Source organism: Megalobrama amblycephala, linkage group LG2 (genome assembly GCF_018812025.1).
Source record: "Megalobrama amblycephala isolate DHTTF-2021 linkage group LG2, ASM1881202v1, whole genome shotgun sequence".
Taxonomy (NCBI): Eukaryota; Metazoa; Chordata; class Actinopteri; order Cypriniformes; family Xenocyprididae; genus Megalobrama; species Megalobrama amblycephala.
The window spans coordinates 59720339-59935338 of NC_063045.1; the positions used below are offsets into that span (position 1 = coordinate 59720339).

General features: G+C 36.7%; 11 protein-coding genes, 1 long non-coding RNA gene and 1 pseudogene across 16 annotated transcripts; 6 read left to right on the top strand and 7 right to left on the bottom strand.

Annotated features, from left to right (window-relative positions):
- Nucleotides 1-5874: 5874 nt before the first annotated feature.
- LOC125262496 (cytochrome P450 2K1-like) lies at nucleotides 5875-9996 on the bottom strand. The gene is made up of 9 exons (XM_048181288.1): nucleotides 9770-9996; nucleotides 9535-9697; nucleotides 8898-9047; nucleotides 8490-8650; nucleotides 8081-8260; nucleotides 7711-7852; nucleotides 7448-7632; nucleotides 7221-7362; nucleotides 5875-7145 (listed from the first exon to the last, which is right to left on the bottom strand). The coding sequence occupies exons 1-9, from the start codon at nucleotides 9971-9973 to the stop codon at nucleotides 6958-6960; spliced, it is 1515 nt and encodes a 504-aa protein (XP_048037245.1). The 5' UTR covers nucleotides 9974-9996; the 3' UTR covers nucleotides 5875-6957.
- Nucleotides 9997-17152: 7156 nt separating this feature from the next.
- LOC125262499 (erythroblast NAD(P)(+)--arginine ADP-ribosyltransferase-like) lies at nucleotides 17153-19896 on the top strand. Of its 2 annotated transcripts, XM_048181293.1 has the most exons (3): nucleotides 17153-18546; nucleotides 18722-18809; nucleotides 18889-19896. In XM_048181293.1, exons 2-3 carry the CDS (start codon nucleotides 18759-18761, stop codon nucleotides 19684-19686), a joined length of 849 nt encoding a protein of 282 aa, XP_048037250.1. In that variant the 5' UTR covers nucleotides 17153-18546; nucleotides 18722-18758; the 3' UTR covers nucleotides 19687-19896. The 2 variants fall into 2 exon arrangements, with proteins under 2 accessions (XP_048037250.1, XP_048037251.1); XM_048181294.1 differs by lacking the exon at nucleotides 17153-18546 and having other exon boundaries at nucleotides 18553-18809.
- A 6181-nt stretch (nucleotides 19897-26077) lies between these two features.
- On the top strand, nucleotides 26078-26965 carry LOC125262506. The gene is made up of 4 exons (XR_007183583.1): nucleotides 26078-26169; nucleotides 26414-26432; nucleotides 26513-26558; nucleotides 26659-26965. It is a non-coding gene; the product is annotated as an uncharacterized LOC125262506 (long non-coding RNA).
- Nucleotides 26966-65111: 38146 nt separating this feature from the next.
- LOC125262503 lies at nucleotides 65112-91434 on the top strand. Of its 2 annotated transcripts, none has more exons than XM_048181298.1 (3): nucleotides 65112-65485; nucleotides 66928-67284; nucleotides 91279-91434. In XM_048181298.1, exons 1-3 carry the CDS (start codon nucleotides 65169-65171, stop codon nucleotides 91280-91282), a joined length of 678 nt encoding a protein of 225 aa, XP_048037255.1. In that variant the 5' UTR covers nucleotides 65112-65168; the 3' UTR covers nucleotides 91283-91434. The 2 variants fall into 2 exon arrangements, with proteins under 2 accessions (XP_048037255.1, XP_048037254.1); XM_048181297.1 differs by lacking the exon at nucleotides 91279-91434 and adding an exon at nucleotides 67509-68946 and having other exon boundaries at nucleotides 65115-65485.
- Nucleotides 91435-96024: 4590 nt separating this feature from the next.
- slc25a1b (slc25a1 solute carrier family 25 member 1b) lies at nucleotides 96025-109749 on the bottom strand. Its single transcript, XM_048181299.1, is given in 10 exon segments — nucleotides 96025-96543; nucleotides 96734-96807; nucleotides 97896-98011; nucleotides 98107-98211; nucleotides 100520-100604; nucleotides 100971-101109; nucleotides 102351-102447; nucleotides 102995-103102; nucleotides 109538-109618; nucleotides 109621-109749. Coding segments are annotated over 10 exon segments (948 nt in total). The 5' UTR covers nucleotides 109649-109749; the 3' UTR covers nucleotides 96025-96428.
- Nucleotides 109750-111228: 1479 nt separating this feature from the next.
- Nucleotides 111229-119266, top strand: zgc:56235 (Voltage-dependent anion-selective channel protein 2-like). The gene is made up of 9 exons (XM_048181300.1): nucleotides 111229-111380; nucleotides 112927-112998; nucleotides 113091-113140; nucleotides 114723-114875; nucleotides 115258-115310; nucleotides 115385-115606; nucleotides 116479-116629; nucleotides 116899-116956; nucleotides 117891-119266. The coding sequence occupies exons 2-9, from the start codon at nucleotides 112932-112934 to the stop codon at nucleotides 117980-117982; spliced, it is 846 nt and encodes a 281-aa protein (XP_048037257.1). The 5' UTR covers nucleotides 111229-111380; nucleotides 112927-112931; the 3' UTR covers nucleotides 117983-119266.
- A 2963-nt stretch (nucleotides 119267-122229) lies between these two features.
- tor4aa (torsin family 4, member Aa) lies at nucleotides 122230-128503 on the bottom strand. Its single transcript, XM_048181303.1, has 2 exons — nucleotides 128322-128503; nucleotides 122230-124242 (listed from the first exon to the last, which is right to left on the bottom strand). The coding sequence occupies exon 2, from the start codon at nucleotides 124240-124242 to the stop codon at nucleotides 123022-123024; it is 1221 nt and encodes a 406-aa protein (XP_048037260.1). The 5' UTR covers nucleotides 128322-128503; the 3' UTR covers nucleotides 122230-123021.
- Nucleotides 128504-129622: 1119 nt separating this feature from the next.
- On the top strand, nucleotides 129623-143525 carry LOC125262511 (BRCA1 associated protein). Its single transcript, XM_048181301.1, is given in 13 exon segments — nucleotides 129623-129931; nucleotides 131316-131477; nucleotides 131560-131740; nucleotides 133143-133332; nucleotides 136192-136305; nucleotides 136619-136767; nucleotides 138913-138988; nucleotides 139263-139401; nucleotides 140580-140689; nucleotides 140793-140837; nucleotides 140839-140883; nucleotides 141025-141128; nucleotides 142694-143525. Coding segments are annotated over 13 exon segments (1764 nt in total). The 5' UTR covers nucleotides 129623-129852; the 3' UTR covers nucleotides 143064-143525.
- A 3448-nt stretch (nucleotides 143526-146973) lies between these two features.
- Nucleotides 146974-170019, bottom strand: naa25 (N-alpha-acetyltransferase 25, NatB auxiliary subunit). The gene is made up of 24 exons (XM_048181304.1): nucleotides 169863-170019; nucleotides 166955-167040; nucleotides 166234-166372; nucleotides 166019-166137; nucleotides 163404-163478; nucleotides 163168-163275; nucleotides 163008-163086; nucleotides 161032-161143; nucleotides 160804-160893; nucleotides 160433-160605; nucleotides 160234-160346; nucleotides 158722-158929; nucleotides 158437-158526; nucleotides 158171-158351; nucleotides 155830-155929; nucleotides 155583-155734; nucleotides 155359-155484; nucleotides 154529-154772; nucleotides 153673-153802; nucleotides 151623-151688; nucleotides 151088-151185; nucleotides 150891-151001; nucleotides 150628-150774; nucleotides 146974-148561 (listed from the first exon to the last, which is right to left on the bottom strand). The coding sequence occupies exons 1-24, from the start codon at nucleotides 169999-170001 to the stop codon at nucleotides 148439-148441; spliced, it is 3009 nt and encodes a 1002-aa protein (XP_048037261.1). The 5' UTR covers nucleotides 170002-170019; the 3' UTR covers nucleotides 146974-148438.
- Nucleotides 170020-171897: 1878 nt separating this feature from the next.
- ddx55 (DEAD (Asp-Glu-Ala-Asp) box polypeptide 55) lies at nucleotides 171898-179705 on the bottom strand. The gene is made up of 14 exons (XM_048181305.1): nucleotides 179513-179705; nucleotides 179377-179427; nucleotides 179208-179294; nucleotides 177168-177259; nucleotides 177029-177091; nucleotides 176802-176951; nucleotides 176514-176703; nucleotides 176188-176270; nucleotides 175179-175310; nucleotides 174993-175085; nucleotides 173256-173370; nucleotides 172716-172884; nucleotides 172338-172630; nucleotides 171898-172256 (listed from the first exon to the last, which is right to left on the bottom strand). The coding sequence occupies exons 1-14, from the start codon at nucleotides 179618-179620 to the stop codon at nucleotides 172089-172091; spliced, it is 1794 nt and encodes a 597-aa protein (XP_048037262.1). The 5' UTR covers nucleotides 179621-179705; the 3' UTR covers nucleotides 171898-172088.
- Nucleotides 179706-181773: 2068 nt separating this feature from the next.
- On the bottom strand, nucleotides 181774-186562 carry tmed2 (transmembrane p24 trafficking protein 2). Of its 2 annotated transcripts, XM_048181306.1 has the most exons (5): nucleotides 186238-186562; nucleotides 185547-185739; nucleotides 184646-184666; nucleotides 184085-184192; nucleotides 181774-182755 (listed from the first exon to the last, which is right to left on the bottom strand). In XM_048181306.1, the coding sequence occupies exons 1-5, from the start codon at nucleotides 186415-186417 to the stop codon at nucleotides 182631-182633; spliced, it is 627 nt and encodes a 208-aa protein (XP_048037263.1). In that variant the 5' UTR covers nucleotides 186418-186562; the 3' UTR covers nucleotides 181774-182630. The 2 variants fall into 2 exon arrangements, with proteins under 2 accessions (XP_048037263.1, XP_048037264.1); XM_048181307.1 differs by lacking the exon at nucleotides 184646-184666 and having other exon boundaries at nucleotides 186238-186555.
- A 7090-nt stretch (nucleotides 186563-193652) lies between these two features.
- On the bottom strand, nucleotides 193653-196453 carry LOC125262516 (annotated as a pseudogene).
- Nucleotides 196454-198520: 2067 nt separating this feature from the next.
- ptpn11a (protein tyrosine phosphatase non-receptor type 11a) lies at nucleotides 198521-209757 on the top strand. Of its 2 annotated transcripts, none has more exons than XM_048181308.1 (16): nucleotides 198521-198766; nucleotides 199653-199775; nucleotides 201219-201413; nucleotides 201552-201744; nucleotides 203158-203277; nucleotides 203863-203976; nucleotides 204089-204185; nucleotides 204287-204366; nucleotides 204446-204604; nucleotides 206902-207033; nucleotides 207115-207269; nucleotides 207415-207482; nucleotides 208302-208453; nucleotides 208527-208639; nucleotides 208786-208886; nucleotides 209668-209757. In XM_048181308.1, the coding sequence occupies exons 1-15, from the start codon at nucleotides 198753-198755 to the stop codon at nucleotides 208853-208855; spliced, it is 1785 nt and encodes a 594-aa protein (XP_048037265.1). In that variant the 5' UTR covers nucleotides 198521-198752; the 3' UTR covers nucleotides 208856-208886; nucleotides 209668-209757. The 2 variants fall into 2 exon arrangements, with proteins under 2 accessions (XP_048037265.1, XP_048037267.1); XM_048181310.1 differs by having other exon boundaries at nucleotides 209690-209757.
- Nucleotides 209758-215000: the final 5243 nt, after the last annotated feature.

The window sequence follows — 215000 nt, forward strand, 5'->3', positions numbered from 1 at the left end:
ACACATTGCTTGCATGTTAATGGAATAAAAGCCCTTGTAGTTCAAATAGTCAATTTGGTGCCGCTTCGGGGGTTTGATCCTTATGTGGGTGCCATCAGGCATGGGTTCTTGACAGTTGGGCGAATCCTTGCCCCACTGCCTGTAGTTCCTCTGCTTGTGGGAGGGAGATGGCTTTCTTCAGGTTTACCCATATATTCTGTGCCACTCTGTGGATAACGCGGTGGACTGTAGCTTTTGGCACATTAAAAACACTGGAGACTACCCGATACGACACCATGTGCAAGCCAGTAAACGTAGATAAGAGTTTCCAACTGATGACCCCAGCCATGGTCCCTTTCTCTTTGTAAGAGCCTTTGCAAAGCATTCATTGCTGTTCTGCTCAGGCGGAAATCCTGCTTCAGCTCTAACTCCTCATCAAGCCACAACTGCAAGATGGGCACGTTATGATTTACCATGCAGTATGTTACTGGACTGCCAGCCTAGGGAAAAAAAAGTTCACATCATTATTGTGAATAGTAAAAACTTTTACTACTTCTGGTGACATGTCCTCTCCCCCAAAACAAAGCTCACAGCCCTTAAGAAATCTCACCACAGTTTTATTATAGCCTATTTAAAACATTTCTTTTTGTTTTACGTGTTGATTAACATTACCACACAAATACCATAGTTTAACTATAGTTTAGTAGGAAAAAAACATTTGTTTTAATGTTTAACATGGCATAACTACACTAACCTTGTTGTTTTTTTTTATTAATTTATTTTGCATTCGTTGTAAAAGCATGGAAAATATTTGAATGAGGGAAGCTATGGTGCAAACAACAGACATCCATGTATGATCACGTCACACCAAAGGGTCATTCAGTCGGATAAATTTGACACTGTAAACGCATATATGAATACAAACATAGGTCGGTAACTCCAACGGGTTCATACAACACCACAGATTGCAAGACCACAAGTTTTATATATTCCAGCTTTTACTGTTACCGAGTTGTGCAGTTAGCTAACGTTGTGTTAAATAAAGCAAAACGTTTGTGCAGCCATTGTACATACCATAAACTGATCCTCCAGCAAACACAGGCGTCGAACACATCGTCGTCTCCTTTGTCTTATGCGAAGAACTGAAGACAAATGCAAAAAAATAGCTGTCGCCCAAGCAACAGAGATCACTATAGCTATCGATGGCATCTTAGAAGTGTGTGATAAACATTGGCGCATCTATGACGTAGGAGCTAGCGACGACTTATGATGACGTGTAAAGGTCTAGTAATGGTGTCCCATTTCTTAGGGGAATATTTTCAGCCCTACCCCTTGACACTCTGTTTCAAGGGGCAAGGGGTAGGCGTAGGGGTAAGGGGAAGGGGTATAAAATAGAATTGGGATTGGGCCTTAGTCTTCTAAGCATTTCAAAAAGTTCATTGAAATCCCTTTTAAGGAGTTCTGACTGCTCTTTCCGAATATCATTCTTCCCCACATGGATGATTAGTCGATTTGCAGTCTTATATTTCATCAGAATGCTCTTAAGTTCCCTGTTTACATCAGAAACTGTTGCTTGTGGAAGGCAGCATGTAGTTGTATCCCTGCTGCTAATGTTTCTGATAATAGTCACCCACTATCAGAGTCCTGGGCTCGGCTGCTCTAAGAGCTGAGTGCTGCTGTCTGCTTGACCTTGAGCGGCAGTTAGCATCGGTGTTAGCTGCTGGCTGATTTGATCTGTGTCCGATCATATTTGGAGATTCCTCACCCACATTCATTAACACTTCAAATCTGTTCTCCAGATTTGCGATTTCTGTTCTCCAGTATTTGCGGTGGTAGGGAGCTAGTGTTTGGGGTAGAGGATGCTACTGCATTAATATGCGATACTCGTGACAATCTGATGTCTCGAGTGCCTTTGGGTCTCGCTCCCTGTTTGTGCCATCGATTAGTATGTTGATCAATTTCGGCACTCAGTATGGTCTGTTTAGGGGCATTAGATTCATGGGACTCACCGACTGTGTGCTGAGGATGTCCATGACGAAGCTCTGTTGTGTGTTCCGTCTGGTTTGGTAGTCCCGCAAGTAACTTTGTTTCAAGAACTGCAATCCTTTGTAGAAGTCTGTGGTGGTTTGTGCAGCAGGTAGATTCTTCAACCAGAGGAGGCATATTATTTCTAATCCTTTTGGATGTAGGCAGCTGTGTTTTCCCTTCTCCGGAATGTAAGCTGATGGCTGCCGTCAGTGGGAGGCTGGTTGGATAAAAATTCCCCTTTTTGTAGCAATTCTTCCAGTTAAAAAGATTGTTGGTGCCAAGATTTGTCGTTTGAGCACTGTGCTGATTTGCTGTAGTTAAAATTAGGAGATAAAATATAAAAGCAATAGAGCAAAGCACGGAGCTGTAAGCAAGAGCGTCCGAACAGTAGCGAAGCAGTTAGCAGGGCATAACATTATCTAAACACTTAACATAAGACTAAATACTTAACTACTCTAACATTCACACACATACATGCATACAGTTTACCAAAAGAGAGAAAGCTAAATCAGAGTACAGGAAAGCAAGAAGTTACAGCATTGTTTGACATTCAGCAGATCAACAGCCTTGAGCAAACCATCAGTTTAGTTTTAACAGGCCCTTCTTTAAAAGGGGTAAGGATACTTAATGTATCAAATAATGAGACTAAGTTTGATACTTGCATGTCTCTCCAAGTTGAATTAAAACTGTCCTGATGCAATTTGTGGAGGCTCCCATTGAATCTTTGCTGATATTATCTTGATGAAAGAGAACCAGTTGGATTCAGAGGATCTTTGGTGAATGGAAGGTCTAGGCCGAAGCCTGGCACAAGCTTTGGGTTCCTTAGAAGCTTCTAGCTTCTTACAGCATCATCTTAGCATCAGCATTTGTCAGTGAAAGATAAGAGAAATGTTTGATCTTGTGATCAGTGATTTTAAGGGGTGAAGATGTCTGAGCCAATAAGGAGTTGTGTCAAGGAGTCTTTGTGCCATTGGCAGGATATTAGCATAAGACACTGGATTGCGTGAATTAGAGAAGAACCATCTAGATTATTATAATACTAATATGTCACAGAGTTAGTAACATGTAACATAAATGACCAAATAGGAAACGAAAGTTGGAGTCCGTAGATACCAAACATGCTACCCATGTGATTTCAGTTAACTATAAATTTGCAACTGTGGAACATTAATACCAAAATAGTTCAGAAGAGAGAGAGACATAGAATAAAGCCTAAAAAAGGAAAGTCATGAGATTGGATACATGTTTATACATTTCCCAAGTGGTTATATAGAGAATACAGGTGCTGGTCATTTAATTAGAATATCATCAAAAAGTTGATTTATTTCACTAATTCCATTCAAAAAGTGAAACTTGTATATTATATTCATTCATTACACACAGACTGATATATTTCAAATGTTTATTTCTTTTAATTTTTATGATTATAACTGACAACTAAGGAAAATCCCAAATTCAGTATCTCAGAAAATTAGAATATTGTGAAAAGGTTCAATATTGAAGACACCTGGTGCCACACTCTAATCAGCTAATTAACTCAAAACACCTGCAAAGGCCTTTAAATGGTCTCTCAGTCTAGTTCTGTAGGCTACACATCATGGGGAATCACTGCTGACTTGACAGTTGTCCAAAAGACGACCATTGACACCTTGCACAAGGAGGGCAAGACACAAAAGGTCATTGCAAAAGAGACTGGCTGTTCACAGAGCTCTGTGTCCAAGCACATTAATAGAGAGGTGAAGGGAAGGAAAAGATGTGGTGTACAAGCAATAGGGATAACTGCACCCTGGAGAGGATTGTGAAACAAAACCCATTCAAAAATGTGGGGGAGATTCACAAAGAGTGGACTGCAGCTGGAGTCAGTGCTTCAAGAACCACTACGCACAGACGTATGCAAGACATGGGTTTCAGCTGTCGCATTCCTTGTGTCAAGCCACTCTTGAACAACAGACAGCATCAGAAGCGTCTCGCCTGGGCTAAAGACAAAAAGGACTGGACTGCTGCTGAGTGGTCCAAAGTTATGTTCTCTGATGAAAGTAAATTTTGCATTTCCTTTGGAAATCAGGGTCCCAGAGTCTGGAGGAAGAGAGGAGAGGCACACAATCCATGTTGCTTGAGGTCCAGTGTAAAATTTCCACAGTCAGTGATGGTTTGGGGTGCCATGTCATCTGCTGGTGTTGGTCCACTGTGTTTTCTGAGGTCCAAGGTCAACTCAGCCATATACCAGGAAGTTTTAGAGCACTTCATGCTTCCTGCTGCTGACCAACTTTATGGAGATGCAGATTTCATTTTCCAACAGGACTTGGCACCTGCACACAGTGCCAAAGCTACCAGTACCTGGTTTAAGAACCATGGTATCCGTGTTCTTAATTGGCCAGCAAACTCGCCTGACCTTAACCCCATAGAAAATCTATGGGGTATTGTGAAGAGGAAGATGTGATATGCCAGACCCAACAATGCAGAAGAGCTGAAGGCCACTATCAGAGCAACCTGGGCTCTCATAACACCTGAGCAGTGCCACAGACTGATCGACTCCATGCCACACCGCATTGCTGCAGTAATTCAGGCAAAAGGAGCCCCAACTAAGTATTGAGTGCTGTACATGCTCATACTTTTCATGTTCATACTTTTCAGTTGGCCAATATTTCTAAAAATCCTTTCTTTGTATTGGTCTTAAGTAATATTCCAATTTTCTGAGATACTGAATTTGGGATTTTCCTTAGTTTTCAGTTATAATCATCAAAATTAAAAGAAATAAACATTTAAAATATATCAGTCTTTGTGTAATGAATGAATGTAATATACAAGTTTCACTTTTTGAATGGAATTGGTGAAATAAATCAACTTTTTGATGATATTCTAATTATATGACCAGCACCTGTACATAGGATTAAGAGGGTTTATTTGTCCTTCTCAGAAAGAATGAAGTCAGAGTCACTATAGTCTCTGCAAAATTCTTTCTGATCGTAAAAGTTCTTATCAGTTTTCCTGTGTCCTGTGACAGGACACCTAGTTCTGCCTGTGTGTTAGCTAGGTTTGGGATGCTAGTTGCAGTTTTAGGGGGATGGGTTCACAGAACTTTGATAGAGTGAGTTTTATGGGTAATTCATTAAATATAATGAATAATTGTGTGTCTAATTGGTCCAGATGGTACATCACCATTGGCAGTGTGATTTATTGTAATGCTTTTTTTTCTCAGTTGGTCAGAACAAAAGTGGCAGACATGTTATGTACTTGTTCAGATTACTTTTTTTCCAGTAAAAAATCTTATTTTTGTCATAATTCTAAGACTACAATCTGTGCTTCCGAAGTACAGTATCCACACCGGTGAATGACAGCAAACATTAGATTTGTAGATAGCTGAGGGGTCTTGCCAATGCACAACCCACATAAAGATAATTATTCCACAAATAACTGCAATTGCAGAGATGGCGACAAAGAGGCAAAACTTACGGGCTGCAATTTTAAGACGCCCACACAAACAGCATACAGACTCAATAGCTGTTTCCATCCACCTATTTTTATGTGCATTTTGCATAAAAAACACTGGATATTGCATAAAAAAAATGTGCGTAAACTTTTGTGATCAAATGAGTAGGACAAAAAATTTCATGCGGCACGTAAAAAATACGATGGAAACACTTTTGCCAAATAAATTCCTTAATGCGCATAAAAAAGATGTGACTTTGCATTGCAACAGCATAACTGGACCAACCAGTGGACCGATCTTGTTGCACAGCATCTGAAATGCTTGTTTTTGGTCATTTTGTAATGCCTGAGCAAAGTGTTGTTAAAGTGGTTTGGTTTAATTCCCTCCCAGAAGCGCCTAACATGATTGCGTTAACAAATAATAACAATAATAACAAATGCATTTAAATGCAAGATAACATGACAGCGTTTATTGTGTTTCATCTGCACTCTCTGAGGCGCAAATAATTTATTATATATGAAAATGATTAGATACAGTGGCTTCTACTGCAGAAACTTTCTTTTTTCTTAGTGATATTTAGAGTTAAATTGGGATATTTAAGATTTTATAAATGTGTCTTAGAAAAAACATTACTTGTGTGAATATTGAGACAAAGGAATAGCACTGACAAGATATGTCAAGTTGCTTTTAGTTTAAACAGTGCAAACATGCATTTATTCTGGGACTAGCTTAAGCCTTGTCTGTGAAACAACTGGTGGCTAAATTTTATAATTTTTTTTTTTGAAAAATGTTATTCATAATTTCATGTTAGATAAAAAAAAATCACTATGAAAATAAGTGTATATCAAAGAAGATAAATCTCATGCTATTCATAAATTAAGTTTCTTATTGTATGTCAAACCTTAGGAGACACTTACAGTACAGTTCAGTAAAAATGTAAAAAATAAAAAAAAACAGTGAAAGAATTGACAGTTGGTGTAAAGTTGGTGACCCTTTATATTTTCTCAAACATCATTCACACTACATTAATGTGTTTTTTTTTCTTCAAAAAATGGTTTTACTACATTTTGTCAACCACCCACAAAGTAGCTTCACAGTGAAAAACAGGAACATTGATGCAAACAGAATTCAATTCAAGTGTAAAGCAGCTAGACAATAGTGTCATTATTCAGTACAGTTTCTGAATTTTTCGTTTTCGAGTTTTTATTCCCTGAGCCATTTTTATTCCCATTTAAACAAAGTTGTCCTACTTCTTTAAATGCATGCAGCTCTTGCGTGATTACAATTTTGTCAGAAAAGAGTTCATTCTTATAGTCTGACAGCGTAGCACTTAGTTAAACAGAGCAGCAATTGCCATGGTATTGACAGAAAAAAAGACGTCATCACACATTCAATAGTAATCAATCAATCTTATCTTACATAATTTAATGATCTTTTTACCATAAAATTTCATGATTCAGAGCAAATAAGCACCTTCTGTTCAAGAGGTAAAATGTTGTTTCAGTTTTGATTGTCCAGTTTCAGGAGCGTCTGATGGCACACAGCTTGTGTGGGGATGGATTCAACGTGATTCCAACTACTCCTTTGAGATCCAGATCATCTCCAGACACTCCAGGTGGAGTTGTGAAGCGGTAGCTCTGCAGGAGGGAAGTGAAAAACAGGAAGAGCTCCATCCTTGCCAAACTCTCCCCAAGACAAACCCTGCGGCCTGAGAAAGAGACGATTTCAATTTAGACGTTTATTTTTTATGTCTATTTCACTGGGTGTTTTGATTTGACCTTACCTGCAGAAAAGGCCATGAAAGCATCTCTTTTGACAAACTGGCCCTTTTCATCAAGGAAGTGTTCTGGGTAAAAGCTGTTCGGTTTTTCCCATTCGCTTGGATCCTTCAAAACAGACGTCAGCAGAGGAATGACAGTGGTACCCTAGAGAGAATGGAGAAGAGGATGAAATTAACAATACATTTCATATATTTATTTGGTCATTTAAATACGTATTCTTCTAACTGACCTTCTTGATAAAGTATCCATTGAAGTGAACATCACAGCTGGTCTTATGGGGGAGATTCATGGGTACAATGTTAGCCAGTCTTTGAGTTTCATGAATTACAGCATCTGTATATGGTAAATTCTTTCTATCTTCCACCACTGGCTGACGTCCACCGATCACTCGGACAGTCTCCTCATAAACACGATCTGCACACAAATGCAATGTGTTTGCACACCAATGAATTCAGCATTGAGGAGAAACTCTTGGCGTTACTGTGTTTTTACCCTGTATATGAGGGTATTTGGCCATGAGCATCAAACCCCAGCGCAGAGTCGTTCCTGTCGTGTCAGTACCAGCGACAAACAGATTTCCCACCGTCATGAGAAGATTCTCCTGGTGAAAGTAAGAATCCTTCTTGCCGGATTGCTGACAAATGACAAATTCATCCTTTTTAGTAATATGAGGCAAATAAAATGTTAATTGATGATAATAATACATTCAAAATGCTCAACAAAACAAAACAAATTTCAGGTAGTTGTTGTTTAAAATCCAAAATAATACTTTTTTGAGTACTTTTTCCCTATTTTTGAACTGTCACCACAACTGGTATAATACTTCCGCCTGTATTTTGATGCAACAAGGAGATTTCCGTACCTCGTCACTCTGTTTGCGGATGAGAAAAGAGTCAACAAACCCTCTGCGGTCCTGTGGATTCAGAGTCTCCAGAAGCCCATTGATCAACTTCATAAATTCTGCTTTATTTTTGAATATATTTCTTACAAGAATCCTTCTGCTGTTGAGGAACGGGCCCACCCATGGAAATATATTGTAAAGCTGTATATTGGAAAAGAGGATTTCTGATCAACACAGAATCACTCAGCAAAAATAGCAGATGATGGTTAGACATGCATTAAGCTTAGACCTCTGTCACTAGGCATTATACGTCAGGTTAATAAGCGACTAGTGATTTCAAGACTAGTCGTGAATTTATGTTAAGCAAATGTTATTGATTAAAAAGCACTGAAGTCACCCAGAATTTCTGTTTATCATCATACTTCCATACCATCATAGAAGGCGATCCGCTAACCCGAACATTTTCGTTTGCCCTGTCGACCGTTTCTGTGAAACGAGAGTCTGTGTATTCAAATCTGCTGCCGTACACAATAGACGAGATGATGTTTGACACAGCGTAGTTCACAGGCTGTGTTGTGTCGAAGGGTTTCCCTGTGAAGAGCAAACAAATGTCTTTCAATGGATCCTTTTAAACTAGTGCTGCCTTGAGATCTACCTGCCAGCAGAGTACAGATCAAACACACCTGCCTGTAATTATCAAGTGCTCCTGAAGATCTTATGTAGGTGGTTCATTGGTATTTGATCAAGGTTGGATCTGAACTTTGCTGGAAGTTAGGTCTCCGGGAATAGGATTGGGCTTTAAACTAAGAGGATTGCATATATGTGTTTCAACTTGTACCTTCAAACTTATCAAACTCTCCTTTCAGATACTGAATTTCCTCTATGATTTTCTCTTCACTTCCTCTCTTGCCCATCCCAAAGTCCCGCAGATTGCTGAGAGCAAAGCGTCGCATCTCTCTCCAGTTCTCTCCATTGGAAAAGAGGATTCCTGATCAGCACAGAATCATCTGACCGTGAGTCTCCGCAACAACAGCAGAAAATTCTTATGCAATGAGTTGGGCATACATTAACCTTTGATCTTTGGGACATATAGTGTGAGTTACTTATAAGCATTGTGCATCAGGTTAATAAGCAACATTTCACAAATGACTAGTTATGAATTTATGTTAGTTTAAAAATGCAACATAAAAATAAAAAAAACACTAAATATTGCTAGGAACCCACATTTATTCCTTTATTTAAAGCACAAACAACAGTTTTTAGGTTTTTCATGGTTAAAGTGGCCTGTCACCACCAAATATTTTCATACAGTCAAATTTTTCCCAAAATGAATGAAATTTTTTCCCCTTCAGTAGTTATACACATTTGAGTGCATTTCTTCTGCCTAGAGAGGCCATTAAGAGTTTGTTTTGCAAAATGTCTAGAATTTATGTTTTGTACATTAATTTGAGGTCGAAAGAAAAGCAGAATCCTACCATATTCTTTGTTGATCATCCTGAAGCCAGGTCTAATATCTCTGTCTCCAAACTCTTCTGCATGGTTCACGAGAGCTTCTTTGACAGTTTTGTATCCAACTAAGACCACAGTTTTTCTGGGACCCAAAAACACTTGGAAAATGTTTCCGTAGGTCTTAGACAACTGGAGGACACAGAGAAAGATGAATCTTAACATGTTCGGCTATAATTCATTTCAAATGTAGCAAATTCTCACCTCAACAAAGGTGTCAAATGGTCTCTTGAGGTCAAGGGTCAGCAGGTTCCCCAGCAGCAGCAGAGGTTTGGGTCCCGGTGGCTCTTTCCTCTCTTTCTGAGATCTGGATCCAGAGGAAAGCAAATACAAAACCAGAAGCAGCAGCAAAGCACTCAGTGATGTAACTGTGCTGGGAAACTGCTGAAGTGACTCGATTACGGCCATTTTCTCTTCAAACTTCTGAAGCGATGCTCTCACACATTTATAGCCGCTATGTGAGGGAGGGACTGCATCTGATCCTAAACAAAGTGAAAAAATCAATGTGTATAGATGGTTGGTATAGTTACATCAACGTATGTGATGACCTTTGGGGAATCAATAACCTTCTTCAGCCTGTTAAAACAAGGAACATTATTCAAGCAAAAAGCTATAGAAGCAAAAGCTCATATATTAGTTAGTTTATCATCCGCAGATCATTAAGAACCCTTGCAAGTTTACCATCTCCCTATAGGAGAAATTTGTCTTGGGCAGTTCAGTAAATAAATGTATTACATGATTGAAACATGCTTTTTGGTTTATAAATGCACTAAGTATTGTGACATTGTCTACTTTCCACAGCAATAACAGGCAGGCCTGAACTGTGACACACACAGAGATAGTGCAACATTTATCAAAATTCACATGATAAAAAAAAGAGAAATCATACATTATTAGAATCTAATTTAGATTTCCCCTGTTTATCAGAAACTTGGCTTCATGGCAATTCTCCATCAGTTATAAATCTGGATTGCGATATTAACGGAAGGGATCAAATTGAAATGAAAGTGGAGGAGTTATTATTTATGTAAGAGATACTATCCATTGTAACTTTTAAAAATATGATTTTGTCCTTTACGCTTTTAGTTTTCCATCATGCACCTTTGTCAAATAATATTTTTAAGTTTAAGAAGGTATTATGTCAATAGACCAGAAAGAATTAAAAATAAATGTAATAATTGGGCTTTCAGGCCATAATTTTATTATTTAATTTTTTATATCAAGAAGCGATTTACGAAATGTGCAGCTGTGATATTCAAGCTGTTTGAATACAGATTTGTGTTCCTGCATATGGGCTCTGGGGGGAATAAAACAATGAACGCATGTGCTAATATAAGACTCAAATCGACTTTTTTTCCAAATAATACATAGTGTCAGAGTGAATCGCCATGAGCGCCTGAACCACAAATGGATTGGGAATTTTCCTGACGCATGGAGAAATTTTAAGCAGCATGTTGCACTGATGTTCTCGTGACCGTTTTTGCTGCAAAGAGGAGGCCGAAAAATGCGACTACTTGCTTTTTTGGGTCAGAGAGGAAGAACGGGACATTTACAACACATGGACTCTCACAGCATAGAAGCTGACCTGTGCTGAGCATCTTGCCTTGGCACAGGTCAGCTTCTACGTCATGCATCAAAGGGTAGTGATCACCGACTAGTTGATGATGAATTGCTTTGGAGAACATCCTTCCTCAAAATGCCACAGAGAAGTTTATATGCCAGTGGTTACTGCATTTCCCACTGATAGGCCAGCGGTGGATCTGTATCCTCACGCAGCGGAAAGCTGACTCTCCTCATGCAGCAGACAGAAAATTAAGTTGACAAGTCAAGCAACTTTTAAATGATAGAATTACCTTTTATTTGTAAAATAAAAAATATTTTCAACAAATATTATTCCCCTTCACCCCCATAAATTCACTGCACTAATCTTGACAAAGCTATGGAGCACATTACCAAGAGATTGGAGCTTGCTAAATATTTTTTTAAAGAAAACTAATATATATATATATAATATTAGGAACCTTAAAAGAGGCAAAATAGGGGCACTTTAATATAAGTGACTTACATTTTTGATGCAATATGTTTTTGGGCAACGAAAATAGTTCCAAACAAAGATCATTCCAGAACCTTTCCACGTCAACATGAGCAACACACAGCTTTGTTTTCGACTAATTCAATGATTCAATTACCCATTTAAGACATTAGGCTTGTTCGAGATGCATCAGCACTGCACAGACTGATCGCGTATGAGATCAAAGTACCGCAAGAGCGATTCAAAAGCATAAGTATGCTCTCCAATCGCTCTCGCTGTGCCGATCGGTCTGCGCAGCGCTGATGCATCTCGAACAAGCCTATTCACTTGTTTTTTTTCTTGAGTGAATCAGCTGTTTGAATTATTCAGTTGAATGAATGATTCAATGACTTGCTCATAACAGCTGTCACTTTAAGTATATCTTTAAGTATGCCATCAGGAGAGAATTTATGGGTTGAAGTGAAGTGACGCAACTGACGCTAGTAGGTCACATCAGAAAAACAACAAGGCTGATGTAGTGTGGTCAAATATTTTATCGTTATTGATCCTCTTAGGTCACGTCTTTGAAAATGCACACTGCGTGATTGTTCAGGTCTGTTCCTGAAGGCCCACTCTCCTGCACCTGAACTTAAACAATCATGCCAGAGTTTTCAGCTGTCATACCAGTACCTACGAAGGCCATCTTGAGGTGTTTGGGTCTGACATCCAAGGCCATTGAAACCAGGTCAGTTTGGGGTTAAAGTACAAGGTTCATTGTGCAAATCTTTGCACATATTCTATAATATGATATAAATGTAGTATTTGTGAGCTGCTGTTGTGTTTCTTGTCTTTCAGCATCTGTTCTTCATCTGAGGGATTTGACTGAATCAAGATGCTGCTGATCATTGAAGCTCTTCTTCTCATTTCATCTGCTCTAGGACAGGTAAGCTTGTGTTCTAGTATGAATATTACAGACATGAACACTGATGATGATGTGATCATTATGATTCCTGTCGCTGCAGGATCACAGAGTTGCTGTTGAAGGACAGATATTTTCTTTGCATATGGCACCGAATTCTGTCGATGATCAATATGACGGCTGTAAAAAGGAAATGGCAAGTCTGGTGAAAACCGCATTATCTAGAGAAGGAACTCATTTAATTAATCAGAATTTGAAAAAACTTGGAAACTGTGTAAAAAAGAATGCCTTGGACCCAGGAGATAAGTTAACAAAAATCATTTAAATAATTATTTCAATAACACTGTATGAAATGGACACAAATGCTACATTTGAAGAGGATGTTCTGAACAAAGAGGTTTGTTTTGGTTCATTTGCATCTTCCTTTCTTGATCATGAAGTAGCAGAATTTTTGGGAAATGTTTCTTGTTTTGAAGTCTACACTTATGAAGGTGCTAATCTTACACAATACTCTCAGTACGCTATTGAGGAAGAGATGCTGATTCATCCATATGAGATTCATCCATACATCGCTGCTGCCAGGAAAAGGCAAGATCAGAAAGATCTCCGGTGTGAGACTGTATTCGTGTTGAATAGCACTGGGAAAAGAAGTGACCTGGGCCCTCATTTATAAAACTTTGCGTAGATTTCATCCTAAAAGTGTACGTACGCGCAAAAGCTAAATTCTGAGTACGCACAAAAAAAATCAGACTTATAAAACCATGCGTATGCCAGAAACTGAGCACAAATCCTTTTATAAATCCCAGTCAGTGGAAGATTGCGCGTACATGCATCTCCACCCTGTCTCCTCCCCGAAATCACCATATATGGAGCTTATGACGCCTAGTTTTACTATGCATAACCTCATCTGCATATCATTTCCATGCATGTTCCCATCCACGTGACACCACGGTTAACACCATCAACGGTACAAGACATTGGAAAATATTAGATATGGACTATAAATGTCATTTGTGCAATACACTACACTGATAAAAATCATCCTCTTTATGTTTTAGAATAAATATCAAAATATCCATAAAAGCAAAATTGTATAAAATCAGATGTTTTAGAATAGAGTTGATTCATTCATTTCCACTGACCAAATAGTATTTTAATATTTTTAAACAATTCGAATCAAATTCATGCAATTTTAACTTCTCCGTAATGACTGCGTAATGTAATTTCAGTCCTTATCGCCAATAGTGAAAGTGTAATATTAATGTGAATGTGTATCAAATGAAAACGTGGAAAACTGAGGAAAATGAGAATTAGTCCTCTAATGCCATGTCTGTAATGTATAGCAAAAAATCTAGCATTAATTCGATCTCCAACAGATTAATTTAAAGAAGTTATTACTCCACCACCTGCGTGACATCATTCACCAACGTGGTTGAACGACAGGTTTGCGACAATACGGTTTCGGGAAACAGTCATGACTAGCTAGTTGATTTGTTCAACGATGCATCGTACTATGGTAGTTCAGCAACGAGTTACATCGTTGTTCGGGAAACTCACCCCAGGTTCATTAATAAAACATCAACATTTAATACTTGTGCAGTTTGCAGATGCTTTCTTTGAAAGCTATGTGTAAGAAATAGAATCTAGCGGTCAGTGTAATTTTTAAGGCAAATTAGTCAGTTGCATAGGCCATCATCAGGAACGCAGACTTCGCCATTCATGGAGTAAATCACCTAAAGCATAAAACTGGTCTGAAACGGCTCTGCTATCGGTTCATCTTGCATTCCCTAACCCTGAAAATCAACACCAAGCCTCTGGGTGTACTAAAGCCTTGCTGAAGAGTTTGAGCTAAAGTAATAATTCTAAAAATGTGCGTTGAGTGCATTGAATTTACATTATTGTATGATTTACATCACTTCCACATGATCAATCAATCAGTTACTTTTCTATCTTTTGTATTTATAATCATACTTATTGTTTTTTATTATACTGTTTGTATTGTCTTCAAAAATAAGTTAGAGATCAGGGAATGTCTCCATCTGTCCATGTCTATTGTCTTTTGCTAATAAAACTTGTTGAATTTATGCTGGTCAGATATACAGAGAACTAAAATATTCAATAAAATATTTTTTTAACCATCACTTCATCTTCTTCTTTGCTTTTTATGGTGAAAAAAAGAGTTCGCTAGTTTGTGTTAAATTGCTGCGGGTATCAGAATTTGAACTAGTTCTGGACATTAGGGATAATGTACATCCAGTTGGTGGTTGCAAAATAAACCCCTTGAGAGCAGTCTTGTATCACCCTGAAGGGGTTTATTTTGCAATAACTTATTACACAGCTACTCACAAATAATTGGACACAAAATTGAGCCAAGATGAAAGTTACTGACCACCACTGACCTTGGTAAAGGGGTCTACAGCCTCTGTTTAGTTAGGTAGATCTACAGTATACTTGAAATGCCTTAGCCATTGAAAGAGCACCGCATGCAGTCTTGGATCAAAAGTCTTGATGGTTTAATAGTTCGATGTTGAAGATGTTATCAGTTTCTTCTGGGTTGAGTGAAGAATGACAATAGTCCAAGTCATTTTTATGGGCCTTATGTGTATGTTTCATTGGGAATGCAGATGAGAGTGAACTCTCCCTAAATTTCTTTTGGTCGGAAAATTGTCTTATCTTGCTGTGTTGGTAACCAATTTCGAGGTGGTAGTTCCACAGAACTCCACCTTGTGGTTTCCTTCTTGGTTGAGGGGTACTGTGGATTATTTGGGATGCTTGTGGATTATTTGATTATTTGGGATGATGCTTGGGAAATGATTGATACTCCAGGAGTGCTATCTGACCTCAGGCTGTGTTTTGGGCTGGGGCTGAGCAGGTGCTGGTGTCAGCTTGGTGTGCTGCTCGGTCACCCCAGGTCTTCCTCAAACCAGATGGAAGAACCAAGGCTACCGTGCTGCTAGAATGCATGTAGCGACGTCACCACTTGGGATCAATCACTTGTCTGTTGCCTGGCTGCCAGTTTCTCTGTAGCTTGCTTAATGTGCTATTTGAGTGATGTGAATATGAACAAACATACAATGCATTCTATGAGATGGTGATGTCCACCAATGTGTTAGTCTTTAAACAAGGAGTAGTTTGATATGAAACACCACCTAGATGGGCTACATTATCTAGAAGTTCCATCTTCAGGCATGCATAACACTATACAATATACAAAAGAACAATATACAAACAGTAATAATACACAAAATGTACTGTGAAAATGCATGTTCATTCATTTAAGCAAATTTGTCAATGAATTAGTGGAAAAGATGCCATTTCTATGGGCCGAATGTATGATTCTTGTGTTGAGAACAATCAATGTATCAAGTATCTTTGAAGTCTATGTGGGGAGCAAATGATGCTAAAACATGCTAGGCAGCTTATAAAACTTTCAAACTTTTAGACAAAGCTTTGTTGAGCCAATGAACCTTACTTTCTAGTTCTAAAATTTGCTCTTCTGCAGTTCGAATACAGCGTCATTTACTGGTCAAAATGTGTAAATCATTTACTTAAGTTTTGCTGTAGTTTAAAGTCATTATTCACCTCTCACAGAAAACTCATTAAGGTCATACACCTTTCTGCATCTTCAAACTTGTTCACACATCCTTTTCAGTTTTACTCTGACAAAGCTTCAACCCTGTTCTCATAAACACCCCGTTGTAAGTGTCATTGCCACCATGCACAGAGAAAACCACAGGTGGTCGATCCTTCTCCTATTTAGCACCTAAGCAATGGAACGACCTTCTTGCATTGTTCAGGAAGCAGACACACTCTGTCAGTTTAAATCTAGACTTAAAACACATCTCTTTAACCTGGCATACACATAACACATTATCAACTTTTTAAATTCATATCAGTTAAATGATTGTTAGGCTGCATATTATAAGCTAGGTCAGCCGGAACCAGAAACACTTCCTATAACACCAGATGTACTTGTTACAAGAACAGCATCTGCACTAATATTAGTCTCTCTGGTTATCCCGAGTTTAAATTAGTCAGCTGGATATGGGCCAAATCCAGATCAGATGTAGACCTGCGTCCAGACGTGACCACAACATATCTCTGTAATGTCAGCAGAGATCGTGTCAACTAGGCAGCAGTGTTGGGAAGGTTACTTTGGAACTGATGCATAAATTATTATTTAGTGTCGCCCGAAATAAGATTAAACTGACTGATGAGTTTGTGTCTCCTGCAGGAATCTGGAATCTGGATGAACATTTCCATGATCAGAATCTGCTCATCATGGTGTCGCACCTGTTTTCTGCTGGCACTAACATGACAGGTTTGTTCTTTTGTCAAATCACACATTAACCAGTGTTGCATTAGCTGAACAATTCAGAGGAGCTGATGCACCGTGACCACACTTCAGCTATCTCAACACACAAGCAAAGTGATTTTCAGTGATATAAAAACCCACCTTCCTCATTTTGTTAGTTTGAAGAGTTGCTGTAGTCTGTCTGAGAGAATGATTTTTCTGATCTTCTCCTCTCACCACTGAGCTCCTAAAAAAAAGATAAATAGACAACAATATTCTCAGGAAATTTTGGGGATTTGACCGGACCAAGATGCTGCTGATCATTGAAGCTCTTCTTCTCATTTTATCTGCTCTAGGAAAACTGCAGCTCTTGTGGGGTGTTCCCGGTCTGCAGTGGTCATTATCTATCAAAAGTGCTCCAAGGAAGGAACAGTGGTGAACCAGTGACAGGGTCATGGACGGCCGAGGCTCAATGATGGCTGGCCCGTGTGGTCCGATCCAACAGACGAGCTCCTGTAGCTCAAACTGCTCCAGAAGTTAATGCTGGTTCTGATAGAAAGGTGTCAGAATACACACAGTTTGTTGCGTATGGAGCTGCATAGCTGCAGACCAGTCAGGGTGCCCATGCTGACCCCTGTCCACCGCCCAAAGAGCCAACAGTGGACACGAGAGCATCAGAACTGGACCACGAGCAATGGATGAAGGTGGCCTTGTCTGATGAAGAGCCCATGCGACAAGTCAGGGCTGTTTTGGCAGCAAAAGGGGACCAACACAATACAATACACAAAAAACATTTTTTACTCATTTATTATTATGTTTACATATTATTAGGTGACCATTACTAATTACTGGTGCTTGTGTTTTGGTTTGGATGGCCTCTTTTACAGATATTATGTATTTATCAAGCATACAGTGCATTTAGAATGGTATTTTCTTGATTCGCTAAAATGAACATCTTTGAGGGGAAAAGGGGGGGCTCATATGGGGCTTGCTATGCCACTGCACCATGACATGTGTGTTGTGTTGAGTCTGGAGCAGAAGTTTTTCAGTGAATGTGCTTTGGATAATATTTTAAAAATATAGTGGTGAATTAATATTGCTTCATAAAACTGAGGTTAAACCATTGGAGTCACATGGAGTACTTTAATGATGTCTTTCCTGGGTCTTGAATGTGTTAGTTGCATTGCCCCCAATGGAGGAACAGAAAGCTTTAACTCTTTCATGTTATCTGATTGAGTTCATGAGGAAATTGAAGGGTTACAGATGACAGGAAGCAAGTAGAGAGGGGGTTGAGTGACTAATAATCAAACTTTAACCTGATAAAATCTATTTATTTAATGTTATCTGTGTTATATTTCATCTGCAATAACAATGTGAACTTTTAACATGTGAACTGTCTTCTGCAGGAATCTAGAGAAATTAATGCACATTTCCATGATCAGTATCTGCTCATCATGGTGTCGCACCTGTTTTCTGCTGGCACTGACATGACAGGAAAGTAGAGTTTGTCCTTTGTGAAACCACACATTAACCAGTGTTGCATTAGCTGAACAATTGAGATGAGCTGATGCACCGTGACCACACTTCAACACAAGCAAAGACATTTTCAGCGATATAAAAACCCACCGTTGTCGTCTGGTCTAGCTCATCTCTTGGTGTGAAGGGTTTTTGTCGTCTGGTTGTGAGTGAATGACTTTTCTGATCTTCTCATCTTTGAGCACCTGAAACAAAATATATACAGACAACAATATTCTCAGGTAATTTTGTCAGTGAAGTAAAAGGTCAATATAAATCGTGGTTTAGCTGAATATTGACTTTTTTGAAGATGGCAAAAATACCACATTTTGAACTGTATTATGCATGAAGTCAGTGAACACATATTTTGTCTAGATGTAGTATTTGTGAGCTGCTGTTGTGTTTCTGGTCTTTCAGCATCTGTTCTTCATCTGAGGGGTTTGACTGAATCAAGATGCTGCTGATCATTGAAGCTCTTCTTCTCATTTCATCTGCTCTAGGACGGGTAAGCTTGTGTTCTAGTATGAATATTACAGACATGAACACTGATGATGATGTGATCATTATGATTCCTGTCGCTGCAGGATCACAGAGATGCTGTTGAAGAACACAAATTGGATATGGCACTGAATTCTGTTGATGACTATTATTACGGCTGTAGACAGAACATGGCTAAAAAGGTGAAGGAAAAATATCTAAATGAGAAATGCGATAACTCTGAATTTGAAAGAAATGGATTTAAAAATGCTTGGCAAAAAGGTGAAAGTTATGTATCGAACCAGAAAAAAATGAAACATGATACCTTGAAATGTAACTTCATTGCCATTTATGTGTACACTGACATAGATTTTAAAATATATCAAATATTCAATAATGACGCTCGTAATGGAAAACAAAACTACAAAGACGGGACATACAAATGGTATTCACTTCAATTTCTGTTAACAGAAGCGATAGAGATTCTGAGGAAAAAACAAAATAGATGCTTTAAAACCTTTCGTGGTACAAATCTTACATTTAATGAGATTACTTTTCCAGAAATTCGTTTCGGCTCGTTTACATCCTCCTCTCTTGATCGTTACATAGCAAAACGTTTTGGAAATAAATCCTGTTTTGAAATCTACACTTGTTTAGGTGCTGATGTGTCAGAATATTCTAGGCTTCCTTATGAGAAAGAGGTGCTGATTCCTCCATATGAGAAGTTTAAAGTCACTGCTGTCAGGACAAAAAAATATCAGAAAGATCTCTGGTGTGAGACTGTGTACACTTTGAAAAACTCTGGAACAAGAAGTGAACTGAACTGTGCTCTATTCAAACCACCCAAAAACATAACAAAGCACTATGGTGTGTTTAATTTCTGGTGTGACACTGTATTACTGTGAAAAACTCTGTGCACCATGGTATCCAACAGTGCAAAACAAGTTACTTTCTTGAACTCTGTACTAATTTTAACATTATTTTGTGTTAACCTGTTGATACTGCATGTTTCTTGTTGCTATTGAACACTGAGGTAAACATCAGAAAATCAAAAAGTGCTTAAGCTTTTTTATTACTATTTTTCAGATTCAACTTCTGTCAACCAAATAAATCTCTCAAAGCATATTCTCTTCTCTCATAATTGTCTTTGATAAAATGTTTTGTGTTTGCATGTTATGGTGGGAACATAAATCAGTGATCAAATGGGAGCTTTTCCAACTGGAAAAATTACAACATTATCATGTAATGTTGAAAATCTTGGGATGGAGGATTTTACTTATCCCTACAAGATGCCTTTAAAAAATATATTATTTATATATATTTATTTTTTTGGTCAGCAGGGGCGGCGCTAGGGGTGGGCTAAGGGGGATGGAGCCCCGAATGTTTTTCCAAAAGCCCAGAATCTTTCAGGTTTGAGACTCCTTAACAGTGCTGTCAAAATTAAATTTTTCTAAACATATCTCTCTATTAAAATATGATAAACAGTTCAATACCGCTTTTCTACAGTATATCCGACCATACACCTGCAGCCAGGGGCGGAATGGAACAAAAATTCAGCCCTGGCACTGTAGCCACACCGGCCCACATGACCACACCCACGGACACGCACATTCCCAGGTGAAAAATGTACACTTCCATAATGTACTTAAAGTGCTATTTTCACACACTAGTTTTGTACTTTAAATTCTTCTTTAGTACTTCTTAAGATCATCTTAAGAACATCTTAGTGTAGGCTTCTCAACTGTGCTATTATGAGAAACCATTTAGTTACCACTTGAACCCATAACACTACAAATACAGAGATAGTAGGTTAAAAGCACATTTTAGTTCATATTTCGTCTCAAAAGATTAACTTAATTAGTATTAAAGAAGAATTTTATTTAAAAATACTATGGAAGTACAAAATTAAGAACAATCTATTAAGTACAAAATTAGTGCGTGAAAATAGAGCACTTTAAATACATGATGGAACAGTTGCTATACGTTTTTGACGTGTTTTTACTATGTTGCAAGTAGCCTACAGCAGTCTGTTTACCCTAAATCCCACCTTATCTGCTGATAATTTCAGTCATGTAATTCAGTAACAGGCTTGCAGCATTTTTTCTCTCTTCTCTCCGACAGCGCGTTCACGCACACCGCAGTTGTACAGAGCCACGCCTCCTGTCACTCACTCAGTACAGAGCCACGCCTCCTGTCACTCACTCAGAGCAGAGCCACGCCTCCTGTCATTCACTCAGTACAGAGCCACGCCTCCTGTCACTCACTCAGAGCAGAGCCACGCCTCCTGTCATTCACTCAGTACAGAGCCACGCCTCCTGTCACTCGCTCAGAGCAGAGCCACGCCTCCTGTCATTCACTCAGTACAGAGCCACGCCTCCTGTCACTCACTCAGTACAGAGCCACGCCTCCTGTCACTCACTCAGAGCAGAGCCACGCCTCCTGTCATTCACTCAGTACAGAGCCACGCCTCCTGTCACTCGCTCAGAGCAGAGCCACGCCTCCTGTCATTCACTCAGTACAGAGCCACGCCTCCTGTCACTCACTCAGTACAGAGCCACGCCTCCTGTCACTCGCTCAGAGCAGAGCCACGCCTCCTGTCATTCACTCAGTACAGAGCCACGCCTCCTGTCATTCACTCAGTACAGAGCCACGCCTCCTGTCACTCGCTCAGTAGCAGAGCCACGCCTCCTGTCATTCACTCAGTACAGAGCCACGCCTCCTGTCACTCACTCAGTACAGAGCCACGCCTCCTGTCACTCACTCAGAGCAGAGCCACGCCTCCTGTCATTCACTCAGTACAGAGCCACGCCTCCTGTCACTCGCTCAGAGCAGAGCCACGCCTCCTGTCATTCACTCAGTACAGAGCCACGCCTCCTGTCACTCACTCAGTACAGAGCCACGCCTCCTGTCACTCGCTCAGAGCAGAGCCACGCCTCCTGTCATTCACTCAGTACAGAGCCACGCCTCCTGTCACTCACTCAGTACAGAGCCACGCCTCCTGTCACTCGCTCAGAGCAGAGCCACACATCAGTGGCAGGCCTCTAGACGCTCTTTCGGTCCGGTTGAAGAGTTTTTGTTATGATATGACAACTAATATGACAACTTTGGCACATTTGTCAGCAAAACATTCATTCAGTGTTTCCCATTAATTACCCTATGCCGCCATTAGTAATGAACCGAAAATTTTAAACATACATAGCCTAAATGGTCTCTAACGTTGTATTTTGCCAATTAACTAAAATCGAAATTGATATGGCTTTGTGCCTTTATAAAACAGCAAAATACAGTGATTACGTAAATATACAGTCTGTCTGTGCTGCGTGTTTTAAAGAGAAGTGTGCACATTTGGTCATGAGATCAGCTGGTTGCTCAACATATGTTTGTAATGTTGTCTGTTCATGCCTTGTCTGCCTTGGAGTTAATGTTATTGCCTTGTCTGGATTTATGGTTTGTCTGCTTAGAGTATTCACTGCCTTTCCTGGATTCATGTCTAGCCTGTTTGTGGATTATTGTGAATGAACACATATGGAATAAACTGTTTGCATTTAGATCCTTATCTCTCTTTATTCGAGACATCACTGCAGACGTGACAATAATGCAATGAGGTCTGCAAAAAAAAAAAGCTTATTTTTCAAGTTTGATTGACCACAACAAAGACAACCATAGATACATATTCCCCGCTATCGATAGGCTGCAGGCTATAAGAAAAAACTATTTACAATACACAAAAAAGAAACAAACTCCAAACCACCCAGTTTACCCAGACATTAGAAAAACAAGCAAAAGACAAGAAAATTATAATATGAAAAGAAAAAAAAGATCATTATAAATAATAATAATAAATTATATATATAATAACGAATAAAATAAATGACAAAGAATGTCTGGTAAACAATAAATCAGCCTCATGACATTTAATAATTAACCATCACTAATGAAAAAACATACACTCTAAAACATGCTGGGTTAAATATGGACAAACCCAGGGATTGGGTTGTTTTCACCCAGCCATTTTTTTCAACCAATTTTGGATTTATATTTTTAGCCAGAAATATAGTAATATAGTAAAAGGCATGTTTTTGCTCACCCCTTAATAGGGGCAAATTTGTGGGGTATTTTAAGCTGAAACTTGACCAGACCAGAGACTTATATTACATCTTGTGAAAGAGGGCATAATAGGTGCCCTTTAACCCAACCTGCTGGGTTTGTCCATAATTAATCCAACTTGGGTTGTTTTTAACCCAGCATTTTTTAGAGTGTATGTAAATAAATAAACGTACAGGAAATATCTAAAAGAAAAACATAAAATAAGAATATAACTAGTATATGTAGGCTACAATACGTACTGAAGCAAGTCTGTAAACCACAAAGCCAACAGGCTTGCCTAACTATTTCAAGAGTCCGATCCTTCAACCCGCGAAAGCAGGGACTTGACATATGCTTCTGCTTCATCTGGACGAATGAACTGCATCTCCAAGCCATTGTATGTGATGCGCAGACAGGCTGGATGCAGAAATCCAAACAAATGGATGCTCGAGCGCGTGTTTAAAACTATCTTCTTACCTTAGCTCAATTCACAACGGTAAACTTGTAATAATGTTTTATAATGAAATCAGTACTGGTGCGTTTCCGCTGGAAATTCGAGCATGTCGCAAGAACAGAAATTGAAATCTACAAGTAATGCTAAACACACACTAAATACACAGTCACGCGTTGCTGATGTTGTTAACGTTAACAATTTGAGATCAAAGTATAACAATAATAATAATTTGCACAATTTGACATGATCCGAGCTAAGCGATCGTTAGATTTAATCACCATTGGCAGTGTGATTTATTGTAATGCTTTTTTCCTCAGTTGGTCAGAACAAAAGTGGCAGACATGTTATGTACTTGTTCAGATGATATTTTCCAGTGACCATTCTAATTTTGTTTGTACTTCCAAGACGTAGAATCTGTGATTCAGAAGTACAGTATCCACACCGGTGAGTGACAGCAAACATTAGATTCGTAGATAGCTGAGGAGCCGCGCTGACGCACAACCCACGTAAAGATGATTATTCCACAAATAACTGCAATTGCAGGTTTCAAACAGAGATGGCGACAAAGAGGCAAAACTCATGGACTGCAGCTTTAAATAAAAAACCCTTTATGTGTACCGTCAGATGATAACCTGCATGCACCCATGCAATAAATGCACATGATTGAATGAGCATGCATTTCTAGTGTATTTACATGAACTTCTCAGGTAATGTCTATGGTTTGACCCATTTCAGAGGCACTCATGCACAGGCTCATGCACTCCAGAAGAATGACAAATGAGCCACCCTTCATTTATAGATAAATTATCCTGTAACGTAATTAAAAATACATGGTTTTCTAACACATTATCAAAAAAAAAAAAAGAACATACATAAAAACACAAAACGTGAGAAAAATGGATCAGTTAATTTCAATTCATGTATAAAATATACAATTATTGATAGAGCATGCTGTGTTGTCATTAAATATATATAAATTGCAGTATTGCATAAAAAATATGTTTGATGTTTGTTTGTATGTCTGTTCCAGTGCATCTCTGTAATGAAATTATGTACATGTTTGGAGTAGTTGGTCTTGTTTTGTTGAGCTCTGTTACACTGACTGCAGAACTGATCCTGAAAGCACGTGAGTAAATATTTATCTGTAAAGTGTGTGTGTAACAGACGTAGGCTAGTAAGAGCTGTGTGTGTGTAAATCTCACTCCCCTGATCACAAGAGGCGCTCTAGTGACTGACACTAGAGACTGTGGTCTTTAGCCTCCTTGTTAGAGGGCCTGCTTCCCATACCAGAGACCCGGGTTTGAGTCCCGCTTAAGGGGAGACACTACAGGCAAAAACACTGTTTTTTCAGGCACCTGTCAATTTTGAGATTTTGCACTTTTTGTGCAAAGTGTTTTTTCAGACTGGTGAAAAGAAAACATCCAAAATACACTTTTGAGTGTATATTTTGTAGCACTTTATCTATTTGCGTCTATAGATTTCAATTCCAGTAAATATCTTTAAAGGCCGTTTTCTCTAAATGAGTTTTTTCTCCTGCTCTGAGTCAGAAATCTCCACTTCAGCTGAACTTACACACCAAACTTTACAGTTTTATTCCTATCTATATTCTGAAGGTTTTTACAGAGGGATTTGTTGATATATAATTTGCCTGATTTTATACAACATTTTATTCCTAAAAAAATGGTGAAAATATTTTTTTTTCTGGCTGTTGATAGTATTTTCTGATTTATGGAGTGATAAAAAGAGATATCCAAAATTCCCTCTGTAAAAACCTTTGAATTTAATTTGTCCAAAAAATTAAATGAGAACTTTGAACCTGACATCATCCAATATTCAGATTTTTGTTCTAGAAATGTATGCAAATTAGCGCATATTTAATTGAACGTAATTTAACTGTGTTGTTTCTACTAAAATTGAGTATTGTCAGCTTTACTTAGTAAGTGTTTGTTCAGTCAACTTAACATTGCTGTGTGAAACGCACACATTGTTGTTGACATAACTAACTGTGCAGTGGATCTGTAGTTCCCAGCATGCTTTGCAAAGGACTGCATTAGGAGAGTAAATTTAGGGATTAAAGTGTTATTTTATGTGTTTTTCAGTAAAGGGAAAGATGTTGTTAGTTTATGTTAGTGTTTAATGTTCAGTTATGTTGAACATTTAGAGTAGTTTCTGTAATGTTTTTGAATTTTGTGGTTACCATCATGCAGAAGAGTGTCGCCTGTGTTTAGGCTGTGCGCACTCGTAAACGCATGTTTATAGGATGAAATTCTTGCTCTCAATTCAATTGAGTTTGTTCAATTAGTTATTTATTGAGTGCATTTTGGGGTGAGGGGCTGCATTCTGATATGTTGTATCCTTTTTATTTAAATGATTATTCAAAAAAAAAAAAAAAAATGTGTTCACCTTACGTAATCAATATAACATTATTAAGTAACAGTGACATTCAAATGATTTGTATTTACTCAAAGAAATTTTGTCAGCATTACTTGAATTTCTTTTGTTTATTCAACTAAATAGTTTTTTGTACAAATTACTCAATATTGTTGTGTGGAACCACTTGACACTTATTTTTTAAGTAAATCCAACAATTCATTTTTTTGAGTGTCTCGCCTTAAAGCGGCTGGTTCAAACAGCAGGGTTTACATATGTATAAATGTGTATGTTATAGATATTGTAGAGATTTTTTTAATCTCTATCAAATGTCCCATTCATCTTTCTTTCTCTGTTTTTCTTTCACTTGAATTTTTAGGAATCGGTGAGTGAGTTTTGAAGGATCTTAGATTCATTGTCTTCCCTTCCGAAGGTGTTTTTGCCTTGTATTGGCTCGTGTTACAAATGAATGCTTACTGTAAGTATCGTTTAAAATTCTTTTTGTTTGTATTTTTTCTATCATAGAACAGTATTGACTGCTGGACTAATGATTTATTTCCTAATATATATTATAATGCTGATAAAATGGATGCAAACAGTTATTGAAATGAAGATCCAGTTCTAGTAAAATGAGACAAACATTTACAGAATCTGATTTACTTGCTGTGATTCTGCTTTTGCTCAGTTATTAACACATTTCTCTAATGTTTTCTGTCTCACAGGGAAGATTGTTACAACTGAGTAAGTTCAGATTTTCATAAATACAGTACATTCAACTGTGTAGATCAACGTTAAATCTGTAATTCTGTTCTCAAATACAGAAACCTCGACGCACAAAGGTGCTCGCATCAAAAAGATCAACTCATGGTAATGTAATAATTATGTACGCTGCATCAGCTGATCTGCAGTATAAGCGTACAGCAATTGTACTTTAATGCCATATAACAATGTCTTGTTTTGAACACAGAACTCACCAGAGACTGAGATGGAGAATCTGTCCGCACAGTAAAACACAAAACAAAATAAGACTGAAAACTAATTTGTGCAGCAGGAGGTTTGGTGACATTCTGTTACAAATAACTTGCTTTTTTGTGGCTGTATTTAAGTTTTGTATAATCAAACATTCAGATTGATGTACAGCTCATGTAAATGTGGCATATTTGAATATTTAATAGTTATATATAAGGGAGCTGAACACGTGTTTCGTAAATGTTTATATGACTTTTACATCAGTAGCAGTAGAACAATATTCTCTTAGTACAATATTAGTGCAATATTTTACAAATTCACTCCTATTTATTAATATTATCCACAAAACTGTAAATATGTTAATAATCTATAAATATGTCTATTCTATCTGTACTTCTCTATTTCTCTTGTATTTTTATGTGCACTGGAAACTTACATATGTGTGTGTGTGTGTGTGTGTGTGTGTGTGTGTGTGTGATTTGTTTTGATAATTAATTTTCTGCTCTGTTAGTTGTTCCTGTTCCTCATCAGTATGTCCTGCTGTGCTCTGTTCAGGTCTACAGTTTTAAAGTCTTCTTCATGCTGCTGTTTTGAGGAAAAACAGTTTGGAATTAAAGGAATATGAAAAATGAAAATTATCTCCAGCAACATTACACGCTAACTAAAGTAAAAAAAAAAGAGTCAAATCATAATCAATCAATCAATCAAGCATGGTTACAGGTCCCACCAGAGACAGTAATATATATTGGATCACTGCCACACCACAGTAAAGGACACATATTACTCTGTCCCACGGGCAGCTTTGGGTCTTTCTGTTCACTGTCTCGTTCATCTTATACTGACCTACAGACAGAAACTGAAATCAGCTAATCCTGTAATAAGGGCTGTTAAAAGATGGATTAATGAAGTAGAGCGGGATTTACAAGCCTGCTTCGATTGCACTGACTGGACTTTTGAAGCTGCTGCCACAGATCTGGATGATCTCACAGAGACTATAACTTCATACATCAGTTTCTGTTAGGATACGTGCATTCCTACCAGGACATTCTTATCATTCAATAATACAAAACCATGGTTTCCTGGGAAACTCAAACAGCTTTGTCACGCCAAAGAGGATTCTAAACAGAAGTGGTGATAAAATCTTGTACAACCAGAAGCAGACAGAGAAAACAGAGATCAGAGTGGATAAAAGCAGCTACTCTGATAAGAGGAAAAACCAGTTTTCAAACAACGATCCAATGTCAGCTGAGAGGATTATTATTGGTTCCCCCCTGCCTAACCTACACAATCTTTACACCTCCAGAGTGATAAAAAGGCCTGAAACATCACTTTGGACCCCTCACACCCTGCCCATCTTCTCTTTGAACTGTTGCCAGGCACAAGAACAGTTTGTTTTCCTGCAGACTAAATTCAGCCTGAACAATTAAATCATTCATAACTTCTATATATATTTCTACTTCTGTATTCTTATATAATTGTTAAATTTCATCTCTACTCAAGTCAAGTCAAGTCAAGTCACTTTTATTTATATAGTGCTTTTTACAATGCAGATTGTGTCAAAGCAGCTTTACATTGATAACTGGTACATTATTTTGGCTGCACAGCAGCTCTTCAAGAATAGTGTCAATGCAGGCAGATCAAAGCACTGTTGAATAAATGTTAAGAATACTGTTGAATATCAAATGTCAAGTGTCCCCAACTAAGCAAGCCAAAGGCGACAGCGGCAAAGAACCCAAACTCCAACAGGTGACATCAGGTGGCAAATAGGTGTTAAAATAGAGAAAAAAAAAAACCTTGGGCGAAACCAGGCTTAGTCGTGGGGCCAGTTCTCCTCTGGCGAACAGTGCTTTGTTACGACTCAGGTTGCTATCATAAGTCTGATAGGATCGCAACAATCAAAGTATTTATTTTAGTTCCATCCAGTTGAGGATCGTATTCATCACGCCGGTATGGACGGTCTGTTGAGGAACTGTGGCACTGGCTGTCGTGTTGATGATGTCTTCACAATGGATGATCTAGTTCGATCTCTGCTGATACTTCAGGGCTGCGTTGTGGTCGTGTCAAGGCGCAGGTCCTTGGTCTCACCTGGATACGGCCTGGATACGGTTGACTACGGTCACTGGTGTCAAAAGTATTCACATTCATTACTCAAGTAGAAGTATAGATACTAAGGTTTAAAAATACTTCTGTAGAAGTTGAAGTATCAACTCAAGCTTTTTACTCAAGTAAAAGTGTAAAAGTACTGGTTTCAAAACTACTTAAAGTATAAAAGTAAAAGTAATGTAGGGGGAAAAATGCCATTAAGGACAAAAGCTTAAGCCACGTCACAGGAGCCTATTGTGTACTCCACCTCCTCAAAAAAACATTTTTCTAAAGGCCAATGACTATAATGTTATATTAAAATGTTAATGTTGAAAAATTTTGGATGCACTAGGCTACCTGTTTCAGCCGCATATATGCCCATTGAAAATGAATGCATTTTAGTACAATGCAAATACAGTGAAGAACCATATGTGTACTACTGAGCATTAACATGTGATATGATGGAAGATATGATGACTAGTTGCCTATAAGTATTGTAATGGTGCAACAAGTCATACTTCAGTTCAGAGGCATGTCACCAATAACCTTTATTGGAATCTAAATGTACCTCCAAGCTTAACTACAGGAATCTGTGAGGGCAAAGAAAAATGCGGGTAGTTTTGGTGTACCCAGGGCAGGCTTAGTAACAATCAGGGCTTGGCATTAACACCCGCCAACCCGCCAGATGCGGGTAGATTTCAGCTGTTTCAGTTCACTGACAAACACCAACAAACTCGTCTGTTTGTTGGATAGGTGTTGGCATTGTTCGGAGTCTGTTTTTACCAGACTGAACATGTTTATTCGCCGTTTGTTTGGTCGTCTGAGCATCCAACAAAAGGCAACAAACTCTGACGTAATCTGACCTGTTCACGAACCGTTGCCATGATGATGAGGCAAGTCCCCTGCAAAGACAGCTGTTTGATCGCGCCTCACGCACACACAACAAAGCACTGGAAACGTGACATCGCAGCTTGTTTGTTATAAAAAAATAAAATACAGTTAAAATAAAAAACATATAAAAGGTACAATAGTCCGTAGTGCAATCCGTGCCATTCAGCAAGAGCACTGCTCCACTTCACCAAAAGAGAGAGGTATAACACCATGAGAGCAACGCAGGTTTACCTTCAGTTTCGTTTTAAATTAATTCGTTTTGGCTTGTTTAGCTACATGGTTGTATAGGCCTATGGGTCACATAAATAAACAGGGTCGCGCTAAAAAAAAAAGTTTAAAAACCGGTGTATACGGTTAAAAACCGGTGTAATTTATTCAAACGTCTCTACCGAACTACCTACTGTAGCTTAATTTGCGGAGGACGAAGAGAAAGCACCCGTTTGATAAATGAGCCAGTAGTGGAGAAATAATAACTATTAAGAAATAATCTTTTTTGAGTAACGACCCCCAACACTGTCCACCTTCCTGGAGTGTGACGTGATTTGTGTCATGTGCAGGTGCGATGGATCGCGTACAAACCAATAGGGTGTCGGAATGGTATATGTTTATACTTCTCATCCAACCACAATCAAATTCACTCTAACTTATCCGGATGGCACGATTTATCTGGATAGTTTTGTTTTTTTTTAAGCCGGAATGAAAACAAGCCAAAATGAAATAGGATTAACGAGGCTATTTTTAAAATGTAAGGAGTAGAAAGTACAGATAATTGCGTGAAAATGTAAGGAGTAGAAGTAAAAAGTCGGCTGAAAAATAATTACTCCAGTAAAGTATAGATACCCGAAATTTCTTCTCAAGTAAGGTAACGAAGTATTTGTACTTCGTTACTTGACACCTCTGACTACGGTAAACCTCGGGATAAACAGAAAGACTAATATTAGCGTAGATGCCATTCTTCTTCTGATGTAACGAGTACATCTGGTGTTATAGGAAGTGTTCCCGGTTCCGGCTGAACTAATTTATGCAGCCTAATAATCCTTTAACGGATTTGAAAATATAAATTGATAATGTGTTATGTGTATGCCAGGTTAAAGAGATGTGTTTTTAGTCTAGATTTAAACTGACAGAGTGTGTCTGCATCCCGAACAATGCTAGGAAGATTTTTCCAGAGTTTAGGTGCCAAATAGGAGAAGGATCTACTGTCTGCGGTTGATTTTGATATTCTAGGTATTATCAGCTGGCCTGAATTCTGAGATCGCAATAAACGTGAAGGACTATAATGCTTTAAGAGCTCGCTTAGGTACTGGGGGGCTAAACCATTTAGAGCTTTGTAAGTAATTAACAAGATTTTAAAATCTATACGATGAACGCATGAACTAACTGTTCTGCATTTGTCATTGAGAGCATATGTCGTAGTTTAGATATATTTTTAAGATGGAAGAATGCAGTTTTACAGATGCTAGTAACATGGCCTTCAAATGAAAGATTGGTATCAAAGAGCACACCCAGGTTCCTAGCTGACGATGAAGACTTAACAGAGCAGCATTCAAGTGTTAGACAGTATTCTAGGTTACTGCATGAAGAAGTTTTTGGTCCAAAAATTAGAATCTCAGTTTTTTCTGAATTTAGTAGTAGGAAATTACTGGTCATCCAATTTTTTATATCAGCTATACATTCTGTTAATTTAGCGAATTGGTAAGTTTAGTCAGGGCGTGAAGAAATATAGAGCTGAGTATCATCAGCGTAACAATGAAAACTAACGCCATGCTTCCTAATGACATCTCCAAAGGGTAGCATGTACAGAGTGAAAAGCAACGGTCCTAGTACTGAGCCTTGCGGTACTCCATATTGAACTTGTGATTGATATGACATCTCATCGTTTACTACTACAAACTGATAACGGTCAGATAAGTATGATTTGAACCATGACAGTGCAATTCCACTAATGCCAACATAGTTTTCGAGTCTGTTTAGAAGAATATTGTGATCAATAGTGTCAAATGCAGCACTAAGATCCAGTAACACTAATAGAGAGATACAACCACGATCTGATGATAAGAGCAAATCATTAGTAACTCTAATGAGAGCAGTCTCAGTACTATGGTACGGTCTAAATCCTGACTGGAAATCCTCACAGATACTATTTCTTTCTAAAAAGGAACATAGTTGTGATGAAACTGCCTTTTCTAGTATTTTTGACAGAAAAGTGAGATTTGAGATCGGCCTGTAATTGACTAATTCTCTAGGATCAAGTTGTGGTTTTTTAATAAGAGGTCTAATCATAGCCATCTTAAAAGTTTTTGGTACGTATCCTAGTGATAAAGATGAATTAACAATATTAAGAAGAGGATCTATGACCTCTAGAAGCATCTCTTTCAATAGCTTAGTCGTTATAGGGTCTAACATACATGTGGATGATTTTGATGATTTAACAAGTTTAGACAATCCTTCCTCTCGTAAAGCAGTAAATGAATTGAATTTTTCCTCAGGGACACTACAATGCTGTAGTAGACGGTTGCATGGTTATAATTTTTTCTCTAATATTATCAATCTTGCAAGTAAAGAAGTTCATAAAGTCATTACTGCTGTGCTCTTTGGAAACATCAGAAGTTGAAGCTTTATTTCTTGTTAATTTAGCCACTGTATCAAATAAATACCTAGGGTTGTGTTTATTTTCTTCTAAAAGTTTTGAAAAATAGGCAGATCTAGCAGTTTTTAAGGCCTTTCTGTACTCAATCATTCTCTCTCTCCACGAAATGCGAAATACTTCTAATTTTGTTTTCTTCCAGCTGCGCTCCATTTTTCTAGCTGCTGTTTTTAGGGCCCGAGTGTGCTCATTGTACCATGGCATTGGATTAATTTCCTTAATCTTTTTTAAATGCAAAGGAGCAACTGAGTCTAATGTGCTGGAAAAGACAGAGGCAATAGTTTCTGTTGCAATATCAAGGTCTTCTAAGCTGTCTGGTATGCTAAGGCAATGAAACTGATCAGGAAGATTATTTATAAAGCAATCTTTAGTGGTAGAAGTGATGGTTCTACCATATTTATGGCAGGGAGGCAGTTTAGCCTCTTTGACTAAATGTAGTATACACGAGACTAGATAATGATCTGAGATGTCGTCACTCTGCTGCAGAATTTCAACGGCATCAATATCAATTCCATGTGACAATATTAGATCTAGAGTATGATTACGACAATGAGTGGGTCCCGACACGTGTTGTCTAACACCAATAGAGTTTAGAATGTCTGTAAATGCCAATCCTAATGAGTCTTTTTTATTATCTACATGGATATTAAAATCACCAACAACAAGGACTTTATCTGTTTATCATTATTATCTCTATTTTTTATTTGTTGAACATCAATTAAATTTTTACCATTAAATGGGTTTGGAAGTTTTTTGTTTTTACTAATTCGGGGTACAGACACAGTCTCTATGTGATAATATCTAGGTGTAAGAGTTTCAATGTGTTGGGATTTATCTGACTTCTGTAACGTGAGGCAGCTAGCAGACGGTCGGTTTAGCCAGTCTGTCTGCTTCCTGTCCTAGGCCCCAGTTTGTCATGTTTCAGTTCCAAGACTATGTGCCATATTACTAGAGAGAAGAGCAGCACCATCCCGGGACGGATGAATACCATCTCTTTTCAACAGGTCAGGTCTGCCCCAAAAACTTTTCCAATTGTCTATGAAACCTATATTATTTTGCGGACACCACTTAGATAGCCAGCCATTGAGTGATGATAATGTGCTAACTATCTCATCACTCTACTGTGTAATTCCTATGTATGTCTGCACTCTTCTGCACTGGAAGCTTCTTCTGTCACCAAGACCAATTCCTTGTGTGTATAAACATACTAAGCAATAAAATTCTTTGATTCTGATTCTACTTAATATTACACACTTAATCATATTTGAAATACTGACAGAGAAGTCTAAGTGTATTTGGCGTATACTTGTACTCAATCTTTTGATAGAGATATATTCAAAAGTATAATATTCAACATATACTTGGCTCGTAGTAGTGTTTACTCTTTTGATTGAGTAGCCTATTAAATACTTTTTCACACTTTTTTATGAACTTACATTGTTTGAAAATATTGATTGTAATATGTTCCAAATTCTTCTGAGTATATGTGACTTTTTGTGTGTTCCACTGGAAGTGTATATTGGGATTTACTTCAAATCGACTTAAAGTACAGTTAAAGGTATTTTGAGTATTACAATTAATACCTAAACATGAACATAGTAGTATACTAAAGTGTAAAAAATAATATATAGAGTGTAAAATATTAAAGTGTAAAAAATAATATATAGAGTAAACTATGAGTATGATCTTAAGTCATTTAAAGAAAACTTACAAGTTTACTTGCAGTTTAAAACTACTAAACTAGTAGTTTAAGAGTTCATGTCATAGTGTACTTTCATAAACTAATAAATGTGCTACAAATATTTAACTAACTCAGTTTGCCTGTAAGTTCACTTGTAGTATAGTTGCAGTACCAACGAAAAACTAGTTGTGTACTCAAAGTTTACTACTGTTACAATCAAAGTATAGTTGAAAGTATACTTTTATGCACTAAAAAGTGGGCCTATTTAGTCCCAAGTAGTATTTGAATAGTACACTTACACTTATATTACAAGTACATTGATGTTATTATACTTACAGGTGCATCTCAGTAAATTAGAATATCATGAAAAAGTTTTTTTTTTTCTGTAATTTAAAGGTGCTAAAGAGGATGTTTTGTTTTATACATTTTTGCAATATTACTTGAAACTGTCTTTACTAACTGATAAAAAGACTATTTATTAGGTGCACTGAAAGTAATAATATTAATATACATCATCTGTGCACGAGGTAGGGCCTTAAAAACATCAGCCAATCGTTTACGCGATCATCGCGTAAACGATTGGCCCTCTGGCTTGTCAATCACTGCCGTGACGTTCCTTGTGAGAGACGAGCGTGGCTGCGCGCTCCAGTAACTTTCCACACTCCACAGGCGCCGCATGCAATGTTTTTGTCAGGAGACAGGAGTAACAACTGCAGATTATGAGTTACCTGCGGTGAGTCCGACATAATGAATCCACTAACACGTCACGGCGAATGCCGGTGGTAAACACTCGTGTTCCGTTACTCGTGCACGAGTTTTGGGAGGCGTTCCCTCGAAAGGAGGGGGGTTGTTCTTACGCATGCGCTCATTTCAAAAACTCAGTAACAGTCTTTGGATTCTCAGTCGACGAAAAAATCCTCTCTATCACCTTTAATTCAAAAAGTAAAACTAAAATATATTCTAGATTTATTAGACAAAGTAAAATATTTCCAGACTTTTTTGTTTTCATTTTGATGATTACAGTGTGCTGCTCATCAAAATCAAAAAATCAGTATCTCAAATTATTAGAATATTTAATTTCAAGTTCTATTAAATGATCATTCTCAGTGTATAAATACTGGGTTTAGGTCAGTAATCCAAACAGCAGTCATGGGGAAGTCTGCTAACTTGACAGTTGTCCAGAAGATGATCATCAAGACCCTCTCCAATGAGGGTAAGCCACAGAGGGTCACTGCTGAAAGAGCTGTTCGCAGAGAGTGCTGTGCCAAAGCATATTCATGGAAAGTTGACTGGAAGGAAAAAGTGTGGTAGGAAAGAGTGTACAAGTGAAAGGAATGAGCGCAGGCTTGAGAAGATTGTCAGGTGAAGCTGATTTAAGAACTTAGGAGAGCTTCAAAAGGAGTGGACTGAAGCTGGAGTCAGTGCATCAAGAGCCACCACACACAGACGTCTTCAGGAAATGGGCTTCAACCGTCACATTCACGTACCAAGCCACTTCTGAACCAAAGACAACGTCAGAAGCGTCTTACCTGGGCTAAGGAGAAGAAGAACTGGACTGTTGCTCAGTGGCCAAAGTCCTCTCTTCAGATGAAAGTAAATTTAGCATTTCATTTGGAAAACAAGGTCCCAGAGTCTGGAGGAAGAGTGGAGAGGCACAGAAACCATGTTGCTTGAAGTCCAGTGTAAAGTTTCCACAGTCAGTGATGATTTGGGCTGCCATGTCATCTGCTGGTGTTGGTTCACTGTGTTTTCTGAAGTCCACAGTCAACGCAGCCATCTACCAGGACATTTTAGAGCACTTAATGCTTCCTTCTGCTGACAAGCTTTATGGAGATGCTGATTTGCAGGATTTGCCACACTGCCAAAGGTACCAAAAGCTGGTTCAATGACCATGGTGTTACTGTGCTTGATTGAGCAGCAAACTCGCCTGACCTGAACCCCATAGAGAATCTATGAGAGGAAGATGAGAGACACCAGACCCAACAGTGCAGATGACCTGAAGGCCGCTATCAAAGCAACCTGGGCTTTCGTTACACCTGAGGCCTAACCAAGTATTGAGTGCATAGAAATGAACATACTTTTCAGAAGCCTGACATTTCTGTTTAAAATATCCCTTTTTTATTGACCTTATGAACTATTCTAATTTATTGAGATTATTAGTGGGTTTTTGTTAAATGTGAACCAAAATCATCACAATTAAAAGAACCAAAGACTTAAAGTACTTCAGTCTGTGTGCACTGAATTTATTTAATACACGAGTTCAGCAATTTGAGATGAATTACTGAAATAAATGAACTTTTCCACGACATTCTAATTTATTGAGATGCACCTGTATAACGTAAAATATGCTTAAAAATACTTGAACTTTATTTAAGTAATAAAATGAACTTGAAGTATACTTATTTTTTGTAAGGGTATGCTAGGAATGTGTTATCCATGTAAAATAATAGAGTTTTTCTTGTACAGTATGTCTACGTGAAAAGTTAAAAGGCAATTTTTACATTAGAAATTACTTATAGGAGAAAATGAATTCCAGACTGCATATGAGTCTGTGAAGGAATATCCCTTCATCAACCAACTACTGCTGAGGTGTGAATCATTTATATAGTATTTTATGTATTATCAGTAAATCAGTCCTACACAAAAGAATGATTCATCAGCATATTTTAACATTAAGTCTAGAATTTACTGGTGTTGCAACTTATTGTTGGACACAAAAATCCATAGAGTATTTTAAATGTCTTATAGAGTAACTTAAAGATATAGGTCCTTGATTATGATTTGACTTGTTTAACTTTAGTTAGTGTGTAATGTTGAGCATAAAAAAAATCTGCAAAGTTCAACGCTCAACGTTCAATGCAAAGGGAGATATTTTCTTTTACAGAGTTCGCTGTTTAAGGACAACAAATGGGTGGTAGGGACTACAGCGAGCTTCTGGGTTAGTTACATCACTAACCCTAAAATTTACATAAACCCAGTTCACAAAACAAGAAGTTAATGACTAAATTAAAATTAAGATTTGAAAAGATTATATTTATAACAGATAACTGTACCTGTAATAATATAAATAATGGCCTACACTAGAGAAGGTTCTATATTATTCCAGCCATGTTATTTATTTACATTTCTTTATTTTACTATAAACTTCTAATCTGTCTATACTGCTGTTCTGTAAAATGTGCAGTATGTCCAATGTGCAATATCATCACTTGAACACTCTTCTAAGACTTGCACGTAATGCACTAAGGGGTGTAATGTGTTAATTGCTGTTGTTATATGTTCGTATATTTGTTTGTCAAACACCAGTCAGGAGTAGTGCTCCTAAGTTCGTTGTATGCAAATGCAATGACAATAAATGCTTTCAATTCAAATTCAATTTCAATATAGAACATTAATGGGTTTGTCAGGCGCTTCAAATATAAAAGCTTTTAGGGGTTCCCATCATGGGATCATTTTATGGAATTATTTTAATTTTTTTATTTTATGAATTAAACAGCTCATAAACATCCTTTATCACTAGAAAACTTGAAATAACCTGCTAAACATGAAAGTGTTATAAAATCATTGAGACATTCCTCTTTATATAGAATCTTTTTTGCACAAAGCGTTCTTTAAATTTGAGTCAAGAACGTTCTGTATACCCTGTTTAAATTTTTTTTCTAAGAGTGTACTTTTTTTCTGTTTTCAGCACATTAATTCATTATTGTGTGTGTGCGTAGCATCTGTGTGTGAAAGAGGAAAAGTTAGTGAGTGTGTGTGTGTGTGTGTGTGTGTGTGTGTGTGTGTGTGTGTGTGTGTGTGTGTGTGATGAGCTGAAAATATATATAACGGGGAAATGGGAGTACAACTTCAGTTGCCAGAGGTCCCGGCTGGTGTAAAGGTGTGGAGGTGTCAACATTGTCCATCCCTTCATTATACGGACACATCTCCTGTGTGTGTTCATAAAGTTCAACAGGACAGGTAAAGCAGAGGGAAGAGGGTAAGACACTTGCTTTCTCTCTGATCTGTTACTGTTGTTTGTCTCTACCTGACAATCAGCTTTAATAACAAAGATCAATGGTTAATCATTCACTTTCTTGAACTTGTGTGCTACAGAGTTATAATAATCTATTGTATCTTAACCAGGATTTGACTATTTTGCTTTTGCATGTCATGAAAACAACTTTCTATATTTTAAGGGGAACTTGTTGTACCTGTAGTGCTCATTTGTTTTGTTTCCGGACAGATGGCAGATATGGGAATTAAGATGAAATATGGTGCTGCAGTGGTGACCATAGCTTTAATTACTCTCATCGCTTTGATTCTCTCTCTTGCTAATCATCAGACTTTGAATCTGCCATACTCAAAACAGGTACAAACTATAGTATGATGAGGTTTTGTATAGATTTGTATTAATTTATGCCATTCTGAGGGGAATAAGTCAATACTATTTCATACTGAATTCTTCATGTCTGCTGGCACTGCCTATGGTTTATTAACTGATGCACTGCAGAAAATGCTTTTCTTACTTAGATTTCTTGTCTTGTTCCCAGTCCAAATATCTACAAATTCTGTATATAGGCCAATGAGTCGCATCAATTTTTAAAAAAATGTAGCACAAAAAAAATGTGAAAACCACTCCTCTAATATCTGAAACTTTGTATTATGAGCACTTCTTGTGTTTATTTGCTGTATTCACTTTCTGTATTCCTCATTTGTAAGTCACTTTGAATAAAAGCGTCTGCAAAATGAAGAAATGTAATAAATGTAACTGTGGTTATAATTATTCATGATTCGATACAAAGCATTATAAGGTGCATCACCAAATCAAGTGTTGTCTGAATTTCTGGAACTACTTCCTCAGTATGGGATCGTGCTCGATGCCAGCTCCAGTCACACGGTGCTCTTCCTGTACCAAGGGCTGGGGTTCAAAGAGAACGACACTGGGATAATCACGCAGAAACTGAGCTGTGATGTGGACGGTGAGTTTTACCAGCTGTTCTGACAGGCTACAAGTAAAATATCAATATCAGGTCCATATTTATTCCATTATTTTTAATAGGTGGTGGCATTTCGAGCTATCAACAGAACCCCCCGGCAGCTGGAGAGAGTCTTAAGAAATGCTTGGATGTTGCCAAGGCAGCGATCCCAGAAGGCCAGTGGAAGGCTACACCTGCTTACCTTGGTGCTACTGCTGGCATGAGGCTTCTGAGGTGAATGTACTTAAAGGGAGAGTTCACCAAAAATGAAAATTCGCTCATCATTAACTCATCCTCCAGTTATTCCAAACTGTATGTATTTCAGAACTGCCGAACTCAAAGACATTTGGAAGAATGTTTGTAACCAAGCAGATCTGGGGTCTCATTGACTTCTAAAGTAGGAAAAAATAAAACTACAGAAGTGAATGGAAATTTTCAATTTTATGTGAACTATCCCTTTATAAGGCTGATTTATTATAAAAATGAAAAAATATTTTTCTATATTTTGATAAATTATCGGTGGTATTGTTTTCACAGATTACAGAATCAAAGTCTATCAGAGATAATCCTGGAAGAAGTCGGCAAAACAATCCAAAGTTATCCCTTTGATTTCCGAGGGGCCAAAATAATCTCTGGGACAGAAGAGGGAGCTTTTGGCTGGATCACCATCAACTACCTCTTGGAGAGCTTTGTCAAGGTAGGTGACTTTCCAGTGCGGATGAAAATACTACTATTAATAGTAGTCGTTTGTTTCCAAATTTAGCTTATTTTTTTAAGATGTTTGATTTATTCAAAAAACATGAAATCCATTCAGACATTGACACCTATTGCATAATGAAGATTATAATTTATGGTTTCAATTTCAGAATAAAGATCACATAATACGTAGCTTTCAAAGACACTAAACGTACATGTTTGGATAGGAAACAGTATTTACATATTGGCAGCATTTAAACATAAAGATATCTGTATAATTTCCCTTTTACCATTTTATAGATAAATGTAAGATCCCTAAAGCTTAACATACCCGTTTTATACAGATTATTAAAGAATAAATCATAATGGACAGAAATGTGTAGGAAAAGGACAATTTTAGTCAAGTCAAGTCAAGTCACCTTTATTTATATAGCGCTTTTTACAATGCAGATTGTGTCAAAGCAGCTTTACATTGATAACTGGTACATAATTTTGCTGCACAGCAGCTCTTAAAGAATAGTGTCAATGCAGGCAGATCAAAGCACTGTTGAATAAATGTCAAGAATACTGTTGAATACCAAATGTCAAGTCAAATGTCAAGTGTCCCCAACTAAGCAAGCCAAAGGCGACAGCGGCAAGGAACCCAAACTCCATCAGGTGACATCAGGTGGCAAACAAGTGGCAAATAGGTGTTAAAATGAAGAAAAAAACCTTGGGAGAAACCAGGCTTAGCAACAAAAATATAGTATTAAAATGATATTTTGACTGGCTAATCCTAAACCTACCCATAATTATTTCTTTAAACTACGTATAGTAATCATAACAGACAGAGAAGTGCAATCACAATCATTTATTTATTGCCAAAATGTCAAAAGTGTTGCAGAAGGTAGTCTCTAATAACTAAAATTCTGCAACGCGGGTTCAAATCCACCTTTTGCTGAGCTTGCATTTACTTTGAATAAAAATGGAAATGTTTAGTAGAAATAAACTGTGAACGAGTGTTTACTAATATTAAAAGTGTTTATTGGATTGGGTTAGGGAAGGTGTAGGGAAGGTTTTTATTCTCCCAATAAGGCAGCATCCATTTAATAATTTTAATAAATATAATAATTTACACTCTATGATATTGCATCATGTTAATGTACAAAAATATCGAGGTGCAAATAGTATGTGCCGATATAAAGTATAGATAGCATCTAATTGCAAAGAACTGATACTTTTATATGGTGTAAATAGAATCTATAGCTATTTTCACCTAGTGTAAACAGCATATCGCTAAAAAAAATGCTGCTATTGTCACTCAGTCACTGCCTTATTATTGTCCCTGGTTCACATTTGTAAGAAAGTAGCAGTGGCTTGGGACAGCTTTAAAAGATGCAATCTAATCCTGTTTACATGAAATAAGCCTGCTCCAGAGCAGGTTTGAACTTATGGACCTGTTGCTTTGACAGAAAGTCCAGGATGAGTGTCGAAGAACCAAACAATCCAAGATCATGCCAAATCGTCATCAATCAAATCCAGCTGAGTTAGCAACATACAAAGTTCTTGGTACGTTGCTAACTCAGCTGGATTTGATAAAGTGATATTTGCCAAATTACTTGTCTGGTCCGCATAATACAGAAAAATTTGTTGTGTCCGCGTTTCTATGCGAACTGGAATAATTTTGATAACGTTTTATCTACACATAGGGAAAGGAAAGGGAACTGGGCCTTTGCAGGGGATAGTTTAGATGAAATGTCATGTCTAGATGCAGGTCCTTCATTTCTTCTGGATACGGCCTGGATCTGGCAGGCTACGGCAAACCTCGGGATAAACAGAGAGAGACTAATATTAGCGTAGACGCCATTCTTCTTATGATATTTCGTGTACATCAGGTGTTATGGGAAGTGTTACTGGTTCTGGCTGGCCTAATCTATACAGCCTCACAATTTACATGATTTAAATTATAGAAGTAGATAATGGTTTATGTGTATGCAAGTTTAAACAGATGTGGTTTTAGGCTTCAACTGACAGAGTGTGTCTGCTTCCCGAACAGTGATAGGAAGACCAAGCTTCTGCACACATACACACTCAAACCTATAGACTAAACATGTAAATGAACGGCAAGAACGCATTAAAGGTATTCAGTTTTCAGTCGGAAAGGTGTCATTTAAGCAGCCACTAAAGTAATTAACTTTAGCTCAATAAGAATTTGAAGCTGCTTTGAAACAATATGTATTGTGAAAAGCGCTATATAAATGAAGATGACTTGACTTGACATTCTCATTCATGTGTATGTGACTTTCAGCACATCGCATGTTGAACTTACTAGAGTCAAAGGGCAACATCCTGTTATTGTCTGTCTGTATTAAACTGAGCATCAACTGAACAGCAATCTGGGGTCTGTTCTTCTAGGATACACGAGGATACGTACCGAAAATGTTTAAGCTGGCTGTTATTAAACCTCTTATTAAAAAAACACAACTTGATCCTAGAGAATTAGTCAATTACAGGCCGATCTCAAATCTCACTTTTCTGTCAAAAATACTAGAAAAGGCAGTTTCATCACAACTATGTTCCTTTTTAGAAAGAAATAGTATCTTGAGATAGATTACTGTAATAGTTCTGGCTGACCTAATCTATACAGCCTAACAATTTACATGATTTAAATTATAGAAGTAGATAATGGTTTATGTGTATGCAAGTTTAAACAGATGTGGTTTTAGGCTTCAACTGACAGAGTGTGTCTGCTTCCAGAACAGTGATAGGAAGATTGTTCCAGAGTTTAAGTGCTAACAGAAAAAAGGAACATAATTTTCGAGTCTATTCAGAAGAATATTGTGATCAATAGTGTCAAATGCAGCACTGAGATCCAGTAACACTAATAGAGAGATACAACCACAATCTGATGATAAGAGCAAATCATTAGTAACTCTAATGAGAGCAGTCTCAGTACTATGGTACGGTCTAAATCCTGACTGGAAATCCTCACAGATACTTTTTCTTTCTAAAAAGGAACATAGTTGTGATGAAACTGCCTTTTCTAGTATTTTTGACAGAGATTTGAGATTGGCCTGTAATTGACTAATTCTCTAGGATCAAGTTGTGTTTTTTTAATAAGAGGTTTAATAATAGCCAAATGTTTTTGGTACGTATCCTAGTGATAAAGATGAATTAACAATATTAAGAAGAGGATCTATGACCTCTGGAAGCATCTCTTTCAATAGCTTAGTCGGTATAGGGTCTAACATACATGTTGTTGATTTTGATGATTTAACAAGACAATTCTTCCTCTCCTATAGCAATGAATAATTTTAATTTTTCCTCAGGGACACTACAATGCACTGTCTGATGCACTGTCTGACATGATACTAGACTGTTGCATGGTTATAATTTTCTCCTTAATATTGTCAAGATTGCAAGTAAAGAAGTTTTCTCTATTTCTCTTAAATTTAGCCACTGTAAATACCTAAAAATGCGAAAAACTGATGTAGGTGAGTAGCCTGTATCAGGTGTTATGGGAAGTGTTCCCGGCTCCGGCTGACCTAATCTATACAGCCTAACAATTTACACGATTTGAATTATAGAAGTAGATAATGGTTTATGTGTATGCAAATTTAAACAGATGTGGTTTTAGTCAAGACTTAAACTGCCAGAGCGTGTCTGCTCCCCGAACAGTGATAGGAAGATTGTTCCAGAGTTTAGGTGCCAAATAGGAGAAGGATCTACCGCCTGCGGTTGATTTTGATATTCTAGGTATTATCAGCTGGCCTGAATTCTGAGATTGTAATAGACGTGAAGGACTCTGCATTAAGAGCACGCTCAGGTACTGGGGAGCTAAACCATTTAGTGCTTTATAGGTAAGTAGCAAGATTTTAAAATCAATACAGTGTTTAATAGGGAGCCAATGCAGTGTTGACAGAACCGGGCTAATATGGACATTCTTCCTAGTTCTAGTAAGAACTCTAGCTGCTGTATTTTGGACGAGCTGTAGTTTATTTATCAGGCGAGCAGAACAACCACCCAGTAGAGCATTACAGTAATCTAGCCTTGATTTCTAGTTTTTGAATGTAACTGTGATCAGCTAACTCTTTTGTATTATGACAATAAAATCTTCTTTAAGTTCTACTGGACCTGCACCAGGAGCATAAGAAAATTGATCTTTTGTGCCATGCAATTGTGATATATAATATAATACAGTTGCAAAAAAAACGTATGAACCACTTGCAGAATCTGTGGAAATGTGAATAATTTTAATAAAATAAGAGAGATCATACAAAATGCATGTTATTTTTTATTTAGTACTGTCCTGAGTAAGATATTTTACATAAAAGATGTTTGCATTTAGTTCACAAGACAAAACAATAGCTGAATTTATTAAAATAACCCCATTCATAAGTATGTGAAGCATTGATTCTCAATACTGTGTGTGGTTACCTGATGATCCACGACTGTTTTTGTGTTTTGTGATGGTTGTTCATGAGTCTCTTGTTTGTCCTGAGCAGTTAAACTGAGCTCTGTTCTTCAGAAAAATCCTCCAGCTCCTGCAGATTCATCAGTTTTCAAACATTTTTGCATATTTGAACCCTTTCCAGCAGTGACTGTAGGATTTTGAGATTCATCTTTTCACACTGAGGACAACTGAGGACTCAAACACAACTATTACAAAAGGTTCAAACATTCACTGATGCTCCAGAAGGAAACACGATGCATTAAGAGTCGGGGGGTTAAAACTTTTGAACAGGATGAAGATGTCACAATTTTTCTTATTTAGTTTAAATATCATTGTTTTTCATTCAGTACTGCCCTTTGGAAGCAACAGAAGATACTTGTTTCCCGGAAAAAAAATTAAAATTTATCTTGATCTTCAAATTCAAAAAGTTTACATCCCGACTCTTAATGCGTCGTGTTTCCTTCTGGAGCATCAGTGAATGTGTGAACCTTTTTTAATAGTTGAGTTTGAGTCCCTCAGTTTGAAAAGACGGATCTCAAAATCATTCAGTCACTGCTGGAAAGGGTTCAAATATGCAAAAAATGCTTGAAAACTGATGAATCTGCAGGAGCTGGAGGATTTTTCTGAAGAACAGAGCTCAGTTTAACTGCTCAGGACAAACAAGAGACTCATGAACAACCATCACAAAACACAAAAACAGTCGTGGATCATCAGGTAACCACACACAGTATTGAGAATCAATGCTTCACATACTTATGAATGGGGTTATTTTAATAAATTCAGCTATTGTTTTGTCTTGTGAACTAAATGCAAACATCTTTTATGTAAAATATCTTACTCAGGACAGTACTAAATAAAAAATAACATGCATTTTGTATGATCTCTCTTATTTCATTAAAATTATTCACATTTTCACAGATTCTGCAAGGGGTTCACTTACTTTTTCTTGCAACTGTATATAATATGCCGAGGGTTATAGAGAGGGGTTCAGTTAGTTTTACATTCTGTATTTGCTGATATTATTATTATTATTATTATTATCCTCCCAAGTGAGTCGCATTTGAGGGCCTGAATCTGCTTGAAAACTCATGAAACTTTGCACACGCATCAGAAGTGGTGAAAATGAGTTTCAGAATTGAGTGTGGCAAAATAGCTTGATAATGCCACCTATACATTTTCAATGAAGTGCTCCTCGCAGTGTGTTTCACGTACAAGTATGAAATTCAGTACACACATGTAACAGCCAAATACCTACAAAAAAGTCTCTTGGAGCAAAATCTGAAACTGAACAGGAAGTGAGATATTTTCAATTAACTTTACAAAATTTGTGCAGTTTTTGCCATTTCCAGACGTTGTACTTTAACCAACTCCTCCCAGAGCTTTAATCAGATCAACGTCATATTTGGTCAGTCTAATCTAAAGGCCTTTGCGACGTTACATTGCGAAGATCTTGACTCTTCACTGAAGTGTGTCCGTGGCGGCCTGACAAAGTCTGATGTTTCGCCATAAAACAGGAAGTTGTTGTAACTCGGGTATACAATGTCTGCCCCAAACTTCACATGTTTTATTAGAGTCCTGACCAGAAGGCATCTACATGCCAATATTTAGTTACAGTCAAAGCACCACCTGCTGGCAGCAGGAAGTGTGGTGCATCAAAATGACTTTGCCATATTTCTCCTCTATTTATCCGCTTAAATGAATATCGCCCACTTTTCACAGTTTTCCTAAGGCCACTGGTGTGGTGAGCCCAGGTGCGAGGGCCCTTTCATCGCTGCTTGCAGCTTTAATGTTTGTTTTGTATTGTATTGTAGTATCAGATTTTTGTTGTATTGTACAGCACTTTGAGTCAACCATGAGTTGTGTTGAAAGTGCTTTACAATTAAAGAAAAAAAGACAATCATCTTACACTGGTTTTACACATCTTTATCTGATGGCGTTGGACAGTTTGTTTGTGTTAGGCCACCAAGATCCAATCAAAATGTAGCAAACCTTTGTCCACTGTTACGACAGAGAGAGGCCCGGCCATAAACTGGGTCCTAGAATGTGCTGTTCACTACACCGTTGAACCCCAGTGAAAAATCCTGGAATGAAAAATCCTGGAATGTTTTCTTCAAAAACCTTAATTTCTTTTTGACTGAAGAAAGTAAGACAAACATATTGGATGACATGGGGGTGAATAAATTGTAGAATAAACCAGCTCAAACCAGCTCATGACCAGCTAAGGACCAGCATAAACCAGCTCAAACCAGCTTCCATGCTTCAAAACATCCTATCCAGCATATGCTGTTTTTTTCAACAGGGTGGATATATGCTTAAATCCACAGTAAGGATGCGTTCCTGTCACATATCACACGTGTGCACTTCAATAAACTGACAGAACGCAGGTTAATGTGTTTACATGCTGGACGATATCGGTGTAAGGGGGAAAAATCTAGCTGTGACGATTGGTTTATGCTTAAGCCTTTGACCTGGTCCTTACTCCGATAAAGGAAAACAAGTTAACGTGTTTACATGAGCATGACCCACCCCCTCCCCGGACCCCCTGCAAATTTATACATACTTTTGTCAGTCAAACACTTTAATACACATTTCTGGGTCCATTTGGTGAAATATTATGGGGTTTTTTTTGTTTTTTTACATATACAGATAAACTTGCTGACCAGTAAAGGACCCGATTGAGACCATAATGACTCCTATTTTGAAGCTCATGCTGGCTTTGGCCACAGTTTTGGGGGTTGTAGTAACCAGCGTGAACTCCATGCCCCCTAAGAGTGAGATACACCAATACACAAACCTCACACACACACACCAAGAGTGAGGAACACTAATATAATGACTGTGTGTGTGTGTGTGTGTGTGTGTGTGTGTGTGTGTGTGTGTGTGTGTGCTCTAAACTAAAGACATTACCTACCTATTATCCTAAATCACAATCTACAAAGTATGTTTATCCATCCATGAAATAGGATATATAGTTGTTCTATGCACACATGAACTAAAGAATCAGTACCTAATAAATTAATGTGTGAATGTTTGCATGTCACCACTGTGTTTCCTGACAGGTCAGAATCTGATATGTGATGGCAATTTTGAGAAGGATCAGCTTCAAACTGCCGCCCAGAAAGCACTACAAGCCATTGATTCTACTCGCGTGCCGACTACTTCTAATAATCAAGGGAAAAGGGGCCAGCATGTCTTCAACAACAACCTCCTTAGGTTCCACCGCAATGTTCTGGAGGACCTGCTGAAAGATGTGGGGGGCTACGAGCAGCTGAATAACCTGATGGAGGACCTGAAGCCCCTCAGCCAAACTCAACGAGACGCAATTGGAACTGAAATGGTGGTCGACTTCAGGTCAGTGTGTGTGTGCTCAGGTGAGATGAGAGCTATAGTGTGTAGAAACTTTAGTGTGTAAGTGTATTAGGTCTGGACGATAAAGCGATATAAATAATTAAGAATTAATGTCACAGCTCTTACACTCATGCAGACCACGTCTAGTACATTGCGCTGTCACAATCCATATTGTGAACACACTGTTATGTGTGCGGTGTAGTACAATTCAAATATCATGCAAGACCATATCTTGTGCTGTTCTGTATCATATACGGTCTGGAGTAAGCATGTTTCAGTTTTTATGGACATATTGCAAATACCATTGACTGCATCTATTTTTCTGGATTGTAACCCCACTTTAGAAAGTTTAGCCATAGCCCTGTGTGATGTGTCTGAAGGTGCAGGGTTGTTAGAAATGTCTTCCTTGGTGTTTTACTTTCCACAGCAAAATTAGGATTTATAGTGAAACCAGGCCTGATCCAAAATGGATCCTTGGAAGGGTCAAGCCGTGACTGATTGGCTCGTTCTGTCATGTGTCAGGGACATCAGTGGTTTCTCAGTTCAGTTTGCTCATTTCCATAGAAACTTTAGTTCTGTGGACGCTCTGCTTTCTGCACTCACCAAGGGAGGAAGAGTAAAGTTCTTCTGGACCCATGAAGCTGAAGCTGCCTTTTCTGAGCTCAAGTGATGATTCATATCTGTCCCTATCCTAACTTTCCCAGAACCTGACAAACCATTGTTGGTTAAGTTTCATAAGAATCTGGAATACATCCAACAGACCAAATGTTTTTAAAGTCCACCGCATCTGCGCTGAATCTCGCCGCATGATGCAATGCTACAAATCTTAGACTCGTGATTAGAATCTAAAACAGCTGTCTTCATAATGCTCTATGTACACCAGGGATGGGCAACTTCGATAGTGACGAGGGCCAACATTTTTTCTCCTTGATACCAGGGGGCCAGATTACTAATCCACACTCACACCTTTTACACCGTCCTACTCAATTAACTTTTTACTAAAGGAAATTAATGTATAATTAATGTCATTTGTTTTTAAAGATTTTATGAACTGTAATACAAATGGTGAAACTTAATTTTCAGTTGACAAGCAATATTAAAGGGATAGTTCATCCAAAAATGAAAATTCTGTCATCATTTACTCACCCTCAAGTTGTTCCAAATCTGTACACATTTCTTTGTTCTGTTGAACAAAGAAGATATTTTGAAGAATGTTTGTAACCAGGTTGCTTTGAGACTAATACTATGGAAGTCAATGGTGCCCCAGAACTGTTCAGTTTCCCACATTCTTCAGAATATCTTCTTTTGTGTTGAACAGAACAAATAAATGTATACAGGTATGGATCAACCTGAGGGGTGAGTAAATAATGACAGAATTTTTTATTTTTTGGGTGAACTATCCCTTTAACTTCTTTATTAACAATATTAACATCTCAATGGCATTTTCTGTAAATTTGCAACAAACAAATGTACAGTCTATTTTTGATAACAATCCAAAAGAACATTTTCAACTCAGCACCGTTAAAAAGTGTTTGGATTATTTTTAACCGCAGTAAAGATAGTTTGCGGTTTGATATTCAGATTTCTTTTGCTTATAAATACGCAGTGCGCTGTCATATACATGCAAATAATACCGAATATCGTTCTCCGTGATTTGTGAATTAAGGTGACGCTGTCCTTTGGGCCGAAATCAGGGGTTTTTTTTCGTAGCGACTCTTAATTTTATAATGGCTATAGCTCCAAATATTGGACATTTAGAGGAATGAAAGCGCTGTCATCTTCACCAGCTTGATCTGTGAATTTTTTCACAGCAAAGCTCTTGTCCGTAAACCCCTTGGTAAGTCCGCCGGTAAGGAATGTGAAAGAAAGGCGTTCTTCATGTTTAACGTCTATTACCAATGAACACGCAGACTGCTGGAATAAAATAACATTGTTCTAGGTCGAGCTCGATTTGTGAAAACTTTCACAATAGCATTTTAATTCGTGGCCGTGTTTCTCTTTGCTCTGCCCCCCGTTTTTTGTGTAATATGTAAAAAAAAAAAAAAAAAAAAAAAAAAAAAAAATATATATATATATATATATATATATATATATGGTCACAAATATCACTATTTTGATCTGTGAAAACTTTCACAGTTGAGTATTGGTCAGCTGACCCATCCCAGGGTCACTAACATCACTATTCTGATCTGTGAAAACTTTCACAGTTGTGTTTTGGTCAGCTGACCCTTTCCTTGGTCACGTACATCACTTTTCTGATCTGTGAAAACTTTCACAGTTCAGTACGGGTCAGCTGACCCTTCCCTGGGTCATGTACATCACTTTTCTGATCTGTGAAAACTTACAGATCAGAATAGTGATGTACATGACCCAGGGAAGGGTCAGCTGATGCATACTGAACTGTGAAATTTTTCACAGATCAAAATAACGATATTATTGACCCTGGATGGGTCAGCTGACCCATACTAAACTGTGAAAGTTTTCACAGATCAAAATAGTGATATTAGTGACCCTGGGATGGGTCAGCTGACCCGTACTAAAATGTAAATGTTTTCACAGATCAAAATGGTGATATTAGTGACCCTGGATGGGGATATATATATATATGTGTGTGTGTGTGTGTGTATATATATAAAAGGTCATTATATATATATATATATATATATATATATATATATATATATATATACCATATTACACAAAAAACGGGGGGCAGAGCAAAGAGAAACACGGCCACGAAATAAAATGCTATTGTGAAAGTTTTCACAAATCGAGCTCGACCTAGAACAATGTTATTTTATTCCAGCAGTCTGCGTGTTTATTGGTAGGCTAATAGACGTTAAACATGAAGAACGCCTTTCTTTCACATTCCTTACCGGCGGACTTACCAAGGGGTTTACGGACAAGAGCTTTGCTGTGAAAAAATTCACAGATCAAGCTGGTGAAGATGACAGCGCTTTCATTCCTCTAAATGTCCAACATTTGGAGCTATAGCCATTATAAAATTAAGAGTCGCTACGAAAAAAAAAACCTGATTTCGGCCCAAAGGACAGCGTCACCTTAATTCACAAATCACGGAGAACGATATTCGGTATTATTTGCATGTATATGACAGCGCACTGCGTATTTATAGCCAAAAGAAATCTGAAACCGCAAACTATCTTTATGGCATTACCATAATCCACATCCACATATTAGCCTACCATGAAAATACTGTTTTAAAAAATATAAGAACATAATTAAGTGCACACATTCCTGCCATTCATTTGCAAAAATGTTTTGCTGACTGTGCATTTTACCTTTGAAATCTAAGACAAGTGCAACTCTGATGTCACATCCATGTGTAGGCTATGTGTATCTTTCACACTTCTCGTTAGCCGCTTTTCCGCCGTGTGGTCAAACCGTTCTCTTTGCTTTACCGTTCCGAGCCGGCTCCACTGAGGGCTGCTAACGGAGCTCTTCAGTTGTTGCCTTAGTAACGCAATAGTTTACACACGAAATGCGCCGTAAATAGTGACCGCGTTATATGGAGGATTATCAGTTTCTTTTAATTATTAAATTGTGCTTTATAAATAAATCGAGACTTGAGACTTTTAATTGTATGATTAATTTGTGTTCACGTTGCTCAAATATCATGTTTAGCAAGCTACGGAGAAAACTCTCAGCCAGGCAACAGACAAGTGACCGATCCTGAGTGGCGACGTCACTCGCATTCTAGCAGTACTGTGGTATTGTTCGGCACGGTTGGTAAATTTTGGGTAATTTTAGTAAACTAACATTAGTACCTATTCACATTCTACACTGTAATTAATATGAGGATCGCCTAGAAATAGCGACCTCTCTTGGTTTGATTTAGTAGTAACATCATAAGCTGAACGCAATCTTTCCATTACTTACTTTTTAAATGTTTTAAAATTGATCAACCGAGTGGTTCAGCGGGCCGCATTTAAAGACATGGGGGCCGCCAGTTGCCCATCCCTGTAATAAATCGAGTTTAACAAGACAGACAGCAGCAGTATACAACATCTAATGCTATGAGAGGGCGAGGAAGGATAGTTAAAACAGCCTGTATCATTTATCACCTACATTACCATTACGCAGCCGTGTTACTTCACTGCCACAGCAGAAATATCTGAACCCAGCTCTTTGGATTCTCGTTTAGCACTTACCCGTGAAGTATTAATCAAATGCTTATTCCTCCTTTGTTCAGGAAATCACTCAGAAAACACCAACAGATCACTCGACACTCTATTCATCCTCACTTTCTTCAGATTTCTCAGATGCTCCAAATCTACTTGCAATTCTAAATTTGATCCATTTGTCTTTCTCCAATACAGTAGGCTACTATACTGTACTGTATATATTATAAACAGATCTGTTAATAAGCAGCCATTCAATATTCATTGCTAATTTACCCACACCCCTCCAGCCTAATCAGTCAGTTTTTCTTATTTTTAGCCCACAGAAGTTCCCAAATTTAATCTCCTGCCGATCCCCTTATCAACAATAATAATTCAATAATACAATAAAACATTGCTTTCCAAACAACCTATCTCACACAGACTTATCAATTACATTCAACCATCTAGCCACAGCAGTGATTTCTTTATTTATATTTAAATATTTATCACTTTCACTTGCTGCAGTGATTGCAGTGCTTTCTCCCCTTGTCAAAAATAATCTTTAGGTGTGTTTTTTTTTTTTTTTTTTGGTGTGTTTGTCTCTGTAGTCCAGAGGACAATTATGAGGATTATAATGCAGTTGTGTACGGAGAGTACGTGAGGGAAGCTCCGAGAGGCACTTGTGGCATACCTCAAGGGTTGTACATCTAACAACCAAGGTGACAAATACGAACTCCAGGTAAAGCGTTCACGGGTGCAGAGCATAGCCGATAAGATGGTGAACCATAATGTGTTTGTGGACCCAATGGCCTGTGATCGCTGGCTGAAAAAGGACCAAAACAAACATGTGAAACAGTTCAATGAGATCAGAGCTGCATTGAAGAAAATGATCCAGAACATCCTGAAGGACTTCAAAGAAGTGTCTAAAAAGATCAAAGGCTTTCGTGAGGGAAACAACTGTAACAGGTTAGACAGCTGACTCCTGGATTACATTCATGTACAAACAATACATATAACTGTTAAAGCACAAAAATCAATCAATAAATAAGCCATAAAAAGTGAATCATTGACAGACCCAAAAGACCTTCTGAGGAGTTCAGTAGAGCTCCTCTTAGTCCATTAAATCATGTAGTGGATGACCTTCAAAATGAAGCACATTTTCTCATGTAACTCTTGTTCTCTTTTCAACAGCTAGAGACATCAAGAGATCTGTCTTCTGACCCGGAGTAATCACTGGGAGGAGCTCTTCTTTCTGAAATCAATAAGCAATGCTTTGGTTTTACCCACATTCAGTTTTAAATCACATGAGCTAATAATAATAATTTAAACTCTCTTTGTAGGCCAGATCATTGCCTTGTTTAATTAAACCCAACAGGGCTCTATCATCTAAAAACTCAAGTATTTGACAAGAGACCGTACGAAGCCATGGGACTCTTTTTATAGTTAAATAAGAATAGTTGACCCAAAAATGAGAATCTGTTGATACTTTACTCACTCTCAGACCATTCAAGATTTACAAACCTCATTTCCACAGAAGAGGGACATTAGAGGAAATTACAATACACAAAAGAAAAGATTGTATGTTTGTAATGTATGATGTGTTTTATTTGTGTGTGTTGTGTGTTGAAGCCAAAGACAAATTTAAACTCACAGAACTGAGCCTTCAATTACAATATCCCAAATATCCCAACTTTTCTGGAAATGGGGTTTGCAGAATAAGTTTTGTTTGATGTATTGAAGCATTTCTTGTGATCTAAGGATTCTCAATAGCCTACTTAATTTATACCATTTATCATTTAATCATTTCATTGTTATTAATTTATGTAATTTTATGTTTTTATATCTTTATCATACTAATTTCCTTTCTATTGTTGTTTAATCTTATGATTGTGTGGTTTGAAGGGATGTTTGTCTTCATGAGAAAGAGAAAAGAGAATGTCTCCATTTCAGGGTTTTTAACATCACTGGACGATGATGTGAAGAAGTCATTTTTCATTGTTTTTCCCTTAATATAATAACACTTGTTGGATTTGTGATGGTCAGATGAAGTCTGAGCATTAAAACATACGCAACTAAGATTATTCAATAAAGTCTGCTCATTTATTCTCATCACTTTGTCTCCTGCTTCTATTCTTCTCTGGATTTCTCAGTCAAACTCTCAGGCTGATAGAAGACTTCAGCGTTCAGGGTCACATCCAATATATTTGATATATCTTACGTGAAGAACCATATGATTTAACATTTTGGCATGATCTAATAGGGGTAAATTGAGCCTAGGGAGAGGATAAGTTGAGCCACATGGGGGTAAATTGTGCAATTCATTATGCTGAAGTAAAATTGAACATTTTACTTGGCCATCTATATATATAATATATATATACATATACATACACACACACACTCACACACACCATGGCACCATAGTGGCATCATCATTTATGTAAGTGCATTGTATAAAAAAATAAACATTAATTTCTGAATAATATATTTACAAAGAGAAATAGACTCATTTGTCCAGTCAGCATTATTTATTCTGGATCAGAACATGAGCTGAAGGCACAATGTATTTTTCGTTAGCATGACAATTAATGCATATTTAAGGTCACACATTTGGAATGCATTCTGATCACTGATACAGAAACACAAAATAAAATCCTTTCCTGGCAGAACATGGGTCAGCTATGAAAACTGTTTAAAAAAAATCAAATAAACACTATATCAAGATTTGGCTGCAACGTGGTATCAGATATAATGCATTACAGTATATCTAAAACATGTCTTTCAACTTAATCAAGAACCACAGGCACAAATGATAGTTTTGACAGTCAGACCTGTCTGTAAATTCAAGACAGTTACTCTCCCATAATCACACATGATGTGCGGTGAAGGCGAAATACACATTATTTACTATGACTGAGGTACTTCTAACTTCTAAAAGTGTTGCATACTACAAGTTAAGACACTCTAGTTCTTCTGGTCTGGTGTGAAATACAAGCCACCAGAGTATTAAAATACATTTGAAAAATTAACATTCAGTTTTTACAATGTCTGTTACATGTCAGTCTGCAGTAAAGGCCCGTTCACACCAAGAATAATATATATCATATGATATATGAACTATAAAGATAATAAAGATATACTTTTAAAAATCGTTATAAATATAAAATAATAGCATAGAGTCCACAATAACGATAATGACTAGCAAACAGTGTAACATAAAATGACCTCAGGTATCAGCGCTAGTTTTGACAACACTGTCTTGCTTCCTTTGAAGTTGAAGTGAAAAAGGTGTTGTTTTATTCCACTATATTGACTTTGTCAGCTAAATTCACTGGTAGATTAGATTGATTACACAAGCTATTCACTCAAACATAGCATGATGAGGACATCTGCTGGTTAAAGTCGTGTAAATGCAACAAGAACAGCAAAAACATGTTGGACACACTTTGAAACCGCAGAGCAAGTGTTTAGAATAAACAGACCGTTATCGCTTGCTGGTGTGGACGCAAATATAGTTATCATTCTTGGTGTGAACGGGCCTTTTAACTCTAGAAATTGTGTCACCTTGATCTCAAAGATATTAAATATGCTGAATATTTCACCTCTGTTGTCAGTCTTTACAGATTTGTTTGTCTTGAGGTAGGAGAGCAAAGAAAATGTAAGCACACAGAATGTTATTTAAGGCATGTACTGATCTGTGATCAGTAGTTAAGAGGCTCTGGCCAGATCTGTTGACCTTTTTAATATCATTTACAACATTCAGCTAATGTTAAATAAGTAAACATTGTATTTGTATAAGAGTAACCTGGCTCTTTGGTGACGCTCGCTTGGGTGAAACAACACCGTTCAGTTTTTTAAATCATTTGTGTTTATGCAAAGCCTGTCGTGTGGTGTGGATTTCAGAGATTGTGGCGTACAGTTATAATAACAGGTCTGACATGATTATATGTCACTGTTAGTAAGGTATACTGTTACAGCAGGGTGTAATTATACACAAATTATGGAAATGACTTAATGTAAACAAGTAGAATTACAAAAACAAAAATAGATATACACAAGATGTATATTAATATAGGCACTTAAAATAATCACTTAACCTGGATCACTACCAAATATGAAAGTGCATGTTTCATAAGTACCACTGTAGGGTATAAAACACATTTGTATGTTATTATTTAAAGCTTTGGTTAATTTATGCATCTTAGAAAGTGACAACACTGCAAAAAATTATTTTCTTACTCAGTGCTTTTGTCTTGTTTTCCAGTACAAATATCTAAATATTCTTAAATTAAGATACTTTTACTTGAGAAGCAATGAAAAATGTATCACAATTAAGAGTTTTTGCTGAAAATGAGAAAAAATACCTGCCAATATGGTCAGAAAAATACACTAGTTTCCCACTTGAAATTAAGTTTATTGTTATGACCCCATTGGCAGATATTTTTTCTTGTTTTAAACATAAACCCACTTTATTTAGGATTTTGCTTCTCAAGTAAATGTATATTTAAGAATGTTTAAGTATTTTAGATATTTGTACTGGAAAACAAGACCAAAATATATATATATATATATATATATATATATATATATATATATATATATATATATTGTGACGGGGTGAAGTAGGACACGAGTCGAGGATGGAGGATAAGTTCCCCGAAGGGTGGTTTTTATTCAGGTAAAGGGTGGTTTGGTGCTCGGTGCTCAGCTTCCTTGTTTTGGGTGCGCTGGTGCAGTGTGGGTCCGTGCTCTCCTGTGGGCGTTGGGGCTGGCGGTCACACGCTGCTCTCTGTAGGCACAATGAAACAAAGGGTTAGCCGAGTCTTGCGGAGACATCTCTCAGGTAATACCTGAGCTCCAGGACTGCCCACTTGACGGCCAACGCTTCCCTTTCTACCGTGGCGTATCGTTGTTCCGCAGGGGTCAGCTTTCGGCTTATGAACATCACCGGGTGTTCCTCACCGTCATGGCCCTGCGATAGGACGGCCCCCAACCCGGTGTCTGAGGCGTCCGTCTGCAGCAGGAAGGGGCAGTTGAAGTCGGGGGCTCGGAGGACTGGTTCCGTCGTGAGGGCTGCCTTTATCCGGTGGAATGCCGTTTCCGTCTCGGGGGTCCACGGGACCTTCTCCGGCTGCCCCTTCCTGGTCAGGTCTGTCAGGGGAGAAGCTAAGGAGGAGAAGTTAGGGATAAAGCAGCGGTAATACCCCGCCAACCCCAAAAAGGCCCGTACCTGTGTCTTGGAGGTGGGCCGCGCCGCGGAGAGGATAGCTGCCACCTTCTTCTCTTGAGGTTTAATGAGGCCGCGACCCACCTGATACCCCAAGTACTTCGCCTCGGCGAGGGCCAGATGACACTTCCGGGGGTTGGCGGTCAGGTCAGCCCCGCGTAGTTCCGTTAGCACCCTCCGCAGCCGCTCCAGATGGTCCTCCCAGGTCTCCGAATGAATGATGACGTCGTCGAGATAGGCCGCCGCATATGCTTGATGCGGCCGGAGGAGGATGTCCATTAACCGTTGGAAGGTGGCCGGGGCCCCGTGTAGGCCGAAGGGAAGGACCCGGTACTGCCAGTGGCCACTTGGGGTAGAGAAGGCCGTCTTTGGTTTGGCCTGTTCCGTCAAGGGGACCTGCCAGTAGCCCTTGGTAAGGTCGAGAGTGGAGATGAACCGGGCCCTTCCCAAACGGTCCAACAACTCGTCCACGCGGGGCATTGGGTAACAGTCAAATTCTGAGACTTCGTTTAGGCGACGGAAGTCGTTACAGAAGCGGAGGGTGCCGTCGGGCTTTGGAACCATGACGATGGGGCTGGACCAGGGACTGCGCGATGGTTCAATTACCCCTAACCTCAGCATCTCCTGTACCTCATCCTCGATGGCGTGTCGCCGAGCCTCCGGGACACGGTAGGGCCGCTGCCGGACGATGGTCCCCGGTGGTGTGCGGACGTCATGCTCCAAGACGTGGGTCCGCCCAGGCTGGGGGGAGAACACATCCGAAAACTGACTGACCAGGTGTTGCAGCTCCGATTTCTGGGTGGCGGAGAGTTGGGGATCCATATCAACAACCACGGGAGTCGAGCTGGTGTAGGCCGAGAGCTGGGGCCCGGTCCCGAACCCAGCGCTTCATAAGGTTGACGTGGTAGAGCTGATCCTCCTTCCTTTTACCTGGTTGCCGCACACGGTACGTGACGGGACCGACCTTTTCTGTGACGGTGTAGGGACCTTGCCAGGTGGCCAAGAACTTGCAGGCGGCCGTGGGAACCAGCACCAGGACATGGTCTCCTCGCTGGAACTCCCGTGGTTGGGCCGCCCGGTTGTAATATCGTTGCTGCGCCTGTTGCGCCTTGACGAGGTGTTCCCGGACAATGGGCATAACTCGGTCGATTCGCTCCCTCATCTCGCGCACATGTTCGATGGTGGTCCGGTGTACCGCCGGTTGTTGTTCCCAGGCCTCTCGGGCAACGTCCAGCAGACCGCGGGGTTGTCGGCCGAAGAACAGCTCGAACGGAGTAAAGCCGGTGGAGGCCTGAGGGATCTCTCGAACCCCGAAGAGTACGTAGGGGAGCATTTGGTCCCAGTCCCGCTTATCTTCGGCTATCAACATCTGTTTGAGGGTCTGGTTAAAGCGTTCGACGAGCCCGTCGGTCTGGGGGTGGTGCACCGTGGTGCGGAGCTGTTGGACTTTCAGGAGTTTACAGACATCCGCCATCATCCGGGACATGAACGGGGTGCCCTGGTCAGTCAGGATCTGGGAGGGGATGCCAACCCGGCTGAAGAGGAGGAACAGCTCCTGGGATATCGCCTTCGTGGTGGCTTTACGGAGGGGAACGGCCTCAGGGTAACGGGTGGCATAATCCACGATGACGAGGATGTGTTCATGCCCCCGGGCAGACTTCGGCAGCGGCCCCCCCAAATCCATCCCAATCCGTTCGAAGGGCACCTCTATGATGGGCAGCGGTATCAGCGGGCTGGGGGGAGGCGTCCGAGGTGACGTCCGTTGGCACGTTGGGCAGGCCTGGCAGAATCGTCGAACTTCGGCCTCTAGGCCCGGCCAGTGGAACCGGTCGCGGAGACGCTGGATCGTGTTTTGGGCCCCCAGGTGGCCTGCCATCGGATGGGCATGGGCAATCTCGATCACTGCCTCCGTTTTGCTGCGCGGGACCACCAGCAGGGTTTTCTCCTCCCCCCTCCGCTGGGCGACACAGTAAAGCAGGCCATTGTCCACGATAAAATGTGGCGTTGGGTGGGGTGCTGGCTGAAGCTCCTTTCCTTCCGCAACCCTCACCTGCCCCCAACAGTGCTTAAGGCGATCGTCCTCGTGCTGCTCCTTGGAGAAACCCCCGGCTCCAGTCACCTGCTGGAACAAATCAAAATAGAGGTTATGAGGGGGACGGGGTGACTCACCGCCTCTGGGGCTGTCGAAGGCCAGCAGCACGGGACGTCGTCGGGCTTTCCTGCCGGGCTTCCGGGTTGGGCGGTTCCCGGCAAGGCTGGCAGGCTGAGTGACGGCGGCGAGTAGGCGGTCGAACCCTGGCCAGTCTCTTCCGAGAAGGACCGGCACTGGTAGATCCCTGACGAGCCCGACGTCTACTGGCCAGGCACCGATTGACGCAGCAATGGTAACCCACCGCGCCGGCACTTCCCTGGTGTCGCCGTGCACACAGGTAATGGGGAGCTTAGTCTTGGCTTCGGCCCGGGGGGGTAGGATCGATGTTTTGACCAGGCTGACCGCGCTGCCAGAGTCCAGAAGGGCGCTGTGTGCCCTCCGGCGCGCGCCGCTCCTGGACCACCCTTCGGGGAAATGGCGGCGCTCTCTCCCCTACATCCCGGTGTTGGGTGGCCTCCGCCAGCTCTATGGCCTCGACCAGTTCATCCACGTTGGCTGGGTTCCGCATACCGGCTGCCTGCCGTAGCGGACGGGGAAGGGCACGCAGGAGGCGGTCGACCACAACGCGCTCCGCTACCTGGTGTACGGTGGGACCCCCGGCCAGCAACCAGTGTTGGGCCAGTCGGGAGAGGCTAGCGGCTTGAACCCGGGCCGGCTGCCGCGGGTCAAAGGTCCACTCGTTGAATAGCTGGGCAGCGCTGATCGGAGACAGCCCCATTCGGCCCAGGATCTCCTTCCGTAAGACCTCATAGGAGGTACTTTGTTCCGGGGGAAGCGCGAAGTACGCACGCTGAGCCTCTCCCGTGAGCAGTGGGGCCACGATTCGTGCCCATTCCTCCTCGGGCCACGCCTCCCGCATGGCAACGGTCTCGAACATCTGGAGATACATCGTTACGTCATCATGTGCCGTCATCCTGGGTAATAGCTGTGTTGCCTGGACACGGGGGTCAGGTGGCGGAGTTCGCGGGGCTGTGGCGAGACGGAGCGCGGCCAGCTCACGGTCGGTTTCCCCCTGTCGGGAGGCCATGTGTTCCATAATTTGCTGCTGGCGGATGCTCACCTCGGTGAGGTGCTTCAACAGCTCTTCCATCGTTGGAGGAGGAGCGCCACCTGAGGAACCAGAGAAAATACGTGAGGCAAAGAGAGTGGAAAAAACAAAAAAAAAACAAAGCAAACGAGTTCAATAATAGAACGCCGTGTGAGGTGGGGTCGTCTATGTCCTCTTCACTGTAATGCCCGCATTCTCCACCAGTGTGACGGGGTGAAGTAGGACACGAGTCGAGGATGGAGGATAAGTTCCCCGAAGGGTGGTTTTTATTCAGGTAAAGGGTGGTTTGGTGCTCGGTGCTCAGCTTCCTTGTTTTGGGTGCGCTGGTGCAGTGTGGGTCCGTGCTCTCCTGTGGGCGTTGGGGCTGGCGGTCACACGCTGCTCTCTGTAGGCACAATGAAACAAAGGGTTAGCCGAGTCTTGCGGAGACATCTCTCACCTCTGTGTTTGCTTGCAGGGTTTAAATGAGCAGTGCTTGATGGGACGCAGGTGTGGCCACTCAGCCCGTGATGAGCAGGTGCAGGTGTGCCTGCTCAGTTTCCAGGGCGACGCTGATGAGAGCTCGGGACACGCGTCACAATATATATATATATATATATATATATATATATATATATATATATATTTTAATTTTCTAAGATGCATATTCTGTTTCTTAAGTTTTAGGGTGTTCAGATAAGGCCCTCAGCACTCATGAGTAAGAAAAAATAAAATGAGAAAGTAATAGTATACAATGTAATTATAAGTAATTAATAAGTATAATTTACAGCTCAGACTCCACCAGGAAGATACCGAGGGCGATCACAGCATCTCTCCTCCGCTCATCCAGCTGGAAAACACCACGGATGTCTACGGGACACATGCATTGTAGCTTCTGGACCTATAATATGAAAATATGCAAATGTACTTAAAAACCAATTGCAATTTTCATCATGCAGAAGCAGCGAGACTCAGTGAGCTATTTGTCTTTAATTTGTAGAAATATTTAATCACATCTTTCATGTCAAACTACAGAGTAAAATGTGACCAACAGAGAATACCCTATTTGAAGGGTAAGAACATTTAAATTACATTTTCTACAGTGTGATTAGATTACTGTATTAATTACTCTCTCTAAAAGGTATTACTTATTACTAATTACTTTCTAGATCCCATATCAACCTTGGCCTGTTGAGCAACCCTTATGAAAACTAAACATTTTACTGCAAAAACAAACAAAAACAAAAAGAAACATGGTTAATATAGTTAACCCATGGTAACCACAAATTAACCATGGTTTTGCCACATTATTCATACTTTAACCATGGTGGTTGTACAAATGGTAATCAATTTGACAAAATAAAAAAACATGACTACTACACTTTTACTATAATAAAACCATGGTTCATTTTCATAATACAAGGATAGACATGATACTCCCTCTTTATAATAATTCACAAAACAACTAATAATGTTATAAATCAGTCTATTTAGAAATGTGTAAAATGTTATAAAGCCTATTTAAAAATATGTATTAATTTAAATGAATTCATTACAATATCGTTTGAAATTAATGAAGATATGATTCGTCCAGTGTTTTTAAATGAATTTCTTGAATGAATGATTCTGATCATCAAATACATTTTAACAGTCACTGGTCACCGCCTACTGGCAGAACAGTGTAATAACATTAGTTTCAAAAGTCATTTATTGCTAAAATCAGTGTATATTCGGACTATAAATTGTTATTGCAATACTTGCATTATTATTTAATGTTTGCAACACAGAAGTAGCAATAGTGTGTTGTTGAAAACGCTTTGTGAAGCTGTTTAAAAGATATAGTTTATGACCACTGCTTTCAGCGGCAATGCAAAACCAGGTTTAAATATTCCAGTATGTTCGTAATTTCAAAGGTTTAATAGACATAACCGAATCGTTGTCATTTAGGAATAAGATCGTGTTATTTTGATTAATCATGCATACATAAGAGCTTAAGTATTTTTGTATGTCATGTTTTATACCCGACCTCAAAAGAAATTGACTATGGTGGTATATGTGATCTCCACATTTTAAGTATTAAGGGAATGATGATCTGACCTGATCTTGTTCGGTCTTAAATCAGAAGATATTTGTTGGTAATACTTTACAATAAGGTTTCATTAACATTATTTAACTGCATTAGTTAACATTAACTAATAATGAACTGCACTTCTACAGCATTTATTAATATTTGTTAATGTTAATTTCAGCATTTACTAATACATTATTAAAATCAAAAGTTGTATTTGTTAACATTAGTAAATGCACTGTGAAGTAAACAACCAGCTGTATTTTTAACCTTAACAAAGATTAATAATTACAGTAATGTATTGCACATTGTTAGTTTATGTTAGATAATACATTTAACTAATGTTAACAAATAAAAACCTTATTGTAAAATTTTACCTATTTTTTATATAAATTTCAACACAAAACGTATGACCACACCACAATAACTTTAAGAAACATTTTTTGTTTGTTTGTTTAGATAAATTGGGGTTTGACCTGTAATGTGATGCAGTTAGACTAGGTTACATTTGATAAATATTATGAAATATCCATTTTTGTAGAAAGAATTCCAGGCGCAGTTCACTCTCAGCCAATAAGATTCCACGTATCATTTACATGGATCAGTCGTCTCTTCTGATTGGTTGATAACTTTTGACAGCGTTTAATCCAAAAGCAAATTAATTTCTGCAAGAGCACGGAGAGATTTGTGAGCGCACATGTGCAGTTTCAGCGCGCAGGACACGTTTGAGCACGCAGGAAACAGTTTGAGCGTGCACACGCAATATCTGAGCTAGAGGAGAGGCAGTTCATGAGAGAGCCCTGTATATTTGAGAGCGCGTGTCCAGTTTTGCGCGAGAGCATAGGAAATCCGCGCGCGAGCGGACAGATTTGCGCGAGAGCAAAGGAAATCCGCGCGCGAGCGGACAGATTTGCGCTCGCGCATTACACTGATATGCTCTCGCGTCACAATAATGTGCTTTCGACATTTGACAGTAAAATAATGCCATAAACATGCTCCAGCCAATAACCGACAAGCAGCGTCAATACGCAAGCTACTTACATTTTAAATGCGTGTTCATGACTGTTTCAGGAAGCACGGAGGGGAGGGGGAGGAGGAGGAGGAGGAGGGAGGGTCTAGCTAGCCTCTGTTTTGTTTGACAACACTTCGAACGTCAACAGGAAGTTACTCCGCTTTTTGTATAAAGAATTCCAGGCGCAGTTCACTCTCAGCCAATAAGATTCCACGTAGCATTTTTATGGATCAGTCGTCTCTTCTGATTGGTTGATAACTTTTGACAATGATTAATCCAGAAGCAAATTAATTTCTGCAAGGACACAGTTTGAGCGCACGCGCAATATCTGAGCGAGAGGAGAGGCAGTTCATAAGAGAGCACTGTATATTTAAGAGCGCGCGTCCAGTTTTGCCCAAGAGCAAATGAAATCCGCGCGCGAACAGACAGATTTGCGCTCGCGCATTGATGTGCTCTCAGGTCAGAATAATGTGCTCTCGACATTAGACAGTAAAATAACGCCATACATCCCCCATTTATGCCTTTTTATGATGTACAAGGAAGAAAAAAAAGGACTTTTCTCTCCTTTTTTCAATATTAATTTACGTTAAATTACCTCTAGCTCATAGTTTTTTTTCTTTTTTCTTTACTGTTTTTGTGTTTGTTTATAATTCTGTTATTGTTGTTAATTTTTGAATTGTAACTTTTGCCTTTGTCAATAAAAAAAGTTCGATTTTACCTATAAATGTTTATATATAGTATTTTTCTATACTACTGTAATATTTATACGAGTTAGATTTGGCACATTATTATGGTCAAAACGACATTGTACTTCAACAAAAATACTTTACAGCTCCCTTTATCTGTCCATTCAAATGTTTCAAATTCAAAGACACAATAAACAATATGGTGCGATAAACCTAAATAAACTAACGTTAAACAAAGGCCGCAGCTTGCACAATCTTCTCCTCCTTGATTGTCATGTAAGATGACGCCGAAGTGCGTTCCAAAAAAATAATTTTTTTGACCCCTACACCCTTCATCCCTTCGAAGCTCTCACTCCGGAGGGTAAACCCTTTGAAGAGATTAGTGCATGAGCCCTTCCGAATGGAACGCAGGGTAAATTGGTTCGCGAATCAGTTTGAAGTGGCAGTGGATCTCCAGTCAATTAAAAGCAAACCTGTAAGTGCATCCTATTGCTTGCCAGCGATGAAGATCTTTATTAGTTGAACTGCGTATGCTGTCTGTGAACAATTCCACAGGTATCGATTTCATTTGATTTCAATTCATACAGACAATAGCATTTACCAAACAGATTATTACGACACGATAACAAAGTATGTAGCTTTTCTGTATCGTTTTTAAGGACATGTATCTTAATTTATACATTAAATAAGCTCTTATTGTTCAGAGATTATGAAATGAACACCCGTGGTTGCGCAGTGGCGGCGCCGGCGACCTGTTCGTCTTGAAAAGGAACGCCTTTGCGTTGACGCGTTTAACCAGTTTACACGCGCCTGCAGAAATATGCATTTGATTACATTTTGGAGAACAGACGGAAGAAGATCCGTCAATGTGCATTTGATCATTGTTTGTGTTCAGATGTTCAGCGGTTATGAGCGTGAGCACATGTAAAGAGTTTTCTCTTTCTTCTTTCAAATGTAGCTAAGTTGTTTTTATACAAAGTAAAGGACGTGTAGTGATATGCGGGTTACAGATGCCAGAAATTATGCTCGTCTCTGCTGTGTTTGTAGCAAAGATATCTAATTATGATAATAATTTAAATATCTATCTAAATAATAACGGTGCATCTAAACATGCTATTGTATTGTTTATATATATATATATATATATATATATATATATATATATATATATATATATATGTGTGTGTGTGTGTGTGTGTATGTATATATATTATTACATTCACTTTTACTTTGAGTAAATATTTCTATAAGTACATGTACTTTTACTTGAGTACAGTTTTTGGATACTCTACCCACCTCTCTGTGCGTGTGTGTGTGTGTGTGTGTGTGTGCTCTAAACTAAAGGCATTACCTACCTATTCTCCTAAATCACAATCTACAATGTCTGTTTTATCCATCCATGAAATAGTTATACAGTTTTGTTCTATGCACACATGAACTAAAGGATCAGTACCTGATAAATTACTGTGTGAATGTTTGCATGTCACCACTGTGTTTCCTGACAGGTCAGAATCTGATATGTGATGGCAATTTTGAGAGGAATCAGCTTCAAAACGCCGCCCAGAACGCACTAAACACTATTGGTTCTACTCGCACGCTGACTGCTTCTAATAAGCTAGCAGACCGGGGCCAGCATGTCTTCAACAACAACCTCCTTAAGTTCCACCGCAGTGTTTTGGAGGGCCTGCTGAATGAAGTGGGGGGCTCTGAGCAGCTGAATAACCTGATGGAGGACCTGAAGCCCCTCAGTGAAGATCAACAAAAAGCAATTAGCACAACAATGGTGGCCCACTTCAGGTCAGTGTGTGTGTGCTCAGGTGAGATGAGTGCTATAGTGTGTAGAAACTGTAAGTGTAGTAGGTCTGGACGATAAAGCGATAAAAATAATTATCATGATAAAAAATTAAGGTTTAATGTCACAGCTCTCACAGACCATATTTAGTACATTGCGCTGTCACAATCCATAGTGTGAACACTGTTATGTGTGCGGTGTAGTACAATTCAAATGTCATGAAAGACCATTTCTTGCACTGTTCTGTATCATATACGGTCTGGAGTAAGCATGTTTCAGTTTTTATGGACATAGCATTGACTGCATCTAATTTTCTGAATCGTAACCCCACTTCAGAACTTTAGCCATTGCCCTGTGTGTTGTGTCTGAAGGTACAGGGTTGTTAGAAATGTCTTTCTTGGTGTTATACTTTCTACAGAAAAATTAGGATTTATAGTGAAACCAGGCCTGATCCAAATGGATCCTTGGAAGGGTCAAGCCGTGACTGATTGGCTCGTTCTGTCATGTGTCAGGGACATCAGTGGTTTCTCAGTTTTGCTCATTTCCATAGGAACTTTAGTTCTGTGGACGCTCTGCTTTCTGCACTCACCAAGGGAGGAAGAGTAAAGTTCTTCTGGACCCATGAAGCTGAAGCTGCCTTTTCTGAGCTCAAGTGCCGATTCATATCTGTCCCTATCCTAACTTTCCCAGAACCTGACAAACCATTGTTGGTTAAGTTTCATAAGAATCTGGAATACATCCAACAGGCCAAATGATTTTAAAGTCCACCGCATCTGCGCTGAATCTCGCCGCATGATGCAATGCTACAAATCTTAGACTCGTGATTAGAATCTAAAACAGCTGTCTTCATAATGCTCTATGTACACCAGGGATGGGCAACTTCGATAGTGACGAGGGCCAACATTTTTTCTCCTTGATACCAGGGGGCCAGATTACTAATCCACACTCACACCTTTTACACCGTCCTACTCAATTTACTTTTTACTAAGGGAAATGCAAATGATTTGATCCATTTGTCTTTTTCCAATCTCCAAGTACTTTACAGTAGGCTACTATACTGTACTGTATATATTATAAACAGATCCGTTAATGAGCAGCCATTCAATATTCATTGCTAGTTTACACACACCCCTCCAGCCTAATCAGTCAGTTTTTCTTATTTTTAGTCCACAGAAGTTCGTAAATTTAATCTCCAGCCAATCCCCTCTTCATCAACAATAATAATAATTCAATAATACAATAAAACATTGCTTTCCAAACAACCTGTCTCACACAGACTTATCAATTACCCATTCAACCATCTAGCCACAGCAGTGATTTCTTTATTTATTTTTATTTAAATATATATCACTTCACTGCTGCAGTGATTGCAGTGCTTTCTCCCCTCGTCAAAAATAATCTTTAGATGTGTTTTTTTTTGTTTTTTTTGGTGTGTTTGTCTCTGTAGTCCGAAGGACGGTTATGTGGATTATAATGCAGCTGTGTATGGAGCGTATGTGGAGGAGCTCCGAAAGGCACTTGTGGCATACCTCAAGGGTTGTACATCTAACAACCAAGGTGACAAATACAAACTCCATGAAAAGCGTTCGCGGGTGCAGTTCATCGCCGATGAGATGGTGAACCGTAATGTGTTTGTGGACCCAATGGCCTGCGATCACTGGCTGAAGAAGGACCAAAACAAACATGTGAAACAGTTCAATGAGATCAGAGCTGCATTGAAGAAAATGATCCAGAACATCCTGAAGGACTTCAAAGAAGTGTCTAAAAAGATCAAAGGCTTTCGTGAGAGAAACAGCTGTAGCAGGTTAGACAGCTGACTCCTGGATTACATTCATGAACAAACAATAAATATAACTGTTAATGCACAAAAATCAATCAATAAATAAGCCATAAAAGTGAATCATTGACAGACCCAAAAGACCTTCTGATGAGTTCAGTAGAGCTCCTCTTAGTCCATAAAATCATGTAGTGGATGACCTTCAAAGTGAAACACATTTTCTCATGTAACTCTTGTTCTCTTTTCAACAGCTAGAGACATCAAGAGATCTGTCTTCTGACCCGAAATGATCACTGGGAGGAGCTCTTCTTTCTGAAATCAATAAGCAATGCTTTGGTTTTACCCACATTCACTTTTAAATCACATGAGCTAATAATAATAATAATAATAATAATAATTTAAACTCTCTTTAGGCCAGATCATTGCCTTGTTTAATTAAACTCAACAGGGCTCTATCATCTCAAAACTCAAGTATTTGACTAGAGACCGTACGATGCCATGGGACTCTTTTTATAGTTAAATAAGAATAGTTGACCCAAAAATGAGAATCTGTTAATACTTTACTCACTCGCAGACCATTCAAGATTTACAAACCCCATTTCCACAGAAGAGGGACATTAGGGAAATTACAGTACACAGAAGAAAAGATTGTTGATGTATGTTTGTAATGTATGATGTGTTTTCTTTGTGCGTTTTGTGTGCTGAAGCCAAAGACAAATTTAAACTCACAGAACTAAACTGTGATTTCTTAATTCTGCCACATCTTTATTTATAACTTTTTTCAAATTTAAAATGTGCTTATATTAACTAAATACCATTAAATTGTTCAATGGAAATGGGTTTTTTGTACTTTTGTCAGTTAAATAAAGGTTCAAAATGAACAAATCACAGATTCTTGTTTAAAGGCAAAAATATAAAGTAAAAATATAAATAAAGTTTTTGCCACTAGAGGTCGCATTTTCAAATCAATAACAAAGCTGAAGCTTGATGACACTATGAAGGAGAGTGGAATGACGGGAGAATGGGAGATGTCGTTTTCACCACAAAGAGAAGCAGAAACTGAGGATAGTTCAGATTTTACATCATTGATAGGTGACAATGACAAGGGATGAGCCATTATTTAAAATTGGAATTTCTCTGGATTTACAAATTGGGAACTTTCGGGATAAGTACACAACTGCATGAAATATATCACACTTTTTGGAGGTTTTTGGAGGTTTTATTACAAAATCTTACATATTGTGCCTTTATTTACAATGTCCCAAATATCCCAACTTTTCTGGAAATGGGGTTTGCAGAATAAGTTTTGTTTGAAGCATTGAAGCATTTCTTGTGAAGGATCTAAGGATTCTCAATAGCCTACTTGATTTATATCATTTAATCATTTCATGATTATTAATTTATGTAATGTTATGTTTTATATTTTACCATACTTATTTCCTTTCTATTGTTGTTTAATCTTATGATTGTGTGGTTTGAAGGGATGTTTGTCTTCATGAGAAAGAGAAAAGAGAATGTCTCCATTTCAAGGTTTTTAACATCACTGGACAATAATGTGAAGAAGTCATTTTTCATTGTTTTTCCCTTGGTATAATAACACTTGGATTTGTGCTGGTCAGATGAAGTCTGAGCATTAAAACATACACAACTAAGATTATTCAATAAAGTCTGCTCTTTTTATTATCATCACTTCGTCTCCTTCTGTTCTTCCCTGGATTTCTCAGTCAAACTCTCAGGCTGATAGAAGACTTCAGCGTTCAGGGTCACATCTAATATATTTGATATTTCTGACATGGAGATCCATCCGATTTAACATTTTGGCATGATCTAATAGGGGTAAATTGAGCCTAGGGAGAGGATAAGTTGAGTCACATGGGGGTAAATTGTGCAATTAATTATGCTGAAATAAAATTGAACATTTTACCTGGCCATCTATATATATAATATATATATACATATACATATACATACACACACACACACACACACACACACACACACACCATGGCACCATAGTGGCATCGTCATTTATGTAAGTGCATTATATAAAAAATAAACAATTTCTGCCTAATATATTTACAAAGAGAAATAGACTCATTTGTCCAGTCAGCATTATTTATTCTGGATCAGAACATGAGCTGAAGGCACAATGTATTTTTTGTTAGCATGACAATTAATGCATATTTAAGGTCACACATTTGGAATGCATTCTGATCACTGATACAGAAACACAAAATAAAATCCTTTCCTGGCAGAACATGGGTCAGCTATGAAAACTGTTTATAAAGTCAAATAAACACTATATCAAGATTTGGCTGCAACATATCTTAGATATATGAATTACAGTATATCTAAAACATGTCTTTCAACTTAATCAAGAACCACAGGCACAAATGATAGTTTTGACAGTCAGACCGATCTGTAAATTCAAGACAGTTACTCTCCCATAATCACACATGATGTGCGGTGAAGGCAAAATACACATTATTTACTATGACTGAGGTACTTCTAACCTCTAAAAGTGTTGCAAACTACAAGTTAAGACACTCTAGTTCTCTGGTCTGGTGTGAAATACAAGCCGCCAGAGTATTAAAATACATTTGAAAAATTAACATTCAGTTTTTACAATGTCTGTTACATGTCAGTCTGCAGTAAAGGCCCGTTCACACCAAGAATGATATATGATATATGAACTATAAAGATAATAAAGATATAGTTTTAAAAATTGTTCTGAATATAAAATAATAGCATAGAGTCCACAATAACGATAATGACTAGCAAACAGTGTAACATAAAATGACCTCAGGTATCAGCGCTAGTTTTGACAACACTGTCTTGCTTTCTTTGAAGTTGAAGTGAAAAAGGTGTTGTCTTTATTCCACTATATTGACTTTGTCAGCTAATTCACTGTTAGATTAGATTGATTACACTAGCTATTCACTCAAACATAGCATACTGAGGACATCTGCTGGTTAAAGTCGTGTAAATGCAACAAGAACAGCAAAAACATGTTGTACACGCTTTGAAACCGCAGCGCTTGAGTTTAGAATAAACAGACCGTTATCGTTCGTTGCTGTGGACGCAAATATAGTTATCGTTCTTGGAGCGAACGGGCCTTTTAACTCTAGAAATTGTGTCACCTTGATCTCAAAGATATTAAATATGCTGAATATTTCACCTCTGTTGTCAGTCTTTACAGATTTGTTTGTCTTGAGGTAGGAGAGCAAAGAAAATGTAAGCACACAGAATGTTATTTAAGGCATGTACTGATCTGTGATCAGTAGTTAAGAGGCTCTGGCCAGATCTGTTGACCTTTTTAATATCATTTACAACATTCAGCTAATGTTAAATAAGTAAACATTGTATTTGTACAAGAGTAACCTGGCTCTTTGGTGACGCTTGCTTGGGTGAAACAACACCGTTCAGTTTTTTAAATCATTTGTGTTTATGCAAAGCCTGTCGTGTGGTGTGGATTTCAGAGATTGAGGCGTACAGTTATAATAACAGGTCTGACATGATTATATGTCACTGTTAGTAAGGTATGCTGTTACAGCAGGGTGTAATTATATGCAAATTATGGAAATGACTTAATGTAAACAAGTAGAATTAAAAAAACAAAAATAGCTCATAAGATGTATATTAATATAGGCACTTAAAATAATCACTAAACCTGGATTACTACCAAATATGAAAGTGCATGTTTCATATGTACCACTGTATAAAACACATTTGTATGTTATTATTTAAAGCTTTGGTTAATTTATGCATCTTAGAAAGTGACAACACTGCAAAAAAATGATTTTCTTACTTAGTGCTTTTGTCTTGTTTTCCAGTACAAATATCTTAACGTTCTTAAATTAAGATACTTTTACATGAGAAGCAAAATGACTTAAGATATTGTCTTGTCTTGTTTAATGAAAAATGTATCACAATTAAGAGTTTTTGCTGAAAACAAGAACAAATACCTGCCAATATGGTCAGAAAAATAAACTAGTTTCCCACTTGAATTAAATTTATTTTTCGGACCCAGTTGGCAGATATGTTTTCTTGTTTTAAACATAAACCCACTTTATTTTTCTCATGAAACAAGACTTAATATCTTAGAGGATTTGGCTTCTCAAGTAAATGTTTTTTTTAAGAATGTTTACATATTTTAAATATTCAAAAAAAAAAAAACTAAGTAAGATTTATATATATATATATATATATATATATATATATATATATATATACATATATATATACACATATATATTTACATTTTCTAAGATGCATATTCTGTTTCTTAAGTTTTAGGGTGTTCAGATAAGGCCCTCAGCATTTAGTATGTGATTATGTGTAAGGAAAAATTAAATGAGAAAATATACAATGTAATTATAAGTAATTAATAAGTATAATTTACAGCTCAGACTCCACCAGGAAGATACCGAGGGCGATCACAGCATCTCTCCTCCGCTCATCCAGCTGGAAAACACCACGGATGTCCACGGGACACATGCATTATAGCTTCTGGACCTATAATATGCAAATATGCAAATGTACTTAAAAAATTGCAACCTTCATCATGCAGAAGCAGCGAGACTCAGTGAGCCATTTGTCTTTAATTTGTAGAAATATTTAATCACATCTTTCATTTGTCAAACTACAGAGTAAAATGTGTCTCCACCAGGGTTATGTCACATGTGCACTCTGTTTTGGACTTGGTTTGGACTTGTTGTTGTTCTATTTCCCGCCACCAGTTTGTCACCATAGCAACTGATCACATAATCATCACACCCAGCTGTTCCTTATCACCCTGCTTGTTATCCCTTGTATATAAGCCCTGTGTTTCCAGTCCTGTGTTGTCCGGTATTGGTCATGTATTGTTTGGTGTATGTTCCTGTATTCTCCTGTGGATATTCTAGTAAAAGACTTGTTTAGATATATTTCTCCTCGTCGTGTGCTTTATACACCAGCATCCGTAACAGAATACCGGACCAAAACAGTCAAACAGATTGCGGCGTGTTAAGTGTTTGTTGTTTTCCGTCTTAGTGTTTTTTCGTGTTTCTCTTTACATCCCCGTCACTATGTACACACCTGCATTTCTGTTAATCTGCCTTGAGCAGAAGGACCGCTCCCTCGAGGAACATCTGAATGACTTTCTGTTCCTAGCACCATCGACAATTCCTGGACAGCAGCCTTTGCAACTTTCTGTTTGCCGGCCTGAACACCACCACCAAAGCGCTGCTGTCTGGGGAAGGACCTCGAGGGAGCTTCCCTGAATACGTGGAGTGGGTACTGGCGTCCTGTGGATCGTCAATGACCGTGGGTTTCTACGACAACGACGCCAGTCCCACTCCCACTCCAGCGCCCAGCCAGGAACCATCAGACGGCATGGAAGGACAGCACAACTCCACCGAAGACAGAGAGCCCACCTCCACCGCGATGCAGGAGCCAGCGACCAGCGGAACGACTGAGCATAACATCGCCACGGAGACGGAGCCCAGCGTGTCTGACCAGGTGTGTGAGTCTGCTGTTACCATCGCCGAGGGAGACAGTGTGGATGACGAGGGGTTGGATGGGAGCCCCGCCCACACTCCCGCCACTGAGAGTGAGTTCCAGGCAAGCGCTATAGAGTATGACTTTGGAGAAGATTCCTTATCTGAGTTAGTACCTCCTGAAACTGTCATTTTCATTTTGGATGAAATGGTCCCACCCAGCCTCCCTCTCCCACCTCCTCTCCAAAACCCCGTTAATGACTTTGTTTGTCCTAGTCCCTCTGCTTTTCTGCCTGTTCTCCAGCCCACAACCTTGCCTGCTACCCAGCCTTCACTGTCTCACATCATGCCCTCAGCTCTACTCCAGCCTCCTCTCAGTGGCGTGGCTACACCTGGGGCCTGCTGTGAGCCAGCCTCAGGCGATGAGGATCCTGTGGCTCCGCCTCCAGCCTCAGATCACGTCGTTCCACCTCGACTCATCGTCCTGACTCCTCCGCCTCTGCTCCTGCCACCCTCGTCTACAGCAGTGACCATCGAGCGTTCGGCTCCACTGGACTCCCTCGGTCCTGCGACTCCGCCTGGGTCAGTCATCGCCTTCACTTCGCCACGGACTTACGGGTCATTCGAGTTTCTCCGACCCTCCACCCCTACGGCTCCGTTGGGCTCCGCCTTCCCTCAGACTCCGCCTCGGCCCTCAGTAGTTCCAGCTCCACCTCAGCCCTCCGGTACACTGCTGCTGCCTCGTCGCGGACTCCGAGGTCATCGGCATCACTCCGCTCCTTCGGCTCTCTGTCTTCGCCTAAAGGTCCCTCTTCATCGGCGGCGCTGCTTCCACGTCTCCCCAAGGTGGTTTGGAACGCCTCACCACCTCGGCTCCTCCCTCCAGCAACGCCGCCTTGGGTCGCCGTCCTGGCTGTGGCCTGGAGCATCTTCCAGACTCCTCTGCTCAAGGCCAGTCACTGGATTTCACCACCATCTGCACCTCCCTGGATTGTTGCACCACCCTGGACTCCTGCTCTTCACCTCCTCCCGGATAGCCGTCCGCCTCCCGAACCGCCTCCTACATTATCTGCTCCATCTCTTCTTCTTCCTCTCTCCACGGCGCGAGGACGCGCCTTTCCGGGAGGGGGCGATATGTCACATGTGCACTCTGTTTTGGACTTGGTTTGGACTTGTTGTTGTTCTATTTCCCGCCACCAGTTTGTCACCATAGCAACTGATCACATAATCATCACACCCAGCTGTTCCTTATCACCCTGCTTGTTATCCCTTGTATATAAGCCCTGTGTTTCCAGTCCTGTGTTGTCCGGTATTGTTTGGTGTATGTTCCTGTATTCTCCTGTGGATATTCTAGTAAAAGACTTGTTTAGATATATTTCTCCTCGTCATGTGCTTTATACACCAGCATCCGTAACAGGTTATTATAGTTAACTAAAACTAAACTTTTGTGTTAATTTAAATAACGCTAAAATGAAACAATATATGAGATGAAAAACTTCAACTAAATGAAAACTAACTGAAATAAGTTGAAGTACTGAAATTAACTGGAAATAAAAAATATTTAACATTTTAAAAAAAAAAAAAAAATTTAAAATAACATTATAAAATAAAGGCTTTTTAATAAACTATAAATAATACTGAAATTTTGACTGCGCAGTAATTCAATAGGTGCACACACATCACGAAAACTTAATGATGCAGTATATTATCACAGAAGTTCACCAAAATGTAAGGAAGTTTATATTTCCCTGTAAAACAGACTATTAAGTCACGCGTCGGAGCGGGTCGATGAGCAGCCAGAGAGCGGGCGAGAGACAGCACAGTATTGAAGTAAAAACCTCGCAACGTTCCTTTCGACGACATTATTCATTTAATATTAAAACAACAAATATGTACATCTTAAAATGAAATGCTCGTCTGGTGACAGCTGATGAGAGCTGCGGCTACGGAAAGCCCGAGCGCACATTTGGCAAGGTCATTATTATCATCTCCACGTAAACATCAAAAATATGAATCTGTGAAAATGGCGATGTTATTCACATGTGTATTATGTGTTCAGTCTTTAGGCGCGTAGTGTTTCTTTACAAAGTGACATCGCCAACTACTGGCCTGGCAGCAGAATACAGCAATGTTAGTCATTTTTGTGGATCATTTTGACAAAGTTGTCATTTGTATGTGAAAAGTACAAAGGAAAAATGTTTCTGTTTTTAGAACATTGTTGTCATGTAAACTTACCATCAGTGTCGAACAAAGTTAAGCTTTTAAAAAGAAAAAAACTTAATATGTATATGCTCAGTAGTTTGTGTCATGAGATATGATTACAGCCATTTATTTGCCAGAGGCCTATCGTTAGGATATGTTCTGAGTAAATGAGCCAACAGCAATTATGTTTGTTTGGTTATAATTGTATAGGCTACTTTTAAAATAGTGTCACTTTGATAACTTGTATAAATCTATCTGTGGTGGCACAAGTTTTTCGTTGTTTAAGTTTCATGCTGTCATTTCCTTTAAACAGCCATGTGGTTAAGCATCTATAACAAGAGCACAGGCGTGTGCTGTACAGAAGTTGGTTTTATGGTCAAATTAGACAGTAAAATAACCTCATATCCTGAACGCCTATGGGCTGTCATGTGTTCCATGTTTAAATTGTGTAGAATTGCATTGTAAAGGGGCTTCTGGAGGTAAATTACAGAAATGTTTATTCAACTATCTACAGTCTTCTGTAATTCACCTCCAGATCTTGTGAAGCCCTTTTACAATTCGTTGGGAGAAACAAATAAGAGACACAGAGACAAGGGGAAAGTTTTGCTGCTTTAGGAAAGGAAGAATTGTCTAAACTTGTTAAATCATCAAAATCAACAACATGTATGTTAGACCGACTAAGCTATTAAGAGAGATGCTTCCAGAGGTCATAGATCCTCTTCTTAATATTGTCAATTCATCTTTGTCACTAGGATACATACCAAAAACTTTTAAGCTGCCTATTACTAAACCTCTTATTAAAAAAACACAACTTGATCCTAGAGAATTAGTCACTTACAGGATGATCTCCAATCTCACTTTTCTGTCAAAAATACTAGAAAAGGCAGTTTCATCACAACTATGTTCCTTTTTAGAAAGAAATGGTACTGTTGCTTTTCACTCTGTTCATGCTACCCTTGGGAAATATCATTAGGAAGCATTGCGTTAGTTTTCACTGTTACGCTGATGATACTCAGCTCTATATTTCTTCATGCCCTGATGAAACTTACCAATTCACGAAATAAACTACAGCTCGTACAAAATGCAGCTAGAGTTCTTACTAGAACTAGGAAGTATGACCATATTAGCCCAGTTCTGTCAACACTGCATTGGCTTCCTGTTAAACATCATTTAGATTTTAAAATCTTGCTAATTACTTACAAAGCACTCAATGGTTTAGCATCTTTTTAACCTGGCATACACATAACACATTATAAATTTATAAATTGCATAAATTAGGTCAGATCAATAAGTATGAGCTGAAGAAAGTGCCTCCATCCATCATAAACACACTCCACACGGCTCCAGGATGGTTGATAAAGGCCTTCTGAAATGAAGCGATGCAAAATATATCCATATTTAACAAGTTATGAAGTAAAATATATAGCTTCCGCCAGACCGCCTTCTATATTCAAGATCCGAAGAAAGTGTAAACTGGCGTCACGTCAGTTACACTTTTTCCGTAAAATGAATAGGGAAGGTGTAGGACGTAGTGTAAGCTTTGTGAACTGCAAGAGTTTTACACTTTCTTTCTTTGCTTTCTTTCGCAGCAGGCTGAAGACTCAGCGCAGATAAAGATGGCTTTGGTCAACGTGAGGTCTGTGGTAAATAAGACTTTTATTCTCAGAGACTTCTTTACTTCTCGAACTTTGGACTTTCTACAGTATATATCACTGAAACGTGGCTTTCGAATGGAGATTTAACTCCTTTTTCGGAGTTGTTACCACCCAGTTGTAAATATTTTAATTCCCCCCGTTCTGTGAAGAGGGGTGGTGGTTTGGTTACAATTTTTAAGGACTGCTTTCAATGTTGGACTATACAAAGAACCACATAAAACAGCTTTGAACTGTAATTGCTTGTGCTGGACTCTGACACTCCGCTAGCTGTTGCTGTGGTCTATAGGCCTCCAAAGCCACAAAAAGATTTTCTTACGGATTTTCCATATTTTTGGGGGGGCATTATCCCGAATTTTGAAAGATTTTTAATTGTTGGGGATTTTAATATCCACATATGCTGCCCCCAAAATTCACTTGCTAAAGACTTCACCAACCTAGCAGAAGCTTTTGACTTGGTGCAGCTGGTTACAGGACCTACACAGGGACACACCCTCGATCTTGTATTGTCCTATGGAATCTCGTTGGGTGACAATGAGATATGTGATCATAGGTTTTCCGACCATAATCCTATTATCTTTAATATGCCACTTGCATTGAATACTATGAAACCCCATACAATGGCCCACATGGTGAGGAGGATCACAGCTGCTACCTCTGCTACTTTTTCTTCAGTGTTTGAGGAGCTTTCCCAATCTCCTGATCTTTCTTCACCAGAACTCAGCCCGGACGAACTGCTCTACAATTTTAATTCTGTTTGCAGTAAAATTTTAGATGATGTCGCTCCACTGAGGACAAAACACCAAAAGTCACTCCCTGAGCCATGGATGAACAACACCACTTGGACACTGAGACAGGCCTGTAGGAGGGCTGAGAGGAAATGGAAAAAGAACAAATGTCAGATCTCTTATCAGATGTTTAAGGACTCTCTTTTTAAGTATCAGAATGCGATGAGAGTGGCAAAATCAGACTATTTTTCTACTCTTACAAGAATCATAATAATCCAAGAATACTTTTTAATATTATTAATGCTGCACTAAACCCTGTTGTATGTACCTACCCGACAGAGTCAGTGGCTATGTGTGAGTGGTTCTGCCAGTTTTTTTATAGATAACATTTCTGGAATTAGACATAACATCAAACCGGCTGTTGGTGATCCTGCAGGTCAGTTAAAATATATAGGTGTGCTAGGTGTATAGGGGTCTGACAATCTTAAATTTTATAAACAAATGTCTTGAGTTAGGAGTCATTCCTGAGTATCTGAAACATGCCTCGGTTTAACCCAGATTTAAGAGGCCTAATTTAGATTCCTCTGATTTATCAAATTTCAGACCTATTTCTAATCTTCCATTTTTAACAAAAATTTTAGATAAAGTAGTTTTGTGTCAGCTCCAAAGTTTCCTGGCAGAGTGCAATATTTTTGATATATTTCAATCAGGTGCTCAATGCTCAATGACATCTTTCTAGCCACTGACTCTGGAGATTCGGAAGCATTGGTACTCTTAGACTTAAGTGCTGGTTTTGACACAATAGACCATAATGTTCTGCTGTCCCATTTAGAACAGATAGTGGGCATCATAGGTTCAGTCTTACATTGGCTTCAGTCTTACCTGACAAACAGGAGTTTTTCTCTCAATATTGGTAAATTTCGATCATCTTCTGTACCATTGACCTTTGGGATTTCTCAGGGCTCCACATTAGCACAAATAGCTATGTTATTTTCTCTATACATGCACCCTCTTGGTACTATCTTTGAAAAGTATGGCCTAAATTATCATTGTTATGCAGAAGACACACAAATATATTTGCCTTTTAAACATAAGAATGGTGTAGAACATGTGACCACTTTTGGATGTCAAAGCATGGATGTCTCTGAATTTTTTAAGTTTGAATCAGAGTAAAACTGAGGTTATAGTGTTTACCCCCTCTGATCTACATGGTACAGGAGATGTAAATCTTGGTGTTCTGGAACCTTTTGTTAAGCCATGTGTGAAAAACCTGGGCGTGGTGTTGGATAGTGCCCTAAAGCTTGATAGACAGGTCAACCAAGTTGTGAAGTCCAGCTTTTATCAGCTGCGAACTCTAGTAAAGATGAAGTCCTTTCTTTCATTTACAAATTTTGAAAGAGTAATACATGGTTTGATCACCACAAGGCTTGATTATTGCAATTCTCTTTATTTGGGGATTAATCAGTCTTCCATAAATCGCCTTCAGATGGTTCAGAATGCTGCTGCCAGAGCCCTGACAGGAGTTAGCAAACGGGAGCATATATCTACTGTCCTCCAGTCACTCCATTGGCTAGCTGTGCACTATAGGATACATTTTAAAGTACTGTTATTAGTTTTTAAGTCGTTAAATGGGTTAGCACCATCTTACCTTTCTGATCTGTTGACAATCCATCAACCTACAAGAGCTCTTAGGTCTGCCAACTTGAGGCTCTTAGTGGCTCCTAGATCTAGGCTCAAGACTAGGGGAGATCGAGTCTTTTCCATTGCGGCACCAAGACTCTGGAACAGTTTGTCCACTGATAATAGAACTGCCCCTACTCTGTCCATTTTTAAATCTAAGTTAAAAAAAAATTTAATCGATCTATCTTATACTATATGACGGGTGATGATGTTGTCCTGGTTTGATGTTGTGTTGTTATTTATCTGTGATTTTGTTGTTTTTACTTTGTACAGCACATTGGTCAACGGTAGTTGTGCTTAATTGTGCTTTATTCACATAAAACATTCAATTTATAAATAAATTGAATGTTTTATAAACTGAATTGAATTGAATTGAATGATGGATGGATATGGATAGAGACACTTTCTTCATCTCACTCACTGATCCCATTCACTGCCATTATAAAGCTTGGATGCGTCAGGATATTTATTAATATTTCCCAGATTATATTCATCAGAAAGAAGAAAGTCATATACACCTAGGACGGTTTGAGGGTGAGTAAAGCTTGGTCTAATTTAATTTCAAAGTGAACTAATCTTTTAAGTGTCTTGCTCAGTGCCAAAATAGTGGCAATTCCTGTCAAACTCACAGCTTTCTGGTTCCATTTGGAAGTCCAGATCCCCAAACATGTTGCTATTGATTTGTCTAACTTGATCTGTAGTCATGGACTGTGGGCCACTTTGCTTCCTAACAACAGCAATGCTTTGCCTTTTATTTGTTTGTCTCACAGGAGCAACCTTGCAGAAATTGTCCTCAAGTGCATGGTGCCCGCCAGCAATGCCAAACTTACTTAAATTAGGGGGAAGAAAACACAAAAACATCCAAAACCTTAATGCTCTTTGATGATTGACAGCCGTGACCCGTGTGTTCGAGGTATTTTGTTGTTGTTGTTGTTTTTGTGTGTGTGTGTGTGTGTGTGTGTGTGTGTGTGTGTGTGTGTGTGTGTGTGTGTGTGTGTGGAAACATAAAGCTTGAAGAACGAGCACACAATTTCCCTATTAAAAACATATAAAATCTGTAAGCTATAAAATTCATATGAACAAATGATTGAAAAAAATATAAATAAATCCTTTATGGCTCGCATATGATTCAATCAAGAATTTTAAATGATTTGTATAAGAAATAATATATTGTATAAGAATGATATTCATACACATTTTCTACTAAAACCACACACCATTGCATACTGTTGTCATGTAAAACTCATATAAGACTTTTACAGTATTCATATATGAGCTAAAAATCCCATATAAGTTGTATTTTTTTTTTTTTAGTATGAAAGTGGCCATAATGGGTCTGATTTTGTATATGACATGTATTGGACTTATATGAAACACATAAGATAATTCTGGCTGATTTGAGTAAGGAAGATATATGGTTGCTGTATATGAAACATACAGGTTTTTTTCATATGGAAACTCAGAGAATCTTTTGGTGGTACAAACTACAAATCAACAACTATGCAGAAAAAAATAGTGCACAGCAATGAAGGAGTCTCTAAAATATCTAAAATAGACACATCCACTCCCATCTGCACACTAGTGTGATTATAACACAGCAAGTTTTTTTGCAAATATGTGAAATAGACAAGAATTCAGCCACAACGCATAAACAGGAAGTAAGAGGCTCACGCATGCACGCACACACACACACACACACACACACACACAAATGAACAGGGGCCCGTTTCAGAAAGGAGGTTAAGTGAGAACTCTGAGTATGCTTTCCTGAAATGAGGGTGACTTCGGGTTTTCCGGTGTTACAAAATATTATTATTAATTATTTTCTGCGTTTATACATTTTTGCATTTTTAAACTTTTTTTATTTTTGTATTTATATATATTAATTTTACATTTATTTTTAGATTTATTTATGTATGTATGCATTCATTTATTTTTAGATTCATTTATTTCGACATGTATTTATTTTTAGATTTATTTATTTATTGATTAATTTATTTTTACTTTTCCGTGTGTAACATGGAAATGAGGAAGATGGTCCTTCTGTAGCTTCAGTGTATCATTGGTTAAGAGCTCACGCATAGAACTGTTAGGCCAGCTAACCGATAGAGATCAGGGGCCGGATTCACGAAATGTTCTTGAGAATAAAATTCTTCTTAACTGCCAATTTCTTCTTATTTTCTAACTTAAGAAAAAAGATAAGAATATTTTGTATATTTTGTAAACATTTTTTTAAAATGTTATCTTTTTTTCTTAAGATTGTTCTTAAGACAAAACTTAAGGAAATTTCAAATTCTTGAAAAGAATGTTTATAAAAATCATCTTAAATAACTTCTTAAAGTTAAGATAACTGAATACTATTCGTAAATCCCCAAAAGGTAAGATTTTTAATGAAATGTATGCTTTTTTTCAAATATTAAACCTTGCAAAATTATAAAACTTATATTTACGGAAGAGGATTAAGGCCAAGCAATAATAAAAAAATAAAACCATCTCGAGATTAAAACTACTTAAAAATTTTACTTAGCCTATATAAACTACATACTATATAAACTAGCATACTTGGCTAATTAGATGTCTGTGATCCCGACGGAAGTGTTGTGGGTTGTCAAAGGCCTCTTAGAGATCGAGCAGATCTCCTCACCCTTCCTGATCATGCTCTGCTTAGACTTTATAGGCTACCAAACTCAGTAATGTATCTGGCACATATTCTGTGACTGTGAGATTAGACTGGGTAAACCAAGCCTGATCTGCCAGCGATTTGATTTCGCCCGGCAACTCAGTCTGGAAACCCGTACATTCATTTCTACTGCTTCTGTTACACTTTTGCGGGAACCAATCACAGACTGGCTTATCCACCTTGCTCGCTATTGGCGGGTATAACACGATGACGAAGCGACGGCAAGCAGTTTTTTGTTTACATTGAACATGGCGGCCACCGAAGCGCAGCAACCAGTTGATGCCGCTGTCGATGCTGTTTTAAAAGATTTCAAAGGCAAGTTTTCTTTGAAAACGGAACAGAGACTTGCCCTGGAACAATTCATAAAAAAGAAGGATGTGTCTGCCTTACTACCGACCGGCTTTGGTAAAAGCCTAATTTACCAGCTAGCCCGCTGCAAAGTACGTCACCCGGATCGTTGATCTGATTGGTTGAAGGACTATCCAATTGCGTGAATAATGCTCGTTGATCACGCCTCTTGTGCAGTAGAAAATACATAGCAGACTTCCCAGACCAATGTTCAATTTTAAATTGGGCTTGGTCTGGTGATAGCCAAACAAACTAGTTCATTTATAGCATCAAATAAACATGAATGAGCATGAGAAGGAATGTTGTTTCAAACGCGTCATAAATATATTTATTGAAAGATACTGTCATACATATTTCTTGAATTACTACAGTTTACATTTCTTTTCTAGTGTTTCTCTCTTTATGGTCAGCCTCTCTCTCTCTCCACCTGAAGCAACTCCTCCTGAACTTTTCAGAGTGCAGCAACTTCTTTCAACAGCTGGGTCTGGATGTCAATCATCTCCTCTGTGCGGAACCTCTTTGGTTTGGGAGTTTGGCACAGGGGAGGGTTGCCGTCTAACAGGATCTGTGATAAATTCATCTCAAGCTCCAGGAGAGCCTTAAACAAAATAAATGCAACTTTCATGACACATGTGTACAAGGATACATAATAATTATAAAATTCATAAGAGATTTATTTATTACTTTCTCCAACTTATCTCTCCTCAGCAAGGTCCAATGTGGAAGGTGAAACAACCGGCAAAAGCTCCAAAGTCACGTTCACTGCACAGTAAATCAAACAGTAACGTTAGCGCTTGCTGACTTGATAGCCTATTTAAACAATGTTAAAGTTTTTTTCTTCTGTCGCCGATTATAATAGTAAATAAAGAGGCCTCTTGATGTTTTAACAGACATTTAAATGAGCATATGTAACTAGCAATGTAATATTGACTGAATTCATATAAGATATATGTTATATGTAGAGATATAATAACATTATTGTTGTAATATGAGGAATTAAGTGGAAACATAAAGCTTGAAGCTTGAAGAACAAGCGCACAATTTCCCTATTAAAAACATATAAAATGCGTATAAAATTCATATGAACAAATGATTCAAAATTTAAATAAATCCTATCTGACTCGCATATGATTCAATCAAGAATTTTAAATGATTTATATAGGAAATAACTGATATTCATACACATTTTCTACTAAAACCACACACCATTGCATACTGTTGTCATATAAAACTCATACAAGACTTTTACAGTATTCATATATGGCCTAAAAATCCCATATAAGTTGTATGTGTGATTTTTTTTAGTATGAAAGTGGCCATAATCGGTCTGATTTTGTATATGACATGTATTGGACTTATATGAAACACATAAGATAATTCTGGCTGATTTGAGTAAGGAAGATATATGGTTGCTGTATATGAAACATACAGGTTTTTTTCATATATGACCCGTTTCCTGTTCTTCGCCTCTGAGAGCAAAACAGGAAACAGATCTCGCAAATTACAACCTAACATTCACATACTATATAAAGATTGAGAGTTTGAGAGTGCCAAAACAAAGGAAAACAGAGGTATAACAGGGCAAAAAGGGCGTGGAGTTGATTTGGAGGCCTCAGACCAGTGACGTTGATTGTTTTCAGCCCAAGCACACAAGACAAGAACCTTCAGAGCAGAGGTCAAGACAGGAAAATTCTAGAGCTACCAAAGTGAGTGAGTACCTGTCAACTGATGTTAATGCTATTTCTACCATAAAGACTCAGAGGGCAGGTAAACATTTACATGTTATTTAATCCGTAAAGTATAAACTGGTGATAGTGACAGACGGTACAGCTAAACATGGTACAACGTTTCATGCTTAGTTATACTGAAATTCTTTGGCGTAGACCCCACCCTTCATCCGAACCCTGGGGATGCAGATTTGGCTGCCCAGTTGACAAAAAAGTACACTTCTACAATGCACTAATTTTGTACTTAATATACAAAAAAAATTTCTTTAGTACTTCTTAAGATAATCTTAAGAACATCTAAGTGTACTCAACTGTGCTATTTTGAGACACCATGAAATATGAACTAAAATGTGCTTTTAATATACTATCTCTGTCTTTAGAAAATATATTTGGATACTACTTATAGTACATTTGAACACATAGTGTACTACAAGTGGTAACTAAAAGTATTTTTAATACTAATAATACTATGGAAGTCAACTGTTACATTCTTCAAAATCTTCCGTTGTGTTCAACAGAACAAAGAAATTTATACAGGTTTGGAACAACTTGAGGGTGAGTAAACGATGACAGAATTTTCATATTTGGGTGAACTATCCTTTTAACCTGTTAATCCCCTCAAGCCAGCGGTCGCGCCCAGTAGCCCCTCGCTGCAGAACATTCGAGATCCAGGGGGTGGAGTCGGATAGGTTAAGGAATATGTAAAGTGGGAGGAGTTGGATTTAGATCCAGGGGGGCGGAGATGGGTACGTTTAGAGATATATGGAAAATTGGGAGGAGTTTTGATCTAGATCCAACTCCACCCCTTAGATCTTGTGTTCCTGCAATGAGGACCATCTTGAACGAAGTCCAATCTGATAGTTTGGACAGATTGGACTTCGTAACTTAGTAACTTAGTGAATACTAATCGCACAAAATGAGACTTATGTCTAAAGAAATGTTAAAATGTCAGGTTCGAAAACAAATTGAAACAAATCGGAAACAAATAGTCTATTCTGTTTATGTAATCTGAATTAAAAGAGATGTCCGTGAGTCAGCTCATTAAAATGATTATGTTACTTATTTAAAATTATTATTGCAGAAAGAAACAAGTACAATAAGGCAATACAGAATCTTAAGAAAATCCAATAGAGCAGAGCTGATATATTTACTGATATAAAAGTAAAACGAGAAAGAAATAAGTCAGGGTCTTCTAGTTTAAATTTCCTCAATAAGATAGTCTTCTTCCTGTTATGCATTTTGACATCCTTAAAAATTTACAGTACAACCAAAATTCTTTTTGAAAGACAGAAAATAATGGTTTTGTCTTAAAGCGTTAGTTCACCCAAAAATGAAAATTCTGTCATTAATTACTCACCCTAATGCCGTTCCACACCCGTAAGACCTTCGTTCATCTTCAGAACACAAATTAAGATATTTTAGTTGAAATCCGATGGCTCAGTGAGGCCTGCATAGCCAGCAATGACATTTCCTCTCTCAAGATCCATTAATGTACTAAAAACATATTTAAATCAGTTCATGTGAGTACAGTGGTTCAATATTAATATTATAAAGCCACGAGAATATTTTTGGAGTGCCAAAAAAAAAACTAAGTAACGACTTATTTAGTGATGGCCAGCAGATTCGACACAAAAGATTCATAATGCTCCGAAGCTTCCTGAAGCAGTGTTTTGAAATCGGCCATCACTATATAAGTCATTATTTAGTTTTTTTTGGCACTCCAAAAATATTCTCATGGCTTTATAATATTAATATTGAACCACTGTACTCACATGAACTGATTTAAATATGTTTTTAGTGCATTAATGGATCTTAAGAGAGGAAATGTCCATTGCTCCCTATGGAGGCCTCACGGAGCCATCGGATTTAAACTAAAATATCTTAATTTGTGTTCTGAAGATGAACGAAGGTCTTACGGGTGTGGAACGGCATGAGGGTGAGTAATAAATGACAGAATTTTCATTTTTGGGTGAACTAACCCTTTAAGGCAATTACATTTGTGAATGAAACATTTTCCCAAAATAAGAAAATTATTCAGCAAAAATTGAATATGTATATCTTCCATAATAATAACAAAAATTATATCATTTTTAGAAAATTGAGAATTAACCTTAATAGGAACTTTAAGCCACTCATACAAATCAGACCAAAAAGCTCTTCTAAATATACAGTCAACGAAAAAATGTACAGTCGTTTCAATGTCAGAATCACAGAAAGTAAAATTATTGTGGTCAATATCTAAGAAATTCTGATGACGGATAGATGTCATTAAAAATTTTGTGTACTTACTTGGCTTTGGGAGGGAAAAGAAAGATACTGGGCCCTATTTTAACGATCTGAAACGCAAGTGTCAAAGCGCGAAGCGCAAGTAACTTTGTGGGCGGGTCTCGGCGCTGTTGCTATTTTCCTGGCGGGATAAATGGCTCTTGCGCCCGGCGCAAATCTAAAATGGGTTGGTCTGAAGTAGCTTCATTATTCATAGGTGTGGTTTGGGCGTAACGTGAAATAAACCAATCAGAGTGTCATCTCCCATTCCCTTTAAGAGCGAGATGCGCTCGCGCCATGGCGGATTGCTATTTACATGGCGTACACGCGATGAGTCAGTTAATATATATGTGTGTATATTGGCACGATTGTTCAATTAATTAGCCAATTTCGTTCATCATTATAAGTAGTAATAGGCTGAATTGAAAATAGGTAGCCTAATTCTAATACCAGCAATGACTATTCATCATTACATTTTTATATTTATGTAGCCTACACAATAATATTCTTTTACACTGTAATCCTTTTGTTTTTAATATTTGGCATGTTTGTGTGATGCGCATCCCTGTGTGTAATAAGCAAAGTCAACGCGCACTGTGGACGCGCCCAGAGGCGCAGTTTCTACCAACGCGCTCTAACAAAAAAATATTGCGCCATTGACTTTAGACCAGGTTTGAGTTGGTCTATGGCGCAGTCTATTTTCAGCTCCTTAAAATAGCAATGCGCGGGCAATGCGCCTGAACACACCTCCTTTTTTGCGCTGAACCGCCCAGGAGCGCAAGTTCATTCACTAGTTTAGCGACGTGCTTCTGTGGAGGGAAAAGCGCGCTTTGCGCGGGTGCAAAATAGGAATGACACATGCGTCGGTGTACAAAGTCAATTGCGCTGGGTGCAAGATAGGGCCCATAAAGTTCTTAATTTATGAATGGAGCTCTTGGTCACATTATTTCGACTGGCTTGATTTGGAAATGTATCTTGGGTTAATAAAGTTCTGATTAATTAATTTTTTTTATTTTATTTGGTAAGCTACTTGTAAAAAAAAATCTTGCCCATTTATGTGTAAATGCAGAGCTTGAGTTAGATTGGGCACTGTATGACTAACCATCTGTACAAAGGCCTTTGGAATGCAGTTCAACACCATATTCAATTGTTTGTAATCACAATAAAAGTTATATTTTTTTACAAAAAGTTTTTTGATTCATCATCAAAAAACTTATCTAACAGGTGAACAGCAGACCAGATACCTCTCTCCCACCATTCTTTGAAAAAGATTGACTTTGCGGTGAATTGTGGGGGGAAAGTTATGTTTATAAATCAACTACCAGTATAAAAGAAACTGCTTATGAAATTCTGACAGTTTAAGAGGGAGTTTTTGTGTTGAAAAATCACAACATAAAAAAATTCTATACCAACACTTGTAATGATATTAGGAGTGCAGAACCAGAAATTTATTACAACGTTTTTAAGCAAATTAACCTTGAAAGTACCATTCATGCAATCAAAATATATGGCCTGTAAACCCCCTTCTTTATAATCTTTCACACTTGTCACTTTTTTAATATAATGAGCTTTTCTATTCCAAATATAGTTGAAGTTCATCTGATTAATTAACTTAATTTTCTTATCTGAAATGGGAAGGGATCCTGCAGCATAAATGCATCTACACAGACTTAACTTTGGTCAATAGAATTTGACCAAATATAGAAATGTCTTTCTGCATCCATCTATCCAATCTGGTCTTACATTCAGCTATTCTAATAGATATGTGTAATGCTTCACATTCCACTATATCTTTGGTAATTACAATCCCAAGGTACATTTTAAATTTGTGTAAGATGAGATTCTTTCAATGTCATTATTTCATATACTTAAATTAAGACATAGACTATAAGGCATTAGAAAAATTGTTAATACTTTGGTGAGTTTTTGGAAACTGATCAGCATTCTTTAAAAATAAGGCTGTCATCAGCCAATTGACTGATCACTATAGAATCACCAAAAAACTTGAAATGCTCGATATCTGAATTTTTAATTGTTTAATTGTTTAGTTACAGTCTGCCAAGCTGACTCGTAACTCGCGAGTACCAGTGTGACGGGACGGGACACGGGGTGTCATATATTTTTTTACATTTTTGAGAATACAATACACAAAGCACACACACACCCATCTTCGTTAATATAATTTTGACTGTTAAAAGTTTTTTTAATTTGACACAATTAAAAATTTCACTACACCTGCTCAAAAGCATTTTTTTAATTCCTGATTAATATTGCATTGCATAATGTGTGCTTATACAACCACAAGTGAATCGCATTCATATATTTAATATGCTCCTAAATGTTCCTTGGTCTCATTTGAGGCGTTGTGGAGGCGTTGGTCCTTTCTAATGGTTTTGGAAGTGCTTTATAAATAAAGGGTGAGTTGAGATGAGCTTGGCCCAGCACTTCCAGCTTTGATGGTGGCAAATCCAGTGCTCTCAGCATTGGTATGCGTATAAATTTATAAATTTATATGCACTTTTGGAACATTCCAAAGCATTGGGGGGTCTTTGCGCCAGTAGTGATCAAACTTTAGAAACACCCCTGCTGTCAACATCATGATTAATCACTGAATTCTTCAGACATTAATACACATTTCTGCATCCATTTGGTGAAATATTATGTTTTTTTGATACAGATAAACTTGCTGACCAAAAAAGGACCTGATTGAGACCATAGTTTTCACTGCAAAAAAATGCTGTTCTTACTTATAATTTTTTGTCTTGTTTCCAGTCCAAATATCTAAAAATTCTATGATCTTCTGCCAGTGGGGTAAGCAAAATAATCTTAATCCAAAATGCAAACAAGATCTTATTTTTGGTTTGATATAAGATTATTTTGCTTACCCCACTGGCAGATTATTTTGCTTGTTTTAAGGGAAAACTCGTTTAATTTTGACTTATTTTTTCTGGGAACAAGAAAATAATTTTTATTTGTCAAGAAAATGTTTCTTGATCTAAGAATTTTTAGATATTTGGACTGGAAACAAGACAAAAATTATAAGTAAGAACAGCATTTTTGCAGTGTTGGGAGTTTTTGTAATCTTAATAATGTACATGATTGGTAAGAGCGAGATACACCAGTACACAAATCTCACACACATATACCAAGAGTCAGGAACACTAATATGATGATTGTGTCTGTGTGGGTCCTGGTATGTTATGGGAGCAAAATGTCCCCACAAGGATGACAAAATCCATAATTTCTTTTTTTTTTTTTTAAAGAAAATTTCCTGACAGAAGAGAACAGGATGAATCTGGACCAAAAGCTCAGAATCGCTGCCCAGAGAGCACTAGACGACATTGGTTCTACTCGCACGCTGACTCCTCTTCCTAGGGGAAATGACCACAGCCAGCATGTCTTCAATAACGGAGTCCTTAAGTTCCACATCATAGTTCTGGAGGACCTGCTGAAAGATTTGAGGCACTACCATGAGGAGATGAATAACCTGAAGAAATACCTCTATATCCCCCTCAGCGAACCTCAACAAGATGCCATTAAAAAAATGGTGACCTCCTTCAGGTAAGAGTGTGTGTGTGTGTGTGTGTGTGTGTGTGTGTGTGTGTGTTGTGTGTGTGTGTGTGTGTGTGTGTGTTAAAGCTGCATGATTCTGGTTAAATTAACAGTCATGATTTTTTTGTTTTTAACAGAGACCACAATTCTTCCATGATTCTGAACAGACAACTAAACAAATTAACATGTAATTACACATGTAATTAGTCTATTTAAAACATTTAATTAATCTGATTAATGAACGGTTTTAGTGAATGATTTAATGACGCGCCCATAAATACATAACTTGTTTCATTACTGGATAAATCAGTGTTTTTGAACTAATTTCCTGAATGAATGAATCTTTGACTAATACATTTTTAAACAGTCACTTGTCGCCACCTACTGTTGTAACGATGTAATCGCACCACCCACTGCACCCTCCGTGAAATGTCTTCCCTGCGTTGTACTTTCCACAGCAAAATTAAGATTATAGTGGAAACAGGCCTGATCCAAATGGATCCTTGGAAGTGTAAAGCTGTGACTGATTGTCCTATTCTGTCATGTGTCAGGTCAAGGTTCAGTGAAATCCTTGAAGGCGGCCTTAGTGAGGTTCATGTCTGAGAGCCAGTCCTGTATGAAGTGGAAACCAGAGGGCATTGGGGTTATCCTTAGGCCCATTCTGGCTTTCCTAAGGTCCTGCACCAGTTTATTAATCAGTCTTTTGAACCAACAGTTATTGAGCCATGTTTTCTGCTCCTGTTCCCTGTGTGACTTTGTTGGATTAATATAGTATCACCATCTCTGGCGGTCAGGAGGAATAAAACAGAATGCTGGTTATGTATGTAACTATGGTTCCGTGAATTCCGAATGATTGCCAGAGTCCCCTGTCACTCAGAATGTGAGATGCACTTTGAGGTGCAGTGGCTTACATTCCCTCAGCTCACATTCGTATATGTTTTTCAAGTTATAAAAAGGTCTGACCTAAATGTTATATTTTTAACTCATGGTATTAGTACATTTACGGTCAGTTCTGAACCAGTGCATAAATAGCTTCAGTTTCATTTAGTTTTCATTCGACATAATTAGATATTTTCACTTTTAGTTTGAGTTAATTGTTATCTTTTTTTTTTTTGGTGTGTTTGTCTCTGTAGTCCGGAGGAGGGTTATGTGGATTATAATGCAATTGTGTACGGAGAGTACATGAGGCAGCTCCGACAGGCACTTGTGGCATACCTCAAGGCTCATACATCTGACAACGAAGCTGATAGAAGTGGAATCCATGAGATTCATCAGCAGGTGATAAACCTCTCCAGTAAGATGGCGAAACATGATGTGTATGTGGACGGGAAGGCCCACTATCACTGGCTGCAGGACAGCCGAAACCAAGTCCCAGTGTACAATGATGTCAGAGATGCATTGAGGAATATGTTCCAGAACATCCTGAATAACTTCGAAAGTGTGTCCGACAAGATCAGAGGCTTACGCGTGACAAACTGGAACAGGTTAGACAGCTTTCTCCTGGATTACATTCATGTACAAACAATACATATAACTGTTAATGCACAAAAATCAATCAATAAATAAGCCATAAAAAAGTGAATCATTGACAGACCCAAAAGACCTTCTGATGAGTTCAGTAGAGCTCCTCTTAGTCCATTAAATCATGTAGTGGATGACCTTCAAAATGAAGCACCTTTTCTCATGTAACTCTTGTTCTCTTTTCAACAGATAGACACACATTAAGAGATCTGTCTTCTGACCCGAAATGATCACTGGGAGGAGCTCTTCTTTCTGAAATCAATAAGCAATGCTTTGGTTTTACCCACATTCACTTTTAAATCACATGAGCTAATAATAATAATAATAATAATAATAATTTAAACTCTCTTTGTAGGCCAGATCATTGCCTTGTTTAATTAATCCAGACAGGGCTCTATCATCTAAAAACTCAAGTATTTGACAAGAGACCGGACAATGCCGTGGGACTCTTTTTATAGTTAAATAAGAAGAGTTTACCCAAAAATGAGAATCTGTTGATACTTTACTCACTCTCAGACCATTCAAGATTTACAAACCTCATTTCCACAGAAGAGGGACATTAGGGAAATTACAATACACAAAAGAAAAGATTGTTCTGTCGTGCTTTGTGCGTTTTGTGTGCTGAAGCCAAAGACAAATTTAAACTCACAGAACTAAACTGTGATTTCTTAATTCTGCCACATCTGTGCTTATATTAACTAAATACCATTAAATTGTTCAATGGAAATGGGTTTTTTGTACTTTTGTCAGTTAAATAAAGGTTCAAAATGAACAAATCACAGATTCTTGTTTAAAGGCAAAAATATAAAGTAAAAATATAAATAAAGTTTTTGCCACTAGAGGTCGCATTTTCAAATCAATAACAAAGCTGAAGCTTGATGACACTATGAAGGAGAGTGGAATGACGGGAGAATGGGAGATGTCGTTTTCACCACAAAGAGAAGCAGAAACTGAGGATAGTTCAGATTTTACATCATTGATAGGTGACAATGACAAGGGATGAGCCATTATTTAAAATTGGAATTTCTCTGGATTTACAAATTGGGAACTTTCGGGATAAGTACACAACTGCATGAAATATATCACACTTTTTGGAGGTTTTTGGATGTTTTATTACAAAATCTTACATATTGTGCCTTTATTTACAATGTCCCAAATATCCCAACTTTTCTGGAAATGGGGTTTGCAGAATAAGTTTTGTTTGAAGCATTGAAGCATTTCTTGTGAAGGATCTAAGGATTCTCAATAGCCTACTTGATTTATATCATTTAATCATTTCATGATTATTAATTTATGTAATGTTATGTTTTATATTTTACCATACTTATTTCCTTTCTATTGTTGTTTAATCTTATGATTGTGTGGTTTGAAGGGATGTTTGTCTTCATGAGAAAGAAAAAAGAGAATGTCTCCATTTCAAGGTTTTTAACATCACTGGACAATAATGTGAAGAAGTCATTTTTCATTGTTTTTCCCTTGGTATAATAACACTTGGATTTGTGCTGGTCAGATGAAGTCTGAGCATTAAAACATACACAACTAAGATTATTCAATAAAGTCTGCTCTTTTTATTATCATCACTTCGTCTCCTTCTGTTCTTCCCTGGATTTCTCAGTCAAACTCTCAGGCTGATAGAAGACTTCAGCGTTCAGGGTCACATCCAATATATTTGATATATCTTACGTGGAGATCCATCCGATCTAACATTTTGGCATGATCTAATAGGGGTAAATTGAGCCTAGGGAGAAGATAAGTTGAGCCACATGGGGGTAAATTGTGCAATTCATTATGCTGAAGTAAAATTGAACATTTTACCTGGCCATCTATATATATAATATATATATACATATACATACACACACACACACACCATGGCACCATAGTGGCATCGTCATTTATGTAAGTGCATTATATAAAAAATAAACAATTTCTGCCTAATATATTTACAAAGAGAAATAGACTCATTTGTCCAGTCAGCATTATTTATTCTGGATCAGAACATGAGCTGAAGGCACAATGTATTTTTCGTTAGCATGACAATTAATGCATATTTAAGGTCACACATTTGGAATGCATTCTGATCACTGATACAGAAACACAAAATAATATCCTTTCCTGGCAGAACATGGGTCAGCTATGAAAACTGTTTACAAAGTCAAATAAACACTATATCAAGATTTGGCTGCAACATATCTTAGATATATGGCATTACAGTATATCTAAAACATGTCTTTCAACTTAATCAAGAACCACAGGCACAAATGATAGTTTTGACAGTCAGACCTGTCTGTAAATTCAAGACAGTTACTCTCCCATAATCACACATGATGTGCGGTGAAGGCAAAATACACATTATTTACTATGACTGAGGTACTTCTAACCTCTAAAAGTGTTGCATACTACAAGTTAAGACACTCTCGTTTTCTGGTCTGGTGTGAAATACAAGCCGCCAGAGTATTAAAATACATTTGAAAAAATTAACATTCAGTTTTTACAATGTCTGTTACATGTCAGTCTGCAGTAAAGGCCCGTTCACACCAAGAATGATAACTATAAAGACAATAAAGATATAGGTTCCACACAACAGCTATAACGATAATGATATAGAGAAACGATATCGCTGGGATAAAACACTGACAGCCAATCAGAATCCACTCGCGCATTTAAAATGGCGGAGAAGTTAATCACTGAGATCCAGAAAAATCCACCCGTTTGACAAGTCAAATCCCCTTTTCAATACAATAAAAAAATAATATATATGGAAAACAATTGGCCATACCCTCGGAATAAATTGTGAGAAGTATAATTAACGGAGATGAGATCGTCATGCCAAACTAGCAAACAGTGTAACATAAAATGGTATCAGCGCTAGTTGTGCTTCATTTGTAGTTGAAGTGAAAAAGACTAGGTGTTGTTTTTATTCCACCATATTGACTTCGTCAGCCGAATTCACTGTTAGATTAGATCGAGTACACAAGCTATTCACTCAAACATAGCATGATGAGGACATCTGCTGGTTAAAGTCGTGTAAATGCAACAAGAACAGCAAAAACATGTTGGACACACTTTGAAACTGCAGAGCAAGTGTTTAGAATAAACAGACCATTATCGTTCTTGGTGTGAATGGGCCTTTTAACTCTAGAAATTGTGTCACCTTGATCTCCAAGATATTAAATATGCTGAATATTTCACCTCTGTTGTCAGTCTTTACAGATTTGTTAGAATGTCTTGAGGTAGGAGAGCAAAGAAAATGTAAGCACACAGAATGTTATTTAAGGCATGTACTGATCTGTGATCAGTAGTTAAGAGGCTCTGGCCAGATCTGTTGACCTTTTTAATATCATTTACAACATTCAGCTAATGTTAAATAAGTAAACATTGTATTTGTATAAGAGTAACCTGGCTCTTTGGTGACGCTCGCTTGGGTGAAACAACACCGTTCAGTTTTTTAAATCATTTGTGTTTATGCAAAGCCTGTCGTGTGGTGTGGATTTCAGAGATTGTGGCGTACAGTTATAATAACAGGTCTGACATGATTATATGTCACTGTTAGTAAGGTATACTGTTACAGCAGGGTGTAATTATACACAAATTATGGAAATGACTTAATGTAAACAAGTAGAATTACAAAAACAAAAATAGATATACACAAGATGTATATTAATATAGGCACTTAAAATAATCACTTAACCTGGATCACTACCAAATATGAAAGTGCATGTTTCATAAGTACCACTGTAGGGTATAAAACACATTTGTATGTTATTATTTAAAGCTTTGGTTAATTTATGCATCTTAGAAAGTGACAACACTGCAAAAAATTATTTTCTTACTCAGTGCTTTTGTCTTGTTTTCCAGTACAAATGTCTAAATATTCTTAAATTAAGATACTTTTACATGAGAAGCAAAATGACTTAAGATTTTAAGTCTCGTTTAATGAAAAATGCATCACATTTAAGAGTTTTTGCTGAAAACAAGAAAAAATGTTGTCAGAACAATACACTAGTTTCCCACTTGAATTGTTTATTTTTCTGACCCCATTGGCAGATATTTTTTCTTGTTTTAAACATAAACCCACTTTATTTATTCATGAAACAAGACTTAATATCTTAGAGGATTTTGCTTCTCAAGTAAATGTGTATTTAAGAATGTTTAAGGATTTTAGATTTTTGTACTTGAAAACAAGACAAAAAAATAAACTAAGTTAGCTTTATATATATATATATATATATATATATATATATATATATATATATATATATATATATATATATATATATATTGATTTTTTTTTATTATTTTTTTTATTTTCTAAGATGCATATTCTGTTTCTTAAGTTTTAGGGTGTTAGATAAGGCCCTCAGCACTTAGTATGTGATCATGTATAAGGAAAACTAAAATTAGAAAATATACAATGGAAAACAAGTAATATTTGCTGGTAAATTGCACTTAATATATATTTACACTGCCCTCCAAAAGTTTGGAAATGCACTAGAAAAGTGGGGTTTTGGACAATATTGGCATGCATCCTTTTTAATTTGTGATAATTTTGCACTGATAAGGGACAACACAAACTACAAAAACATATTTTATTACATAAACAGTTTATACATAGAAAAAACTTAAATTTTCAATTCATCAAAATATCCACCATTAGCAGCTATCTGACCTAAACTGGGTTCTGATTGGTTTATTGTATTCTAAACTTAATTGGCAATCAATTGTTGAAGCTATTAAGGTGTGCTGACCCAAAAATCTTTTACAAACCTGGGCCAAGTTTAAACCAGTAACCAGCATCACAGCTGGCAAAGGGGCATGTCTGACTTTGACATGTATATATTGCCATTATTATGTAATCAAAATGAAAATTATTATTGCTGGTCTTCAATGATAATGTCAAGTTACTGTAATGTATTTGCACCAAAAAATGATAAGGATTTATGCTGATATCGTCCAAAACCACACTTTGCCAGGGATGTTTCCAAACTTTTGGAGGGCAGTGTGTGTATATATATATATATGTATGTATAATATTTAAAAACATAAAATAAAATTTTAGTGAATCCTGTCTCCCTAAAGATGTCGTTTTCCATAAAAAACATTTTTAAAAATTGTTCTTAAAGGTAAATACTATATATTTTTAGTCTAATTTTCAAGTATTTGATTTCTTTCTCACATTCGTTGGCGAAATCTATCTCTGTGTTGATTAAATTACGGTAATTAAGTACATTCCAGTGACTTTCTTTGTCATCTGCAGTTGGCAGATATTTTGGCCCCTGTGTAAACGTCCCCCGCTGTCGCACCGCTATGATGTCATGAAGGCCAGCGTCAGCTCTCCATTAATCTGTCTTCCACACCTTATTGAGAACTTTAACCACTTCCTCGTAGATTATGAACACTATAGCCACGTCCAAACACACACGACCTAATCTGGGGATGGTGCCTTTGTAAAATCTAGAGAATGGACAGAAATTAAGAGTGAATCACACAAAACCTTTCTTGTCATTCTGCAATACAGTCATTAGAATTTGGTAGGAATATGTGCATGGAAAATATAATTTAATGCATAATTTCAGATGTTTTAATGAGATTCATCCACAAATACCTCTATAAGGCACTTTGATTTAGTATCAAGTTTACTTACGCAGCTGGTCCTTCGTGTTTCATGATTTTGATGGCGCAGTCAACTGTGCTCTTGTATTTATGAGCTTCTAATCCCTGTAAACATCATTGAAACAATATTGAAATATCCTATTCATGTTTTTTTTTTTGTGGTTGATATTAGGGGTGTAACGATATTCAAACCGAAACGAAAAACTGCGAAACTGCCCAGTCCTGGCCCATTGGATCTACACAACGAATATAGCAGCCTAACCACCAATAATCGCAATAATCGTTACTTTCGATAAGAGACGACGTGTCATTTTTCAAATTCTGTCAATTTTATCATAAAATTCAAACAAAAAATGCCGTTTTGATGCTTTTTGATGTGGCGTGACAGATCACTGTACAGGCACCTCATTCCAAGCGGAAGCAGAATAAACATGAATGAACATCTGAAGGTACGTAGAAAGATACAGTACAACTTAAACATATAATATCTCGTGTAATTGCTCAATCAGTGTTTCAACGGTGGAAAGACATCAATAAAACAGCTGGTAAACACTGTGTCATGTAGCGTTTACCTCAGGCGAGTCCACAGCTTGTTAGTTCGCCAGAGAAATTAACTCTTTCGCTAAATATATGCATTATATTAGCCTATATATTCATTATATTTTACTCAACTTGTTAGTGATGTCTTGATTATTTAATGTGTTTCAATAAATCTGTCATGAAAATGACAGCCACTGTGTAAATGATTATATTTCAACAACGAATTGCAGTAAAAACATACTTTTATAATTAGATTTAGAAGTTAATGCAAAAACTGCCTTATGTGCAGTTTACAGGTTTGCATAAAATGTGTTATTTGATTATTGATTATTATACTGTATCTAAAAATAAAGCAACTGAATTTAGGCTAATAGACTGGGCTCTGAACCTTTAATATTATAGTAATGTGCAAGTAAGTGCTTCCTATTTCGTTTACAGCATTAGCAGAGGACATTTTTATATCCAAACTTTTAATTATAGTTGAATTTTAAGACAGAGACACAATTTGTTCAATAAACAACTCTTTAATGTTTTTAAAAAAGCAATTTTTTTCACTTGCTGTACCGAACTGAACCATGGTACATACCGAACTGTCAGTTTTGTGTACCGTTACACCCCTACTTGACAAATATATATATTTTTTTTTTACACACCTGCATTCTAGTTTTGATCACATCCAATGGTGTATTTCCAAACACGCTTGCGGCTCCAGCAATGGCTCCAAACATTCCGGTTATGAAGGGGTTAATAGTCTTATTGGGGTTATCGCCTAGTTTTAGAGAGAACACAGTTTCATTTCAGCCATGTTGTTTGATTAGCACACACAGTGATATATACATATATATATAATATCGTGGTTCATACCTTTGTACCAGTTTCTCAGGGCGGTCATTACGTAGAATCGGATGGCCTGGTTTGAGCCCTGCTTCAGTACTGTTGCGGTCAATCCCTGATATGTTCCTTTGAGTCCTGTTACATTAGAAAAGAGGTTCACAGATAAGCTCAATTTAAAACATTTACAAAGCAGAATTATTAAAAGAGTCCTAACAAATAAAAGAGGGTCATTTCAACTACAATGACTGGTTTGTATTGAAATTAGCTTCCTTGTGGTTCAAATAATCGATTGGATCAGAGGCTGATTAGAGTGTGACGGTCACATGGATTGTTGTGTCACATGATGTTCGTGCGAGGTCATATGAGACTGAATTTATTATATGCAAATCTGATTTTATATGTAAATCTAAAAACAACCTTTGAACAAACCAGGTTTGTTTCATACAAGGATTTGAGACATCAAAAATTTTGTGCCAGTGTTGCTATCATTAACTAAAACTATAATTAATCATTATAGTAGAAATAAACTAAAATATAATACTAGATGAAAAACTAATTTACTAAACACTAATTACTAAAAAAAATTTATTAAATTAAAAAGGAAACAGAAAATATAAAAATAAATGCTCATCCAAAATATTAAAGGCAGGGTAGGTAAGAAATTTTGTTCCAAATTTGTTTAAACTTTCTATATATATACATGCATAATTAAAATGTAAGAACTCTGATAAAAAGAGTATAAAAATCGAGTGACTCTAGACCGTTTAATCTGTATTAAACAGCTCATTATTTCCATCCGGGACGAAACATAGGATTGGCTTAGGCGGCTGTCACTCTCTCGCAACCATGGCAACCACCCTTTTGCCACACATGACCTGCCCACTTGCGCGCGCACGTTTGATTTGGGGAATTCAAGAGGCACGGATCCTAGGAATACCAAAACAATGGCAGAGAAACAGCAAGCAAAATTCACAGTACCGGCCTATGCAGTTAGTGAAGGCAAACCAGGCAAAAAAAGGAAGACAGTAACAGTACAAGAAAAGGCAATGAACAAAAGTCTTTGGATAAACAAAGAAATAAAACGCGAGTTAATATCGGCGTGGCTCTCCAGCGATGGCGAGAACTGAGGGAACTCAAGGGGCTGAAAAGTGACTCCTTGATGGCTTTATTTCTGCTGGACAGGTAAATCTTTCTTTTTGTATTTTGATCATACATATTTTTTGTTTATTTGTTCATGAAGCATGTGTCATTAGCACACGTAGCTGCGTAATATAGCTAACATAACATTACTTAGCGAGCCGTAGTAGAGACGATAAATAATCTATAGGCCTAGCTCAAGATGATAGCTATAGTGTTGAATTGTGCATAATTTTGCTTTAGATAACTAAATACATGTTTAACAGATAGTAGGCCTAACGTTACTCCGCATCTAGGAACTTTTCTTAGAACTATATTTACCCTCTGTCTAACTCTTTTACCATGTTCACCTGTAAGTTTACCTGCACGTTTTTTTTCGCCTTTGTTTTGTTTTTATATTCTCTACCTATGTTTACTGATGTCTTTATCTTGTATCTGTGTGTGTCGTACACACTTTGTTGTATGTGTGTGTTATTATTTTGTGTCTGCAATGCAGTTGTGAGTTGATATTTGAGTGTATGTTACTCTGTTGATCTGTAGAACAACGTATATGTTATGAATCTTACACGAAATTCATCTTCATCACAGTGTAAATGATGGTAATGGAAAAACGTGTATCATGCAACCTGTTTTTAGCTTTGCCTTATAGATAACTAACTCGTTAGCGAATTAAATTATGTTTATCTCATAATTATAAAGTTATTTTTTATTACATGTGATTCTGACATGATGTCACTACATGCATTGTGCTCCTTCCTCTCCGCTCGTCTCAGGTAAATAATGCGTCTTCCAGCTCAGTGGTCGGAGTCGCACGTTCATGAGTTTTGGGGGCGTGGCTTTGGAAGGAGCCCAGCTGTCTTTAAAACAGTCGTGAGAGGTCTACAGACACTCGATTTTTATACTTTCTTTTTCAGAGTACTTACATTTTAAATATGTATTGATATATAAATAATGTTTAAACAAATTTTGAAAAAAAAGTTTTTTATACATTTTTTACCTACCCTGCCTTTAATAAACACTATAAAAGTGTATAAATAATACTAAAATAAAAAACTGTGTGCTTTAGAAAATATTTTTGTAAAACCTTTCTGGGGTGGTTTTAAATAAACACGACTGTAATAAAATATATACACTATAACAACAAGAATAAAATTAGAAAGCAGCCAAAAAAGGTGTGCATATAAAGTAAATGTATGAAAATGTTTCTCTAGAAAAGCAGTTTCTGCTATATAACACTTTTCAGATGTATTTGTTGTAAGTGTGTTTGGTCTCCAGGAGGTGGCGCTGCAGGCTAAACCACATGTACCTTGTGTTCTGATTATTTCTCTCACACCGTGGAAAAAACCTCTGTACTTTGGGTTCGCTGAGGACTGATCATGGATGAATTTGACCTGAAATTGAAAAAAATATATATATTTTTTTTTAATAAAACTGAATGAGTGTTGATTCTAGAAATCACTTCACACTGGTTATATTTACGCATTTGAGATATGAATGCATTAAAAGCTGCAATAAAAGCCTGTATGCCTCCTTAATGTATATTCTTGTCAGACAGTCTGCTTACATAACAGGTAATGCATGAGTAAACTGTGATCCTTCACATTTGTATAAGTGTGGAATATCTTATACTGCGTCTAGACTGCGAGTGAGCAATGCAATGTGACTAGAATTAAATGTCACATGGCTCACTCTCTGTGTAATAACTAGGCCCCTAACTATGCATGCTAAAAAGCATCAGCATATATCATCTCACACACCTTCACAGTCTCCATCGGACACACCACGACTACAGCCTCCGCGACTCCTGCGCCCAGACCGCAGAGTAACCCCCGCGTGCTGTCCAACTTCCCAGATTCATCCCTCATCTTATTACTGAGGAATTCAAACATCCCAAACCTGCAGAGAAACAGACACATGACAGCATGAACACAAGCACACTTTCTGTTTAAAATGAAAAGAAAAAAGCATCCTTCTCATTTACTTTGCAGAATTTTGCTTTATGGGCACAATAAGGGAAATAAATAAATAAATATTACACAAATATACATATAAATTCATACATGTACATCTATATATACATGTGAGTATATATTTATTAATATTTATAGTTATGTATGCACTCAGTGTGTATATATATATATATATATATATATACACACACACAAACACACACATAGTCTTATTTAAGTATATACAGTATACACATAACTATAAATATTAATAAATATAAAAAACTATATATATATATATATATATATATATATATATATATGCATGTATGTATGTATGTATGTATGTATGTATACATACACACACACACACAGTGTTATTTTAGTAACATTGAGATACAGGTTTTATTCATATTTGTAGTCAGATTTTTATAGTTTCTGTATTCATCTTAATTTTAAAGTTTTATTTTATATATTTTATAAAGGTTTATTTATTGTATTTTTGTGTTTTTATCATTTTCACTAGTTTGTATTATATATATATATATATATATATATATATATATATATATATATATATATATATGTTTATTTTGAGATTTTCTTTTTCAGTTTAACGTGTTAAAAATATTTACCGTAATTTTTATTAATGAATAAATGCAACAACTGTGATAATAAATACTATAAAAGTGTATAAATAATACTCAAATAGTACTGTTTCATGCTAGCATAATTTTTAAAATAATTAATTAAACTGTGTGCTTTACAAAATCATTTTGTAAAACTTTTCTAGGGTATTTTCATAATAAAAATTGTCAACATAAAATGTAGAAAGCAGCCAAACAGGCGTCCATATAAAGTAAATTTATCAAATATTACACACACACACATATATACTAATATATATATATAATGTTTTTTTCCGTCATCCTTTGGTTAGCGTTACATTATATGATCACGCTCTTATTCATGCAAATGCTTTTAAACCATTCAAGCCTGACAAGACATGATGTGTCATGATGGCTGGTTATATTTAGCCGATGAAATAGAGCAGAGCAAAACTGGAAATTGTTTAAATGGTCAGCTCTTGGCCAGAATAAGCTGCAATGAGCGTCAGACTTCACACTGAGAGCCAAAGGTCCGGCTGTGCAAGGCTTATCCCAGCGGGGCAGGAAGCGCTTACCTCACTGCGCAGCTTTGGGAATGGAGCCATAGAGCAGAGAGCTCAGACCCCTGTACAGCCCCTTCACCCCATGACCACGCACCGTCTGCTGCACACAGTCAACTGAGCAACACAAACACAGAGAACTACATCAATTAAATGTTATTAAGAGCATTTTTGCATTAGAATCGGAGCCCGGGACATTTAAAATGCTAATGTTTTGGAGACGTGGGTGGGTATGAATTATTAAAACATTCATTTCCTTTTCAGATTGTTCTAGCGCTGGTCCCCTGCAGCTGAGTAAATCATTCATCGGTTCAAAGGAGAACATGACCAGACTGTGAAAACGTGACCCTGCCGGCTGCAAGCGTGTTATTGGCTAACAAATGAACCCGGTTGAACAATCAGTGCTGATAAACTTGTTGTGAAAAGGGGCCACAAAGTCCAGAGGCTGATAAACCCAAACCCACATCAGTGACTGTACTCTGACCCTTCAAACCTGAGTGGACTCTGTCTCTGCTGATGCATCATGTGTTTTTATGCACAATGGTTAAATGAAAGTGTTTGAAAAGCTCTCAGGGCAAAGCAGATGCAATTATCATGGAAACAATTGTTGAGTGTTTACTTCACATGAAGCAATTAGAAGTGGAAAGTGTGAGTAAATACACACCGATGCCTTTGTACCGAGGCGGGTTCGCCTTCTCATCTAACTGGAGTTGAGTTTTCACATACTCTGTAGGAAACGTGATGCAGATTTCAATTCCTCCGGCAATCCCTCCTGCAAAACACAGACAATTTATTCGTATTGATATTAATAATATAAGCCACAAATATAACAGAAGGAAAATATTGCCATGTTTAAAGGCTATTGTGGTTAAAAAAGAGAAAGAAAAAAAGTACTATGCAAAGAACAAACAAGTTTACATGTATATTTATGGTCTCTACATGTGACTACTACATTTAAATTGCTAACTTAATAGTAATAGTGACTAATAACTGCAATTTTATTTTTTATTCAAATAATTATATGCATACTACTTTTCAAAAATTTGCCATTGGTAAGATTTTTAAATGTATGCTCACCAAGACTGCATCTAATTGATAAAAAAAAAATTATTGTTTTCTATTTTTAAATGTTCAAATGTAATTTATTCCTGTGATCAAAGCTGAATTTTCAGCATCATTACTCCAGTCTTCAGTGTCACATGATCCTTCAGAAATCATTCTAATGTGCTGATTTGCTGCTCAAGAAACATTTATGATTATTATCAATGTTGAAAACAGTTTGTATTTTTATGGAAACCGTGATACATATTAATTTTCATGATTCTTTGATGAACCGAAAGTTCTAAAGAACAGCATTTATTTAAAAAAAGAATCTTTTGTAACATTATAAATGTCTCTTGATAAATTTAATGTGTCCTTGAACGGTATTACAGAGTTTTTACAGCAATGATCACCTCTATGAATAATGAATGCCTTGAAAATCACAACGATCTGTCGCCACCTTAACTGTGTGTGTGGAGCACATCTGTAGCTCAGCAGGCGGCAGTAAAGGGGGTGTGTCTGTTTGTGATTGGCTCAGTGGATCCGCCCCCTATAGATGGGTGTGACTGTGAAACAAACGTCCTGCTCTATAATCAGATCTCAACTTTGTTGACACATTTATGCTTTTTTTACTGCGCCATGTGTGCAGAAAAGCTTCAGGTGATCATTCAAATGGGTTTGATTCACCAAGCAGACGTTATTATACACTGTATACATTCCAGAATAAAAAGGTATTGCACTTTCATAGCTCAGGAGAGTTATTTTTCATTTAAGTATTAACTTTATCTGAGGTGTTTCTACTAAAAATAAACATCAATGAGTCAATAGTTGTCATACGGTTAGAGTAGAGAGTTGTGAAATGATCATGGATAGAAGTTCACAACATCTGATGAGAAACATGTCATATTGATATCTCTTAAAGGGGTCCTTGATTATGATTTCACTTTTTTAACTTTAGTTAGTGGGTAATGTTGCTGTTTGAGCATAAACAACATCTGCAAAGTTACAACACTCAAAGGGATATTTTCTTTTACAGAATTCTCTGTTTAAGGACTACAACAAACGGCTGGTAGGGACTACAACGAGTTTCTTCCCGGGTTGGTGACATCAGAACCCCAAAATTTACATAAACCCGCCCCCAACAACACGCAACAAAAGGGGGTGTGGCTATGTTGGGCTGCTTTAGAGAAGAGGAAGAGTTGTTGTAGTAGAGTGTTGTTGACATGCCTCACAAACGAGGGTCAAGATTAACATGACGGCACATGAATCAACTCCACAGCAACTACATAAATTTATCCACTAACCATTCAGAAATGTCTAAAAGTTGTATCAGTGTATCTCCATCAGTGTCGACTCCGGTTTGAACAATGTAAGGCTGAACACTGTTACTAACAATCCTCATTTTGGCTGTGTGAGATTCTCCAGCTTTGTTGTTGTTGAGCTGTTAAAGCCCCGCCCTCTTCTAGAAAGGGGCGGGAGCAGCAGCTCATTTGCATTTAAAGGGACACACACAAAAAGAGCGTGTTTTTGCTCACACCCAAACAGAGGCAAATTTGACAAGCTATAATAAATGATCCGTTTAGCACAACTGGAGACACTTCCTAGATTTCTTTGGAAACTCAAACTCAGAAATTGCTAGTAAATTTCACAAATAATTATAAAGAAACAGCAATAACAGACTGAATTAAGTGTGAAATTTTGAAGTAGAAAGACTGAAATAGTCTCCATTTTATCTCACAGCTGTCTAGAAGAAAGAAAATAGGTTTTAAAGATATTTCTTTTGATTTGTCTTTCCCCTGGGATGTACTGAAACGCATACTGTATCATCTAAATCGGCACTGAACTAAACTGATCTGTACGGAAGAGGATTAGGGCCAAGCAATAATAAAAAAATAAAACCATCTCGAGATTAAAGTTGTTAAATTTCGAAAAAAAAACTTGTTAAATTTCAAGAAAAAAGTCAAGATAAAATGTTGAGAATAAACTCATTAAATTGCGAGAAAAAACTCATTAAATTTCGAGAAAAAAGTCGTTAAATTATGAGAACAAATTCGTAATTTAACGAATTTGTTCTTGTAATTTAACAACTTTTTTCTCATAATTTAATGACTTTATTCTCAACATTTTATCTCGACTTTTTTCTCAAAATTTAACGACATTTTTCTCATAATTTAACGAATTTGTTCTCGTAATTTAACGACTTTTTTCTCATAATTTAATGACTTTATTCTCAACATTTTATCTCGACTTTTTTCTTGAAATTTAACAAGTTCTTTCTCGAAATTTAACAACTTTAATCTCAAGATGGTTTTATTTTTTTATTGTTGCTTGGCCCTAATCCTCTTCCGTAGATCTGAATAATGACACTATTGTATTTTATAGAGCTGGTGTACAGCAGAATTTGTCTTGTATTTGATTAAATTTGCATAATTCATCATTATTTTCCTATATAAAGTGCTATAAATAAAGGTGACTTGGCTTGACGAAATACATTATATATCCTGTAAAATGCAATGAATGATAATGTTAAAATAGTCAGCTAATTAAAATGCTATCCTCCTTTTAAAGACACTTCATAAAAATAAAATTATGTTCTCTCATTAACCAGCCACACAAACATGATCACATACCACTGTAATGAGTGCTAGAGTTTCATGTTTGAAATTCATCTAAATGATTTCTGATGTTTCCCCAGTGCTGCATAAACTACAGTTTCTCTGAATTGTTTCTGTAAATTGTCTCCTTTCATTTTGCTCTGTCTTCACTGATAATTCCTGGAACAAGTGTGTGTGCGCTCTGGAAAGTTGAGAATTTGTTTTAATATATACAAACACATTTTCTTTAAAAACCATATACCTGTTTAACAGGTTTTAACATAACTGACAAGCATTTATCTGTCTTATAGCAGGTGAAACAGCAGGTTATACTGTAGGAGGGTCACATATCTATCCCGTCTGACCTGCTGCTCTCCTCGAACCACAGAAACTGCCCTGAGGGAGAGTAGAGGGGCACTTAAACCACCCCAAATGAAAATCACCAAAACCTGCAAAACAGGTCCATGGAAGAATTCATGTGCACATCAATCACTTCAAATATTAAATAATATGTAATATTCTATTATAAAACAAATATAAAATTATACACTAAGATTAAAAAAAGTATCTTCTGCTCACCCAGGCTTCATTTATTTGATCAAAAATACGGTAAATATTATATTTCTGTGATCAAAGCTGAATTTTCAGCATCATTACTACTTATAACTACTTACTTTCGTACTTATAAAGCACATATTAATGCCTTATTCTACATCCCATAATCCTATCCAACTTAACAACTGCCTCACTAACTATTAATAAGCAGTAATGTTTTTTAAGGCAAAAGCCATACTTAATAGTTAGTTAACAGTGAGAATTGGACCCTAAACTAAAGTGTAACCAGAATCTTTTGTAACATTATAACTGTCTCACTGTCACTTTTAAGCATTTTAATGCATCCTTGCTGAATAAAAGTATTAAATTCTAGAATGTTAGAACTGACTTGCTACAACAATAGTAAAAAGGAAGTTTAGACCACTAATACCACTAGTTCTCCTCTGTAGAATGAGATGACACTACCTGATGCAACAGTAGGGCAAATGTCATGGGCACATCCAGATTACTCCATTTACAGCTAGCAAATAAAAGCAAATAGCACTTTATACGCTCCACTATCAGATTCTTCAAGGAAGCAAGGGATGTTTGGCCTTAAAATATGTCAGTGCCATTGTTTTGTCTCAAGAAGAAGCACACAAGTAATGTTTCTTTTTTTCACATTTAAAAAAGCTACTTAAATGTCTTAATTTCATAAGGCCTACTCCTGGCTTAATCTGAGCCCTGTCTGTGAAAACCAGGCCTTTATGTGTTAATGACACACCTAATCCGGCTTTAAAGTCAAACAAAGTGAGTCAATATGATGCAATCTCGTGTGTGAGTGTTTGCATGAACACTGAGAGGTGTGATGTTTGGTGTTTTTCTGCTGAGCCATCCATTCATAGTGGAGTACAAGATGTCAGCCGAAAGGAATGTTGTTTCAGAGGTCGAGACAGTCATTATGTTGCACCAATCACTTTGAACATAAATAGGGTCAATTGAATAAATGTGATGAATGCATCAATCGTAAACTATTGTGCACTTGTAGTTGCATGTTCTAGTCGTTAACCACATATTTGGCAATAACGAAACTCACAATCCGACTGCATTCCACGTTACTGTGTTAATGTGTCCATGCTCTGACATCATGTCATCATGCATCAGCACATTAATCACTCCACTGAGCCATTACAAAGACCTGAACGAGCTTCATGCAGCACATAATTAGATGTGAATGGAACTGTTATGAGTTTCTCATTAACCGTCGCTGCTGTGAATCTCAGACACGTGCCCTGGCAAGACATTAACCACACTAACTAGGGGCACTTCAGGGAAGGGTGGACGAAGAGAAGCTACAGCAACACTGTTTAAGTCAAAATAAAATAAAATAAACATTCAATATCTTGAGGCAAAAAAATGAGTGTTAATGGATTGCAAATGGAATGTATATCATAATTTAGAATCAAGGATCAAATAAAAATGTTTTATGAATTAAAGATGCTATAAGGATAAAATGAAAATAAATAAATATATTAATCATATTTTATTATTAGAGGATTCTTATTTGATCAATTTTAGATTAGATACAATCTATTTTATTTTTATTAATATTTTGAATTAGCATTTATTTTTAGTTTTCATGATAATTTTAGTTTATATTTTAGTCATTTCATTATGTGCTTTTGTCATTTTTTTTTTTAATATTGCAATTTAGGTTTCATTTATTTTTATTTTTATTTCAGTTTTAGTTTTTATTTATTTCCAGTTAATAATTTTAGTGCTTCAACTTAAACTTATTTCAGTTTATGTCCAAGGCAATATTTCTTTAATTTATTTTAGCTTTATTTCAACTAACAGAAATGTTTTTAATAATTAATGTTAATAACCCTGATTGTTACTTATTATTAATCCAATAATAATGATGAAATTTCATTAGCATTCCTTTAGGATTTTTTCAAAGGCTTGTTAAATAAATATCAAAGGCCCTCACAAGAGCGATAAAGAAATTCTTTATCAACAAAGGAAAGTGAAAACATGACTGGGTCATATTTCACCCCAAAAATCAAAAGAAACAAAGAAATTATATTTTGCATGCAAAATCAAGCCCTTTTTGCATTATTTTCATGACTATGAAACACATTTGTCCCCCTCATTACCACAAATTTGATTTAAATGTAAGTATTTATACATCATTATTTGTAATGCCTTTAATCTAAAATTAAATAATATCGTTACAGCAATTTTACATTTAATAAAAATCACCTCTGAGAATAATGAGAAGTAAATCAGAAGTAAAATGTTCCGACACATTACAGTAATAAAAAATGTGAGGGAAAATGTGCATGAAAATAATGTTACAATACAAAAGTCATTTGAAACAAATGTCATTTAATAATTAATTAAACGACAGAAAGAAAGAAATTTGCTTAATTATCATTAAACTATTCCACAATGCAAAAAATACAATAATCTCATTTGTTTTGTTTTGATTTTGGGGTGGAATAATGTGACATGTTTTCCTGACACTTTTAACTGACACATTCCATCTTTGTTACAGTCAGGTTGTGAATTCAAAACTGTTACATTATGACACAGACGTTCTAAAGTGTATCAAAGCTCTTTTGTTACTTTGTGTCAAAGTTCTATTGTTACTTTGCATCAGTTCCTGACACTTTTTACTGACACATTCCATTTTTGTTACAGTCAGGTTGTGAATTCAAAACTGTTACATTATGACACAAACGTTCTAAAGTGTATCAAAGCTCTTTTGTTACTTTGTTTCAACGTTCTGTTGTTACTTTGCATCAGTTCGAGTGAAACAGTCACACTGACACACACATGACAGTCCAGCACACACTGAATACTCGCCTGTGCAGTGATGATGACTACAGCCCTGTAGGGATCAATCGAGGACTGTAAACAGTGTGGATGACAGTGCAAAAACTGTGTGGCACAGCTGATCTGGAGTCAGTCACAGCATTAACAGAAATGACTTTCACTGTTTCTTACATGATTCATAAGCACAGAAAGACACTTACCAGCTAAAATTGCCTTTCCAGGGTGTGTGAGTTTGGCTTGTCCGGCGGGCGCAGCGGCTGATAAACAGTGCGGTCTGTGAAAGGACTCACAAATTTCGGGTTCACTGACATTTTTCTTGTTTTAAAACGGGCTGAGTAGAAAAACGCGCCTCCTCCACAGCAGAAACTGTATTTGTAGTGCAGACGCCGCTCATAAGTGAAGTGACGGGCTCTTTGAAATCTTTTGACAGCCCGAAGTTTCCTGCTCACTCAGTAGGGCGCACAGAGTGTGAGTGTGTTTTTAAGGGAGGGAGAGGCTTCGTCTAGCGCCATATTTCTGACAAACACAACAGTCCTGTTAAGGTGGAACGGGCAGTTTTGTTCGGTTCATTCATTGGCGCGCGCGTTACAACATCATATCAGGAAAAATGAGCCTCATAAACTTTACAGATGTTGTTTTTGCAGACCTTGTAAACTTAACTTATATCTATTTTATTAGGAGAAGATACATATTTTGTTTTAATCTTAAATTTCGCGCGCAATTAAGTCGCAGCGATTTTTTTTTTTCCAAAAAAGCAAAAGAAACTTCGACTTTTTGTTATATGAATATTTTTATATTATGTCTTCTGTTATATTCAGTTTGTTATAGGCTATGAATGTCTTTTTGTCACATTAAACCTTTACCGTGACTTGACTTTTATTATACAAATATCAAATATTACATTTGTAATAGGCTACTTTGATGATCTTAAGTAAATTAATGACCGTTTTAATATTTGTTGTACAAACATTATGTATAATATAACAATATAATTATTTAAACTATATATATGACGAAAATTATTTATAATATAAAAATATAATTATTTATACTATATATATATATGTATACGTGTGTGTGTGTATATATATGTATAGATAGATAGATATACATATTATGTAATATGTATATATATATATATATATATATATATATATATATATGCATTGTAATTATATATTATGTGCGTGTGTGTATATATATATATGTATAGATAGATAGATAGATAGAATTATTATTATTATTATTATTATTATTATTTTAAGTTGCATTGTAAGATGCAAATGGGGCAAAACACGTGGAAAATATAATTTTTTATTCATATTTTAAAAAATGTATCTAATCGTGGAAAAAGCTTAGGAATTTCCAAGTAATTCAGAATGATGGTGATGACATCTGCTGGTGAGTAAGTGTGTGTGTGTGTGTGTGTGTGCGTGCGTGTGTGTGTGTGCGTGTGCGGTGCGTGTGTGTGTGTGTGTGTGTGTGTGTGTGTGTGTGTGTGTGTGTGTGTGTGTGTGTGTGTGTGTGTGTGTGTGTGTGTGTGTGTGTGTGCGCGCGCGTGCGTGTGATGATAGAGAGGTGTTGTCTGTGGCCATTCATTTGAACTGTAATCTTCAACTTCTGCTTTCTCTAATTTCCCTGCATTTTGAGCTTTAATGCGTGAGTACACGAGAATAACAATAAACATGGCAAATTACAGCATGCAAAAACTTCAAACCCCTTCAAAACTTTATCATGGTGACCAAAGCTTCTATCAAAATATGTACTATATGCTAGAATTTATTGTAGTTTGGTGGAGATTAAAGCTACAATAAACTGTTCATTTTATTTTTTGGTAAAAATATATAACTTTTTATGTTTCACTGGGGACTTTTATTTGGAAATCTTTTTTGTGACGCCAGTGCGCATGCGCAGTTTGTCTCCTTCACTTTGTCCTGTAGCTGTTAGTGTCAAATCTGAAACACAGGACACTCAAAAGATTCTGCTTTCATTTAGCATCATCATTCCATTTCTTTCTTAACAGAAACAACAACAACATCCACGGTATGAATTAATTTATCAACTTTAAACCATGCAGATTTTAATATTATTGACCCAGTTAGTTGTGTGTAGTGTTGTTATAGCAGCATGTGTTAGTTAATGAGAAACAGACAGCAGCTCCTTTACACGATCTCACCCTAAAACACTTTTTCCTAGTCAGCTTTGTAGTTTTGTTCTGTTAAATATGTTAAAAAATATATATCTTTATAATTATTAAATGTGACGTGTGTGCCCTCTCTGTGCAAGGCTTTCTGCATATGATTAAGTCTTAAATGCTTGATTAGATTATCAAGCTCGAGACCACGCCCCTCATTGCATAAACATGCTGAGCGGTTTTCTTTGCCTCATGTTTCAGTAATGCACATGTTACTTTACTAATAGAGGAAGGTGTTTCAGTTTGATTACAGCATGTCTGTCCTGTGCAGTCAGCTTTGCTCTTCCTCATTTCAATGTCATATGCTTACCTTACATAGACAGCATGTTTAATGCCCTAAAATGCTCCTTACAGGCAATGTTTGTTTCTACTGCAATTAAAAAACCACATGATACACACTGCTAATCAAGTAAATAAAGAAGATAGATGCACAGTATGAAGGAGTATTTTGCATGTAATCAAGGTATAATTTTATAGGTTGCCTTGCTAATTACAGTACTGGCATCTATTTATAATTCAGACTGAGATGTACAAAACTGCCATTGTTCAGAATTCAAAATTATGTTTTTAATATGTTTATAGAGTAAAGGGGACCTATAATGCCCATTTTCACAAGATATAGTTTCAGCTCAAAATCCCCCACAGATCATTTATTATAGCTTGTCAAATTTGCCTCTATTTGGGTGTGAGCAAAAACACGCCATTTTTGTGTGTGTCCCTTTAAATGCAAATGAGCTGCTGCTCCCCGCCCCCTTTCCAGAAGAGGGTGGAGCTTTAACAGCTCAACAACAACAAAGCTGGAGAATCTCACGCAGCCAAAATGAGGATTGTCAGTAACGGTGTTCAGCCTTACATTGTTCAAACCGGGAATCGACACTGATGGAGAGAAGTTACAACTTTTAGAATGAAACTGAACGTTTCTGAATGGTTAGTGGATAGATTTATGTACGGCATGACAACAACACTCTACTATAACAACTCTTCCTCTTCTCTAAAGCAGCCCAACATGGCCTTTGTTGCGTGTTCTCGGGGGCAGGGTTTGCATTGAATTTTGAGCGTCGTAACTTTGCAGATGTTGTTTATGCTCAAACAGCAACATTACACACTAACTAAAGTTAAAAAAGTCAAATCATAATCAAGGACCCTTTAAATGGGTTGCAAGTCAGAATGCAATCATGCACAGGTTGTTTTTACAAGGTTAGAAAATGAACAACTACTTCTATCTACATTCACACCATGGGTTTGGTTACCGATTATGCAGTTTTGTGGGTTTGCTCTATCTGCCGTTTGATCTCTGTTTTTTATATTTGTGCAGTTTACAGATGACATGATGATACCATGACATTTCAACATTGTATTTTGTTCAGATCCACTGATATTTTCCCTCTGGTTTAGATATAATGGCTGTTCCTCCTGCATACTCAGACCTGGGAAAAGCAGCCAAGGACATCTTCAGCAAGGGTTACGGTAAGAAAACTCACTCCGTCCCACAAAAGATGCTTTTGCTTTACAAGATGAATTGCATTCTACAGTAATTCATGTGTTTGTTTTGTTTGCAGGTTTTGGGATTGTTAAATTGGACCTCAAGACTAAATCTCAAAATGGAGTGGTGAGTTAATTTGTAGCACTAATCAATTTTTTAGTCTATTTTTAAGATGTTTAAGTTTTTATAATGTGACATTATTCACATGACAGTGAAGCAGATGTCATTACCGTAATGCTTAATAGTCATGTGTAAACGTTAACACAATTTTTGTGTCTTTGATGCACCATTTTGGGAAATGCATGTAGATGGTAAGATTATTGTAGGAGTGTTTGGGTGATGTGGCAAGTTTGCCTAATGTGGTCATCATCATGACACATCATTTACCATACAGACGGAACTGTTGAATGTTTATCTTGATGTCAGTTATCTGTGGGTAACTATTTTCAGATCACATGTGAGTTCGTTTTTTGAATCATTTCTTTCTGATTACTCAGCCTACATCACTCTAGCTGAACTGAGTCACATCCCATCAGCCCTGTGTTTCTGGGTCACATTTGAAACAAACCTAATTCTGCCACATCACCCGCCATCTGCCATCCAGCAAAGTCATGAACCACCTGCTCACATGTTTCAGTGTAAAAGTCTACTGCTTTTTAATATTTCACCAATATAGACTTTCTGACCGATTCTTTTAGCTGATAATTACAGGGTTGTTGGTTATTGATAACTGATTAAAAATCACTTTCGATAATTGATATAAGGTTAAATAAAATAAAATATAAATATTAGATAAACTTGAACTTAAAAAACTTATATTAGAAATACGTTTGAGTTGAACTACTAAGATTGCTAAAACTGAAATAAAAATGTAAAAATAATTAAAGCTAAACTGAAATGAAAAATTAACTAAACAAAATTAGTAAAACTTCAACTAAATTTAAAATGAAAATGGAAAAAAATAAAATATGTTAATTCAAACAATGAATTGCCCTTGCATATATATATATATATATATATATATATATATATATATATATAGGGCTGTCAAACGATTAATCGTGATTAATCGCACACAAAATAAGTTTGTTTACATAATAAGTGTGTATACTGTGTATATTTATGTATATAGAAATACACACATGCATGCATATATTTAAGAAATATTATATATGTATATATATATATATATATATATATATATATATATATATATATATTATATATATAATATAAACATTTTATATATAAATATAATATACTTTTGTTAAATATATACATGCATGTGTGTATTTCTATATACATAATAAATAAACACAGTACACACTTTTATTATGTAAACAAACTTATTTTGGATGAATTGTTTGACAGCACTAATATATATATATCACTACAGAATAATGATAATTATATATTAATTATATCAGAAATAAAAATTATAATTTTGCTAAATGAATAATGTCCAATGTTATCCATCTATACTATTTTGTCTGTTTTCAGCAAAAATACACTCACGTTACGTGAAATTACAAACTTTGGAAACTTCTGCGTCGGGCATCAGAACAATATATAATGCTCGGCACATAAATAGGCAACCGTCTAGAACTTTTGTAACCTTTACCAATAAAAAAACAAATTATAGTTAATACTCATATGGTCACAGATGCATGCCTAAATGTTTTTTCCTAATAATAAAATTCAACTGCAGGAGTTCAACACATCTGGATCCACTAACACAGACACGGGAAAAGCTGGCGGGAGTTTGGAGACCAAGTATAAAATGAGTGATCTGGGATTGAGTTTCAACCAGAAGTGGAACACAGACAACATGCTCAGTACAGAAGTCTCTGTGGAAGACCAGGTCAGTAGAGCAAACTCACATCATGACCTTTCACCTCTTGGAGTTGCATAGGATATGATCAAAATGGTTAATTTGCAGGGTGTGAATTTTGCCAAGTTAAGACATGTTCCTGAATCGACATAATGTTGATCCTGGAACAACATTCCTATCTGAAAATGTAATCCTACCCCTAAACCTAACCCTTCCCATAACTGATCCCTAAAATCACAGGGAAATAATAGGTGAATAACACTGATGTAGATGCATTTCACCCTGATTGTGAGCCTAAACTTGACATAAACTCAAATCTGATTAGTTGATTGCAATGTTGTACTTGGTGAGATCAGGTTCACTGCATTGAGTACCCGTCTTATGAATCTTGTATCTTTTGTTGTCTCCTCAGCTTGCGCAGGGGTTGAAAGTGGCCCTGGATACGTCTTTTGTCCCAAACACAGGGTGAGTTGTCAGCGTCTGACGCATCGAGGCCGGTTTGATGATTTTGTTCTTTGACAGTGTTGTTTTCTCTTTAGTAAGAGGAGCGGTAAACTGAAGACCGGCTACAAGCGTGACTTTGTCAACATGAGCTGCGACATTGATTTTGAGGGTCCGGTCGTGCACTCGTCAGCGGTTCTGGGATACGAAGGATGGCTCGCGGGCTACCAGATGGCGTTTGACACGGCCAAGTCCAAACTGGTGCAAAATCACTTCGCTCTGGGATACAAGACCGAAGACTTCCAGCTTCACACCAACGTGTAAGAATCAGGGAAAACTACACAGAAACAGCTGATTAGGGGTTCGAAAATTGATGTTTCTGACATGTGTGCATATACTGATCACTACAGCAGATTTGTACTTGTGTGTGTGTGTGTGTATATATATATATATATATATATATTTATACACACATATATAGTGAAATATTACAATTTAAAACAACATCCTGTGATCAAAGCTGAATTTTCAGCATTATTACTCCAGTCTTCAGTCTCACTGTTTATTAATTATTAATGTTTTTCATGATTATCAATGTTGAAAACCATTTTTGCTGCTCAATATTTTTGTGAAAACCATGCCACATTTTTTTCAGGATTCTTTGATGAATATAAAGTTTAAAAAAAACAGCATTTATTTGAAATAGAAATATTTTGTAACAATAGAAATGTCTTTATGGTAACTTTTGATCAATTTAATGCAGCATTGCTGAATAATTTTTTTTTAATGGAAGTGCATCAGTTTTTCATAAAAAATATGAAGCAGCACAACTGTTTTCAACATTGATAATAATAATAAAAGTTTCTTGAGCAGCAAATCAGCATATTAGAATGATTTCTGAAGGATCATGTGACACTGAAGACTGGAGTAATGATGCTGAAAATTCAGCTTTGATCACAGAAATAAATTACACTTTAACATGTATTTACATAAAAAACGGTTATTTTAAATTGTAATAATATTTCATAATATTACCGTTTTTACTGTATTTTTCATCAAATAATTGCAAGCTTCATGAGCAGAAGAGACTTCAAAAACTTATTCCAAACTTTTGAACTAGTGTGTGTGGATAGATAGATAGTATATAAGGATGTTATAGATATGTTGCATGAACTGTGTCATGTGTCAGCAGTAATGACGGAGCTGAGTTCGGAGGATCGGTCTATCAGAAGGTGACTGATCAGCTGGAGACGGCCGTCACTTTGTCCTGGACCACCGGCAGCAACAACACGCGCTTCGGAGTTGCTGCAAAGTACCAGCTAGATAAAGACGCCTCGTTGTCTGTGAGTTAACAATCTTTACGCATGAACGCTTGGCCAGAGCATTGCAAACATGTGGTTCCGTTACATATAACAGTGGAGAAAGCAAATGCACATGTTGCATTATGAATTGCGTTCTGACACATTTTGCAACAACACGTGAATCTAGAAGCATCTGCATTCATGTACTTTAGGCCTAAATCTGCCTTTAAATAAAACATAGAAGCTATATTACATTTTCAAAGCTTGGAATGACTAACCTGACCATGATTATTCATTATTTTCTTTAACAGGCCAAAGTGAACAATTCCAGCCTGATTGGAGTTGGTTACACTCAGAGCCTTCGACCTGGTAATCATGTTATAATTATTGTTTATGATCTCTTCTACATTTCTACAGTATGCAGTATGTAAACTGGGCACAGTATGTCAATTTTCTGTATGCACCAAATACCCAGATGACATTTGGCAAAATGTTCAATATACAGCCAGGGTCTGCTTTATCCCACAATGCAATGCAGTGTGAAGAATGAGCCGTGTTTGTGAAGTTTCAGCTCAAAATCCCCCACAGATCATTGATTATAGCTTGTCAAATTTGCCCCTATTTGTGTGTGAGCAAAAACACACCGTTTTTGTGTGTGTCCCTTTAAATGCAAATGAGCTGCTGCTCCCCGCCCCCTTTCTAGAAGAGGGCGGAGCTTTAACAGCTCAACAACAACAAAGCTGGAGAATCTCCCTATGTTGCATGTTCTTGGGGGCGGGGTTTATGTAAATTTTAGGGTTTGTGATGTCACTAACCCGTGAAGAAGCTCGTTGTAGTCCCTACCAGCCGTTTGTTGTAGTCCTTAAAAAGCGATTTCTGTAAAAGAAAATATCTCCCTTTGCATTGAACTTTGAGCGTCGTAACTTTGCAGATGTTGTTTATGCTCAAACAGCAACATTACACACTAACTAAAGTTAAAAAAGTGAAATCATAATCAAGGACCCCTTTAATCAGTTGATCATACTGCTTGAGACATTATTACATGAAATTAAAATTGATTATGTTTCATTGAATTGTGAGATCATGTGAAAAAAAAGGTCACATACTACTGTTTAAAACATTTATTTTTGCATACTGCATACATTTTCACTAAAAAATAGTAAAAAAAACACTTAAAAATAGCAATTTTTCATAAATAGTATGCAAATACAGCACACTAGTTTTTCATTCCAAACATGTTTTCACTAGCGTTTAAGTTGTTATTATCCCTTTAATGTCTCATATTCTCTTTCTCATCGTCAAGGGGTGAAACTCACTCTCTCGGCTCTCATCGATGGAAAAAACTTCAACACCGGCGGACACAAGGTCGGACTGGGTTTTGAGCTGGAAGCGTAGCTGCCATAGTGCAAAAGACACTGAAGACGAGAGACCCGGTCCTCACAACCCTCCTAGCACCCGATGACTAACAACACTTAGCGGCATGTTGATGGTTTTTGCAAGTCTGTGGGAGTCGAGTGATTCTGATCTGATCTGATCTGGCCTTCTAAGGGAAATATTTGCCGGTCAGCTAATTTATTTAATGAATGTCGTATATTTACCGTAGACCACCTGCAGCAAACCAAAATACACAAGTAGTGGTAGATTTGCAAGCACAGTAGAAACATTTGGAGTGTTTCTCTGGTGATGTCAGTGCATGCTAAGCACTTCAATTTGTTTTATTGCGTTGATGAGTGAAGGTCAGAAAATGCATGATGGTAGTTGAGATTATTTCTCGGGTTGCAGCTTTAGAGTGACGCCGCACTTATAGAGCTTTAGGCATAGACAGCTCACAGGAAACTGACAAGACAGCATGTGTATTTTTAGAGCTTGCAATACTTTCTTATCTTACACACTCATTGATGGGTAGAAAGCAACTCTTTACTGTGGGAAAAATCATGCTAGTTAGCAACCCACTTCAAATGTGTTCTGGTGTACAAAACAGCAATTTGATCATCAAACACTTTATGAGCACAGGTTTCAATGCGTTGTACATACCAACTGCTTTTTCCATATATATATTGCCCAAAAGTTTGGACACATTGCTATATTTTTGAAAGAATGCCTGAATTTTGATCAAAAATCTATAATAATAATGATTTCTGAAGGCTGGAGTAATGGCTGATGAAAATTCAGCTTTGCATCACAGAAATAAATTATATTTTAAAGTATATTGAAATAGAAAACCCTAAAGCCCAAAGTATAGTTAATTTTTTGCGCGTACGCGAGGGTCGGCGTACAGTGTGCATGGCACAAATCAAGTCCCCCCAGGAATCGGGTCTCCTTTAGGACCCCAAGTGATCCCATTGGTTCAATGAACTTTTAATGGGTAATATTTTTTGCACCTGATTATAATTCCTGCAAAAGTCACGTTATGATTTATATCATTTAAAATGTGTTATAATGACCATTAATGTTTTATAAATTACATGATTCATATATACTAGTATATAACTGAAGCTATAGGTTTTAAAATCAAGCATTTCTCGTTCTGTTTTTTTTTTTTTTTTTTAGTTGGCTTTTGTACTAGCATGGCATACGTCTACCCGATTAACCTGCTAGATTAGTTTATATTATATGTTTTTTGTTTCCAATATCATGCAATGCATAGGCATTCATTTTAGATTTGTGCACTTAATGTAATAAACATCATACAATAGTGAAATATGTTATAATTAGTCAAGACATCGTGATAACAACATCAGGCATTACCGCCTGGATCCTAAAGGGGACCCGATTCCTGGGGGGGGACTCAATTTCTCATGATACCGGATTATTGTAACCGCGACCTGTGAAGTATACTTTCGACTGTTTGCGTACAATAACATACGTGTAAAAAAACAAAGTATACCCAGGGCTTTATTTTAAATTGTAAAAATATTTCACAATATTGCTGTTTTTCTGTATTTTTGATAAAAAAAATAGTAATGTGTCCACTTTTGATGTGATGGGTACTATATATTACAGAAGAGGATTAAGGCCAAGCAATAATAAAAAAAAAATAAAACCATCTCAAGATTAAAGTAGTTAAATTTCAAGAAAAACCTCATTAAATTTTAAGAAAAAAGTCGAAATAAAATGTTGAGAATAAACTCGTTAAATTACGAGAAAAATGTCGAGATAAAATGTTGAGAATAAAGTCATTAAATTATGAGAAAAAGTCGTTAAATTACGAGAACAAATTCGTTAAATTATGAGAAAAATGTCGTTAAATTTCGAGAAAAAAGTCAAGATAAAATGTTGAGAATAAACTTGTTAGATTACGAGAAAAAGGTCGAGATAAAATGTTGAGAATAAAGTCATTAAATTATGAGAAATAGTCATTAAATTACGAGAACAAATTCATTAAATTACGAGAAAAAACTCGTTAAATTTCGAGAAAAAAGTCAAGATAAAATGTTGAGAATAAAGTCATTAAATTATGAGAAAAAGTCGTTAAATTACGAGAACAAATTCGTTAAATTATGAGAAAAATGTCTTTAATTTCGAGAAAAAAGTCGAGATAATGTTGAGAATAAAGTCATTAAATTACGAGAAAAAAGTCGTTAAATTACGAGAACAAACTCGTTAAATTTAGAGAAAAATGTCGAGATAAAATGTTGAGAATAAAGTCATTAAATTACGAGAAAAAAGTCGTTAAATTACGAGAACAAACTCGTTAAATTATGAGAAAAATGTCGTTAAATTTCGAGAAAAAAGTCAAGATAAAATGTTGAGAATAAACTTGTTAAATTACGAGAAAAAACTTGCTAAATTTCAAGAAAAAGGTCGAGATAAAATGTTGAGAATAAAGTCATTAAATTATGAGAAAAAGTCGTTAAATTATGAGAACAAATTCGTTAAATTATGAGAAAAATGTCTTTAATTTCGAGAAAAAAGTCGAGATAATGTTGAGAATAAAGTCATTAAATTACGAGAAAAAAGTCGTTAAATTACGAGAACAAACTCGTTAAATTTAGAGAAAAATGTCGAGATAAAATGTTGAGAATAAAGTCATTAAATTACGAGAAAAAAGTCGTTAAATTACGAGAACAAACTCGTTAAATTATGAGAAAAATGTTGTTAAATTTCGAGAACAAATTCGTTAAATTATGAGAAAAATGTCGTTAAATTTCGAGAAAAAAGTCAAGATAAAATGTTGAGAATAAACTTGTTAAATTACGAGAAAAAGGTAGAGATAAAATGTTGAGAATAAAGTCATTAAATTATGAGAAAAAGTCATTAAATTACGAGAACAAATTCATTAAATTACGAGAAAAACTCGTTAAATTTCGAGAAAAAGGTCGAGATAAAATGTTGAGAATAAAGTCATTAAATTATGAGAAAAAGTCGTTAAATTACGAGAACAAATTCGTTAAATTATGAGAAAAATGTCTTTAATTTCGAGAAAAAAGTCGAGATAATGTTGAGAATAAAGTCATTAAATTACGAGAAAAAAGTCGTTAAATTACGAGAACAAACTCGTTAAATTTAGAGAAAAATGTCGAGATAAAATGTTGAGAATAAAGTCATTAAATTACGAGAAAAAAGTCGTTAAATTACGAGAACAAACTCGTTAAATTATGAGAAAAATGTTGTTAAATTTCGAGAACAAATTCGTTAAATTATGAGAAAAATGTCGTTAAATTTCGAGAAAAAAGTCAAGATAAAATGTTGAGAATAAACTTGTTAAATTACGAGAAAAAGGTAGAGATAAAATGTTGAGAATAAAGTCATTAAATTATGAGAAAAAGTCGTTAAATTACGAGAACAAATTCGTTAAATTATGAGAAAAATGTCTTTAATTTCGAGAAAAAAGTCGAGATAATGTTGAGAATAAAGTCATTAAATTACGAGAAAAAAGTCGTTAAATTACGAGAACAAACTCGTTAAATTTAGAGAAAAATGTCGAGATAAAATGTTGAGAATAAAGTCATTAAATTACGAGAAAAAAGTCGTTAAATTACGAGAACAAACTCGTTAAATTATGAGAAAAATGTTGTTAAATTTCGAGAACAAATTCGTTAAATTATGAGAAAAATGTCGTTAAATTTCGAGAAAAAAGTCAAGATAAAATGTTGAGAATAAACTTGTTAAATTACGAGAAAAAGGTAGAGATAAAATGTTGAGAATAAAGTCATTAAATTATGAGAAAAAGTCGTTAAATTACGAGAACAAATTCGTTAAATTATGAGAAAAATGTCTTTAATTTCGAGAAAAAAGTCGAGATAATGTTGAGAATAAAGTCATTAAATTACGAGAAAAAAGTCGTTAAATTACGAGAACAAACTCGTTAAATTTCGAGAAAAATGTCGAGATAAAATGTTGAGAATAAACTCATTAAATTACGAGAAAAAAGTCATTAAAATTACAAGAACAAATTCGTAATTTAATGAGTTTATTCTCAACATTTTATCTTGACTTTTTTCTCAAAATTTAACGACATTTTTCTCATAATTTAACTAATTTGTTCTCGTAATTTAATGACTTTTTTCTCGTAATTTAATTACTTTATTCTCAACATTTTATCTCGACTTTTTTCTTGAAATTTAACAAGTTTTTTTCTCGAAATTTAACGAGTTTTTTCTCGAAATTTAACAACTTTAATCTCGAGATTTATTTTTTTATTATTGCTTGGCCCTAATCCTCTTCCGTAATATATATATATATATATATATATATATATAGAGAGAGAGATATATATATATATAGATATAGTGTGTGTGTGTGTATATATTTATACACACACACTAATTATACAATTATCTTGGTCTTTGTACCTCATTTTTCCAGTGGAAAATAAGAAATTCTAATAAACAAAGAAAAATGTTATGTTGTTTTGTATTATTTAGAGTTGTGCTTGTTTCGAGGACCTACTTCACAGTAAATGTATAAGAAAAAATGCACCACAGTTCAAAAGTTTAGGGTCAGTTTTTTTTTTTTTTTTTTTTTTTTTGAAAGAAATTAATACTTTTAATTTATTCATTTCTGTTTCAAATTAATGCTGTTCATTTGAACTTTCAAAGAATCCTGACGATATCCAACGTATCACGGTTTGCATTTTATTTTTTGCGGTATCACAGTTTCCACAAAAATATGAAGCACCACAAAATTCAGCTTTGCCATCACAGGAATAAATTACATTATAAAATATATTTAAATAAAAAACAGTTATTTTAAATTAAAAATACTATTTCACAATATTACTGCATTTTTAATCACATAAATGTAGTCCTAGTGAGCATAAGAGACTTCTTTCAAAACATTAAATACCGACCCCAAACTTTTGACCTGTAGTGTATGAACAACAAATGTTTTTTCCTCAAAGAACAAATTGTTGAATGCACAATGAATTGAAATCTCAAAGTCCGACCAATATCTTTTCTCTCACATTGCCCATCTGCACGGCAGATTTGGTTTCAGAGAAGGTTCACTTTTGCCACAACCTGCCTGCATCCGGTGTGAGAAAACGCCCGTTCGCCAACTATATAGTATGATAGTTCTTCCGCAAGTCTTTCTACATGCGATCGATCCGGGTAGAATCCTTCCCTGGACATCTCGTCAATAAAACAATCCATTACGTGGCTCTTCTCCAAAAGCATAAAGGGCAGGAACTCTGCTTCCAAAAACAGCATGTGGTATCTTTGAAGGTGACTGTTTAACAAAGGCGTCAGCTCCTGACTCAAGCTCAGACGGCCTGAGACGGCGACGCTGGAGTTGTGCAGGACGAACTTGGTGATGTCTTCGTGTCCCAGGTTGCTGATGAGGATGTAAATGGCGTTTAAGTATTCATTGTTGTTTTGGGGCTGAATCAGGTCTCGCAACGTGTCCAGCAACTCCCTGGGCATGTGTTCCACTTCATCGAAGATGAAGACCGGTATCTTCTCCATTTCCTCAGCTTGGTTGACCATTTCCGAGATGTTAGAGTCCAGAGATTTGGTGCATTGTGGGATATCGTCTTCTGTTGGGCAATGGTGCAGCACAAAGTACTGCATCACCAACTCATCTCCAACAACCGAGCGAAAATGCTGAGCCAGTAATCGGCCAACGTGGCTCTTCCCAACTCCTGTAGGTCCGTGAAGCGACAACACCAAAGGTTTATTGTGTACATAAGTTGACAAATAATCATGTAAGTGACCCAGAAGGCGCTCCGTCACTTCATGTTGGCCAAACACTTCCCTGTTAAGTGTCTTCTCCAGACCATCTAGATCATATTTGAGCACGTGGTCGTCCAAGTTCTCGATGGCGTTGTAAACCTGTAGAAAGACGATGATGCACAACAAGTACAGGCAGTTCTTTGCACGGCTGCGCTCTTTTGTGGGTACGGCTCTCAAACTGCTGCTCGGATACATGACCTTCCTCTTTTTCTTTCGCTTGCGTGGGGAAGCGGGTTTGCGGTTTATAGTCTCGTGAACATTTTCAAATGTGAAATACTTTGGGCTGGTGGACCGCGGAGACATGATGCTCTGGGACAAAGTTGATATCTCCAGACGCCGTTTCTTCATGGCCTGGTACTTCTGGCGAATGCGCACCATGGCGCGTACACTTGAGGAGAACTGGGAGAAACTTCCCGTGCCGTTTTCCTTCAGCTCTTTCGGCTGGTCCCCCTTCAGCCTGTCACTTGGGTCTTGTTCTCCCATCTGTGGAAAGCAACGTAGAAATGTACAAAAAGATATGAGAATTTGAGTGATTTACGTGCTAAAATATAAGGATTTCGAAATCCACCACCAACTTTTTTGCCGACTATAGTTTTTAGAGGATTGTCCAGCCAGTGAAATAGTGGCAATGCAATATGCATTCAAAAAATTTAAAATTGAATTAAAATAAAAGATTGTTTCAAGGTTTATTTCTGTTCCACTAGCAACAATTTGCAGTAAAACAAACTGAACCAATTTCATGAATGTGCGTCAGGACTGTGTATATGTGTATGTGATATGAAAACAATTTCAGATGATTTGGAAAGAATTAATCATGCTAGGATGATTGGGGTGATTTTGTAGGAGAGTGAATCTGCATAGAAAATAAACAAATTACAAGCATTGATAAATAGAACAAAGATACAAATTAAATAAATAAGTGATTTATGTTTTTCAGTTAAGTCTTTAATTTATACAGTGAAGACAGACACTGAATAATCAATATAAAATAACACTGCATAGTCTTTATTGTATACATTAAATATAATTAATCTTTGTTAAATCTACAAAAGTGAATTTTTCTTTGTATTTTGTTTGATTAACATTAATTACACAGAAATCAGCAGGAATATTAGGTTGCTGTCACTTTAAGACCAAATGCACTGTATATAATAATTTATATAATATCCAATTTAATGATACACAACCGTTTTCTTTCTCAATTGTTTACATTCATGTGAGCCATAGTGACTGTGTTTATGAGGATAATCATCAAGTCAGGCATTTTGAACACGCAATGCAAGATCTACCTACCTGCAAAGTTTAGCTCCAACCCTGATAAAACACACCTGAATCAGCTAATTAAGATCTCCTGGACCTGGAGCACTTGATAATTACAGACAGGTGTGTTGAGCAGGGCTGGAGCTACACTCTGCAGGAAGGTTGATCTCCAGGAACAGGTTTGGGCACCCCTGTTCTACACCCTGCGTTCCATTTGGAAGGGCTCATCCCGAGAGCTTCGAAGGGATGAAGGGTGTAGGGGTCAAAAAACTCTTTTTTTGGAAATGTATAGGTAAAATCGAACTCCGAGCCCCTTGTACCCATTTTGTGACGTCAAACAAATTCTCTGTGCAAAGGATCATGGGTGCCCGAAGTGTCCACCAGTTTTGAGCACTTCGTTTTGGAACGACCCTTCAATATGGTGGCCACTCTCTCTCCTCCCCCATCATGAGTGAACATGCCCCTACTGCTGATTGGCTCACTCTCTCTCCTCCCCCATCATGAGTGAACACGCCCCCTACTGCTGATTGGCTCACTCTCTCTCCTCCCCCATCATGAGTGAACACGCCCCCTACTGCTGATTGGCTCACTCTCTCTCCTCCCCCATCATGAGTGAACACGCCCCCTACTGCTGATTGGCTCACTCTCTCTCCTCTCTCTCCTCCCCCATCATGAGTGAACACGCCCCCTACTGCTGATTGGCTCACTCTATCTCCTCCCCCATCATAAGTGAACACGCCCCCTACTGCTGATTGGCTCACTCTATCTCCTCCCCCATCATAAGTGGACACACCCCCTCCTGCTGATTGGCTACAAGTGTGTTGTGCTGCTCAGCTCAATCCACCTTCAACAGCGTTTCTCAGAAAACACTTACTGCACCTTTAAAAATAAAGGTTCTTTATCTGCATGGATCGGATGGTTCTATGAAGAACCTTTAACATCCATGATTCAGGTTCTTTATAGTGGAAAAAGGTAGTAAAAAGTATTTTTCACACTAAAAAAAAAAAAAAGGTTCTTTGGGCACCCCAAAATGATTCTTCTATGGCATTGCTGTAAAAACCACCTTTTTTGGATCTTTTTAAAGAGTGTTCTTGCATGTTTTATTTAGCACACTCACTTCAAAGTGAGCACATTTGCTAAATGACCCTGAATAACTCTTTAGTACATGACTCATGTAGGGCCCGGACGGTATCGCGGAATCCAGTCATAAAAATGGAGTTTAGTATATAATGCGGAATGTCACGGAATTTGTCAAATTTTTGATGAATGAATAAAAAGCAGGTCAGTACACTTAAATCAAATCGCGATATAGACTAGTATCAGTGAATATTAAACCGAAAATAGACTATTTAAATATGAATCCTGCATGTCTGGGTGCCTCTGAAATGCATGCATTTAGGCGCGCACGCACACTGAAGCACGTGCGACGCTCGCGGTGTTTTCATCCTCTGTCGCCAAACACAGAGAAACTCAAAGCTCTAGGCAACCCGTCAAAATAAAAGTTCGATTTAACTTGACAGAAACATATTAGTGTTGTACAGTAGAATTTAGATAAATTAATTTAATAATAAATTATTAAAAACTATCTTTTTAAGGAATAATCTCAGTTTTTCTTCCATGTTTTAATTTTAACAGTAGGCCTAAAGCTCTGCTGTGCAGCACATTGTTTGACAAAAAAGTTTAATTTCATGATTTAAAGATAAATTAGATGGTATGCGTTCATTTGATTGCCGGACAAATTAAAATACGGAACAAAATTTCTGAAAAAAAAATGCATAAAAATACTTTTTTTTAAATTAATAATTGTTGTTGTTTTTAAGAATTCAATTAATTTGACATGCTTTTTGATTATTAAAATGTAATTAAACCATTAAAATGGAATCCAGAAAAGTTAAAACAGAAAACAGAATTTGGTAAAAAAAAAATAAAAAAAAAATTTGAGTGGAAAGAATAAAACGTAGCCTATATCATAGGGTCCTAAAAAATTAAATTTTTTGTTAAACTTTTAGTAAATTGTTGGTAAATGGATAAGTTTCATTATTTCAATTAATTAGACATGCTTTTTAGTAGTAGATGTTGTTAGTCATTTGTATTGTCTTTTTAATGCACTTTGGGGTTAGCACAATGACAATAAAGTACTTGAAGTTTTTGATTACTAAAATTTAATTTAAAAAAATGGAATCCAGAAAAATGAAAACTGCGTGCATCATAAACTCTTCTTTGTGATGCATATTGCACCTTTATTTTGGTGCATTTGACAATTTACGTTTGCCACAAAGCAGCAAATGCTGAAAGCAAGAATGGAGGCTTGTGCATTCAAATAATGAACATCCAGAAGTCATTATAGACATGCATAATTAGATAAAAAAATATCTGTTGCAAGTTTTATTTCTGTTCCACTAGCAGCACCAACGTGCAAAAGCAATCTGTTTTTTTTTTTTTCAGCGGCCTGACCAGATGAGAATTGGAGGTTTCTGCTTCTTGCACATTTTATTTAGTGTGCTCATCTCAAAGTGAGCGCATTTTCTATCCTGAATGGCGCAGAATAACTAATTAGCATATGATGACTCAACTGCACGCATCGTAAACTCAACCTCTACTTTGAGATGCACCTTCAATTTGGTGCATTTGACAGTTTGCATTTGCCCACAAAACAGAAGGCATGTTGTGACAACGTCATTCACTTTTTTTTAAGCTGCATTCACCTTGCCTGTAGGCTGAAAGTCTAGTGTTTACAACTATACACATGCAAATTATACTCCATTTAAACAAGTTTCATCTGCAACAAAAAAACAAAAGAGCTCAGTTCCAAGAAAAGCCATACTTGCATTGACAAGTATCAAATGACAAAAACTCCAGTTTCCTGCTCCTAAGAGACCTCTCTCTATCCCCCCCTACAATGAAATGTTTGCTTCAAGCAAAGAAATGACCTTGAAAGCTTCTCAAAAGGTGTATTCAAACACAAACGGTTGCATTCAACATTCCACACATTCTGCTTTTCCTTTACAATCCCCTCTGCCAAAGCAGATATGGTTTCCTTCCTGGAAATCCTTTTTTCACACACCCCTTTTTGGAGAACAAGGGTAATAAAAAGTGCCCCGTAGACTGTTAAACCACGAGTATGCTTGAGCACGTCTCCCTCCAGCTAGTTTTGCAAAGACCACTTAAATAAGGGAAGTTCAGAAAGACAAGAATGTTGCTTCAGCTGCAGTGGTTAAACTTCATCAGATACAACAGGAAGACAAATGTAAAACTTGAGAAGGACAAACAGAGTATGCATCATACAAATGGAGTTGGCTTACCTTCAGTAAACACTCTGAATAACAGCTGGTGCGTGGTTATGAAATCTCAAGCTCCTCTAGAAGCTTCACTGATGAGCAGAGGAGAGGAGAGGTGGCGACTTCCTCACAGCCAGAGGAACATTAACAGGCTTTGCAGCTCCTCCTATCTGCAAACCACACCTCCTTCCATCACGCACAATCATATTACAGAGAAACAGACCTTCTCGTGCTCCTTTGTGGACTTAAAAAAAGTTTGTTTGCACTTCAATGTACGTCATCTGATTCAGAGAAGGAAACTTGGGAATTGCAATACTGTTGGTGGAAAATCACCATTCAAGTAATTGAATCCAAAGATTGTATTCGTTTGCGTAAGCAGCTAAATATTTGTTTCATTGTGTGAATGACTGAGCAGGATTTGCTGAGGATTTGTGCTACATACACCAGCCCAGATGACTAAGTGACGTTATTGTGAGCTGCTGTAGGTGTCATCATGGCTGGGAGTTCACAGGGTGGAGTTACAGAGAATGTTACTCTCAATAGCTCATATGCAAATAAAGCGACACTTTTACACCTCACACCATCATAGATGAGATGGTGTGAAGACTTTATGGGAACTTTCACTGACACATATATCTGAGCATGTTGTGGTTTTTCACAGTAAGTCAAACAAAACCCATTTTTAGAATATTTGGAATGTCTTCATTTGTACTCTTTTATAGAAACAATTCATAACTGTTAGTTATTTCAATACTAATATAATTACTTTTATAAGCATTTTTCAATTATTTTATTTTTATATATATTCAATTATATGTATATATATATATATATATATATATATATATATACACACACACACACACACACACACACACACATTATAGACTATTTTATTATCTGTTTATTTACTTTATTATATATTATTATACTGTGGATTATATCAAGACAAATTCCTCATGTGTAAGCATACTTGCCAAAAAATCTCATTCTGGTTCTGAGAAAATTATTGTAATTACACCAAAATAAATATACCATGATACATGACACATTTAAAATTATATCATATTACCTTTATATTATTCACAAACCATGGCTGTGAATTATAAATGATCAATAGGCCTAATTATCTAAGGGCTTTTGTTTTGAAATGATCCTCTTGCCCCCCGGAAGTAAGGCAGTAATTTATCTTTCGTTCTGATACATAATCATAAATATACCATTATTTATAACACATTTAAAATTATATTATCATTCACAAACCCTGTCTGTCTCTTATTACAAATGATCAATATTTATCAAAGGGCTTTTGTTTTGAAATGATCCTCTTGCCCCCGGAAGTAACGCAGTAATTTATCTTTGCTTCTCAAACGTCATTGTTGTTTTCACGCGTTTCTCTTTCTAATAATAAAGAATAATTCTCTTAAGCGTTTATGACACACAGTTCTGATTCAATGATGTTAATACGGGTCGTTTAAAGCCGTGTCTCACTTTATGAGCGGTGTTTTCTTCAGTGAATCTGTGGCGGTCGATCAGTTCTTGATCCTCTGAACACATGAGTGTGTCTCTGGTCGTGATCAGACTCGAGCTCGCTGATCAGTCTGATTCCCCGCAGGGTTTTCAATACTGCGCCGGTGAGTTATAGAACTGAGACTTACTTTGTTTACCGTGGTACTGAATGATGGCTATATTCATATGTCATCATGATAGTTCACAAAAGAGTATTACCATGTTTTTGGACCTGTAACAAGTAGGCCTACTTTAAAATGACATGTAAATATTATGATTCTTAAAGTGACATATGGTGGCATGGTATATATGGAAATTAAATATAACCATCTGATAAGGGTAATCATATCACACACACACATATACAGGGCTGGGTAGGTTACTTTTAAAATGTATTTCACTACAGATTACAAAATACATGCTTTAAAAAGTAATTTGTAACGTATTCCGTTAGATTACCCAAGTTTTGTAACTTAATCTAAATACTTTAGAATACTAATAAGTATGTAACATACACAAACAAAAAGGTTTTTCTCACAATTCTGACTTTTTTCTCAGAATTGCAGAATTGCAAGTTGCAATTGCGAGTTATAAAGTCCGAATTCTGAGATATAAACGTGCAATTTCCCAGTAAAAAAGTCAGAATTGTGAGATTTCTCGCAATTGCGAGAAAAAGTCAGAATTGCACGTTTTTAATCACACAATTCTGACTTTATAACTTGGATTTACGAGTTTAAATCTCGCAATTCTGAGAAAAAAGTTCAGAACTGTAAGATGCAAACTCGCAATTGCAAGGAAAAAAGTCAGAATTGTGAGATAAAAAGTTGTAATTACCATTTTTACAGTTACAAGGGACTCACAAACACATGAAAACAGTTGTGGATTGTCAGGTAATGACAGGACAGTTCAGATTCAAGGGTATATACATTTTTGAACGGGGCAATTTTTATAAATTCAGTCATTTTGTCTTGTGGAATATATGTAAGCATATTTTATGTGAAATAGCTTATTTAGGACAGTACTAAATAAAATTAACTTGCAATTTTGCATATTCTGCAAGGGGAATAAAATTTATGAGCAGAAATGGAGCTGATGCTTTTGCAGACTGTCAGAGTCAGAGAATCACCAATTGATTTTTACATGAATTATCCGTCACAGTTTACATTAATGTTTAAATGAAATTCAAAGTAATCACTTTGGTAATCTAAAATACTTTTAAAATGTAACTGTAATTTGATTACCACCCACTTAAAATGTAACTGTAATGAAATACAGTTACTCAAATTTTCTATTTTAAATATGTTACTAAGTTACATGTGTTTCGTTACTCCCCAAGCCTGCATATATATATGAGAGAAGCATGAGACTTGATGCTGGACATCATGCTCATCTGATTGTGTGTCTATCCCATGATGCATCAGAATGAAGTGTCACAGAGAGCATTCACACTCTCAGTGTGTTTGAGCTTGTTTCTAGAATCTCTTTATGTAGCTGCTGGTTTTTACTCAGTTGCAGAGATGTCAGAGGACGAGATGAGAGAGAAAGCGCTGGTCTCCGCCAGAGTCACGCTAGACGGCAAATCAGATCTGGAGCGGTCGGCCATCCTCCACCAGCACCTGGGCAGCCGTGTGATGAGCGACATGGTGATCGAGACCTTTCAGCCCAGCACAGGTTTGGATCAGTTTTTACTCTCTGTGATTTGACAGCAGTTGGTCAGTAATGGTGAACTGACTGTATGTTTTTACACCTGGAGCGGAGGAAGGTAAAGAAGATCTGAAGTCCACAGGAGACACAAGTGAAGATGCCAAAGATCAAACGGACGTGAGCGTGACTCCAGACTCTCCCTCGAAACAGCTGCCGGATCAGATCTCCTTTTTCAGCGGAAACCCGTCAGTGGAGATCGTCCACGGCATCATGCACCTCTATAAGACAAAGTTAGTCTGTCTATCTATCTATCTATCGTTCTATCTATTGTTCTATCGTTCTATCTATTGTTCTATCGTTCTATTGTTCTATCATTCTATTGTTCTATCTATCTATCGTTCTATCTATCGTTCTATCTATCTATCTATCGTTCTATTGTTCTATGTATCTATCTATCTATTGTTCTATCTTTCTATCTATCTATTGATCGTTCTATCTCGTTCTATCTATCTATCGTTCTATCTATTGTTCTATCGTTCTATCTATCTATCTATTGTTCTATCTATCGTTCTATCCATTGTTCTATCGTTCTATTGTTCTATCATTCTATTGTTCTATCTATCTATCGTTCTATTGTTCTATCTATTGTTCTATCGTTCTATCTATCTATTGTTCTAGCTATCTATCTATCTATTGATCGTTCTATCTATCATTCTATCTATTGTTCTATCGTTCTATCTATCTATTGATCGTTCTATCTCATTCTATCTATCGTTCTATCTATTGTTCTATCGTTCTATCTATCGATCATTCTATCTATCGTTCTATCTATTGTTCTATCGTTCTATTTATTGTTCTATCATTCTATCTATCTATCTATTGTTCTATCTATCGTTCTATCTATCGTTTTATTGTTCTATCTATTGTTCTATCTATCGTTCTATCGTTCTATCTCGTTCTATCTATCTATCGTTCTATCTATCATTCTATCTGTCTATCTATCTATCTAGTTAAAAAAGAAAGAAAGAAAGATCTATCTATCTATCTATCGTTCTATTGTTCTATCTATCGTTCTATCATTCTATTTCGTTCTATTGTTCTATCATTCTATCATTCTATCGCTCTATCTATTGTTCTATTCTATCGTCCTATCTATCTATCTATCTATTGTTCTATCTATCTATCTATCTATCTATCTATCTATCGTTCTATTGTTCTATCTATCGTTCTATCATTCTATTGCTCTATCTATTTCGTTCTATTTTTCTATCATTCTATCTATCTATCGTTCTATCTATTGTTCTATCGTTCTATCTATCGTTCTATCTATTGTTCTATCGTTCTGTCTATCTATCATTCTATCTATCTATCTATCTATCTATCTATCGTTCTATCTATCTATCGTTCTATCTATTGTCTGTCATTCTATCTATCTGTCTGTTGTTCTATCAGTTGTTCTATCTATCTCTATCGTTCTATCAGTCGTTCTGTCTATCTATGCTAATACTACCCTCTAATACTACAGTACTTTGATATAGCCCATAATATTTATATATATAAGGTGATCTACTATGGTGCTCTGTCCAAAAAACATGGTCAAGTGGAATTTGTTGTGTAGAAGTTTAAATAATAGACACAATAGACACTGTTGTTGCATTGTTGATGTGGTTTTGTGTGATGTTGTGTGGACAGTAAGATGACGTCACTCACAGAGGACGTGAGGCGCAGTGCGATGCTGTGTGTCCTCACGGTACCGACCACCATGACCAGCCATGACCTCATGAAGTTTGTGGCTCCCTACAACGACGTCATGGAGCACATGAAGATCATCCGAGACTCCACGCCCAACCAGTACATGGTGTTGGTCAAGTTCAGGAGTCAGGTGAGTCAACCACATAAAAGAACAAGTGTGTTTATCTATCTGTCTGTCTGTCTGATTGATTGATTGATTTATTGATTGATTGGATTGAACAGGATCTGAAAAGTTCCCTGTGGTGAAAATCAAGCTTTTAATGTGGTTTACATGTCTATGTGGTGTTTTTAATATGCTTTTAAGACAAATCATATTCATGTAAATTCATCAGTCAAACAAGTGATGCACCGAAATGAAAATTCAGAATGCACTTGGCCAAAAATCAAAACTGAAAATAAATAAATAAATAATTCAACTTATTTAATGACGCTCAAATAAATAAAACTGAGTTGTACAAACATTTAAATTGCAAATAAGGCAGTTTATATATCAACTTTAATAACAAGAATTGTTTCTACTCCAGTTTGATGATGAAATTTAAACGACAATAAACTGTAATAACTTGTTTTCTTGACAGATTTCTTAAATAATGAAGACATCACTAACAGGTTAAGTAAAAATATTATCAATATGTAATACAGTGCATATATTTAGCAAAATTCTCTTCTCTAGAGTTATTTTTTTCTAGCTAACTAATAAGTTTATGGACGTTGAATAGCTTTCTTGAAGTAAGCTGTAGAGCCTACAAGCTGTTTTATTGACGTCTTTCCCCAGTTGAAACACTGATTTAGCGATTACATGAGACAGGATTCATTTCGTTAAGTTGTAATATATCTTTCAACACACCTTCTGGTGTTCACACGTTTATTTTGTGATGTAACTATAGTAAAGAGGAGATGAGATGATCGGTTCACGTGTGCTTGATCCGCGCTGCCGCTTAAACTGAGGCGACTACAGCGATCTGTCACGCTGTAATAAAGAGAGCCAAAATTTAAATTAATATTGTCAATCCAGAGCTAGTGTCAACACAGCTGACATGTTTACCTGTTGTAGCTGATCCACGTTGTGTGCACAAATTAGTGCATATAGCCGTTTCAGCCAAAAATGTCCGACGTTGTAGAGAGCGAAACATAAAATGCACATCGAATGTTTTTTTACAAGATGTAATATAAGTCTAAGGTGTCCCCTGAATGTGTCTGTAAAGTTTCAGCTCAAAATACCCCATAGATTTTTTTTTTATTCATTTTTTTAACTGCCTATTTTGGGGCATCATTATAAACGTGCCGATTTATGCTGTGCGGCCCCTTTAATTCTCGTGCTCTCCGCCCATGGAGCTCGCGCTTGCCTTAAACAGTGCATAAACAAAGTTCACACAGCTAATATAACCCTCAAAATGGATCTTTACAAAGGGTTCGTCATGCATACAGCATGCATGCGTCGGATTATGTGAGTATTGTATACTGTTATATTGTTTACATTTGATTCTGAATGAGTTTGAGGCTGTGCTCCGTGGCTAACGGCTAATGCTACACTGTTGGAGAGATTTATAAAGAATGAAGTTGTGTTTATGCATTATACAGACTGCAAGTGTTTAAAAATGAAAATAACGACAGTCATGTCTCCGTGAATACAGTAATAAACGATGGTAACTTTAACCACATTTAACAGTACATTAGCAACATGCTAACGAAACATTTAGAAAGACAATTTACAAATATCACTAAAAATATCATGATATCATGGATCATGTCAGTTATTATCGCTCCATCTGCCATTTTTCGCTGTTGTTCTTGCTTGCTTACCTAGTCTGATGATTCAGCTGTGCACAGATCCAGACGTTCTGCCCTTGTCTAATGCCTTGAACATGGGCTGGCATATGCAAATATTGGGGGCGTACATATTAATGATCTCGACTGTTACGTAACAGTCGGTGTTATGTTGAGATTCGCCTGTTCTTCGGAGGTCTTTTAAACAAATGAGATTTATGTAAGGAGGAGGAAACAATGGAGTTTGAGACTCACTGTATGTCATTTCCATGTACTGTACTCTTGTTATTCAACTATGCCGAGGTAAATTCAATTTTTAATTCTAGGGCATCTATAACATTCTGATACACGGACTTGTAGATGAGCCTGTATAATTCGCTCTTCCTCTGAATCAATTTCTGGTTCAAATCAAAGACTATATAGAAAGAGGGTTCACTCCTATTAGTTACGAATGGGAGAAACTGCAACGCACAATATGGCGGAATACATCCCGCCTTCTAAGTAAAAGAGCCTGATTGGTAAAGTCATGGCGTCACTGCAGCTGCCGTTAGAAGCTCCGGTTCTCATAGAAACCTGATACTCACGCTTAGGACTGCACATGCGCATTGACTCGTCTAGCCTGAAAAATAAGCTTTTTAAACACTATTTGAGCATAAGAAACAACATTTATGGGACAGTTCATGTCAGATTTTGTTGCTGATGTGAAATATGTAATTTAATTGTGAGTTCGTCAAGCAGTTTATGAGATTTCAGGATTCTCCCATTCAAATAGATGGATGCCCCAAATTAGCTGTGTTGCAAATATGGCTGCCGAGTGAACAGACTTTCCTTGAAATGGACTTTGTTCAAACATGGCTGAATTAAACCAATATTTCCTCTTGCCATTGTGTAGCGTTTACTACAGTTGACCGAGTGGATCAGGTAATCCGAGCTGGTGTGATTGAGTGGGGGCGGGGCTAATTTGCATATTCATGGTTCCATGTATACTAAATGAAGCAAGCTATTTTAAGGCTTGAAGAAAGAATTTTCACAGGAAATAAGTTTACTTTGATGATCAAAGATTTTAAGTTTTAAGAGTTTAAGATGATTTGCCAGTCATTCTGACCTTTTGGAAAAAAGTTTTCTACATGATTTGCAAAGTTACCTCATGCAAATTAGCTTGCTGAAGTTTGTTTGATATTCAAAGTTTCATGAGTCTCGTTGTGTTTTTCAATTTCTTTAGGCCGATGCCGACAGCTTCTACACAACAAGCAACGGCCGTCAGTTCAACTCCATTGAGGATGCTGTCTGCCAGTTAGTCTATGTGGAGAGGGCGGAAGTCATCAAATCTGAAGAGGTACGGCTTGTGTTAGTGTTGTTTACTTAAGCAAGCAATTGTAATTTGAACGAAACCATTCACACTAAGTGTTACAATTCTTGGCAAACACTTTAGCAACCGCAAAAAAAACAACTTACTCATGTTACACTATTTTAGGCTGATGCATTGCTTGAGTGACCAGGATTAACCTTATTTGTTGTTGACTAGCTGTTTCTGTTAAACACACACACACACACACACGTCATGTTTCCAGCACAGATTTACATGCATAACAATAGCTGCAGTGTTCTGGAATGTTTTGAATGATCTCAAACTGTTCATTATAAACCAGGGGGCCAGTTTACCTGTGATGGATCTGACAGAGCTGCCCAAGTGCACCGTGTGTTTGGAGCGCATGGACGAGTCCGTCAACGGCGTGTTGACCACCCTGTGCAACCACAGCTTTCACAGCCAGTGTCTGCAGAGATGGGAGGATGCAACGTGAGTGCTGTCATTCACAAACACAGCCTTTAGATTCAACATCAGAGCAAAAATGACCCAAGAATTTACTTGATAATTATTCTAAAGACATTTTTTTTTATTATCATTGACATTTTTTAAACTAGTGTGGGTTGGGAAAACTAGTATTAAATATTATCATCAATTTCAATACTACTGGGTAAAATCAAGTCCCGTCCTACATTATTTATTGCTGAATATTTCACTCACAATATGTCAAATTATGAAAATGAAATGTTTTGAATATAGTTTTATGACTTGAATCAAATTTTAAATGTTTTTAATTTTTAATTTTAATTTGTTTTACATTTAATTGTTATCAAGACATAAAATAAAAAACTCTTTATTATTATAATTATAAATGATTAAATTAAGTACACTTAATAGTAGCTTTATGAGAAATTTGAGTTAAATCAAATGTAATGTTTTTAATTTAAAATTTAAATTTTATTTTACATATAAATGTTAACACTTAGTTATAAAATAAAAAAAAAATATTATAAATGATTATTTTATTAAATTAAATTAAGTAAACTTTATAGTAACTTTGGGACATTTGACTTAAATCAAATTAAATGTTTTTAATTAAACATTTTAATTTTATTTTACATTTAAATGTTAACACTAAGTTATAAAAAATATTATAAATTATTATTTTATTAAATTAAGTAAACTTTATAGTAACTTTGAGACATTTGACTTAAATAAAATTTTAATTCAAAATTTTAAATTTACATTTAAATGTTAACATTGTTATAAAAAAATAATAAATTATTATTTTATTGTTAAATTAAATTAAGTAAACTTTTATAGTAGCTTTATGAGAAATTTGAGTTAAATCAAATTTAAGGTTTTTAATTTAAAATTTTAATTTTATTTTACATTTAAATGTTAACTTAGTTATCAAATAAAAATATTATAAATTATTATTTTATTAAATTATTTTAAGTAAACTTTATAGTAACTTTGAGACATTTGACCTAAATCAAATTAAATGTTTTTAATTAAAATTTTTAATTTTATTTTACATTTAAACGTTAACACTAAGTTATAAAAAATATGATAAATTATTATTTTCCTAAATTAAGTAAACTTTATAGTAACTTTGAGGCATTTGACTTAAATCAAACTAGAATTTTAAATTTACATTTAAATGTTAACACTGTTATAAAAAAATAATAAATTATTTTATTATTAAATTAAATTAAGTAAACTTTATAGTAGCTTTGAGAAATTTGAGTTAAATCAAATTTAATGTTTTTAAATCAAAATTTTAATTTTATTTACATTTAAATGTTAAGACCAAGTTATAAAATAAAAAAAATATTATTATGATAAATGATTATTTTATTAAATTAAATTATAGTAACTTTGAGCCATTTGAGAGTATTTTTTCAGTTTATTTTGTTCAAGCTTGACGAATGTCATCCACACCCTTCTCCTCGCGTCACATTCTTCTCCCATGACACTGTGTTTACACTCATATTTTGTTCTCATCTGTTATTTACGTGCGTCACCTTTAACCTTTTCGTCCTGATTCTTCATTGACACGTGATAAAGGTTTGCTGGGCCGTTCTCTGTTCTTGTTGTTGTGTTTGTGTGTAATTGACATAGTTGACCTCTGACCTGTGAGATGAAAGTCACAGTGTCACGTTTCATGCGCACAATGGCTTTGGGATGCTTTGAGGTTTAAGTGTTTACACACATGAATTGGCATTGTTATTATTATAAAAACTGCCTTGTGTGCAATTTAAATGTTTTTATTGGCTGTTAATTTAAACCTTTATTTTTGTAATATATAATAACCTTTATTGTATTAAATTATTAAAGTAACTGACGGGTTCCCTGTATAGATTACAACATTAGTTGAAGGAATTACTGTTCCTGATATATATCCAAACGGATACTGAATTGAATCAAGATCAGAATTGAATCGAATCACAGGCATGTGAATCAAAATGGAATCCTGCAATTTGTGTCAATGTCCAACTCTATTAAATATTGCTCTTGAATATTACATGCACCAATGAATCGTTCACAATAACACCCAAGACATTTATGAAGAAAGGACGAGGTGTTTTTGATGGCACATTTACGAGCACTAATCAGTGTGCACTTCTTCTGCAGGTGTCCAGTGTGCAGATACTGTCAGACTCCTGAACCCGTGGAGGAAAACAAGTGTTTTGAGTGTGGAGTGCAGGAGGTAATAACAACTTCAGAGATCTCACTTCACTTAGGGCTCGATTAATCAAGTTTTTATTTCCAGTTAATAATTTTAGTGCTTTAACTTTCAGTTTATTGCCAAGACAACATTTCAAAATTTCATTTAAAGTTTTTTACCTAATATTTATGTTTAATTTTGTTTCAGCTTTATTTCACTTAACATAAATGTTTTTAATATTTTTAAGTAATGATAATAACCCTGCTTATATATTTCCTTGTATGATATTTGAGTCATATTTGCTCATCTGTCATAGAATCTGTGGATCTGTCTCATCTGCGGTCACATCGGCTGCGGACGCTACGTTAGTCGTCATGCCTACAAGCACTTTGAGGAAACGCAGCACACTTACGCCATGCAACTGACCAATCACCGGGTCTGGGACTACGCTGGAGGTGTGTGACGTCCCACATCAGGAATAAAGATGCTAGTAATACATAATACAGTATTCAATTGATGTGCAGTCACATGTTTGAAAATAACACTCATTTTACATCACATTAGCCAGAGCCATCTGCAACTGGAATTAGACATTTTAAATACACATTAAAGAGGATCTATTATGCTTTTTTACTTATTTATCTTTCTTTAGTGTGTAATGTTGCTGTTTGAGCATGAAAAAGCTCTGCAATGTTGCTCCAAAGGCAGTTATTCTCTATATCAGTGTCTGAACTCCCTGAAACACCTCCATTGTAGTCTTGAGTTTTCTTCCAGGAACGAACACGTCACAATATTCCTCATTTAAATAATTAATATGCAGAATAAAGGGGCGGGGCCTGGTTGAGTTAGTTAGTAGTGTGTTGAAACTGGTGGTTATGGTAAGGGGCGGGACATTTCTCAAACACCAATCACAACACACTGCTCCAGCCGACCAATCAGAGCACATTGTGCTTTTCAGAAGGAGGGGCTTCATAGAGACAGGAACTAAACAGAGCGTTACTGACAGACTGGGAAGAGAGGAGCTGCAACAATGGAGAATAATGAACATTCAAGCATGAAAACCTGTTCTAGTAGAGCCTGAAAACAACATAAAGACTTATATAATAGATCCCCTTTCAATATTTCACTCAAAATGTCAAATTAGGGAAGTGAAATGTAAACATTGTTTCATGTTCACTCAAATCAAAAAAAATGTTTTAATGTTGGGTCCCACTTTATATTAAGTGGCCTTAACTACTATGTACTTGCATTTTAAATTAATCATTTGATACAATGCACGTATTGTGTACATACATGTTTTTACATTGTACTTATATTTTAAAAACACCTGCATTTAATTACATCGGTAATTAATTTCTGTAATTACATTTATAATTACACTGTTGACCCATCCCTTAAACTTTACCCCTACCCATACCACCAAACCTGTCCCTAACCTTACCCGTATCCCACCTCAAAAGCAGCAAGTGTTTTGCAATTCAATATGAACCCAAAAAGTACATTGTACTTATTTTTTGATGTAAGTACACAGTAGTTAAGGCCACTTAATATAAAGTGGGACCTAATTTTAGATTTGATATTTGAAACATTTTACATGTCTGAATATTCTAGTCTTTGTGTTTATATCGATCAGATAACTACGTTCACCGGCTTGTTGCCAGTAAAACAGACGGGAAGATGGTGCAGTACGAGTGTGAAGGAGACACGTGTCAGGATGAGAAGATCGATGCGCTGCAGCTCGAGGTGTGTGTGTGTGTGTTTGTGAGTGTGTGTAAAGTTGGATTGTGTTAGATAGTCTTCCGTCACCTTCTCTTATAATGTTTTTTTAATATCTTTTTTCCTATAGTATTCATATTTATTAACCAGTCAGCTGGATTCTCAGCGCATTTACTTGGGAGAATAAAATAGTTCATCTGGAGAAAGACACGGCGGAGGAGGTGAGAACTGGACAGTTAACCAAAACAAATCCATAATAAGCAAAGTTTAAGATCATGATAATCTGCTCTAACGCAAATGAACACCAGTGAATGTGTGTGTGTGTGTGTGTGTGTGTGTGTGTGTGTGTGTGTGTCTTTTAGATCAACAACATGAAGGCCAAATTCAAGGAAACGATCGACAAGTGTGACAGTTTGGAGAGGAAACTAAACGAACTCATCAAAGAAAAACAATCCATCGAGAAGAAGTACAACTTACTTTATCCTTCAGCTGAATTTCACATCATTATCATGAAAAATTTGGGGCTCTTTATGATAAGCCAGACAAAAATGTACCATAGTTACAGGGTTATTATAGTTAACTAAAACTAAAACCATAAAAAAACTGTAATTACTTGAAATAAATGAATTGAATTTATGTACTAAAAATGACTAAAACTGCAAATAAAAACTGTATAGACATTTAAAACAAAATAAACAAATAAATATAAATCACAAAAATACAACAATTACTGGAAAAAAAATACTAAAAAAAGTCCAAATGACAAAAGAAAATATACAAATAAAAACTAATTAAAATTATTAATAAAACAATAATTACAATAATAATAATAAAATGTATAAATAAAAATATTAATAAATTAATCTGAGGTTTTCTTTCAAACAGTGAAAGATTTAATTTATTTTAAAAAGTTTGATTTTTTTTTTTAATATTTATTTGAAAGGAATAAAGTTAAAGTTGCAGTGCAAGTATTAATTGTTAAAGGTGCCCTAGAACGTCTTTTTAAAAGATGTAATATAAGTCTAAGGTGTCCCCTGAATGTGTCTGTGAAGTTTCAGCTCAAAATACCCCATAGATTTTTTTTAATTCATTTTTTTAACTGCCTATTTTGGGGCATCATTAGAAATGAGCCGATTCAGGGTGTGTGGCCCTTTAAATCTCGTTCTCCACGCCCCAAGAGCTCGCGCTTGCCTTAAACAGGCATAAAAAAAGTTAAAACAGCTAATATAACCCTCAAAATGGATCTTTACAAAGTGTTGCAGCATGTCTAATTGCGTAAGTACAGTGTTTATTTTGATGTTTACATTGATTCTGAATGAATTTGAGGCTGTGCTCCGTGGCTAACGGCTAATGCTACACTGTTGGAGAGATTTATAAAGAATGAAGTTGTGTTTATGAATTATACAGACTGGCAAGTGTTTAATAAATGAAAATAACGACAGGCTCTTGTCTCCGTGAATTCAGTAAGAAATGATGGTAACTTTAACCTCATTTAACAGTACATTAGCAACATGCTAACAAAACATTTAGAAAGACAATTCACAAATATCACTAAAAATATCATGATATCATGGATCATGTCAGTTATTATCGCTCCATCTGCCATTTTTCGCTGTTGTTCTTGCTTGCTTACCTAGTCTGATGATTCAGCTGTGCACAGATCCAGACGTTCTGCCCTTGTGTAATGCCTTTCATAATGTTGGGAACATGGGCTGGCATATGCAAATATTGGGCGTACATATTAATGAGCCCGACTGTTACGAAACAGTCTGTGTTATGTTGAGATTCGCCTGTTCTTCTGAGGTCTTTTAAACAAATGAGATTTACATAAGAAGGAGGAAACAATGGTGTTTGAGACTCACTGTATGTCATTTCCATGTACTGAACTCTTGTTATTTGACTATGCCGAGGTAAATTCAATTTTTGAATCTAGGGCACCTTTAAACTTTTAAAAATTGAGTTGATTAGTTAATATTTAAAATGACACTTTTCTAGTAATACTCTCTCTTTTTGTGCTGTTTTTCCATGTAGATGTTCCCAGCTGAATAACAAAGTGGTGAAGCTCAGTCAAGAGCTGCGGGAGGAGCAGGAGATGAACCGGTGCCTGCGAGCCAATCAGACGCAGCTCCAGACGCAGCTGCAGGAGGAGGAGAGGCGGGCCAACGAGACCGCGGCCAATAAAGAAGGCCAGATCGCCGAGCTGCAGGAGCAGCTGCGGGACGTCATGTTCTACCTGGAGACGCAGCAGCAGATCGATCGGATGCCTGCGGACACCCGGCAAGAAATCCAAGAGGGTCAGATCAACATCGCTGCGGCCCCCGCCGCCCCTCAGCCCGGGCCCTCGGCCCACGGCTCCGGCAGACTGGGCGGCCGGAAAGGACGATCCAAGAGGGGAAAGTAGCCAAAGACGTTCTGTTTGGTATATTCAGTGCTTTACGGATGGTGGAAATGTTGCACAGGCTGCTTTGGAAATGAGGGAGTTCGAATAATCGCCCTTCCTCGTGTTCCCGCTACATTAGAGGCTCTAATATATTACAGTTGGTTCACTAATATCTCACACAAGAGGACACAAGTGCTGCTTAGAAATGTAGCTCGACCTGTTTTATATGAAAACAAAGTGCTGTTCTTTTATTTTCGTATTATTTTAGTGTCCTCCTCATAGCTGGAAGATTTCAGATGTCTGATTCATGAAACTGTGCTGATAACTCTGGACGTTTATTCATTGTTTGGTTTATTTTATGTTTGTAGAAATTACTGAATCTTGCTTTCTGCAGCTCTGACAGATGAGTCTCATGAAAACCTGTTCTGGTCATGTTTCACTTGGAGAAAAAAAAGAAATTATATTTTTCTGTTATGCATCTGATGCTTTTGTTTTATTGTGAACTCATTTCTGTTAGTATTTTTTTTATTCAAAAATCTGTCATACATTTTTAGCTGTGAAATTATGGAAGCTTGTTTCTGCCATGAAATAAAAAATAAAAATGGTAATTTTATACATTTTATCTCACAATTCTGACTTTTTTCTCGGAATTGCGAGTCATAAAGTCGGAATTGCGAGTCATAAAGTCGGAATTGCGAGTCATAAAGTCGGAATTGCGAGTCATAAAGTCGGAATTGTGAGTCATAAAGTCGGAATTGCGAGTCATAAAGTCGGAATTGGGAAAAATAAACTCCAATTGTGAGGGAAAAAGACTGATGTTTTTTCTCAGAATTGCGAGTTTATGTCTTTTAATTACTATAATGCAAAAAAATATATTATTTAAATTTTATTCACCACTATAGTATTTATTCCTTAGGAAGCTTGTTTCCGCCATTAAAAAAATATTCACATTTTATCACTATAGTATTTATTCGAGTTATAAAGTTGGAATTGCGAGTTATAAAGTCAGAATTGGGAAAAATAAACTCCAATTGTGAGGGAAAAAGACTGATGTTTTTTCTCAGAATTGCGAGTTTATGTCTTTTAATTACTATAATGCAAAAAAATATATTATTTAAATTGTATTTAAGTATTTATTCACCACTATAGTATTTATTCCTTATGGAAGCTTGTTTCCGCCATAAATAAAAAAAATAGGTAATTGCGACTTTTTATCTCACAATTCTGACTTTATAACTTGCAATTCTAACTTTTTTCTCAGAATTGCATGATATAATCTTAAGTCATAATTGATAATAATATCTCAGAATTCTGACTTTATATCACGCGATTCTGGCTTTATAACTCGCAATTGTGAGATAAAAAGTCGCAATTACCTGTTTATTTTTTATTTATGGCAGAAACAAGCTTCCATAAATGCTATAGTGGTGTATAAATACTTAAATACAATTTAAATAATATACCACATTTTTTTCCATTGTAGTAATTAAAATTAAATGTTTTTACAGTGATAATTGGGGAGATGATGTGTTTAATTATAATGTAAAATAATACACAGGCTGCATTTCATGCAAAATATAATTTCTTTCTTTTTTGTGTCTTTTGATTCAGGCTGAAATGTGACAATTTTCATGAGATTCACCCCAACAGAAACACATTATGAGCAGTATTATCATCGCAGGTCACAGGTGTGGTATTGTAACCCCAAACCACAATGACTTTGCAGTGAAAAGGCTCATCCACTTCATGGGAACCATCTTGCATATTTGGTTAATAGATGCACGTTGCACAAAATCATGTGGCCTTCGTCATGTTTTACTGTCCAACACATCCACCCACTTATTTTTAGAAAGTTATACACAGTCGCTCTTTGTATTCAGTCATTGTATTGGTTTCCACACCCTTCTTCTCTTAAGTTACAGATGCGTGGGACTGGTGTATTAACTTTTGACAGGAGAAATCTAACAAACCACAAACAAAATATTTGTGATTGTCAAACTGTTAAAGCTAAAAATAAAAGTTATTCTGACGCAACTTCATTTGAAAAGATAAACCAGCAACACTTGTGTCAGTCTTAGCGCTCAATCGCAGCATTCATCAGGGTTAAAAGAAAGTAAGTTCTGTGTGAACCGGCCCTGTGTAATTCACGTCATTTCATATTTACATGCAATGCAGGGATTCCCCAACTCATCTGTTAGCTGAACCTATTTGATTAAAGGATTAGTCCACTTTTAAATACACTTTTCCTGATAAATTTACTCACCCCCATGTCATCCAAGATGTTCATGTCTTTCTTTCGTCAGTCGAAAAGAAATGAAGGTTTTTGAGGAAAACATTCCAGGATTATTCTCCTTACAGTGGATTTCAATGGCTACCAACACGTTGAAGGTCAAAATTACAGTTTCAGTGCAGCTTCAAGGGCTTTAAACGATACCAGATGAGTAATAAGGGTCTTATCTAGCGAATCGATCGGTCATTTTCGAAAAAAATACAACCGTTTATGCTTTATAAACAAAATATCGCCTTGAACGTACTTTACGCTTCCGCATTCTTCATAACGTTTACGCTGAATGTTCTACGCCTTCCCTTTTCAAGTTATGGAAAAAAACGAAACTCGCGCCGCGTTCGTTCCGTAAGTAGAATAGGGAAGGCGTAGAACATTCAGCGTAAACGTTATGAAGAATGCGGAAGCGGAAAGTACGTTCAAGGCAATATTTTGTTTATAAAGCATAAACGGTTTAATTTTTTTTCGAAAATGACCGATCGATTCGCTAGATAAGACCCTTATTACTCGTCTGGTATCGTTTAAAGCCCTTGAAGCTGCACTGAAACTGTAATTTTGACCTTCAATCTGTTGGTAGCCATTGAAATCCACTGTAAGGAGAAAAATCCTGGAATGTTTTCCTCAAAAACCTTCATTTCTTTTCGACTGACGAAAGAAAGACATGAACATCTTTGATGACATGGGGGTAAGTAAATTTATCAGGAAAAGTGTATTTAAAAGTGGACTAATCCTTTAATATATTTACTTGAAGTACCCCATGAGATTTTTAAGTTAATAAGTTTTGTCAATAATAAAATTAAGTAAATAATGATAATAAAATTAAGTTCAGGGTTCTCTGATGTCGGTTAATGGTCACATGTAAGGCAAAATCTTTTTTATTAAGTGTTTTACGGCTGGTAGGGACTACAACGAGCTTCTTCCCGGGTTGGTGACATCAGAACCCCAAAATTTACATAAACCCCGCCCCCGAGAACACACAACAAAGGGGGCGGGGCCATGTTGGGCTGCTTTAGAGAACAGGAAGAGTTGTTGTAGTAGAGTGTTGTTGACATGCCGTCATTTTACGCCGGACTGCTTCACAAATGAGGGTCAATTCAACACAAAAGATGAACATGCTAGTCAATGAGTTGAATCAACTCCACAACAACTACATAAATTTATCCACTAACCATTCAGAAACGTCTAAAAGTTGTAACTTATTCCTGAGTCTCTCCATCAGTGTCGACTCCGGTTTGAACAATGTAAGGCTGAACACTTTCCTCATTTTGGCTGCGTGAGATTCTCCAGCTGTTGATGTTGAGCTGTTAAAGCTCCACCCTCTTCTGGAAAGGGGGCGGGAGCAGCAGATCATTTGCATTTAAAGGGACACACACAAAGACGGCGTGTTTTTGCTCACACCCAAATAGGGTCAAATTTGACAAGCTATAATAAATGATCTGTGGGGTATTTTGAGCTGAAACTTCACAGACACATTCTGGAGACACCAGAGACTTATATTACATCTTGTAAAAGGGGCATTATAGGTCTCCTGTATTTTTATATCAATACAAGTACACGATTACCCTATTGAAATCAATGTGATAATATATTACAACATCAAAACATTTTATTGCTTCAGGGTGCAAAAAATCAAAAGCAGTCACAGCATGTGGAACATTTACTTTTTATTTAAAAAAAAAAAAAAAACTCCTTTTCACATTCCAGTGTTTTTGTTTGTATTTTTCTCAATTTCACTAACAAAAGAATTCATCAGCCGACACACTTGACATCTCGAAACGACCTCCTCAGTTCAGAAGCGCCTGTCGTCCTCGTGCTCTGTGACGGCGAGGACGCGAAATGAGCCCTTCAGTCCCGGAGCGACGGAAGAGCCGCTCGCTGCACAACTTGTCCCGTATCCCGTCGTGTTGGATTAAAATAAAAAAGCTTGACAAAAGAGAAAAGCATCTCCCTCCCCGAGCAAGTATAAAGCAGTGAAAGCTCGTAGATTGCAGCACACCGTATAACACACGCTATAAACATGATTCATAATGGCGCTCGGAAACATTGTAAACAAGTTGCACTTCCCGGTAGACATCAACAAGTCAGTCGTATAAAAACCTACCTTAGTCTCTACTGCGACGTTAACGCAAGGCTAATTTAGACGTTTTTGGTATGCAACAATAATAAAACCTCATCATTGAAGGGACATCATCAGTGCAATCAACAATTTTTTTTTAGAGTTCAAAGTAAACAACTCGGCCCAAACAACGACAAAACCATTCATCCGCCATTTAAGCATAAAATTAGTTCCGAACATGATTGATAAATCAAATTTTAACAAACGTACACAAACTTTCCCAAACCTCACCGTGTCTTTTCAAGTAGCACTCAATGACGTATTTGTTTCCGATCAAACGGTCGGGAAAGCTACATTTCGAACGCTTGTGGCTCAAGTAAAGTCATTTGTAATATACAAAGAAATATCGTAATAGAAGCACCCAAAACATTCGTTCAAAGCATCCGCACCACCCCACCGAAAGTTTGCGCAAAATCTCCTCGGGACGAATTTAGCTCTTGGCTGGCTGTGCATCGCGAACGGCTACGTAAGCGCGTGGCAGAGCGTGTCCGTCTGGAAGGTGGCTTCTTTACGATACGGAGTGGCACCGCTAAGGTGAACACGAATCGTCAGGAGGGGTTTCGCGAGGTCTACGGCTGGGAAGTGAGAGAGACAATAACGCAAGACATCGACAAAAGGACAAAGCAGTTCACTTTAATTCGCCAAGGAGTTCTGGTTGATATTCGTTATCTTCACACTATGTACAATAATTTATAGCAGTATTTCTAAAATTGCTTATTCATTTGCCTATGTAGTTTTGCTAGGGATATGAAGTTACGTTTCCACTTAAAAGTGCTTCTCGGAGCACCGTAGATGCTTGTGCTGAAGCCGTTGTTGAACTTTACAGTGTGCCTGTATCTGTACGTGAGTAATGAGACGGATAATTAGGAAGAGGAGACAAGGAAGAGAGGGAGATCTCCACCAGCTGAGTTCACAGACTGAGTTAGGGACCGAGGACGCTGTCGCGTGGAGCCGTGCGGGTCAGGGACCGGATCGGATGAAGGATCGATGGAGCGCTCAGATTTTGAGGGATTTCAATGTGTCCGCTCTCTTCTTCAACAGTTCCCCGATCTCCTGCAGCGAACGCAGGTAGCTGCTCTGCACCTTATCCATGCCGGTCTTCGTGAAGGTCCCTTCCGCCTGGATGAAGCAGGAAAACAGCGGTCAAAAACATGCTAAACAAATTCTTTGACTTCGTTTCAACCTCAGATTGCAGTTGCGATGCATTGTGTTTGCTTTATGGATTTACAAAAGAAGTCAAGAAATTTCTTAGGAACATTCTTACAAACTTCATGAATTTCTCCTTTAAAGGCACAATATGTAATTTTTCGCCGCTAGAGGTCGCCTATTCAAAACAAAGGCATAGCTTGATGATGCAAAGATTGAGCGGATTCGTGGGAGATGCCGTCCTCACCTCACAGCTGGTGGAAAAGAATCCGGATGGGATTCGGGCAGAAATCACATTCATGGATGAGATTATTAACGTTACTGTAGTAAGAAGCAGAGCAGGACTGATTGCTAATGAGAGACGAGTGCGACATGCCTCGAGAGCAGCAGAGCTTTTATTATGACACAGTCGCTACTTCCGCTTCTTCCAGTCAAGTGTATGTGGGGTAACACAATGCGGTTTATCATATTAGATACATTTGAGTGCGTTGAAAATGATGTTATAGCTTTACTCTAGATTGATATTAGGCATAGTAAAACATGGTACTCGCATTGTACAAGACTAAACGTGTTGAGCTATATAACAATTCATTTTCTGTCGATCAATGTATCCAAACTGTTGTTCCCTTGTCTAATAAAACATACAATATAATAAAGCTTCTTCGGCATTTCAAAATCGAGGGTAACACGGGGTATGATGTCATTGATAGGCGACGCATGGACATGGTTCGTGTCCTGGTTAAAATTGCTTATTTCTCTGGATTTAAACATTCTTGGAAACATCTTGTATAATGTAAGTACTAGGGCTGGGTATTGACACAATTTTCATGATTCAATTCGATTACTATTCACATGCTCTCGATTCGATATCGATTATTTTGGATGTAGTATTTCAATTTCAGTACATTGCAAATTTTCTAGAGGAAAAAAAAAAAAAATCTCTCAACTAATGCTGTAAACTACACATGAAAGTCAGCTGGTACTACTATAATAATAATGAAGGTTAAATGAACTTATTTATATACAAACACTTAAATTACACTCAATGATGTTTTTATTATAAATAAAGTTTAGAATTACATAATCATATTTCTACTCCAATTCTTTTTTTTGAAATATAAACATTTAAATCGTGGCTATCATAACTGATTTATTTAAACATGCATTAAATATTGAAGAACATAAAAAATTATAATGAATATGTATATATGTATGACGTCTTTCCGAGGTTGAAGCACTGATTGAGCGATTACAAGAGACATGATACGGTTTAAGTAAGTTGTACTGTATATTTTAACATACCTTCAGATGTTCATGCATGTTTATTTCGCGCTGTAACTGGTATTAAAGCGGAGGAGAGGAAGATCACATGATTCTCTTAACTGAGGCGCTACAGCGATATGTCACGCCACATTAAACAGCGCCAAACGGTATTTATTTTTTGAATCTCATAATAAGATGGACGTCATTTGAAATCTGAGACTTTGCTTCATATCAAAATTAACAAAGCACAAAGATTATTGGATGGGAGGCGCTACATATTCTGCTCATTCATCAACTGAAAACAGACTAGACTAATCGATTCTTGGGATTTAAGAATCGATATCAGTTCGTAAAAATGAGAATCGATTAAAATCGAGAAATCAATATTTTTTTACCCAGCCCTAGTAAGTACACAAGTCAACAAAATATGTAACACTGTTCTAGTGGTTTTTGGATATTTTAATCTGAAAATCTTACATATTACATACTTTAAATGAAACCGCTAACTGAAATAAGTTTAAGTTGCAGTATTAAAATTACTAAAGATCTTACAAAGAAATTAAACTAAACATAAAAAAAAAAAAATTAAGCTAAATAGAAATGTAAAAAAAAAAAAAAAACCTAATAAAATGACAAAAGCACAAAACTAAAATTAAAACTAAAAATATAAAAAAGGCTAATTCAAAATATGAATGAATACTATAATTGTATATAAATTTCACTGGACCAGACTTTTTGAGACAATCAGAACCAAAGCAGTCTCTGATGTCACTCACCTCAGACTGAGTTTGTCCCTCCAGACTGAGGGCTCCCAGCTTCAGGGCCGTCAGGCTGGTCTCCTGGCTCCTGATTTGCTCCAGGGCCTGGTTGAGGAGACTCTGCAAGCTACCACTGAACTCCTGGAAGGCCGAGATCACCGCCGGCTGTGTGGGAGACACAAATCAGCACATAAACAAGAGTGACCCAACATTCCCTCCAACCCTACGCTTCATAAATATTGATTCGGAAGAGAGCGTTTCAACAGATATCAAAGCATTACCGTTACAGTGCTGACTTCTTTTTTCTTTTTCTTCTTCTTCTGTAAACTGGACTTTAAGGGCCGGAGGACGCTTCCACAGTAATTAGACACCCATAAGACAATACAAATGGTCTGAAACGAAGAGTTAAGAATGAATTATTTTTATTTTCTATAGAGAGCTGTGCATTCTCTTCAATTCTTAAAGGCGAGAGACTCACTTCAACAAAGTAGACTAGATTCTCCAGTAAAAAGGGTTGTGTCTTGCTTTGACCATCTTTAACTTCTAATAGATCACCTTTACATTTTTCCAACATATCTGAAAAAGCATACAGAAAGAAAAGTCAAACTAAAACCATTTGCAAGTTTTATTGGATAGTGAAAGTGGGCTTATTATGTTGGCTTGAGAAAGGCTTAATTAAGTATTAATCGATAATCAAAATAATAATTTGTTACAGAACACCAAACAGACATGTGCTTTGGCTCTTCTGACTCAGGCTGCCCATTCAGGCTTTCTCAAGTCAACATTGAAGTTTGTTTACAAATATTAGCTTCTAGTTATTTTCCCTGCCCACAGACTTGGTTACATCAGCAGAAAATAATTTCAGAAGCATAGACAGTTATTTCATTTTAGTAAAAAACAAAACAAAATTGATCTAAAACAATGTCATCCGATGACATTAAAAATGTGACAAATTAAATATGAATGTGCAAATATATTCAAGTAATTTTAAACAAAATGAATCCATAACATACCTTGAAGTTGTACTGCTAAAGACTTGAAAAGATTTGATATTTGTGTCTGAAGCTCTGTTGATTCATCTGAAAATACAAAAGATTTACGTAATACATACAAGCATAACAGTCAAATTAAGGCATTAAAAATATTATGTAATATATTGTTTTTTATTTACATAATCATAATATGGAAATATAGCTGCAAGCAGCAATTGCAGGGCCAAGCACAACAACGGCACAATAAGCCAGCCAACAGCCAGCAATTAAAATACCTATTAAGATCATTTTAGGCAAAAGAGCTGAAAAATTATCAAAAATTAGGATTTACTGGTTCATCACTTTCGTCCAATAGGTGGCGCTGTGACCAAATTAATGTGGTATGGTCAGAGTGAGGTGACAATGACACTTGCAAAGTTTGGTGTCAATATGTCAAAGCATTGCAGAGATACAGCTTCAAGACTGGGTTTTGCATCATGCCTCAAATTTATTGCTCTGGTATATGAAAACAGTTTGATGTATCGACTTGAAATCCATAACTTTTTGTCGGCATGGTCTGAAGATGATACGGTTCGATTTTGGTGAAAATCAGAGAAACGGTCTAGGAGGAGTTCGAAAAAGTAGGTTTTTAAATAAAACCAATATGGCGGACAGGAAGTTCAGCCGACAAATTTGATATCTATGTTCTCAGCATCATCCAAGGAATCAACTGAGACCAGTTTCATTACAATCAGTTAATATAGTCAAAAGTTATTAACATTTTTGTAAATTTTGTTATAACTTTTGACCACAAGGTGGTGCTGCGCCAAAACTTTTTGAGTATTGTCAGGGCATGGTGCCAAAGACCCATACAGAGTTTCGTAACGATACGCTAATGCATTCGTAAAATACAGCTTTTTAAGCACAAAATTCAAAATGGCCGATATGGGAAAATTGGATATCATTCGACTCGGCATGATGCCCCGAATCCAACGAGACCAAATTAATGATTTTTGGACAAACCCATCAGAAGTTATAAGAAAAAATATCCATTTTTCGTATCTCCGGACCAGTAGGTGGCGTTGCGCCGAAACACTGCATGTTGCCTCAGGTCATGCTTGTGATGACATGTACCAAGTTTGGTCTGAATTCGATAAAGCGTTGCAGAGATACAGCCTTACGTCTATTTTTTCAAGCACTACGTACAATTCGTTCGCGTGTTTTTCGAAAACGGTTTGAGGAATCAACTTGAATTCCATAACTTTTTGTCGGCATCGTCTGAAGATGATCTGGTTCAATTTTTGTGAAAATCAGAGTAAAAAAAATTCGAAAAATGAGCTTTTTCAGAAAATTCAAAATGGCGGAAAAATTTTCATGGCGGAGAATGACATCATTGGGTGCAATCAATTTGTCTTGACCCAAGGAATCAGAGGAAAAAATAATTTTGTTTCTACTTTTGATAATAATAATAATTTGACTTTTATAACTTTTAATAATAATTTGAATTTTGTTGTACCCTTACGGTTCAAAAGTTATTAGCATAAACATAAGTGCAACTTTGGACAGCTGGTGGCGCTAGAGGGATTGAGTTAGAGACTCCAAATTTGCTATGGACACAGTTCAGACTGTCCTCTAACTGTGGGCCAAATTTCACAACTTTTTACCATACGGTTCTATGGGCTCCCATAGACTTCAAGAGCGGAAGAAGAAGAATAATTAAAAAGAAATCTAACGATTACAATAGGTGCCTACGCACATTCAGTGCTTGGCCCCTAATAAAAATAATATAACAATACATGACAAATGATTAATATAATATAATATAATATAATATAATATAATATAATCAATTTAATTGTTTTTAGTAGGATCTTATTCGATTTTTTACAATTTTTTCCAGGCCAGGAAAAAAAAAAAAAAAAAAAAAAAAAAATCACAATTTTTTAAATTTTCCTATCAATTCAATGATCGTAGCAGAATAAATTAACTAATAACTGACATGAAATCAAAAAGGATTGCCAAGATGATGAACGCTTCATAAAAGATCTGCTGTAATATCAAACTGTGCATAACGAGGTGTGAAGTAACGAACCCAGACCGGTGGTCTCGAGCTCCTGGAGGTGCAGAGGGAGCTGTAGGGAGGAGAGCTGACACTGACAGCAACCGCTGGACAGAGCCTGAGCCAGCCGAGACGACACGGGACCCAGAAACGGGTACTGATGCTGTCAAACACAACATACAGTTTAAACAATAACACTACAGGTAGAGCATTTTACAAATCACTAGGACACATTTCTCAATACTTTAGTCACTTTTTCAAACTCTTCACATACTCTTTACCAACTTTCATCTTGGCACAGCAGTAAATTTCACATTTGTTTTTAATGATCAGAAGACGCAATCATCTGGATCAACATGCACATTGCACAATTTCTATATCCTAATTATTGTTAATGCAATTCATTTTTCCAGGAGCTCATTGCTTCTACGTTCAGTTAAACTGTTAACAGTGATTGTAAATTAATTGCCTAAATTATTACATTATTTGCTAACTGCATTCTTTAAATTGTAATGTTGACATGCATTCTCTGTAAAGCTGCTTTGAAATGATATGTATCATGAAAAGCGCTACACAAATAAATGTGAATTGAATTGAATTGATCCTTTAATGAAAATATTTTATGTTTTTTTTTTAACATTTTAAATATGAGGAAAGAACCTCATCTAAATATGAGGTTAAGGTATTTATATGACAAAATTATTTACAAAAAAGTCAAAATATGAATAAATACCATAATAGTATATAAACAACACTAGACCAAGACTTGATGCTAATAGTCAAAACTGGCTTTCTGATATCAATCTGGAGCTACTCAGCAAAAACTGAAATAGAAATGAAGCAACTGATAAAAACTGCATTCGCTAAACGGTCTCTTAACGGTTCTGACCTGGAGCTGTTTTTCCGTGAACTGTGTGGCCTGGTTTAACGTGTTTTCAAGCTGGGAGAGCAGTGACAGTAGAGAAGACGGTTTGGCTGCCACTCCATTTTCAGTCGTCTTCTCAGAGTTACGTGGTGCTGGCGGGTGAGTCATCGTGGAGACGCAGCCAATGAGCCGCAGAGTAAGCGACCGCAACCTTAGCCACAGGGTCTCGTCCTCTAGAGAGCGCTGCTTGTGCTCCTCGGTCAGCTGCCTACAATTTGTGACCAATATTATCATTACTGAAACAGATAAATGTTTAAAGGTGACCTATTAGGCACTTTTTCAAAGTCTTGATGTTGTTTTTAGGCTCTACTTTCATTATTTTTCCCCTATTCTCCATTGTTGCAGCTCCTCTCTTCCCAGTCTGTCAGTAACGCTCTGTTTAGTTCCTGTCTCTATGAAGCCCCTCCTTCTGAAAAGCACTCTGTGCTCTGATTGGTCGGTTGGAGCAGTGTGTTGTGATTGGTCAAGCGCTTCGAGCTTGTTTGGGAAATGTCCCGCCCCTTACCGTAACCACCAGTTTCAACACACTACTAACTAACTCAACCAGGCCCCGCCACTTTATTCTGCATATGAATTATTTAAATGAGGAATATTGTGACGTGTTTGTTCCCGGAAGAAAACTCAAGACTACAATGGAGGCGTTTGAGGGAGTTCAGAAACAGTGACACTGATATAGAGAAGAACTCCTGCTGGATGGGACTAACAGCAACATTACAAACTAAAGAACATGTAAAAAAGCACAATAAATCCTCTTTAAAACGTGTGATAGTTCGGAAGGGTTTGTCTCATCGTACCGGTCTTTAGGGTTCCAGCTGACGAGGACAGTCAGGTCACGGTTGTCCCTTAAGTTGTCCCACGGGATGTCGTCCTCTTCCGGACATAGAGACATTGATTTTACGCTCTCCTCTAGAGGGGATGATCTGTGAATTGACAAGACGACAATGAATCCTCAAAATATAATCCCGACAGTGACTTCTAAAAGGCAGTAAATACGACAGGGAAAGATGGAGGGACTAACATGTCGGCTTCCAGGAAGAGGTCCAGCAGCATCCTCTCTGTGCGCACCTGGGCAAAGTGCAGCGAGTGATTGAGTCGGTTCCTGAAGGCGATGAACTCTGGGATTTTCTCAAAAGCACCATACTTATATGCTTGAATAATGTATTCTGAGGTCTGCAGGAACAAACACACGGCAGAAGCATGAGCGAGAGTACATGATGACAGAATGGTCATTTTGATTCTGTGCATAAAGAACAACAGCAGCGTACATCTTTCTGGTTCGAGTGAAAAAACCTGAGGGAGAAGTTACAAGACTGGGAAGCAGCAGCAAACTGGCCCAAAGACTCTGCATAGCGGGTCAATAAATACCTGGACAAAGACAGAACCAAAAGAACAGTATTAGCATGGGTGATATTTGACAAGGAACCTTTGTAAAAAATAATAAACTGCTAAATGTAAGTAAATTTAACTTAAGGCGTACTGTGATGTACTAAAATAACGTAATAGAGTCTTCGATACCAAGTTGGTACTGAAATTTTAAAAATGTGATGCTTTGAGCGCTGTTGAGTGGATCTGTAAACACCTCTGATTGGCCATTGTGTTCACACGCTCAACATACACTATATTGCCAAAAGTATTGGGACACCCCTCCAAATCATTCAATTCAGGTGTTCCAATCACTTCCATGGCCACAGGTGTATAAAATCAAGCACCTAGGCATGCAGACTGCTTCTACAAACATTTGTGAAAGAATGGGTCTCTCTCAGGAGAGTGAATTCAAGCATGGTACTGTGATAGGTTGCCACTTGTGAAATAAGTCCATTCGTGAAATTTCCTCACTACTAAATATTCCATGGTCAACTGTTAGTGGTATCATAAAGTGGAAGCAATTGGGAACAACAGCAACTCAGCCACGAAGTGGTAGGCCACGTAAAATCACAGAGCGGGGTCAGCGCATGCTGAAAAGTCGCCAACTTTCTCCAGATTCAATAGCTACAGACCTCCAAACTTCATAGACAGTGCGTAGAGAGCTTCATGGAATGGGTTTCCATGGCCGAGCAGCTGCATCCAAGCCTTACATCACCAAGTGCAATGCAAAGCGTTGGATGCAATGGTGTAAAGCATGCCGCCACTGGACTCTAGAGCAGTGGAGACGTGTTCTCTGGAGTGACCAATCACGCTTCTCCGTCTGGCAAACCAATGAACGAGTCTGGGTTTGGCGGTTGCCAGGAGAACGGTACTTGCCTGACTGCATTGTGCCAAGTGTAAAGTTTGGTGGAGCGGGGATTATGGTGTGGGGTTGTTTTTCAGGGGTTGGGCTTGAACCCTTAGTTCCAGTGAAAGGAACTCTTAATGCTTCAGCATACCAAGACATTTTGGAATTTCATGCTCCCAACTTTGTGGAAACAGTTTGGGGATGGCCCCTTCCTGTTCCAACATGACTGCGCACCAGTGCACAAAGCAAGGTTCATAAAAACCATGGGTGAGCGAGTTTGGTGTGGAGGAACTTGACTGGCCTGCACAGAGTCCTGACCTCAACCCGATAGAGCACCTTTGGGATGAATTAGAGCGGAGACTGTGAGCCAGACCTTCTCGCCAACATCAATGCCTGACCTCACAAATACACTTCTAGAAGAATGGTCAAAAATTCCCATAAACACACTCTTAAACCTTGTGGAAAGTCTTCCCAGAAGAGTTGAGGCTGTTATAGCTGCAAAGGGTGGGCCAACTCCATATTAAACCCTACGGTTTGAGAATGGGATTTCATTAAAGTTCATGTGCACATAAAGGCAGGCGTCCCAAAACTTTTGGCAATATAGTGAATATGTCTGTGATTGGCTACAATGATCAATGCACAGGAGTGTTTGTGTCTTATCTAGCGAAACAATCGGTAATTAAAAAAATAAAATAAAATAAAATTATACACTTTTTAACCACAAATGCTCGTCTTGCACTGCTCTGAGATGTGCCATGCATTACGTAATCACGTTGAAAAGGTCACGCGTGATGTCAGAAGTACTAAGTCAAACACCCTTTACAAAAAAAAGGTAAAACAACGATGTCGGACGATTTTGAAGTTGGAGGAGAAAATGAGATGGAGTTTTTCGCCCTACCGTAGTACTTCCACCTACGTCACGTCAAGACAAGCATTTGTGGTTAAAAAGTATATGATTTTTTTTTTTTTGAAAATGGCCAATTGTTTCGCTAGATTAGACCCTTATTCCTCGTCTGGGATCGTGTAGAGCTCTTTGAAGCTGCAGTGAAACTGCTGGACCTTCAACCCGTTGAACCCCAGTGAACTATATGGAGAAAAATCCTGGAAAGTTTCTCAAAAACCTTAATTTCTTTTCGACTGAAGAAACAAAGGCAAACATCTTGGATGACATGGGGGTGAGCGAATGATCAGGAAATTTTAATTCCGAAGTGAACTAATCCTTTAATATGATGTCCTAAAAATTGAATCTTGCAAAAGAACTGCTCTTTAAAATTTAGAATAAGGTGCACTGATAAACTATGCACAATAAGACAAAGAACAAAAAAATGATTTAATGTCATCTTTAACATATTAATAAAAGACATATTTGTTCCCTGTAGTCGCTGTGTTCTTACCCTATGGTGTCGTGCTGGACGTGTTTGGCGTCCAGGCCGGAGTAAAGATCTACCACCGGCTCAAAAGCCCCCAGACGGCAGTACAGAAGCAAAAGCAGCAGTTTGAACTGAGCGTTGGAGGAACTGTGGGAAAGACCTTCTTCTAACATCCCCAGACACTGCCACAACATGTTCTGATCACCTAACAACACAGACACCACACTCGTTCATCAATAACATGAAGGGTTTTAATCAAAACTGATTCTAAAAATGAGAAGCACACGCACCCGTCTCCATCCACAGGTCGATATAGACATGAGCCGCCATGAGACAGTACATATCTGAGAACTGGAGCTCTGTTTTTAAACAGGACTTCCCTAGAGCAGAAGTAAAACAGGAAATGGTAAGTCTGCTGTAAAACAGAACATTATAGGTCAATTAAAATATGTCAATGAATAGAAAATATGATAAGTGCTTGCCGTGGAAAATGTAAGATGCTGGTATTTTCACAGATTATGTCATTTAATAAGGAAGAAATTTGAATAGTCCAACCTGCCTAGTCATCTGCTTACCGAACTGTAAGCCGTGCCGGTAATGCGCCTTCAGTTCTTTGATGAGGCCCAGTTTGCCCTCGGTGTTGAGAGCATGCTGTAGACCCAGACAGCGGCTGAGCTGCGTCACACACAAATGTCTCTGCAGAGCCCGCGTGTCTCCTGGGAGAGCAACACCATCCTCTCCAGGAGCAGCCAGCGGCACGGCCTCCATTAGCCTGTTGATGAACTGAGACAGTCGCAAGAAAGTTAGAAACACTCAAGAACGTCTCTTCTTGTCTAAGTGTTCTGTTCTAAAATAGAATAAGCTGCAAAAATAAATAAATAAAAATTGTGATAATGTATATGTGAGAGTATACCTAAATTTATATACACACCGATCAGGCATATCATTATGACCACCTTCCTAATATTGTGTTGGTCCACCTTTTGCTGCTAAAACAGCCCTGACCCGTCGAGGCATGGACTCCTCTAGACCCCTGAAGGTGTGCTGTGGTATCTGCACCAAGATGTTAGCAGCAGATCCTTTAAGTCCTTTAAGTTGTGAGGTGGAGCCTCCATGGATCGGACTTGTTTGTTCAGCACATCCCACAGATGCTCGATTGGATTGAGATCTGGGGAATTTGGAGGCCAAGTCAACACCTCAAACTCGTTGTTGTGCTCCTCAAACCATTCCTGAACCATTTCCGCTTTGTGGCAGGGCGCATTATCCTGCTGAAAGAGGCCACAGCCACCAGGGAATACCGTTTCCATGAAAGGGTGTACATGGACTGCAACAAGATTTCCCAGGTTGCCTCCGCCGGCTTGTCTTCTTCCCATAGTGCATACTGGTGCCCATGTGTTCCCCAGATAAGTGACGCACAAGCACCCGGCCATCCACGTGATGTAAAAGAAAACATGATTCATCAGACCAGGCCACCTTCTTCCATTGCTCCGTGGTCCAGTTCTGATGCTCACGTGACCACTGTTGGCTCTTTCGGCGGTGGACAGGGGTCAGCATGGGCACCCTGACTGGTCTGCAGCTATGCAGCTCCATACGCAACAAACTGTGATGCACTGTGTATTCTGACACCTTTCTATCAGAACCAGCATTAACTTCTTGAGCAGTTTGAGCTACAGTAGCTCGTCTGTTAGATCGGACCACACGGACCAGCCTTCGCTCCCCACGTGCATCAATGAGTCTTGGCCGTCCATGACCCTGTCGCCGGTTCACCACTGTTGAACCACTTTTGATAGATACTGACCACTGCAGACCGGGAACACCCCACAAGAGCTGCAGTTTTGGAGATGCTCTGATCCAGTCATCTAGCCATCACAATTTGGCCCTTGTCAAACTCGCTCAAATCCTTACGCTTGCCCATTTTTCCTGCTTCTAACACATCAACTTTGAGGACAAAATGTACACTTGCTGCCTAATATTTCCACTAACAGGTGGCCGTGATGAAGAGATAATCAGTGTTATTCACTTCACCCGTCAGTGCTCATAATGTTATGCCTGATCTGTGTATATGCATTGCATCTTGTCACGCTTACCTGCACATGTTGGTCAGGTGCGAGTAGATCCAGAAAGATCTTCAGGTCAGTGATGCAACATGGCTTGTCTCCAAACTTCACAAAGAACTGGAACATGAGCTCAAGAGGTTCACCTGCATCATGTTGGGAAACCATGTCAGAAACACATAGCAAACATACAGACTGTGCTGTGTGTAAACCGCCACAACCCATCCTGTACCTAGCTGCTGTGCTTCAGGACAGCTCCGCTCTCTGAGCCGTCTGATGAGCTCCAGACGGGCCAGGTACGGTCCTCTCAGATGCTTCGACTCCTTTGCATCTTCTGTGGCCAGTCGCTCCTCCATGAAGCTGATGGACTGAGCTACGGAGGCGTGCACCTCCCCTTCTGCACAACTGCAACACAGAGAGCAACACCACAGCATGCATGAGACCGTGAGACAGGATGTGTTCAGAATGGCACACTACTTTATCACTACTTTATTACTGTATCACCGACAGGCGGTATACAATGCAGTGTACTTGACCTTTCATTTCCAGTGTGACAAATGCTTTCCCAGCTAAATGTTTGCATGCAATTAACTTTTTACGTACTGAGCTCCTTCCTGTGGAGGCGTCCAGCTCTGATCAATGAGGTGGAACAAAGAGTCAAAATATAGCAAGTAGAACTGCCAGTCATCAGGGCTGCAGAGAGAAACAAAACCTACCGATTAACACCTTATGTACGTAACGAAAATTCATTGCTAAACTGGAACAACCTCACTCAGACGCAGCTATTTATGTTTAAGGAACAGAAAGACAACTGATCAGGAGTGAACTCACTTTTTTAGGAGCAGCTTGCAGGACAGAGCGTTGCACTCGGCCCAGCGCTCCAGACGGCGATACAGCATCATGCATTTGTTCTCACGGCTCTGCAGTTCACTGGTCAGCTTCTCTGAGGGAGAAAAACACAAAGCAAAATGAGACACAAAGCTAAGAGACATTAAAATATGCAGATAAAAATCAACTGGAAGGTTGCACATTCTTTGCAATACAAATGTTAATGGTAGAAGCTCATAGTACACTCCAAACCTTTGGAGTCTGTAAGATTTTTTTAACTCACTTTAGAGTTTCTCCACATAAACAGAAAACATACAATTACAGACACTATTGACTATCATATCTGTATTAATATATTAGTTTGGCTAGTAGTTTTTGGTTTGGTATCAAAATTGGAAGCAAGAATTGTGAAATTACACTAGTATTTGAAATATGGTGTCATAACCTTATTTATTAAGGTTGCATTTATCATTTATTTATTTATCCCCGCCTCCCGAATTCCATTTTTTCGGGATTCCTTTTTTTCCTCTGTTTTAATTTATGGGACTCCATTTTGAATGAATGAATGAATGAATGAATGAATGAGGCATTTACATAGCGCATTTTAAAGGTCAAATTAAATTTTAGTAATCAAAAAGCATGTCTAGTAATTAAAATCATGACACTTTAATAACAATTTATAAGTTTCACAAAAATAAAATGTAAGGCCTTATGAAATAAATTTTTTCCCCCTCAAATTCTATTTTATTGGTACCAAATTCTGTGTTTTTTGTTTTAAGTTTTCTGGATTCCATTTTAAATGGTTTAATCAATTTTAATGATCAAAAAGCATGTCTAATTAATTAAATTCATAAAAACAAAATTTATTATTATTTTTTTTTTTTTAAGTCATTATCAGATGTGTTGTTTTTGATTTTTCAGAAATTCTGTGTTGTGTATTTAAATTTTTCTGGCAATAAAAAGAAGGCAACAAACAAAAATTTAATTTATCTTTTAATCATATGATATTAAACTTTTTTTGTCAAACAAAGTGCTGCACAACAGAGCTTTACTGTTAAAATTAAAACATGGAAGAAAATTGGGATTATTCCTTTAAATAAATTAATTGCGTTTTAATAATTATTTAATATTATTATCAGTGTCACTATTACTCCATTGAGACATAACTAAATTCTTCTGTACAACATTAAAATGTTTCTGTCACAGTTTCTTTAAGTTAAGCCGAACATTTATTTTGACAGGTTGCCATGAAGACCTTTGAGTTTCTGTGCGTTTATGATATGATGATAATTTTTCTCAAATGAAATGGTAAAATGCTCATGAAGTGACTCTCAGAGAGGCTCTGGAGATGAAGTTCATGCATTCATGTCCTCTTATAGTGAGGAAGCAGGGGCTGAAAACATCGCGAGCATCACGTGTGCTTCAGTGTGTAAATGAAACCGTGCATCTGCGCCATTCATTCACACAGAGACACAGAACATGCAAGTATTCATATGTAAATAGTCTTTTTGCGATGTAATATTCACAGACACTAGTCTATACCACGATTTGATTTAAGTGTACTGACCTACTTTTTACTTATTCATCAAAAATTTGACAAATTCCATCTTTTATGAATGGATTCCGCGATTCCGTCCTTGTTTTCTGCATCACGGAAATCAAAGGGCCCTATTTATTGCTTCTCTGTGGTGGGGACACTGAAAATTTTGGCAGGAAAAGTAACAATTTGAACCATTGGCCCGAAAAAAAAAAATCTTTGCATTAAGCCCTGTTGACAGTAATATTTTAAATAAAAAGAGATGTGAACTATAACTTTGTTTACATGGAGTAAAAACACCAGGCATTGGAAACTACCGTTCATTTTTACATTCTTATCATCTCTGGTAATTGACAGCATGCCACACAAGCAATATAAAGACATTCAACTGGAAATAACCCAGAATATTCCTTTGAAGAACACACATTTTTTTCCCCCTCACCTCCGAGTGGCCCCTGAACCACCTCCAGCGCCTCCACATATTTCCCCAAACGCTCCAAGATCATGAAGTACAGCTGGACCTGGAACAGCCCATGGAAAATGCGTCATGAACTTTATACGGCTGAAATAAACAGAAACAGATTATCGATAACACGTCCTACCTCAGCTTCTGCCTCGATTTTCTCCTCCTTAACCATTTTCTCCACCATACGCTCAGCTAACGGCAGGAACATGGTGTGAGAGAGCTTTTCATCTTGTGCCGAGATGGCCTGAAACACATATGACATGGCAGATGTTGGAGAAGTGTACTGATTTTTATACATAAAAAGGCAATTTTATACATTTATTTTGATCTGCATGATGTGTATTGTTTATGCAAATAAGAAAACAATCATACCTGCATCACCAAGCTCATGACCGACCAGAAGTAATACGGGTTTTTGGGGACAATTTTATACAGCGCCATTCCAGCCTGTCAGAAGTGCAGAGACAGAAAAGTCTAAACAATGATTTTGGAGGTTCACAATTAATCATGAAGCCCTATTTAAACCAAAATCTCAATTTCAAATTGTGATTAACAAATTGCAAAGGCTGCGATTTAATTAAATAAATATACGTGCTGCATGTTGCATGAGTGAAGCGCAACACTGTGTTCATTTACACGCAAGCAGTTCATGATCTGGGGTCTCATTTATAAAGCGTGCGTACGCACAAAACAGGGCTGGAAACGTGCGTACGCCAGTTCCCACGCAAAGGTTGTGATCTATAAAAACAAACTTGACGGGAGAATGTGCGCACCTTTAAGCAAACTTTGAGCCGTGCGTACGCACATTCTGGAGACAAAAGTGATATGAATTGACATAGTAGATGTGCTACTTTCGATCACTTTTCCAGTGACACGCTGTTTTAATGACAGCGAGGAGCGCTGGGAGCACAATAATTCCTCTTTAAACTAAACTGCAGATGTTATGACAAAATATTTTTTCGAGAATGACGATCAGTGATGCACACTTAACTTAGATATTATGGAAGACACTGCTGGATTCGGTGGTCGAACGGTCCGTTGTCCAGTTTGAATAGGTCCAATAATATCTTACTGTACAACCACAGCTGCAGGAGGTGTTGATGTCGTGTGAAGGATCTTCAAACAATTACCATTTGAAGGATATAATTTGAGGAAAACGGTAAGATTTGCATGTTTTCTTTTTAAAATACTTTGTCAGTGACGCGCCGTTTCGGACAATTGTATTTACACTGCAATAAATAAGTAGTCCGATCTGTTTCCACTAAAAATAGCCTATAAAATTCCTAAAAGATATGTTCACCTTATCAGCAAAACTGCATAAATCTGATTTGAATTGTTTAAAACTATAAAATACTATCTGGCCAGTGGAAATGAATGAATCAACTCTATTCTAAAACCTTTATCTGAAGTATTTTATACAAATTTTGTTTTTATGGATATTTTGATATATTTATTCTAAAACATAAAGAGGATATTGGATGATCTTTATCAATATAATGTGTGGCACAAATTGCATTTATAGTCCATATCTAATATTTTCCAATGTCTTGTACCTTTGACAGTGTTAACCGTGAATGTCACGTGGATGGGAATATGTATGGAAATGATATGCAGATGAGGTTATGCATAGTAAAACTAGGCGTCGTAAGCTCCATATATGGTGATTTCGGGGAGGAGACAGGGTGGAGATGCACGTACGCACAATTTTCCGCTGAGTGGGATTTATAAAGGGATTTGTGTGCAGGTTCTGGCGTACGCATGGTTTTATAAATCTGATTTTTTTTGTGCGTACGCAGAATCTAGCTTTTGCGCGTACATACAATTTTAGTAGGGATCCTACGCACAGTTTTATAAATGAGACCCCTGGTGTTTTCAGTGTCTTGGTTCACAGTAAACGCTGCTCCACACACTACATCTCTGCATCTGCTCCGAGTTTGAGACGCTTATAACATGCATTTAAGAGCGCAACATGCGCCAACCATCTTTCCAAAATTGCAATGCTCTTATAAAGCAGCTGTTGCCAATAAAAGAGAAGCTTTAAAGGGATAGTTCACCCAAAAATTCTGTCATCATTTACTCTACCAAAACTTGTATGAATTTCTGTCTTCTGCTGAACACAAAAGGAGATATTTTGAAGAATATGGGTAAAAGAAACAGGCCCCATTGACTTGCATAGTATGTGAAAAAAATACAAAATACTATGGAAGTCAATGGGGTCCATCAACTCTTTTTTTTTTTTTTTTTTACCCATATTCTTCAAAATATCTTCTTTTGTGTTCAGCAGAAGAAAGAAATTCATACAGGTTTGGAACAACATGAGGGTGAGTAAATGATGACAGAATTTTCATTTTTGGGTGAACTATCCCTTTAAGGGCTCCCTGCGGTTTACCGCCAAAATAAAAGACCAATAGTTTGAAAATGCATAAATTAAGAAAGCCATAAATATTAGTACTATAAAATCTTTTTTTTTATAAATAATGACAGTGAAATTACAGTAAAATTTTATATTTTAATTTGTAATAATAATAATAATAATAATTTTTTATAGTCATAATTATATTTATTCACAACTTTTATGCCCATACTTTGCAGCCCTACAAACAAGCACTGCAAACATTTTAAATAGCAATTGCAATTATTTCCCCCCCCAAATTAAGCTTAACTTAAAGGGTTAGTTCATCCAAAAAAAAAAAAAAAAAGAAAGAAGAAAATTCTGTCATTAATTACTCGCCTTTTTGTCGTTCCAAACCAATAAAGTTCATCTTCAGACCATAAATTAAGATATTTTTGAGGTTTTTTGTTATCTCCCATAGAAAGCAACATATAAAAACCTCTCAGATTTCATCAAAAATATCTTAATTTTTGTGTTGCGAAGATGAACGAAGGTCTTACAGGTGTGGAACGTCATGAGGGTGATTTCATTTTTGGTTGAACTAACCCTTTAATAATATAAACAGGACATAATGATTGATAAACACAAACAGAACCTGTTGCATTTTCTTGTACTCTCCGACCCGAGCATAGGCCATGAAGAGGTGAGAGTGGTACTCCTCGCTCGTTGGAACCTTCCGGACTGCAGCTTCATAAAGCTTGGTCACTAATTCGGCTAAAGAAAGAAAAAGTCCATGTGAATTAGCTTGTTCTGATTGGCTGAGATTTTGCTGCAGCATTTCAGGTCTGTGTCTGCGCTTTTAACACTCACGCCGATGCATTTCTCTGTAGAGGATAGTCAGTGCCTGCAGAGAGTTGTCATCTGTGGGTTCGAGAACGGCCACCTCCTGTGCCAGCGTGAAGGCTTCATCCTGTTTGCCGGTGCGCTGCAGACCAATCGCCTTCAAGACCTGGAAATAAATGCATCCAGAGCTAATTTATCAATCTAGATGGACAAATTCATTACGTTTTTTCTTTCTTAAACAACAATGCCTTTTGTGTTGACAGCTATCCACAGCGTCACGTGAAGTACAGCGTTAATCCATCACTTCTGACAACTAGACCAGCCACGGTCTGAGCTGACCAAAATGAAACAGTGTTCGCACAATTAATCGAAAATAAGAGAAAGTGTTGTCAGAGAAAGTGTTAACAGCAGCATGAAGTGACCACGATACTTTAAGGTACTTTTAAGGTAATCGGCTAGCCTATCTAGTTACTTTCATTGTTGGCATTTTATTCGATTTTAACGATTTTAACATTAATGAGAAGAGGAAAAATCAAAAACTTTTAGATATAAATCTGCAAATGCAATGGACATTGGTTATGCTCATCTTCGCTGCCCCTTTGAAGACATCTCGAGTAAAACATCTCTATATTCATCTGGAAGCGATGCAACCTGTTTTACAGAATATGGAAGTTTGTTGCACTTAACCTGCATTAATGATTACAAGCTGGACGTGGAGTTCTGGAGTAAAAACAAATAATGTACACACCTTCGCACAGTGAAGATCTTTGTGCTTCTTAAGCAGTTTGTCGGCCTGCTGGATTGCCATCTTGTTATTGCCATTGTCCAGGTAATCTAGAAGAGAAATACATGTTCAATACAACAGTACAGCAGCAGTTACCAAACACTTCGACCATTACTGAAGAGAGCTACCATGTGTTTCCATCATTCAAGTGATGATAAACCAGACAATGCTACTAATCAGCCAGTCAAATGTCACTAGACCAATAACTAATCATAATTTAAAGTATAATTTACTCCAAAAAATGAATATTCTGTCAGGATTTACTCATCATAAAGGATTAGCTCACTTCAGAATTAAAATGTCCTGATAATTTACTCACCCACATGTCATCCAAGATGTTCATGTCTTTCTTTCTTCAGTCGAAAAGAAATGAAGGTTTTTGAGGAAAACATTCCAGGATTTTTCTCCATATAGTGGACTTCACTGGGGTTCAACGGGTTGAAGGTCCAAATGTCAGTTTCAGTGCAGCTTCAAAGAGCTCTACATGATCCCAGAAGAGTCTTATCTAGCGAATCGACAGGCCATTTTCTAAAAAATGTACTTTTTAAACACAAATGCTCATCTTGCACTGCTATGTGCCACGCATTACGTAATCACATTGGAAAGGTCACGTGTGACGTAGACGGAAGTACTAATCCTGTGTTTACAAAGCGAACATGCAAAGACTAAGTCAAACACCCTTTACAAAAAAAAGGTGGATGCTTTTGAAGTTGGAAGAGAAAATTAGATTTTCGCCCTACCATGGTACTTCCACCTAGGTCACACGTGACCTTTCCAATGTGATTACGTAAAGCGTGGCGAATCTGCACAAGACGAGCATTTGTGGTTAAAAAGTATATACATTTTTCTTTTTCGTTTCACTAGATAAGACTCTTATTCCACGTCTGGGATCATGTAGAGCTCTTTGAAGCTGCACTGAAACTGACATTTGGACCTTCAACCCGTTGAACCCCAGTGAAGTCCACTATATGGAGAAAAATCCTGGAATGTTTTCCTTAATTTCTTTTCGATTGAAGAAAGAAAGGCATAAACATCTTGGATGACATGGGGGTGAGTAAATTTTAATTCTGAAGTGAACTAATCCTTTAATGAAGTTACAAACCTTTCTTTTTGAATTCATACAGGTTTAGAACTTAACATAACCAAAGGAACGGTCCCTTTAACCAGCCTGTTAAACTCTTGCTCATAAAAATGGTAAAAAAAAAGAAAGAAGAAAGTCTGTTTTTTGGTGCAAGAAACCTTGAATGACATTATAAGTGGATAAAATGCTACAGAAATGTAGAATATGACTGCTTTAAAATAGGTATTATGGGTAAACTGCACATTCAATGATGCTAAACCACAAGTGAGGATTTAACAGCATCGGTGATCGGGAACAAACGCCTGCAGACACTCAGAAACACAGCACTGCATCACTCAAAACATGCACGGCTCAGATAGACCCCCGACTGTGAGAACGTTCTCTCACCGGCTGCTCGATGCAGGATCCCCCTCCCCTCCCTTCCCATGAGTCTCTCTGCTAAAAACACAGGACCATGTCGCTCGACAGCTGGATGCCAAAATTAACCAGGCCAGACAGTAGACTTGGACTTTCTACATGAGAACAGCTCCGTGTGTCTGTCCATTCATACATTTTAAATAGCATCTTTCCTTATAACTGTTATATTTCTAATCAATCACCCACGCAAATAGCGATCGATTTTAGACAATAGGATGGCAAGACTGCACAAATCAGCAGAATAAAGGTCATTGAAATATTGATTGTGATAAACCTCACATGCACAGCATCTCTAGTGTAGTAGAACAACAGCAGCGAGTCTTTGAGATAATATTTCATTCAAAAATATATAATACTAGAAAATCACTTTGAATCAAATGCACAGTATGAACTCAGAAGCCAGAATTATTTTTGAAAATTAATTTTTTGCTGATTGGTAAAAACAGCGTTCCAGTTTATAAAAACATGATATAATTAATTAATAATATTATTGAATGAAAACGTGTCTCAAATATTTATATAATAGGTTAATTGTTTTATATAATCAGTAATGCAGACCATGCAATAACTTTTAATAGAAGATGCATAGAGATTTATTGACCATAAATATGCAAGTACATTAAAGTCTACTACATGCATATATATGATAATATACATGACATACAGTCAGATTTCACATCAATTTTGATTGCTAAAACACAAATGTCAGTGGTGTACCTCAAGGCTATACATTCAGACCAATTCAGTTTAAGAGTTCAAGCATTTAAAGTCATTTATAGGTCATTTCTGCACCGCTCTGGAGAAAATTTCCAAAATTAAACACAATAATATAAACATAAAAGCTTATAAATAATCTCTGGGAAACAATAAGCAGGTCTAAGTTATCTCAGATAATTTAGACACAAAGCTCAGCTTTATGCATCTATAATGTAATTACACATATATCAATTAATTATGCATGTAAAGCATCTTTCTAAGAATATATACACAATCTATAGAAGATATGAAATATTAAAGCACAAATGGCTCCTATTGAGGCAGTTAATCTCTTTGACATCTCACACAGGTAATGAGCCGGTTGATCAAATGACATTAGCACTGATCTCTTGACATTTAAACAGTATTTCTAGGTTTAAATGGACTATAAACAGGGTTTCTTATACCGATTGAAACTTTAGAGTGTGACCGCATAAGGACGCACTGTCATCCGGCACCGCAGTCGAACCGACACCGCGGCTTGAGCTCCACAGGCCTCACCGGCTCTCCACAGCTCCTGCAGCGCTTTAATAAACTCAGTAACGCACAGGCCGGTCCTACAGCACTAGTCAGACCAGCTGAGTCTCTGTAAGCCCAGCGGTGCGATGCGAATCTTACCGTAAATGGGTCGCAGTCTTCTGTCGTTAGGGTCTTGCACATGGCCCCTCGCCGCCATGATGGAGCTGAGCAGGATTATTTGGTGCGCATGCGCAGAGCGAGCACTCCGGAAAGACTTTAAACAGGAGCCTGGAGTCATGCGTGTCGTTTAGCGTCACTGTAAAAGACTGCTTTTTCTCGCTTACAAAAAAGAAGTGCAATGGTACGACCTAGTTTTGGAATGTAATTTTTGCTTAAAAATGCTCAGAGAGCAACATGGTATTGTTTAAGCAGGGGTTTTCAAAGTGGGGTTTGGGGCCCCCAGGGGGCCACAAGGGAGTGCTAGGGGGTCCATGGAAATGTTTAGAGAAAAGAGTGTGAAAATTTTACATAATAATAACAAAAATATATTTTAGTTAAAAATAAAGAAATTGGATTACAATAAATAAATACAACTTAGATAAAAAAAACCCTGATAAATAAAAATTAAATAAAATATGAAAACAATAAATGAGCAAATAAATAATGAATCTAAAATTACAAAAAAAAAAAAAAAATGTAATAAATAATAGAAACTAAATATTTTCCTAATAATTTGTAGACATATTTATTATTATTTTTTTCACAATATAATTTGGACTTTTAAATTGAAATTTTAGAATGGGGTCCCTCGCACAATGATGATCATATTTTGTGGGTTCACGGAAATGTTTAGAGAAAAACAGTGTAAAAATGTAAAACATAATAACAAAAATATATTTTAGGTAAAAATAAATAAAAATTGGATTACAATAAATAAATACAACTTAGATAAAAAAAAATTGATAATTAAAATTAAATAAAATACAAAAACAAAAAAGAGCAAATAAATAATTCATCTAACATTAGAAAAAAATCTAATAAATAATAGAAACTGAATATTTTCCTAATAATATTTAGACATATTTATAATATTATTATTTTTTTCACAATATAAATTGGACTTTTAAATTGAAATTTTAGGATGGGGTCCCTCGCACAACGGTGATCATATTTTGCGGGTCCATGGAAATGTTTAGAGAAAAGAGTGTAAAAATGTAAAACATAATAACAAAAATATATTTTAGGTAAAAATAAATAAAAACTGGATTAAAATAAATAAATATAACTTGGATAAAAAAAAGATAAATAAAAAATAAATAAAATACGAAAACAAAAAAAATGAGCAAATAATTCATCTAACAGAAAAAAATCTAATAAATAATAGTAATGAAATATTTTCCTAATAATATTTAGACATATTTATAATATTCTTTTCCCACAATATAAGGCCCAATTTATATCATAAAAAAAAAATATATAAATGTTTAAATATTATTAGGAAAATATTTCATTTCTATTATTTATTACTTTTTTTCTAATGTTAGATGCATTATTTATTTGCTCATTTATTCTTTTCGTATTTTTTATTTTTATTTATCTATTTGTATATACTTATTGTAATCCAATTTTTATTTATTTTTAACTAAAATATATTTTTGTTATGTTTTACAAAAAGGCTTAATTTAAAAAAATAAATAAAAATTAGATTATAATAAATAAAATAAAAAATAAAAAATAAAAAAAGTAAAAAATTAGCAAATATATATTGCATCTAACAGTACAGTGCTACAATGAGTAGGTCAAATTTAACAATTAACTTTACAGAAATTTACAGAATATTCTCCAAATAATATTTAGACAAATGTATATATATTTTTTTTTCATAATATAAATTGGGCCTTTTTAAAATTTCAGGTTTGCACAAGGGTGATCATATTTTGGGAGACGGCGACAGTACCTTGAAATACCATATAAAGTGACTGTGTATTTGACTTACCTACACTAAATTACACATAAGTATAGCAGATGTTTTTTTTCTTTTTTATGTGGTTCAATTGAAACCACCAAATTAGGAATTTGAAATGGTAGTGACATTTCATTTTGTTTCTTTTCCATGTGCTTTATACAGGCATTACTGTTAATAGGAAAATATAGATCATATAATTTCCCAGAGAGACCCTTGGCTTGAAAACACTCAAATTTCCAACAGAAATCTTTATTTTATTAGTTTTTAGCAGTGATGTATATGGAAGATAGTTAATACAAAAGCACATTTGTGATGAAAGCATCCTCCTTTTACAATACAAAGACAATCAGAATGAAAATATCACTGCTGATACAGCATATATACACACTGAAGTCACATGACGTCTCAGACACGACCGCTCATTCTCCATCAGGACTGTGTTTATCTGCTCTTTTGGGATGTGAACTTCCTGCTGAACTCAAGTGCTTGTCAAAGTCCTCTTCACTGATCTTTCCTTTCTTGAGTTTCTTCAGCAGACGCGTGTCACTTAAAAGCTCGTTCAAGTCTTCGTTGTCAACATCTGATTCCTGTGAGCACACAAGTTTAGCATTGACACTTTATATTGGTTTTCTATTCTTATATACGTGAGAAAAAAATGAATAACACACCTCATCCATTTTTCTTTTGGCGGCCTTCTTTTTCTTTCTATCCTTCTTGATCTTCTGCTTGGACCAGGCTTTGTTCTTGATGAAGTTCTTCCTCAATGGCGCCTCTTTCACTTTCTCTTTCTGCTCTGCCAGTCTTTTTTGTCTCTGTTTCTCCCTGTTTTTATCTTTAAACCGGATGGTGTCTGTGTCGATGCTCTCCTGTTTGAAGTTCGGGAAGGTCTTTCCTTTCAGTTCAGGCATTTTGGGCAAACGAAGGAGAGCGAAGCCATGCGCCAGAGCAGCAAAATCCAGGTCTGTACAAGGTACACGTCATTTTAATCAGGTGAATTATCTTGATTATGCCTCTTATTAAAATGTATGACACACAAAGTCACTCACCTTTAATGCGAAATATCAAACTACACTCGTGTTTGGCGTACGCCTGCACACATGATACAAAGGCTTTCATGCCCTTCTCAAACATTGCTCTGTCCTGTAAAGCCATCGCCTTCAGTTTAGGCAGAACGTCAACCACATCTTTCACTGGAGGAAACAACTGAAGGGGACACTGTGGCGAAAAAACACAGAATTATAAAGTACAAACACTATTTTACAAGCTTAAACTCCAACATATAGAATAACGAAACTGAGAATGCAAAGATATTAGGCACAACAGGGTATTTGCACAAATATATGGTGTTAAAAAATTGAGCATGGTGCTAGAAACACCAAGAGCATGGGTTCAATTGCCAGGCAATGCATGAGCTGAAAAGATGCATATCAATGCATGTCGATTTAGATAAAAGCATCAGCCAAATGCATGATTGGAAATGTATTTTTTTTAGTGTGTAAAGCCTAATTTTGTAACTTACCCTATTTATAAGTGCCATAATGCTCACTGATAGTTTGTTAATGAAATAAAGTTTTTCTCTGACTTACCTTTTGATTAATGGACAAAAAATTTACATATGACTCTTCCATTGGTAGGAGAAACACAAGTGCGTTGCCTTGGTTTCCGATGCGCGCCGTTCGTCCACACCGATGCACAAAGGAACTAATGGAAATTTGATGACAAAAATTAGCAACAAAACATTCAAATAGTGTCACCTTTAAAACAGTGTTATTTTATTACTTATTTATATACTATTAATTAATATTTTGAATTAGCTTTTATTTTCTTATTTTCAGGTTCCTTTTTCATTTTATTTTAAGAATTGGTCATTTTGTTTAATACAGAGCCCCTAAAGGGACGTGGTGATGGGAAAAATATGAAATGGGAGGAAAAAATATATTTATGTTCTCTTGCAATTGTTTTGAGAAAGTTTGCGTTCACTCACAAATAACTCAAAAGGTTTGTGAGCGAATGCAAAGTTTCTCAGGGGAAGGCAAACATTTTGCAAGCGAACGCAAAAGCATTGAAATGTAAATTTCCTCCCAATCTCATATTTTTTTCCCCATCACCATGTCCCTTTAGGGGCTCCGTAGTTTAATATTTATATATAACTTTATTTTTATTTCAGTTTTAGTAATTTAAGTACTTCATTTCTAATTTTCACCAAATTTTTATACTTTCACATACATAAACATTGACTAAGACCAAGTTTTAATACTTAAGATAACATTTTTTTACGAAGAATGCTGAAGTTTTATTACTAAATGATAGTGGTTTGTTCAATTCACAAAGCATGAGCAATAGTAACAGTAATGCAAGACTCGGCAACTCTGGCCCTCGAGATCCATTTTCCTGCAGAGTTTTGCTCCAACTTTAATCAAACACACCTGAACAAGCTTTTCAGAATTAGTTGGATGCATCCGAAATCACATACTCTCGAGTAGGTACATTATTTTTTAAATCGGTCCTTAATTATGATTTCACTTTTAACTTTAGTTAGTGTGTAATGTTGCTGTTTGAGCACAAACAACATCTGCAAAGTTACGACACTCAAAGTTCAATGCAAATGAGATATTTTCTTTTTACAGAATTCACTTTTTAAGGACTACAACAAACGGCTGGTAGGGACTACAACAAGCTTCTTCCTGCGTCAGTGACATCACAAACCCCAAAATTTACATAAACCCCACCCCCGAGAACACATAACAAAGGGGGTGAGGCCATGTTGGGCTGCTTTAGAGAAGAAGGAAGAGTTGTTGTAGTAGAGTGTTGTTGACATGCCGTCATTTTACGCCGGACTGCTTCACAAATCAATGAGTTGAATCAACTCCACAGCAACTACATAAATTTATCCACTAACCATTCAGAAACGTCCAGTTTTATTCTAAAAGTTGTAACTTCTTCCTGAGTCTCTCCATCAGTGTCGACTCCGGTTTGAACAATGTAAGGCTGAACACCGTTACTGACAATCCTCATTTTGGCTGCGTGAGATTCTCCAGCTTTGTTGTTGTTGAGCTGTTAAAGCTCCACCCTCTTCTGGAAAGGGGGCGGGGAGCAGCAGCTCATTTGCATTTAAAGGGACACACACAAAAACGGTGTGTTTTTGCTCACACCCAAATAGGAGCAAATTTGACAAGCTCTAAAGCTGTAACGCCTCTAACCTCATGTCAGCTGACTTTATGAGAACTAATCAATGCATGAAATAAATGATGTAATAAACAATTCCAAGAGCCTCAAAAGTTCATACTCTTGAGCTCAAGTATGTTAATGCATGTCCCGGTTACCTCGCACTGCTTGGGGGGTCATACTGAAGCACCCAGTTGACTTCAGGTATGTCGATGCCTCTCGCCATGACGTCTGTGCACACGAGAATCCCACTGCACACAAGCATAATGCATTTATTCTTCATCTATAACTTCCTCTCTGTAAATAGCTAGAAAGGCATCACACTAAATGATGCAGTCCATTACCTCTTCAGCGCACGGAAATCTGCAAAGATCTTGTTTCGTTTATGTTTCATCTTCCCGTGGATGCAGTGGATGCTGACGTTCTTGATCAAGACTTCCAGGGCTTTACCGAAGTACTCCACACAGGCGCAGGTGCTGTGGGTATGACGGGTAATATAATGTTAGGATGGTTGGACAATATCATTAAGATTGGTCAAAAGTTTGGAATAATTAAGATTATTTTAATGCTTTTGATATTTTATTACAATTTAAAGGCGCTATATGTGATAATTTTCATATATTAATCACTTTTTTATTGCCAACGTGTAAACAGCTTGTAATGAAACTTAAAGAGCAAGACCTTCCCTGACTTCCTAGGTTGTCTATAAAAGCCTGTAGACTCTGCAAAATCAATAAAGATGTAATGTTTACGCTCACAAAAGCCTCTCTTCCATTCAATGACACATGAAATGAATGCTTATACAATGTTCAGGGTAATGCCAAAAGAGCCCTTCTGTACTGTAATGTCAATGTTTCATACAAAGAAAAGTAGTCTTACATATACTTTATAATCAAGCTATCATAATAGTGTAATTTTAATCACCTCATCTGTTGACATGATGCCGGTAAATCACAGAACTGCTGCAAACGTATCCACATCACTATGATCAGATGCTTTCTTCACCGCTGTTTTCTCACCGCTGTCATTTTTGTTGTGTTTATTTCTTTATTTTTTTTCAGGACGTTTAATCACATTCAGTCTCTTGTTCGTTACGTTATGAGCAATAAGTTGTAGTTCACTTAACAGCCACCAGTGTCACTAATAACAAGGTTTCTGATTTCTACATATAGCTCCTTTAAAAGAACTGTTTTCCATTTGAAAGTGAATTTCACAATATTACCGTTTTCACTGTATTTTTGGTCAAATAAATGCAGCCTTGGTGAGCAAGAGACTTCTTTCAAAAACATTGAAAATCTTAATTATTCGAAACGTTTGACCGGTACTGTATGTGGCAAAATCAGTCGAACAAACCTGAAGAACACAAGATGCTTCTCATGTTTATGCTGCCTGAGAAACGCCACCAAAGTGTTGAACTTCTCCTCTGCTCGACACATCTACACATAATGAAGAACAGGTTTAGATAAACCACACAAACACTGAGAATTAGTTCAAACAAGCTTATATACCCAAGTAAAATTCCTTCATAATGACACATATATTATAAAGTAAATGTGGTCAATCAATGCTGATTTCATGTCATAATTAACTGAATAACTTTCTGAAACGCCCATGAAAAGGCATGACTGTGCATTTGTAAATCAGTCTCTGCTTGTTACAGACGGTTATAACTGACTCACTAGGTAATAATTGCTGAGTCTGGATGGGGTTTTCTGCACGCTCGAGGCCTCCACTCCTTTCTCCTTCACTGTGATACGCACAGGGTTGCGCAGACCCGCCCTCACCAGCTTCTCCAGCTCTTGCGTCTGTGTGGCGGAGAAAAGCCCTGTGCGCCGCTGCTTGGGCAAATACCCCAGAATAGTGTTTAAACTGAGGAGGCAAAGAAAAAAGCTGCATTAGTTAATAGACTGTCATTTATGAATTATGAATTTCATATTTTTTTCTGACTGATGATAGAAGAACATTACCTGGCTTCAAAGCCCATGTCCAGCAATCGGTCAGCCTCATCCAGGACTAGAACGTCCAGAGACTTCACAGCGGTGGCCAAATCAAGTCCATCTGCCTTCCTCCTAAACATGTCCTCTAATCGGCCAGGGGTCGCAATTATGATATTGGCTCTGCGAAGAGCACAGGACATTATATTTGCTTCCAGATTTAGTTTTAGATGGTAGAAAACAGCAGTCCAAATACTCACCCCTGAGTCTTAAACTTCTCTACATCCTCAATAGGGTTGCTTCCACCAATTAAGAGAATCTGTCTGAAAACAGACACATGTTTTGTAAGTTTTACATCCTCACACGGTACAGTAGATACAGTAGATGCTTTAATCTCACCTAAACTGAGGAAACCCCTGCAGAAACTGGCCCATCACCTCACTGATCTGCAGCGCCAGCTCACGGGTGGGCGTTATGATCAATGCACCCACCTGACAACGCAGTACAATAGACACTAGATGAGTAGAGCTCGTTGGGACATACTTTGATGTTGGATTGACAAAGCTGTATGAAAGTTTGAATGTTTTATAAGCTTTAAATTTAGTGGAGTGGAAAGAGAAAGAAAGAGAGGCATAGCTAGCATGAATTAACATGTTTTAGCACATTGCTAACATGAATTAGCATGTTTTGCTAGCATGTTTTAATAGGTTGCTAGCATGAATTAACATGTTGTTAGGATGTTTCTTACATGATTTAACATGATTAAATTTAACATAATATGATATTAACATGAATTAACAAAATGCTAGCATCATTTAACATGTTGGCATTATTAACATGGTTTAACAGATTGTTAACATGAATTAGCATGTTTTTCTAACATGTTTTAATAGGTTTGTCAGCATGAATTAGCATGTTCTTAGCATGATTAGCTTTTTGTTAGGATGTTTCTTCCATAATTTAACATGTTTAAATTTAACATAATTAACATGACACTAACATGAATTAACACATTGCTAGCATGAATTGACATGTTGAAAGCATGATTTAACATTTTGCTATCATGTTTTAGCACATTGCTAACATTAATTTGCATGTTGCTAGCCTGTTTTAACATGTTGGCATTATTAACATGTTTTAACACACTGTTAGCATGAATTAGCATGCTTTGCTAGCATGTTTTAATAGGTTGCTAGAATGAATTTGCATGTTGTTAGCATGAATTAATATTGTGCTAACATGATTTAACACATTGGTAACATGTTTTATCACAATGTTAGAATGATTAGCATGTTGCTAACATTCTGTTAGCATAATTTAACATGTTGTCATTATTAACACATGTTGTGTTTTAACACATTGTATGAATGACTGTATGATTGATTAGTATGAATTAACTTGTTAACACTTTTTAACATGTTGCTAGCATGAATTAGAATGTTCATAATATGATTTAACATGTTTGCTAAAATGAATTAACATGTTGTTAGCATGTTTTTTTGATGATGTTAGAATGATTAGCATGTTTCTTTCATGATTTAACATGTTAGCATAATTAACATGATACTAACATGAATTGGCACATTGCTAACATGATTTTAAAAATTGCTATCATTTTAGCACGTTGTTAACATGAATTAGCATTTTGCTAGCATGATTTAACACATTGCTAACCTGTTTTAACATTGTTGACATAATTAGCATGTTTTAATACATTGCTAGCATTAATTAGCATGTTGCTAACATGATATAATGCATTTAACATACTGATAGCATGATTTAACATATTGCTACCATGTTTTAACATATTGTTAACATGAATTAGCATGTTGCTAAGTGTGTTTGTAAGAAAAAATATCCACATTTATAACTTTATAAACTATAATCACTGGCTTCCATACGCGAGTCGATTCCAGGAAGAGTGAACTCCGTGGAAGCACAGACAATAGAGCAAAGTTTAAGGTTGTTGCCAAGCCCTATTTGTTTGAACCACAAGAGGCGTCTACTCTCACGTGAGCTTACGCTACTCTTACATCATACGGCGGAACTCGACTCTCTAAAAGTTGTAATTATGAATATTTTTCTTACAAAAATGCATCGCTTCACTTCAGAAGGCCTTTATTAACTGTATGGATTACATTTATCAAGGATGGATGTGCTTTTTTGGGCTTCAAAAAAAAGGGTACCATTCACTCCTATTACAAAGCTGGGAAGAGAGGTTAATTTTTAATATAACTCAGATTGTGTTCATCTGAAAGAAGAAAGTCATTTACACCTAGGAAGGCTTGAGGGATAATTTTCATTTTTGGGTGAACTATCCCTTTAAATAGTAGATCAGTATGTCAGCTTTGACCAATGTGGATGAACTACACCTATTTCTTTCTGCAAACATCTGATGAATAAGAAAACTATATGTAAATTGATCATCTTAATACACACCTGCATCTTTTTTAACTTCTCTTCTCGCTTTAGGAGAATTTCTAATATAGGAATCACAAATGCCAGAGTCTTCCCACTGCCAGTCACCTGAAATTACACTGATTATGAAACACATCTGTGACATTTCTCAGACAGATTATGATAAAAAAATACATATTCAGATACTCACCGCTTCAGCAGCCACATCTTTATTACTCATAAAGAGAGGGATGCAGGCAGCCTGAAATTGAGGAGTTAATAAACAGTAAATAATCTGATGATAAACATGCGAGGACAGATAAACTGGATACTAATCAAATGAATACCTGAACAGGAGTCATATATGTAAATTTCAGCTCTGTAAGCGTCTGTAATATGCTTTCATGTAATTTCACAGGTAAACTCTCCCATTTTCCATCGGTAATGTTTTCCATAATTCATGAGTTTAGATGAGTCTGATCCATAAAAGTAAACACATGAGGAGAAGATGTGTGCTTCACGCAATACGCTCCGGATGGGAAAAATGCGGCTGCTACAAACGTTCCGCATCGCCTCTGTAAGACACCAGTCTTCCTCCAGGGGGCGTTTGGTGAATTAGAGCTGAATCATCGATTCAGAAAACTCAAAATGATGTTTGTTTTGTTGGCCTTTATGTCCTAAGAAGCATAATCGTTTAAAGGATTAGTTCACTTTCAAATTAAAATTTGATAATTTACTCACCCCCATGTCATCCAAGATGTTTATGTCTTTCTTTCTTCAATGAAGAAAGAAGTGAAGGCTTTTGACGGAAAACATTCCAGGATTTTTCTCCATATAGTGGACTTCAATGGACTCCAAACGGTTGAAGGTCAAAATTACAGTTTCAGTGCAGCTTCAAAGAGCCCTACATGATCCCAGACGAGAATAATGGTCTTATCTAGAGAAACAATTGCTCATTTCTAAAAAAAAAAAAATACAATTTTATACATTTTAACCATAAATGCTCATCTTGAACTAGCTCTCTTCTTCTTCTCTATTAGAATTCCGGCAGTGTATACACTGCTAAGTGTATTACTGCCCTCCACAGGTCAAAGTTTGAACTAACTTGTTATATACTTGCACTAGCATATTGTATATGACAATTTAGTTAGAGATGAGGAAGAAGAGACCTAGTTTAAGATGAGCATTTATGGTTAAAATGTATAAAATTTTAATTTTTTTTTTTAAATGAGTGATGGTTTCTCTAGATAAGACTCTTATTCCTTGTCTGGTATTGTTTAAAGCCCTTTGAAGCTGCAATGAAACTCTAATTTTGACCTTCAACCGATTGGAGGCCATTGAAGTCCATTATATGGAGAAAATCCTGGAATGTTTTCATCAAAAACCTTAATTTCTTTTCGACTGAAGAAAGAAAGACATGAACATCTTGGATGACATGGGGGTGAGTAAATTATCAGGAAATTTTAATTTGAAAGTGAACTAATCCTTTAAATCTGTTAACTGTCACTGGCCCACAGCCATTACATATTTAAAACAGTAATATTCTATACCAAACCTAAACTAATCTTGACAAACTAAATATCATTTGAAAGCTTAGAATCTCTCTGATTTTCAAAATAAATTACAGAGGAGCAGTAATTTATCAATTTGCAACAAGCATATTTTCATACTCATAAGGCATGTTCAGACCTTTATTTTGAAATAGTGATGAACATGAAAAATCATGAAAGATTGGTTGAAACATGTTTGTTTTCATGCCAAGAGTCCAAAAGATAACATCCATCCAATTTTTTTGAGAAAAAAAGGTCTGAAAATGTTTTTTAATAGAAAAAAATATATACATTTATGATTGTGGCGGCGATCTATAACCCACATACATGTTGTTTTTATGTTTATTAGAGGCTGAATTCATATCAAATTCTGCCAAACTTCCCATACTACTTCTATATAGAATGTCTATTTCATAAATTGTATGAAAATAATGGAAATATATGGTTCAGATCACTCAAACCATATATGGAAGTGGCCTTTATATGGTCAGTAATGGAGCTTGGTCGTCATCTAGTGAAAAAGTGTGGTACTGCGCCCAAACAAAATCTTACTGAAAGTTCATTTTTTGAGATATCAACCTGGAATTTGGAACACAACTTGTTCAGATTTTTGGCTTTGATTTCCTTGCAGTTTTAGAGTAAAACTTATTTTATATCAAATATATTTTTACATTTTCATAAATTTAAGTTATTTCACTTCTACAATAATCTGCCAAATTTCATCTTTAAAACAAGACCAGCCTTATGTCTATATTCCAAAGTATTCTTGAATTACAACCATTTCATTTTGGATAGTGCATTTTCATGTCTATAAAAAAACTGTCTATGACAGTTAACAGGTTAAATAAATGATTTGATGACCTAAACAATAAAAATATTAGGCCGCTGAATATACGATCAGCAATGAGAAAAGTAACACGTACCATGTGACAAATAAATTCGTTAAATCGGACTAACCACGAAAAGGAAAACATTTGACATTTAGTTATATATATTATAACAGATAAAAAAAATATACATGACACATCAATGTTAAAAAATGATTTAAAAAAAACACATTTTAAGAACATGTTTCATGTTTATTAAATCAAATCCATATTTGACATACATATTCATTGAACTTCAGAAGTTTACAGTTTTATCATCAGTTTCCCAGTAGTCTTAGCCAAATAATTTTGCATTTTATTTATAAGAGTTGGTTTAGACAACAAAAACGGTACAAAACTACATAAAGAACTCCCTGTGTGAAGAAACTGAAGATAAAGAGAAGAAAAATAAATTGGGCCTACCCTTCCTAAACATTTAAAAACACACCAGAAAAATCTGCAAAAGTAACTAAGCAGTCATTTTTATCACTTTACCAGCATCAGGTTTAAATATGTGCCATGGAGGTTGTTGGCATAACTAAATGTGATAATGAGCAGTGAATATGGCATGAAATGTGTTTGCCGTGACAGTTCCTGACATTTAAGTCAGTGACTACTGTACTGACTTCCCATTTGCTCACAACAATGGCTTTGTTATAGCTTAATTACAAAATGCTATTTCAAACAATCCTAAAGCAAGTTCTTTCATTGGGGGAACACCATAACATCACCTTTACTTCATTCTCGTAGTAATGTGCAATTGTAACAGTACTGGAGAAAAACACCAAGCAAAAAAACAAAAAGGAAAAAAAAAAAGAAAGATGCCTGATCCAAACAAGTTGGGCTAAAACAAAATCAATGAATTAATTTGTTATCGAACTTGCACCCTTTACCAAAACAAACAATGAAGAGATTTACAAGTGGGGCAAATGAAAACAAAAAGACTTGTGGACTAGCGAACAACCAAGTTCTTCTGATCTCTGTTGAATTGGACGTCCAATTCGTGAAACTGGTAAATCACAGACTCAATGTGTTTATGTTGAGGGTTTTTATACGACTCTCCGCACTTCAAAGAATCTCTTCAGGTAGTAAATCTGTCCGAGGGTCATGGCCACCAGCACCAGAGCCTCAAAGAAGGACCACAGCACCACCCTGCTGTTCGTGTTGTCATTGACTGGAGGACAGAGACAAAAATACACAAAGGCAAGCTTAATGTTTAAAGGTGAAAAAGAGAGAGAAAAAAATAATAATAATTCAAAGGCCATTTAAATGCAATTTTTTTCTGGTGTCATGTAAAACTAAATTTTCAAAGGGGCATTTAAACATGAATATATCTGCTGGTGTCATTTAAAAAAAATATTAATAATAATAATACTAATAATTCAAAGGCCATTTAAACATGCATATCTGCTGGTGTCATATTAAAAAAAAAGTATTAATAATAATAATAATAATAATAATTCAAAGGCCATTTATACATGCATATTTCTGCTGGTGTCATTTAAAAACTGTAATAATAATTCAAAGGCCATTTAAACATGCAAATTTTTTTGGGGAAATGAAAAAAAATAATTCAAAGGCCATTTAAACATGCATATTTCTGCTGGTTTCATATTAAAAATAATAATAATAATAATAATAATAATTTAAAGCCATTTAAACATGCATATATCTGCTGGTGTCATATTTTTAAAAAAATGTATTATTAATAATAATAATAATAATAATAATAATAATAATAATAATAATAATAATTCAAAGGCCATTTATACATGCATATTTCTGCTGGTGTCATTTAAAAACTAATAATAATAATAATAATAATAATAATTTAAAGCCATTTAAACAAAAAATTTCTGGGAACGAAAAAAAATAATTCAAAGGCCATGTAAACATGCATATTTCTGCTGGTTTCATATTTTAAAAAATTAATAATAATAATTTAAAGGCCATTTAAACATGCATATTAGAAACGTACAAAAAATAATAATTCAAAGGCAATTTAAACATGCATATTTCTGCTGGTTTCATATTTAAAAAAAAAAAAAAAATAATAATAATAATAATAATGATTTAAAGGCCATTTAAACATGCAAATTCCTGCTGGTTTCATATATCAAAAAATGTATAACAACAACAATAAGAATAATAATAATAATAATCACAACAACAACAACAACAATAATAATTTAAAGGTCATTTTAACATGCATATTTTTTCTGGGGTCACATAAAAAAAAATTCACAAAGTCATTTAAAAATGCAAATTTCTGCTGGTTTCATGTCAAAAATGTAATAATATTAATAATAATAATTTAAAGGCCATTTAAACATGCATATTTTTCCTGGGATGATAAAATGATCTTTCGACATAACTTTCAAAAAAAAAACATTCCATCCCATCATTTAAAACAGACGGACACAAACTCAGAGCTCATCTAATTATGTTAATATCAAATAATAAGGCTGGATTGATCACATGATCAGTGAAGAGGATGTCTTACTTGCGCGGTGTATTCTCTCTCGGACCTCCATGTATTCCTGCTCATGTTTGACCGCCGTCATGGCAACCGCCAGCTCATTGATCATCTCCTCCAGCTTATTCTGATGAGCTGGAAATAAATTAATAGGAATTTACTCATGGTGATTGAATCAAACAAATTGCAGCGTATGCAGCATGCAAATATAACACACCAATTTTTACAAACAGCAATATACAAGTTTGTAATCACATAACCCCATATTATACATGCAAGAGTTGACAGGTCATAAACAGCTTTAGTTATTGGTGCATTAATAAAAACACTCATCGTATATATACAGCATAAACCAGAATGGACAAATCAGGCAATGGGAACTTCAAATAAACCTCTCCTTTCCATTCATGTTATGTCTTTAACACAAAACCCACAGCTCACTCTTCAGGTTTAACCCGCATCTTTATACGAGCACGAGTCAGTAAACGTTCAGATCATTTCTTTACACACACAGGTGAAAGTTTAAGTGTTAGATTGAAGTTTAAAGATCAACCAATGTTAAAAATCTACTATACAGTCTATTCCTACCATCCCAGCTGTCACCACCTCCTGGAGAGGGAAGAAAGTCACGTTAGAAGTAAAAAAAGATTATTTTGGTAACACTTTAGATAAATACATTAGCTAATATGACTAACAATGAAAACTAGTAAACTTCTTCGTTAATTTTCAGTTTTAATACATCTAATATATTATTAAAATCAATTTGTTAACTTGTTAACATTATTTAATGGACTTGAACTAACAAAGGTATTAGCTAATGCATTAACTAAAGGACCTTACTGTAAAGTGTTACCATTATTTTTTTCTTCAAATAATTAAAATTAAAAATTTAATACTTTCTCTAATATACAGTAGTGGCCAGAAATGATGTCCGGAGGAGATATTAGTTTTTAATGACCCTACAAGTTCAATTAAACCATCAAAATATGAAGAAAATATATTTTTTAAATATGAGGGAAGAACAAAACACTGAATTTGGTTCAGGTATTTAACTGACAATAATTTGGCAAAAAAGGCAAACTACAGCTACAGATTTTATTTTACATTGCATACATGCAAACATACAAAGCATACATTGTTTTTGCACGTATTTGTAAAAATGATGCTGCCACAATTTGTCATGTTTCATTGCATTATTATCACAAATTAAATCAAAGCACAACTACATAACATGCTTAAAATCTTTATGAAATTTAAATAATATTTAAAGATGTCACTTTAGGCCACTACTGTACAATTTATAGCCAATTAAATATTTAAGAACTAGCCAGAAAATATTATATTCATTACAAAAATGCACATTTCCACAACTTTATCATTGCATTTTCCAGCTCTCTGATATTCCCAGGTTTTCGGTGAGCGTGGAAACCCTGCCATATGGTGCAAAAGAGACTTCCTAGAAAAAGCTTGCGTCAGTTTCTGCTCTCACCCTCTGTCTCCATGTCCTGTCCTTTGGGCGCCTCGCCGATGTCGATGGTGAACATCACAATCTTAGGGGTCATGGTGGACATCTTGTTGCTGAAGCAGAACTTGTAGGTTCCGTCCATATGGGCGGCTACAGAATACTTCCCGCTGGACTCACGGTCTCCTTTATAGATCTGCTTCCCATCTGGACCTGTTATCTGATAATGACAAACAATACATTAGATTAAATTAGACTCAACTTTAACTTTAACAGGTACATGACAGGTGCTCCATCGATCTATTTATATATTAACACCGTCTTTACATCAGCTACTGCCTCAAAAAAATGACAGTACTATGTATTTATATGGTACTTTAGTACACGCAATACTAAGCAAACTATTGGATTACCATGATACCAGAACCAAAACACCACGGTAATACCAGAGTATTTGTTTTGTTTAACAACTATCTAAGCAAAATAGCATAAAACAAAATCATATTACTTTCCCATTTAACCTTGACTCGTCTAAATGTTATCTAGACAATACATTATAAGCTCTAATCACTCTCAACCAGTAATTCACTTCCGGCTCCATCCACCATCTGGAGTGAGCAGACAGCGATAGCTGCAAACACTCTATAGCGGCTGTTTATGGTCTACTATATCTTTCTAATGACATTTAATAACATTATAAGTGTATTTTAATGCCCACCTCCACGTCGATGTCCAGAAACCCTCCCTCGGCGACCTCAAACATCAGGCCCATCTTCGTGCCCGAGTTCACGCGCTCATAGAAACACTCCTCCGCGTGCGCGTCTATGCTCACAAAATAGCCGCTCGCCGTGTAAGACAGCGCGCAGAGGAGCACGACGAGTTCCGAGAACGTAAACATGTTTGGTGCGGTGTATTAATGGAGGATAAAACCCATAAAAGAGAGTTTACGCCGCACGGCACCGATAAAGGCGGAGACTGACAAGCGCTAGCTGCGCTACTGATGATGCCACGTCAAGCTTTAGACGAGCCGCCCGATGGGACAAAAAGGTACCGGAGGCAGTTCGCGTTTGGAAAACAAAAAACTACAGCGGAGCGTTATCGATTTATTTTATTTTATGTACTAATACAACATTTATTTTGTTAAAAAAATAAAATCACTATAATGTAACTCAGAAAAAATGTTAGATGTTGAAATTAAATAGGTCTAGTATGTTATAATTAGGGCTGTCAAACGATTAATCATGATTCATCGCATACAAAATAAAAGTTTGAGTTTCTATAATACAGGTGCTGGTCATATAATTAGAATATCGTGAAAAAGTTCTTTTTTTATTGTAAATTATTTTAAAAAATGAAACTTTCATTTATACTAGATTCCCTACATGAAAAGTAAAACATTTCAAAAGTTTTTTTTTTTAAATTTGTTGATTAGAGCGTACAGCTAATGAAAGTCCAAAATCCAGTATCTCAAAATATTAGAATATTTATATTTGAGTTTCATTAAATGACCATCCCTACAGTATAAATTCTGGGTATCTCTTGTTCTTTGAAACCACACTAATGGGGAAGACTGCTGACTTGGCAGTGGTCCAGGAGACAATCATTGACACCCTCCACAAAGAGAGTAAGTCACAGATGGTCATTACTGAATGTGGTGGCTGTTCACAGAGTGATGTATCAAAGCATATTAAATGCAAAGTTGACTAGAAGGAAGAAATTGGGTAGGCAAAGGTGCACAAGCAACAGGGATGACCACAAGCTTGAGAATACTGTCAAGTAAAGCCGATTCAAACACTTGGGAGAGCTTCACAATGAGTCAAATGAAGCCGGAGTCAGCGCATCAAGAGTCACCACACTCAGACATCTTCAGGAAAAGGACTACCAAGCCACTTCTGAAACAGAAACAACGTCAGAAGCATCTTACCTGGGCTAAGGAGAAAAAGAACTGGACAGTGAAGAGTGGTCGAAAGTCCTCTTTTCAGATAAAAGTAAATTTTGCATTTCATGTTGAAATCATGGTTCCAGAGTCTGAAGGAAGACTGGAGAGGCACAGAATCCAAGCTGCTTGAAGTCTAGTGTGAAGTTTCTGAAGTCAGAAATGATTTGGGGGGGCCGTGACGTCTGCTGGTGTTGGTCCATTGTGTTTTATCAAGTGCAAAGTCAATGCAGCCATCTTCCAGGAGATTTTGGAGCACTTTATGCTTCCATCTGCTGACAAGCTTTATGGAGATGCTGATTTCCTTTTCCAGCAGGACTTTAGCACCTGCCCACAGTGTAAAAACCACTTCAAAGTGGTTTGCTGACCATGATATTACTGTGTTTTATTGGCCAGCCAACATGCCTGACCCCTGAATCTATGGGATATTTTCAAGAGAAAGATGAGAAACAGTCGATCCAACAATATACAGATGATCTGAAGGCTCAGTAGTGCCTCAGCAGTGCCACAGGCTGATCACTTCCATGACACACTTCACTGATGCTGTAATTTGTGCTAGGAGCAAGTCATTTGCTGTAATATGTGCTGCCGACCAAGTATTGAGTGCACAAATGAACATACTTTAAAGAACTTGAACTTTTCTGTTTTGAAAATCCATTTTTTGATTGATCTTAGGAAATATTCTAATATTTTGAGATACTGGATTTTGGACTTTCATGAGCTGTATGCTCTAATCATCAAAATTAAAAAAAAAAAATGTTTGAAATGTTTTACTTTACATGTAGGGAATCTAGAATATATGAAAGTTTCATTTTTAAAAATAATTTACGATAAAAAAATGAACTTTTTGATGATATTCTAATTATATGACCAGCACCTGTATATGTGTGAGGGGGTTCGAAACACGCGCCACCTTGTGGGTGTTTCAGGAGTAGTAGAACCAATAGTAGTAGTAGAGTGTCGGAGAGTTGTGTCATTGACGTTATTGTATTATTAGAGCTATATTATTACATTATATTAGGTTATATTAGTGTTGGTATATTGTTATTATTACTTATATTAGTTATATTATATTATTATAATATTACATAGATAAGATTAGTTGGATTGCTTTGGATTTTTGGACTTGGACTGGACTGCTTGTTGATTTGGATTGACCTTTTGGATTTGTTTGCTTTTTTGTGACCTCTTAATGGAGCTAGCAAGAAAGAGGAAATCCTCCCCTGTCTGGAAGCATTTTGAAATGGCTGCTCACAATAAGGTATGTGTAATTGTTATATTTTACTGTCTTAAAATAATTATAATCCTCACTATATGGCTGTATAATGTTTCATTTCTATTATTTCATGTTTCAAGGTGAAATGCTTGCTGTGCCTGAAGGAGCTGACATACAGCAGTAACACCTCCTCCATGCTCAGGCATAATCGAGCACTGCATGAACATGCAGAAACTACTAACAATCCACACAGTACTCAAAGTAATACATAATATTTTTTTTTTCTTTATTTAAACAAGGTGTTAGGCTCCTACAATACACCAGCTTTGTATTTTATTATAGATTCCAAAAAAGAAATGGTGAATGAGGTCCTGGTGAACATGATCGTCAAGGACTCCCAACCCTTTTCCATTGTGGAAGATGCTGGATTTAGGGAGCTCGTGCATGTGTTGGATCCCACTTATGTTATCCCAACTCGAATGGTATATGATTAATAAAGTGGTTTATAATTATTTAAGCAGTTAATTAAGAGTAACTGCATTTATTTATTTTTTCAGGAAATTTGTTATGGACTCAAAGCTGCAATAATACACAATCATACATACACAACACACAAACAATAAAAAAAAAAAAGAAAGAAAGAAAAGATCAGTAATAATAATAATAATAATAATAATAGTAAAATTACATCTTACTATTTAAAATATAAATAGATACAGGTAAAAAATATTTTTACTTTTACAGAGTGGGACTCTATAACGTTTCCCTGATGGCAAAAGTTGATACATTGGGAATAAAACTGTCATGATCACGAATTGGAGTGCCCTAGCTAAACCACTAGAAGGCACTCCAACACAGACTTTTGTCACTGTTTAGAACTTCATTTCCCATAACCCACTTCCCGGACTCATTGGCTGGAGACAAGATGTTAGGATCCAGTTGCAGCATTTATTGGTAAATCCAAAACGTAAATCCCAAGACAGGCAAGGGTCAAACTCCATGTAGTCAGTCCACAAACAAAAAGCCAGGAATACAACGTGCATGTAACAAAACAACGAACCACAAACAAAGGTAGAACCAACTGAGTATAAATAGACAATTAACAAACACAAAACAGCTGAATGCAATGAAGGATAATGAGTCCGGGAAGTGGGTTATGGGAAATGAAGTTCTAAACAGTGACAAAAGTCTGTGTTGGAGTGCCCTCTAGTGGTTTAGCTAGGGCACTCCAATTCGTGATCATGACAAAAACATGATTAGGATCACTCACTATTGTCTGTGCATTCTTAAAGACCAATGATTCATAAATTAATTGAAGTGATGTATACTCTCTTACCCCTATAAATTTCATTGCAGTTTTAACAAGACGTGCAAGCTGCGATTTTAATTGAACTGAAAGATTACCATACCACGTTTGCATCCCATAATTTAATAAACTACCTAAAACTGCTTGATAAAATAATTGCATAAATCTCTGATTTACACCAAACAACCAAAGTCTTCTTAAAAAATACAGTCGTTGCTGGAGCTTTGAGCAGAGATAGTTAAAGGTCCCGTTTTTCGTGGTTTTTTGAAGCTTTGATTGTGTTTATAGTGTGCAATATAACATGTGTTCATGTTTCGCGTGTAAAAAAACACAGTATTTTTCACATAATTTACTTATCTGTATACCGCTGTTTCCACTGTCATAAAAACGGGCTGATGACTTCCTTGTTCTATGAAGTCCCTCCTTCAGAAATACGTAACGAGTTCTGATTGTGCCAGCGGTTCCTGTGTTGTGATTCGACAGCAGCTTAGCGAACCTTGCCCGGAAAGGTCACGCCTCTTACCATAACGTGGAGATGCATGCGCTCAGTGTTATTGTAAACATGTCTTTAATTTTACCCTATCAATTTGAGCCGGAATCAGACCCGGTGATTGGACTGCGGGATGAAAATAACAGCGTTTCGACGACATGGCGACAAACACACTCTACAAACGCAACTCTTGTGTATTCCTGTGGGCGGAGGTTAGTCAAAAAACTGTTTTAGTGACGTCATTAAAGAAGGAAGTAGAGGGATGTAGTCCAAACTGGCCGTTCGATGTAGGCGACTTCTGTTAAATAAAATATCTCGCTTGGCATTGAACTTTGAGCTTTAAAATTTTACAGATTTTATTTATACTCTAACAACAACATTACACACTAACTAAAGTTTGAAACATGGGATCACGAAGAACGGGACCTTTAAAGGTGCTAAAGAGGATGTTTTGTTTTATACATTTTTGCAATATTACTTGAAACTGTCTTTACTAACTGATAAAAGACTATTTATTAGGTGCACTGAAAGGAATAATATTAATATACATCATCTGTGCACGAGGTAGGGCCTTAAAAACATCAGCCGATGATCGCGTAAACGACTGGCCCTCTGGCTTGTCAATCACTGCCGTGATGTTCCTTGTGAGAGTCAAGCGCGGCTGCGCTCTCCAGTAACTTTCCACACTCTACAGGCGCCGCATGCAATGTTTTTGTCAGGAGACAGGAGTAACAACTGCAGATTATGAGTTACCTGCGGTGAGTCCGACATAATGAATCCAAAAAACACGACACAGCGAATGCCGGTGATAAACACTCGTGTTCCAATACTCGTGCACGAGATTTGGGAGGCGTTCCTTTGAGGAGGGGGGCTGTTCTTACGCATGCGCTCATTTCAAAAACTCAGTAACGGTCTTTGGATTCTCAGTCGACGAAAAAATCCTCTCTATCACCTTTAATGTGTTAATAAAGAGTCAACGACCATGCCTAGATACTTGTAGGTATCCACCTGTTCGATGGTATGATCATGAATGATTACTGGACTGTAATCACCTAATCCTTTAGGGTCCACTATAATTTCCTTAGTTTTTGAGACATTTATAATAAGATGATTTACATTACACCACTGCACAAAATTCTCTATTTCAGACAGATAACCTGATATATCCAGGGGCGTAAATCGCGGGGGACCGCCCCTATCTGAGTGCTGTCCCCCCAAAAAAATATAATTAAAACCAACGCTAAGTATTGTAAATAAATTATATATACTCAATAATATAATTGTGTAAGTAGTAAAGCAATACGAGCGCAAACGGGCGTTTGAAGTTTAGAAACATTTTGAGTCACCCCTCCCTTGCCTCACAGTGGTTTGGTCCACCGCGCACGTCACACTCGTGTCCGGACTCCGGCAGCGCCGGCGGGAGAGAAGAGAACAGTTCTCTCTCGCTCTCAACAGTTCGAAAAACAGTAACGTTAGTTGAGAAGAGTTCCTGTAAGTAGGCTGTCAAGGCTATTTTATTCAAAAACATCGGATGAAGTGATTATTTTCTCGTTAATACTTACGATGCTGAGTAATTAATCATAACAACAGAAAAAAAGAAAAAAAAAAGATGATAACATGTATTTTTTCCGTATTTTTTTAGCGATTATACTGCTAACTACCTAGCTTGTTTACGATAGCTTGTTGAATACTAAGTCACCCACACCAACAACAATTAACATCGTGATAAGAATATGTGAACTGTAATAAGGCTAATTGATTTACTGTTGTGTGTTGGGTTGTGTATTCATCGTATTTTGGTGACTTGGTTGTAAACAACTTTAAAAATATTCCAATAAATAAATTATTTTGAATATTTTGGTCAATTTAGTCAGTTTTTCATTGAACCAAAGAGAAACAACAACAAAAAAAGCATAATGGCACAGTCTCCATGCTACAATAATAATAGTAGTAAGGTTTTCTTATGTGTAACATTATATATATCCTTTTATAAGTAAATTTTAGCTGTATTATTTGTGTCCCCTTCAAAAATTGCTCTTGAGAAATTTTATGTTTATTGTCCCCCAGTACTGTCAGATGAAATTTACGCCCCTGGATATATCCTGATCTTTTCCTAACAAACTTAAAATTACGGTGTCATCGGAGTATTTAATAATATAATTATTCTTATTTATACTTATTTCAAGTCCAATTTAACAAGGCAGCTGGGTGACAGCCAGAGGGTCAGAGAAAATGCTGTACATTTTGAATCATTAAGTGTGATGACCATACCCACATTATTGGATCCCAGATTAAAAAAACTGGGATTCTTAAGCCTAGGGAAACTACAAGAAGCAGTATCAAGATTAAAATCAGAATGTGCTACTGTAATCAGAAGTTCTGGTGCCCATTCTGCTTCCACCAATACACCCCCAGCCTCTTCAGAAGCAGGTCAATCAACAGTGATTAGTACTGTGAACCATTATTAATGGAGTTTTTCTCTTAGTACCTCTATTATTAGGTGACCTTTGGCTGGATAGCACGGTCGATCACAGTAGAAGGAGCTCAAGTGCAACAGCAGATGCTACTGTTGGGCTGATATTTATCAGAAGTGGATCTCTCAAGATCTGAGGATCCACTAGTATATTGGCCTCAACAGAAGCATCTGTATCCTCACTTATACCAGATGGCACTGGCATCCTCTGTTCCTTGCGAAAGGATCTTTTCCAAGGCTGGAGAGGTTTTGTCCAAGAAGAGGAATCGTCTAAACCCCAACACACTTCAAAAAATTCTGTTCCTCAATAAAAATCAATTATAATCCTTCCTTCACTGCTCTGTTGCAGTTTGCTCCATATCCCCAGTCCCATAATCACAACACTGCACTAAAACTGTAACAATTCTTACCTTTTCCCACCCCAAACTGCTCTGTTGCAGTATTACAGTATTACACACTGCACTCAACACAGCATCAGTTTTGTTGTACATACTGTCACTATCCAAACAATTTATGTGTGTTGTTTTATGGTGCTGAATTATTTACACCTTCTACCCTATTTTAATTATTCTCAGGTTAGGTAAAGAAAGTCAAATCTGCCCTAATTCATAAGTAATTGAAATCTCATACTCACAAAATAGGTCTGCAGAAGACTTCTCCATGGTCTGTTCAGCTCAGTTTAGAAATCAGAGACTTATGGCTGGTGAGCTTCTTAGTTATAAGTAATATAGTTTTATTGATTACAAATTAAGTAGTTTACATACAAAACACTAAGTAAAAAAATAAAAATCAAATTACAGTCAATACTTAGGTTACAAGCGTTTGTCTGCAGGAGGTGCTAACAGCAAGTTACCTAACACCGGAGAGGCCGTTCATCAAAAAGCAGCGTCTGACCTCTTGCGTTTCTCTTAGTCTTTTATAAACAACACAAACCCATGATGTAATGACACATAAAAATCCCCTCGTAAATCATCAATCCTTTACAGTTAATTGGTCGAATCCAAAATCCTGGGCTGTCATAAGCTCTGTTTCCTTGTCCTTCTCCTTTGGGCCCTCCTTCGCTGCTGTCGCCTGCAACACATCGCTTCAAGGTAATACCTGCTTTTCTATCTAATACATGTTTTTTCCTTTCTAATCTACTAACAAATGCATTATAATAGCAGTCGTTTTATATTCTTTAATAAGTGCTCAATACATGCTTTAATAAAGGTGTTACAATACTGATTATCTGTCATTCTTTAATAAGTAATTATATGCTTTAATAAAGGCATTGCAATACCAGTTGTCTGTCATTCTTTAATACAAACATCTGTGGTTGGGGTTTCTTTTTCCTCTTTCCACATATCAATCTCCAATTTATCAACATTTTGTTTTTATACAAAAGTTATTGCTCATATTCTTTCTCTTTACACATCAATTTCCAATTTATCAAGAGTTTGTTTTTAATTGTTGTCAATATCTCAATAAACATTTTTTTAAATTAATTTCTGTTGTTGTGTCTTTCTTTTTATTAATCTACTATTCTCGTAGATAAAAATGTAATTACAGTATCAAATTTGCATTATTCTAATGAGACAGGGTGTGGCTATCAACAACAGTGTGAGACAGTTGTCTCTGCACAAGTAAAGTCAGATAGAGAAAAATATACAAATTTTATTTTATACCCAGGCAATGCACAAATTTCTGTTCAGGTCATAGGCTCAGGATTAATTTGATCTGCTATTTCTTTGCACAGTAGCTATGTGTCACTAGTGAGCAATACTGAATGAACCTTCGGGTAATGCACTTTTTGGTGAAGCAATGGGTTGCGAAGCCTCAGTGCTTCGTGAGGCTTCATTTGTCCATCACCAGTCATGTCCTTTGGGCGCTTCACCGATGTCGATGTTGAACTTCACGACCTTAGGGGTCACGGTGGACATCTTGTTGCTGAAGCAGAACTTGTAGGTTCCGTCCATATGGGCGGCTACAGAATACTTCCCACTGGACTCACGGTCTCTTTATAGATCTGCTTCCCGTCCGGACCTGTTATCTGATAATGACAAACAACACATTAAGATTAATTTAGAATAAACCTCAATTTTGACAGGTACATGACAGGTGCTCCATCTATCTATTATATATTTACACCATCTTTACATCAGCTCCTGCCTCAAAAAAAATGACAGTACTATGTATTTATATGGTACTTTAGTACATGCAGTACTAAGCAAACTATTGGATTACCATGATACCAGAACCAAAACACCACAGTAATACCAGAGTATTTGTTTTGCTTAACAACTATCTAAGCAAAATAGCATGAAACAAAACCACATAACTTTCCCTTTAACCTTGACTCGTCTAAATGTTATCTAGACAATACATTATAGCTCTAAATAATCAACCAGTAATTCACTTCCGGCTCCATCCACCATCCACCTGGAGTGAGTAGACAGCGATAGCTGCAAACACCCTATAGCTAGTGATGGCCGATTTCGAAACACTGCTTCATGAAGCTCCGAAGCTTCATGAATCTTTTGTTTCGAATCAGTGATTCGGAGCGTGTATCAAACTGCTAAAGTCACGTGATTTTAGTAAACGAGGCTTCATTACGTCATTACTGTTTCGAAACATTTCAAAACAGTTTGAAATTTCAAAAAAAAAAAAAAAAAAAGATGATGATAAAGTGAATCCATGAATCATGCAGATTCAATGAGAACTGTTGAACAAGTGTCTAGGGCTTTACCCTATGGTTTTACCTGATCTCTACATTTGTAGAAGTTTTAATTTACATTAGCGTAATTAAAATTAATAATGGTAATTATTAATGTCTTATTGGCTTGTTTAGCTTGAGCCATGGAACAGAGAAACACGCAATGAAAATTGATAAAACACCACATATTATACATACACTCTATATTTAATCTTATTAGAAGATAAGTTAATTCCATTTAATTGATTTTACTTTAAATAAAACTTTTGCAATACATGTTTGGCCTGAGTTTTGTTGCATTTGCACTGTTCTGACCACTAGGGGCCACCGTGGAGACGGGTGTCAGATTGTTTCGAAGCCTCGAATCATAACGGCACATTTGATTCAACTGCTTCAGTGTTTCATGAAGCCTCGATCTGCCCATCACTACCTATAGCGGCTGTTTATGGTCTACTATATCTTTCTAATGACATTTAATAACATTATAAGTGTATTTTAATGCCCACCTCCACGTCGATGTCCAGAAATCCTCCCTCGGCGACCTCAAACGTCAGGCCCATCTTCGTGCCCGACTTCACGCGCTCATAGAAACACTCCTCCGCGTGCGCGTCTATGCTCACAAAATAGCCGCTCGCCGTGTAAGACAGCGCGCAGAGGAGCACGACGAGTTCCGAGAACGTAAACATGTTTGGTGCGGTGTATTAATGGAGGATAAAACCCATAAAAGAGACTTTACTCCGCACGGCACCGATAAAGGCGGAGACTGACAAGCGCTAGCTGCACTACTCATAGACATGTTTATGGCGCTACTGTACTGATGATGCCACGTCAAGCTTTAGACGAGCCGCCCGATGGGACAAAAAGGTACCGGAGGCAGTTCGTGTTTGGAAAACAAAAAACTACAGCGGAGCGTTATCGATTTATTTTATTTTATTTACTAATACAATATTTATTTTGTTAAAAAAAATAGTAATAAAAAAAAATGTTGATGTTGAAATTAAATAGGCCTAGTATGTTATAATTAGGGCTGTCAAACGATTAATCACGATTAATCGCATACAAAATAAAAGTTTGAGTTTCTATGTGTGAGTACTGTGTGTAATTAATATATACATATAAATACACACAAATTAATGTATATATTTATGAGAAATATTTTATGTACAAAATATTTTTAATTATATTTAATGTAAATAATATAAAAATATAAATAAATACATATACTTGTAAATATTTATCAAATATATACATGAATGTGTTTGTATTTATATATACATAATAATAACATACAGTACACCCACATATATTAGGCAAACTCATACTTTTATTTTGTATGCAATTATTCGCCCTAGTTATAATATGTTTATCCACAAATGTAAATGGGCACCACAAAATCCTTACTTGTTTTAAAATAGAAATTGGTCGCTACCTTTATTTTTTTAAGCACAACAAGAAATAATAAAGCAAAAAGATGCCACTGATATGCCCTATTTGTAATATTTTCTTTTTCTCTTCTATTAATTTTACAGGGTGTTTGTCTCAGTATTGTGTAATTAATATGTATATATAAATACACACAAATTAATGTATATATTTATGAGAACTATGTTACTTATGTACAAAATATTTTTATTTATATTTAATGTAAATAATATAAAAATATAAATAAATACATATACTTGTAAATATTTATCAAATATACACATTGATGTGTTTATATTTACATATACATTATAATAACATACAGTACACCCACATATATTAGGCAAACTCAAACTTTTATTTTGTATGCGATTAATCGCGATTAATCGTTTGACAGCCCTAGTTATAATATGTTTATCCACAAATGTAAATGGGCACCACAAAATCCTTACTTTTTATTTTTTTAAGCACAACAAGAAATAACAAAGCAAAAAGATGCCACTGATATTCTTTATTTGTATATTTTCTTTTTCTCTTCTATTAATTTTACAGTGTGTTTGTCTCAGTATTTGTTTTTAGCAATTTCCATTGATTATTAATTATTCAAAACATTTGTAATTTTTATTGTGGCTAGTTAGAGAATCCAAAATGCACTTATACATTCATATAAGTCAATTTTAATTTTTGAAATTAAATAGGCCTAGTATGTTATAATTAGGGCTGTCAAACGATTAATCACAATGAATCGCGTACAAAATAAAAGTTTGAGTTTCTATAATGTATGTGTGAGTACTGTGTGTAATTAATTTGTATATATAAATACACACAAATTAATGTATATATTTATGAGAAATATGTTATGTACAAAATATTTTATTTATATTTAATGTAAATAATATAAAAATATAAATAAATACATATACTTAAATAAATAGTAAATATTTATCAAATATTTGTATTTACATATACATAATAATACATACAGTACACCCACATATATTAGGAAAACTCAAACTTTTATTTTGTATGCGATTATTCGCCCTAGTTATAATATGTTTATCCACAAATGTAAATGGGCACCACAAAATCCTTACTTGTTTTAAATTAGAAATTGGTCGCTACCTTTATTTTTTTAAGCACATCAAGAAATAACAAAGCAAAAAGATGCTACTGATATGCCTTATTTGTATATTTTCTTTTTCTCTCATATTAATTTTACAGTGTGTTTGTCTCAGAATTTGTTTTTAACGATTGCCATTGATTATTAATTATTCAAAATATTTTTTATTGTGGCTTGTTAAGGAATCCAAAATGCACTTATACATTCATATAAGTCAATTTTAAGCTAAATCATGATGATATAAAATATAAATGATATTAAAATCTATTTAAACTAAATTTATCCGAGCTGTTGTTCTAGTGTTCCGCCTCTAGAGGGCGCGTCAGTACGGCGCGTCGCGCGCTGTGTGTCGCAGCTCTGGTGACGTTTTTCCAATCGACTCCAGAAAACTCTCCGCCGCCGCGGCCTAGCGCTCCTGTTCCCTCTTTCCCGTCATTTTATTCACTCATGTCCGTCTGTCCGAACCCAAACCGAGCGGGACTCGCTGCCGTATGAGGCGCTGAACACGGGACTGTCGATTTAAACTGAGTTTTTACCCGGAAACTGAGTGAAATTGCAGTAAACAGAGTGAGGGAGAGATGACATCCCGAAGGTGAGAAACAAGCAAAAACAAACCTAATATTCTCAGCGTTTCTCGTTTATTTTGCATTTCATGTCTCTGTTGGGCATCTTATTTTCACGATAAATCAAATAAATGTTTGTTTAAAGTGTTTTAAATGTCTGAGGTGCGATATGAACGTGTTTAAATGTCAGACAGTTTAATGATTTAAACCCAACAGGGCGAGACTAGACATGTTTTGAGTGTGAAAGAGTCAGTCTAATGAGGAATTACTTTGAATTAACTCATTTTCTGCTCAGTGATTGTATTCCATATCTGTTTGTTATGATTGACAGCTCATATTGTAGATTTGTCCACAGACAGGGTCTGTTGTGAAGTATGGCATGACAGCAGTGTGGTGTGAATAACATAATTTGGCTTTATTTTGCTTATTATAGTTAATGCATCTGCCCTGCTTGTCTTAATATAGCTTTCATTTGATATCCATAATAGATATATCTCATAAAAATTATAGATGTTTGCATAATTCAGTCTGTAAACAAAAATGTGTGACCAAAACATATTAGGGCACTTAAGTCAAACCTAAAACTGATTACATTAGAAACAAAGTATAAATAAACATAGTACAAGCACACATTTCAACAATTCATTTGACACAAAGATTATATTGTTTGAAGAAATAAGAAGGCAAAAGATCCTGCAGAATATATTTCACTATTTTGATCCAGTATTCTCAATATTTAATGCTAAAATGGTTTTATGCACACTTTTTTTGTGCCTCATCTTTTTTCGTATGACATTTTTTACTGACATTTCTGCAGGTACTTTCATGTTTACTGTCCAACAGTAGCCGCTTGTTGTCAGAAGTGTTATTGGCCAAAATCACTCTTTCATGTCGTGTGTTTTTGTCTGTCGGTAGGTGGTTCCACCCCAACATCACTGGAGTGGAGGCAGAAAACCTTCTACTCACTCGTGGCGTGGACGGCAGTTTCTTGGCCCGTCCCAGTAAAAGCAACCCTGGAGACTTTACGCTTTCCGTCAGGTGAGAGGTGACAGATGAACCAGCATTCAGGCTGGAAATAACAAGTGTTAATTGGAAAAATATTATGCACTTGACTACACTGTAAAAATATCCTGTTAAATTTAAAGAAAAAAATGGCACAGATTCAACGTAAACAATACTGACCACACCAGGATGGCATATTGTCAAAGACATTTAGATGTCCGAATCAATAGAAATCTACAAAAGTGATTTTATATACATAGAAAGCACGTTAATTGCAAGTAAAACGTCTAATTTTAAGGTTTCAAATAAGTTTTGGAAGAATAAAATGTCAAAATGTGGGTGAAATAATGTTCCATTGTCATTTAGTCTAACACTTATATTTATGTAAAAATTGAAACATACTTATTCTGACTTGTACGTATTCAAATATATTAAAGAATATATTGCATTTTAAATGAATAAATTCCTGCTGATGAATGGGCTAAACCTAGGATAGTGGCAAAGTTTAAAAACTGTAAAATTACAAGCATTTGAGGTTAAAGTAATTAGTCTTTAATATGGCATAAATAGATTTTTGTTGTAAATATGCCTGACAAGATTGACACAGAATGTGTCTGTGAAGTTTCAGCTCAAAATCCCCCACAGATCATTTATTATAGCTTGTCAAATTTGCCTCTATTTGGGTGTGAGCAAAAACACGCCGTTTTTGTGTGTGTCCCTTTAAATGCAAATGAGCTGCTGCTCCCGCCCCCTTTCCAGAAGAGGGCGGAGCTTTAACAGCTCAACAACAACAAAGCTGGAGAATCTCACGCAGCCAAAATGAGGATTGTCAGTAACGGTGTTCAGCCTTACATTGTTCAAACCGGAGTCGACACTGATGGAGAGACTCAGGAAGAAGTTACAACTTTTAGGATGTTTCTGAATGGTTAGTGGATAAACATGTGCCGTCATGTTAATCTTTAATCGTTGAATTGACCCTCGTTTGTGAAGCAGTCCGGCGTAAAATGACGGCATGACAACAACACTCTACTACAACAACTCTTCCTCTTCTCTAAAGCAGCCCAACATGGCCACGCCCCCTTTGTTGGTGTGTTCTCAGGGGCGGGGTTTATGTAAATTTTAGGGTTAGTGATGTCACCAATCCAGGAAGAACGCCATTGTAGTCCCTACCAGCCGTTTGTTGTAGTCCTTAAAAAGCGATTTCTTTAAAAGAAAATATCTCTCTTTGCATTGAACTTTGAGCGTCGTAACTTTGCAGATGTTGTTTATGCTCAAACAGCAACATTACACACTAACTAAAGTTAAAAAAGTGAAATCATAATCAAGGACCCCTTTAAACCATTCACAACTTTTCACCGTATATGGCAAGGTAACTGTAAGGTAATTGTACTGTAGCATTTTTCTGTTAAAATTACAATCATTTTTACAGTGTACTAGTATAAATCAATTATACTGAATTGAAGCTCTTCTCTTCACTAGGCGAAATGGCGCCGTCACCCACATTAAGATCCAAAACACGGGAGACTATTATGACCTGTACGGTGGAGAGAAGTTTGCCACGCTGGCTGAGCTGGTGCAGTATTACATGGAACATCACGGACAGCTGAAAGAGAAAAACGGAGACGTCATTGAGCTGAAATACCCGCTTAACTGTGCCGATCCCACTTCTGAGAGGTGAGCACATGCATAGCTCATTATCCGTCTGTCCTTCCATGACAACGTGGGCCGATAGTTGTGTTTTATAGGCTTTTTATTGGCGTCTGAACCTGAACACCCTCCTTTGATGTTGTCCTTTTTTGTTTTTTTTGCAAGGTGGTTTCATGGTCACCTATCTGGTCGTGAGGCAGAGAAGTTGTTGACAGAGAAGGGCAAGAACGGAAGTTTCCTGGTGAGAGAAAGTCAGAGTCACCCGGGAGATTTTGTGCTCTCCGTACGGACCGGAGATGACAAGACGGACACCAGCGACGGCAAACCCAAAGTCACCCATGTCATGATACGCTGCCAGGTAAAATTCAGATGCATGACTTTAGTGAGCTCAAATAGTGTAGATTTTAAACAATTATTTTTTCTTGTTTATTGAATTTGAAGATGCAGCTTTAATGTTGTTAAATGCTCTCCAAGACGTTGTTTCTACATTCATCCCTTTAAAGCATTGCTGATAAAAATATATATTAGTCATGAACTGAAACCGAAAATTCAAGATGCACTTGGCCGAAAACTGAAACCAAAACCGAAAATAAATAAATGAATAATCAATGAATTAATCAAACTTATTTAATAATCAGCACTCAAATAGCTAAAACTGAGTTATACAAACATTTAAATTGCACATAAGTTTGTATATCAACTTTTTAATAACAAGAATTGTTTTTACTCCAGTCTGTTGGTGTAATATAAACATTTAAACGACAATAAACTGTAATTTATTAAATAATGAAGACATCACTAACAGGTGAATAAAATTATAATCATTATGTAATACACTGCATATATTTAGCAAAATGCTCTTCTTAAGAGTTATTTTTTCTATCTAACTAATGAGTTTATGGATATTGAATGGCTTTCTTGAGGTAAATGTAATGTTGAGTGACATTTTAGAGCCTACAAGCTGTTTTATTGACGTCTTTCCCCGGTTGAAACACTGATTAAGGGATTACATGAGACAGGATTCATTTTGGTAACATGCCTTCTGGTGCTCATACTTGTTTATTTTGTGATGTAACTATAGTAAAGAGGAGATGAGATGATTGGTTCACGTGTGCTTGATCTGCCGCTTAAACTGAGGCGACTACAGCGATCTGTCACGCTGTAATAAAGAGCACCAACATGGCATTTATTGTTTGAATCTCATATAAAAATAACATTTTAAACTTGAGACTTTGCTTCATATTAAAAGTAACAAAGCTTTTTGTGATTATTGAATGACAAGCGTGCTACAAATTAGTTTTGAACAGAAAACGGCACAGAATAAAAGATTTTAGAACATTTTTTTACCGATTAAAATTGAGAAATTAATATTGTCAATCCAGAGTCCACTGTCCACACAGCTGACATGTTAAACTGCTGTAGCTTATCCATGTTGTGTGCACAAAATAGAAGCTGAACACAGTCAAAACATGCCATCAGAGAAGCACAAATTAAATATGTTTCAGTCACTGATTTCGGCCCTCCAAATCCATTTCGGCTTGAAACCAAAAATAGCTGCTTTGGCCAAAAATGTTAATTTTGGTGCATCCCTAATATATATTTAGGCTAAAATGTGTTCCTGCATTCAGTATGTGTTAATGTTTAATTGATGGTCTAAAATTGGAAACCTGTTTGAATAGACAGTATTTTTTTACCGCAACTAGCAGTGCAGAAATGACACGCTTTATCTTAAATCTTATGTGTTATATAAGTTGGCTATTATATTTTTCAGCATGATCTAAAGTATGATGTTGGTGGTGGGGAGAAATTCGACTCGCTCACAGACCTGGTGGAGCACTACAAGAAAAACCCAATGGTGGAAACACTGGGGACGGTCCTGCAGCTCAAACAGGTGTGTGATTGACCATTTTAAGTAAAGATCCATTGAGAATTGTACGACAAATTGCTTGTGATGTTCCACTTCAGACATACACTACTGTTCAAAAGTTTGGGGTCAGCAAGATTTTGTTTTTAAATGAAATTTTATGCATAGAGGATGCGTTAAATTGGTCAAAACTGACAGCAAAGACATTAATAAAGTTACAAAAGATTCTATTTCAAAGAAATACGGTTCTTTTGAACTTTCTATTCATTAAGGAATCCTAAAAAAAAAAAAAAGTACATAACTGTTCAACATTGATAATCAGAAATGTTTCTTGAGCAGCAAATCATCATCTAAGAATGATTTCTGAAGGATCATGTGACACTGAAGACTGGAGTAATGATGCTGAAAATTCAGCTTTGATCACAGGAATAAATTACATTTTAAAATATATTCATAGTGAAAATCGTTCTTTTAATTTGTAATAATATTACACAATATTACTGTTTTCACTGTATTTTTCACTGCAGCAGCAAAAGATCAACCCCTAACTTTTGAGTACTGGTATATTTCACATTCCTAATACCAGATAATGCAGTGTTGTGTTTCCTGCAGCCTCTGAACACGACCCGCATCAATGCAGCAGAGATCGAGAGCCGGGTACGAGAGCTCAGCAAGCTGGCAGAGGCCACAGATAAGGTCAAGCAGGGATTCTGGGAGGAGTTTGAGGTGAGAGCCATAATTTATCAGTTTTATCACAACTGATAAATCAATGCAGTTTCTCACACCTTTATAATAAAGAGTCGAGTTATGGGAATCATTTTTCATTCCGTGTCCACAGACGCTTCAGCAGCAGGAGTGCAAACTACTCTACAGTCGCAAGGAGGGCCAACGGCCAGAAAACAAAAACAAGAACAGATATAAGAACATTCTCCCCTGTAAGTGAACATCATCATCATGCAAATCCCCGAAAAAACTCACATGTGCCACATGCTGATGGGCCAATATTAATATTCTTATCTCTGTGCCTCTTCCTCAGTCGACCACACGCGAGTCGTGCTGACCGACGGTGATGCAAATGAACCAGGCTCTGACTACATCAACGCCAACATCATCATGGTAATAAAAGTGCCTTCAAGTCCTGTCAGAATGATTCAATATTTACTTGTGTAATAACGTGGTTTTTGTGCTTCTCCAGCCTGATAACGAGAGTAAATGCAACAATTCAAAGTTGAAGAGGAGCTACATCGCCACGCAGGGCTGCCTGCAAAACACCATCAGTGACTTCTGGAGGATGGTGTTTCAGGAGAACTCTCGAGTCATCGTCATGACCACGAAGGAAGTGGAACGGGGAAAGGTGAGCTGTTTCCCAAGGGTTTGACCCATCACATACATTTTTGTTGTGGTTCATGAACTAATTTTTAGCTAACTGAAATAAATATTTAAATATGTATTTAAATGGTACAAAAATGATTATTGCGTCAGGAAACGTACTTTTGAAACTTGAAATTAGGTCATGAATAATATGGGTGAAAAAAACTTAATTCATGATAAAAAAAATGCTATTGCTATTTAAAGGTGCCCTAGAATCAAAAATTGAATTTACCTTGGCATAGTTGAATAACAAGAGTTCAGTACATGGAAATGACATACAGTGAGTTTCAAACTCCATTGTTTCCTCCTTCTTATATAAATCTCATTTGTTTAAAAGACCTCCGAAAAACAGGCGAATCTCAACATAACACTGACTGTTACGTAACAGTCGGGATCATTAATATGTACGCCCCCAATATTTGCATATGCCAGCCCATGTTCAAGGCATTAGACAAGGGCAGCCAGTATTAACGTCTGGATCTGTGCACAGCTGAATCATCAGACTAGGTAAGCAAGCAAGGAAAACAGCGAAAAATGGCAGATGGAGCGATAATAACTGACATGATCCATGATTACATGATATTTTTAGTGATATTTATAAATTGTCTTTCTAAATGTTTCGTTTACATGTTGCTAATGTACTGTTAAATGTGGTTAAAGTTACCATCGTTTATTACTGTATTCACGGAGACAAGAGAGCATCGCTATTTTCATTTTTAAACACTTGCAGTCTGTATAATTCATAAACACAACTTCATTCTTTATAAATCTCTCCAACAGTGTGTAATGTTAACTTTAGCCACGGTGCACCATCAGAATCAAATGTAAACATCCAAATAAATACTATACTCACATGATCCGACGCATGCATGCAGCATGCATGACGAACATCTTGTAAAGATCCATTTGAGGGTTATATTAGCTGTGTGAACTTTGTAAATGCACTGTATTATAGTCGAGAGCTCGGGGGGGCGGAGAGCGCGCGATTTAAAGGGGCCACAGCCTGAATCAGTGCATAGTTAATGATGCCCCAAAATAGGCAGTTAAAAAAATTAATTAAAAAAAATCTATGGGGTATTTTGAGCTGAAACTTCACAGACACATTCAGGGGACACCTTAGACTTATATTACATCTTGTAAAAACTGGTTCTAGGGCACCTTTAAAATACATTTTAAAAAGAGCTCCAGGTTTACTGTTCCTGTTTGTAGCAATGCACAATTTGATTATGTATCAAAATGACTGTAAAATAATGATGATAATTTATATTTTTATTAGAGCTGCATGATTAAGCGTTAAAAGATCACAATCTTGATTCAAACACCCACACAATTCTATTCCTAACTGACAACAATTCGCCTTTGTCTATTAAACCTTTGACAAAATCACACTGGAACATTCAGATCTGGGTTCGCACTGTCACTGAACCAGAGAGAGCTGTTGGCATGTGTAGGTATGAAAAAGCTTTACAAACAGTCTTTTCAACCACACAGTATCGTTATTTGTGTTAGACATATTCAAATTAACACAGAAATACCAGGATAAATGTTTTATAGTTTGGACATAAACACTAATTTCTACGGTAGTGATCAAAATAGAGCAAATCGTCTTTTGAAAGTAACTTAGCCCTTGAAATAACATTCAAATTGAATCATTACATTGTTACGCCACTAGGTGGCGACAAGTGACTGTTCAAAATTGTATTTGTCATTGAATCATTCATTCAAGAGATTCGTTCAAAAACGCAGATTGAAACAAGTGAAGTCTTTATGAGTGAGTCATTGAATCATTCATTCAAACTGATTTTATTTTTTTATTCAAATTAGTTATACATTTTTTTTGTCAGAACTTTTAGTAAATCACATTATTTTGTTTAGTTGTCTGTTCAGAATCGTGGGAGAATCGTGACCTCCATTTGAAACAAAAAAATTGTGATTCTCAATTTATCCAGAATCATGCAGCTCTAAATTTTATTATGATTATTATTATTATTATTACTTACATAAAAATACATAATATAAAATATTACTTAAATAAAAAAAAAAAAAAACATAATACAAAATGTTACTCTTGTAATAATACTATTACAGATTTAATACACATTTCTCATTTGGAAAATGTTGCTTCACTCGGAAACCTGCAGCACATATATTTCTTTAATAAATTGCAGCCTTTGCGATTTGATAATCGCACTAAGCCAATTTACGATTTCGTTTGTATTTCTAATTAAATGTTCAGCCAAAGCTGAACTGTTCTGAGATGCATTGTGTTTTCCTTCACAGAGTAAGTGTGTGAAGTATTGGCCTGACGTGTCTGCGTTGAAGGAGTACGGAGCCATGCGTGTGCGGAACGTTAAGGAAACGTCAGCACACGATTACATCCTGCGAGAGCTGAAGCTGTCAAAAGTTGGACAGGTAAAGTAAAAATTACATTTTTACATGACACATGAACACAAGAGTTTGTCTCTAACACTAGTGTTCTGTCTGATATGTTAGGGTAATACTGAGCGCACAGTGTGGCAGTACCATTTCCGCGCATGGCCAGACCACGGTGTGCCCGGAGACCCTGGTGGTGTTCTGGACTTCCTGGAAGAGGTCAAATTGAAGCAGGAGGGCATAACCGGGGCTGGACCCATCGTGGTGCACTGCAGGTTATGAGAACACACTTCAAACAGACCAGAGCTGATTTCAATCAAAATATTTGGGGCTTTTAGTTAGACATGTCAGTCTAAATATTTTCATCATCAAGCGAGTCTGTTTGTTGGTTATAAACTTGCATTTCTGTTTCTCCTACAGTGCTGGGATTGGACGAACAGGAACGTTCATCGTTATTGATATTTTAATAGACATCATCAGAGAAAAGGGTAAAGTCCTAACATCTAGATTGATTATCTTTTAATTAGCAGTTAATCGTTATACCGCTATAGCATATATATATATATATATATATAAAAAAAAAAAAAAAAAAAAAAAAAAAAAAAATATATATATATATATATATATATATATATATATTTTTTTTTTTTTTTAATTTATTTATTTATTTATTTTTCTTGGTCGATATTTGGCATTTTTTTTACTGTCGGCATCAGCATGTAAGTTTTTCTGTTTGTCTGATGTATTGGAAGTGGGACTTATATTTTGACAGCGCACTGGACTTTAATTTTGACATTTGATTTTTGCCTGTGCATTGGAGCTCATATTCTACATTTGCTTAATTCATTAAATTTACTTATTAGGTAGAACAGAGTAGGAATGCACCGGTATGAAAATTTTGGCCGATACCAATAACCAATAATTCTTTATATTTGAAAGCGGATAAACGATACATTGGCTGGTAAATCTAAATCCAATTTTTTATATAATTTTTTTAAATAATTTTAATATTAAGGTATAATACTTCCTCATCTACCGTCAGCATTCAACAAATACGCTTTTTTATCATTTAAAAAAGTCTTTGAATGTCTAATAAACACACACACAAACCTTGCAAACTTCCAGCTGTGAAGACTGCATAAAAACATGTACTCAATGCTTTACGGTCGATCACTACTATTGATTCTCTTTATGTTAATTACTAGGCCCTACAGCCTAAATTGAGCCACAGTAATGGCTCTTTTTTTTTTTTTTTTTTTTTTTTTTTTTTTTAAAGTTAGCTCTAACCAGAAATCTGTGTTGCACAGGAGTGGACTGTGATATTGACGTGCCCAAGACTATCCAGATGGTGCGATCTCAGCGTTCAGGAATGGTACAGACAGAGGCCCAATATCGGTTCATATACATGGCCGTGCAGCACTATATTGAGACTCTACAGCGCCGCATAGAGGAGGAGCAGGTGTGTGTGACACAGATATTGAGCTTGATTATTGGTGTTACAAATAGGCTGATTCTTTTTGTCTCTCTTTCAGAAAAGTAAAATTAAAGGACGCGAGTACACCAACATCAAATATTCTCTCTCTGACCTGACTGGAGGAGATCAGAGCCCTCTGCCACCGTGCACACCAACGCCAACCTGTGCCGAGTGAGAACACGCATGCATTTCACGCAAAACCTCACGCTTTAGACAAATCATTCTAATATGCTGAAGAAACATTTATCATTATTATCAATGTTGAAAACAATTGTGTGAAATTTTTTTGTCACATTTGATGTCTGTATGTTTTACAGTTTGAGGGACGACAGCTCTCGAGTCTATGAGAACGTGGGTCTGATGCAACAGCAGAAGAGTCACAGATGAGATTCAGACTCCAGCACTGTCCAAATCACAGGTATGATGGCTCATTCTTCACCACAACACATCACAGTCCATCAAACACACCTGAGCAAGCTAATCAAGGTCTTCAGAGTTACTAGAAAGCTACAGGCAGGTGAGTTTGATCAAGGTTGGAGCTAAACTCTGCAGGAAGGTGGACCTCAACCTCCTTGGGTACTATAGATTTAAAGGAATAGTTCACCTAAAAATGAAAACTCTGTCATTTATTACTCACCCTCATGTCGTTCCAAACCCATAAGACCTTCGTTAATTTTAAGAAAACACAAATTAAGATATTTTTGATGAAATCTGAGAGCTTTCTTTCCTTCCATTTGAGAGCAATGCAACTACCACTTTCAAAGTCCAGAACAGCAGTAGAGATAATAATTAAAGTACTCCATGCTCAATTTTATGAAGTGAAGTGACTGCTTTGTTTGCACAAAAAAAAACAACAACACAATTTACCACTTTATTTATGAAAATATTGACCTGCTATCCAGTAGGGGGAGCACCACGAGGCATGCGTGTTGTGTTGACTAAAGAAGACCAAAAGTTTTGTTGCTTTGGATAATATTATTTTATAAATAAAGTGGTAAATTATGTTTTTTTGCACAAACAAAATACTCTGAAATGATTCCTGTCCGAATATGGCTAAAGACCAGCAATATTAACAGCTCTGTGTTTATCTGCAATGTCGATTCCCAAAAAGTCGTGCTGAGTCTTTGAATAATCCTTTAGTGTTTGTTGTGGCCGAATGCATGACTGTGTGTGATTTGTCTATTTTTATTCCCTGACAGGAAATGCTTTTGTTGTTGCCAGATGCTCCTGAAAACCTGAGAAGTGATCATGACTAAACGGAGAGACGACAAAAAAGACAAAAAAACAAAGGAAAAAAAAAAAAGAAGAAAAAAAAAAATCCAGAGACCGGTCCACACGAGCTCAGAGACATGCGGATGGAGTGAATTTCATTTCTCCTTCCAGCTACGTAGCCTTTTAACCCCACACTAAGAAACCACTGTGACGATCATGAAGCCTTATACTGAATAAACCCAAAACAGCCCCTGCAAAATCATGTTTTTTTGGGTGTGGAGTTTTCTGAAATCAATTCAGGCTACATTTAGCGCTTGTGGGAAAAGCTTTTGCTATTACGTTCATCTCTTACGTCTTGCCTCGTTTCGTTTTTTTTCTCTTTCTGTCTCTTTCTGGAAAGCATTAAGTGTGATATTCTAACAGAAAAAGGACACTATCATCACATACGCCTTTGCTAAAATAATTGGGAACAGAAGAGAAGCGATTCTCAGCAAAGGAAAGCTTCACAATACAGTTCATTCATTTTATATATGCAGTGAAAAAGGCCCAATACCTAATCGCAGCATTCTGTGCCATCTTAGTGCTAGTGCTAAATTCAAATTGGAGGATTTGAATCGTTCTGATCGTCCATTTTCATGTCCTCTGCCTTCAGTTTAAGCCCAGTGTCCTTAAGACTTTGCTCCAAACAGCAGGAGAACTTCAACGCAGATGGGTCGGAAAACCCTCGGTTTGCCTTTTTTGTCCCCCTGGAGAGCGACGTCCTGATTCTGAGGACTTTTTCCGTGGGACAAAACGTCCGTGTCACTGGCTTGTTTGTGTTACTGAATTATTGTTCTGCTGCATCAGGCCACCCAGCAGCTGCTTTCGCTTGGCTGCGAAACCTGTTTCTTGTTCAATTTTTTTAAATGATATTTTGCTTTTTTTTTTTTTTTTTTTTTTTTTTTTAAAGAAATTGCTTATTTACGTCAAATCACCGTATGAACTTAATTTCCAAATCACTATTTTAAAAGTGACTGCACATTTGTAACCCTGATGATTTCTAGCTTGTAAAGAGCAGTGGGGGTTTTAAAGTGTTATTTGGGCCCTCTATGATGGACAAACTTGATTTTTTGGATTAATTGTTTTTGCCAGGTCACATGCCTTCATTTTCTCTTCTAATTTGTGTCTTTCCTACACTCTTTAAAAAAAAAATACTGGGTTAAAAACAACCCAAGTTGGGTTAAATATGGACAAACCCAGTGATTGGGTTGTTTTGAGCCTGCGATTGGGTTAAATGTTTGACCCAACCTGCTGGGTAGTTTTATTCAACTCAACTACAGACTAAAAAAAAATGCTGGGTTAAAAACAACCCAAGTTGGGTTAAATATGGACAAACCCAGCAATTGGGTTGTTTTGACCCAGCGATTGGGTTAAATGTTTGACCCAACCTGCTGGGTAGTTTTATTTAACTCAACTATTGTTTAAAAATTACTATATGTCTGGCTTAAAATGAACCCAAAATATGTTGGAAATTAAAAATCTGACATGTAATTACTAGAGACAACAATAATAATCAAAAGGTGAACGTTTATTAATAAGCAATTTCGATGTTTATTATTTAGTAATTATTCATTAAACTTAAATAAATGTTAATTTCCAAAATATTTTGGGTTCTTTTTAGGTGAGTAATAGTAATTTTAAACAATAGTTGAGTTAAATAAAACTACCCAGCAGGTTGGGTCAAACATTTAATAAAACAACCCAATTTCTGGATCAAAAAAACCCAATCTCTAGGTCAAATCAACCCAGTCCCTGGGTTGGTCCATATTTAACCCAACTTGGGTTATGTTCAACCCAGCATTTTGTGTAGTTTTAACATTTTAATCTTTGCTTACTTCACTAAACCAAACTCTCGTCCATCTAAAGTTGCTTGTGTTTAACGTCAGCAGTATTTTGTCATTTTGTTTATTTAACATTTTCACAAGTGCTTTAGAAATGCATCTTTCCTCAGCAACATCGGTTCACACGTCGTCTTCGTTCACAGCCTTCAGTGTCTTGTTCTCCGTTACATTCATATTATTTGGCCTTGGCTTTCTCACTTTCTTTCACCTCGAATGTTGATTCCTTACACATTTAAAATACAAAAGTCGGTGCTCTTTGAGTTGGTTTTCTCGGCCCGTCATGTATCTGGCGTCCTGTAGTGTGTTTATTGTAAGTGTGTGAGCGTGTTTGTATCTTAAAAATACTGCTGTTTGTTTGTCCGGTCTTCTGTTTCAGCCACGCTTTTCTCAATGATGTAAAGATTACACACATCTCAGTGTGTGTGTGTGTGTGTGTGTGTGTCAGTGACCAATATCTTTCTTTTCTTTCTTTCGAAACAAACAAAAAAAAGTCCCAGTCCTCTTCGCTCCATGGAAAGCATTACAGTCCAAAGCAACTAATGTGAATTTTTGTCATCGTGAAGAGAACGAAACGGTTGTGGAACTCAATGCAAACTATATTTTTTAAACTTGTATATTGTACATGAATATCTTGTAGAGGAGAATGTACTTACTAAACATATGTAATTGCCATTAAGATATACTGTATGTTTAACCCAGCAGCATCTCTTCTCGTGCCAGACGGTGAGCCTTACAGAAGCTAATAGGGTTGATCGTGTTGTTCGGCTATCAATGCAATTAACCAACATGAACTCCTTGATAACAATAAACAAGAAGCTCACATCTTCATGGTTGAGTCCTCTTTTGAAGTAATCTGTACTATTGATGGATGCATGGATGCATGGTTGAATTGAATGTTGGTTGGATGCACAGATGATATTTTGTGTGCACATCAGATGTAGTTTTTTCTTCTTCTGAGACTTCCAGTTCATCTGTCATTGCTGTTTTTGGAGGAGCACGGCAAACAGGTAATACTGCAAAACAATATTACCATCGTAATGTAGCATTGCCACTTTCTGACAAATTGCACATTAAACGTAGTAAGCAATGGACTGAAGCTAATAGGTTTTGTTGTGCTGGACTCTATTTTTATGTTGCGCAGCTGGCTGAGCGCTGTGGAGATTGTGCAGCTGTTTCACTGCAGGGCTGTGAACGAAACTCAGATCTGGATTTTACTGGGAAGTCACATGGACTCGAGGTGAATCTGCTCGCAATAAAGTAAAAACTCAACGTTGGGAATATAAATTGGCACATAAGAGGGAGAAATTACATGAGATGTTTCTCATATACAATCTAGCTTGCTTCCTAATATAGTTGTCTAATAATTCATAGTTTCCACGTGACATCACCTGTTCCGCCCACCTGGAGGGCAAAACAAGGCTTTCCTCTGCCGCCCGGCAGTTTTTTTTTTTTGTTTTTTTTTTTACCAGGTTTGTATTAGCAAGACAATGATAGAAAAAGACTAAATGCAATATACACCTTATTAATGATGCATAGGGGGAGAGTGGGGTAAGATGAGCCATTTTTTTCCTTTTGTGGTCCTCAAGAGAAAATTAGTTAGAAGTACAATGAAAGTGTTCCTGTGGCTCAATTTACCCCAGGTTTGGGGTAAGTTGCACCATTTAGGTGTAAACTGACCATTTAACTGAATCTGAATCAAACCCATGTGAAATTTTAAAGATAATTTACCTATTTTAAAAACTAATTTAATAATCAAATTTTCTCTTTCAAATAATCATATGTGACCCGTGCTGGCAAAATGAGTGGCAATGAGCACATTTTATTGTTATTCTCACATTTTCTATTAAAAAAACATTCAAAAATGATGTATGATTTGTTGGAATCTGACAGAAATATGACTGAGCTACACCTGTTTGAAGTCAGTCGATTTTGAGAAAAATCGATTTAAAGTTTTCTGGAGGTTACAAAACAAAATAAACTAGCAACCATACCTTAAAATCCCTGGTAATAACACCAAATTTGGCACAAACCAAAAAGTCAAAACCCATATCTGTAGGAAAAATATATACATTCAACTTTTTTTTTTTTCCATGATTCCACAATTTTGTGATTGACATTAATGAAACAGCCTATATATTAAAACCTACTGTACCAAACAGATCTAATATGTCACACATCAGATGTTTTTCCCCAACAGCTGACCAAACGTTCACTTAAGACATATCAGATAATATTTAGTGAATACTCGCCAAGACAGATTTTTTGAAATACTGTAATTTCTGTGTATATGTGTATATCGGGATGAGATCACGCGCTGTCTGAAGTGTTGCTAAGTCACCGATATGCATCATTTGCTTTTATGCACAATGTAAAAAGAATCCCAGTAAAAAAACGGCAGCTGTGGTTGCCAGAACTTTACCGTAAAAAATACAGTAGCAACGTAAAAAAAAATCTGTTAAATTTACAGTAAAATAACGTTTTTCAGTAACCGATATAATGTTAATTTACCAACCTAATGAAGTACTAATATCTGTTTTGTACCTTTATAATACACTGACAGTCACCAAACACAGTGGTGATAAGAGTCACATGATGAATCAAAGTTCATCACAAGCAGTTTTTCCACAAGCTGAGAAGGACAATACTAACATATAGAAGGAGCACACAGTGTCATTCACACACACACTAAACACCATCATGGTAACATGCATGAAATTTTAAAAATGCAATAAACATTAATTTAACAACATTAGATGTAACATAAAACCCTAATGTACATAACTGATTAGAAAAAATGAGAAAAACTAAGAAGAAACAGAGTTATTTCAACGAAAATACATCAAATATGAAGTGTCACGCAGGGAATTGTGGGAATGTCAATTTACGGTTTTTTCACTGTAAATTTTACAATGAATTGTTATTTTTCACTTCCAAAAACTGTGAATTTAACGGTATTTTACCGTAAAATTACATTAAATGTACCGTTAGATCTATTACAGTTATTCACCGTATATAGTACGGAAACTTTTTGTAAACCAATTGACAGTTTTTCACCGCAGCATTTTTACAGTCTTTCACTGTTAAAATCACAGTCATTTTTTTTTACAGTGCAGCAGCCATTACATCTGTTATGCTAAAATTTTACTTTGACAAGCCAAAAACAGTTTTTAAAGTGAATGAGCGCCTTCCACTCCTCCCATGTGCTTCTTCTTTCCACAGTCTGGCAGAAATGTTGGGTGGTTTCAAAATATATGGTCACATGACAATAAATGTGTACAGTTGCCAAGATACAGTGGGTGGGTCAACTTACCCACTGGCTCATCTTACCCCACTCTCCCCCTACTATGTACAGGAAAGCAGATGAATACAGTTTCTCATTCACCCAAAAATGAAAATTCTTTTCCAAACCTGTATGAATTTCTTTCTTCTGCTGAACACAA

What these genes read in the sequence shown, in the direction of transcription:
- ptpn11a (XM_048181308.1), top strand. An exon ending in ATGTCATGATACGCTGCCAG is followed by an intron (nt 201,745 to 203,157) that starts GTAAAATTCAGA and finishes TATATTTTTCAG; the next exon opens with CATGATCTAAAGTATGATGT. An exon ending in GCCGCATAGAGGAGGAGCAG is followed by an intron (nt 208,454 to 208,526) that starts GTGTGTGTGACA and finishes TCTCTCTTTCAG; the next exon opens with AAAAGTAAAATTAAAGGACG.
- tor4aa (XM_048181303.1), bottom strand. Translation starts at nt 124,242, where the DNA reads ATGGGAGAACAAGACCCAAGTGACAGGCTGAAGGGGGACCAGCCGAAA.
- LOC125262496 (XM_048181288.1), bottom strand. Translation starts at nt 9,973, where the DNA reads ATGGCCGTAATCGAGTCACTTCAGCAGTTTCCCAGCACAGTTACATCA. An exon ending in CATTTGACACCTTTGTTGAG is followed by an intron (nt 9,698 to 9,769) that starts GTGAGAATTTGC and finishes TGTGTCCTCCAG; the next exon opens with TTGTCTAAGACCTACGGAAA. An exon ending in ATGGATACTTTATCAAGAAG is followed by an intron (nt 7,363 to 7,447) that starts GTCAGTTAGAAG and finishes CATTCTCTCTAG; the next exon opens with GGTACCACTGTCATTCCTCT.
- ddx55 (XM_048181305.1), bottom strand. Translation starts at nt 179,620, where the DNA reads ATGGAAAACATTACCGATGGAAAATGGGAGAGTTTACCTGTGAAATTA. An exon ending in CATATATGACTCCTGTTCAG is followed by an intron (nt 179,428 to 179,512) that starts GTATTCATTTGA and finishes CCTCAATTTCAG; the next exon opens with GCTGCCTGCATCCCTCTCTT. An exon ending in AAGCATCTTGTGTTCTTCAG is followed by an intron (nt 175,311 to 176,187) that starts GTTTGTTCGACT and finishes TCATACCCACAG; the next exon opens with CACCTGCGCCTGTGTGGAGT.
- LOC125262503 (XM_048181298.1), top strand. Translation starts at nt 65,169, where the DNA reads ATGTCACCACTGTGTTTCCTGACAGGTCAGAATCTGATATGTGATGGC. An exon ending in ACAATGGTGGCCCACTTCAG is followed by an intron (nt 65,486 to 66,927) that starts GTCAGTGTGTGT and finishes TTGTCTCTGTAG; the next exon opens with TCCGAAGGACGGTTATGTGG.
- tmed2 (XM_048181306.1), bottom strand. Translation starts at nt 186,417, where the DNA reads ATGTTTACGTTCTCGGAACTCGTCGTGCTCCTCTGCGCGCTGTCTTAC. An exon ending in ACAGGACATGGAGACAGAGG is followed by an intron (nt 184,667 to 185,546) that starts GTGAGAGCAGAA and finishes TTCCCTCTCCAG; the next exon opens with GAGGTGGTGACAGCTGGGAT. An exon ending in AGAGAGAATACACCGCGCAA is followed by an intron (nt 182,756 to 184,084) that starts GTAAGACATCCT and finishes TCTGTCCTCCAG; the next exon opens with TCAATGACAACACGAACAGC.
- LOC125262499 (XM_048181293.1), top strand. Translation starts at nt 18,759, where the DNA reads ATGCTGCTGATCATTGAAGCTCTTCTTCTCATTTCATCTGCTCTAGGA. An exon ending in TTTCATCTGCTCTAGGACGG is followed by an intron (nt 18,810 to 18,888) that starts GTAAGCTTGTGT and finishes CTGTCGCTGCAG; the next exon opens with GATCACAGAGATGCTGTTGA.
- zgc:56235 (XM_048181300.1), top strand. Translation starts at nt 112,932, where the DNA reads ATGGCTGTTCCTCCTGCATACTCAGACCTGGGAAAAGCAGCCAAGGAC. An exon ending in CATCTTCAGCAAGGGTTACG is followed by an intron (nt 112,999 to 113,090) that starts GTAAGAAAACTC and finishes TTTTGTTTGCAG; the next exon opens with GTTTTGGGATTGTTAAATTG. An exon ending in TTCCAGCTTCACACCAACGT is followed by an intron (nt 115,607 to 116,478) that starts GTAAGAATCAGG and finishes ATGTGTCAGCAG; the next exon opens with TAATGACGGAGCTGAGTTCG.
- naa25 (XM_048181304.1), bottom strand. Translation starts at nt 170,001, where the DNA reads ATGACTCCAGGCTCCTGTTTAAAGTCTTTCCGGAGTGCTCGCTCTGCG. An exon ending in CACCTGACCAACATGTGCAG is followed by an intron (nt 158,930 to 160,233) that starts GTAAGCGTGACA and finishes CGACTGTCTCAG; the next exon opens with TTCATCAACAGGCTAATGGA. An exon ending in TTCACTCGAACCAGAAAGAT is followed by an intron (nt 155,735 to 155,829) that starts GTACGCTGCTGT and finishes TTGTTCCTGCAG; the next exon opens with ACCTCAGAATACATTATTCA.